At 40.7% G+C, this 235,667-nt stretch overlaps 4 protein-coding genes and 1 long non-coding RNA gene across 15 annotated transcripts; 2 read left to right on the forward strand and 3 right to left on the reverse strand.

Annotated features, from left to right (window-relative positions):
- Positions 1–2,955: 2,955 nt before the first annotated feature.
- Positions 2,956–31,806, reverse strand: LOC100550375 (E3 SUMO-protein ligase RanBP2-like). Its single transcript, XM_085221922.1, is given in 31 exon segments — positions 2,956–4,740; positions 5,538–5,612; positions 9,791–9,944; positions 11,322–11,442; positions 12,655–12,798; positions 12,801–12,932; positions 13,086–13,289; positions 13,292–13,359; positions 15,171–15,387; positions 16,610–17,204; positions 17,923–18,003; positions 19,165–19,791; positions 20,306–20,403; positions 20,574–20,712; positions 21,190–21,273; positions 21,361–21,540; positions 21,747–21,884; positions 21,972–22,109; positions 22,499–22,657; positions 23,035–23,158; positions 23,458–23,633; positions 23,724–23,902; positions 24,948–25,154; positions 25,910–25,997; positions 26,576–26,768; positions 27,026–27,171; positions 27,461–27,691; positions 28,330–28,482; positions 29,237–29,348; positions 29,821–29,888; positions 31,568–31,806. Coding segments are annotated over 29 exon segments (4,920 nt in total). The 5' UTR covers positions 31,643–31,806; the 3' UTR covers positions 2,956–4,740; positions 5,538–5,612; positions 9,791–9,901.
- Positions 31,807–73,689: 41,883 nt separating this feature from the next.
- LOC146544386 (uncharacterized) lies at positions 73,690–79,376 on the reverse strand. The gene is made up of 3 exons (XR_014882798.1): positions 79,079–79,376; positions 74,954–75,024; positions 73,690–74,096 (listed from the first exon to the last, which is right to left on the reverse strand). It is a non-coding gene; the product is annotated as an uncharacterized LOC146544386 (long non-coding RNA).
- Positions 79,377–92,545: 13,169 nt separating this feature from the next.
- Positions 92,546–121,825, reverse strand: LOC146544387 (uncharacterized). Its single transcript, XM_085221923.1, has 6 exons — positions 121,787–121,825; positions 120,213–120,280; positions 106,291–108,882; positions 97,935–98,006; positions 93,810–93,880; positions 92,546–92,952 (listed from the first exon to the last, which is right to left on the reverse strand). The coding sequence occupies exons 1-3, from the start codon at positions 121,823–121,825 to the stop codon at positions 106,977–106,979; spliced, it is 2,013 nt and encodes a 670-aa protein (XP_085078049.1). The 3' UTR covers positions 92,546–92,952; positions 93,810–93,880; positions 97,935–98,006; positions 106,291–106,976.
- On the forward strand, positions 110,439–177,523 carry TRIM2 (tripartite motif containing 2). Of its 11 annotated transcripts, XM_085221949.1 has the most exons (13): positions 110,463–110,561; positions 121,572–121,777; positions 139,938–140,119; positions 142,146–142,383; positions 148,376–148,527; positions 149,194–149,374; positions 152,274–152,997; positions 160,354–160,457; positions 161,699–161,866; positions 167,714–167,894; positions 169,036–169,106; positions 171,951–172,091; positions 173,077–177,523. In XM_085221949.1, the coding sequence occupies exons 3-13, from the start codon at positions 139,986–139,988 to the stop codon at positions 173,227–173,229; spliced, it is 2,247 nt and encodes a 748-aa protein (XP_085078075.1). In that variant the 5' UTR covers positions 110,463–110,561; positions 121,572–121,777; positions 139,938–139,985; the 3' UTR covers positions 173,230–177,523. The 11 variants fall into 11 exon arrangements, with proteins under 11 accessions (XP_085078076.1, XP_085078075.1, XP_085078080.1 ...); XM_085221950.1 differs by lacking the exon at positions 121,572–121,777 and having other exon boundaries at positions 110,439–110,561; XM_085221954.1 differs by lacking the exon at positions 121,572–121,777 and having other exon boundaries at positions 110,539–110,561; positions 139,941–140,119.
- A 5,429-nt stretch (positions 177,524–182,952) lies between these two features.
- MND1 (meiotic nuclear divisions 1) lies at positions 182,953–223,520 on the forward strand. The gene is made up of 9 exons (XM_085221958.1): positions 182,953–183,084; positions 183,679–183,744; positions 184,473–184,530; positions 186,283–186,431; positions 198,433–198,507; positions 200,226–200,340; positions 213,724–213,771; positions 222,451–222,495; positions 223,253–223,520. Exons 1-9 carry the CDS (start codon positions 183,082–183,084, stop codon positions 223,357–223,359), a joined length of 666 nt encoding a protein of 221 aa, XP_085078084.1. The 5' UTR covers positions 182,953–183,081; the 3' UTR covers positions 223,360–223,520.
- Positions 223,521–235,667: the final 12,147 nt, after the last annotated feature.

The following is a 235,667-nucleotide window of genomic DNA, read 5'->3' on the forward strand; positions in this document are numbered from 1 at the left end:
CTTCCTTATGGGTTTTGGCAATGTATGCCCCATTCTTCCTGCCTTTCTTGCTAGCAAGCCCTCTTTTAAAGTTTCAGCATCAGCCTGTATCTACCTTAGCATCAGTTACTTTTCTTAAATGGGTAAGCAAAAATGTCCCTGCATTTTTGAAAACTATGTTTTCTCTTGCTGGAGAGCTTTGGGACAAAATTGGCACAAAACTCTGGGAGGCTTCTATTACTGAAGACAGAACGGCTGTTAAACTTTTACCTGTTTGGCACCAGATAGTGGCTCAAATTCGACAAGGAAGAATTTCTTCTGACTACTCCCCATCACCCGCCCTCCCACTCCGCCGCTGCCCGTCAGTCCAGAAAGCAGCTGCACCCCGGATTCCATCTGCAGCTCCGACCCTGCCCCGGCCGGGGAGAAGACAAATCTCGCCCCCCCCCCCCCCCCCCCCCCCCCGCAGTGCCGCCCTCCAACCCTCCTAAAGACAAGGACAGACTGGAACCAGAGGAACTTTTTGATCCTGGTCCAGTAGATCCTTGTCTCGCTCCGATTTATAGGAGGGAGAGGAGGTTCTTTTAATATTATATACCCGGCATGAGATTAAGAAACAACGGTTCAAACGTTGGTCCAACCAGTTTATTATAAATCTTAATTAGGGAGATGGGGAAGGGGAGGACGGACACTATTATGAATTAGAGTAATGGGGAAGGGAAGGAGGTGATAGAAAAGATAGAAAAGAAGAAGCAAGGAGTCTCTATAGGAAGCAAGAGGGAGATAGTCACCACCATGGATCCAGCGTGGTTCGTAGTTCAGTCATTGATCTTCAGTAGTGGTGAGTCGTCGGGCAGTGTAATTCTGTTGACGAGGACGGCAGCGGCAATAACGACGACAAAGACGTCGATGATGGTCCCTTTTCAATGCTTTCAAAGTGGTCGAGTCAGCTACCTTTGGAGTGGCAGCTTCTGGCTCTGGGATCTCAGCAGAAACTCCTTTGTTCCTACAATCCGGGCCTTGCCAGCAGATAAGAGGGAGCAGGGATGCCCATCTGCATCCTGTTTTTCACAGGACACGATGGTATCATTCCCCAATTTTCCCATACCAAGCTGGAGCTATTTAGTCACAGGCCAGATCTTCTGCCAATAAACACTCCTGAGCACTCTCTTCCCGAGGCAAGCAGCTCTGGAGGAAGGGGCTTTCAAGTGTTCCCAAAGTGATGTCGATTGTCACACGGTAGCACCCATTATTTGGCTCCTCAACAAATCAGAGTCTTATCACAAGAAATACCTCAGGAAGCAAGCTTTGAGCCAAAAAACAAAGAAGGATTCTCACAATCCTGAAGACGAACCGAACATTTTCCCTCCTGATGATAATTTGAAGGGTGCGGGAAAGAAAATTTTTTCTACAGCGTACTACGGTGCTTTAGGGAAGTGCAGAAAAGAAGCAATATCACGGGGTGATGCTGTTATGTTGCAAACCTTTCCTGTGATGCATCGTCTAAATCAGCCTCCTCAGCAGGAATCCCTGCCTTCTGAGGAAGTAAAGGAGCTAAGGAAGCCAGTGAGAGATTATGAAATTCAGTCTGCCTTTACATAGAATCTTTTGGTTGCAATTGGTGACAGTTATGTTATGACCCCTCATGACTGAAAAATTTTGTTATGAACATTCCTGTCCCCCATGCAATATACTGTGTTTATGACTGAATACCGAGAGCAGGCTACCATCCAGGCTATGAACAATTTGAATAACTTAAATCATATTGGCATGGAGGAACTCATGGGGAGGCGGAGAGGGGGAGAAAGGGGTATCCGGCAACACGTCAGGCCCAGGCACAGATGGATAGGCAATGCCTTGAACAAGTGAACACTTTGGTGTTGCGTGCTATCCGTCGGATACCTGATACTAATTTGTCTAATGCCTTGTTTACATCAATTAAGCAGGGGGCTGCTGAGCCCTACATTAAATTTCTTGACTGTTTACAAAATACACTAGGGAGACAAGTAGAAAATCAAGCCCCCAGGATGCTTTGCAGTTAGCAATAGAAAACCCAACTGCGGACTATCAAACGGTTTTACAGTCCTTAAAGATCCATACATTACTGGTATGATTAAAGCCTGTCAAGATGTAGTCACGGAGTCATAAAATGGCCTTGCTAGCAGACACACTGGCAACCTGACTCAATGCAAGGACAGCTCAAAAAATGTAGTGTAACAATTGTGGGGAACCTGCACATGTAAAAGGGACTGTAAAAAGCCCAAGCAAGCAAATGAAAATGCTTGTGCCATTCCAACTCGACCTATGCCCGGTGCAGGAGGGTGCTACACCGGGCAAGAGAATGTGGATCTAAACACCCTGTTGCTGCAAGGCTCTGTGATCTGCTGGGAAACGGGAAGGAGAGCACGAGACTGCATACCATGACAGCAAATATGGTCCTGAACTGGCTGGCCACTGCCTGTCCAGCTCACTCAGATTAGTCACCACCAGCAGCACAGGAGTGTATTTGTAATAAATGATTAGGATCATTCACAACTGAGTCCATGCATCAGACATGGCACAATGTAGCGTAGTGTACCTATGACTCAAGAGCTTGAAAAAACAGCAGAAAACATGATGTGTTAGGGCCTCAGGACTGCCACAGAGCCCAGGGGATACTGACGGTTACACACTGCCAGTGAGGTGTGGACGTAACCTTGCGAGGCAAAGCTTGCTGTGCAGCCTCAAGTCACGAACTGTTCCCAGCTCCTTGAGCAGCAAGGCTGTGCATATGGGCAGCGTAATGTGGAAAAGCAAAACTAATCAAAATAAAACAAACACACTTGAACTGAATTACAGTTTAAAGGAATCGCTGTTGAGTACAAGCAACTGAAGCCATGGCACAGTCCAAAATCCCAACAGTGTTACAAAAGAAGGAAGGCTGCCTAGATGCTTTTCCACCCAGCTCAAGCACTCACATAAGAGAGGGGATACAGGTTTTAAGAACGTAGCCTTTATTGATGACACTGGAAAGATGTTTGAAAGCATCTGGTTTTCCATAACCAGGAGAGGAAATTTGGCTTGCTATGATGTAATGATATAAAAACTGTGCCTCTAATATGAAAAAAATGTTTGCATACTTGATAGCACAGTACCATCAAGAATTCCTAACTAACAGTATTTTTGCAGAATAGGGAAAAGAAATTATCATGGACAGAACTCAATAGTATAAAACAATCACAAGCATACTACAGTGAATGCTGACGATTTGTGAGCGCAGTTCTTGAAGATGGCTGAAGAAATAGATCCCAGTAGGATCAAACCACATGTATTTACACTCACACTGTAAAAGTAACATTGCCAGTTAACTGGAATACACATCTTCATTGCTGTTTTCCAGAAGTCAAAGCCAAGGATGCCTATAAGCTAAACTTTAAGCTCAGGCATTCACACTTGAAACAAAATTCCTCTTGCATCCTGCATAATTAAGGCAAATTTTGTTATCTTTTGAAAATACCTCTGTATGGGAACTGCTGAGTCATAGCCTGAACCTCTGATTGATCACCTGAGGTGAGCAGTGAGTCAGCCAGGGAGCACAGCTGAAGGCAATTCACTGGTGCTGCAGAAAGGGGTGGAGCCTGGCTCCTCCCCTTCTAGATCCGTTCAAGAGCTGGCTGGCAGTGGGGAAGGATCTCTTCTGGAGATTCACTCTGCCGGAGTTTGGTAAGCGAGCCCAGGATATAGGTAAGCTTTCTATCTATTCTCTTTTTGTTATTATAATCTGCTTTGCACAACTCTCTTGTTTATTTCATAATTATAACATCTTAATATTTGTTGATTATACAACCTCGTACGTAGTTTCTGCACAAAAATAAGAAATAAAAAAATATGTTTTATATATATAAAATGGAACACTTACATACGGTCGGTCCAGCAGAATAAGGCACAAAAAATAAGTAAAATGCAAAAGCTCATGTAAAGTTAATGGGTTATTCCAAATGGAATACAGCAAAATTCAAGTAGATCTGAGTATACTCATTTCCTGCAGTGGGAATTAGACTTCATACAGATATTTCATGCTGAGTCTGATTTACAGAGATTCAGCATGTAAGTATAAACTATCAGAAGTAGGTCATTTGTACAGTGACTGTATTTAGAGAATGGTACTTTTCAAACCACCTCTAACAAGCCTCCTCAATGGGACTATCCAACCTGAAATCTAAGCGCTATTTTTTCTGGGAAATGAGGTATGTTTGGTTTCTTGCCCAGGCCCTGGAAAATTTTGTATGCGTAATTTGCATACTGATATTTTCATTAATATAAATGACACTACATGCCCATAATGTTGGGGCACTTTGCAAAGAGTGCTTTTGCAGGTGCTCACAAGCATACTTTCTCAATCTAAAATTCCTCAGATTACTGTGCACAATGGCCCACCTGTATCGGTGCATTATCAGGGTCAGAAACCTTTCAGGTGAGTTGACAGAAGCATGCTCTGTTTATCAACAAATCCGTATACATGTACTCAGAGAGAGAATGGAGAATTTCAAGATGAGAGGCATGCATTGTAATCTGCTGTCTGATGACAGCCTCAGAGTCCCTCCCATGTAACAGATACAACACTTTCATAAGGAAAAGGGAGAGCAGAAGAAGTCTTCACTTTCTTCCTGCACGTTCTGTCTGTTTCTTCAGTCTTTTCTTCAGTCTTTTCTTCAGCTCTAGAGGAAACTTCTCATAGCACTTCTGCAGACAGGCTTCATCTCAAACTCAACAAATTTATTTCTAAAATGATATAGCAAGAAAACAAAGTCTTAGTGGAAAGGATCCTGGAGAAAATAAGGGTCGTATTAAATGTGCACAGACAAAAAAAACTGCAACTGCACTTTATACGTGTGTATGAAATTACTTTCAGAAGCTTATATACATTGCAGACCATGACTGAAACACTGAGTGAGTTATGTCCCTATTTGTAACTGTCTCTTAAAAAATCTTCCAAATTCAGCTGTATTGCTAAGCAAACTAAGCTTCAGGTAATAAAATAACAGCATTTCAAGTTGCAGTTTTGTGAAAAATACTTGGCTGTGACAGCCATGAACGCATGCAAAAACTTTAAGTAAAAGCATCTGTAGCACTGACCAAAGAAGAAAGGAGCAGAGGTGGTGGTGAGAAGAAAAAAGTTTACAAACAGATGGGCTTTTTCTTCTGCTGCTTTTCTTCCTCCTTTGCTTCATGTTCCCGCTTGGCGCAGCATTGCTTAAATTCATCTGGCATTTTCTCATAGCAGTATTTGCAGACAGGTTTTAGATCAATTTCAACAAACTTATCCATTCAGAGTTAAAAGGCAGAAAAAATAAAGGATAAAAAGGAGAAGAGTTAAGACAACTGAACTGAACAAAGAACGGAACAGGCAGCTGAAAGATGTAAACCAGCAAATGGAGCAAGAGGAAGGTACAGGCACGTTTTCTCAGTGTTGTTCATATGGCTTTTGTACCGCAACAGTTAAACCTATAGCAACATTTAATATTTCAGAGATAACCACTGACACGTTTTGAAGGCATCACACCCATTGATTAACTTACTTGAGCGTTAACTTAGTGTTGCATGTTGAACAAGAAAACAGTTCACACGCCATGCCTTATTCAGAGCAGACACAACTAGAGCGAGGGGAAAAAAAAAAAGGGTAAATCATTAGCATTACCAAAAAAATAAAAAGTTAAGCTCAAATGTTTGTGAGATGCAAAGAACAACCATTTGAATCTTGTAGCAAGCATTAAGGTCTGCAGCAATGTCACAGGACCTGGAAGGCACACCTGACTCTTGCACAGTGGGACTGCAAAGTACTGATAAAGCTGCCTCTGAGGGCACGCAGCTCTGCTTTGGAGAGAAAGCATTTTCTCTTTGTTCTGCACCTTGATTTTCAGTTACTCCTCTCTTTCAGTATACCTTCCCACCTTTCCCTGCCAAAAGATGCTTCTCTTTCCAACCTCACATAGAGGATTCAGGACAATGTTCTTCTCCTACGTTCTATCAGCAGCAAACAGAACCAGAACTTTGTAAAGCCAAACTTCTTTTCCCACACTATGGGGCAAGCACATCCACATATGCTTACAGTTCTTCCACTGCCTGCCAAAACAATACATGCCAAAGGAAAGTCTATTTACAAGACATCTCTGCAATGCAGTTTCTTAAAAAACTGCTGCCACAAGTGTTGGTTTCACCAGATAGAGAGAGGAAAAACAAAACTGGATACTCATCGTTTGTGATAGCAGTGTCAAATTTGTGTGCAGAAATGAAAGAAGAAGAGGAGAAGAATTGAAGATGCACAATGAAAATAATTACTACTTTATAATCTGTTTGGTTCAGTGACTGAAACGCACAATATGAGAATCAGATCATATGGCACAACATTCACAACATACAGAGATGTGGCGATCAGACAGCGCTGCATTTACACATTCACTCCAAGCCCCAGTTCTCTTCATTCAGGATCTCAGAGTATTACAGTGTTAGGTGAGGAAGGTGTAGAGCTAGGGACAAAATAACGTGGCATGACGTTCTTGGGGAAAACTGGGTGTCATTAGCTGCTCTCATCTTAGACATCTGTAAAAGCTTGAAACAGCTCAACATAAGCAACACTAAGCTTGAAGAGCAACTAGATTCTGATTAGCCCAGCTATCCTTTGTGAATTACCTGCAGTTTTCTTTTTGCAATGCAAAACTTACCTATAGAGAAATCCGTACAAACCGACTGCAGTGGAACACCTACTAATTAGGCTTTATACTCACAGGTGATCATAAGAAAACACTCTCCCTAATTTTCCATCTCCCGTTAATAAAACCTATTTGTAAATTTAAAAATTACAATTTTCAGAAACATGAAACTTACCTGATAGCTGCAGGGTTTCACTATTCACCTTTCTGTGATGAGCCAGGAATGGCTTTTCACATTTTGCACAAACAAAATGCTATGAAGAAAATGGACTTTTTTTCGATTACTTGTAAATAATGCTTGTTTTTTTGTTGTTTTTGTTTTGTTTGTTTGTTTGCTTTTTGTTTTCCAAGAAAGCAAACAAACAATCCCTGTGTTGATCATGACCAAAGCCTACTGAGCTCACTGTGCTGATTTGCGGAATCAAACTTTCTAACCCACGTGAGGTTATAAGAGCAGATAGGTTTTTGTTTCAGTGCTGCACCACATGCCGGGTGCAAGGTGGATCGCACCTCCTAGCTTGCACACCAGAGAGTGGGATCTCAATACTTTTATAGGCCAAGTCATACATATTCAACAGTATTACCCAAGACCCACTGACATATTCATTACTTTTCCAGAAATTCATTTACATACTGTCCCCCATCCCAGGACATGCACATTAGCTTCCATTGGATGAAGGCTCAATGCCTTCCTCCCCTTCCTCCCCATTTGGTGGTCATTCCGGGATGAAGTCAGACATCTTCTTCGCCATGTCCTTTCGATCTTTGTCCCAATTCTGAGCTCTTTTCCCGCCCTGCATGCTTCAGCAATTTCTTATCCTGCTTATCTCCCCCTTCCATTGTTTTCTTAGGGGCCTCTCTCTACTGACTTGAGAAAGCTCCCTTTGAGAACATGCTTGGGAAAAGCAAAAGGTTAAACTAAGCAATAAATTTGTCTTGAGCTAGCAAAAGGTTAAACTAAGCAATAAATTTGTCTTGAGCTAGCAAAAGGTTAAACTAAGCAATAAATTTGTCTTGAGCTAGCAAAAGGTTAAACTAAGCAATAAATTTGTCTTGAGCTAGCAAAAGGTTAAACTAAGCTATAAGCCCCTCCCTAAGCTATAAGCCCCTCCCTAAGCTATAAGCCCCTCCCTAAGCTATAAGCCCCTCCCTAAGCTATAAGCCCCTCCCTAAGCTATAAGCCCCTCCCTAAGCTATAAGCCCCTCCCTAAGCTATAAGCCCCTCCCTAAGCTATAAGCCCCTCCCTAAGCTATAAGCCCCTCCCTAAGCTATAAGCCCCTCCCTAAGCTATAAGCCCCTCCCTAAGCTATAAGCCCCTCCCTAAGCTATAAGCCCCTCCCTAAGCTATAAGCCCCTCCCTAAGCTATAAGCCCCTCCCTAAGCTATAAGCCCCTCCCTAAGCTATAAGCCCCTCCCTAAGCTATAAGCCCCTCCCTAAGCTATAAGCCCCTCCCTAAGCTATAAGCCCCTCCCTAAGCTATAAGCCCCTCCCTAAGCTATAAGCCCCTCCCTAAGCTATAAGCCCCTCCCTAAGCTATAAGCCCCTCCCTAAGCTATAAGCCCCTCCCTAAGCTATAAGCCCCTCCCTAAGCTATAAGCCCCTCCCTAAGCTATAAGCCCCTCCCTAAGCTATAAGCCCCTCCCTAAGCTATAAGCCCCTCCCTAAGCTATAAGCCCCTCCCTAAGCTATAAGCCCCTCCCTAAGCTATAAGCCCCTCCCTAAGCTATAAGCCCCTCCCTAAGCTATAAGCCCCTCCCTAAGCTATAAGCCCCTCCCTAAGCTATAAGCCCCTCCCTAAGCTATAAGCCCCTCCCTAAGCTATAAGCCCCTCCCTAAGCTATAAGCCCCTCCCTAAGCTATAAGCCCCTCCCTAAGCTATAAGCCCCTCCCTAAGCTATAAGCCCCTCCCTAAGCTATAAGCCCCTCCCTAAGCTATAAGCCCCTCCCTAAGCTATAAGCCCCTCCCTAAGCTATAAGCCCCTCCCTAAGCTATAAGCCCCTCCCTAAGCTATAAGCCCCTCCCTAAGCTATAAGCCCCTCCCTAAGCTATAAGCCCCTCCCTAAGCTATAAGCCCCTCCCTAAGCTATAAGCCCCTCCCTAAGCTATAAGCCCCTCCCTAAGCTATAAGCCCCTCCCTAAGCTATAAGCCCCTCCCTAAGCTATAAGCCCCTCCCTAAGCTATAAGCCCCTCCCTAAGCTATAAGCCCCTCCCTAAGCTATAAGCCCCTCCCTAAGCTATAAGCCCCTCCCTAAGCAATGCTATTTGAGAATTTCCTTTGAGTTAACAAAACTAAGAGATGTTATGGACCGCTTACATATTGTATTCTACAGCTCACTATCTCAGTGCCATCTTGAAAATAAAAATTACAACTATTGTTTTGTACTTTTAGATCACTAAAATAAAATTCCTTTTACTGTTTTTAACATTTCAACCCAAAAGTTACAAAAAAAACCAAACAAATAATGCACTGAAGTGATTCTGATACGTTATTAATGACAGAACAAAACCTGCTTTGGCAGGGGGGTTGGTCTCGATGATCTCTAGAGGTCCCTTCCAACCCCTACAGTTCTGTGATTCTGTGATTCTGTGAAATCAAACAAGTAATTTTCACCACCACTGCATCTTGTGAAGAAAGCACTTGCTGGAGAATTTCACAACAAAATTGTGAATTGTAGATTGCTTATCTTCATAACTTAAATGGAAGCTAAAGTAGTAAATCTTGCACACGGACTTGAAAAATGAACTGTCACCTAAACTGCTTTAGAGATATTTACATGGCAAGTAACTGGAAGCCATAGGAATGTTATAATGCCCACCAATACTACGTTTGTCACAGAACTTTAGTGCCTTTGCATATATCCTGCTTCTCACTTGGTGACATTTTCTTCTACAAGGACCCTGCAATGCTTCCTTGGACTACTGATTTTAGCTCTGCAGGCAGAGGTCTTTTCTCAGTGGAAGATCAGGCAAATGAAGATTGAAAATGGGATTAGAAGATGCATTTGCTGATCACTGCTGCACACTTTTCTAATCCTTTCATGGAAGCTGATCGGCGATATTCCACTTAAATACGTTAACCTTTACATTTGTGAAAGACAGCGTATCAGCTGATGCTTACCTCCACGTGCCACTGTTTGCCCATAGCATTCACCAAACATCCTTCAACTGGTCTTCTATGTGCTCCACAGATGTCGACGCCCATTTTGTCATAGCAGGGTAAACAATATAATTATTCTCCCTTTGGTTCACGAGCATCAGCAATGAGTTCCTTCCTGTTCGAAAATGTCATTAATTTAGAGCATGAATAAGAACAATTTCAACTCAAGAGCTTCTGTAGAGATCATTTAATTTTTAGCCCTTGTTTCAGTAACTGTATTTATACTACAATAATGTCTTTAGCAGCATAAAATACAACAGTTCAATATGATTATTTTTTTAAACAAGCTTGATTGATTCTGAGAAAAGCCTGCTAAGCAGGATGCATCAAATCTCTCTGAAAATAGCTACTGAGCTTGTCTCAAACAGGTTAGAAAGCTGTACTCGTGCCTGGCTTACATTCTGGCTTACTTAGCACCGGTTTCTTTTAGATTTACATAAATGTAACTGAAAGGAAAATGCACTCCTCTGCCTTTTCCCCATGGTGTCAAACATCAGAGAAAGAAAAATGTAAGCTGACAATACCACTGACACAATACTACAGGTTGTTTTTCAAATCAGCCTCTGCTGTGATACTGAAATGATAGCTTCCCTTGTACTAAAAAATAAACGAATAACATGTGCTATATCCTACAATGCCCCCGATCCATGCATCACTAGGGAATGTAGAAACATGCAGCTACATATTTGGTAACTGCAGAAACTGATAAAACGAAGCAAGAGAAAGCTGAAAAGAAAAGAATGCTTAGGCAACTCAACTAAAAACAAAGAATGCAGGCAAGATGACTGAAGCAGCTGAAGATGACCAATTTTCTGCCCTTTGTATCAGAAAAATAATGTCAGTCATTTTGCTGCCATAAGCAAGTTTGCGCCAGATTTCCTATTTCCTAAGGTACCACCCTGTGCTGCAAATTGCTGTCTTTCATCCCACCCCACTCCCATGCTTTACCCTCAAACTCTTCAGAAATTTAGATTGGAAGCTGGATGGCAAAACAGGCCCTAATTCTCTACATAACTATGTGTATCACATTAGAAATATGAAATCAATGGCTACACAGTCTACTTAAAATCTGTGAAGGATCCCATTAAGTGAGAGCATTTATTAGTGCAAAGGGTGATAAACTGGACTCAAATTGGGAACCCATGTTGGGAAAATAAACATCTGTTTAAAAATGACAAAACTTCTGCATCTGATTTGTATCTAAGCATCTACCACAGTGTATCCTACTGATCCTGAAATATCACCAGGTACAAAACACACACTTGACAGGAAATCTGGTGTCGAAGTAGCTAAGTAGTTAATATTTTATGTGCACATTTTAAGATTTCCACTCTCAGTTTTGTGATGCATTCTTAGACCTTTTTCCTCAAAAAAGATACTTCAATTACTCCATCTCAGCAAGGAAGCTTTAGGAACCATACCCTCTACATCCCTCCCAACTTCCATTCCATTTTCATCATCATCAGTGAGAGAAGGAAGGGTGAAGACCCACCTGCCAGCATTCTTGACAAATCCAATACTGGCCAATACTTGTTGGCAGATATCACAGCAGAAGCACTCTGGATGCCTGTGATTGTTCATAGCTTTAATAGCATGACCAATAATGAACTCACCTGTAGGAAACATAATAACAGGATGTAAAATGCCATGCTACACAAATTTAAAAGCAGCCTGCAACTGAATCGCTAGAATTACATCATCGTTTTTGCTTTGCTCTTCTTCTAGAAAAGGACACTTGTGAATCGTCGTTCACGCAGTGTTGGCTTCTACTCCGCTAGGTCTATAATCAAGCCTTGAAAGGGCTCCATACTCAAAGCACAACAGAACTGAGTTTGGGTGGCCTTGACCCTTGTATGGGGCTGCTGAATCATGGCCTGAACCTCTGATTGATCACCTGAGGCAAGCAATGAGTCAGCCACGGGTGACTGCAGGAAGGGGTGGAGCCTGGCTCCACCTCTCCTAGACCCATTTAAGAGCTGACTGCCAGTGGGGAAGGATCTCTCTGGAGATCCGTTCCATTAGAGTTCATCTTGCGAGCCCAGGACAGGGTGAGTGACTTTTTCTCATCTTTCTCTCATTACTCCAATATAAATTATATTAGCCAAGCTCCTGGATATATATATATATATATATATATACACACCATCTGTATATCCATAGATTATACAATTGGTGAGCCAGGCAGGCCAAATCTACATTATATCATGTCTTTCTTATGGAGTTTCTATAAATGGGTCAAGGAGGAGAACACCATTCCCCTTGATAAAATGATTCCCGGGCAGATCCCAGGGTTTCTGGGATCTACTTATTATCAACTGGCAACTATAATTGAGAAATGGGGTCCCTGCGTACTCTGGGGAATATTTCCCTGGTACGCTTAACAGAATACTTTCCGGGACTGGACAAAGATATCTTAACTACGAAAGAAAGGCAATTAGCTGCATCAACAGTGGCATGGCCACTGTTAAATGCTTTAAATCAAGCAGAGACAGCTGTCAAAGAGGAGCACTCAGGCAGATAACAGACATGAACGAAATGAAGTCTAACATGCAAGCCTGTGGCATTCCCACAAAATCATAGCTTTCCAAGAATAAAATGTGATGGCCTCTAGAAGTTTGAGGCATCGCTGCTGCCAGCAGCCCTGCTGATTTTGGCTACTCTCACTACATTCAAAAACTGGAAAAGCCCACTTTCAGGCAAGATCCATGGAGTGCTGCAGCCTAGATGGGCTTTTTCTCTCACTTAAAATCCTTCAACATTAAGCTTACCTGGCGTACAAAGTCACTAACTATTCTGTGAAATGTGGTATTCTTGAATCCACAAACCTTTCTCCCCCATGCACAGGGCCCTGATATCTTCAGCCGTTCGAGGGACAATATTTGAAAGGAGCTCCATGGTTGTGTGTTCTAAAGGTTCGTCGCTGGCAGAAACATTAAAATACACAACGGGGTTGGTGTTCTTTGACAGTCTGCTGCCAGTGAGAGGTGGCCCTTCTGCAGCTCTGACAAACTTTGCTGGCATTCTTCAAATCTCCTCTTGAAAGAATTAGCCAGTTCTTGAACTTTAAATCTGACCACAAATTGCTCTACTTTCACTTTACCATCTGAAAACAAATCCAAGAAGAGGTTTCCTTAGCTCTACTCATTGTAGCCAGAGATCTGTAGCTTTTGTTCTGTATAATCTCCAGGGTAAAACAAAGCCAAACAAACTGCAGAAGATACTGAAAGGAACTGTAAAAACCACTCAATTGACTCACCAGCATCATCTGTAGCTGTCCAAATTAAAACACTGTTTGATGTTTCAGAGGGCACCAAGTTTATTTCTTCAGTGATGACTTGCTTTGCACACACCTCAAGAACTTGGTCCCTTCTCATAAGGGTCCTGTAATGCTTCTTCTGTGTCTGGAAGAGGACCTTTAGCTCTCCAAGAGCGCGCTCCTTCCACTGAGCAGCATCTCTGGCCAACTGTAAAGTTCTGCCCTCTCTTTGAAGAGAATTCCTTCATATTCTTCTCTAGAACTTAACTTCCACCTAAAACACAGCACAGTAATGCGTGATATCCCCAGAAGTTGTTGTCACCAACAACACTGTTACAATTCTGACATCACATAATGCAAAATTATTCAATGTTTTCCTTTCTTCAGTGGCTTTGTACCCACAGCTCTACAGACACTCATCATGCACTGAAGTGAATCAAAAGCCCTGCCTTCTCAAAATGTAAGAGCCCAACAGATTTCAGCATTTGAAATTCATTTTAGCAATGCAACACTACCTGCACCACACTGCATAGGAAGTTGTTTGTTTTTTTTAAGCTATCAAGTGTGCTGGCGTATTTCCCGATGAAATTTCAGGTCTGCTGAATGATGTGCGAAGTGATAATGCAGCACTGTTAACATTCCAGGTGTTCCCCTCCTAAAGACTGTTATATAATTTAAAACTGGCATTTGATCAGAATAAGAATCAACTGAAAATTATAAATGGAGGGCTCACAGCTGCATATCCTCCTCACTTTATATGTGCACATTACTGGCTTTTAACATCCTTCAATTAACACATCTTCCAAAGCTAAAGAAAAACTTGGAAGAACTGAAGAAACATGTGACAGACAAGCATTTCTGGTGGGAGAAGTGACACTGAAGGAGAAAAAGAGCAGATAATGCAAGTAAGAAAACCACAGAAGTCATAATATGATTAACAGATGAGGAAAGGCAGATAGGATATTGAAGAAAGAGGAAGATGACATTTTGCAGACTTCATCAGATTAGTAGTTCCAATTAAAGGACACTACATACTGTTTATTTGTGCTCTATCGGTCTTGCTTAATCATTATACTAATCTGCAATTAAGCCTATTCTTTACAGGAAGCTAAACTAGAAGATTATAGTCATTGCAAGCTTCTCATCCTATTAGGCACGCTAAAGTTAAATACAAAATCCAGACATGAACAACTGTGTTAAGCCTTACAAAGCTACATAAGGCAAACTTCAAGTTAAACTCATCTTTACTTCAGCTTAAAGTTCTTCTACTTCCTAAAAAGCTGTATCATCACCTCCTGGTAAATTCTGTGATACATGAGCAGTTTCTGTGGATTCTGCTTCTTTGCTGCTAGCAGCTGACTGCAAATACCGCTGTTGCTTCACTGGTTGATGGAGTATGTAATTCTTCCTTACTTGTACAGACTAAGTCAGTACGATTAATAAAACAGTAAGCAAATAAGCCAGGAGAGCCTAATATTCCAACTATATTAAGTCTGGACACTAAAAATAACCACTCCCTCCAAAAAAGCCACATTTCCCCTCTCCTCTCCCTCTCTCCATTCCTCCCAGAAATTGATAAATTTCTTCATTTATAATTACAACAGCAGTACAGAAAAATCACGATAGTAAGTTCTCAGTCTCCAACTTTCCTATAGTGCTACTGCTATTTCAGAACAGCAAAGTAACAGGGATTAAGGGAAGTGAACAACCGGGGGAAAAAAAAAAAAACAAAAACACAAGAATTCTTCATTATTCTTAAGACACACTCAAGTTTGACTTGACAAGAAACTGAAGTACCTTTGAAGCAGTACGATTCCAAAACAAGCCCCATTTGCCTTGGAAATTGCTCTGAAATCACTTAACTCTTACATAATAGCCAGGAGGAATTCTACTAGCCAAAAAGCTGTTTCTACTTCAGGAGGTAAAGCTGTTTCCTTTCTCTCCCTGAGAAACCTAAGATCTGTACCTTAGTTCCAGTACCAGAGCAGACTTGAGACACAGCCAAACAAGTAGTTTTTAATCTGCTGGATGCTTTATTTCTCAATAAGTGAAGATAGTCTAAGAATAATACTGCAAATTTATTGCCTAAACTTTCGTAAAGACTTGACTTGTACTTTCTTTCTTTGAGTTTTAACTTCTTTCTGAGTCCCTTCTGGACTGGCATCCTCCGCACTGCTATTAACGCCACAGACAGATGTGGAAGGGACCTGTGGAGTTTCTCCTTTAGCCTTCTCCTCAGAAGGTTTAACTTTCAAAGCAGTAACACATTCCCTCTCCAATTCATGTTTGACTGGGGGGCCTGCTGCAAAGAACAAAAATTAGTGGAAAACAGCTGATAAGACACCTAAATACTGTGATCATTTTTGGCACATACATGATAAAGTAACCTAGCGATACTCAGAACATCTTAAATTTAGAGCTTTTGAAATAGCACTCATTCAGGATAACTAAGGAACTGTAAATCCGCCATACTTTGGTTTTCTGCTGCTATCAAAGAACCTCCATGCAATAATGAAGATTTTAAACTTGCAACTGCCACTACAGATACTAGCTTCCTTTGACATTTACTTATATTTCCAATAGCTCAATATGTGCCACCTTTTATTAATACACAGACACTCACAGCCTCAGAAAGGGAGACTGGCCAAATGGAAGATGAGAGTTTTTCTCAATTGAAATACTGTTAGTGTCTATTGGTTCTAGTAGTACTATACTTTCCCTTTCCCTTTGAAACCTTGAATTTCACCTTTGAAATTCAAGTCTCAGACCAGGAACAAGTCAGCATTTTCATACTGTTACAAGAATTATTTATGGCCTTACACCAAATAAAATACAGCTACAAGGAAGAGCCATATAGGTATCATAAACAGAGGAAAAGCAATACCTAGCACTGAAAAAGAGAGTAAGAAATATAAAGCTGTTTGCAGAAGCGTGTACTGCTGATGAGCTTTGAACATGTGAAATTCCAGAAGATATGAAACAGTGACTGAATAGAACTTACTTCACATCACTTCTGGGAAGTACAAGAAGAAAAAACAGGACAATCAATGGTTGAAGCTAAAGACGCAAAGCTTTGGAAAAGAATGGAAGCAGAGAAGGAGAATGTCTCCTAGTTGAAGGGATAATTCGAGTTTAAGCTTAAGCACAAGTGCAGTTCTTGTAGTTTACCAGTCAGAGCAAGGCCTGTGCACATACACTACCAGTTCAACTCAAAAAACGCACTTTCAGCACTTCATTATAAACGCCTTGTACAGATACCAAAATCCTACCCACAACTCCTTTTCTCACTACAGAGTAACACTGAATTGTGCATAAGGCATGTTTCTGTTCTTACGTGCGAATAACTACAACTTAATATACATTCAAGTTGAAAGTCTAGAATTTGAAGATTCACAGATGTGCACTAGAACTGAAAGAAACAACACACTATTAAAACAGAAGAACTAATACAATGACTAGCATTAATAAATGTCTGACTAATGAGTAGCACACTTGAATAAATTAGTAGTTCAATTAACACTCACCTTTTTCCAGAATTTTAAATGAGAAGTTGGAGGGCCCATCTTGTGCTGAAGGAGCCAGCTTGGATGCCTTGCTCTCCCAAGGTTTCTGAGCTGCACTACAGCTTTTGAGTGGTTCAGCTACTTCTGGTTTTTCCTGCTCTACTTTCTGAGATACTGAAATTACATCAGTGCTCTTTCTTGGAGGATTAAAGCTGAATCCAAAGAGGGAACCAATGGCCGAAGTATTCCCAAATGGGAATGTCTTTTCATTACTGAAAACGCTCTTGACAGATTCAGATCTAAATACAAACTTTGAAGCAGAAACCACTGTTTTTCTTGGCGTTTCAGAGCTGCTTGATACCTCTAAAGCTTCTATAGCAGCATCAGAACCATCATCACCATGGCTGAGGTCGCTTCTCTCGCTGGTAGCTTCTTCCAGTACAGCTACAGCATTGTTACCACAAAGAGATGCTTTGGCTGTATTTGTACGAGAAACATGAGGCATTACCAATGTGCCTTTCTCACGGGCCTGCATTGTTTTATCAAAAATTTGCTTAAATGAGTCTGCAACATCCTGCCGTTGGAACTGCACAGCTAGCAGCTTTGCTTTCCCCATCTGCAAAATCGCATGCGGTACACACCCATGCTCTGGCAGATCCTTTCATTTGCTGCATATTCATATCTGGTGCTATTCTATGGTTGGCACAGAGTTTTAGTACATGTCTACCAATCTTGCAACTGCCACTACAGCTACCAGCTTCCTCTGACACTTACTTATATTTTTGGTAGCACCATATATGCCACTTTTTTTTAGTACACACATACTCACATCCTCAGAAAGCAAACCTCATTTATAGATCTATCCAGATTCAGTTATCAAACACCGATACTTGATGCACAGCCAAAATAACCACAAGCACGTAAGCAAGCAAGCATATTCACTCTTCCGCACTTGTGTCTTTAACTATAAAAGCCCTAGAGTTGTATATTTAGAACAGCGTACTTTAAAAAAAAAAACCCACATACTAACTCCTATAATTCAAGTCAACTATCTGCAGAAGTAGCAAAAGGTCACAGCTATGGCAGTTTTTCCATGCCCCAGCCTTTCAAAGTATCTTGCAAAGCTCAGCTTCACACAGTCAAGAGAGGCAGAAGTCTGAGGGTAGGAAGACAGTTTGATGCTCTTATTTGGAGGCTCTTTAATGTGTACATCAGTGTTTCTAACGCTACCCACCCCAGGAAATAGCAAGTTACCCTCAGAGCCTAAGCGTCCTACGGATTTAAAGATTCAACTTCAGCATCTAAAAAATTAACCGTTGTGTTTTCAGACACACCTTGCCACTTCCTTTTTTCTTTTTCATTGCTGGGATACAGTCTTCCTTTCCTAACTTTAACTGCCGTTTCATAGTCTTCATCTTAAATACAGGAAACAAGCATGAGTTCTCAGGGATCTTCCAAATACAGACAAGTCTAAATTTGTTAAGCCCTTCAGACTCACAAGCCTGGTCAAGCACACAAGACTTGTGCACGTATTTTAGGAACTTGACACATCAGCAAGTAAGCTTTCTTTCAATTCTTTTTTACAGACCGGTGCCTTATCACACTACTGACACTTTCTCTGCCTAGATTTATGGCACACATTCTCAGAAAACAAGCATCTTGTCAATTTTACTAAGAGTATCACAAAACAGATCTGGGAAGGGAGACGGAGGGTTATTGGCCAAAAGGAAGATGACAGTTTTTCCTCAATTTACACAATATTAGCGTCTCTTGGTTCTAACAGTACTATACTCTTTCCCTGTTAAAAAAACAACACAAAGTTGAACTCTGGCACTTCTTATGGTCATCCACTTCACTCACAAACCCAGGCTTATTCTCGTAACAGACGAAGGTTGAAGGTAGCTTAAGAAAGCCAGCGATGCACATTTGAATAAATTAGTAGTTCAATTAACACTCACCTTTTTCCAGAATTTTAAATGAGAAGTTGGAGGGCCCATCTTGTGCTGAAGGAGCCAGCTTGGATGCCTTGCTCTCCCAAGGTTTCTGAGCTGCACTACAGCTTTTGAGTGGTTCAGCTACTTCTGGTTTTTCCTGCTCTACTTTCTGAGATACTGAAATTACATCAGTGCTCTTTCTTGGAGGATTAAAGCTGAATCCAAAGAGGGAACCAATGGCCGAAGTATTCCCAAATGGGAATGTCTTTTCATTACTGAAAACGCTCTTGACAGATTCAGATCTAAATACAAACTTTGAAGCAGAAACCACTGTTTTTCTTGGCGTTTCAGAGCTGCTTGATACCTCTAAAGCTTCTATAGCAGCATCAGAACCATCATCACCATGGCTGAGGTCGCTTCTCTTGCTGGTAGCTTCTTCCAGTACAGCTACAGCATTGTTACCACAAGGAGATGCTTTGGCTGTATTTGTACGAGAAACATGAGGCGTTACCAATGTGCCTTTCTCACGGATGTGCTCACTCTTGTCCCTGTTTGCTGTTTCTTGACATTGGAGTGTAACTCCACTACTTGAAGGCAGTTCATTTTTGTCTTTTTCATCAATGTTTGTCAAGTCTGTTGTACACTCTTTGGGGAGATCATCTTTCTTAGCTGTATTTGTAGTGGACTCCTGTATGCCATATTTAAATCCACCTGGAGGCATCCACATTGAAAAGATACATCTTTCCTTGCAGGCTTCGCTTCAGCATCTGCAGGATTCTGAGAGGTACACGCTGGTGTTTTCCCATCAAGTTTAAAGGAAAATTCTTGAAAAGATACTGCTGAATTAGTTTTGCTTGTATTCTGGCAAGTAACGCATTTTGGGGCAATGGGTTCATTTCTTACTAAAGAGATGTTACATTCCCACTGCCCTTCCTTTTTAGCAAAGGCCGATCCTAATTTGTCCTGTGCGGCACTAACGCTGGATTCTGCCGGTTTTAAACTTGTGGGTGCAACCAAAGGTTCTGTGAAATAGCCTGGTTCAGGCAGAGGTGGATTTGTGCTCGCCTGTGGAAGGCCATAGTTGTGATCATCACCTCCATGAGGTGAAATGATTCCAGCAGATGGAGCATCAAAATGCAAAGGCGCACCATAGATGCCTTGAGGAAACACAACAGCACAAGTGTTTTGCAGAGGTGGTGTGTGGACTGCTTGTTGATAAGTATGTATATGCTGCTGAGGTGCAAGTCCTTTCATGCCACAGACAGGTGCCTAAAGAAAAAACACACTATTACTTCCTTGTGGAAAAGGAAGAAAAGGTATTAGGGTGCTAAAGCCCACGCAGCATGTATACTCTTAATAGCAAGGTGTACTTTAAAATTAGATTTCAACTCTAATCAATTTAAACTAAAAATCATACGTTCAAAACTTGAATGGTATCTGAAAACACAGACTGGAGAGAAACATAAGCTGAATTGACTCATTTTTCTTTAGTATTAAAAAAATCAAAACCATCAAGCCCCCGTACTATTTTGGAGAAAAGAACATCACAGACAACAAGAACATTTAGTTATTACGTTAAAAACATGCTTTGCTGGCTGTTTCTCCCCAACCCCATATCCCAAAGATTAGCTGATAATGGAACTTTCTGCCTGTCTCCAGCAGATCTCAAGTTTAGTAAATGCTCTCTAGGGAACCACAGTTATATCCAGCTACACACAGAATTAAAACCAGCTGTTTTCAACAAATCAGTAGAAATGGCTTGAGCAAATTTGTTTGTCCTCACCTTTGTTGGTGTTACATTGGTTGCAGCCGTTCTTCGAAGATACTGTGAGTTACAAGCAGGTAACTGGCTACAGTAAACAGATGGGCCAGAGGTAGCAACTGAAAAGGAACACCAAGGAAAGAGTTTATATCCAGTTTTTATTACTGACTTGAATGAGTAAAACTGGTCCCTCGGCAAAGTTCATTCATCTCAGAACACTGCAGAAATGTTTTAAGAAGTCTTACTCCATTTAGCTAAGTGTTCAATTAAAAATTCAGCATCAACTTACCCCTCAGAGGAGCTTCATGAAGATGTTTTGCTCTCCGATAACCATCTGACACAGTATCTGTTTCATAGCTTTCAGCAGGCCACCAATGAGATGATACACTTACATTGGAACTACTACGTTTCATTTCCCGTATTTCATTCTATTAAAGATAGAGTTTCAATTAAGAGAATGTAAATACATAGGTATTTGGAGAAAACTCAAGGAATGATCCCTACACTCCTTTGCTATTTAAAAGCATGTTCAAGATCTGAGACAAAAAAAAAGTTAACTGCTGTAATATTCCACGATCTGCCCATGCTTTACAAAACTGAGACTGTTCCCTGAAGCTAGAAATAAACCCAAAACCAAGATGACAATAGCTAAGCTGAAGAAAGCACAACTTTCTGCGAACACAATCCTCAGGATTACTTCCTGTATCAGTAATCAAATCAGAGTTTGTAGGCAACAAAGTTTTACTCTTGCACTGAATTTAAGCAGATGTTTATAACAGTTCTCTTCACTGAGTTAAGAGGTAGTCTGGTAAATGAAGCTTAGTTCAATGCTTGGGTCACAAAATACTTACCAGAACAAAAAGATCAACTGTTCTGCATTGAATATAGTGACAGAAGTTGTTTACCTTTAAAGCTTCCACTTGCTGCCACAGCTTTTGAAGTAAGGACTTGTGATCTTCTGCCCACGGAGGGAGAGTCTTAGGAGAAAACTGGAAAGAAAAAAAATAAAGCTTATTGAACTTTGATTTCTTTATACAAACCTAACACTTCCCTAGAAGAGTAATCTGCTAATATACCTGGTAGGTATTAGTTGGTGAGAAAGGGAACTTCTTAGGTGATGGAATTGAATATTTCACTTCCATGTGTGCAGTGTGTGAGATACTTCCGGAGGCAAGACTTTCTTCTTCATCGTCCTCTCCAAGCTCCTGGATCACTGCATTCAGCATTTCCGTTACATCTTTAACAGATACCGGCAGCTAGAAATTTATTTGAAACGCAAGTCATGATTGCAATTCTTCCTCATAGCAAGAGACTGTGTTCTGATCTACAGCTGAACAGTTTACAAGGCTTTCTGCACAGAAATTCTGGGTGTTTTTTGTTGTTTTTTCCCCCAGGAAAGCCCTACATCTGTTAAAATTAATGTAAGAGAACAATTCACACAAGCATTAACTCTTTTACTTACTTTGTCAGCTACTGATGGGTCAGAGGAGCTTTCATCAATGATCTTCAACAGGTAATGCTTTCTTTTAAGAAGATAGGCTTTGCGTTCTTCTGGGCCCATATCATCGCTCTCAACCTCCTCTGCCTTTCTTTGACAAAGCTAAGTAACAGCATATCAATTAAAAAGAATTGGTCAGAATGCAAGTAACAGAAAAGCATTTTGAGGTAATGCAATTTACAAACTTACAATGGCAAGATTCCAGTATGAAACCGCATTCTTAATAGCTTCAAATGCTAATAAAGCATCATCAGTTTTGCCTTCAGTTACATCCAGCACTGCAAAAGCTATATGTGCCTCTTCTTCATAGCCTGCAACCTGGAAGACCTACAACCAAAGCAAAAGACAAATCACACATAACACACAGTGTGGACTTGGAACAGTCAGTGACTATAAGCATCTAGTAAGTAGGCAGATAGGAGGAGGTTAATATTACTACTGGTTTTCCTGTATTACAGGAAAACAGGTTGTCAAGAAAGCTGGTACTAAGGGAGTTCAGTATCTTCCAATCAGAGTTTTAAAACTCAGAGAAGTTCAACAGCAAGATACTACCAAATCTCAACATTAGCAGTACAATGACAAAAAACAAAAAATCCCACCACCCATCAACACTCAAAGCCAACCACAACAAAAAAAAACCGATGAACAAACAATTCACATGTAAGCCTGTGGCATACAACCCCTCTTACTCTCACCTTTGAATAATCAATCAGTACCTGGATGTCCACACTATGGAAATGCTTGAAGAGAGGATCAGCAGGTTCAGGAATACTTTTGTGCTTTTTAATAGTTTTCAAGCTAAGCAAAATTTTCTTCCAGTAGTAGACACTTCTTCCAATATATTCTTTCTGGTCATAGGAGTTAAGGCTAATGCTCTGTTGGAAAAGAGAAATTCAAACTGTCACAGAAAATTCAAATAAAATGTTATTCATACTTTTTCTCCTCTGATGCAGTTGTTTTCTTGAGAAGTTTCAAGAATTTTTTTTCTGACACTTGGGACGTATTTCAGGAGGTCTCCCTATAGAGTCACAGAAAGTAACACAGGTAGAAAATAACGTTGCTTTTACCTGTGCTGTTAAGAGAGTAGTGAGGTAAAGAATACTTGTCAGGCAAGTTAGTTGTTCTAGTCATCCCATCAAAATTAGCAGCAGCAGTTCTCAATACTACATTCTCATCTGATTTTATTTAGTCTGTTAAGTTTGCAAAATTAAGAAAAACAGATGGTACTTCTTTACAGATAATCTTAACTTACTGTTTTTTGCAGGCTTCTTGCCCAGTGTATAATTAAGGCAGGCTGAAGGCCGTGTTTCTCCAGGGCTCGCACAGTACTTAATCCATGCTGTACAAGAAGCTTCAGTTTGGTTGCCAAGTCTGGTCTGAATATCAAAAGAAACACTCCTCAATTAGTATTCCCTCTTTTTCATCTGTTCACACATTTGTTTGATGAACAGAACAAGCAGCTTTAGTCCTAAAGCTAGCTCTTCTTTACAAATGCAATAGCAGAAATGTAAAGCCCGTTTTTACAATTCTTCAGCATCTCACAGCCCTACAGCAAAAAGCCTTTAACATTTAAAGGATGTCAAACAAAAGGAACTAGTTTTACACAACCTATGGGAATCAATTCAGAAGCCACCTAGAAGTTTGGTTCCAATATTTCAAATTGAAGAATTCTTACGTTGTTTTTTTCTGCATAAGAGTACAAACAGCATCCCACCAGGATCTTTGCTTCTCAGTACAGTACTGTTTGCACAGCAGGAATGGTAAAAAAGGAGGTTGATGTGTGCCATGCTGAGTATTAAACTTCTCTTGCAGTTCTAAGTTGCTAGTGAACACCATCCCGAGTAAAAAAACCTGTTTTTGTAAAAATAAACAAACAGAAGGTACTAGGTACCAAAAAAAACAGCATTTAAATGCATTTAAGAACTTGGGAAGCTTGCTTACTTCAAGGTCCAACAGACAAATGGATTCAGGAGCATCTGTTTCTAGTCTCGATGTCTCGTGGGGCAAGTGAAAAAGTTGTTGTAATGATCTGCGCAGTGGGAATAACACTGACATAGAATTCCACTGCAAGCCAAGCCACGCAAGGTGCTGGAGACTACCACTGTGCATCCGAACAGCACCTATACAAAAACAAGGGTTCTAAGAAGCTAGGATCTGCATCTGATCAGAGCTGGGTTTCACCGGAAGAGAAGGAGCGAGCTCTGAATACTTCTCCCATCAAAAGCACTTCCCCACCAACCTTCTTCCACCTGTTCGCCTCTAACAAGCTGGAACTAAGAATTTTCAAGTAAGATGTCGCTTTCTTCAAGTAATTTCTGCAGATTTCTGCATTTACATTACATGAATAACTTCTGCAGAAGCAATAGCTACTTCATAGAAGAGCACAACTAAAGTACATTAACACTTGTCAATACTTTTGACAAAGCAAAAAAATGGAGATAACACACTTCTCTAACAAGGAAAATCTTTAGCCTACAAACAATAAGCACAAACCATTTTTTAAATTGTGTATTATGTATTTAAAAACATTACGAACAAACTTCTTCAGAGAGGCCGCAGTAGCATGAACTTCTATTTTATATATAAAACACATATGTTTAGAAAGGGCCTTAGGCCTTACTGCTTTGCACCCTGGTCAGTAGTTTTAGATTGAATAGTCTACATGTTTCTGACCATCAACAGTTAAATAGGAGGCTACTAGTATTCTACTCTTGTTATGCTCAAATTCAAAGCCAGACTTCGTCATCAAGTTAAGCTTAAAAAATGGGAAGGTCTCATAATTCCAGGATGAGTTGTGAACTAATTTCATTTTTATGCCTCTATCCTGTGTTCATAGATTACACATTAATAAGTATGGGCCTTCCTATCAGCACTTACCAGCATACAAGCACAAAAAGCTAAACAGGCAGCTTCAACTGGAAATGAATCAGGACAGATCAGAAGACAACAGTGTGGAAGCAAGAAGTATGTGAGAAATTCTTCAGAACCTGGCATGATGATACTGCCTCTCAGCTGCAGCTGAAAGTGAAACTTCTTGCAAAGCACTCTCTGATTAGGGCAATGACAAGCAGCTATTACAGACACTTGTTGTTGCAAATGAAGCACCTGTAGAAGAACCTCCAATACAGAGTCATGTTTATGTGGAGTTTAAGTAGCGTCTCTTACCAATATCGTATTTACTCAGTTCTCCTTGCTCTGGTGCTTGGGGAGTGACATCTCCCATATCTGTGCTGAGAAAAGACCTCTCTTTAGAAGCTCCACTCCCAAAGAGGCTTTCAAACAATGTAAATAAACCACTTTTGTTTGCAAAAGATTCCACAATCTCTTTCAAGAAGTCTTCCTTGCCATGGCTTAAGTTCAGCAACATATGACCTAGAAAAACATCACGTCACATAAGAACACTCAACTTAATCAAGGACAACAATATTTGATGCAGTGGGTTGTTCTTGCTGCTTCAGGCTGGCAATCAAGATTTCCCCTTATGATATTTACAAATTTTTAACTTACACTCTCCCTATAATTAAGTCACTCTTTTAGCGTATGGGCTGACAGCAGTGCCAAGGCATTTTTAAATCCAGTTCTCCAGAATTACTGTGTATTTTTATTATAAGGGCACTGCAATTGTCTTCAAAATAAGTAGCTGTGAGTCTCATCTATTCAGGAAGAATTCAGCCTGATGCCTGGTGTCTTCTTTGTTTTCATCTACAGCCCGCAGGATAGTGAAGTCTGGAAACGACTACCTCAGCTTTACCAAAAAAAAAAAAAAAAAAAAAAAAAAAAAAGAAAAAAGCAGCAAACCTCGTGGAACAAAAGTGACAGGAGAAGAACAATATTTTCTTTTACACTTGGGACTAGCAATGCTTACAAATAGTAGGCAAAAACCAGCAGACTAGGAGACATTGAAATTTAAATTCTATCTTAATATCCTGGAGATAAAAAGAAAAAGTCCATTACGTGTCAGGATCAAACCGCTGTTTTGCATTTCATACGCAGCCAAAATATAGAACGTGTTATAGTGTGTTCCAAGATGCCAAACGTGCTCTTTAACAAGCCATTAACTCTGACATCAACTGTTCATAAGATTAAAATGGAACTACAGAATATTTATAATTAGTAGTTTTTATTACCAGACTGGCTTTTTCGGTCACAGGCCAACATTTCCAGCATATCTTGCCCAGCACAATCTCTTATTAGTTTTGATTTTGGTTTAGGAATCTGGCAAAGAAAAGAATTGCTACAGCTTCTTCACAACAAAAAGCAAATCACTTCATTTAGTCTTAAAAGCTAGAAAACAAGCTTGTTTCTTTCCTGAAAAGGACACAAGGTGAGTAACTGAACAATTGCAAATAGCTGTAAGAGCGCACAAGAGAAAGCGATGTCTTGAACGCAAGCAGCTGTGCAAAACGGAAAACTGATTCTATAAAGCAAAAAATTAAGCTTGATCAAGCTCTGCTGTCTACGCAGTAAGTATGTGAGAGCTACTCAGGTCACTCCGCTCCCTCCCATACCAAACCTTAATATTAGTTATTTTAGCTGCATTACAGAGAAGGAAATAGCCTACAGGAAATACACTCATTAGCCCTTAAGAATCATTTTACTTCTGACAAGTGAAACACATGAGATTTTCTTCACACCACTTGAAATCTTTTAAACAAGTACAGAAGAATAAGATTTGGCGAGGAGACAGCCTTAAAAACAGTAGCTAGTTTTTGGAATACAGGCATTCAGAGCATGTACAGTGAGAGCGTTTGAGAACTACAACAACTACGGGCACAAACTGAACAATGACTTACATGGAAACTTTTCAGATAACACAAGGCTGCGAGTTCACATGCATCTCTCCATCGTGCCTCATTGTTCTGGGCCGTTTTCAGCAGGAAAGTTCCAGCATGCATGTAGAAGTGTCCTTTCATTTCAAGGAAGGTACGAGACAGCTCATCAGGTCCATTCGCACACAGTCTCACAGAGTGAAGCACACGATCGAAACTGGAACATAGAAAAGATTCATTTTCAACCATTTATACTAGACCCCTATCACTGAGTCTTCTCTGAGGCCTGTAGCTCAGACACACAGCTTGGGGATCAAGCCTAGCAACATTTTTTCTTTGCGGTTAGTACAGAGGATCTCCTCTCCCATCCACAAAATGGCTACTCACTAAAAATGATGCCTGCTAGAAGTTCTATGACCCAGAAAAAAAAATTCGATTTTTTTTTTTTTTTAAACAGAATAGTTAAAACAATACCTTTCAAGGGCCCCTCTGCTTTCTTGAACATCTCGAGAAGCAAGTGTCATTTTAACCAAGCTAGAATAGGCCAGCAGATGATCCTTCTTGACAGTTCTCCAATTATTTTTATCAGACTCCAAGTCTTGTACTGATTCAAGGTATTCCTAAAGAATAAAGTTCATCAGAGAATGAGAAACCACCATCTTTCTATGAAGGCAAGAGCTTCTTCAGAACACATTGCTACATAATCCAGTTTCCTAGGTGAGACATTAACATATTCTTCAATTCTGTAAGGCTTAAGAAAATCCTAAGCATATCATTGGTTTCAGCAGACATTACATTTGAAGGAGTTCAGCCACTTGAGAATTAGCTGCCATTGTAAGGATACTAAGAGAATAACACCAGTTTCAAGGACATGGGAGATTATGACATGATCAAAACATGATTAAATACCTCGAATGTCTTTATGACGCACAAACACCATTCCAAGCTGGAGTCTACAGGCATTTTCTTCTCTGCCTCCTGACAATGAAGCACAGCATCTCTTAATCTATTATTTGAACGGTAGAGAGCAACCAGTCTGATGTTAAGGTAGGGATCGTCAGGTCTCGCATAGAGCTCGGTTTGAATCACATCAAAGAGCTGATTCCAGCCATTTTTGCCTTTACACTCCAGTAACTGCTCCTATCAAATACGAAGGCAACATGTTAAAATTTCATTCTCCACAAGAGCCTCTTCAGCAACTACGTTACCTGACTGTTTCCTCACTGCTACTACAGACTACATTACTCAAACTGCTCTGCAAAGCTGGTAGGTGCTACAGAGAGTTTGACAAGCATTTTAGAAGTGAGGGAAAAAAAAAAAAAAACTTTATAGAGTTTGCATCTTGTAGATGCTAAGTTAGAATCTAAGTTAAGATAGTCAAACCATCTGGTTCAAAGATGCCACACCTTGATACAGAACAGCTTGTCTAAAAAAAAAATAAAATAATAATAACCACAAAAAAAAAACGCAAAGCACAAGCCTTCCAAGACTTCAATTTCATTGCTGTTGTGCTCCACAAAAATAACGCCTGTACAAAAGTGAGATCGTATGACTGAAAGCATTTACACAGTATTAAGGGAATAGCAGCATCTCCTACACTTGACAGTTTTTAACTCAAATTAAAAAATCTAGAAAGCAGAGTAGTCACGTAATAGAGACAATACTTAACCTATCTAATCTTGATCTCTTGGATACTATTACTACCACGGTTTTCCCATCACTTGACGCAACTGAAGTTTCTTCTAAGCACAGAACAGAGATCAGAAGTTGGAATTTACCTTCAATCTGTAAGCAGCAGGATTCCCAGGGAAGAGCCTGGCAGCTTTCTCAACCCAGTACTCTGCTCTTCCATCAGTGATGTCGTTACTGCATAGTAACTCTGCAATCTTCAGTACAAGATCTTTCTGCATTGGATTCAGCTCCACTGAACGCTAGTTTTCCCCACGCACACACACAAGAAAAAAGGATACCAGTAACATGATCTTGCAGTCCATGTAGAACAAGAAAGAAAACATGTCCCCCACTAAACAGACCCAGCAAGTCAAATTAGAACTATCAATAAATACTTTCTCACTACTGTAAAAAAAAAAGCCTCCCTTTTGAAAGGCTACCATTGGTTTGTAACACCTAGACAAATGCTGGAATTCAGAACACCGTAAGAGAATCAATGCCCAAACCAGCTCCTCTGCCTCTCCCACTAGCTGCTGCTCTACTCAGACAGCGGACTAGGAGTACCTCTAGCCTAACCTAATACGGATGCTTCCAGAAAATAGAATTAAGTCACAAAGACTGATGGCACTCAGTCACTGTGCTGGCAACAAGACTTGTGTATCCTCTCCCTCCCCAGTGCCCGAATAATGAAACGTGAACCATGAAGTTCACATTTATACGCTTGCCTAATCAGAACTGTATTTGCTCCGTTCCCTCTACTTCTGAGGAAACAAACAAACAAAAAGCCCACCACTAACAAAAAAACAAACAATGCAACTGAAAAATACTCTCAGTCCAGTCTTTCTGTAGCAGCCAGATTACTGCTGTCACTATGGTATCCCTTCTGCAGAATTCTACAGGGCTAACAGATTCTTAGTACAAAGGGCAGCAGGAAGAAGACTATCAGAGCAGGAAGATCAAGTCCATTTACAAAGGAATAAAGCTGGACATCAGGGAGGTGAGTGAGGTACTTACCTTGTAACACCCAAAAGCTTTTTCTGTGTTATCCTGAGCTTCATAGATCTGTCCCAGAAACCTGTGAGCTTTGGGATCTCTCTCTCGGACACTGAGATAAATAGATGTATATCTACAGAGTAAATAAACAAAGAAAGAAAAACCAGAAGGATCAGTATTCCTTAGTATTACAAGTCCCCCCACACCCTGCAGCTAACGTGGGAATTTAATCAGTCATCTAGCCATATTTACTTGTAGGTGTTTGATCTAGACCTTCAAGTAAGGAGCAACATTATTTCTACATGTACAGATGCTGCATGTTTGCCTGCAAGTACTGGCTTTCATTAAATAAAGCAGTAGCTCACAGAAACTATAAGGACATAACACGATGGCATAAAAGACATTTCAACCAGATAGGTTTTTACAGCACCACATAACTACCCATCCTTTAAGTTGCTGTTTTAGGAAGATTTAAATGGCACCACATTCTCCCATTTACTACTACCTTAAAACAGCATGACAACGGTCTTGATTTCTCCACTCTACTTCATTTAGCTTTCCTATCACACTTTAAAGAACAGAACAACATATATAACATTTATTACCTTTTTGAAAGTTCATATTCTTTTATCTCAAAGTACAGCTTAGCAAAAAAGAATCCTTTCAACGATCTCTAAAGGAAAAAAAATATGACAGGTACATTTTAGATGTACAGTACTTTTGAAGTAATTGAGTAGGGAGACCCTTCTTTTCAGCAGTGCATAATACTTCCTAAAGTTTCTTCACAGTTATCAGCTCCAGTTCACTCCTTGTACTCAGAGCTTTGTTTTCGAAAAATACAGGAGTAAGAAAATAATGTTTCTTCCCAATAACTGGCAAAGGCTACCAAACCAAAATTGAGGTTAGTAGCAAAGCAAGTCTTCACATTTGTTACTTTTCACAAGCACACTTCTGACTAAAGAGAGAAGAATGGGGTCAGCTACATATATGCTGTTTGTCTTGTAAGCTATCTACGTTGCAGAAGAAAACAAATGCCACAAATTAAGATTCCAGCTCTTCCTGTCTATGCTTCTGTCACCTTCCTCTCTTGCCTGCCCTGCCTCCTTTGTAAACGGGGTTGAAAGAAACCTCAAAATAAATGCTGGCAGCCTTGCACAAGCCTCCTCTCCAAAATCAACACAACAGGAAAACAGCTACTTCCATCACCAATTGCGCTACACAGCCAGTTGTAAGCACCACTGAAAAGACGAAACTAAACCCCGCAGCAGTTGGCCTCGAGCATGAAAAAAGGAGACGGAATATTTTTTTATTGAGCCCCACAGCAATACCAACACTGTTGAAGACCATTCCGAACTCGGCAGCAATACACTCAGTACAGCACCGCGCTGCCTACACAACATCAAAGCCAACCAAGCAAAGCAACAGGACAGGTCCGCCACCGTTGGAGAAGGTCAAAACGAGGATGCACACAGGCCTCACGCTCGCATCGAGGCCCCGCTGCATCGCGGTGTGCATTCACCCCATACAACACACTGCTGAGTGTTCCACTCTCAAGAGTTGGCTGCAATAAAACCAATTCAGAGCAGCAGAGCGGGACCTTTCCGGATGACACTGCTCCTACCAGCTGCATCAGTCAGCTCACCGCAACCCGCACACGTTTTCCAGATAGCAGGGAATCACCCGGCTGCCCAGCTACCGACGCACGACAGCAAAGCTATTTCCCCCCGCCTCTCCCTCTCTTCCTACCGGCGTTTCACAACGCCGTCGCACAGACGGCAATAGCAGCTGCACAGCAGCAAAACGAGTCCGAAAGCTTAACGGCACGCGTTCCCTATTCCAGCTCCTCCAGAGAGGGAGGGCCGGAAGCCCGGGATCCGTGGCCACAGAACAGGAGGGAGCCGAACTCCGCCACGCCGCCGGTCTCCTTCGAAAGCCGCTGAGGGCTCACCGGTTTTAAGAGGCGCGCAGCTGCGGCAAACCGCGTTTCCAAGGAAGCGACTCCGCGCCCGCCCTAGGCTTCAACTGCCCGCCCACCCGACTCCAGCAGCCCCTTGGTAAGCTCCGACCCACCGGCGCTCCCGGGAGGGGAACGCCGCGACCTCCCTCCCCCGTACTCGAGGAACGAGGCCGCAAAGCGCCGCCCGGCCGGCCGGCCCCACGCTTCTCCCGCGCGTCGGGCCCGCCGGCCCCCGCCGGCCATCCCGGGCACCGGCCGAGCCCGCGGCCGCCACTCTGGCCCGGTACCCGCGGGAGGAACGGAGGGATGGGGCGGGCGGGCAGCGGACCCCACGGCGGCCTGGGGGAAGCCGCGGGAGCGCCGCCGGCAGCGGCGGCCGGGCCCGCAGCACTCACCTCTCTGGGAGAGGAGGCGGCGGCCCCCACGGAGGCGACGTATCGCTCCACCTCGGGCTTCGTGCGCCGCACCATGGCACCGAGCCCGGCCGCCCGGCCCTCGTCGTCGGCGAGCAAGGGCGGCCGGGCCTCGCCGGGAGAGAAAGAGCGAGGAATTGGCGGAAGGCCGGCTCTCGCGCGTTACTAAGCGAGCTCCCGCGCCGCACGCGGCGGAACGCCCTCCGCTGCCGACCGCGGCGACGCGAACGTCACAGCTGGGGGTGGGGCGGCACGCGCGCAGCGCCGAGCGTGCGCATGCGCGGCGCGAGCGGCCGGGGCGCGGTTCGCGGGCGTCGTGGCGGGTTGGGCAGCGGAGTTTTGAGCTGCGAGACGTCGGGCCGCTCGGCGCGCGCGCTTCCGTGCCGCCGGTACCGTACTCGTTCCTGCCTGCCCTCGCGCGGTCTTACGAAGCTCGGCGCGGGTGAGGCCGTGCCGAGCCGCTTTCCTCGCCTGTGGCGACGTCCTGCGTCACCGCCGCTGCCGGCGTCATCCGTCAGCCGTCGAGCTTTGTTGCTCGGACTGCAGACGACGAGTTTCCAAACGTTGTAGCGGCTGCGGCCGGGAGCTCTGTATTCCAGGCACCGCGAGTAGCAGAAGTAATTGGTTACTGCCAGGAGCAACTGATAGATGGCGAGATGTGCAAACCCAAAGGGCGGGGCTTAAAAAGCGATGTTCTGATTGTCGGAGTTTTGTGATTGTGAGCACCGGCACTGCCCGGTGCTTTAATTCCTACCAGGGAATCCTGGCTGCTGCTGGCTGATCTCTTTTTCTGCCGGCTCTAAGCAAAATGGGGCCACCAAGCTCCAAGTTACGTGAAGTCTCATTTGTGGGGAATGAATCACAAATCCACCCCATCCATAACCACTAAGCCCTAAGGCTGCTGCTATACCCAAGATACACTGACATCTGCACAGCTCTCTGCAGGAAAAACAGTACTCAGCTGATTCATATAGGAAGACCAGCAGCATCCGTGTAGCACCCCAAGTTAACTCCCTTTCATTTTTCTCTGCTAACGGTGATAGGTGCAGATGTTGCATTTAATTCCCCGAGAGCTGTATGGAAGAGGACTTCTTTTTCCTCTGCTTTTTCAGTTACTGGGGTTACAGACAGCTCATCGGCACCTGCCAAGCTAAATATTAAAAGTTGCAGCGTTGGAGCAAAGCATCGGCTTACTGATTAGAGCTGGCTCGGGAGCCACTGGGGGAAAGGTTTGCTTTTTAGCTGAGGGGGAGGTGAGTGAAATTGCTTTCTTACTGACAGGGCTCTGATACCAGTCAGTGTCTCTTGCTCATCCCTGAGGAATTGGCACCCCAGTGGTCACAACACCAGGAAGGCAGCTCAGCAGGCAAGACTGTTACACTTGCTACTCTAGCAGATATCCTAGGGGTGCTACCCTTGCACCCTGACCATGCTCAGCTTGGCTTGCTGCCTGTCTTGAGACCTTGGTAGGAACTGACCACAGGGCTTGCAGCTGCCAGAGGCAGGAAGATTTTAGGCACAGGTCCTTCCCCCTGCAGGTACCTCCACTGGGCTTTCATAAGTGCTCCGTACTGTTACTTGAAGCAGGAGCTTCAGGAGCAGGGATTTCTCTTGCCCATGGATGAGTGATCCCATGCAGCAGAAAGGGGGCAAAACTGAGGCATCCATTCCCAAATCCCAGGCTCACGGCCTTCTTCAAGAAACCTAGGAGGGAACGTGGTTCAAAAAACAATCATAGAGTCATTCAATCATTAAGGTTGGAAATGGCCCCTAATGTCATCTAGTCCAACCGTCAACCCATCACCACCATGCTCATTAACCATGTCACTCAGCACCTGTAAAGGACCAACAAAAAACCACTTTCTAACTTTCTGCAGTGTGCTCGGTAGCTCTCAACATTATGCAAGGCCACTTCTGTAACAACGAGTCAGAGGAGGTTATCAGGCATGTACAGGACCTTATAAACAGACTGGTGATCAATCTTCTCCAGTCTGTCTCTCTGATTTTTATTCTTTCTGTTTTCCTCAGTCTTGTTTGTTTGTTTGTTGTTCTTATTCAATTGTTAAGTAACTGCAAGACTTACTTCAGTTTCTTATAAGTTCTATCTCTCATCATTGAGTCACAAAGTTGTTAAGTAATTGTGAGGTTTATTTTGGTTTCCTAAGGTCATATAGCTTAGCCACACAGTTTAAGACAGATTTTAAGTGTTGGAGTGCCAGTATTACGGGATAACTGTAATACACAGATTTTCATTACAATTGATGAGAGTGTTTGGCCCCTGTGTATTGTTCTACCTTAATCTAATTGGGGGTATTCATGAATCTGGTCACCTCTTCCATCCCTACAGGTGAGATGTGACAGTGCCACATCTACACAGCTGTGGAACACCTCCAGGATCAATGACTGCATCTCTTTCCTGGGCATCTCCTTCCTTCATCACAGAAAGGTAGAGTGTAGCAATGGAGAAGGAGAAAAAAACCAAACTCTCTCTTACTAAAGAGGAAGGCACTTTAAATAGTGTTAGGAGTCGTACTTTCAGCAAGAACAGAAGCGAAGTCAAAATCACAGAAGGAAGGGGACTTGCTGGATAGAAATCAAGAAGGAAGGTGGCAGGCTGGGCAGACAGGGCAGAAGGAAGGTGGCAGCCAGAAGGAATAGGGCTAGCTAGGCCAGAATGGAGCAGGAAAGGAGCCTGCTGGGCAGAAATCCATCAGGGAGAGTTCTTGCTGGGCAGAAACTGAGAAGGAAGGGGACTCACCGGGAAGAAACCCAGATGGCAGAGGGCTTGCTCAGCTCAAAGCCAGAAGGAATTGGACTTGCTCTGCTGAAACGGTGAAGAAAAGAGGCTTGAAAGGTCAAATGCCAGAAGGAATGAGGATTGCTGGGCCCAAAGCCAGAAGGAAAGGTCCTTGTTGGGCCGCAATGAATAAAGAAGCGGTTTGCTGCTCCTAAGTCCAGAAGGAAGAGGGCTTGTAAGACCATACCCAGAAGAAAGGGGGAGTGCTGGGCAACAAACCAGAAGGAAGGGGTCTTGCTGGACTGAAACCCAGGAGGAAGGGGGCTTGCTGGTCCATACCCAGAAAGCGAGACCTGGACAGGCTGGAGAGCTGGGCAGTAAGAAACCGGATGAGGTTCAACAAAAGCAAGTGTAGGGTCTTACACCTAGGGAGGAATAATTGCATGCACCAATACAGGCCGGGGGATGAGCTGCTGGAGAGGAGCTCTGCAGAGAGGGACCTGGGCGTCCTGGTGGACGACAGGTTGGCCATGAGCCAGCAGTGTGCCCTCATGGCCAAAAAGGCCAATGGCATTCTGGGGTGCATGTAAAAGAGCGTGTCCAGCAGGTTGAGGGAGGTGATCCTCCCCCTCTACTCTGCCCTGGTAAGGCCTCATCTGGAGTACTGTGTCCAGTTCTGGGCTCCCCAGTACAAAAAAGACAGGGATCTCTTGGAAAGAGTCCAGCGGAGGGCCACAAAGATGGTGAAGGGCCTGGAGCATCTCCCCTATGAAGAAAGGCTGAGTGAACTGGGTCTGTTTAGCCTTGAGAAAAGAAGACTGAGAGGGGACCTGATCCAGGTTTATAAATATCTGAGGTGTGGCGGCCATAGCGGTGAAGCCAGTCTCTTTTCAGTGGTACGTGGAGACAGGACGAGGGAAACGGACATCAGCTGCAGCATAGGAAGTTTTGCACGAATGTGCGTAAGAACTTCTTCACGGTGAGGTGACAGAGCACTGGAACAGGCTGCCCAGGGAGGTTGTGGAGTCTCCTTCTCTGGAGATATTCAGGTCTCGCCTGGACGCCTACCTGTGCGACCTGGTGTAGGGAACCTGCTTTGGCAGAGGGGTTGGTCTCAATGATCTCTAGAGGTCCCTTCCAACCCCTACAATTCTGTGATTCTGTGAAAGAAGTGGGCGTGCTGCACCACAAAGCAAAAAGAAGGGTGCTTGCTGGGTCCTGAACTAAAAGAAAGAGCGCTTGATGGGCCACAAATGAAAAAGAAGGGGTCTTGCTGGACTTGATTAGGGTTAGGATTATTTTTAGGTTTTGGGTAGTGAAAACTTAGGTTAGTGTTAGTGTTAGAGTTTGGTGTTAGCGTTAAATTTTAGAGTGATGCTTGGGTTAGGGTTTGGGTTAGGGTAGGGTTAGGGTTAGGTTTAGTGTTAGGTTTAGGGTTAGAGTTAGGATACAGCTGAGGTTAGGATTAAGGTTAGGATCAGGGTTTAGGTTAGGGTGTTTGTTTTGTGTGAGGGTTAGGGTTGCTGTTAGGGTTAGTATTTGCAAAGAGGTTTAGAACAAGGTTTCAGGTTTGTGTTAGAGTTAGGTTTAGAGTTAGGGTTAGGGTTAGAATTTGGTTTAATTTTGGGTAGTTTTAGGCTTAGGGTTAGGGATTGGGTTTGGTTTAGGGTTAAAGTTGTGATAAGAGTTAGGGTTAAGCTTAGGTTTAGGGTTAGGGTTTGGAGTTAGGTTCAGGGTTAGTGTTATGGCTAGGGTTAGAGTAAGGTTTACGGTTAGGTTTAGGGTTAGGGTTATATTTACGGTAGGGTTTGGGGTAGGGTTAGAGTTAGAGTTGCAGTTAGGGTTGTGGGCTAGGGTTTAGTATCCTCTGTACAGATTCTATTGTGATACACGATTGAACTATTTGCTATTTCTATTTCTTGCTATTATTCATTTCATGTTGTAATTTATGTGGCCATTTTAATACAATGTATTTTAATCAGAGAGATGGCTGGCGTGATAAAGGAGAACAGAGGTGACAGTAATTCTTTCAAGCTGTTGCTACAGAAGTAGCCAAGATCTTTACTGTGTATAATGGTACAGCACTTCCTCTTCTGTCAAGTGAAATAAGTAGCAAATTTCAACTGGTTCTAGAATATCGCTGTCCTCTAAGCCGGTAGATTTTTCACCTGTCCCTTGAAAGGCTGGTCAGCTGCAGTGCCAAACATTTCTTTTCTAGTATAGTTAGCTATAAATGTTCTACTTCAGCCATTATAGATCTATGGACAGATAGATCATATAGATGTATGGTGTTCATGGGTACGTCTGAGAGAAGCAGAGGTGCAGTAGCACATTTGGCTTCAATATATATCCTGCTTCCCTCGAGATGTTGGTCTCAGCAGATGGCACTGTAGTTAAACTTTTGCCACCGGAGAAATTTTTTCCTTTGTACTTTAATTTTCTGTACTCCAGAAAATTGGTGCACAATAGGTGATCAATGCTATTTCAAGATAGTGAGAAAGATTTCACACCAGGAAATTAAGAAAATTAGATTGTTTCTCTTGATCTAATTTTTTTGCATCATTTAGTGTACTGCAGAACTAATGGACGACTGCATGAAATAGATGCAGTGAAAGTTAAACTACAGCTTTGGATGGAAAGGAATGGCAGTAGCTGCTCTCCTGAAATCATGGTTCTTATTCAGATGAATGAGCCCTTTACTCCTTCAATAGAGGCTTCCCAGATGTTGAAGCCTACATGGTCTGAAACTATCCAGTTTTCAACTTCTTTTCTTTCTTAAGGAAGATACTGGAAAGGTTTTGTATTTTCTTTGGTGTATAGGTTGTAGCTGGTCTTTTTGTCCACTCCCAACTGTTTTTTAAGGAAGAAAATGAGGCAGAGGATGTCTTTAAAGTTAGAAACATTAATCATAGTTTCAGCCATCTGACCTTTTTTTTTTAATAAGTATCTATTTAAGTAATTTTGAGGATAAATATTCACTTATTGCTTAACGGAACTGTGATTGTGGAGACTGTATTGCTTGTTTTCTACTCTCTTTCAGTGAATTTCCTGAAGCAGGCATTTTGTTCCCTTTCCGTGGACTTGAAGACTGACAAAGGGGAGAACTTACTTTTAGGATACCAATGTATGCCCATCCTGTTAAGTCACTTAGATACAGTAAGGGTCTGCTTTCTGGTGCTCTTGATGGATTATATCAGATGACCACAGAATCTGTTACACTGGGATATATTTTTATTTTAAATAAGGATATAACAATTTGATGAAAACAAGTGGAGTAAACAAAAATAGCAAATAAAAAGCAGCATGATTCTTCTCTACAAATACCCTAATCTATCACTAGCATTTGTTTCATGTACATTCATTGGAGTTACAAAGTGTATTACTGATTCTGCCTCTCTCCTTCTCACCATCAGCAACCCTAGCATTGAGTTATGAGATGTTTTGTAGTGAGATAAGTGACAGAAACATTTACTTAAAATTTCTTTCTTCAACTCCTTTTTCTGACCATATGGTTAGCATAGTTTTACTCCTTGTAGAGTAACAGTCATACCTTTGATTGGTAAAGTAATTAAGAAATAGACAATTGTCAATCCCAAAGCGGGATTGGTGGTATCTGGCATGACTTGGAAGAAAAATTCCATCAGCAGTGCATCTGGCAGCAGTTGTTTTGAGATGCTAGATGCCTCGGTTTGGAAGGATAATGGAGTTACATTGTGAGAGGTTTAAGTTTTGCCATGTTGCTTCGCATAGAGGATCCTCCTTGGGAAAGGAGGAACAATGCTTAATTGAATGGACATAGGACTGGGAATTGATTTCTGAGCAGCTGGAGATAAGGCTTTCTGCAGTGCTTTTCCCTTTGGTAGAATCAATTGCCCATACGCAAGTCACTGTCCGCTTCTGTTCTGTAGCACTAACTGACCAAAGCACTGGACTGCTCTGACAAAACATACCTCTAATGCTAGACACATTAATGCTGGACTGTAAACCTACGGTATGCCTTCTGCCACTTTGATTTGGCTCTTTAGTTGCTGATCATATCTCTGGGGGCTTCCTGACAGGCAGGAATGTGTTCAGGATGGCTTTTTGGTACGCACCCTACAGACACTGACTGCACGGGCTGCTGCCTCTTCACACAGTGCCACTTCTGCACTGAAGGCATTTGCCGTTGGTCAGTTTGTGCACCTGACAGCGCCAGCTAGGAATTGCCCACAGACTGTGTTGCCTTCAGTGCATGGTGCCGTGTTGGTGAGATGTACCTGCGTCAGGAGGATGGCACCGGGTCCTTGTAGGTGCAGCCGATGCCACGCCATTCCTGGTTCTACCTGAGTTGTGCACCATGTGCCAGGAAACCAACCAACCAACCCAGTTATTCCGTTGTTCTCATGGTTACATATGAAGCCCTCAGAAGCCATCAGTTACTGGTCTACTTTGTTATGCCCCAACTTCTGTGGAGCGATTTTAACGCCCTTTTCTTCTGCAGGTCCCTTACAGCCCTTCCTGGCAGCCTGCAGTAACCAGTCTTTTTTCCAGCATTGCTCTGCCTTGCTTCATAACTCCAAGCTAGACACTCCAGACATGGAGAAGCTGCTGGGTGTACTGCAACACTTCTCTGCTATAAGGTCATCCCTTCTTGCCATTATTCTGTTGGTTACTGTAGAGATCAGCACACGTGGGAACCTTCCTCTTCCTCTTCGTTCTGCAAACCTCTGCTTTGCTGTTTGCTTGCTCCACTGCGGACAGTGCTGGACATTCTTTGTTAGCAGTTACCTGCTGGTGACAAACATTTTACTTGATAAAAACCCTGGACATTTACTCTTGCATGTGACAGTGGAGATGGACAAAACTGACATTTTCCAGAAAAAACACAATTGATAGCCACGAGGCAGTTCAGGCTTTTGGGGGATTGTTAAACTTTAGAACAGAGGTTCCCATTGCTGATTGGTGAGTGGTGGATTGTAACAGAGATCTTTATTGTGTCAGTGGAAGCGTGCTGCTGGGTTTCATGGGTGCGTTACCTAATGGGATTGTTTCGTTTCCCAAAGCAGGCATGTGAGCTCAGCTGTTGTTTCTCTTAGAGTTCATTATTTACAGAGCTCTGGGATTTGTTGGGTTTTCTTAGGAACAAATCCGAACTCTGGGAAAGCAGTGTTTTCTTATGAAATACCCTGGTTTGAGTCACAGCTGCCACTGGAAGTAAACTAAAAGAAAAGTTAGCCCAGAAATCCAGATTGTTTTTAATTGTTGCTTTTAATAAAGACAATCCTACAGCCAGTGCCGTGAATCTTTTTAGCTGGACTTTGAAATACTCCTGAAGGTGAATTCTTTCTTTTTGTCACTGGTTTTGTAGCATGCCATTGTTATGTTTGCCTTGGTATCATTCTGGATTTTATGAACATCTCCCATTTCTGAATTCGTACTTTTCACTGGGGAAATCCCCTCACACCCTTTCCTTAGGTTTTCATTATACAGTGTCTCAATAGCACTTAGTCAAGTGAAAGCACAGTACCTGATGATTTTCGCCAAGATTTTTCTCTCTGTACTGTGAGAACTTTCAGCTGGGAGACAGAATTATACAAAACTCCCAAAGTAATGCAAGTTTTTCCTCATACTTTAAGTCATTTTCTGTAGTGTTTTTCCTGTATTGCTGTTACTCACTGATTTTCAATGACCAAATGTCAACTGTTTTATGCAAAATCTTTTTCAGGAGCAATAAACAGATGTTTGCATTGCTTCAACTCCGTGCACTGACTGAAGATCTTCAGAAGACGGCAGACCCAGTTAACTCTTCCATGTGGACCAAGCTAAATTCCATTCTGTCAAATCTGGGAGCGGAGCAGAGTGGAACTCGTGCTGCTTCTGCAGACACAGCTCACTAGCAGCATCTGCCAAGCCAACACTTGTTCTGTGTCACTGCCCAAAGTTCTGCACTGCTGCAGGAAGCTACAGCCAGAAATTGCCATGAACCCAGTACCAATTACAAATTTTATCTGATTGTGACACTGCTGTGTTTGGTATTAATTTCCCAATCCATCCTCATTTGGTCTCTAAGTTAAGCTGGGGGAAGGGGAAGGAGCCCCGCACCGCCGCCTCCCCAGATCACATTGTGATCACAGTCTACTGCATGCTGTGTCCAGTGACTCACGTCGTCATGTGCCTGATGCCTGGACTTACCCTCACTCACTGCATAAAGACCACGTATCATCATGAAATCAGTACACCTGATGCAACCACACCACTGAGGTTCCTTTGCTACAGCATAGGAGAGTGCCACAGGGAAACCGGGAAGCAACCGAGTCCTTGCTCAGATAGAGACTGCTGTGTGAGGTAGAAAGCTGATGGTGCTACCTTCTGCCGATGAGGAGCACAACTGGGAGGATGAGGATGAGGAAGGACACTGCAGCACAGACATATACACCTGTGGCATAGCCTAGCTCAGAGCTACAATTCCAAAGTGATTATAAGGTTTTATTTAATAGGGTTTTTGTTTCCCTTAGGAAGCTTTACACCAGGAATCCAACATTCAAGGTTAGAAAAAGGAGATCCTTCTGCAGATTTGAATGCTTTGTCAACAAGAAGAGTAACAGATGCTTAAAATGGCAAAACTGACTCCAATTTCAAATTGCTATTGCTTTGTTCTGCTCATTATTTTTTCAGAACAAACACACAAAAATTCATCTTTTTCCCCTCTTCCTATAAGCTGTTTTTCGGGCCATGACCTCTTAGAAACACTCATCAAGAGTTAGTTGTCCAACACAGCTTCAGTATCAGTGAGTTCTGTAATGCATTCCACAGCGCTGCAGATGTGGTCCCTCTCCTTGGAGCTGTGAGCTGCATACACATATCTAACCGTACATCACGGTGTTACCAGGTGAGGTTTAGGAACTGCACACTTTTCCACTCTTTATCCTCAGGCGGTGTCTGGTGCCATGTACAGGATAACCAACGTGGCTGCAGAATTTCCAGGATGGTGTTGTGATCCATCCGTACTCAAACGTTCTGGAAGACGAGCACCTGAGACCTGTGAAAGTGATAAATGATGCCAGGGATGGCAGAGAGCTGGGGCTGTGCGCCCTGGGGAAGGCTGCAAGGTGACCTGATAGCAGCCTGTCAGTGTCTAAAAGGGAGCTGCAGCAATGAAGGGGACAGACTCTGCAGCAGGGTCTGTGGTGATAGAACAAGAGAAAATGGCTTCAAGCTCAGGGAGGCTAGATTTAGCTTAGATGTAAGGAAAAAATCCTCTAAAGTGAGGGCGAGGGTTTATTTTTCTTTTCTTTTTTTTTTTTTTTTTTTTTTTTTTGCATATAGGCTTCCTTTCAGCTTCCAGTGCTTCCAGCCCACTTCCTTCTGGACTTAGGATCAGCAAACCCCTTCTTTATTCATTTTGACCCAACAAGGACCTTTCCTTCTGGCTTTGGGCCCAGCAATCCACATTCCTTCTGGCATTTGGACCTTCAAGCCTCTTTTCTTCACCGTTTCAGCAGAGCAAATCCAATAATCTGGCTTTAGTCTGAACAAACCCTTTTCCATCTGGGTTTCTTCCTGGTGAGACTCATTCCCTCTTGGTTTCTATCCAGCAAGAACTCTCCCTGATGGATTTCTGCCCAGCAGGAACCTTTCCTTTTCTGTTCTGGCCTAGGAAGCCCCATTCCTTCTGGCTGTCTGCCCAACCTGCCACCTTCCTTCTTGGTTTCTGCCCAACAAGCCATGTTCCCTGTGTGTTTCAATACAGCAAGTCCCCTTCCTTTTGGTTTCTGGACCAGGACAACCCCCTTCGTCTGGGGGTATGGGCCTGCAAGCCCCCTTCCTTCTGTGTTTTTGCCCAGCCAGTCCCCTTCTTTTTGGTTTCTGGCCAGGACGCCCCCTATCTTCATGGTATAGATCAGCAAGCCCCCTTTCTTATTGGGTTTGGGCACAGAAAGGCCCATTCCTTCTGCTTTGGGCCCAGCAAGCCCCCCTCCATTTGTGCTTCTGACCAGCATTCACATTCTTTCTGAGTTTCTGTCCAGTAAGACACGACTTTGTGATCTGGCGTGGTTGTGGCAAACAAATAGGTTCAATTTTCACATGACCCTTTATAACTACCTTATAACTGGCCTGCACTGCCTGGATACTAATACATCTTTCCCTTAATCTAAACTCTCCCAGAGTGGTTTGGAGAGTCAGACCCGACAGGATGTCTATCCCCTGTATGCACTCTGGAATTGGGGCGATAGACACCTTGTACTCCTGGGGTGCTAGACGCTCAACCCCCAGTTTCAACTATGTTAGTTCTCTGCCTTTCTTGTACTGAGGGCTCCAGACCTGGACACAGTACTCCAGATGGGGCCTCATGACAGCAGAGTAGAGGGGGACAATCACCTCCCTGTCCCTGCTGGCCACCCTTCTTCTGATGGACCCCCAGCTACCGTTTGCTTTCCAAGCTGCAGGAGCTCACTGCTGGCTCACGTTCAGCTTTTCATCCATCATGACCCTCAGGTCCTCCTCTGCAGGGCTGCTCTCAAGGACTGCTCCTTCTAGTCTGTATAAAAATGCCTGGGATTCCTCTGGCTCAAGTGCCAAACCTTGCACTTTGCTGTGTTGAACCTCATTAGGTTCACCCGAGCCCACCTTTCAAGCCTGTCAAGGTCCCTCTGAATGGCATCCCTTCCTTCTACCGTGTCAACCGCACCACTCAGCTTGGTGTCATCAGCAAACTTGCTGAGGGTGCGCTCAATTCCATCAACGATGTCATTGATAAAGATGTTAAAGAGCACCGGTCCCTTTTGATAGACCCCTGGGGGACACTGCTCATTACCAGCCTCCACCTGGACATAGAACCACTAATCACCAACCTCTGTCTGTGGCCTTTCAACCAACTTCTTATCCATCAGGTGGTCTACCCACCAAATACATATCCCTCCAATTTGGAGATAAGGATGAGGTGGGGGACCATGTCAAAGGCCTTGCTCAATTCCAGGTAAATGATATCTGTCACCTTCCCCTTCTCCACCAATGCCGTCACTCCATCATAGAAGGCTACCAGATTGGTCAAGCATGACCTTCCCCTGGTGAAGCTGTGCTGGCTGTCTCGGATCACATGCCCATTCTTCATGTGATCAAGCATGTCATCCAGGAGGATCTGTTCCATGATCTTCCCAGACACAGAGGTGAGACTCACCGGCCTGTAGTTCCCGGGGTCCTCCTTGCTCCCTTTCTTGTAAATGGGAGTGACATGAGCCTTTCTCCAGCCATCCGGGACCTCATCTGACAGCCATGACTTTTCAATACGATGGAGAGCAGCTCGGCAACCTCCTCAGCCGGCTCCTTCAGAACCCTGGGATGCTCACCATCCAGCCCCATAGACTTGTACACATTCAGTCTCATCAGGCGGTCTTGGACTTGCTCTGCCCTTACAGTGGGGGGGATTTACTGCTCCTGTCCCCACCTAGAGGTTAGGGATGCAGAGCTCAGGGACGTGAGAAATGAAGACCGAGGCAAAGAACTCATTCAGTACCTCAGCCTTCTCTTTGTCCATTGAAGCCAGTTCTCCTTTTACATTTACCAGAGGAGGTACACTTGTTTTGTCCTGTCTCTTCTGGTCAATTTATCTGTAGAATGTCTTCCTATTGTTTTTCATGTCCCTCGCCAAGTTCAGTTCTGCCTACACCTTGGCTTTCCTGATCCCACATCTGCAAGTCTGGATGGCATCCCTGTATTCTTTCCAGGAAGCCCTTGTTTCCAGAGCTTGTATGCACCTTTCTTTGCCCTCAGTATGCACAGCAAGCCCTTGTTGAGCCTTGTCAGTTTCCTACCTCCTCAGCCTGCTTTCTTATTCAGAGGGGTGGAGAGCTCTTGTGCTCTCAGAAAGACATCCTTGAAGAGTAGCCAGCTCTCTTCAACATCTTTGTCTTTAAGGACAGCATCCCAGGGGATCTTGGCCAACAATTCCTTGAACAGCTTAAAGTTTGCTTCTCCAAAGTTCAGGGTCCTGGCTGCACTCTTTGCCAGACCCACGTTCCTTGAGATCACAAAGGAGGGAGCACTGACAGATCTTCCTTTCTAAGAAGGTATATGTACTATGGAAGTGAATAGAGCCATGCAGCAGCAGAACCAATTGAGGAATCTGCTCTTCCGCAGCCTCTTGCTAGAGGGAGACAGCATTATCTGCACTCAGGCAAACAGAGCAATATGAAAAAGCAAACTGGAAATATGATGAAGTTGTATGAGGAAGACAGAAAGCCAGCCCTGCTTGAGGCACTGGAGCACATCGTCTCCTTTGAGGTGGATAATGAAGGAGAAAGGAAGACATTTAAGTAACATCTGTGGGCAATGCTGCCCTAACAACATGTAATGAAAACTGTTTCAGTTTGGGGTTAGGAAGGTTTCAAGAGAGCCACTTCTGCTTGCTCAGTAGATCACAGATTTCTGGATACTAAGTGTGAAGTGAAGCTAGATCTGGATGGAACAAATGAGGGTGAATGTCACCTGCAAAGAAAGGGGAATTATCCGAGACAAGTGACAGGAGCATGATCAGGGAGGGCCTATTACATTACGCATAGACATCCCCAGTGCTGGGTATCAAATTTGTCTGTCAGCAGCTGCCAAAGATTTAGCTTTCAGCTGCTGAACAAATATGAATCTTAGATGGTGACACCATGTTTTCACATTGACTTCAGCAATTACGGGCATTCGTAACTGTAAAGTTGAACAAAATAGCTCATAACTAATAAAAAGGAGGAGGAAGGAAAGGCAAATCTTACAAGGCTTGTGCTGAGTCTCTTTCAGCATGCCACTGCCAGTGGCAGTCTTCAAGAATGATGCATGGAGTTGATTAACAAAAAATTCAGTGAGAACTCAGCTCATTTAGGTAGCCTTTGAAAAATATAGTTTTCACACTGAAGAATCTTAGTTCCTGCCTACTACCCCTGAAATCAATTTAAACTCTCAAAAAAATACAACAGGGTAGTTATGACATATCTTCTGGAGGTGTTGTGTGCAGTAAGTGTAGACTAGCAGGTCTGCTACCCCCCCAAGTCCAGTTTAAATCAGGATATGTCTGCATTGCTAGGCCAAGCTTTAGCCAGGTTTCAGCTGACACAAGCCGTGATTGACTTGTTCCTGCTCCCCACCCCTTGCACTGCTAATCCCTAATACTGGGACCAGTGCTCATAAAACTGGGTGGTAAACTACTCAGGCTGGAAACCAACCCTCCTGAGGCAACCAGCACACTTCAGATGGATTAGATTTATTTCTGCCACTGTGAGAGCTGCAGAAAGAAGGAAGGGCTATGGGAGGACAGGGGTACCCCACCTGGACCAACCCTGATGTTACCACGTGCTTTCTGTAGCCATGGTTTTAAGATACCAGGCAGCTCCTCTGAGTCCAGCTGTCTGCTGCCAGGCACAAGCAAGGAGGGCTGCAATAGCAAATTACAGAGCAGATTTTGTGCTGAAATGGCTATACACGCTTATTCAAATACTTCAGCTGGGAAGATCACAGTGGCAGCTGGAAGCCACACAACATCTCAACAAGTGCAGCAAAAAGACCTGAAACTTCTATCACAGAACTAAATTCTGATGATTTTGATGATTTTTGAGTACCATTCCGGTGAGAACCCTGCTGAAGTGTAAAGACTGAGACACTGAATAAGGAGCATCTTTGCTTAAGGAAGGAAAGCAGTGTTTGGACCACAATTTACTTCCAAGAACCAGCACTTAGGCATAACTGTTTGCTTCCCCAGAAGCCACCCATGCTGCATACCTCTACCTGGCAAAAGAACTCCTAACTGGAGATACACAATTGCTCAGTGTTGTAAGAAGAATATCAGGCCTAATTTCACCTGCAAATGTACTTACAAAACTTGTACTTGCATGAATGAGAGTCATGTATTCATATCCCAGGGTAGCAAAAGCACTTTTGATGAGCCATCGACCCCCTCCTTTTTTCCTCTCTGCTTCCAAAGTAACTATGGTGCAACAAATATCGTGTGTAATGCAATACAAGGCTTCTGCTGACTATCTTCAGGAGCAAGCAACAGCCTCTTAATCCCCACAGCCTTTCACAGATATGCGGTGTCAGAACTGACCCTCATGTGAGAAAAGCAGGACACAGCAGTGCTCATCTACTAGCTGCCGTGTCCTCTGATAATGCCTAAGCCAGTTTGCCTCCAGGCTAGGAGGCACAGATGATTTTTCCCTTATATCAAATTGCTGGATGTCTGTTCTGTTCCTGTTGGAGTTGTTTTGGTGGGACAAGAGGCAGCAGAAATTTTCCTTTTCCTTATGTTGTATAAAACATGGTTTTCTGGTAAACTGTTGCCTAGCAAACTTTCTGCAAAACCTGGTCAGCCCGTGTACTCTCCTGCCACATCCATAGATTACTGCAACTTTCCATCTTAGTCTTACTGCTTTTACACTTGTTACAGGCAGGCAGGCAGGTGATGTCCTGGGGGTGTGGGCTGTGGTGTACAGCAGGTGTTCTCCAAGCCCCCATTTCAGTGTAAGCTCTCATTTCACAATTATGGTGACCTGCAGCAACAAGGATTAGGTAATGTGGGTGGTCTTCCCAGCCCCTTCCCTTGCTCATCTAAATAAAGCAAATCTCTTACAGTCTGCAATATACAATACATACCCTAAGTCAGTCTCCTCTCTCACCACCACTCTTTTTTACTTCAGTAGAATTATTTCTGAAGTACACTGGAATATAGGAAAGAAAATAAGACCAGGCTCAGCCCTTGTGTGAAAGGGCTCTGTCTCTTAAAACATTCAGACCACGAACACATTTTTATGTTTAAAACTGTCGCAAATTCCAACAAGGGAGAAGAAGCAAACACTCACTGAATAATAACTTTTACCTCTAAGTGGATTTTCTAAGGGCCTGCTGAGACTCTCTACATGGTACTCAAAACTAGAAGCTTGTAATGGAAAATGCTGACAAACTACAACTACTATAGATCATCTCTTATAAACAAAAATAAAGTAATTTATAACATCCACTAAAAGTGACCAAATCCGGAAGGAAGAGGGCAGTGCTGGGCCACAAACCAAAAGGAAGGAGGTTTGCTGGGCGCAAACACAAAATGCAAGGGGTCTTGCTGGCCAGAAAACCCAGAAGGAAGTGTTCTTGCTGGCCCTAGCTCAGAAGGAAGAGGCTTTGCTGGACAAAAACCTAGGAGGAGGAGGACTTGCTGGACCAAAAACCAGGAGGAGGAGGTCTTGCTGGGCATAAGCCCCATTCTTATCTCAAAGCCAGAAGGAACAGGGTTTGATATGCAGAAACCCAAACGAATGGGAACTTGCTGGGCCCCATGCCAGATGGAAGTGGGCAAGCTGGTGCGGAACGCAGAAAGAAGGGTGCTTGCTGGGCCGTAATCCAGAAGGAAAGGTGCTTTATGTGTTGAAAATATGAAGGAATGGGTCTTTCTGGTCCAAAACGCTGAAGGAAGGGGCCGTGCTGGCCAGATAGCTATAAGGGAGAATTCTTCCTGTGCTGAAACCTAGAAGAAAGGAGGCTTGCAAGTTTGAAACCCACAAGGATGGAGGCCTTCTGTGTTGAATTGTAGGAGGAAGGGTGCTTGCTGTGCCAAAATCAAGAAGGAATGCTGCTTGATGGGAGTGAAATGCAGAAGAAAGGGGGCTGGCTGTGCATAAATCCAGGAGTAGGGCTTTCTGGTCAAAATCCAGAAGAAAGAGGGCAAGACTGGGCCAAAAACCAGAAGGAGGGAGGCTTGCTGGGCACAGATGCAAAATGAAAGGTGTCTTGCTGTCCTGAAATTGAGAAGGAAGGATCTTTGCTGGGCTTAAATCCAGAAGGAAGGGGCCTTTCTAAGTGCAAAGCCAGAAGGAATGGGGCTTGATATGCTGAAATACAGACAGATGCAGGCTTGCTGAGCCCTATGCGAGATGGAAGTGGGCTAGCTGGTGCAAAATGCAGAAGGCAGGGAGCTTGCTGGACAAAGACACAGAAGGTAATGGTCTTGCTGGTCCGATATGCAGAAGGAAGGGGGCTTGCTGTCCCCATACCCAAATGGAAGGGGGCTTGCTGGTCCCTCACCCAGAAGGAAGGGGACTTTCTGGATCACAAACCAAAATGAAGGGGTCTTGTTGGGCTGAAACTCAGAAAGAACGGGCCTTTCTGTGCAGAAATCCCAAAGGAAGGGGTCTTGCCAGTCTGAAATGCAGAAGAAAGGTGGCTTGCTGGCCAGAAGGACATAAAGGAGAGTTACTCCTGGTCCAAAATGCAGAAGGAAGGAGGCTTGCAGATTTGAAACTCAGGAGGAATGGAGATTGGTGGACTGAAACCTAGAAGGAATGGGGCAAGCTGGGCCAAAATGCAGAAGGAAGGGGGCATCCTGGCCCAAAACAGGGAAGGAAGTGGGCTTGCAGGCCCAAAACCCATAAGGGAGAGTTCTTCCTGTGCCAAAAACCAGAAGGAAGGAGGCTTGCAGGTTTGAAACCCACAACAGTAGGGGCCTTCTCCGTTGAAATGCAGTGCAGAAGGAAGGGTGCTTGCTTTGTCAAAATGCAGAAGGAAGAGTCTTGGCTGTGTGCAAATCTATGAGTAGGGCTTGCTGTGTCAAAATCCGGAAGGAAGAGGGCAGTGCTGGGCCACAAACCAGAAGGAAGGAGGCTTGATGGGAAGAAAAGCAAAACACAAGGGGTCTTGCTGGCCAGAAAACCCAGAAGGAAGGGGACTTGCTGGACCAAAACCCAGAAGGTGGAGGGCTTGGTGGGCATAAACCGAGATGGAAGAGGGCATTCTAAGCCTAAAGCCAGAAGGAACGTGCAGTGTCTGATGCACGGACTCAGGTGTGAATGATCATAATTGTTTATTACAAGTTCTCACATCACTTACATACCTTCACAAGTTTTCTTTTTCTACCTTTCCCTTCCACCCCTACAACTTTCCCATCCACCTTTCAACATGCCAATAGAGCATTCTACAAAACACTCTTCAACCGTTCATGCAGATGCTTATCCAATCAGAGCTATGAGACGTTCTTTCCTCTTCTAGAGGTGTCCTTGGTTCTCATGCTGTTTATCTTGCTCCACAGCTGCTGCTCTGAACAGTTCTTCTTGTATTCCCACAATTTCCCCTTTTGTGTTTCTTTGCAAACTACTCCTATACTATAAAATAATAACACTAATCATATTAGTTAAATACTCATTATAACTCAATCAAGGCCTTGATTGACAGTATTCTAAACGTGAGAAAGGAGACAAGGCAAACATAGCATAATGACAAGAAATACTGTTAGCCTACTAAAAAGAACAAACACATGCTTCTGCAACCTGGAAATAAATCCTTGAGGGTCCTGTTCTATGCTAATCTGTAACTAGTTAGGAAAAAGTCCTGAACTTTCGTATAGTCTGATATATTGATTTTGAATCATCACTAAGATTTGTACAACAAATGCTTTTAGAGTGCTCACAACCATGCCTTTGGGCTAATAGAAAATTAATGGCCGTACAACTTTATGAAGTTGCATGTCAGATAGAATCAGTATTAGTGGGTAAAAACGCTAGAGCACTGCTAGGGGCATTATTACTCGACCCTTGAGAAACAACAAACTGCAGAAAAGGAGAGAGAAAGAACATATTGGCAGTGGATGTGATAGGCAGTGCCAGCAGAGCGTCCCCTGCTTCAAAGTGCACCTTTCCTCTCTCACCCATCACAAATTCTCTCCTGCTTTTGTTCTTCTCGGGGTCCAAAGGGTATTTTCCATTTGCACACCACATCCGCATGGCCAGTGTGTGATACAGAGCCCAAGTGGAACAGCTGCTTGCAAAACAGAATAAATTATCAAGATTAGCTCTCTTAGCGTGTGCCTTTGTCTCAAGTGATGCATGATCATATTTTAAAAAGCCTGATTGGTGGGACGAAAGAGAGTTAATCGTTCTATAATACAGGGTCATCCCTTTGCCTGGGATTCCTTTCCAGGTCTTGTCTTGGCAAATCAGGAAAAGGCTAATTGATAGGCTGATAGCATCATAACCAAGCATTACTAAGACATTAAAAGAGCTATTCCCATTGATCCCACAATAATAACATCAAATGCTGTTTAATTCAGAAAATCACAGTATCACAGAATTGTAGGGGTTGGAAGGGACCTCTAGAGATCATCGAGACCAACCCCCCCTGCCAAAGCAGGTTCCCTACACCAGGTCGCACAGGTAGGCGTCCAGGCGAGACTTGAATATCTCCAGAGAAGGAGACTCCACAACCCCCCTGGGCAGCCTGTTCCAGTGCTCCGTCACCTCACCGTAAAGAAGTTCTTAACGCACATTCCTGCAAAACTTCCTATGCTGCAGCTGATGTCCGTTTCCCCTCGTCCTGTCTCCATGTACCACTGAAAAGAGACTGGCCTCACCACTATGGCCGCCACACCTCAGATATTTATAAACCTGGATCAGGTCCCCTCTCAGTCTTCTTTTCTCAAGGCTAAACAGACCCAGTTCACTCAGCCTTTCTTCATAGGGGAGATGCTCCAGGCCCTTCACCATCTTTGTGGCCCTCCGCTGGACTCTTTCCAAGAGATCCCTGTCTTTTTTGTACTGGGGAGCCCAGAACTGGACACAGTACTCCAGATGAGGCCTTACCAGGGCAGAGTAGAGGGGGAGGATCACCTCCCTTGACCTGCTGGACACGCTCTTCTTAATGCACCCCTGAATGCCATTGGCCTTTTTGGCCATGAGGGCACACTGCTGGCTCATGGCCAACCTGTCGTCCACCAGGACGCCCAGGTCCCTCTCTGCAGAGCTCCTCTCCAGCAGCTCATCCCCCAGCCTGTATTGGTGCATGCAATTATTCCTCCCTAGGTGTAAGACCCTACACTTGCTTTTGTTGAACCTCATCCGGTTTCTTACTGCCCAGCTCTCCAGCCTGTCCAGGTCTCGCTGAATGGCAGCACAGCCTTCAGGCGTGTCAGCCAATCCTCCCAACTTCGTATCATCAGCAAACTTGCTGAGGGTGGCCACTATCCGCTCATCAAGGTCATTGATGAAGATGCTGAACAAGACCGGACCCAGCACAGACCCCTGGGGGACACCACTGGTTACAGGTCTCCAGCCAGACTCTGCACCACCAACGACGACCCTCTGCGCTCTGCCAGTCAGCCAGTTCTCAACCCACCTCACTGTCCACTCGTCTATCCCACACTTCCTCAGCTTTGTTATAAGGATGTCGTGGGAGACAGTATCAAATGCCTTTCTAAAATCAAGGTAGACTACATCTACCGCTCTTCCCCCATCCACCCAGCATGTGACAACATCATAGAAGGCCACCAGGTTGATCGAGCACGATCAAATTCACATTTGATTTACTACGAAAATAGGGGAAGCACACAAGAACCCAGATAATGCCTAATAATTCTAATTCTTGAGACTGCATTGATAACACAGGAAAATCACCCACTATATCATACCATTACTAACGTTGCTATTTGCATTACAACAAGTAACAAAGCAATACCAATAAGTAAGGAGCACACAATCCCAGTCATTATAAGGGCTGGATGCTATTTTCTGCCTTGAGATGAGGCCAAACGTGTCGTGCTGGAACCCACTTAGGGCCAGTCCCTGTGGAAACACAAGCATATCCACGACCCCAAGTTTTCAGTGGTAAGGACCTTTCCAATGCCCTGTGGCCTTATTCCAAACATTGACCATTGGCCATTCCTTGAGCACTGGGGAGGCCCCAAAATGACGATCCACACGAGTTGTATCTGTATGATCATGATTCAAAAAATTCAGCACAAGCAAAGCCCTACGTAATCTTTCTTGTGGTGTGTCTCCCATATTCCCCCTTTTTTGTTCATTAAGAATGGATTTCAATATTTGATGAGTATGCTCAATGATAGCTTGTCCAGTGGGAGAATGAGGAATGCCTGTAATATATCTAGCCTCCCATTCTTAGAGAAAAGTTCTAGTGGCCTTAGAAGTATATGCAGGTCCATTATCTGTTTTTATAGTATGTGGGATCCCCATAGCAGCATAAGCAGATAACCAGTGTTTACAGGCATCGTGACTGCGTTCACCTGTATGTGCAGTGGCAAACATGTAAGAAGAATGCGTATCTATTGTTATATGTACAAATCTTACATGGCCAAATTCAGGAACATGAGTGACATCTGTCTGCCACAGTTGAAGAGGTTCTGTGACATGGGGATTTCTCCCAGTTTGAGGCAAAGGAGCAATTGCTTGGCATTCTGGGCATGTTAGAATAATATTACAGGCTTGATCCACTGTCAGTTGGAATTGTTTTTGTAAGGCTCTCCTATTCCGATGGAAAAATTGATGGGAGAGTCACGCTTGCTGAAATAATTGAGGGGAAGCAAAGGCGACTGTGCTCGATCAGCCTTACGGTTGCCCTTAGTTAAAGGACCAGGCAACGCAGTGTGTGATTGAGTATGCATAATGAAATAAGGAAGAGTACAGTGAGAGACATAATGTACAACTCGCTTGGGCTGTGCAAACAAAGCAGGGTTTTTAACTTCCTTAAGAAAAGATTCTTCAATCTGCTGAATGATACCTGTAACATACAAAGAGTCAGTTATTGTATTAAGCTTCTGTTCTGAAAAATTTGAAAAGCTCAAGCTACCACAGTGAGTTCTACAATTTGAGGTGATCCATCGACAACATGTACATCTGACTGCCATCGTGCAGCAGTCGCACACCAGAGAATCACTGCTTGGTGTGTCTTGCCAGAGCCATCTGTAAATACAGTAACATTATTAGGTATTGTAACATGTGAAAGTAAAATACTAGTAGCAAGGGACAGATCACTCAAATTATGTAGTAACGGGTGTTTGGGGAATGGGTGGAGATTTGTTCGATATAATCTTGCCATAGCAGTTTGTAAAGCGAGCGACTGTGCAAGCATCCAATCTAAATCGTTTTTAGTAGCAGCCATGTAGATCCAATCAGGGTCAAGAGCTCGTAAAATTTGTAGACGATGTCGACCTCGCTATATTAGCATTGCAAACATCTCTACTCCTGACGTAATCATTTTTGAAAATGTATACAGTAAGAATATCCATTTGAGGATAATGAGAGGATCTTTTCTTGAGGTATGCCATTGACATAGCAAGCTATATGGCTGGTATGAGTTTGATATTCTTATTAGAAATACTGGAAGTGATAAACAAACATGATGGCTATATCGACGTTGTAATGATGTTATTACAGAGTCTAAGTATTGTAGTGCTTCTGGTATCTTTTAGAGGTTAGATCTGGGTCTCCTTTGAGTAGCTGGAATAGAGGGTGAGGCTCTTGAGTAATAATATCCAAAAGCAGTCGCAGCCAATTGGTGGTCCCTAATAATTTTTGCAGATCATTTAGTGTCTGTACATGAGGTACTATTTTGAGGATTTGCGGTTGAATGGTGTGAGATGTAATTTTCCATCCTAAATATTTCCATGGAAAACTAAGATGTACCTTTTCCTCTGCTATTTGTAAACCAACAGATTGGACTGCCTGCCAGACGAACAGTAAAGTGTCCTTTAGATCCTCTTTTTGTTCTGCTGCTATGCTTCTGCTATATGTTCTGCTATATATCGTCTACGTAATTATTAATAAGGATGTGAAGCCTAGCTTTTTTACTGGTTGTAATGTATTTGCTATAGACAATTGACATATTGTTGGATTATTAAGCATTCCTGATGCTAACATGGTCCAATGATACCTTTGAGCAGGGCATTGTTGGTTGATGGAGGGCATTGAGAAAGCCAAGCATGGTGCATCTTTTGGATCTGCTGGAGCAGAATCAAAAAATTCCTCTGGTTCCGATCCGTTTCTGTCTTTAAGCAAGTTACATGCAGACTGCAGAGATGCAGCAGCAGGAGACATAGGCGAGTTGGAGGAAGGCAGTGTGATGGTTAGCGTCAGGGGCAGAGCAGAGGACGGCAGCGCAATGAGCGTTGGGGGCGGAGCCGAAGGGGAGGGTCCGCAATTTCTCTTCTCCCGGGCCGGGGCAGAGTCGGAGCCGCAGATCGAATCTGGGCTGCAGCTGCTTTCTGCACTGAGAGGCGGTGGCAGGTGGAAAGGAGGGCAATGAGAAATAATTAGAAGAAATTCTTCCTTGTCGAATTTAAGCCCTTCCGTTATTTGGTGCCAAACAGGTAAAAGTTTAGCAGCCATTCTGTCTTTAGTAATAGAAGCTTCTCAGAGTTTTGTGCCAATTTTGTCCCAAAGCTCTCCAGTAAATGAGAATCCACTTCTCGGAAATTCAGGGACATTTTTGCTTATCCATTTAACAAAAGTAACTGATGCTGAGGTAGATACAGGCTGTTTTTGAAACTTTAAAACTAACAGTAACACTTCAAGATTTACTTGTTGCTCCTTCATTAGTGAACTCTCCACAGTTCCCGACTGCTCACCTTCTGTCCTGCGGAGTGCTGCGAGTGCCAAACAATCCCTCCGCAGTTCAGTCAGGCGGTGCTGCTGAACCAGGCTCACTCAGCCTCAGCTTGTTATAACCATATATCCCACCAATATTCCCTCATCTTCCCCTATAACTCCCTACAGTCCCTGTATTTGGGCCTATATCTGGACCATCTAGCCCCACATCCTTCCATAGCCCACATTATACTCCCACACAGCCCCCCATAGACCCTCCCAAAACACCTCAATGCTCCCTATCGCACTGCGTCCCCAAGTAACCCCTTCACAGCCCTCTATTGCCCTAAATCCCCCTATATCCACCCCTATAGTCTCATATACCCCAATACCCTAATACCTTACCACAGTCCACTATAGCCCCGTATGCCTCCATATACCCTGACAGCCTTCTGGAGCCCACTATCCCCCTCACAGCCCTCACCAGCTCCCCATAACCCCTATCACCCCTCTATCTCTCTATTATCCCCCCTTATATCTCTCCCATAGCTCCCTGTACCCCATAACCCCAACAGGTTTGGATGCTGTGGGGTGCGCGTTGTGTGGGGATTGGTGATGGATATCACATATCTGTATCCATCCCATATTCATCCCATATCCGTTTCCCACATCCATTCCACGTCCATTCCATATCTCATCCCATCACACTATCATCACACTCCCTCTCATATTCTTCCCATACTGATCCCATACCCATCCCATATCCACAGCCCCTCCCATATATATCTCACTTCCCCATATACCATCCTGTATCCATCCATATCCTCACATTCCAGTCCCACATCCCTAATCCCAGGCCCATATCCATATCCCAACCCCATATCCCAGTCCCACTCCCAGCCCTTCACCCCACACGGAGGTGGTTTATGGCTGCACAGGCGCCCTTCCCTGTCCCGGTGCCGCCCTCCGTCCCTCCCGGCTCTGGCGTCGCTGTCCTCAGCACCACTTCCGTCGTGCCGCGGTTCCGTCTCGGCGCTGCCCGGACAGCTCTGCCGTGCAGCGGCTCAGCCAATCGGAGCCAGAGGCGCTGCCGCTGACCAATGAGAGGCTGGGGGCGGGGCAGCACAAGGCCGTTGGTAGGAGGAATGCGGGCAGAGGGCAGGGCGGAGAGGCGGGGCCTCAGGGTGCACCCTATTGTTTTATTTATGATTTTATTCGCAGTTGCAATGGCAGGCCTCCTGCAAGCAGAAAACAGAGCTACATCTTTTATTCCTATTCCCCGACGCTGATCTCTTTCTCCCCTACTTCCTCATTGGCTGAGTACTTTAGGTTCAAATCTTCTCGATACTTCACTGAATATGGAAACACTGGACAAACATAAATTTTTGCTGCATAAGCGTAAATCTGTAGTTAATTAATTCTTATTCCACACCTCATCACAATTTTGCGGATATCTGCTTGTCCTTCTTTCCACGAAGATAAGCTCGGGAGAAAGACAGGGGAGTACCTTGGCGTCTGTCAGTCACATCCCAACCTTCTCACGGAATGAGACAGTCCGGCCTCATGTAGAGGCCCTAATTTCTTTGATGTTTGCTACATCTGTTTTTCTTTTGCTGGGAGTTTCCTATCCTAACAGAACAACTCTACAATATGTTTTCTAATCCCTAACACTATACTCACATTGTTTGGAACATTTAACAACTATTACAGTTTTGCAAGAAAGAATTAAGTAATAATTCAGTAATAATGTTTCTAAAACATGCCGCTAACATATACAGTAATATTTTACTTCATAGATCAACTGTTTCTAAGGATAAGTTACAGAATACAAATGCATTATGTTCTACTTCTTCAAACCAATTGCTCTTTTTAATATCAAATGCAGAAACAACATTCCATTCCCACAATTCCCTCCTCTTTTTCTTTCACAGTCTTGATTTCTGCAATTCCCTCTTTTTTTTTTAAGGTACGATTCTAAAATCTTCTTCACTTTCTTTGTTCTCCATTTCATCTAATATCATCATTTTATCCGAGTACGGTGGTGGTTCCACTACTGTTTGCTTCAGCAGTGCAATTTCGACTAATCGCTGTACCAATCCCCTCACGCAAGGGATAATACAGCAACCGATGGCCATCAGGACTCCTGCTACCACAGTCAAAGAAGTAAATATGGACACAATCATCCCTTTCCATTTGCCAAACCAGGACTCCAACCACCCAGTGAGGGAATTATCTATTCCTGAGTTTTCGGCTAATTCACTGGCAAGAGTAGTAAGCCCCTGTAATGCTCTAGTTGTCGTGTCATCCGGGGCTGTGTTATTTGGGATAAAAGTACAACAATGAGTGCCCAACATTATGCACATACCCCCTTTTTCAGCTACTATTGTGTCTAGGGCAATCCTGTTCTCCCAGGCCATCCTGCTTGTAGCATCCAATTGCTCTGCAAATCCCTTTATTGCCTCCTTTGTATAGTTTATAAATCGCTGCTCATTATAATAGATGTAGTTTATCCAACCTACATTTTTGTTAATTGTCACCCACCAGAATAGAGATTCAAATCCTGCAGCAATTTGATTTCTAGCCTTAAATTCATCAGGGACACCTCTGGGCATCCCAATTGAGTCTATATATATTGTATCATCACCAAATGGGGTTCCTAGGCTCCTTCTGTTCCTTTTGCAAATGTGTGACAGATCCTTCTCGAATGCCAGAGTGAACAGTAGAGCCAGCACAGGTACCTCCCCAATTAGATGGGAGAATGGACATAAGATCTTCCCACCGCAATACCATCAGAGATCCGCTCTGTGGATTGCCAGCCTTGAATAGTCCCCTTCTAAATCTTTCATAACATCCAAGGTTTCACTGCATAGTGAGAAATTCCCTATAGGCCTGGTAGCCCTCACATTCTGTCTTGAGAGACAAGCTGTATGGTTACCTATGGCCCCAGGGAATGCAGGAGGGATTTTGGCATCCATCTCCGATATCAGGGGAAACAATACTACCTTGGTCTGAATCAATATATTCTACCACTCCATATCTAGGGATTATGTGCTCCAAAATTATTTTGGCCACCGTATTTGCCATGGCAGATACTGATGGAAATGCTTCTACCCACCCAGTTAAATGGTCTACTAACACCAACAAGATCTTTCCTACATTCGGGAGTCCCGTAAAATCTACTTGAATACTTTGAGATGGCTGAATCCTCAGCTCTCTTCTCCCTTTAGGCTGGTTTCTGATAGCTTTATTATTCACTTTCTGGCATACTACACATCCCTACAGACCTGTTTAGCCAGAGTATATATTCCTATGCTTACGTATTTTCATAGCACAGCATCACACATGGCTTGTACTCTCCAATGACTCCCTCGATGCAGGATGATTTCCCTTGTCACTGCTTTATTTAATACCTCTATCCCATCTGGAAGGGTCCACCTTCCTTCAGACTCTGTGGCCCCTAAGTTCTTAAGGGTTTCCTTGTCTTTTTCGCTGAGAATTTGTTTTGAGGAAGGAGGTGGTACCTCAGGCACAAGATAATTCATATTGTAAAGCAGCCTCACGGGCTGTTTTATCTGCTGCTCGATTGCCCTGAGCAATGATTGAATTCCTCTTCTGGTGACCTCTGACATGCACTATTGCAATTTTGATGGGTAGTAATAAATTTTCTAAGACTTGTCTGATTAATTCTCCATGTACCAATTCCTTCCCTTTACTGTTGATTAACCCTCATTCCTCCCAAATCTTTCCAGAAGTGGTGGTGTACCACACCATATGCATACTTTGAATCAGTAAATATGGTTCCCTCTTCTCCCTTAAGGAGATTAAGTGCTCAGTTCAAGGCATATAATTCACATGTCTGTGCAGACCCGTCATTAGGCAGCCGGCCCATCCCTCTCACCTCCCCATTTGCTCTCTCTACTACAGCATATCCATTGTGTCTTTTTCCTTGCACCACCCTTGAGGACCCATTGATAAACAAAAGCTTTCCTTCCTCAAGGGGGGTCTCTTGCAGGTCAGATCTTACTTTTCTCTGATACTCGATTAAATCCAAGCAATTGTGCTCTACGCTTTCCTTTCCCTCCTGACAGGTTATTATTTGTATTCCCAATTTCATCATAAGATCTCTCCCCAATAAATTAGTATACCTGCATCAGGTACATACCATAATTGTCCTGTTATTGTCTTACTCCTTAATCTCAATTCAGTGTTTTCAAAAAGTGGTTCTGTCATCCCTTCTCTCTACCCCACTTGTATCCTGTTCCTGGTACTAGGATTGTACAGTTACTTTCTGTGTCTGTACCCCCATATGTTCATTATGGTCCCTTAGAACCAAATTCTGTAGAATACTAATGGGCACAACAATGTGTCCATCTGGGTATGCACCTGTCTGTCAGTTTGCTCTCTCTTCCCTTCTAAATCATTAGATTCCTATCCTCTCTAGAATACCTTATAGGTTCTGACTAAGGTTCAGATATTTTAAGTTTACCATCTGGAATTAAAGCCAGTTCACCAATTTCCTTTCCTTCAGCTGCCTGTTTTGCTACCTGATCCACCATCATGTTCCCAGTTTCCTGTACAGTGTCACTCTTCTGATGTCCTTTACCATGTATAACAGCCATGCTACTCTTTGGTAGATTTCCATCATGCTGAATTTGTTTTCCTTGTGTGTAAGCAACCCTTGCTCTTTCCAGATGGTGCCATGAGTGGGTACCACCCCAAAAGCACATTTAGCATCTGTCCATATATTTAAAGTTCTTGTCAAGGCAGTTATTTCAGCCTTCTGAGTGGAAGCCCCCACAGGTAATGGTTTTGTGTCATTTACCTTGTCAGTGGCAGTTACTGCACGTCCTGCCTTACAGTTTCCTTGTCTCACAAAACTGCTTCCAATGATGAACCCAGGAATCCTCAGCGTCATCCAACGGTTCCTCCTGCAGGTCTGATCAGCTGGCACAGACAGTCTCCGTGCAGTCGCACACTGCTGGCTTGGAGGTAGCTCTGCATTGGCGTTCTGGGTGTTCAGCAAATTGCTTCCTTCTCCTTGATCAGTTGTGCTTTCTGTTGAGAAACTTGATAGCCAAGAAATTCAGCAAACTCACAGTCCATTGTACACAGTCCTCCTTTGTTACTGGGGCATCCACATACTGCAGTAAGGTTCTACCACGGGATAGAGAAACCCAAATCTCAGGCTCACAAGCTGACCAGTTCTCAAAAATCATTGGGCTGTTCTCACAACCCTGGGTAACACTGTCCAGATTAACTGAATTTTATTTTATTTTTTTATTATTTTATTTATTTATTTATTTATTTTTCCTTGACTCTTGCCATCCAATTTTTCATTTGCAAGATTAGGGTGCTGTATTTGAATTTCTATCCAATTAATAATAAAAAATTCAAAAAGTTATTTATTATTTCTTTTATCCTCCTACAATCTTGTATCCTCAAAAGGCATTGCTTTACCCTGGCTGGGCTGACTCCCATCTTTAACTTAACTTTTATTGGGCTGCATTTTTGGCTCTGCCAGGTATTCCTGATGCCTGCAATCCTGTGTATACCTGATTTAGGATTTATGTAACTTCTGGGGGTACAACATTGCTTTTCCCAATTTGTGTTAAAGCCAAACTTAAAATTTTCAGTCAATTGGTCTTGCTTGACACTTAGCTCCAATTTTCTTTACTGAATTTAATCTCTACATTCAACTGTTCTGATACGTCATGCCCAGTAATGGTTTTGGAGAACCTGGCACGTACAACAATTTATATATTCCTACTTGTTCTCCTAGGTTGTATTTAATGGGTCCCCCAAAAAGTGAACTTCTCTTGCCAGTAGCTCCTATAACAATTACAAAAATCATCTACAGGTAATAATTCTTGATGTAGCACAGAGTAAGAGGCACAGAAGGACAGAACATAGTCCCCAACGTATGTCCCACTCTCCCTGATGAGGAAGGAGCCATCAGGGGCCTCCATCTCAGAACAGTACTCCGTCAGCAGCTGCTCAGTGATGTGCCGCCCACTGTGCCCTGCCCCCAGCTTGCCATGGAACCATTCCTGCACGAGATGCAGCTCCATGTTGGCGCTCACCTCCTTCTGCGCAGGTCGTCTCCCCCGGCTGTTCACGACTGGGACAACGTACATCGAGTTCCACGTATAAGCGATGGGATCTTCTGTCAATTGTCAATCCGCCGTCTGCTCCTTTGTCACACACGAACCCATGGTTCCTTGCCACTCACCTCCGCCAAGCCACCTCAGTTTTGGCGGGGTTTTCCAATGGTCTTTATAGCATCTGCACACACCCATGCCAGGTGTACAAGCTAGATCTCTGGTGATCATGTCAAGAGGGTCTGTCTGGCATGAATAGTTACAATCTTTCGGTTTGTCTGCCTCCATGTATGCTGAACTTGTTTACATCTCTGAAGGTGTTTTGCTGGTCTGAGCAAGAATGTCTTTATTTTCTCCTGATAATATACAGGTTAAAGGAATTGAAGTAAGGGACTTGGACAAATTAAATGAAGGGACTTGGAAAGTATATAGAAACAGGGATTGTAACAAAAACAAAGAAATTGGGAAGAACAGTAGCAGTTGCATTAGAGCAAGACCTTGAAGGACACAGGATGATTTTTGTAACAGTAGTACAAGCTACTGATCAACAAAAAAAAGCTCATGAATTAAATAAAAAATGGAGCTAATGATAAAGCAAGAAACAACGGGAGAAAGCGACTGAAACTGTAAATAACTTTCTGTATTTTGTTCTGTAGAGAGATCTAATTCAGTGGTTTGTTCTATTTTGTGAGCAGGTGTTCCTCCTGGGTTCTGTATCATGCACTGGCCATGTAGATGTGGAAAAAACCTTGCAGACCCTGAGAAGAATAAAAGCAGGAGAGGGTCTGTGATGGGTGAGAAAGGAAAAGTGATCTTTAAAGCAGGGGACGCCCTGCTGTCATTGCCTTTCGGATCCACCACCAGAATGTACCCTGTCATTTTGGCAGTTCGCTGTCTCTCGGGGTCAATAAGTAATAATAAATTAGCTTAGAAAGTTTCCATTTCCCACTTATAGAATTGTGTAAACTAAATGCCTGTGTGAGTGTGTTTATATTGACTCAAAAAATTGTGACCGCCTATGTAACTTTTATGTTTAGTGTGTTATCAATCAAGGCTTTGATTGAATTATGAGGATTATGTTATTAATATAATTAGTGCTATTATTTTCTAGTGTGGTAACAGTTTGCAAATAAACAAAAAAGGGGAAAGTTGTAAAGAAGGATAGAACGTTAAAAAGGGAAACTTGTGAATGTATATCAGTTTTTTGAGAACCTGTAATAATTTGGATTGCTCATATCTGAGTCCATACAAAGACCCAGGTGGACTGACAGTGCTGAAAGGAAGCTCATACTGGATAGAAGCTGAAAGAAAGTTCACTCTGCAAGAAGTGCTGCGCGGAAAGAAGCAATCCCATGCACAGACCTGCTTTTCTCTGGATGAAAGAACGGATCCAAGATAGGTGGAATATATTCAGGGATTTCCTTGGCGGTTTTTGTAGGATGGATACAGAATTTGTTAAAATTAGGATTAGTTTGTCTCATTGCTTTTTTCTGTGTTTTAATTTGTGTTCCATGCTTGTTGCAGTATACAGAAAATGATACAGCTATGCACCATGCCTTTTTTATTAATAAAGAAGGGGGAGATATGGGGGAAAATGTAACTGTGAGCAGTCAGCAAAGAGTTTATCAGACTCCTTGACAGATCCTATCACTGTGAAACCTTGAGAGTCTGAAGAGTAAGACAGAGAGCAAATGGTATCTGTTTGTGTCTAAGAGTAAACAGGAGGTTGTGTTTGTATGCATTGTTAACCTTATCACACTTAAAAAACCTTTCATCCTTTATCACTGTGTTTTGGGAGAAGTCAGGCCAATTAACTGATTAGAGGGACAGGAATTCCTGGCTTGTAAGTGAATGGTATATAAGATGTATGTTGAACACAATAAAGCAGAACTATTCAGAGAACTATTCAGAGAACTATTCAGAGAACTATTCTGATGCTACAAGAAACTGTGAGAGCTCTCTAACTCGACTGAGCGCAGACAATTTGACCCTATAGAAAAGCATGATGCTTGGCCCTCGTTATCAGGGGTGGAGTGAGCACCACAAAACTGGCATAACTTGCAGTGTTTCAGACCCTATTATTATTCTACAAATTGAGGCTCATACCTGAGCTGGAAAAGGAAAATCATTTATTCGTGCAGTACTCGGGGCTGCTTTAAAAGCTGCCGTGGAGTTCCAAGTTGAAAAGCATTTGGCAGAAACCCAAAGCACTGCAGGAAACAGTTAAAATAACACAAGAATTGGTAAAAATTGCACAATCAAATAGTAAACCTTGAGGAACAATTAGAAAGAGAGAAACGAAATTCAGCTGACTCAATCTGGCCAAAGAGATATTCCATACCATATGACATCAAGTGGAAAGACTTTTGAAGAGGGTGGGAGTCCATCTCATGCTTTCCCACTACCTGCGGGCTAGCTGGGCATCACTTGGGAGTGGTGAGCAATTCCTGGTTCATCACTTGTTATACAGACACACACACACAGCATACATACAGTCCTAACTATTATTCTTTTCACTATCACAGCAAATAACTTCATCTTAACCCATGAGTCCTACTTTTTTTCTCTCCTGATTCTCTCCTCCATCCCACTGGGAAGGCTAGCATGAGTGAAGGACTGTGAGGTGCTGAGCCACCCCACAGCAGAGGCACAGGGCAAGGGGGCAAGCAAGAAGTGCACTGTGGCAAGGAAGAAATGAAAATGGTCTTGAGGTACACAAGTCAACTGTTTCATTTTCCAAAAAACAACATATCACATAAATGAAACATTTCCCTCAATGAAAGCATTTGCAAGGATGCTTTAAATGACTGAGAGCATAGGAACCCATTAGCGTTACACTGCTGACTAAATGTCATTGCACACAGTGCAGCAACTCCTGGCAATGATACCTCCAGGTACAACAAGCAGAGGTGGTTGAGTTGGTTTTGATGTAGAAGAGTTTGAGCACGAATCTGAGGCCTTCATGACCTTGCAGAGCACATCATGTCCTGCACCAGGCAGAGCGCTGCACATCTCTCATCTCTCCAAACTTGTGAGGTTTGAAGCTACACGGTGTTTGTTGGGAGTTTGTTCCCCTGAACTCCAGAGCACATGGAGCTGTACCGTGGCAATTCACAGTTAGCAGAGTGTCAAATACAACAAAGAAAGGAGGAAAGAAAGAAACAAAGGCCATGGCTATGCACAGAAGCATGCTGGAAGGATTCAGCAGGAGAAAGAAATCTGCACAAGTCAACTAAACAGATTCCAAAGAATCAATTTACATCTCACAGTAACAGAATTTTGCACACAAGAAGCATTGCTATGCAGACAGCACAATATTTTGCTGGGCCATGGGCAAAGCAGGGAGCAGATGGGCAGGAAACAGGAAGGAGTTGAAGTCCAGCTCTCCCACACAAAAAACAGGGAGAACTGAGTCAGCACCACAGGAGGAGTTATGGCACAGCTTAAGACTTACAGACACTTCAGCCTACCAAAGGAGGGTGCCAGGGTAACTCTCACCATTACTCTGCAGGGGTCCTACAGATGCTTCATACTGATTTTCAATGCCTGTGTAGAATTTGCAATAGTACTAAGTTGCCTGTGGTGGGAATGCTTGAGGTGGGCATGTGGATAAAGTTGTTCATAGAAAGTCCAAGGTGGCAAATACTGATTTTGTCTGGTTAATGGTTCTATGGCTATGAACGAAAAATAAAAAATAACAATACAAAAAATAAAAAGCATGCAATCCTTTAAAAAGTTACTTGTCTACTGTCTTCTGTTGTTCATGTCAGCATGACGCCTAAGAGGAGCATTACGCGTCCCTGCACCTCACTAAAGATCCATCCAAATCTATGTTCCACTCAGCTCCACCTGTGTCAAAAAGAAACAAATACACAGATGCTTAGAAAATTCCACATGCAGATAAAACTGCAGGGTGAGTACGTATTCCCTTTAGCAATAAATATTAATTTATAATTCTAAGAATTTTTCATGAAGTACTATGAAAGATCAGTGAAAAGGAAGTATATTATGAAGTATTCTTTCTCATTTGAAAAAAAACAAAAACAAAAACAAAAAAACACCCAAAACCTTACTAAATCTGTCCCCATCAAAAAGGAAGCATTCCAGGTATTGTTAGCAGCAGTTCAGAGCACATCTTGCACCATAAAAATACGGCACATTCCTTTCTTTGCGTGTTCCTCACTTCTCTAATTAGTGTAAGATTCATGAAAGTTGAAATAAATCAATCAGAACAGCCATTCAGCTCTGCTGAGGTAGAAACCCACTGCTGGGACATCCCCCAGTCCCATTCCCACCTATTTCACCCTCTCATTAATACTCCTCTCAGACTGGCTTGCTCAGCACAAAACCTTCCAAAAGGCCACAGCTTAATCCCTGCAAGCAGGGCCACAGCTTCCACTATCCTCATCTTTAAAATCTCCAAGATAAGATGTTGGAAATATCCAAATAATTTTGTCAGGACGGTATCTCTGATAAAAGCAGATTTTATTCGCGATTGCAATGGCGGGCGTCCCGCAAGCAGGAGCGCACCTATGGACACAACATGACAGCCTTTATACCCTGTTTTCTCCCCCTTGCCTCCCCCCTCTCCCCTGTTTCCCCACTGGCTGGGTACTCCAGGTTCACAATCTTATCAGAGGATTTACATTTGTTATTTAGTTGTTAATTTGTTTGTTATCTGGTGTCGCCATCCTGTCGTTTCCAAGATGTCTCAGTGCTCTTCTTGTCGTATTGATATGGTGATTTGCTTCCAAGTCTTCGTTAAACAAGGATCACCGTGGTGAGGGATGATGTCAGGCCTTCCGATGTCTCTTCAGGCGCTTCCTCGGGCATGCCATGACTTGTTCTCTGTTTTGATCTGGTGCTGGATATTCTTGCAGTGTGTATGACTTAATATACATATATACACCTATATACACCTATATACAGAGCGTGCGTCCCTGGGAAGGGTTATCTAGACGATAAGTGATGTAAACTATCAGAGATCTTCCCCAAGTTAAGCAGAAAGACTCCCAGAAAGAACTATGACAGTGGAGATTATGAACTAAAAATATATATATTATCCAATTCTAATGCAGAAACAACATTTGATTCCCACAATTCCATAAGTCAAAGTCTTTGAAACCTGCTAGGTTCACATGAGCAAATGAGCTTTTACCTATACACATCTGAACCATCACAGAAGACACTCTGCCTGTCTTCTCTACAAGCAGTTATTCCCAGGTCATAAAGCAACTTTTTGAAACCCCCAAAAATTGCTTTTACCATCAGGGATACTAAAACTTGGCTCTGCTCTTGATGAATAGCCAGTATCTGAAGCAGATACAGGACTTTCTATGTTAATGCTTTAACCAACAGTCCAGCTACGTAGTCTTTGTTCCCTCCTTCACTTGCTTCATTATTTGCTAATAACAGGACAGCAGCTTCAGAAAAATTTCTAGCTTAGAATAATCTGGAAAGATCTCATTTTAAAAAGAGAATATTGGTTACATTTTCATCTGAATGCTAGTAGAGTTGAATATTTAAGTACTGAAGTTCCCTCCTGTCTTTTTGCCAGTCAGCCTTTGTACGCATAGGCAGTGAATTCAAGATAATGAATACCTTTGAATCCCATTTGGAGAAAGCATTTTCCTGTAACCCAGATGAGGATACCAAGTTCATGGAGAGATTTTAAGATTTTTTGGCATTCCCTATTAGCTACATAATGTAGATCTCTGCTAATGTGGTGGCTTTTGTGTGTTGTTCCTATGAATTGCTTAAGCACAGAACTCTTGAGAAGGGGATCTGCAGGCTGCTAGGCATGCAGTTAGAAACTAACACCCTGACAATATCCTGCCTGTTTCTTTGTGAATCTGTCTCACCCTTTATTTTCTGCTAATTTTTTTTTTCCCCATCCAAATCATGTCAGTGCAAGAAAACAGAAAGAAGGCACTTTTCTCTATAAGAGGCTTATGGGAAGAAAGAAACTGCAGTATGAAAAGTAATACAAATCTGATAAATGGTCAATATTCTGGAATTAAATGTAGCTTATCTATGTAAAAGCCTAGCATGAAATTAATTTTGAAGTGGCATGTGAAATAAGGAATGTAATATTGTACAGATGTTTCTATTCACAGTTCTCTCTACCTTTGATCAAGGCCATTTGTAATATTGTGTTACTAATATATTTTTTCGTAGGGCTAATATAAACATATGGGAAAAGATATGGGAAATGTATAATAAATACTGCTGGTATATCATTTTAGATAACCTCCAGAAGTCTGCCTTTCTGAGCTGTAGAATTGCTAGAATGTTCATTGGCATATGCCAAACAACGTCCTCATCATAATACCCCAATTACATGTTTTCTGAGCCTATTCTCTGAGAGACTATTATTGAGCATCCTGAGATGTCAAGAGAAGCTTGTACTCCTGGAGTGAGCTAACTCTGTGCTGGAAAGAAATTTAACAGCAAGTTCACAAGTTATAGCTGCATCTCTGCGTGCCTGAGTCCTGCTGTATATGCAAATCTGTCTTTTGTTAGTCTAACTGCCTTCACAGCAGTATCTCAGCCAAATCACTTAGTGAGGTCAGAAATCTGTGTATCTTGAAATCCCCAGGTAGCTAAAGACAGAATTTAGGATAAGAAATGTAAGTGCTGCAATGTTCCTTTTTAGGCTAACTTACTGGAAGTACACTGGTAGTAGTGAGATGCTGACTTCTGACCCTTATGCCCATACACCCTATCATATGCTTGAAGAATGAGCAAGTGATCATGAATTGCATATTCGCATAGTTAAGTGGGGATGGATTGCCTCCATACTAAGCTGACAAGACGTTACTTAACTTGGCCTAAAAATCATATAACCATGTCAGCTGTTATTGTGCTTAAGTTGATAATCCATGCTCGGAGAATTGGTACAGCTATGAGAATTAGTTGAGCTTTCTCATTTTGTGTTAAATGTTTGCCTTAAAAGAAAAAAGAGTTCATTTCTTTACCATCTTTTGTTATAATATTCATTTCTTAGTTTGTCCCTCTTGCTGTCTTTGTACAGAGTACCTACTACTCTGAAGTTCAATGTTTTACATAGCAGAATATCAGAACAACATGAATTTAGCAGTCAGCTTAGCTCTTTCTAACCTGATCATGGAGTCTTTCATTTTATTGCTTTTCTTTTGAGTATGCTATCTTTCCTAAGGCAGTAAATAAATGTTTTGGTACACATTGTCTAATTACTATGTAATTTGTATGTAGAATTAATTCAAAAGCTGATGAAAATATATTTTTTTATTATAACTTTTTTTTAAGAAATCAAAATATCGTTTGTAATACACTGTGGTTGTTATGTCCTCTGGATAGAAGGTGAGAAGCAGGATTCACAGATCTGATTGGCCTGACTCCTGCGTAATACTTGACTAGATATGTGATAAATCATAAAAATTTCAATCATGCAAGATGCAGAGAATGTTCTGGTGATGGTGAACTTTCACAAATCCAGTTTACGTTAACCAAATACTCAAAATTCCTTTCTTTTTCTCAGTAAAGGAAAGAAAATTTTTAGTACTCTCACATCTTCATTGAGCACTTGAGTTTCACAGATAAAAAGGACTAGCATATAATCTGTGTGCATAGCCTCTGGCAAAAACAGTTAACTGTCAGCATGATTGTCAAAGTAGGTGTTCTGCATAGATCGATTTGGGTGTTCAAAGCAATTCATTGAGGAGTTTTCTTCTTTAACTTACAAGTAAACTTTTCCCAGTTAAGAGAAATTCCATCACAGGGGGCTTGGCTTAGAGAATGTGCCAGCTACTTGTGTCATTGGCACCTTTTTTTGTGAAACCCTGGACTTGGTTCTTGAATAGCTGCTTGGAGAAGCAAAATCCCAATCAACACCTTGCCTTCAGGCAGCATGAATCATCCTCATACACAAGACAGGAACGGAAAAAGTTGTGTGGTTTTAAAAAATGCTTCCTGCCTATGTTGCTCATCTACAGTGAATGGCCGTTTGCACAGTGCAGTGCAGGAGGCTCTTAAAGATTTTGGGAAATATTCTGTAGGCAGGCTGTTTACTCATTTGTCTTTTGAGAACATACAGAGGAGAAGATCAGTGCCCATGCGTATTAACTCATGTTATGCTAATAAAAGTTGTGAGATCAACAGGTCTGAAGAGATAGTGATCCACTGAGACACAACACAGATACCTCAAAGGTAGAATTTTAACTCACATTTCCTGTCTTAATTTCAACTGAGACAGAATTGTTTTCTTCAGACTGTCTGCTATAATGCTACATTTTGGCTCTAGGAGAAAAACAATGTTGATAATACACTGATATTTATAGTTGCTCTGAAGCAGTGTTGTACAGAACCAAGGCCATTCTCAGCAAAGGGCCCAAGGAGCTGGGAGGGAACAGAATTAGGAGAACTGTCTGAAACTGTCCAAAGGGATATTCCGTGCCATATGACATCATGCAGAAGGAGTTTTGAAGGGGTGGCAGTTCATTGAGCTCTCTTCCACTACTCGAGGGGCTAACTGGCTATCGACTGGGGGGGGAAGCAATTGCTTGTGCATCACTTGTTATACACATTCATAATCATATGTGTATATATATATATGTATATATATATTCATAATTGCTTTCCTTTTCCTTTTCTCTGTCTTAGAAAAAAGGTTTATCTCAACCCACGAGTTCTACTTTATTTTTTTTTTTTTCCTGAATCTCTCCCTCATTCCACTGGGAGGTGAAGGAAATGAGCAAGTGACTACGTGGTGCCTAGCCACCTGCCAGATTAAACCATTACACTTGCCCAGCAATATTCTTCAAATTCAAGTCATAGTTTTTGTGTAAATAGGTAGTTCTGATTTCTTTACCATTATACTTGTGATGTCTCCTACCAATAAAAAAGCTATCTACATGCGTAGTTGGCAGAGAGGCACACCCCCTACCTGTTTCACAGGGGTCACTAACCATCTTTATCTGACCACTACTTCATGTCATTCCCAGCCATGCAGGTTTTCAACCGCTGACTTAGAGGGCGGGATCTCCTCAGCCTGCACAGCCCCAGTACTATCTCCCAGATAGGATCTGATAGATCTGCTCTCCCTGCTGTGGTTGTGGATACGTTTATCTCCTCTCAGCTGAAAGGAAAGCCATTTGCCATTCAGCGAGACCTGGACAGGCTGGAGAGCTGGGCAGTAAGAAACCAGATGAGGTTCAACAAAAGCAAGTGTAGGGTCTTACACCTAGGGAGGAATAATTGCATGCACCAATACAGGCTGGGGGATGAGCTGCTGGAGAGGAGCTCTGCAGAGAGGGACCTGGGCGTCCTGGTGGACGACAGGTTGGCCATGAGCCAGCAGTGTGCCCTTGTGGCCAAAAAGGCCAATGGCATTCAGGGGTGCATTAAGAAGAGCGTGTCCAGCAGGTCGAGGGAGGTGATCCTCCCCCTCTACTCTGCCCTGGTAAGGCCTCATCTGGAGTACTGTGTCCAGTTCTGGGCTCCCCAGTACAAAAAAGACAGGGATCTCTTGGAAAGAGTCCAGCGGAGGGCCACAAAGATGGTGAAGGGCCTGGAGCATCTCCCCTATGAAGAAAGGCTGAGTGAACTGGGTCTGTTTAGCCTTGAGAAAAGACGACTGAGAGGGGACCTGATCCAGGTTTATAAATATCTGAGATGTGGCAGCCATAGTGGTGAGGCCAGTCTCTTTTCAGTGGTACGTGGAGACAGGACGAAGGGAAATGGACATAAGCTGCAGCATAGGAAGTTTCACACCAATGTGCGTTAAGAACTTCTTTACGGTGAGGGTGACGGAGCACTGGAACAGGCTGCCCAGGGAGGTTGTGGAGTCTCCTTCTCTGGAGATATTCAAGTCTCGCCTGGACGCCTACCTGTGCAACGTGGTGTAGGGAACCTGCTTTGGCAGGGGGGTTGTTCTCGATGATCTCTAGAGGTCCCTTCCAACCCCTACAATTCTGTGATTCTGTGAACAGCAGTTTGCCTTCTCTGTTTCTGCTCTGGTGCATGCTATGCCTCACTGACTCATACAGCTCCTTTCAGGCACTTCCTCAGGTTTTAATGTGGCACCATTTCATAGTGTGTAATAAGTAACGGTGAGGCTGATGTTTCATTTTTGAACAGAGTAGACATAGAGAGATCCTTGTTGCTGGAAGAAGAAGCTGAAAAATCCTTTGCACTTCAATATGCAATATTGATTGCTGTCCTGAGACCTAATGCCAGCTGAACATCTTCCTTCCTCCTCAGTTCCCACAAATACAAAATAAATAGACCTTGTTTACTGGAATTCAGAAGGTGTTTTTTTCTTTTTTTTTTCTTTTTTTCTTTCTTTTTTTTTTTTTTTGGCAAGTGGTGCTCTGACAGTTCCCCCTACCCTCTCATTTAATCTGTAATATTATTTGTGCTTTGTATTTTACATTTAGATATAATTTTTAGGTAATTATGTTTCTTGCCCCCAAGACAAATCCGCTCCAATTTTATAATGAGAACTTCGGCATTACCTTATTATGAAAAAGAATCTAGGCCATATACATTACATACGGTTGCCATGGCAACACTTTCTCCAAGGGGAAAACCGAGCAGCAGTAGTTTCCACAGAAACCACTCCCCGCTGAGACAGGTGCCTCCAGCGGCAGTGAAGGGAATATAAATGAGAGAGAGAGAGAGGCGTGCACAGATGTCCTAAGATCTCTGCAGCATCCCTACATTGTTGCAAATTCAGCCACACATTTCTGGATTTATTTTTAGTTCATTGATTTGGACCGTGTGACTGGCACCTTCTCTTGGCACATAAACTCTGCCTGCCCCTCCCTTCCTTGGAACTGGTTGTGCAGATGGAGGTATGGAAATGCTCCATGTTGGCAGTGAAGTGACCACATCTGATAAGAAAGTCCAGAGCTATAGGAACCACTCTGCATGGAAGGATTTAAATGGTAAATGAGAATTTCCCCTTTTTATTAACTCTGCTTTTCTGAAAGAAGTCAGAAAAAACAGGTATGGAAATAATTCTTTCCGAAGAGGAGTGATTCTTGGCTAATTTGTCAGATAATGGTTTTGTTCTTTTGGGGTACAAGCACATGCGGCTTGGCAAAATGTATGATTAAAAATCAGGGTGTCTTGAAAAGGAATTAGCTCCTAGGATTTGTTAATTGACAAAAAAGGAGCCATTTCTTTAATGTACTTCAGTGTCACTGAAGGCAAGTATGGATTCATATTTCTGAAATCGTCTTGCATGTTTATTTGCAAGTAGTGTTAATTGGTTTTGGTTTTTTTCTTCAAGAGCAATAAAATGATGACATAGATATAAGGCTTAATGTAGCCATAGCTACAGATTAACACACTGGCTACTTCATCTTCATCCTGTCATCTCTCTGCTGCTTTATGGGGAAAGCAGGCTGACATGGTTATTAAATCTGGCAGCTGTGTTGTACACACATGGGAAGCAAGCAGAGCACAGCAGTAGAAAATGAGTAGCTTTCAGATATCAGCCTTCCTTTTACTGCTACGAGATTTGAAAGGCAGACTAAAAAACTCTCCTTTTTGTAATCACCAGTTGCTGAAACAATGTGCAAATATTACAAATACTGTGGCAAATGTAAGTATTTTTTCCTGTGCAGTGCTTTCAGATTGCTAATTGGGATTTCAACCTTTGTGTTCAGCTTGGAAAAGCAGAGAGATGAAAGCTGAAAACATCCTGAGAGTGAATGCTTCTCTGCAGTATTGTTTTGTCTTTCAGTGGAGAAGCTGCTGAGAAAAAGGGATGTATGAAAGCTATCTGGAACAAATAGTTTGCGGTTGTGTTTGTTGATTAGGGGGAGTCTGCTTACCACTTTATGAGGGGAGAAGCCTTGTAAATGCAGGAGATGCTTCTAGATAGATTGTTTTCTGCGTATATTAGGTAATACTAGATACGTAGTGAGAAAGAAGCTTCAACATTAACATGCTTCTTGTGAACATGCAGGAGAGAACTCTGTCATGGTACTTTTCACATTGAACCTTTAAAAATTCATACATGCAGATCCAGACTTCTTATTAAGAATCTCAGCAGTACCTTATTATTGGAACTGCAAACAAATAATCAGCGTAAGGGGCACAAATCTGACCTGCTAAGAACAATGAACATACCACGGTGAGCAATGCATGCTTTTAACCCATTTTACTGTTTACACATGAAGAGAACATTTATCTGATGCATGGGATGGAGGCAGGACTGTAAGGTGGTTGGGAAGTAATGGAGTTGCAGGTTTCTTATCGCTGCAGCGATACCATAATGAAAAGAACCAGCATTTGTTAGTGGGGTTTTTTGAGCTTGTGCTAAGGAAGAAACAGTATCATATTTGTTAACTTCCTTTCTGATTCAAAGTTTCTGTAGAAACATTGTCCCATGGACTTCGTGAGTAGTGAATTCTTAAGCTATGAATTAAATCTGCCTATTGAAAACAAATATACAAGTATGCAAGTATCACATAATTGTTTGACAAATACAGGATGTAGCTGGTTTGTTGTGGATGTTGCCATGTCATGTTTCTTGCTTTGTTTACATGATTTGTTATTTCTTAGGCATACTGTAGGCTTTTTGTCAGCCTTGTGAAAAACTCATTATAAAAGATAACGGATGTCTGCCATTAAGCAACTAGAGAGAGAATTGTTCTCTGTGAGGAAAGGACTAAACATATTCATAGTACTACTACTGTGTCTCTAATGCTGTTGTAACGCAGGTTACATGTTTTGTTCATCTGTTGTCTTGAAGCTATTTTTAATACTTCAGCTTCATTTTGCAGATGTATACATAGAAATGCTTGTCTTCGTTGTCACAACTGAAAAGAGGTTTTGGAACTTCTCTTCCTCTCATCTCCCTCTTTCCTCATACGCAGGAGAAAAAAAAAAACAGAAACTCATAGTTTCCATGAAACTAAGCTGTGTAAATGGTGTTGGAAATATCCAAATAATTTTGTCAGGACGGTATCTCTGATAAAAGCAGATTTTATTCGCGATTGCAATGGCGGGCGTCCCGCAAGCAGGAGCGCACCTATGGACACAACATGACAGCCTTTATACCCTGTTTTCTCCCCCTTGCCTCCCCCCTCTCCCCTGTTTCCCCACTGGCTGGGTACTCCAGGTTCACAATCTTATCAGAGGATTTACATTTGTTATTTAGTTGTTAATTTGTTTGTTATCTGGTGTCGCCATCCTGTCGTTTCCAAGATGTCTCAGTGCTCTTCTTGTCGTATTGATATGGTGATTTGCTTCCAAGTCTTCGTTAAACAAGGATCACCGTGGTGAGGGATGATGTCAGGCCTTCCGATGTCTCTTCAGGCGCTTCCTCGGGCATGCCATGACTTGTTCTCTGTTTTGATCTGGTACTGGATATTCTTGCAGTGTGTATGACATAATATACATATATACACCTATATACACCTATATACAGAGCGTGCGTCCCTGGGAAGGGTTATCTAGACGATAAGTGATGTAAACTATGAGGGATCTTCCCCAAGTTAAGCAGAAAGACTCCCAGAAAGAACTATGACAGTGGAGATTATGAAATAAAAATATATATTATCCAATTCTAATGCAGAAACAACATTTGATTCTCACAATGGTAATTTCTGATGGCAGCTCTGGAGCTAGTTTTCCCGAGCCTGAGTGGCAGCTAGCCAACTGCTGAGGCAAGCGGTGACCTTTCATGACAATGTCTCTCACAAATATATCAAAATGTTAAAATGGCAGACATCAAATGCCATGTGCATAGGAAAAGGGTTGTCAGCTGGAAGGCTGCAGCTGAAGGCAGTTAATCTACTTCTTGACTGGATTAAACATTGAAAGCTGCTGCCTAAGTCTATAAATCACACAAGAAAGAATTCATGTGTGTCCTGAATAATTTCAAAAGTTCTTCTGGGAAGATCTGGGGATGGATAAACGTTTTCAGAGCTGTTTCATTGAAGATCTGCTCTGGAATGTCCAGACAGATGTCCAAAAAAGCAGCCTCTTTGCCTTTTCTTCTGCACTTTGCATCAAATACCAGTTTTCCTCCCAAATCTCTCATCCACAATGTAAATTGATTTTGATCAAAACTAATCAGTGCTCATTGATGTGCAGCAGGATGCTGAAATTCTGATACCATGTGCAATGACTTTTAGGCATGTGCACACTGTCTCCTGCAGTTCTTGGTGCTACAGCCCTGAGGTGAAACCTCATTTGTAATTACATGCACTGATGCTTTGTAGCTTACTTTGAAGGCACTGAAGTCTGACCGTTCCCATGCTCGATGGTGTCTCAGCTTCTCGTAGATACCTTTACCCTCTGTAAACAGTACAGAATTAGATCAGTGATGCTTATAGCCAGCACTATTGGTTCTCTCCCTGCCAAATATTTCTGAGAGGTGTGAAAACTGCCTCATTCTTTACCTCGGCCTGTAGCAAAGCAGTATGTGCAGCTGATCAGGAAACTAACCTGTTTACCTTTTGGTTGACCTCAGAGAGTAAGAAAGCCAGCCTTGTCTGGGCAGTTTGCAACTGGCTACAGTTCAAAAAAATTCTTAGTATTCTCCAACTAAGGCACAGGGTGTACTACTAGCATAGGTAACCCCTGCAAAGCAGTCAATGGCCAGACTTCATGGCACAAATTCATTGATTTTTCCAGTATTCCTTTATTTCTCCTTTATTTTCAAAACAGTTTTTTTTGTCACTCCGTGTTTTCTCTCTTGCTACAAGTGAACAATTTTCCATCTCTGTTTTAATGCTCTTCACATCTACTTTTAGAGGAAGCCCCCTCACTCACTAGCTGTTTAAAACTCAGAGCATTGCATTCCCTGACCACCTTCTTGTTTTGGAAAGGCTGTCTCCATATTGGTCTTTTCTTTCCAGTCAGTATTCTGTCCAGTCACTTCTTTTTTTATTTCCCTACAGAAATTATGTAGCACATGAGATAGGTAAGGACACAGTCTCTTAAACATATTACAGAAATTAAACTTTCATCCTCTTCTCTTCTTTTCACCTTCTCTCCTTTCTTCCCTCCTTCCTGTCTTCTAATTTCTATCTGCTTTCACACAAGCACGTCTATGATTTGGGACCTAGCAAGATGTAGAAATTGTTTGGCCTTCCAAACAGAGCATTATGCATACCTAGCTGAGGAATAAAACAGTAATTTATGTATGAATTAACGTGACCAATTACAATAAAGCTACCTAGCAAGAGTTTGGGATTTTAATATTCAAACAAGTCATATGTAGTTGTAATCTATTTTATTATACATGATGTGGAAGAACAAATAAAATAAGGATGCTGCTACTTCTCTGTGGACTTTGCGTGAAGAAGGAAACCAAGAAAAATAACTGTGTATATTCATCAACAGTTATAATTTGTTTTAAATCTAATCTGGTTATTTAAAAACAAACAAACAACAACAAAAAAAAAAAAACCAACAAACATGCAGTGTCAGATCAGCTCACTAAACTTGTCAGTCATTACACCTGATATGAAATTCTGACTGCAGCAATGGCATTATCACTTTATCCTGCATATTACGTTATTATTACTCTTTACTATTGTTGTAGCACCAGTGAACACTCTTACAGGAACAGCACTGTACAAAAATGTATTTATAGGTACTGTATAGAAACATAAGATAATCCTTGGACTCAAATTTAGAAGCTGTTTTAAAAATAAAGCAAGAACTTAGCCATGAGAGAAAGAAGCAAGTGTTTTAAATATGACCCAGATATAAGAACCCTTATCATACAACTAGTTTTCTCATTTATTTTTTTATCTGAAGAATACAGAACATTATAAACAAAGTGATTCTTAGGATACCGGATATTGAGAGAATGCCTAGATAAAATTTAAAATTGTAATTAAAATAAGCAAATGACATAGACTTACTGTTACTTTGTTTTAAAGCTATCTTATTGATTCACACAGGATAGCTCCCTTGGGCTGTAACTGCTTAGCTATGAAGTTAACAAGACATATTAATTGAAATTAACTCCACTGACCAAAGCATGCTACGATTACAAATTGTTGCGGAGTACTGATGAAGATTCCCCTTAAAATCATTAAGACAATATTTTATTATTAACTTTGTCGTTGTCAATTACCAGGTTAAGAAGGTTCATGATAATCTTGATCACTAGGACAATAATATGCATTATTAGGTTCAATGAAGAATGTTTACCTGCGTTACTTACACGTTCTAAATTTCAGTGTTAATTATTGGAATGAAACAGCAGCAGTGCGACACTTCGCTGAAAGACAGTAACTGATTTGTCAGGGATCATGTACTGTGACTCAGCCAGGTGAACAGTGGGCATTATAATATCTGTGTTTTTTTGTGTGGCACATTTTCCTCATTTCTCTGCTCCTTACCCATCTTGCAAGTAGCTTTCAGAAGAATTCACACGTCTGTTAATATCACCTTTTCTGCTACTTTTTGTTTGAAAGTAATATAGTGAGATAGGCAGTATTTTTTATACCTGTAAAGTAGGACTGAATCTGCTATCAGTCAGAAGTACAGTGCTGTATTATAATATTCTATTCCATTCTGAACATATTTCATTTATTCAGTTTGCACAATCTTTAGATCATCCTTCATAAGCAATATTGTAGCATGTGAATACAAGCTATAACTTAACTGAGCAATGTAACTCACATAACTAAGCAAAATTGCATAATTAATCTTTCTGAACATTTATATTTTGCAAACCACTATGACTTCTTAGTTCCAGTTTTAGTCTGAGGGCATAAACCTAGCTTACATGCAGGAGTGATGCTAAAGAATCCCAGAGGATCAAGGTACAGTTGGAAAGATACAATACCTTGAACTTCCAAGTTTTTCCTCTGAGGTTGAAACTATGCTTCGCAATAATATCTTCATCTGTATTAACACTGCAACTTGTATAACTATGACAACATATGCAAAACTAGCAGTGGGCATTGGTATGAATAAAAATTTAAATGTATTCTGACAGCAGCACAGTTGCCACTTCTTTAAAGCAATCACAAGAATCTAAATGAATAGAATAGAATAGAAGCTGCTGAAGATGAAGTCTTATTGTACTCATTAAATGTCTTATTTTTCCTTCCATACAGGGAGCAATAAATAAAACTGTTCTGAAAGATGATTTGCAACCATGCAATTAATCTTTAATCTAGCTTGATCTGGTTAGATAAAGCAGTGTTTTATCAATCTGGTTAGCCAGTACTTTGAAAGGATTTTGCAGAACTCATTAGTTCAGGAATATTAGGGCAGGTGCCTCATTTATTTTTTTTTAAGGGGGCTCTTTAAGAACCAAGTGATCTTCCTCTGCTGAATGCATTGTTAGGAACTAGCTTCTTTTCCTCTTTGGATGAAAATAAGTTCACTGAAGTATGTCTTCAGTTCAGCCTCAGCATACAGAGAAATTACTCCTCCGGGTTAGCAAGGCTAGGGTTTTTCTTTTTGAAAGAGGAGATTGATGTGTCTCCCTTGATATTCTGAGTGCTGCTGGGCTAGCACATCTGAATCCATAGGCTGTTACTGCTTTGTTACATCATGTGTAACTCTCAAAGAGATTTTAAATTTGTCATTAGTTCATGCTGAGGCATTAAGTAATTGCTATGTGAAAGTGAAACAATGAGGCTGAAAAACTATTAAAGAATTAAATCAACTAAAACTCCAATTATTTTAGTATGCTTGGGGTTGCTGGGAGAATAAAAATATTAGTCTTGAGGCAAGATGAAGCCAACCTACAAGTGAATGTAACTCAAATTGCATATTCTCATGGCAAAGTTTTACCTTAAAGAGACTTCTAACAATTGTCAAGTTTTATCCACAGAATGGCAAAACAGTGCTTTTCTTTACACAATCAAGACTGCAATTTGAAATGGAAAACAAATAATGTGTTCTATTTATTTTTGCTTTTAAGAGCATACTCAGAGTTAAAAGAACGAAGTTGACAACATCGAGGACTTTGTATCGTGCTTATAGTGAACACTGTAGCATGGACATCAGAGATCTTCGAGAAATCAATAGTTATTGATGAGGAAAGACATTATGCTCATGGTAATTACTAGGAGACTTGTGATGGCTTGTTTTGATTCTGACCTTGATTCTACATGTGGGAAGATTATAATGACAGCTAATTCCAGTTTCTAGAAAGAAACGTTATTGTTTAGTGTCAATACAGACAAGAGAGGACCATATTGCAAAGAGCTTGTTATTCTTGTATCTCAAGAATTAGGAGTTTACATTGTTGGGGCAATTAAAGGCTTAAGGCAATGTTTTTAACAAAACAATTCTGTCCTTTAAAAGTTTTCTGAATAATTTTGCATTGCTTTATCTGTGAAAATGCAAGAGCAGTCAAATACAGAGAGGACCTCACCTGATTTCAAGTGCTGTGGAAAGCAGAGAGAAGAAAGCTGTCTGATGCTCCTTGATCCTTAGCCAGCAAGCCCTAGGAGAAATTAGCATGGGTGTTAAGCAGCCCTGATTTATGGAACTGGGAAAAGGTTACTTAGATGTTTTAGTATCAGAGGTCCCACACTAACCTGATCCTATCTTCTGAAATACCTTTTCCTTTAAGTGTATTTCCTCTCTACTTGTCACTGAAGCAAGTTTGAGGATGGTTAGAGCAAGAAGTAGCACATCACTGTATTGTCATTTGTGCTCCTGGTGAGCAATCCAAATAAAGGTATTTACGAAGGAGAGCTCTAAAGAGCTCTTTAGAGAGCTTGATTTAATTGAGTATGGAAATTAAAAGTGCTGGCTGCCTGTCACACTATAGTTCCCCAGGTCATGAACTGTGGTCTCTTTACTGAACTGCCTGTGAGTGGCTGTAGGTACAAAGAAGTCCTTAGTAGTTTGTTTATCTCCTGAATCAGAGCAGTTGCTCAAATAGCCCAACTTTCATGAGGGAAGATTTGATAAAGAGTGCAGCTGGGATGTGGTTTGTTCAAAAAAACTCCATCCATCATTTTCCAAAAGGCGCAATGAATGGCTTAATTGTTATTGCTAATGATTGTTAGCCACTTTATTTGCTATAGACAAAGTACGAGCCAACTCAGAGAAATACAGTGACAGGCATTTTTCCACATCTTGTCCAGAGAGATCCAGAGCTATTAAACATAATTCTGAACAAGGAAAGGAACACTAAGGGAACAGTGTTAGTACAATATGCAAAATAAAATAAAATAAATAGTATTTTGTGTTGGGGAAATTTTACAGGGAAATAAGTAAAGACACTGCTTTTTGAGAGAGCCACCTGTAGGAACACTTATCTTCAAATCAAAGTGTTTCTTTCCTTCAGTGTCTTGCTGGTTTAGTTTGGCTGCTTGTGCTGAAGTGGATTCAGTGAGCACTATTTAGTTCCCTTCTCTGCTGCAAGGCTTACACTGAAGGCCATTTCTGGTGCAACCTTCTATATAAATTTCAATGCGGTTCTAACATCTCTAGAGGACTTCAGAGAATATCAGTGTTTGCTTTTCTTTTTGGATCAAATTTTCTACCTGAATGGGATTTATATTTTATATGTTTACATATATGTCTCCTCTTACTATCTGATTGACTCATCCTTTTTTGCTGTCCTTAATCTATCCTTAAAATTACAAAGAAATATAGGTTTAAAATAATTGCATTAATTCAAACAATTGCTTAATTTTAGCAATTATCAATGCCTCTTTCTGTGAGTCTCTTTCTGCTCGAATCAGTAAGCCAGTAAGAGCAAACAATGATCAGTTCAGAGCTAGAATCCTCCTTTAACTGTGCCACATTGCTGATCTTGACAAACATGCAGAAAAGTACAAGAGAAATTGTCAAGGCCTGCTGTTCGTCCAGACACTCAGTACCAGGCAATATTGCCTCACTAAAGATTTTGTTCCTTGCATGCATACAGACTGCAGTGTGCAAGCTATAATCTAATCCATGTCATAGACAGACAACACAAAAGCCCTGGCAGGGCATTGGTCTGCAATCTGCTGAAACTGTTTTAGGAGAAATCAGGGAGTCCATGCTCAAGGAATGCAGCAGAACAATCATTACTTATAGAGCAATAAGGAAACCAAATGTTGAAAGAAGTACTTTATTAATATGTTTTTCTAATGGCAGGTAAAAAAAACAGAACTACAAGCAGATTGAGGTAAAAGTGATTTCATATTACTATAAAATTATCATAATGGTGCTGGATCTATACTACAGAGACTTTAGTTTTTTCTCATTCTGCATATCTTCAGAAAACCTTTACTTAGATAGCATTGGTATTGTTTTAGCATAAATGTTTTTCTTTTAGTTGCTAACAGTAGAACACATAATATCCCCAACTACTTTGCTGGTCAGCCAATATTTCAAAACGCTCTAAGTTCCTTCCCCCAAATAACGTTAGCAAGAAATCTGTGTAGATATATTTCTTTGCAAATAAAAAGCTACTAAGCTGATTTTATAATCACACCGAATGAAATGTTAAATATCATCATGTTTAATTCTCAGACATGTTCTTTGTACTTCTATAATAATTACAAGTATGTTACTATTTGGATTTTTCCCCCTAACTTACAGTTGCTTTATCTAGATGCATTTTTATACAACCATTTTCTTAAGGAGATTGTTTTAAAGGCTTACAGAATTCTAACAAAATATGTATTTCTGGAGCATTATATCATTCCATGGATTTCTCTTCTTGTGAAATCAGTGAGTCTGTGTGAAATGGAACTATGTTCTTTCAGTATGACTTAGTTTGGTAGTTCTGGTTCAGTTTTTTCAATCATATAGGAATTATTGATAGCATTGGTGCTTTCATTTCTGCAGTTATCCATTTCTCTCTAGACTTTTTTTGTTATTCTTATTTTTAATAAGAACCTTTGTATACTCAGTCTGCTAACATTGTCTGTTATCCTTTTTCACCGTGGTTCTTACATGTGTGACTGACAGAGCTCTCTTGGAGTATTTTGATTTTCTTTTTTTCTTTTTCTTTTTTTTATTAGGCTGCTGCATTATTATACAGTATAATTAAATCCAGACATGGGGGCAGTTTGGTCATGACTGCATGACAGCTTTAGCCATATGCTACTTGGATCAGGGATTTTCATGTTTTAATTGAGTTCTCTTGCCTGGATGAAGTGTATAATGTCTCCCGATATTAAGCTCTTCCCCATTCCTGCTGTTCAAACCCCTATAACAGAGATCTGCTTGCAGACTAGTATGGCTCTGTTTTTATAAGAAACAAGGTGATCACAAGGAATCTGACTTGAAAACACCTGGAAATTATCAAAAATTCCCTCCTACTGTCCATTTATATGAGGATGCTTTTGTGTTTGCTTGCAGTCTTCTTGCAGTAAACTGCCACCTTTTAAAGCTATCTTTAAAAGCATTTGTTCATTCATATGAATGATTCTGATTTTTGTTGCCTCTGCAGTTCCATTTCAAATATTTAATTATTAAAGTGTTTCCACATGCTAAGTAACTAACACTTTCTCTAGACTTGCTAGGTAGAAAAGCAATGCAGATGTAAGCTGGTGTCACATTTTCTTGGTATCTCACTCACCATTCAGCACCTTGACAGCTTGCATAAAACAGATAGGCAGTGTCATTCATTCAAGGAGAGATAAACTGCTGATTTATGCTGAGAATGGGAAGGGATGAGGGGGACATGTCACTTCTGCACTGTGAGGTGCAGAACAGTCTGGCCATTATTCGGAGTGTGTGTGTGTATGTGTGCACATGTGTGAGGTGAGTTAATTCCTTTTAGTTCCTGGCTAAATCCCTGACTGACCTCATTGATGTGAGACTGAAATCAGCAGGAGTTCTCATATGCTTGAAAGGAAGGCACATATTAAAGTGCTTTCCTTGAAACAAGATCACTGTATTGCTAATTGAGCATTTTTCCTGTGATGGGCAAATATCTCCTTTTCTCTGAGCATCCTTTGGTCTTGTTTGCAAAGGTTTGGTTCTGTGCCAAACAAGTGAGTGGGTAAGTTCACAATGAACAGTGAGACATTGCTTTCTTGAAAGGAGTCTTCTAATTTTTCGTATCTATTTGTTGTTTACCAGCAAAGTCTTCACAAAGAGTGCTTCTGAATATTTTCCCTGAGTTTCCCTAAGTAAGCAGGGACATCTCTACCCAGAAAAAGTTCACGTTATAAAGGCCATATCTAGTAAGGGAGATGGCATATTTTTTCATATCGCTTTTTCTGTTCCAAAGATCCTGGTTAAAATGTTTATCGTGTTATTTGGAAAAAGCATTCCTTGGAGATAAGTTTTCTTGTGTTATTTTAAATTAGGGTGGATGTATGTGCTGCTGGCATCAGTGGCTTCTTTTAGAAGTACCTGACACTCCGAATGTAGGTCTGATCCAAAGGCAAAGCATTTGTCCTTACGGAGTATATCTGTGAACTTTAAAGCTAATCAGAGCTAAGGGTTGTTTCAGCAGCCTTCGAAAAATCCCACTAGAAGTAGATGTATCCTGTTGTATCTAGATTCATTCAGAGAATTTAACAGAGAAATGGCTGTAGTGTAGTACAGCACGGCTCAAAGGAGCTCATAGCCACCCGGGGTATATAGGAGAGGTTCTTTTAGGGCGGCATGGTCTCCAGCACAGGCTAACTTACTTTGCATGTGTCAACAATAGCAGACAGCTATTTTAGAGCTAGTTTTCGTATTTCTTGCTACTAGTCACAGTGCAGTCTAGACATGCCTTGAGGCTAAAAAACTCTGATTAGCAGACTACTAGATGACATTGGAAACAGAGGATCATGCCCTGCAAGTAGGATAGAACACATCTGAATGGCAAATAAAAGGCCCACACTAAGAGTAGTTTGTATTCAGAATGCCTTCTCCAAGCTCTGTGAACCACGTCTTGAACTCAGGGAGAGAAAACAGGGAGAGAACTTGCATAAGAGGGAGAATTATCCCCAGTGCACGTATTTTTGGATGCACCTCTCCTTTTTTTTGTATATTTGTGTTATGTTTGGAACGAGTGACCTTAGATGTGTCAGGAAAGTAGAAACAAAACTTACAGAAAAACTACATCAATTGAACTGGAGGGAGAAAAAAAATCCTGTCTTACTCTCCCTTTTTCTTTCTCTGCACCTTGACGTTGTCCAACAGTATTTAATTGGCACTCCAGTCAAAGTCCACACTGAAAGTGTTCTATTTTCCAGCCTACTCCTTTTGGAAATAAAATCTTGCTAACGCAGTTGCCTGTGTTTATCAGCTCTGCAAAGATGACTTTCCTAAATCAGTATTGGAAACAATAACAGTTCATATGTCCAAAACACCTTTGATGAGAGTTTCAAAGCACTGTAAATGTATCCACAAAGTGGATTAAATAGGTAAGACATAATATTGCCACTTTACATAGGGGTATAAAAGTTACATCCCTAGTCCACACCTAGCTATAACGCCAGTGATAGTCAAATAGGATAGAAATTATCTGGCAGCTGTTGTACTTCAACTATTTTAGCTTGTTTCTCTCCACACTGCTTCTACTGCTATAGTATTTTTTTTTTTAACATTATAATTTTATAGTAGTATGCATTTTTGCTGCTGTGATGGAGATAAGCAAGTCTCTGTGTGCAATGCACCATTGTTTCCACTATTAAGTTCTGGATGGTTATCTCTAATCTGATCCTTGGTGTGACATTACTGATGAGCATGGAGGATGCATGACAAGCCTTGAGGATATATAGACTCTGAATGAGAAGCTGGCAGACATCCCAGCAAGACTTCAGTGGTGTAGGAAGGAGAGTAGTAGCAAGTCTGATCTTTCTGGGTAGAGAGCCATGAAGAAAGAGGTGCTGACAGCAGTTGTTTCATTAAACCATTTGGAGCACAGGGATATTTCCTGTAGTGAGATGTGACCTCCAGGGGCTGGACAAATCCGGAGCATATTTTCTGGTATTTGCTTGTGCAATGAGGTATTTGTGTGCACGAGGCACCACAAAAGGGTTAAATAGCTCCACAGTTTGTCCCTTGCTCTCTAATTAGAAAATGGTCCAAGAGCTCAAAGTTCAAAACACACGTGATCTGAGTTGGGAATAAACCCAAGTTCCCAATTGATTGCAGCCTTGTGTGTTAGTGTGCTGTATTTGCACATGATCTCTTCTTCTTGCCATTTCTACAATTTCTTTTCCTTTTTATAAAAGAAACCCCCAAAAATTGCTTTTACCATCAGGGATACTAAAACTTGGCTCTGCTCTTGATGAATAGCCAGTATCTGAAGCAGATACAGGACTTTCTATGTTAATGCTTTAACCAACAGTCCAGCTACGTAGTCTTTGTTCCCTCCTTCACTTGCTTCATTATTTGCTAATAACAGGACAGCAGCTTCAGAAAAATTTCTAGCTTAGAATAATCTGGAAAGATCTCATTTTAAAAAGAGAATATTGGTTACATTTTCATCTGAATGCTAGTAGAGTTGAATATTTAAGTACTGAAGTTCCCTCCTGTCTTTTTGCCAGTCAGCCTTTGTACGCATAGGCAGTGAATTCAAGATAATGAATACCTTTGAATCCCATTTGGAGAAAGCATTTTCCTGTAACCCAGATGAGGATACCAAGTTCATGGAGAGATTTTAAGATTTTTTGGCATTCCCTATTAGCTACATAATGTAGATCTCTGCTAATGTGGTGGCTTTTGTGTGTTGTTCCTATGAATTGCTTAAGCACAGAACTCTTGAGAAGGGGATCTGCAGGCTGCTAGGCATGCAGTTAGAAACTAACACCCTGACAATATCCTGCCTGTTTCTTTGTGAATCTGTCTCACCCTTTATTTTCTGCTAATTTTTTTTTTCCCCATCCAAATCATGTCAGTGCAAGAAAACAGAAAGAAGGCACTTTTCTCTATAAGAGGCTTATGGGAAGAAAGAAACTGCAGTATGAAAAGTAATACAAATCTGATAAATGGTCAATATTCTGGAATTAAATGTAGCTTATCTATGTAAAAGCCTAGCATGAAATTAATTTTGAAGTGGCATGTGAAATAAGGAATGTAATATTGTACAGATGTTTCTATTCACAGTTCTCTCTACCTTTGATCAAGGCCATTTGTAATATTGTGTTACTAATATATTTTTTCGTAGGGCTAATATAAACATATGGGAAAAGATATGGGAAATGTATAATAAATACTGCTGGTATATCATTTTAGATAACCTCCAGAAGTCTGCCTTTCTGAGCTGTAGAATTGCTAGAATGTTCATTGGCATATGCCAAACAACGTCCTCATCATAATACCCCAATTACATGTTTTCTGAGCCTATTCTCTGAGAGACTATTATTGAGCATCCTGAGATGTCAAGAGAAGCTTGTACTCCTGGAGTGAGCTAACTCTGTGCTGGAAAGAAATTTAACAGCAAGTTCACAAGTTATAGCTGCATCTCTGCGTGCCTGAGTCCTGCTGTATATGCAAATCTGTCTTTTGTTAGTCTAACTGCCTTCACAGCAGTATCTCAGCCAAATCACTTAGTGAGGTCAGAAATCTGTGTATCTTGAAATCCCCAGGTAGCTAAAGACAGAATTTAGGATAAGAAATGTAAGTGCTGCAATGTTCCTTTTTAGGCTAACTTACTGGAAGTACACTGGTAGTAGTGAGATGCTGACTTCTGACCCTTATGCCCATACACCCTATCATATGCTTGAAGAATGAGCAAGTGATCATGAATTGCATATTCGCATAGTTAAGTGGGGATGGATTGCCTCCATACTAAGCTGACAAGACGTTACTTAACTTGGCCTAAAAATCATATAACCATGTCAGCTGTTATTGTGCTTAAGTTGATAATCCATGCTCGGAGAATTGGTACAGCTATGAGAATTAGTTGAGCTTTCTCATTTTGTGTTAAATGTTTGCCTTAAAAGAAAAAAGAGTTCATTTCTTTACCATCTTTTGTTATAATATTCATTTCTTAGTTTGTCCCTCTTGCTGTCTTTGTACAGAGTACCTACTACTCTGAAGTTCAATGTTTTACATAGCAGAATATCAGAACAACATGAATTTAGCAGTCAGCTTAGCTCTTTCTAACCTGATCATGGAGTCTTTCATTTTATTGCTTTTCTTTTGAGTATGCTATCTTTCCTAAGGCAGTAAATAAATGTTTTGGTACACATTGTCTAATTACTATGTAATTTGTATGTAGAATTAATTCAAAAGCTGATGAAAATATATTTTTTTATTATAACTTTTTTTTAAGAAATCAAAATATCGTTTGTAATACACTGTGGTTGTTATGTCCTCTGGATAGAAGGTGAGAAGCAGGATTCACAGATCTGATTGGCCTGACTCCTGCGTAATACTTGACTAGATATGTGATAAATCATAAAAATTTCAATCATGCAAGATGCAGAGAATGTTCTGGTGATGGTGAACTTTCACAAATCCAGTTTACGTTAACCAAATACTCAAAATTCCTTTCTTTTTCTCAGTAAAGGAAAGAAAATTTTTAGTACTCTCACATCTTCATTGAGCACTTGAGTTTCACAGATAAAAAGGACTAGCATATAATCTGTGTGCATAGCCTCTGGCAAAAACAGTTAACTGTCAGCATGATTGTCAAAGTAGGTGTTCTGCATAGATCGATTTGGGTGTTCAAAGCAATTCATTGAGGAGTTTTCTTCTTTAACTTACAAGTAAACTTTTCCCAGTTAAGAGAAATTCCATCACAGGGGGCTTGGCTTAGAGAATGTGCCAGCTACTTGTGTCATTGGCACCTTTTTTTGTGAAACCCTGGACTTGGTTCTTGAATAGCTGCTTGGAGAAGCAAAATCCCAATCAACACCTTGCCTTCAGGCAGCATGAATCATCCTCATACACAAGACAGGAACGGAAAAAGTTGTGTGGTTTTAAAAAATGCTTCCTGCCTATGTTGCTCATCTACAGTGAATGGCCGTTTGCACAGTGCAGTGCAGGAGGCTCTTAAAGATTTTGGGAAATATTCTGTAGGCAGGCTGTTTACTCATTTGTCTTTTGAGAACATACAGAGGAGAAGATCAGTGCCCATGCGTATTAACTCATGTTATGCTAATAAAAGTTGTGAGATCAACAGGTCTGAAGAGATAGTGATCCACTGAGACACAACACAGATACCTCAAAGGTAGAATTTTAACTCACATTTCCTGTCTTAATTTCAACTGAGACAGAATTGTTTTCTTCAGACTGTCTGCTATAATGCTACATTTTGGCTCTAGGAGAAAAACAATGTTGATAATACACTGATATTTATAGTTGCTCTGAAGCAGTGTTGTACAGAACCAAGGCCATTCTCAGCAAAGGGCCCAAGGAGCTGGGAGGGAACAGAATTAGGAGAACTGTCTGAAACTGTCCAAAGGGATATTCCGTGCCATATGACATCATGCAGAAGGAGTTTTGAAGGGGTGGCAGTTCATTGAGCTCTCTTCCACTACTCGAGGGGCTAACTGGCTATCGACTGGGGGGGGAAGCAATTGCTTGTGCATCACTTGTTATACACATTCATAATCATATGTGTATATATATATATGTATATATATATTCATAATTGCTTTCCTTTTCCTTTTCTCTGTCTTAGAAAAAAGGTTTATCTCAACCCACGAGTTCTACTTTATTTTTTTTTTTTTCCTGAATCTCTCCCTCATTCCACTGGGAGGTGAAGGAAATGAGCAAGTGACTACGTGGTGCCTAGCCACCTGCCAGATTAAACCATTACACTTGCCCAGCAATATTCTTCAAATTCAAGTCATAGTTTTTGTGTAAATAGGTAGTTCTGATTTCTTTACCATTATACTTGTGATGTCTCCTACCAATAAAAAAGCTATCTACATGCGTAGTTGGCAGAGAGGCACACCCCCTACCTGTTTCACAGGGGTCACTAACCATCTTTATCTGACCACTACTTCATGTCATTCCCAGCCATGCAGGTTTTCAACCGCTGACTTAGAGGGCGGGATCTCCTCAGCCTGCACAGCCCCAGTACTATCTCCCAGATAGGATCTGATAGATCTGCTCTCCCTGCTGTGGTTGTGGATACGTTTATCTCCTCTCAGCTGAAAGGAAAGCCATTTGCCATTCAGCGAGACCTGGACAGGCTGGAGAGCTGGGCAGTAAGAAACCAGATGAGGTTCAACAAAAGCAAGTGTAGGGTCTTACACCTAGGGAGGAATAATTGCATGCACCAATACAGGCTGGGGGATGAGCTGCTGGAGAGGAGCTCTGCAGAGAGGGACCTGGGCGTCCTGGTGGACGACAGGTTGGCCATGAGCCAGCAGTGTGCCCTTGTGGCCAAAAAGGCCAATGGCATTCAGGGGTGCATTAAGAAGAGCGTGTCCAGCAGGTCGAGGGAGGTGATCCTCCCCCTCTACTCTGCCCTGGTAAGGCCTCATCTGGAGTACTGTGTCCAGTTCTGGGCTCCCCAGTACAAAAAAGACAGGGATCTCTTGGAAAGAGTCCAGCGGAGGGCCACAAAGATGGTGAAGGGCCTGGAGCATCTCCCCTATGAAGAAAGGCTGAGTGAACTGGGTCTGTTTAGCCTTGAGAAAAGACGACTGAGAGGGGACCTGATCCAGGTTTATAAATATCTGAGATGTGGCAGCCATAGTGGTGAGGCCAGTCTCTTTTCAGTGGTACGTGGAGACAGGACGAAGGGAAATGGACATAAGCTGCAGCATAGGAAGTTTCACACCAATGTGCGTTAAGAACTTCTTTACGGTGAGGGTGACGGAGCACTGGAACAGGCTGCCCAGGGAGGTTGTGGAGTCTCCTTCTCTGGAGATATTCAAGTCTCGCCTGGACGCCTACCTGTGCAACGTGGTGTAGGGAACCTGCTTTGGCAGGGGGGTTGTTCTCGATGATCTCTAGAGGTCCCTTCCAACCCCTACAATTCTGTGATTCTGTGAACAGCAGTTTGCCTTCTCTGTTTCTGCTCTGGTGCATGCTATGCCTCACTGACTCATACAGCTCCTTTCAGGCACTTCCTCAGGTTTTAATGTGGCACCATTTCATAGTGTGTAATAAGTAACGGTGAGGCTGATGTTTCATTTTTGAACAGAGTAGACATAGAGAGATCCTTGTTGCTGGAAGAAGAAGCTGAAAAATCCTTTGCACTTCAATATGCAATATTGATTGCTGTCCTGAGACCTAATGCCAGCTGAACATCTTCCTTCCTCCTCAGTTCCCACAAATACAAAATAAATAGACCTTGTTTACTGGAATTCAGAAGGTGTTTTTTTCTTTTTTTTTTCTTTTTTCTTTCTTTTTTTTTTTTTTTTGGCAAGTGGTGCTCTGACAGTTCCCCCTACCCTCTCATTTAATCTGTAATATTATTTGTGCTTTGTATTTTACATTTAGATATAATTTTTAGGTAATTATGTTTCTTGCCCCCAAGACAAATCCGCTCCAATTTTATAATGAGAACTTCGGCATTACCTTATTATGAAAAAGAATCTAGGCCATATACATTACATACGGTTGCCATGGCAACACTTTCTCCAAGGGGAAAACCGAGCAGCAGTAGTTTCCACAGAAACCACTCCCCGCTGAGACAGGTGCCTCCAGCGGCAGTGAAGGGAATATAAATGAGAGAGAGAGAGAGGCGTGCACAGATGTCCTAAGATCTCTGCAGCATCCCTACATTGTTGCAAATTCAGCCACACATTTCTGGATTTATTTTTAGTTCATTGATTTGGACCGTGTGACTGGCACCTTCTCTTGGCACATAAACTCTGCCTGCCCCTCCCTTCCTTGGAACTGGTTGTGCAGATGGAGGTATGGAAATGCTCCATGTTGGCAGTGAAGTGACCACATCTGATAAGAAAGTCCAGAGCTATAGGAACCACTCTGCATGGAAGGATTTAAATGGTAAATGAGAATTTCCCCTTTTTATTAACTCTGCTTTTCTGAAAGAAGTCAGAAAAAACAGGTATGGAAATAATTCTTTCCGAAGAGGAGTGATTCTTGGCTAATTTGTCAGATAATGGTTTTGTTCTTTTGGGGTACAAGCACATGCGGCTTGGCAAAATGTATGATTAAAAATCAGGGTGTCTTGAAAAGGAATTAGCTCCTAGGATTTGTTAATTGACAAAAAAGGAGCCATTTCTTTAATGTACTTCAGTGTCACTGAAGGCAAGTATGGATTCATATTTCTGAAATCGTCTTGCATGTTTATTTGCAAGTAGTGTTAATTGGTTTTGGTTTTTTTCTTCAAGAGCAATAAAATGATGACATAGATATAAGGCTTAATGTAGCCATAGCTACAGATTAACACACTGGCTACTTCATCTTCATCCTGTCATCTCTCTGCTGCTTTATGGGGAAAGCAGGCTGACATGGTTATTAAATCTGGCAGCTGTGTTGTACACACATGGGAAGCAAGCAGAGCACAGCAGTAGAAAATGAGTAGCTTTCAGATATCAGCCTTCCTTTTACTGCTACGAGATTTGAAAGGCAGACTAAAAAACTCTCCTTTTTGTAATCACCAGTTGCTGAAACAATGTGCAAATATTACAAATACTGTGGCAAATGTAAGTATTTTTTCCTGTGCAGTGCTTTCAGATTGCTAATTGGGATTTCAACCTTTGTGTTCAGCTTGGAAAAGCAGAGAGATGAAAGCTGAAAACATCCTGAGAGTGAATGCTTCTCTGCAGTATTGTTTTGTCTTTCAGTGGAGAAGCTGCTGAGAAAAAGGGATGTATGAAAGCTATCTGGAACAAATAGTTTGCGGTTGTGTTTGTTGATTAGGGGGAGTCTGCTTACCACTTTATGAGGGGAGAAGCCTTGTAAATGCAGGAGATGCTTCTAGATAGATTGTTTTCTGCGTATATTAGGTAATACTAGATACGTAGTGAGAAAGAAGCTTCAACATTAACATGCTTCTTGTGAACATGCAGGAGAGAACTCTGTCATGGTACTTTTCACATTGAACCTTTAAAAATTCATACATGCAGATCCAGACTTCTTATTAAGAATCTCAGCAGTACCTTATTATTGGAACTGCAAACAAATAATCAGCGTAAGGGGCACAAATCTGACCTGCTAAGAACAATGAACATACCACGGTGAGCAATGCATGCTTTTAACCCATTTTACTGTTTACACATGAAGAGAACATTTATCTGATGCATGGGATGGAGGCAGGACTGTAAGGTGGTTGGGAAGTAATGGAGTTGCAGGTTTCTTATCGCTGCAGCGATACCATAATGAAAAGAACCAGCATTTGTTAGTGGGGTTTTTTGAGCTTGTGCTAAGGAAGAAACAGTATCATATTTGTTAACTTCCTTTCTGATTCAAAGTTTCTGTAGAAACATTGTCCCATGGACTTCGTGAGTAGTGAATTCTTAAGCTATGAATTAAATCTGCCTATTGAAAACAAATATACAAGTATGCAAGTATCACATAATTGTTTGACAAATACAGGATGTAGCTGGTTTGTTGTGGATGTTGCCATGTCATGTTTCTTGCTTTGTTTACATGATTTGTTATTTCTTAGGCATACTGTAGGCTTTTTGTCAGCCTTGTGAAAAACTCATTATAAAAGATAACGGATGTCTGCCATTAAGCAACTAGAGAGAGAATTGTTCTCTGTGAGGAAAGGACTAAACATATTCATAGTACTACTACTGTGTCTCTAATGCTGTTGTAACGCAGGTTACATGTTTTGTTCATCTGTTGTCTTGAAGCTATTTTTAATACTTCAGCTTCATTTTGCAGATGTATACATAGAAATGCTTGTCTTCGTTGTCACAACTGAAAAGAGGTTTTGGAACTTCTCTTCCTCTCATCTCCCTCTTTCCTCATACGCAGGAGAAAAAAAAAAACAGAAACTCATAGTTTCCATGAAACTAAGCTGTGTAAATGGTGTTGGAAATATCCAAATAATTTTGTCAGGACGGTATCTCTGATAAAAGCAGATTTTATTCGCGATTGCAATGGCGGGCGTCCCGCAAGCAGGAGCGCACCTATGGACACAACATGACAGCCTTTATACCCTGTTTTCTCCCCCTTGCCTCCCCCCTCTCCCCTGTTTCCCCACTGGCTGGGTACTCCAGGTTCACAATCTTATCAGAGGATTTACATTTGTTATTTAGTTGTTAATTTGTTTGTTATCTGGTGTCGCCATCCTGTCGTTTCCAAGATGTCTCAGTGCTCTTCTTGTCGTATTGATATGGTGATTTGCTTCCAAGTCTTCGTTAAACAAGGATCACCGTGGTGAGGGATGATGTCAGGCCTTCCGATGTCTCTTCAGGCGCTTCCTCGGGCATGCCATGACTTGTTCTCTGTTTTGATCTGGTACTGGATATTCTTGCAGTGTGTATGACATAATATACATATATACACCTATATACACCTATATACAGAGCGTGCGTCCCTGGGAAGGGTTATCTAGACGATAAGTGATGTAAACTATGAGGGATCTTCCCCAAGTTAAGCAGAAAGACTCCCAGAAAGAACTATGACAGTGGAGATTATGAAATAAAAATATATATTATCCAATTCTAATGCAGAAACAACATTTGATTCTCACAATGGTAATTTCTGATGGCAGCTCTGGAGCTAGTTTTCCCGAGCCTGAGTGGCAGCTAGCCAACTGCTGAGGCAAGCGGTGACCTTTCATGACAATGTCTCTCACAAATATATCAAAATGTTAAAATGGCAGACATCAAATGCCATGTGCATAGGAAAAGGGTTGTCAGCTGGAAGGCTGCAGCTGAAGGCAGTTAATCTACTTCTTGACTGGATTAAACATTGAAAGCTGCTGCCTAAGTCTATAAATCACACAAGAAAGAATTCATGTGTGTCCTGAATAATTTCAAAAGTTCTTCTGGGAAGATCTGGGGATGGATAAACGTTTTCAGAGCTGTTTCATTGAAGATCTGCTCTGGAATGTCCAGACAGATGTCCAAAAAAGCAGCCTCTTTGCCTTTTCTTCTGCACTTTGCATCAAATACCAGTTTTCCTCCCAAATCTCTCATCCACAATGTAAATTGATTTTGATCAAAACTAATCAGTGCTCATTGATGTGCAGCAGGATGCTGAAATTCTGATACCATGTGCAATGACTTTTAGGCATGTGCACACTGTCTCCTGCAGTTCTTGGTGCTACAGCCCTGAGGTGAAACCTCATTTGTAATTACATGCACTGATGCTTTGTAGCTTACTTTGAAGGCACTGAAGTCTGACCGTTCCCATGCTCGATGGTGTCTCAGCTTCTCGTAGATACCTTTACCCTCTGTAAACAGTACAGAATTAGATCAGTGATGCTTATAGCCAGCACTATTGGTTCTCTCCCTGCCAAATATTTCTGAGAGGTGTGAAAACTGCCTCATTCTTTACCTCGGCCTGTAGCAAAGCAGTATGTGCAGCTGATCAGGAAACTAACCTGTTTACCTTTTGGTTGACCTCAGAGAGTAAGAAAGCCAGCCTTGTCTGGGCAGTTTGCAACTGGCTACAGTTCAAAAAAATTCTTAGTATTCTCCAACTAAGGCACAGGGTGTACTACTAGCATAGGTAACCCCTGCAAAGCAGTCAATGGCCAGACTTCATGGCACAAATTCATTGATTTTTCCAGTATTCCTTTATTTCTCCTTTATTTTCAAAACAGTTTTTTTTGTCACTCCGTGTTTTCTCTCTTGCTACAAGTGAACAATTTTCCATCTCTGTTTTAATGCTCTTCACATCTACTTTTAGAGGAAGCCCCCTCACTCACTAGCTGTTTAAAACTCAGAGCATTGCATTCCCTGACCACCTTCTTGTTTTGGAAAGGCTGTCTCCATATTGGTCTTTTCTTTCCAGTCAGTATTCTGTCCAGTCACTTCTTTTTTTATTTCCCTACAGAAATTATGTAGCACATGAGATAGGTAAGGACACAGTCTCTTAAACATATTACAGAAATTAAACTTTCATCCTCTTCTCTTCTTTTCACCTTCTCTCCTTTCTTCCCTCCTTCCTGTCTTCTAATTTCTATCTGCTTTCACACAAGCACGTCTATGATTTGGGACCTAGCAAGATGTAGAAATTGTTTGGCCTTCCAAACAGAGCATTATGCATACCTAGCTGAGGAATAAAACAGTAATTTATGTATGAATTAACGTGACCAATTACAATAAAGCTACCTAGCAAGAGTTTGGGATTTTAATATTCAAACAAGTCATATGTAGTTGTAATCTATTTTATTATACATGATGTGGAAGAACAAATAAAATAAGGATGCTGCTACTTCTCTGTGGACTTTGCGTGAAGAAGGAAACCAAGAAAAATAACTGTGTATATTCATCAACAGTTATAATTTGTTTTAAATCTAATCTGGTTATTTAAAAACAAACAAACAACAACAAAAAAAAAAAAACCAACAAACATGCAGTGTCAGATCAGCTCACTAAACTTGTCAGTCATTACACCTGATATGAAATTCTGACTGCAGCAATGGCATTATCACTTTATCCTGCATATTACGTTATTATTACTCTTTACTATTGTTGTAGCACCAGTGAACACTCTTACAGGAACAGCACTGTACAAAAATGTATTTATAGGTACTGTATAGAAACATAAGATAATCCTTGGACTCAAATTTAGAAGCTGTTTTAAAAATAAAGCAAGAACTTAGCCATGAGAGAAAGAAGCAAGTGTTTTAAATATGACCCAGATATAAGAACCCTTATCATACAACTAGTTTTCTCATTTATTTTTTTATCTGAAGAATACAGAACATTATAAACAAAGTGATTCTTAGGATACCGGATATTGAGAGAATGCCTAGATAAAATTTAAAATTGTAATTAAAATAAGCAAATGACATAGACTTACTGTTACTTTGTTTTAAAGCTATCTTATTGATTCACACAGGATAGCTCCCTTGGGCTGTAACTGCTTAGCTATGAAGTTAACAAGACATATTAATTGAAATTAACTCCACTGACCAAAGCATGCTACGATTACAAATTGTTGCGGAGTACTGATGAAGATTCCCCTTAAAATCATTAAGACAATATTTTATTATTAACTTTGTCGTTGTCAATTACCAGGTTAAGAAGGTTCATGATAATCTTGATCACTAGGACAATAATATGCATTATTAGGTTCAATGAAGAATGTTTACCTGCGTTACTTACACGTTCTAAATTTCAGTGTTAATTATTGGAATGAAACAGCAGCAGTGCGACACTTCGCTGAAAGACAGTAACTGATTTGTCAGGGATCATGTACTGTGACTCAGCCAGGTGAACAGTGGGCATTATAATATCTGTGTTTTTTTGTGTGGCACATTTTCCTCATTTCTCTGCTCCTTACCCATCTTGCAAGTAGCTTTCAGAAGAATTCACACGTCTGTTAATATCACCTTTTCTGCTACTTTTTGTTTGAAAGTAATATAGTGAGATAGGCAGTATTTTTTATACCTGTAAAGTAGGACTGAATCTGCTATCAGTCAGAAGTACAGTGCTGTATTATAATATTCTATTCCATTCTGAACATATTTCATTTATTCAGTTTGCACAATCTTTAGATCATCCTTCATAAGCAATATTGTAGCATGTGAATACAAGCTATAACTTAACTGAGCAATGTAACTCACATAACTAAGCAAAATTGCATAATTAATCTTTCTGAACATTTATATTTTGCAAACCACTATGACTTCTTAGTTCCAGTTTTAGTCTGAGGGCATAAACCTAGCTTACATGCAGGAGTGATGCTAAAGAATCCCAGAGGATCAAGGTACAGTTGGAAAGATACAATACCTTGAACTTCCAAGTTTTTCCTCTGAGGTTGAAACTATGCTTCGCAATAATATCTTCATCTGTATTAACACTGCAACTTGTATAACTATGACAACATATGCAAAACTAGCAGTGGGCATTGGTATGAATAAAAATTTAAATGTATTCTGACAGCAGCACAGTTGCCACTTCTTTAAAGCAATCACAAGAATCTAAATGAATAGAATAGAATAGAAGCTGCTGAAGATGAAGTCTTATTGTACTCATTAAATGTCTTATTTTTCCTTCCATACAGGGAGCAATAAATAAAACTGTTCTGAAAGATGATTTGCAACCATGCAATTAATCTTTAATCTAGCTTGATCTGGTTAGATAAAGCAGTGTTTTATCAATCTGGTTAGCCAGTACTTTGAAAGGATTTTGCAGAACTCATTAGTTCAGGAATATTAGGGCAGGTGCCTCATTTATTTTTTTTTAAGGGGGCTCTTTAAGAACCAAGTGATCTTCCTCTGCTGAATGCATTGTTAGGAACTAGCTTCTTTTCCTCTTTGGATGAAAATAAGTTCACTGAAGTATGTCTTCAGTTCAGCCTCAGCATACAGAGAAATTACTCCTCCGGGTTAGCAAGGCTAGGGTTTTTCTTTTTGAAAGAGGAGATTGATGTGTCTCCCTTGATATTCTGAGTGCTGCTGGGCTAGCACATCTGAATCCATAGGCTGTTACTGCTTTGTTACATCATGTGTAACTCTCAAAGAGATTTTAAATTTGTCATTAGTTCATGCTGAGGCATTAAGTAATTGCTATGTGAAAGTGAAACAATGAGGCTGAAAAACTATTAAAGAATTAAATCAACTAAAACTCCAATTATTTTAGTATGCTTGGGGTTGCTGGGAGAATAAAAATATTAGTCTTGAGGCAAGATGAAGCCAACCTACAAGTGAATGTAACTCAAATTGCATATTCTCATGGCAAAGTTTTACCTTAAAGAGACTTCTAACAATTGTCAAGTTTTATCCACAGAATGGCAAAACAGTGCTTTTCTTTACACAATCAAGACTGCAATTTGAAATGGAAAACAAATAATGTGTTCTATTTATTTTTGCTTTTAAGAGCATACTCAGAGTTAAAAGAACGAAGTTGACAACATCGAGGACTTTGTATCGTGCTTATAGTGAACACTGTAGCATGGACATCAGAGATCTTCGAGAAATCAATAGTTATTGATGAGGAAAGACATTATGCTCATGGTAATTACTAGGAGACTTGTGATGGCTTGTTTTGATTCTGACCTTGATTCTACATGTGGGAAGATTATAATGACAGCTAATTCCAGTTTCTAGAAAGAAACGTTATTGTTTAGTGTCAATACAGACAAGAGAGGACCATATTGCAAAGAGCTTGTTATTCTTGTATCTCAAGAATTAGGAGTTTACATTGTTGGGGCAATTAAAGGCTTAAGGCAATGTTTTTAACAAAACAATTCTGTCCTTTAAAAGTTTTCTGAATAATTTTGCATTGCTTTATCTGTGAAAATGCAAGAGCAGTCAAATACAGAGAGGACCTCACCTGATTTCAAGTGCTGTGGAAAGCAGAGAGAAGAAAGCTGTCTGATGCTCCTTGATCCTTAGCCAGCAAGCCCTAGGAGAAATTAGCATGGGTGTTAAGCAGCCCTGATTTATGGAACTGGGAAAAGGTTACTTAGATGTTTTAGTATCAGAGGTCCCACACTAACCTGATCCTATCTTCTGAAATACCTTTTCCTTTAAGTGTATTTCCTCTCTACTTGTCACTGAAGCAAGTTTGAGGATGGTTAGAGCAAGAAGTAGCACATCACTGTATTGTCATTTGTGCTCCTGGTGAGCAATCCAAATAAAGGTATTTACGAAGGAGAGCTCTAAAGAGCTCTTTAGAGAGCTTGATTTAATTGAGTATGGAAATTAAAAGTGCTGGCTGCCTGTCACACTATAGTTCCCCAGGTCATGAACTGTGGTCTCTTTACTGAACTGCCTGTGAGTGGCTGTAGGTACAAAGAAGTCCTTAGTAGTTTGTTTATCTCCTGAATCAGAGCAGTTGCTCAAATAGCCCAACTTTCATGAGGGAAGATTTGATAAAGAGTGCAGCTGGGATGTGGTTTGTTCAAAAAAACTCCATCCATCATTTTCCAAAAGGCGCAATGAATGGCTTAATTGTTATTGCTAATGATTGTTAGCCACTTTATTTGCTATAGACAAAGTACGAGCCAACTCAGAGAAATACAGTGACAGGCATTTTTCCACATCTTGTCCAGAGAGATCCAGAGCTATTAAACATAATTCTGAACAAGGAAAGGAACACTAAGGGAACAGTGTTAGTACAATATGCAAAATAAAATAAAATAAATAGTATTTTGTGTTGGGGAAATTTTACAGGGAAATAAGTAAAGACACTGCTTTTTGAGAGAGCCACCTGTAGGAACACTTATCTTCAAATCAAAGTGTTTCTTTCCTTCAGTGTCTTGCTGGTTTAGTTTGGCTGCTTGTGCTGAAGTGGATTCAGTGAGCACTATTTAGTTCCCTTCTCTGCTGCAAGGCTTACACTGAAGGCCATTTCTGGTGCAACCTTCTATATAAATTTCAATGCGGTTCTAACATCTCTAGAGGACTTCAGAGAATATCAGTGTTTGCTTTTCTTTTTGGATCAAATTTTCTACCTGAATGGGATTTATATTTTATATGTTTACATATATGTCTCCTCTTACTATCTGATTGACTCATCCTTTTTTGCTGTCCTTAATCTATCCTTAAAATTACAAAGAAATATAGGTTTAAAATAATTGCATTAATTCAAACAATTGCTTAATTTTAGCAATTATCAATGCCTCTTTCTGTGAGTCTCTTTCTGCTCGAATCAGTAAGCCAGTAAGAGCAAACAATGATCAGTTCAGAGCTAGAATCCTCCTTTAACTGTGCCACATTGCTGATCTTGACAAACATGCAGAAAAGTACAAGAGAAATTGTCAAGGCCTGCTGTTCGTCCAGACACTCAGTACCAGGCAATATTGCCTCACTAAAGATTTTGTTCCTTGCATGCATACAGACTGCAGTGTGCAAGCTATAATCTAATCCATGTCATAGACAGACAACACAAAAGCCCTGGCAGGGCATTGGTCTGCAATCTGCTGAAACTGTTTTAGGAGAAATCAGGGAGTCCATGCTCAAGGAATGCAGCAGAACAATCATTACTTATAGAGCAATAAGGAAACCAAATGTTGAAAGAAGTACTTTATTAATATGTTTTTCTAATGGCAGGTAAAAAAAACAGAACTACAAGCAGATTGAGGTAAAAGTGATTTCATATTACTATAAAATTATCATAATGGTGCTGGATCTATACTACAGAGACTTTAGTTTTTTCTCATTCTGCATATCTTCAGAAAACCTTTACTTAGATAGCATTGGTATTGTTTTAGCATAAATGTTTTTCTTTTAGTTGCTAACAGTAGAACACATAATATCCCCAACTACTTTGCTGGTCAGCCAATATTTCAAAACGCTCTAAGTTCCTTCCCCCAAATAACGTTAGCAAGAAATCTGTGTAGATATATTTCTTTGCAAATAAAAAGCTACTAAGCTGATTTTATAATCACACCGAATGAAATGTTAAATATCATCATGTTTAATTCTCAGACATGTTCTTTGTACTTCTATAATAATTACAAGTATGTTACTATTTGGATTTTTCCCCCTAACTTACAGTTGCTTTATCTAGATGCATTTTTATACAACCATTTTCTTAAGGAGATTGTTTTAAAGGCTTACAGAATTCTAACAAAATATGTATTTCTGGAGCATTATATCATTCCATGGATTTCTCTTCTTGTGAAATCAGTGAGTCTGTGTGAAATGGAACTATGTTCTTTCAGTATGACTTAGTTTGGTAGTTCTGGTTCAGTTTTTTCAATCATATAGGAATTATTGATAGCATTGGTGCTTTCATTTCTGCAGTTATCCATTTCTCTCTAGACTTTTTTTGTTATTCTTATTTTTAATAAGAACCTTTGTATACTCAGTCTGCTAACATTGTCTGTTATCCTTTTTCACCGTGGTTCTTACATGTGTGACTGACAGAGCTCTCTTGGAGTATTTTGATTTTCTTTTTTTCTTTTTCTTTTTTTTATTAGGCTGCTGCATTATTATACAGTATAATTAAATCCAGACATGGGGGCAGTTTGGTCATGACTGCATGACAGCTTTAGCCATATGCTACTTGGATCAGGGATTTTCATGTTTTAATTGAGTTCTCTTGCCTGGATGAAGTGTATAATGTCTCCCGATATTAAGCTCTTCCCCATTCCTGCTGTTCAAACCCCTATAACAGAGATCTGCTTGCAGACTAGTATGGCTCTGTTTTTATAAGAAACAAGGTGATCACAAGGAATCTGACTTGAAAACACCTGGAAATTATCAAAAATTCCCTCCTACTGTCCATTTATATGAGGATGCTTTTGTGTTTGCTTGCAGTCTTCTTGCAGTAAACTGCCACCTTTTAAAGCTATCTTTAAAAGCATTTGTTCATTCATATGAATGATTCTGATTTTTGTTGCCTCTGCAGTTCCATTTCAAATATTTAATTATTAAAGTGTTTCCACATGCTAAGTAACTAACACTTTCTCTAGACTTGCTAGGTAGAAAAGCAATGCAGATGTAAGCTGGTGTCACATTTTCTTGGTATCTCACTCACCATTCAGCACCTTGACAGCTTGCATAAAACAGATAGGCAGTGTCATTCATTCAAGGAGAGATAAACTGCTGATTTATGCTGAGAATGGGAAGGGATGAGGGGGACATGTCACTTCTGCACTGTGAGGTGCAGAACAGTCTGGCCATTATTCGGAGTGTGTGTGTGTATGTGTGCACATGTGTGAGGTGAGTTAATTCCTTTTAGTTCCTGGCTAAATCCCTGACTGACCTCATTGATGTGAGACTGAAATCAGCAGGAGTTCTCATATGCTTGAAAGGAAGGCACATATTAAAGTGCTTTCCTTGAAACAAGATCACTGTATTGCTAATTGAGCATTTTTCCTGTGATGGGCAAATATCTCCTTTTCTCTGAGCATCCTTTGGTCTTGTTTGCAAAGGTTTGGTTCTGTGCCAAACAAGTGAGTGGGTAAGTTCACAATGAACAGTGAGACATTGCTTTCTTGAAAGGAGTCTTCTAATTTTTCGTATCTATTTGTTGTTTACCAGCAAAGTCTTCACAAAGAGTGCTTCTGAATATTTTCCCTGAGTTTCCCTAAGTAAGCAGGGACATCTCTACCCAGAAAAAGTTCACGTTATAAAGGCCATATCTAGTAAGGGAGATGGCATATTTTTTCATATCGCTTTTTCTGTTCCAAAGATCCTGGTTAAAATGTTTATCGTGTTATTTGGAAAAAGCATTCCTTGGAGATAAGTTTTCTTGTGTTATTTTAAATTAGGGTGGATGTATGTGCTGCTGGCATCAGTGGCTTCTTTTAGAAGTACCTGACACTCCGAATGTAGGTCTGATCCAAAGGCAAAGCATTTGTCCTTACGGAGTATATCTGTGAACTTTAAAGCTAATCAGAGCTAAGGGTTGTTTCAGCAGCCTTCGAAAAATCCCACTAGAAGTAGATGTATCCTGTTGTATCTAGATTCATTCAGAGAATTTAACAGAGAAATGGCTGTAGTGTAGTACAGCACGGCTCAAAGGAGCTCATAGCCACCCGGGGTATATAGGAGAGGTTCTTTTAGGGCGGCATGGTCTCCAGCACAGGCTAACTTACTTTGCATGTGTCAACAATAGCAGACAGCTATTTTAGAGCTAGTTTTCGTATTTCTTGCTACTAGTCACAGTGCAGTCTAGACATGCCTTGAGGCTAAAAAACTCTGATTAGCAGACTACTAGATGACATTGGAAACAGAGGATCATGCCCTGCAAGTAGGATAGAACACATCTGAATGGCAAATAAAAGGCCCACACTAAGAGTAGTTTGTATTCAGAATGCCTTCTCCAAGCTCTGTGAACCACGTCTTGAACTCAGGGAGAGAAAACAGGGAGAGAACTTGCATAAGAGGGAGAATTATCCCCAGTGCACGTATTTTTGGATGCACCTCTCCTTTTTTTTGTATATTTGTGTTATGTTTGGAACGAGTGACCTTAGATGTGTCAGGAAAGTAGAAACAAAACTTACAGAAAAACTACATCAATTGAACTGGAGGGAGAAAAAAAATCCTGTCTTACTCTCCCTTTTTCTTTCTCTGCACCTTGACGTTGTCCAACAGTATTTAATTGGCACTCCAGTCAAAGTCCACACTGAAAGTGTTCTATTTTCCAGCCTACTCCTTTTGGAAATAAAATCTTGCTAACGCAGTTGCCTGTGTTTATCAGCTCTGCAAAGATGACTTTCCTAAATCAGTATTGGAAACAATAACAGTTCATATGTCCAAAACACCTTTGATGAGAGTTTCAAAGCACTGTAAATGTATCCACAAAGTGGATTAAATAGGTAAGACATAATATTGCCACTTTACATAGGGGTATAAAAGTTACATCCCTAGTCCACACCTAGCTATAACGCCAGTGATAGTCAAATAGGATAGAAATTATCTGGCAGCTGTTGTACTTCAACTATTTTAGCTTGTTTCTCTCCACACTGCTTCTACTGCTATAGTATTTTTTTTTTTAACATTATAATTTTATAGTAGTATGCATTTTTGCTGCTGTGATGGAGATAAGCAAGTCTCTGTGTGCAATGCACCATTGTTTCCACTATTAAGTTCTGGATGGTTATCTCTAATCTGATCCTTGGTGTGACATTACTGATGAGCATGGAGGATGCATGACAAGCCTTGAGGATATATAGACTCTGAATGAGAAGCTGGCAGACATCCCAGCAAGACTTCAGTGGTGTAGGAAGGAGAGTAGTAGCAAGTCTGATCTTTCTGGGTAGAGAGCCATGAAGAAAGAGGTGCTGACAGCAGTTGTTTCATTAAACCATTTGGAGCACAGGGATATTTCCTGTAGTGAGATGTGACCTCCAGGGGCTGGACAAATCCGGAGCATATTTTCTGGTATTTGCTTGTGCAATGAGGTATTTGTGTGCACGAGGCACCACAAAAGGGTTAAATAGCTCCACAGTTTGTCCCTTGCTCTCTAATTAGAAAATGGTCCAAGAGCTCAAAGTTCAAAACACACGTGATCTGAGTTGGGAATAAACCCAAGTTCCCAATTGATTGCAGCCTTGTGTGTTAGTGTGCTGTATTTGCACATGATCTCTTCTTCTTGCCATTTCTACAATTTCTTTTCCTTTTTATAAAAGAAAAAATGGAACAAAAATGGAACAATTCATGTACAGAGTTTCACTTTTGTCACTATCTAAAGTATTCTGTAGCTTGAGCTTGTGTGCTTTCTGGGAATAACATGTTGACCCACTTTATGATTGAAACCAGGCCAGTTAAACATGACAAAAAATCTTCTCGCTCCACTCCATTCTGTAGTGTCTATGGCTACTGCTGAGTAAACTTAAGAAGTCTACTTTCAGAAAAGGGATGCAAACTGGCCTGAGCTTCAGGGGAGCTGAAGTTTCTGGTTGGCCTCCCAAAGGGCGACAGGGGCAGGCAAAATGATGTCCAGCTGGGACAGTGTTTGGAGAACAAAGGACGGAGGGTGAGACTACGGAAAGTGAAATAAAATAGTTTTACTGAACAAAGTATATATGATAGAAGCCAGATGCAAAGATAGCCGGAGAGAAGGCGGCAAAATCAAAATGTTACTCTGTGTAGCCTGTAACATAGGGAGTGGGCAAAGTTCAGTTCTGATGATTCATAATCCAAATGCTTTGCTTTCAGTTGCAGAAAATTTACATATTTTCCTTTTTTGCCCATCAGAATCTTTCTTCTATTTTTTTCCTACAAAATCAATTTTTTTTTTGTTTTCAGAAACATGCATTTAACTAAAATAGAACCTCTATTTGAAAATATTTTGTTAAAAGATTTTAGTGCTTGCTGGAGAACAAGCAAGTGTTCTCAAGAGCTTTGGGATCTTGTGTTCAAGAGTGCCGTGATTTTGCAGCTCGTAGTTTTAGGTCCCACCCCAAAATGTTTCTGGGGATGATAGTCAGTTTTCTGCTAGTAGAAAAAGAAAATGGAAATTCCATCTCCGGCTCTTTACCTCTCCTGCTTCTGGCTACAGGATGATTTCTTTCATCTGCTGGATCTCCTGCTATTTGACATGGCAGAAATGAGTCAGATCACTAATCTGTTTGAAAAGTATATCCAGCAAGTAGAATTGTCTCTGTGAGCTGTCACACTGCTCCTGGAGAAGTATGTGATGGAGGGGACAGGCCTGTGCAGCTGGGAATTGTGATGGGGAAAGAGGCAGGAGTAACCCTTTGGTAAAAGCAAGCTGTTAAATGGGCTTGGTTGCCTCCAGAAGCCTCAATCATGGTTGGCACTTGGGCTTGCTCCCTTGGCAGTGCTGGTAACAATTTTCCTGTGTTGTATAAGGACAAAGAAGCAGTTTCATCCTTAGCATAATTAAATGAGTGGAGTGACAGAAGTTATACCCAGAGTGACTTTGTTTAAATGTGCCTTTTCAACAAAGTCAACTAAATCAGCTCATTCTTCTTGTCTCTTTTATTTCTTTATTTGTGGCTACACTGAATTAGCATCTTAAATAAATTGCCATGGGAATCAGAGATGAAATAGTTAGCTTTCTTTCTCTTGTCCATCTACAAACAGCCTTTTCATAGCAGTCTTTTCACAATTTCATGTATTCTGTTAGAGCACTTGATCTATCTCCATCAAGGCCTTTTGGTATTCATTCTCTCCATTAAAAATCAAGCAGCAGAAGATTTGTAAAATATGGTATACGATTGATTGAAAATTTCTAGCACATATAATTTACATGTACTGATGGAACATCTTTCTGAAGTGACATGTAAAACATTTATTGCTCCTGACGTTCATTCTGATACATTATTTCTATGTTTTGTGAGCTGTGGATTGTAGAAAAGAAAGATACATTGATTTGACCAAAGAGGGGGTTCTGTGCGTAAAAGACAAGGTAAAAAAAGGGGGTTTTGTAGGAAGAAAGAAGACTGAAAAGGCAGGCCTTGTGACAAGGGGAGCAGTCGGAGTGGGTCTGTAAGAAAGGAGAAACTCTTAAAAGGCCTTGAAGCTCTAGATGAGAAAGCTTTGCTTTTATGGGGTTGTAGGTAATGTGGATGGAATGAAACAAAAGATGACCTCATGCTGAATTTTCTAGGGACAACAATGCAGGTGCATTGGGAACAAGATCACGTTCCAATAATCAAAGTGACTAAAGTAATCAAACACTGTGATCACACAGTGGATCTGGGCAGAGATCTATGTACTAAAATTGTTAGCAGAAAAGAGCTCTAATTAAATAATACTGTCAATGTGGATAGCTTAGGGTTAACTAAGCAGTGAATCTGGATAAAAGTATAGGCGCTGTAGATTATATGCTTGTATGACAGCTGGTGGAGCCATGCAAGTGCACTAGAATCTCAGCTATCATGGAAGAACATGGTCACTGTGAAGAAAAACTTGCAATTGTGACCCAAGCACATTGTGACACAACGATATGTGCCAGAACTCGTGCACAGGCTGTCAGCAGGAGCCTGAGAGCTGCGATATGCCTGCCCATCTGTCACGGAGTTAACGAGATCAATCTACACCCGTAACAGGGGGCGGTAGGCCCCTGCCCTCCCCTCCTCAGCCCACAAAATGGGAAGGAAGGGAGGAAAACAAAAGAACAGCGGCAACAATCTATGGAGGAAAACTTATTTTACTAATTATGATATTGGAATGCAAGATAACACAATATAATACAATCTGATTGAAATTGAGACTAATAAATCAAATAAAATAGGAGAGAGAGAGTTCCCGATACCGATTCAAACCTGAAAAGCTTGGAACGGCCAGGAAAGCACCTCCAGCACCCACTGCCAGGCAGTAAGAGACCGCCCCACCCGGAAGGGCCAGATCCTATGACTTCTGTAATGTATAGGGATAGGTGCCTGGAATTGGAGCATTAATACTTTAACTCCCAGTACACTACATGATGTTTTGATGCGGAATACTGAGAACCAAAACAAAACAAAAACATAAAACCATGACATTCCACCCCTTATTCTACATCACTACATCATGCTTAATTTATATACATATATATAAGCGAAAAAGATGATTAAAATGCATTACACACACGTCTATATACATATACATAGAATTATCGACTGCACTCCCCCAGCATCAAGTTTCCTTGTGGTACACATTGAACATCCCCGTTTTTTTGCATTACCCACCAAGTGGTCCCAGGTCCCTGGGCAAAAACAGTACCACGGAGTGGGTTGCCCTTTCCAGAAGCTGGAAGAACCCAAACTGCTTTTCCCAACATGTTCTTTACATGTACAACAGGGACTTTATCTCCGTCTACGGTAAGTAGGGAGCTGGATTGGGTAGGACCATCACGATTGATAGATCCTCTGGTATTGACTAACCAGGTGGCTTCTGCCAAATGCTTCTCCCAGTGTTTAAATGTACCGCCTCCCATTGCTTTCAGCATAGTTTTTAACAACCCATTGTATCATTCAATCTTACCTGAGGCTGGTGCATGGTAGGGAATATGGTAAATCCACTCAATGCCATGATCTTTGGCCCAAGTATTTACAAGAGAATTTTTAAAATGAGTCCCATTATCTGACTCAATTCTTTCTGGGGTACCATGTTGCCACAGGACTTGTTTCTCAAGACCTAATATGGTATTTCGGGCGGTAGCATGGGGTACTGCATATGTTTCAAGCCACCCAGTGGTTGCCTCCACCATAGTAAGCACATAACATTTACCACTGCGAGATCGTGGCAAGGTGATATAATCAACCTGCCATGCCTCTCCGTATTTATACTTTAGCCATCGCCCTTCCCCCCAGTGTGGTTTCATCCTTTTGGCTTGTTTGATTATGGCACATGTTTCACAATCATGAATAACCTGTGCAATAGCGTCCATAGTTAAGTCCACCCCTCGGTCTCTAGCCCATTTATGTGTTGCATCTCTCTCTTGGTGTCCCGAGGTCTCATGGGCCCATCGAGCTAAAAATAATTCACCCTTGTTCTGCCAGTCCAGGTCTATTTGGGCCACCTCAATTTTGGCAGCTTGGTCTACCTGATGGTTATTTTGCTGTTCTTCTGTAGCCCGCCTCTTGGGCACATGAGCATCTACATGGCGCACCTTTACAACCATATTCTTTGTTCGGGCGGCAATATCTTTCCACAATTCAGCAGCCCAAATAGGTTTACTCTTTCTTTGCCAGTTATTTTGCTCCCACTGCTGTAACCATCCCCATAGAGCATTTGCCACCATCCATGAGTCAGTGTAAAGATAAAGCATTGGCCACCTCTTCCGTTCAGCAACATCCAAGGCCAGTTGGACAGCCTTTACCTCTGCAAATTGGCTCGATTCTCCTTTTCCTTCAGTGGCCTCTGCAACTTGTCGTGTGGGGCTCCACACAGCAGCTTTCCATCTGCGATGCTTTCCCACAATATGACATGATCCATCTGTGAACAGGGCATATTTCTTTTCATTTTCTGGTAGTTCATTGTATGGTGGGGCCTCTTTTGCACGCGCTACTTCTTCTCCTGGTGATGTTCCAAACTTTTTGCCTTCAGGCCAGTCCATGATCACCTCTAGGATTCCTGGACGGTTGAGATTCCCCATCCGCGCTCGCTGCGTAATCAGTGCAATCCACTTACTCCAAGTGGCATCGGTAGCATGATGGGTGGAGGAACCCTTTCCCTTAAACATCCAGTTCAGCACTGGCAGCTGAGGTGCCAGAAGGAGCTGCGTTTCAGTACCGATTACTTCAGAAGCAGCCCGAACCCCCTCATACGCGGCTAAGAGCTCCTTTTCAGTTGGAGTGTAGCCCTCTTCTGACCCCCTGTAGGCTCGACTCCAGAATCCCAGGGGTCGGCCTCGGGTCTCTCCTGAGGCTCTCTGCCACAAACTCCAAGTGGGACCTTTCTCTCCAGCAGCAGTGTAGAGGATGTTCTTTATACCCTGTCCCATTCGTACTGGCCCTAGGGCCACGGCACGGGCTATTTCCTGTTTAATCTGTTCAAAAGCCTGCTGCTGCTCCGGGCCCCATGTAAACTCATTCTTCATTCGCGTCACATGATAAAGGGGACTTACAATGAGGCTATAGTTTGGAACATGCATTCTCCAAAAACCCACTATGCCCAGGAATGATGGTGTCTCTTTCTTATTAGTGGGTGGAGACATGGCACTGATTTTGTCAATCACATCTGTTGGGATGTGACAACGGCCATCTTGCCACTTTATACCTAGGAACTGAATCTCCTGAGCAGGTCCTTTCACTTTGCTCCGCTTAATAGCAAAACCAGCACACAGAAGAATTTGGATTATTCGCTCTCCTTTCGTGAAGACTTCTTCTGCTGTATCGCCCCACACAACGATATCATCAATGTACTGCAGGTGCCTGGAATTGGAGCATTAACACTTTAACTCCCAGTACACTACATGATGTTTTGATGCAGAATACTGAGAACCAAAACAAAACAAAAACATAAAACCATGACACCATCCAAACAAGGTGCGAACTTCAGCATCTGCTTTTGCAAGGGTTCAGATCCTAGACTAAATTAGAGGGGGAGGGAAGTGACTATAAAGATGGTAATTAATGTAACAGCCTGACTTAATTTGCTCCCTGAAAAGGAAATCAAAATTAAGAGCTGTTAAAGCATTTATTACAATATGCTTAGAACACATAGTAATGACCAGATAGAAGCAGAAAGCTGAAAAATAGAATTGCACATTTACAAATTGTTACTATAAAAGTGAAATGGGAGCCTGCATGGGTAAATAGTAAAAGCTGGATAAAAAAATAACAGAAAGTAGCATGCCTTGGGAGTGCAAGAGAAGAATTAATCAGAAAGGTCAGGGAGAAAACAGTGAAAGCCAAGGAAGTGACATGGTATTTAAGAAGGATTTTAATTATTTCCACAGCAGGAAAATTGCTCAAAGAGACCAAGGCTGAAGTACAAAGAATGATATTAATCCAGGAAGCTATTACAAGAGAGTTGATGAGACCGATTTTATAGCAGGCAGGACTCACAGCCAAATTAGAGGCATAAGAAAGTAGGACAGGGCAGGGATGAAATGAGATCAGCAGCTGTAAGCGGAGTATTCAATTAAACAGGAACAATTCAATTCGAGCAACAAAGGAGATAGGAGCTTGGAGAGACAGGTGGGTTCATAAATGGCTGATTGAAGATCTGAAGGAGCTTAAGTTTCAGAGTGCTCACTTCATGCAATAGCTCTTCTGTCTCTTTGTTAAGTTCATCCAACTGACACAGAAAAATTTTGCTTCTGTGCTATGTTACCTTCCTCGAAATGATAGTGGGAGCATGAAGAGAGAGGAGACAGTAAGTTGCTAAATCAGCTTAACTGTTTCACAGAATCTTGTGCTAATGTCCTCAGGTTGTGACTGTGCTCTCTGGGGGAGAACAGGAGTGAAAGACCAAGCAGATAAGGCGGAGAGGAAAAGAAGCATCAGTGGGTATCAGTAACGGCTGGGAGGTGAGGTCCAGAGAGAGGGTCAGAGTAAGACATTTATGACAGGCAACTGAGAAATGATAGCATCAGCAAACTTAGTGTGTTAGGAAGGATGAGAATATGAAAAGGGTGGAAAGAAGAAAAATCAGAGACTTCTGAAGTTAAACTTCTCTATCGTGAATGTGAGCTGGACTTAATTCACAAGCTTTATTTGTTTGATTGACCTAAAAGAAACAATGCATGGGGGATGCTTGTGGATTATCTAAAGGCAGTAGTATAAATACACAGCAAATATATGTTTTTCCTGAAATTCTTTGTCCTTCCACCTTAAGCATTTTACTGCCTGACAGTAAGCTGTCAAGCACTAGACCTTAGCAGCCCCTTTTGTTCCTCTGCTTAAGAATGAAACGCAGTATCTTGAACGCCCAGAGGGTGGAAAAGCTAATCATTGGCTCGAATTGTGGCCAGCAGTGCAGGCCCGCCTCTTTGGCTTGCGCTGACAAGCTGTTTATGTTTGTGCGAGGCCGCTCTTCAACACAGCGGCCTGACGGCCGTAATGGGACCAGCTGAATGCTGCTCCTGCCTGGACTCTATGGAACTGCAGTAAGTAGCCTTCTGACTCGCCGCGGCTTTTCTCATAGGACAGATGTTTCAGCAAGGCAGATAGGTACTGTTGGAAATATCCAAATAATTTTGTCAGGACGGTATCTCTGATAAAAGCAGATTTTATTTGCCATTGCAATGGCGGGCGTCCCGCAAGCAGGAGCGCACCTATGGACACAACATGACAGCCTTTATACCCTGTTTTCTCCCCCTTGCCTCCCCCCTGCCCTGTTTCCCCACTGGCTGGGTACTCCAGGTTCACAATCTTATCAGAAGATTTACATTTGTTATTTACTTGTTAATTTGTTTGTTATCTGGTGTCAGTCAGCAGCCATCCTGTTGTTTCCAAGATGTCTCAGCGCTCTTCTTGTCGTAGTGATATGGTGATTTGCTTCTAAGTCTTCGTTAAACAAGGAGCAGTGGAGGGGAGGGGAGGATGCCAGGCCTTCCGATGTCTCTTCAGGCGCTTCCTCGGGCATGCCATGACTTGTTCTCTGGTTTGATCTGGTGCAGGATATTCTTGCAGTGTGTATGACAAAATATACATATATACACCTATATACAGAGCGTGCGTTCCTTATCTAGAGGATAAGTGATGTTAACTATCAGAGATCTTCCCCAAGTTAAGCAGAAAGACTCCCAAAAAGAACTATGACAGCAGAGATCATGAAATTAAATAAATAAATAAATAATCCAATTCTAATACAGAAACAACATTTGATTCCCACAGTACTGTCATACAGAGAGGCAGCGATTAAAGTATTTTCTCCTGTCTGGAGTAAGAGTTACTGCTTTGTATGCAGTGTCCTGGTTACATTTCAGTCTCAAAGGAGACCTTCCTGAGAGGCAAGAGGGGATAAGTCAATAAGGATACAACCCATTTAAACTTGACAGTTTTATATATATATGTGTGTGTGTATGTGTGTGTATGTATATATACATATACATACAAGATTTTAGCTGTTTAGCATCTAATTCTCCTTTTTAGTGGTGTTTCCAGTACTTAATTATCCAGCTGTGTCTCGAAGAGTAGCAGTTTTTGCAAGGTCATAAATGACATTGCATGAAATGGTTAGATATGAGATACAGTAAAATGAACGTTGTCCATAATGCTGATAGATGCTGTTGTATTCTAAGATATGCCTAGCTGTAGAAAAAGCCAAGTCCTGTTCAGAGATTTCAGTCTACTTCATTGGCTGCTATTATGAGAAGTTAACAGCTCTATAGAACAAAAGACTGCAGAGGTGGAATGAGCCTGACTTTTGCTTTTAGTGCCATTTTTGATGTTCAAAATTTTAAATATAGTAATCTGTTTGGATAGTATGCTTCAACTTAATCCTGCATATCAAAAACTGATGGACTTTTCAGACTTTCTCTCTCATCCTTTCCACCAGCCAAAGAAAATCATGTCTCTATCACAGCTGAGCACCATGCAGAATCTCAGACATTCTCTGCCCCTAAAGCTTTGATCGATCTAAATTTAATGTGTTAGCTGCAGAGCTCATCTTTAAATCTCCGTTTATAAATGAAGAAAATAGAAATATGACAGATTAAGTGACTTTGCTATGACTATAGAGCGTAGTAAGTATCATCACTGAGCAGTCTAAGGCTGCTGGACTACATTATTTATTTTTCTTCCTTTCATTTATTTTACAAAATCCTACTGGATAGTGCTAATAGTAATTTCTAGGGATGTCTCTGTGTATCTCCTGAGGTTCAGATTGGCTAAGAAAAATACCTTATACTTTGGCTGCTTATCTAAACTGCTTTGAGCTTGAAACTGAGTGGAAAGCATCAAACAGACCAAGCTGTATTGTTGGTGCTGCTTCCCTTTTCTGGCACGGCTGGAATTGCCCCAAATGGCACAACTACAGCAATTCAGTATTGTCTCCTTTCTTGAGGACCATCCTAGCAATGTTGAATTGCTATTGTGGTCTATTTCTTCAGCTTCCTCCTGAACTAGAGGTGCTAAGATCTGTTCTGTTCAGGCTTTGAGTTCAAGATACCTAGGAAAAAAAAAGAGAAGCTGTCACTGTATGTGTGTTCACAATGCCTGTTTTTAAAGTAACAGAACTAATACAAGTTTCAATTACATTCCAGTTAGCCTTGGATTATAATAATAATAATTAAAAAAACAAAACAAAACAAAAACAGGAGAAGTACGATGCCGTGTTCTTTCTAGCTTGCCCACACTGCCCTCTGTGGATGGGCCCAAAAGGAATGTTCCCTAAAAGCTGTGCATTTTTCTCTGCCCTGATGCTCATGTTTTGGGGTTTTGCACTGTGTCTGCAGACAGCCTGAATGCAGTAGTAGACACAGTCACATTTACAGTATAGCTGCAGTCATGCTGTCATTCATTAATACAGCAGTTGATGGAGGCTATTAGTTTAGGGGTGACCAAAACCCTGACCTCTTACTAATATACTCATGGTTACCAGGTTATGAAGCCCATAAAATTGAATATAGTAGTCTAGTTTTCTCCTTCTCTGCCCTTGACAATGTCAGCTGAGCTCCTGAAACTGATCGATCTCTTAGGAAAGAACAGCTCCCTAGATTAATACAAGTTTTGAGTTGTAATTTATGACACTGAGCATTCAAATTTCTAGTGAAAACAGGAGGCTTTAAAGGTGCTTTTCCGCTGAGGGCTTCATCTTATTAGTGTGTACTCTACTGATGCATCTTATATGCATGACATTTAACAGTTAATGTTATGATAAGAGAGACATCAGCTGTTTGAGTCTGACCAGAAAAGTGAACTGTCAGGTAAAAGAAAAAATATCTAAGTGCCTGAAAGAAGCAGTAGCAGCTTTCTGCCAGGTATGGGTAGATTTCCATGTAAAATCCCTCACCGTCAGTACTCAGGTATCTCTATCCACTGGGATAGAGGCAGGGGTTTGCAAACAGTCCCTCCTCAGTTTCTACGGATAGACTGTCCTCTCACTTAAATCTAAACACTCTGACTAATATTCTCCTTGCTAACATGGAGGATATTAGCAGCCCTGAGGAGGAGGGTTTGGGAGTAGATTGAAAGTCTCACCATGAGCTGGCAGTGTGCACTTGCTGCCCAGAAGGCCAAATGTATCCTGGGCTGCATCAAGAAGAGTGTGACCAGCAGGCTGAAGGAAGTGATCCTGCCCCTCTATTCTGCTCATGTGAGACCCCACCTGGAGTAGTGCTTCCAGTTCTGGGGCCCCCAGCACAGCAGAGACAGAGATGTTGGAGAGGGTCCAGAGGAGGGCATGAAGATGATCAGAGGGCTGGAGCACCTCCCCTACAAGGACAGACTGAGAGAGCAGGGGCTCATTGGCCCAGAGAAGAGAAGGTTTTGGGGAGACCTTACAGTGGCCTTCCAATACCTGAAGGGGACCTACAGGAAAGCTGGGGAGGGACTTTTTACAAGGGCATGTAGTAATGTGATGAGGGGAAATGGCTTTAAACTGAAAGAGGGTACTTTTAGACTAGATATTAGGAAGAAATTCTTGCCTGCGAGGGTGGTGAGACACTGGAACAGGTTGCCTAGGGAGATTGTGGATGCCTCCTTCCATTCAAGGCCAGGATGGATGGGGCTGTGAGCTAGTGGAAGATGTCCTTGCCTATAGCAGGGGGGTTGGAACTTAATCTTAAAAAGGTCCCTTCCAACCCAAATGATTCTATGATTCCATGAATATTCTCAACCTGCATCTACACCTGTGAAAGCTTTTAATATCTTTAATTGTATATATATTTTTTTCAATCTGTTTTCCTAGGCATTAGATCCATTTCTAGGTAAGGAATGTTGTTCCCGCTAAAGAGCATCATGCTACTTGGTCATATAAAATGAAAACTATGGCAAGCATGCAGCCTTTTGTGTTTAAAATAAGAAAAATAGAAAAGATTGTTGTAGTCAGATCTTTCTTGAACATCAAAAGCAGAGGGTCTCCTGCTGTCAAAGTTTTTTTTTGTTTGTTTGTTTTTGGTGGCATTACTCAAATAAAGTACTGCATTTAGGAAAGAGAACAATTTTGAATCTATAACCTGCCTCAAAATTCACCTCAAAGGAAGAGTAGAAGCTTTTCAACCAGGAAGTTGCTACAAGGAAACATGGGTCAAGGCAGAAAGAAAAGGGACTGCTGCGTACTTTCCTTGCATGTGGCAGAGGGAATTACAGTGACTAAGCTGCTTTCAGGCCTACGCTGCTTTAAATGCGTTTAACAGGCTCCAATGGTCTCTTTGACTTCTCCCCCTCCTGTTCTGTGTACCAGGCCTTTAAGCTGGCAGAGAATGCTGAAGGAAACAGGCATCAGCAATATGCAGATACTTGTATTGGCTCTGCTGTGTTTTCATGCTTGGAAGATGACCTCTTGACCTCCACAGGCAAGCTCTGTGCTTTCTCCTTACTGGAATCACTGGTTTACAGGACGGAGCTGTCTGCATTGTGCATTGTTTTGATAGTGTGGGAAAGGCACAGTTTAGCTAACTAACTTCTTCTAGGGTATGTACAGAAGTGGTATAAAATGAATCACAGTCACCAGAGGGCCTGCCCAGATTCCTCTCTTTAGCTCGCCTCTCTCACACCTAGAAAACTAACTGTGTCCCAGCAGTGCTTCAGTAGGCAGAAGATAATATAGATGCCACTATTCCTTCATCCACAAGGGAGCTTTTAAATAATTCAGTTTCCTTCCTTTTTGCCTGTGTAGTTGGGTCAGAGGTTTAAGAAAGCAGCAATTTCAGCTTGTAGAATAAAAAGACCTTATTTGAGTGGGCAGCATGCTGTGTTCTGTCCTGGTTGCTCCTGTCTAAAAAAATTATCATGGCTGTCATTAGCCTTTCCCTCTTATTGCTGGTTGTTCACAGCATGAGAAACCGAGAAGCACAGTACCCATTAAGCTTCAAGGCTGGCACTGTAGTTTCACTGATTAGTTCCTACTGGGGCTTGCTTTCTTCCTCGACCTCCTTCTCCTTGCCCAGTGTCTTTAGTGGACAATTTACCTAATGCTCCCTAAGGTATAGTATAATGCCCTAATCTACTCTAATTCAGATGTTACAGCCATATCATGGCATGGAATTCTGCAGGTCTTACTCTGGCAAAACTCCTGCTAATTCTATGATTCCATAATGGTAGCAGCAGACCTGGTTACGTCAGGGCTGAAAACGGGCTGTGAAAATCACAATATATTTTTGTGTGTGTGGTTTAATTTCTGCTTCTAATTGGGATGCTTAATACCCGAGCAGTACCTTTGGCCTTCTTTTCAATTAGTTTTTGAACATGTAAGAGTAAGTTGACAGCTATTTGATATGATTAGTGTTAACTCCAGCACTGTAGTATCTGAACTTTCAGCACATGACAGTTTTTAGACATTGCATTCTTGAGACTCAGGGTCTAAAGAGATTTTCCTCCTTTCCTCCATTTTCCTCATCATTTCTTCCTGATACCTTCTCTTAGGCTCTTTGAAATCTATGCTTGATTCTCATATACATTTTTTGATCCAGAGCTACACCAAAACATTTTCTTTGTTTCCAGTAGCCATAGAAAATGTAATGATTTTATACTCCAATACACAGATTGGAATATGTGAGCCAGAATTACAGTAGCTCTGGCAATAAGAGTAGGAAGACTTGCTTGTGTGGGTAGGAAGATCAGGGGAAACATTCTCAAATACATGCTCAAGTAAATACTGAAATACTTCACTTAGGATACCCTCAGCTGAGATTCCTTTTATTTACACCTGCTTCAAAGCCCTGCACCCCCTGCCGGGCTTGCACTCTAGATTTTAGTGTCTCCTAGCCTAAAACCCCTCACAGTTTGCCCCAGTTTCCAGTTCATTCTAGTTCAAAGCATCTAGGTCCGTGTTTTCTACGGCCCATGCCCCTCTACATCAACCACATAGTTCACAGCCTCTGCGGCTTTTTGCCACAACTCTTCTCTTCCCATCAAAGAGCTTCATTTTTCCCCAGGCATCCCAGATCCTCCCCTCCTGCATCTCTTCACTCCATGCCAGTTAAAATGCTTGTTCTGCTCACCTCACAGTCCTTAAAAGCTCCTCCAAAGTCTTCTGCTCCCTAAAGCAGTCTCCTCCTGTCCTCAGTCTTTCCCACTACATTCTGGTGTTTGCAGGTGGAGATACAGGAGGCTGTTTCTTCTCCCCTAGAATTTCAGGTTCCTCAGTGCAGGGATCTTAAGATACCTTCCTTTTTCTTCTTGTATTTGAAGGCAGAACAGCAGGGTAAGTTAGGCATATACTAGCCCTTTGTATGCTGTAAGAATGGATGTCTTCAGGCAAGGTTTGGAGGAAGACTAAGCCAGGAAATATTTAAGCGTGTTATGTTTTTTAGAAAATGTAGCCCTTCTTACTTCTCTTTCTAAATAAGCTGTCCGGTATTCAACACTCACCCTGTGGAACAACTTCAGCCCCACAGGGGCTTTTAAACTGTTTGATGTGGTTCTCTGTGTGCTCATTTCTTTTGTATTTCTGGTCACAAGTTAATGTTTCTTATTCTTCTGATTTTTCCAACAAAAAGGATTTGGACACATTACTTTTTATTCAGAACTTTTTATGAATGCAGCCATATGAAAATATTTCCTGGACACTTGCTTTTGAAAGAAAGCTTACTTCTGTAAGTGAAAGTTTGTAAAAAAAAACAAAACAAAACAAAACAAAAAAAACTGATACTGAGACATTATGGTTTAGTAGGAGTCTGGACTGACAGTGTGCCCCACGCAGATCCCTGCAGTCACAGATGTTAGAGAGAGCCGTTGTGAAGAAGTGGCTTAGTGCCGTGCTTATTTTCCCTTTTTCCTGGGGACAACCAGGGGCTACTGCAGCCTGTAGTGAAAATGTCACCAGCCTTGGGGCTTCTCTGATTACGACATCAAGGTTGTAATTGTCTGAGCTGTTTATTTGCTTTATGTGAAAGAGGAGCGATACTGCATTATTAAGCAAAATACCAACAATGCTGAAGCAGCCTACTCCCGACATAACAGTAGGAGCAGGCTGCAAAAGATTACCACAACATATTCACTTTTCAGATCATCACCTGACAACTAGGTGCCTTTCTAGAGGAGATCAGGCTTTTGCCAAACTCAGGTCTCTGGACAACAAGCAGAAACACTAGAATGAAATACACATTAAGTGAGGTCACTGTAAATTAATTCCAACTCAGCACCTGAACCTAGATCCAAGATATTTCATGTGCTGGTTTTAAAATGCTGGTGGTAATACAATTAATAATATAATTAATAATAATTCTTTAAAAATTGGTTATTGTCAGTGCTAAAATCTACATTATTATAATTGATCAGCAGTAAGTGAATTGAAGCTCTACCTTAAACTTCTTCAAGGGTGGATTTGTCTCAGATTATCTGACTTAGGATTTTTCTATCTGTACAAAGCATGCCAGCTTGTTTGCATCAGAAGATTCATCTACAACTTAAACTGTGACTGATTTGAAATCTATGTAAAGTCCTACACCAAATAGTTTACCGTTAGAATGAAAGGTGAGCACACAGCTGTGGTGCATCCCTGGCTTGTTAATCTGCCATCCTGAGTTCCCATCATCTTGGCAATTTCATAGATTAAAATTTTAAGGGAAGATGCTTCCTCCACTGAACTCAGACCTTTTGTGTATCACTTTCTTGGTATTTAAACTTCAAAACAACAAGACACAAAATAAATTGCTTTTGTCTATATCTTTACAGTACAGAAATTTCAGCACAGCCTCACTATGGACTCAATGGGAGCAGAATCCAACTTGAAAGAGGCATTTTCTACCATCTACCATGCATCATAACCTGTGTCAATTACTGAGGAGGGACAACATTCCTTGCATACAGTGTCATTTAAAAAAATCTTTCAAAAATTTAAACAAAAAGCTCTGTATAGTCAAGATTTAAACTGCATCCTTCTCCTTATTTTGAGAAAGCAGATATATTGAAGGTTACCCAGGAGATAAGTGTAAATTAATGTCTTTATTCTTCAGGGAAGTAAAATGCTGTCTGCACCAGCATCACAAACCGACAGTTGTAATTTGACTCTCCACTTCAGTACCACATCTGACCAAAAATGAATTTTTATTCCAAAGATAACAGCCATTCAATTTGTCATGTGCTTTATCAATGTGAATGGAAAGAGAGCCCTATATGTCCGGAAGGCCACACAATGGCTTCTCTGTTGCACCTTCATGAAACGTTTTTATCCCCGGATCTGAACTCTGCTCTTCCAGAGAAAAGAATCATAGAACCATCAGAGTTGGAAAAATCCTCCAGGATTGTCCTGCCCAGCTGTAACCAGGATCAAGTCCTTTTATTTTTGGAAAATATCAGTCCTGATAAAAAACAAGAAGTAGTGGGTTCACTTCACTTGATCACTAACTGAGAAAAAAATAACTCATCTCTTACCCTGTTTACTGATGTATCAAAAAGATATCTTTGCTTTAGCTGATGTCTCTGCATTTTGAGTGTTTCAAATTAATAGTCTCATTAGCTTTCTGGAGCAACTCTGATAAAACAGTGAAAAGTTTTAAGCGCATCTGGGAATCTTTGTATGGCTGAAGACACATCTTAAGAATGAGAATGAAGTCATGGAGAGGTAAACCTATGACAGGACCTGAAAGTAGCAGGTCCAACTCCAAGTGTTAGCAGTGGGGGAACAGAACAAAAGAAAAGGAGAAAATGCTAGAATGCAGGCCAAAGATGTGGTATCATTTAAGTTTTAGGACACATGAAATCTGTTGTCATGTACTTTTTGCTTGTGTGTCTAATAATATGGCTGAGCTGAGCTTGTGTGTAGTCTTACATTGGATCACAAGGTTGTATTTCACTTACCTTGGAAGGCTGCCTGTTTTCACAAAAGCTATGGGGATATAATATCTTTGAGAGTTCTGGCCCTCTATCAGATTTGATTGAAATTATTCCATGACTTGTACAGCTATTGAAAAGAATTTTAACAACACAAGCAAAAATACACAAAAAGAAAATTAGTTCATGGTTTTCTCCTTTGTATACTTTTTTTTTTTTTAGGATCAATCCAATCTAGTTGTATCAATCCTGGAACCAGGTAGAGGATCATAATCATGTAAGATGAGAAATTGAGCACATGACAAGAACTTGGAGTTTTGAGGCAGACTGTTTACAATGGTGTTTTTATTTTGTTAATGACTCACTGCTCTGATTCATGCTTTAATGAAAGCTGCCTCATTTAAAGATTCTCACTGTTTAGCTGAGTGAGATTATGCCTGGCAGAAAAGGTTGCAAAAGTCCTCTGGTGAAACTGAAGACTAAATAAAACTTGATATTTTAAAGTAAAAGAGTGCAAAAATAACATTATCTTATTTCAGTAATGCAAAACTTCTTTGTCTGACATAGACAAGAGGGAAATTGTTTCTCCAGTTTTTTTGTTAGAAAAAAAATGCAGTTTAATACTGACCTTGAGCTATCAAAAAAAAATAAAGTGTAGGCGCCCTTAAGCCTCTGGAACTTGGATTTAATCAGGGCAGTAGACCTTTGAATAGTTGAAAACAGGATATGAAAGTGGCTTTAGGAGTGCGGAAATACCCAAATAACTTGTCAGGGCAGTATCTCTGATAATAGCAGATTATATTTGCAATTGCAATGGTTGGTGTCCTGCAAGAGGAGTGCCTGCAGAAAACTGTCTTACATCTTTTATGCCCTATTACCTGATGATTATCTTTTCTTCCCCTGATTCCTCATTGGCTGAGTACTTCAGGTTCACAAATCTTCCCGACTAAACATACGGAAATATAAATTGTTTCTACCTAAACACATATATTGCTAATTATTTAACTTCTAACATTTGCTTCCATTACTTCTGGACATCTGCTCACACTTGGTTAGAGATAAATTTGGAAGGAGAATAAGGGGGAATATCTTGATGCCTGTCTGTTGCATCCCAACCTAGAGCGAGGGATATCTGGCCTTGTGTGGAGGCCCTGGCTTCTTTGATGTTTGTTAAGTCTGTTTTTCTTTTGCTGAGGGTCTCTTATCCAAACAGAATAGCCTTACAACCTGCTTTCTAGTCCGTAGTACTATAACCATACTATTTGCAACATTTAAAAACTACTGCAGTTTTGCAAGCTAGAATTAATCACGGAATTCAGCAATTATATTTCTAAAATATGCTACTAAAATATATGTTATTTGTACTTTTTTACATCAGCTGTTCCTAAGGACAAGTTACAAAATACAAACACATTGTACTCTACTTCTTCAGATCAATTCCCCCTTTTCAGTATCTAATGCAGAAACAACATTCCATTCATACAGGAGCTTTAAGCCACCAGCTTTTTCTGGGTGCTTTTAGAGATTTTGTTTGTGATGCTTTTGATTAAAATGCTCACTGTAATTAATGGAGAGGATCACCTCAGAGGCTTTCCATCAGGCAGCTCTTTACTAATTTTCATGAGAGGAAATTACAACTAAGAAACCTTTCTCACCTGGAAGTATGCGAGTCAGCATTCTGTTCACTGTCAATAAAAACCAGATTGTTCTAAATGACTTGCTAAACTATTGAACTGTTTTAAGCAATGCATAGTTTATCTTGTATTTACAAGCACATGCATTTATTATTAACATATTAAATGTTCCAGAAAGGCTGTTCATGCAGGCTCACTTTGTTTCTCTGGAGGGAGCGCTGCCAAGCACCTCCCTGGGCAGTGTGCTTCTCGTGGGGCCTGGGGGCTGCTGGTGGACTGTTAGCCAGCCCAGACACATGCGTGATAGAGAGTAGATCTGTTTATTTTCAAATCCTTTGTACCTCAGGTTACTTGCAAGGCTGGTGCCTGGGAGTTCAGCATAAACCAGGCTGTCTATGTTGCCTGCTTTGCTTGTAATTTGCAATTTGTGAAAACCTAATGGATGACTCTGTGCTCTGCAAGTTAGTGCAGAGATGGGAGCTTCTAATGTAAGAGCAGCTTTTACAGAAAACACTGAGTTAAGAAGATTCAGGCTCAAGCTAGGTTGCTTCTTCCCTCCCCCTCTTTTGTCTATTTTTACTGCAATGTTGGTATGTGTCCAAGGAGAGTCAGCCATATCACTCGGAAATACGAGGAGATAAACTTTCGACTGCTGGCTTTCTTCATGCTGAACAACTCCAGAGAAAATGAACAGAGAGAAACAAGAGAGATCTCTTTAAGTGTACTTTTTTGACCGTCTTCTCTGCCAACGCCACTGTAGAATACTGAAGAAACCGCAGAAGTCCTTTCCCAGCGTTTCTCTAAACAATGTAAGTTACTCTTTCACACGTGTCTCTAACTGTCCTTGCACTTTTCATGCTCTCGAGTGCTTTGGGAGATTAGGGGTTGAGCAGCAAACCCTTGACAGGAGCTCTGCTGTGTGGAGTAGTGAGTGATTTGTCTGCGTGTCTTTTCGCACATCCAGGGTAGTAGTAGTGGAGGTTAAGTGCCTTGACACCACCTTTCCTTGGCAGTCATGCTAGCTTGACTCTGGGTGCCTGTCAGAACCTTTAAACCTTCTCAGAACGTGCGCAGAAATTTGTTTGTAGTTGGCAAATACAATAGCAAATGTTTTGATTGAACTGCATGTCGAGCTTGCTGTAAGTGCCAGAGTTTCAAAGGGAACTGTGTGATGCTGTGTAAAGAGGACAGGATATGACAGGGGAAATGTTTCCTGCTCTTTAATATTTAGAAGAAATAATTGAAACAGAGCCAAGCAACTCGCCTAGGAAGGAAATAGTGATGTTTATTCAAAGCAAAATAATGACTCTGTTAAGCTGAGAGGACAGTGTTGAGGTATAATTAGGAGGGAGAGTTTCACTTCTCACAGGTGTTAGATTTTTTGAAGGTGGCAGCTGACTCTAAAGCTGCTATATTCTGTTCTGCTTTTGTGAAGAACAAGTCAAGCTATTACCTGATGCTTATCTAAGCATCCTTCCCCACACCCCATCCCTCCCCATGCTACTTCAATTTTATTATACTATTTTCAAAATGTATTCCAGGCAGACTGTGAGGTTTAAGTAAGAGCAAAAAATTATAACATACCAAGAATAAGGCAGTAATCACCCTGAAGTTAAATATTAATCAGGCCAAAACAGTTATATAAATGTCTGCTTGTTTGTGTGTAACAAAACTGTGGCAAAAGCACAATGATTAAGTATTCATCAAGTAAGGACATGGTATGAGAGAAGCTGCCTCCTGTTGTAGCCTCAGACCATTTGTCTTTGACAGCATTTGTTACCTGACTAACAGTTTTGAGACCAACTATTGTGATACAATCATTAGAAGCTCTTTCCTTAAAATTCCACACTTCTCATGCAAGAGCTGAACAAGAATTGACCAGTGATGCTAACACGAGCTTCAGGGTAATATATATGTTTAATGCCTTTATTGCATCAAGTGAGTGGTGTTGGGTCTCAACTGTTTGTCTTCTTTGTGGAAGTTATTTTCTAGTAGAAGTTCAGTAGAATCTTGGTTTTGAGGCAAGGTATGAGACAAACAATTTCCGTGGCCTGACAGCACACACAAACACTGAATTCTGCTATATCCCACAGTATGCACTGCGTTTGGAAAGTGAGGTCTTGTTTGGACCAAGATGGCAATCAGCTGGGGTATTTCCCAAACTCATGATAGTATTTTTTCTCTGGCAGTCTTACTCTGAAGGTCACTCTGTTTCCTGGAAAAGCCTAGATAATAGATGCTTGAAGCCATCTCAAAAACATCTTAGGCTTGTCTTTGCCTGATAATGCAATTTCATCAATTCATAATAAAAATAGGATTTGGACAGCTTATATAAACACATACATATATATAGTTTATATATATATATATATGTATATAGATAGATAGATAGATATAGATATATATGATTCCTTTGAGGAAAATTAGAGAATTAAATGAACTGGAAAGATCTGGGTATTCTAATTCAGAGAAGAAGGAGCTGTACATTGCTATAGTAAAGCAAAAATTGAATAATCTGCATAAAATATTGAATATGCAGTTTTAGAGAAATGTAATACTGTGACACATCAATTCATACAAAAACAAAGGCACAATGTACGTTGGTATGCTGGGAGAGATCCTTGAGACAAATGTGAAAAAATCGGATTTGATCAGTTGGCAAACAGATTACCTCATCAAAATTAAACATGCCTGAGGATACGAATATAGCTGGTTTGAACTACTTGTTAACATATAGCAGCAAACACATCTTTACTCCAAATAATAAATTCCAGTTCATAAGGAATAATCCTTAATATTATTGAACTGTAGAAAAGAATCTTTCAATTTTTTTTAATTTATTTTTATTTATTTATTTTGTTAAGGACAGTGCAGTGTTCTGTGTTAGAAAAATCCATCAATTCTGAATCTACAATGTTTCTTGAAGTTTTTTTTTCTTCTCCTTAGCCCTAAAACCCCCAAAACTTTCTCCTGGACATCTACCCACCCGTAATTTGCTGGATAACATATATGAACTTGCTTTTTAAGTTGAAGAAGTCCTGTGACTCTCAGAATAGAATGCACAATCTCTGATGCTATGTTTGGCTGACACCTTCAGCCAAAATTAGATATGCTGTTTCCAGAGACTGTAGGTTGTGGTTTAAGGGAAAAAAAAAAAAAAAAAAAAAAAGCAACTATCCGTGTGTCATGGACAACACAAAACAAAAGGCTCCAAAACAAAAGAAGTAAATAGTAATTGCTTGGAAGTTACTCAAGTTACTAAATACTGGCAGGAGAAGAACAGGGTCTATGATTCATATAAGTAGGTTTTCATCTCTTTGTTCCTCTATTTTTGATGGCTTATTTTTTTTAAGATATACTGCTGCTGTTTGGGCCTGCTGTTGTGTTTAGATGACCCCATTGGGGGTGGTCTGTTGGTGTGCTGTAAAGTCACTTGTGTCTGCAATAGCAGGAGCTGCTTGGCATTTATCAACCTTTCTGAACCATTTTATTTATATGAAGACCAGGTTTCATTCATGTGATTTAAATAAATGAATATTTATAGTATAAATTATAATATTAAAGTCAGTTGTCTACTATTTTCTACCATATTTTCTCCATCCCTTTTTTCAAGGAAAAGGTAGGTGACACACTGAGTTACATGGGTTAGTGGTGATGGGCTGATGATTGTACTAGATAATCTCAGTGGTTTATTCCAACCTTAATGATTCTGTGACTTTATGAAAAACATTGTGATCCTTTTCTGTCACAGAATCTGTACACATATCCTGACATTGCATTGCACTCCTCTTAATAATTGGGATGTTCTGCTGTATTTGGATTAGGAATTGCTTATTTTAAAAGGTGAAAGTAGAAATATAGTTTGAACTGAAATAGTATGAAGTGAAATAAATGACATAGCATGCCATTCTAATCGGGAGAGCTGGGGATTGAGTCAGCTGAGAGGTCTGCTGGCCACCAGGCAACCTTCCTGCTTGCCAGGTGGGCTTTAGGGCGCAAACTCACAAGTGAATTACATTTGAAAGGAAGAATTGAAGTAGCAACTGGAATATACTTCTTCAGGCTGTGAACAGCTAGTGTAGCAGGTAGATGTTGGCTGGCTCCATCTGCCTTGCTATTAGTTAGCTACAGTAAGGTTAAGAAAGGCACAGCTAAATTAAGGTTACTAATCACGGATATGTGCAAAATGTTAACAGCATGTATTCTGGTACCTCATATGTTACATAGAGATCCGGTTGACACAAACATAAAATATATCCTGCATAACCGGACTGCTACAGCAGCTTACAAACAAACTACTGCAGAAATGACTATAATGCTTTAGTGTTAGATATAAAATCCAGTCTATAGTAACTTTAAGAATGTGCCTTGCACCCTGGAGAAGACAAATGATACAAAAAATGAGCCATAATTGTCTACAGCCTAAAAGGCCCCCTGGAAGTACTGGACAACTCAGCTTTTTCTAGTCAGCACTTTTGCTCACGTGTAACAGTATTATTTATTCTCTCTCACTTTAATACTGCTGAGTATTTTCAGTCTTGGATGCACGGTGTTTGTAGATGCACCATTATGCCTCAAGTCAGAATGGATCCTTTCTGCAAAAGAGACACAAAGATTGGAGTAGATGCAGTTTCAATTTTAAACCATTCTAAATGTTTCAAATGCATGAGATGAATGTTCGGCAATCTGCCTCATCCTAATCCAGTATGTATTTATTTGCTTTAATGGTGTTAGCCTAAACATGTGTATGATCAGTTTATTTCTGGATGACTTTCTGTTTTTTGTCATGTAAAGTTACTCTGACTGTTTGGGTTTTTTCTCTCCATTCTGAAAATGTACAGAGAAGATCCTTTCTCATTCTCTCTGTTTATTTATTCTTTTTTTTTTAATGAGTGTTGAATGCTAGCTGTCCCTTCATTGAACTCATGATTTGAAAAACTATCATGTGGAATGGTGGCTTGAAGGAAAAGTATAAATTTCAGTCTCTGCAAAGGTTTGTACTGTACTTGTCTCCTCCAATGCAAAGTTTAGTTGATCTGGATTATTTTGAGGTCAAAGGTACCTGCTATCTACCAGTATGTTTTGTGGAGTATTTAGAAGTTTATTTAGCAAGGAAAGAGCTATGGTTTGATTTTTCCGAGCTGCTTAACTTTGACTAATATGAATATGCTCCTGCTACTTCTGCAGAAGAATAAACCCTCAAAAAAGTGATGGAATATTAAAGAAAAAATGCACTTGAAACAGTTACTTATAGACCCCTTCCAGGGGGAGAAAAAAAAAAAGGAAAAAGAAAAAAAGATTGCATTCAAAAGATTTTGCTGAACTTGGAAATACTCTTGCAAAGATTCCAACAATTATGTTTTTGTGTGCCTCTAAATGCCTTAAATTCTACAGTAGTCCTTGGAGAAACTTAATACGTGTACCATATTTAACTCATGGACTCATGGTCTATATTATTAGAGAATTTGCCTGCACTTTAAGAAGCATAGCTTCCAAAAGAGCAGATGCTCTTTTTTCTCCAGTTCTTCAGAGAACAGTTTTATGTTGTACTTACTGTAAAGAGATGCTTAGAAGTTCCTCAGGAACTAGAACGACCACTAGGGATGAGAATTCAGAACTGAAGAATGAGCCTTTGCAGCACGCATAAACTGGAGGAAAAGAAAAAAGAGGAAAAGTGAATACAGTTTGTGTGCATGATTTTTTTCCTCTTCTTCCAATGGGGAAACAGTATTAATGAAATACACTGTTACAACTTTCTCTCCTTTAATACTCATGTTGGTGGAAGAGATAATGTAAACATTCAAAGATTAACTCTCACAAGATAAATCTCTGTAGGTGTTATATTTAGAGCTGGAAAACCTAGGACCCAAGAAATCAGAACCTAATTTCATGCCACCTGAGGGTTTTTTTTTTTTTTTTTTTTTTTTTTTTTTTTTTTTTTTTGCCTGAATATTACTGAGCCAATACTATAATACAGTTTAGCATGTGGTTTTCCCAAAGTACTTGGAGGGAAAGAAAAAAGAAGGAAAAAAAAGTGAATATTTTTACAAAAAATTTCCTGTGTTTGTTTCATCAGAAGATGCATGTTGCAGAGTCTTGATTCCAGGTAAGAATAGCAGGAAGGCTTCTTCCCATATTGAGCTTCCAGAATGCATATCTGAGCTGTGGAATGGTTGTCTTCACCTAGTGAGCAACCATCATTGTTTTGCCCCAGAGTGTGTACTTGCAGAAGGCATGCTCTGTGGTGTGCACCCTCTATGGAGCAGCTTCTTTTGGGGAAGGTAGACAGCTTTGAAATGAGAATCAGGGCAGCAATAAAAGCCCAATTTCCTCAAGATCTATTGCACTGCATTTAGAATAATACGGAATACTTCTGCAGAAAAACAGAACAAATGTCAGTCTTAAGGAAATACTACTCTTTTTTTTTTCTTACGGATGAACTGTGTTTGAAAAGGAGGAGGTGAGGGGAAATGCTGGGTTAGTATTCATTTACCATAAAAATGTTCTGTCTTTGAGGTGATGACCGGTCAGTCTCATTGTTGTGTGTCTTGTTCATATGACTTAGAAACTTGCTGAAGGTGTACTGTGTTCCTCAGTGAGATTTTCCATAAGCAGTAGTGTATTAAGGCAACTGTCTGATGGATTAATTTATCCTGCTAATCATAAATTAGGGTCAGGGCTCTGCTAAGCAATAAGAACAGCAATAAGAACAGCCCTGTAGCACCATTATTATGCATTTGCTCTACCAAAAGCGAGTGGATACTATGGCACTCGTATGATGTCTACACCAAATATTTTGACGCTGTGACTGGGTCAAGTCAGAAGTAAATCTAGCTCAGCCTTGTAATTTGAGTGGTGGCATGGTAGATGCCTGCAGAAGAGCATAAGAATAGATCAGACAAATAATGGTACTCCCCAGAGCACTCTTTCATCATCAGTGATTTGTGCTTACAGCTCTGCTTCTGGTAGAGGTGGTTTCTCTGTAGTTAAAATTCTTTAATCAGTTTATCCTTCATGAGTTTGTAATTCTTGCCAGAATGAATGTAATATATTAAAAGCTATATCATCCTGGGGCAGTAAGTTTCATAGATCACAGGATAGATCACAGGATAGCATCCAGTACCTTACCGGTAGCCTTAAAGGAGCTTCTCTTCTGTGGCCAGTAAAAAGAAAGAGTAAAATGCAACAAGATACTGACTGTGAATAAGAATTAAATTGTGAATAAAATTTAACTCAGTATTTCAAGAGTGTTTTTTTGAAATGTATCTTAACAGTCCCTCACCGTGATACTTGAGCTGGAGAAGTTCAGCACCTGAAATAGTGCAGAGGCTGTATGCTGTATTTATAGCTCGTTTCCCACAAAGATTTCTCTATTACTTCTGATAATGGTGCCTATAGCTGGTTACTTCACATACTTCTCTACCTATGCTGGTGTTTTGGTGATAAGATGTATCACTTGTCTCAAGAACAGCATGATACATCTTGTCAGAGTCATCGTGAACATTGCTTCTAAATTCTCAGGCAGCACTTACAGCTCTTCATAGAATCTACAGGAAGAAGATGCCAAGGTCTGATCCTATTTTCTGACTGCAAAATATTTGAACTGCATGTGCTACTGTCTTGCACCTCTTTCCTTACAAAAATAGCCCTCATCCAAACTAATGGCTTCCTACAAAAACTTATTTCATAGTGTAGAAAGGTACTTGGTCAGTTTGTGCCACTGTGGTTAAATAGCAATAGCTAAACTGTAAACTCATGGACTAAGCTGTGCATACACAGGCTGTTTTCTGTGTAGCTGTGGGATTCTGGTACTTGAGAGAGACTGCCGGGTGCTATCATAACCCAAATGATACCACAACTAATTTAAGACAATATTGCTCTTGTCCTGAAACCAGTGTTTTTTCCAAGTGCCTTTCTAATTTAAAGATACAGCTGTATTCACGTGGTTATTATTTGTGAATCTTTCTTCTAACTTCTGCTTCCAATATTTTTAAAGGTACTGAATTTCCCAGAAAATAATAAGGATGTATTTTGATATAGGAATGTATATACCATGTATTGTATCTCAGCTTGAGAATCTTAAAAACAATGTCATGCGAGTGGTACTACTTTCCTCATATTTCATTAGCTATTTGTAAGTTAGGATGTCAATTTTAAGAGACTAATATTAATGCAGGAAGGTGCATATGAGGGCCTTCTGTGAATGTAATTTTTGCAGAAGTTTGGCATATTGTCAAGTGTTGGGAATTTGCCTTTGATCAGCCTTCCAGTGCCCCTGTAGGAGGCTTGGACATGACAATGTCTACTGTGGCTGTAGTGAAACTGCCATGGCACTGCACATTGAGAATTGGTGCATTTCTTTAGATAAGGCACAAGACCTGAGGAACAGGAATCTATGCTGTAGGAAAGTTTCTGCTTTTTCCCATAACAACAGTTCTTTAAATAGGAGCGCCGAAGTTCCGTCAGCAAACCAGTGTCCTTGCTACAGGCTAGAAGGATATGTTTACTTGGTGGAGTTCAGCCACTGGGTGTTCCCAAGTCATGAGGTGCTGGAGCTGACTAATGCCAGGTCAAATGGAGTGACCTGTGAGTGTGGAGGAGGAGACAGCAGCTGACAGGCTCGGAATCTGTGTGCTCAGAGCTCCCCGGGGGGAACCATTGATTGCTTTTTGTTGTTGTGCTTTGGTCGGTTTAGCTTCTGTGCATACAGCCATTGTTATAACGAGGGAGCTCCTCTTGCAAAGGTTATTCTGACACTGCTGCACTGTATCTGGTGCTGCCGGAATACCTGGTATGTGCAGCTGCGTGTTTACCTAGTGCTGGGAAAGTTCAGTTGTGTTATTACCGGCATAAGGATCCTGCTGGGGCAAACTTCTGCCTGCCACTTAATGCTTCACTGAGGGCTTCTCTGAATCCAAGGACAGTACGTATGCTTAAATGTACCACTGTGTGTTTGAAAGACATCTTGGTTCAGAAGACTTAGCAGACATACAAGATAACATTGCTGTTGGGCTCCAAACAAGAAAATGAGGTGAACATTGTGCAAAAGTTCACGTAAATGCGGAGATGCAGACAGCAGTATTTTATCCTTAAAACAAGCACTGCAGGGTATGTGAGCCTGTGCAGGGGTTGGAGAGGGGCTCCTTTTGCTCCCCTCCTTCCCAGTCCCTCTCCCACATGTGCAGAAATCTATCTGCTCAGACAGCTTATTTTCCCCAACTGTGTGCCATGGAGAAACTTTCTGCCTCTGTTGTTTGCTTTTTGAATGTTCATATTCTATCCACTGTTTCTTGCTGTGAAACATCTAATTTTTCTCCCTACTTATTTTCCATACTCTGTTTCTGCAGAGGTGTGATATTCTGAAGGTTGCAAAAGAAAAACAAATAAACAAAACAACAAAAGGGCTGGGAGTATCTGTGTTAATTTGGTGTACAAGTTGTGTGGCATATGATGAGAGCTGAGTGCTGTCCTGTCCCTTGCTAATTTGAACTTTGTGCTAGATCACCCGAATCCAGCAGAGGTAAATGGAAGTGGAAGAAGAGGAGAAGTCAGCGGGGAATTATGTGACTGAACTCAGGTACCTGGTGGTTGTTATCTCTCCTGGAGGGAGAAACTGCAGAACTATATGATTAAGCAGAGATGCAGCATGGGTTAGGTCCAGACCAGTGCTTCAGGAGCGATTGGAGTGGGTGGTCTTTGAGCAGTTCAACCCTCACAGCTCAGATACCAAAAGAATCAAGCATTTGCATCTACCTTTTACTTTTTTGGCCATTGATTAGCAGCTCTGAAGAAAATGCCTACAGCAGTTTTCAATGTACGTTATATCTAACAGTATGTAGAAAAGTCCATGGATTTCTTCCCAAAGTGATTCCTGCTCTGCCTCTTGCTTTTTGTTTGCACTGCCCGATGTCCTGTGCCTGGAAGTGGTTAATAGTGATTAATATGGAGTCTCCATGCAGCAGTTTTATTTCAAGTAGCATTTCAGAACAGCTTTTTATGAAAGCTGCAATGATTTGAGGAACAGTTTTTTTGCCAGCTTAGCTTTTTTTTTTTTTTTCCCCCCCAACTTGCATACATATAGCATAGATGTTCTGACTATCTTTGGCTTTGGGTGCCAAGTGTAGAATTTAAAATCTTTTTACTTAGACCATCACAACCTTTAGGACCTAAAAGAATTACTTCAACCTGCCTCACCATGGATTTTTATTTTTAAAAATAGCTCACCTGAGAATATGATGTTTTACAACCCTTTCTATGTTTAATAAACAAAATATCTGAGGTTGACGTGATAGTATTCCTTGACTTGCCTTTTTCCCCCTCATTTCTTGTCCCTTCTCTCTGAAATCTTTGCAATAACTGGTCATTTGGTTGGGGATTCCTGGACTTTCAGTCCATGCACTCAGATTGTCCTTGCAGACATAGTAAACCCTGGTGTACTGCTGTTGGAATTAATTGCACTAGGCCCTATCCTACAACGAGGTATGAAGACCTCAGACAGTCAAATTGCCTTGAAGTTAAATACCACATCTCAGCTGTGTGATTACTGTGTGATGACATGACTCTTAACTTGCCATGTTCCTTGATGCGTGCAGAGCAGCTACCAGAGAGTCTCTTAGATCATCTAAATTTGGGGTAGTGGGAACACAAGGTCTGTAGGGGTGGAAGCAGAACCACCAAAGGGTTATAGGGGTACTGCAAAAAGAGACAGAGGTTCTGGGGGAGAGGGGGGAACAAAAGGAAAGGGGTCTTTTAATGCCAGCTGTAACTCTTCCCTCCTCTACACAGGGGGGTATTTTGGTATGTTGGTATCATAGGAGGCCTACTCAGTTATTTCAGGCATACACCCTATTACAGACTTTGATTATAAACTCAGGAAAGTAAGGAGGAAAAAGCGTTAGAAAAGTAAAGCTGTCAAGCTTTTGTTTATAGCAGTGGCTTCTATTCTTGTTATTCTGGTCCTTAGCAGCTGAGAGCTTTTAAAGGAACCTAATTAATGATATTGACTTGTGATAGTAGTACTGAAGGTAAGTCCATTGCCATGACTGGCCCTCCCATCTCAATGGCAAATACCCAAAAGGGGAAAGAGAATAACACAAAGGGGAGAAAAGCAGTTTGTGCTCAGTGCAGCTTTTCTTGTGACATCGATGTCAGAAACAGGCAGGGAGTGCTGTTGCGTGAGTCAAGGTCACATTGGCAGAAAGGGGAAACCAGGCTGTCTCAGCCACTGCTCTGAGCAGCCTGCAGGCCTTGGCAGGCTGAGCTGTGCATGAGCAGAAGATAGGAGGAAATAGAATAAGGTGGCAAAGGCAGCAGAGGACATGTGCTGGGGTCTGTGGGGTCTGTGAAGTTCTCCAGTAACCCAGCATTACGTCCCTGGAAAGCCTTTCAAGTTCTTTTCCTCCCCGCTTGTGACAAGCCATGTGCTGGGTCACAAGCTTTGAGGAAGAGCATCTGCTGTACTAGACCACGACGGGGGAGTGATCGTGGCTCAAGGCTTGGCTAGGGACAAGCATCTGATAGAATTGCCCTCTGGCTGGGGGGAGCTTACAGTGGAAGGAAGCCCTGGCTTTTTCTTGCCAGTGTGAACTACAGCCTGGGCTGGTTGATTGTGTGAGTTCAGGCTGCAGGCTGTGCTTGCTCTGTGAGAGCTGCTGGGTCTGCATGGATGCACAGCTCCAATAGAGAAAGGTGAAGGTGACTCCATGACCACCATTCCATCAAGATGACTAAGGCCCCGTGATTCCTGGTGTGGCCACAGTCCCACAATGAGAGAGCTTGGTTGTTTCACCCTACCTGCTTTCCTGGCGCCAGGGTCAAATTAGCGATGTGGAGCCACATGATGGTTGCAGCACCCTGTTCTCTCCTATATTTATGTTCCTAAGCTAGCCCCCCTGTTCCTAGCAGGATTACTTTGTGTAATTGATTTCTGGTCTGTCCCACCTCATATTTTCCAGTCAGTCTTGCTTCCTAGAACTGTATTATTTAGCTGTTTAGTCTGGGCTAACCCAATCTTTTTTTTTTTTTTCCTGCTGACTTTAAAATCTTCTGTGCAAGAGACTGAGTTAGACTGCTCTCCTCTCAGTCAGTTTAAAGTAGAGACTAGAGTTCAGACCATTAATCTTAAACTAGAATGTTTGGATGACTTATTTAATATTAAGGGGAGCATATAGCAATCTATAGCAGTGCTCTGTAAAATAGCTGTGGGTTGAGTTTGGTGGGTTTTTTTTGTAACCTACCAGTTATGAGATCTCTCAGAATGTAAATTCAGGTTATGCTTAGAAAATGAAAAAGAATAAATTATTTAAAAAACAGAACAATTAAAGGAGATGCTAGCAGGAGCTAAAACACTAATTTCTGCATCATTATAAAGATGGCATATGCCATATATTTTCTTCTGAACTTACTTCCAATGAGTGCTGTAAACCTCTGTGGGTGGGTAGCATTTCCTCCCTCCCTCCCTCCCCCCAAATTTCCCTTCCTTCCTCCTTTTTTCCCTCCCTTCTCTTTTTTTCTTTCTTTCTCTTTCTTTCTTTCAAAAAATAAATAACCCCCAAGCCCTTCCCCCAACTCAAAACACACATACAATAAACCTATTCGAAACAGGCTGGTAATAACTGTTATGGGGTAAAGTGCAAGATTGTTCACTGAGCCACAAATCCATTTCCTCTTCACAAGGGAGAAGAAACCCACATGTTAACATTAAACATGCAAGAACAAAAATCTCAAGGGAAATGAGATCTTGTTTTCTAATTTTTTGGTTGTTTCATTTTCCCTGCCACAGTCCCATGGTTTTATTTTGTTGAAGAAGCAGAAAAATTTCCAGAATATAAGATCAGTGTCAGCAGGCAGCTTCCTTGGAGACAGTTGTATAAGAATTGCACTTTGAAGCAATCTCTCATTTAGAGCTGCAGCTCCCTGTGAGAGTGGATGTAGTTCTGACTCCTGCAGTCTTCTTTGGCCATGAGGTACGTTATGGGGTCAGCTCTGATTTGAGGGGTATGTAGTCCTTGTGACTGACTGTAAAGAGAAATGGTAGTTTGAGCAATACTTGTCATTCCCCTTTAGTGTATGTAAATGGGATGCTAGAAATAGCAAGGAAAAGCAAGTAATTGAGTGATGCCAGTATGCTTCAATCTGAGAGTCTTTCACCTGGGATTTGGGAGTTGCAATTTGGTCTCGATTTTTGTTTAAAATGTGGCTTTGTTCAAGTGGCAGGAACAAAAGGCTTTGGATCTCCTGGCCGTGGTAGTTAAAAAAGATTTTTTTTTGCTTGCTCTTTGAAGTGGGGTTCTCTAGACAGTATAAAGGAAAAAGGAAAAAAAAACTGAAGAAACAACAGTAAAACCCCACCCCCTTCTCTCCAAAAATGTGCCTGAAACTTTCTGGCCTTTTTTTAAACTGTGAATCCTGTATTTTGGCACAAGTATCCCAAGTCCTAACACAGGCACGCATGCTGCCTGATGTTTCATTTCAGGTTATAAACTGGATTACAGCATGCTTTTGCCCTTTGGGCATTACCCAGGGAAACCAGGCCGGATCTGCGTGATGTATGAACAAATCTGGTGAAAGGATTGCCAAATGAGAAATAAATGACAGGCAGAGATTTTTAACAAGAATTTAATTTAAATTTCATTCGTGATAAATGACTATCAGTGCTGTTTACCTGGTCAGTCAGTCCAAGAATTCAAGAAGTACATTCATTTTAAGAGTGTTGAACAATATTTTAAACTGTTATTTTTAAAATAACTATATCTATTCTAACTAAGAGTATTGCAGACCAACATTAAAACCAACATTTGTTTATTCCTGATGTAAATGGGCTTTTGTGCCCTTTTATTTGTGGGAAGCTTTGTTGGTCTCACTGAGCTGAAATACTTGCATATGATTTGTGTTTTTCATTTTGTTTTACAAAAGAAAGGATTCGCTGTATTTAGAGATGCAAATAGTACCTTGTCTGCAAAACCCACCAGCTGTAATACTGGAGGACAAAGCTAATTCTGTTGCTTAGCTTCAGTAGTGTCTGTGTGTTCAAAATTGCATAGCTGAGAATAAGTACTGTACTGACACCAAGGATCTGTTTATTTCGGTAGTAGTCTGGTAAAATCTAAATCAATCTCTGATTTATTATTTGAAGTGAGTAGATAAAAGGAATGCAGCTTTGTATGAATGCTTGTACAAACGTTCAGCAAGTGGTTAGCTTGGATTCTCTTGGTCCTTCAGCATGAGGTCACCAATTTTGCTGTGAAGCTTTGAGCTGGTCCTGGTTAAACACGCTGTTCCGTGGCATGAGGTACTGCTGCTAGTTTGTGTGTCAGTAGCACAGCTTTCTGAGGGGATTCCTTGGCTCTGCTTGAAACATCTGCAGAGACAAAGGGCACTTGTTAGGTCTGTTGTTGCTGCTGGAAGTTGAAGCAGGGGAGTGCTGCTCTGGGAAATGCTGTGACTCCTGGAAAAATCAAAAGGCGCTCTTTAAGTGCAGGGCTTTATACGCCTCTCTCAATGAAAGTGCTTTAGTTCCGCCTGTGGCGATGGTTCCCATAGCAGTGTTGCGTAAGAGCCGCTCTCCCCGTGGGAGTTAAACCCCCCTTCCAATTTGCAAATAATATTTGCATATGTATTTCTCAGCTGCATTGCCATGCCAGATGTACAGTGGTGGCTGTCTCTGCCAGCTAATCCTGTAATAACATTCTGGTGACCGAATTCAGTGGCCCTGTGTGGAGCCTCCAAACAGCTGATTGCTGAGTAGGGAGGGAAAAAAAATCACCCAGCGAATCTCGTTGCAGCTCTCTGCTGCATCCCTATCCCACAATCCCTTGCACGATTTGCTGCAGTCTGAGCTGACAGGCTGAGTGAGAAAAAGATGTACTAAATAAAGATTGATTGGTCTGAATCCTGAAGAGGTCTCCCACTTGTAAATGACCTGGGAGAAAAGAATTCATGACGACTTCACTGGGCCTCCTCTCATTCTTCCCTATTTCTTTCCACCTGTCCTCTTCGTGGGACGAAGCATCATTCCTCAGAGCACAAAATACCCTGTGCTTCTTATACTGACCGTGCTGAGATAGGGATCCTTTACCAGTTTTACGTGTGAGCCTTGAGATACTGACAGATGATGTTTTATTCGTTTGGACTTCTGCGGAACTGCAGCTCCATCCCTGCAAGGATTTTGTCCTCAGCACTGCACTGATTGAGCAGTTTTTCGACAAAGATGGGTAGGTTTAAAACGCTCAAGTTTGCTCAGTGTTGTTCCTGGTGGCTACTGCTGGGTTGCTCCTTCTGGTTCAGCCCCGAATGTTTGTTATGCTTCTGCATGCTGTAAGAGTGAAGAGGGTTGCTGTATTTTAAATAAGGCACCAAACTGGTTGCAGGAGTGTGTGAGAGACAGGAATGCAAATATAGCTTATCGAGCCTTTTCCACCAGTCGTCTGTGTGGAAATTTTGATTATTAAATTACACAATGTGTTCTGTATTGGCGATTTCGGGATGCTGCTATAAATGCCTTGTATATGTCCACAAAAGCGTGGACAGGCACTATATCTGTTTTAATGAGTTTTAAACCCCAGCACCCCTAGCGTTTCAAGCGACATTGTTGAGGTTCCCCACCCTTTCTTACAGCTCCCAGGCCTAACTTCCTTTGCAAACGTTGCCATGGGAAACCTATCCATTCATAATGCATGAATAGACCCTCTGGGTTGTGAATACCGTTGATAAGAGGAGGATGAACAGGCTGCAAGCAATTTGTTCTCCTCAGCCTAGACTTTCAGGCTTCTTGCAGTTCTGGTTGGGTGGAGTTCAGTGATAGCAGTGTATTGGCAACGGAAGGTTCTGCTCATTTAAACAAAAATCCAGTGAGATGTAGAGTTAGAAGTTTTCCAAGAGTCTCCCTCTTGGTTGGGCCACAAAAATTGAGAATTCGGTAATGGCTCAAGAATTGTAGAGCTAATTTAAAGAGACTTGTAGATAAGGGGCATTTCTCTGTTACATGATTCAGTTAATATGAAGCAGCTCTTCTGGAACTGTTACTTGCTGTTCCTGAACATTTTTCCCCCTTTCTCGTATTATATATTATAGTATTCTTTCACAAATGCCTGGGGCCACACCCTGACTTCGGCTTCTGAAGGCATGCATGCATAGCAGGGCCAGGCTTTACGCTAGCTTGGAGATCCATTGTTTCCTCCTTTCTTTGCTGTATAGCTTATTTTGAATGGAAATTAACAGTGAAGGAAAAAAAGGATAATGTCAGTTTTGGGGTGGCTGGAAAAATAATGATCCTTGAGCCTCAACCGAGTGACAAAGGGTACACTTTTCCCAATCCCTTTTTGCACTAGATTTGGCAAACCTGACGTGGGTTTCCAGTGTGTGCTTCTTATAGATAAATGGGTGGGGTTTTATGTCTTGCGTGATGCAAGGTTTCAAAACACTTTAGCTTTCCATTTTAAATTCTGAAGTGTAAATATATGGAAAAGTGATTCTCAGAGTTATTTTCAGAGCTCGTGTTTTGGCTGCTAGTTATTAGATGTGAGGCAAATGAACCTCTGAAAATCAACTGTGGCAGGTTCCAAATCCAGAAGATGCTACTAAAAAAATATGTTTTTCCTGTTAAAATAGCAGTCATACTTGATAAAATCTCCCACTGCCAATACATCTGAAACTTACGTTCTATTTTTGAGGCATTGCAGTTAATTAGAATAAATGCTGCCTTTGTCTAAATTCAAATGGATCATCTAAAATGTGCAACTTTTCCTCAAAGCGTCCTTGGTAATACAATTTTTTTCATTGAAACAATAAGTAATATCATCATTTCCATAACTACATCACATTTAGCAAAACTGCATCAAAGGTGAAGTTGGCTCAGGGAGGCTGCAGCATCAGATGTTCAATCCTGGCAATAACATATTTAAGAAACTTTGTAAAATGAACTACTTGTGTAAAAAGTTATTGTACCATATAAAGGCCACAGCTTGAAATGTGCTGATGAAATTCTGTTTTCAGGTGCACGATTGAAGCTTGGTTCATGTCAGTGTAGGGGGTAAATGACAATGATGGCCTACTCTGATCCAGACAAAATAACAAATATTAAAAATGTTTATTTCTGAACTCACACTAATGCTCTTACACTGGAAGTATGAACATATGAAAATCAAGGTGGTTGCAATAAGGCTTACAGACAAAAATGCTATGAATCACTTGATTATGCAGTGAGGTTGAGGGAATTTAGAAAACAAGGATGAAGATCAGATGAAATGCACATGAAATTTTTCAGGCAAAAGCAAGTTCATGTAAACATTGTTTGCTGGTGTAGTTGTATTTGATAGCTGAAAAAGAAATTACAGAAAGTCATATTTGTTTGCTAGAGAACTCCTATTAAATGATAGGCAGCTATACGGAGACCTTTCATATCTTAGGTACATTCTTTTTTAATATTCTGTGCTTAATGTATTACAAAGGAAAGCTGCACTGTTCATAACTTACTGGTGACTGGTTTCTAAACTGTGCTTCTGATAAGAAGTCCTCCTGATTCTGATTATCTTGCCTGTCCTGTTTGGGTTCCCACCCCTCTCCCTCTTGATAAGGAAAGTGCAGCTGCATCAATAGTGAAAACGTTTGTATTTAGAAACACATCACTGCATGTGGTCCAGCTGAATGCATTAATGCATATTGGATAGTGTTCTCTTTCTACTCCCATCTGTGAAAACTGAGCATTTTTGTTCGTATTCTTGAAAAGCCTTTTTTAACTCCAGCTTTTAAAATGTAATGTGGGTTCATAACTGACACTTCAAGGTTTAACATGTGTCATTTATGGCATTTAGATAGCTAAATTAATTTGTGTTTATACAATATTCACATTTTTATCTTACTGTGAGAAAAGAAATGGAGAAAACGGAAACAAAGGATCAATTCTGAAGTCCCATATTTTTGGGTCATGAACAAACATTGCATTGCACGAATATTATAGCTTTTTTTTTTTTTAACTCTACTGTTTCATCATTTTCAGGGGGAAATAAAATGGTACCTAAGGGCCTCCCATCAATTGTGTGCATGGAGTTTCACGTTGGTTACTGCTTTGGGGTAGTTTACCTGTGATTAACTTTGTGCTGCCAGCAGAGGGGTGGGTCTCCAGGGCTCTGTTAGCAGGAGATCAGTGGAGACTGTTCCTTGGTCACCTCTGTTTTCCTAGAAATAGTCACTGATGTGTTGCAATAAGCAAGCCATACCTGCCTTACTAAATACACAGCTCAGGGAGAGCAGCTTAGCCCTGGCAGAGCAGCAGGCTGTGTGTTCAAGCACAGGAAGACCGCACGTGTCACTGCTGATAAATGTCGTGGGCAACAGAAACCTCTGCAGAATCAAGTGACCTTTAAATGAGCATGATCAGCACCTGCAACAGAGGGCTTGTCACTTCTGTCTTGGAAAACCTGAGCTGCTTAGAGACCAAGTATTGACTTGAGCCTCCTTAAATCCAAACCTGCTGTATCTTTGGCACAAGGGGCACTTACAAGTGGGAAAAGTATCAGATGAACCATTTTTAAACTCTGTTTGTGTTGCAGCCATTTGGCTGGTGCAGTTTCATATTAAGCATTTTGCCAGAAGTACTTTGTAGATCTAAGAAATCCAGTGTTTGTTAGTACTGGCTTAGCCTTCTGGCACAAAACCATTTTTGTTGTGGGATGTCTTTAAAACCAGACAGCTCTGCAACTGACAGAGTTCAGAGGCAACATGCCTTTCCAGAATGCCTACTCTGACAGAGGTGCTATGTATGGTGGTGTAAGTCGTTTCCCAGGCTCTCATCAGCAATAAGATGTTTTAGAAGTTTAATTCTCCTGTGTATTTGTCTTATATGGAAATATAAATTCCTGCATCAGGATGAAATATGGGTGAATTTATTGTTGATTATATATTTCATGGAGATTATAAGACATCTTCCTTCTTGCTTTTTTTTTTTTTTTTTTTTCTGGCCACCAACTCCAGCAGTGTGCAGGGTAGAAGGAAACAGGACCCATATGTCAGTGGTCTAGGATGGCCAGTGAAGGCTCCAACATCCCAAGTCCTGTGGTCCGTCAGATTGACAAGCAGTTTCTGATTTGTAGCATATGCTTGGACCGCTACAAGAACCCCAAAGTACTTCCCTGTCTGCACACTTTTTGTGAAAGGTAAGTCCCTTCTTTGTGCTTCTACATAGACATTTGTCTTGTAGGGGGAGCAGTGACTTTTTACTGGTAAAGGACATGTAGAGGGACAATAAATTCTTGGAGAGCTGGAGAAGCAGGGATGTAGAAACTTTTATTTGCATTGGGCAGGACGAAGAGACATATTTGAACTATATTCCCTTTATACTAGAGTAAATAGAAAGTAAATGCCATGAAAGTCATGAAAGTTGCACCGATATGTGTAAGGTGGCAATCAGAATTTGGATCTCTAATTAATAACCTCAAATTTATACTGCTCGGTTAGAAACAATAAAAGCCTTTCTTTGTTGACTTACTAAGCATGGAAAAAACTATCCCATCCTTTAATGTCCAAGGGTTCGACACGTTATTTACATTATTAATAACTGGTGATTAAGTGTTCTCATTATTTTGCAACTTGGTTGAATGAATGAAGTGGAAAACCTCTCTTTTCAAAGCAGTGAGGGGAAGAAACTGCAGTCTTCTACTGTATTCAGCTGAATGTAATGAACATACCTGGTGATGTTTTAATGTTATATTGTCCATTCAAATAGTGGAGAGAATATAGCATCTGCAAGAATTATTGATTAGAGGTCTTGATCTGATGGTGGGATGCAGCTGTTTGGGTTATATGTTGAATGGTAGGAAAATAATAGTAAAAGATGCTTTGTGTTAAGTGATTAAGTGGTTAACTTAGTTTATCTTTTTCTTATAATTGCAATGAGCATATTTAATTTTATAGGATACAAGAAAAATTATGGGGTTTTGAGTGTGTAAGACAAAATGGTCTTTTGTAGAAGAATAGGAGACTGATTTTACTGAAGTCAGCAGTGAAACTCTCATTGAAGTCAATGAAGCTAAGATTTTTCACCATCATGTCTTTCTTGACTTTGGTTCATGTGTAAATCTTAAGATCAGCTTCTGGTTTTCAGTGTAATCCTTTTACGCTGATCTGGTTATGGAGAGAGGTTGGAAAAACTCCTCCAGTGTACAGCTGATGTACAAAGCCTAAGCTCTCCTTTCACAGAGCCCTTCCTGGGGATCAGAAGAAGGGCAGCCAAGGGAGGATGAAGAGTGGTGCAAGCAAAGCCTTTGGAAGTGGATGACAGCCACACAGCTCTGCAAAGTTGCACTTTCTTGATTGGCATCTTGTGAAGAATGTGGTGTAGCACCGTTTGCCTTTCAGACTCCTCAAGAACTGCTTTCTGCAAAGCTTCCTGTTCTTACAAGACTATATTGAATTGCCAGTTGCAGTCAAACGTTGCATATGGCACAGTTGTTAACTTGATATTCCAAGCCAGGAGTAGCACAAACAGCAGCGTTTTATGGCTCGCAGAATTTTTTGTCAGATTAGTATTCTGTATAAATCAGTCTTCCTAAAACAAAGACAATAAAAAAATCAAACACAAAAATTCTCTCAAACTTCCCTTAACATAAACTGGTAACTTAAGGCATGCTTCTTTACGTAGTAAAAAGCAAAGCAGAATGAGATCTATGGATTCTGGCTAACTGCCAAATAACATACCCAATTGAAATAAATGGAAAATTTTCCATTGGCATCATTGGGATCAGGTTTTAGGTCTGAAAAGCCTGCAGATAGAAGCTAATAAAGGAGATTCTATTGGAAAGACGAAGGTCAGCTATTGGTTGATGCAATAACTTCTTGTCTGTCAAATTGTATTGGTAGTTTATCGTTTTTGCTGTCTTAAGAGCAGGAAGCAGTACACATCTCAAAGTATGGATCCAATCAGCATGAATGTCTCAAAGAAAGTGCATAACTCTTATGATGATGTCAGCTTATTGAACATTTTTTATGTGGCAGAGAAAAAAGATTTAAAGGTTAAAAACTTCCCCATAATACTTTACTTTTGAAGCCAAGAATATGATTTACCTTTCCTTTTATAAGTAGAGACAGTGCTTTTCAAATGATTTCTTAAATGAAGGGAGGTTTTTTCCTCTTTGATGACAGCTTCCCTCTCTCTTTCTCCCCTTCTACCTCCCGTTCCCATAGGTGCTTACAGAATTACATTCCAGCTCATAGCTTAACCCTTTCTTGCCCAGTGTGCCGCCAGACTTCCATTCTGCCAGAAAAAGGGGTTTCTGCACTCCAGAACAACTTCTTTATCACCAACCTGATGGATGTCCTACAACGAACACCGGAGAACAGCATTGAAGAGTCCTCCATCTTGGAGACTGTCACTGCTGTTGCTGCAGGCAAACCACTTTCCTGCCCCAATCACGATGGAAATGTAAGTGAGATGCATAGGTACTGATATGTACTGACTGGTCCAATTTGCCATGGGTATTTTTTTTTTAATTAGAGACAAGGGGAGAGGATTGAAATGAAGTGAGTTATTTTATAACTTTTATGATATTTCAGTAAAGACAGGTGGTTTCTTAAAATTAGCAATACTCAGATACATTTAGCGGAGTAGAAGACTGCATCTTAAAGTAGTCATGATATTATTTCATTTTATCAGCTATCTTGGATGAATCTGCCTTCTAGCACATTTGGTCATAATTGCTCCTCTACAAGCATCGAGCCTTTTGTCTTTGGGATGGGTTTCCATAACTCTCCGACTTGTAGGCTCAGAGTTGCTGTGGGAACCTGTGGACTTGTTTTGGCAGTATGAGGCAAGCATCTTATAAGCACAACTGATGTGCATATTGGCCCAGTAAGGCCCGAGGCAGGCCCCAAAAGCTATGTGAGCATATTAATACAGCACCAAGTAAAAGTGTACTCCAGCTCTAGGTCAGCTCTGGATCAGCAGACTGAAAACGAAGTGTTTCTGTTTCACTACTGTGCTTTATGCATCTCATGTACCAGCCCTTGAAGGCTGTTTTGTTCTGTTTCTTCCCTCCACCTACTTAATTTGCCCAGCATCCCCTCACATACTCCCTCAAAAAGTATCTGTGTCATTGGCAATCACTCCCAAATTGAGGAGGTAATCCCATATTGCAGTAGCAAGAACAGTTCCAATTCTGCACTTACTTCAGCATTTTCAACATTAGCCTGTGTGACTTCATGGTAAGCATATCAGCTCCTGTCTCACAGCCAGGCTTTTGCAAGCGTGTAAGTATACCATATTGCAAAGCTGAGCCACACTGCAGTGCAAACCAAAAAATGTATATTTAAGACAACTTCCTCAGAATTGTTTCATTTGATACTCAGTTTAGGCCTATAGTTTGTATAGGAATAATTAAGTTGATAGGTATTGGTTGCTCTTAGAGGAACAGCTTGTTTCCCACTCCTGCTGCAATTAGGTTGACTTACAGAACAGATATGCTGTACAATCTGATTAATGTGTAAGTGATGTAGCTTTTTTTAATGTGTGCTATTCCTGTATATGTATAGTGGCTACTGGCTAATACATTTCTAGTTTTCCTTTGCATTTTAATGAATTGCCTTAAAATGAAACACCGTTCTTTTTTGATATGGTGGTTGTGATAGGAGCCATTTGATTGTGAAATGTGTAAAAACATCAGAACAAAGATGCTGCTTGTTTTGCGTTTTGCATTATTAGCTGATAGTGCTTTGGCTGTGCTTAGAAAAAAAAAATGCTTGTCTGCAGTGAAAATTGGGCCACCTTATACCTCTCTGAAAATTGCTTTCTAGGAAAAGTTGATATTATAAGTTCTCCAAAATAAACTTACTGGACTTGCCTTGAAACACAGTGTGTTTCTTCAGGTGCTGATACTGATATGATGCAAGTATCTTCTTGCTCCAGTAAGTTTTTGTGAGGGAGTTGAGGGGAGTCTGAAGACAGCTCCAATTTGAAGCTTTTTCTAGGAGATTAAAAGTCAACTTTCCCACATTCCTCCTTGTGATAGGGGGAGCTAAGTTTGAAGGAGAACTGATTGAGGTTGAGGGCCCTCAGCCTGGCTGAGGACATGGGCTTTTCCTGGCTTCATAGGTACACAGTATGAGGATACTATATGACAAGAAGTAGGTGCCTGGCTGCTAGCACCTCTGCAGGGGACTTTGGAGATTAGATGACGGGGACTGAGATGGTAGCTGGACGAGAATGCATGCAAAGAACAGACAGTCATTCTGCACTGATGTCTCTCTTCATTCATTTTTTTAATTGCTTTGGGTATAATTATATGTAGTGTAGGGTCAGATCCATTGTATTTTTACTATCAAGGAAAAAAATTGCAAATACATTTTATTTAAATACTGCCAGATTTTGTTTGTGTTAGTTTAGGAATAAGTTTATATAAGTTTGTATAAGTTTGTATAAACAAGCTTTTTCAGTCTCTCTAGCCATGCTGGCTTTAAACCTCTGTGATTAAAATCAGATAGGAACTGATGCACAGTTATTTTCACATTGACTTTCCTGTCTGCTTCTGTCGTGGCCTTCCTCAGGCCCCGTAGTTTAGGTACTTTCCTTTCCAGTTGGTCTCCTCAACACCGCTACTGTTTTCCATACTTGTGTGCACATCCTAGTCCTTCTGCACACCTCCTCTCACTCTCTGTTTGGCACATTTGTGTGTGCACTTATGATAAATGAAACTCAGCTTGTAGTACCTTAACATAATGGATTTCCTGTGCTTGAACTATAAACCAATACTTCGTCATTCACCCAACACAGAGCACAATAGCAAGTCTTTGTGAAATTGGGGTAGTAGGGCACATACGCAATGGAACTTTTGAACCTAAGAGAAGATTTTTATCTTCTGTCTTCCCATGGAAATAACATCGGCTTTATTCTCAGTTGCTAAACACCTACAGCTCCTGTTGCTTGGTTTTTTTTTCTTCTTTTATCTGAATTCAAAGTGAAACGTAGCTTAGATCCTAAGATCCACACTTCTATGAGAGCAATTTATTTTCTATTTATAGAGTACAACAACAGAGCATATCCAATGCTAAATTAAATGCTTTTTAACAAAAGAGCATGTCTTATCCGATTAGCTTTTTTTCTCAAAATATCATATAATAGCTGATGTATTGACATAATATTGTTGCTTACTACCTATGTACTACTAGAAAAATGAGGAATCACCTATCTTTCATATTCTGAAGTCTCTTCATAAAATTCCTTTTAAAGCTTTTTTTTCTCCTTGCTTCTGTACTACTTAATATCTCACTTATTTGTGACATTCAAATGTAGTGTTTTGTTGTTTTTTTTTGTACTCTGTAAACAATATTCAGTGTGACTTTGAGGTTAAATGAAATGTCAGAATGTCAGAGTTTACCTTCAGTGAGCAATAGAACTGATAAAGTAAGCTAAATGCTGGCAAAATGTTCTCCCTGATTAGAAACAGGTAATACAGTTAGGAAGCAGTACTGTGACTTTGATATAATAACATTTGATTAAATTGGAAAGATGTACAAGGGATTTGGGATGGTTTGCTTGCATGTAAGCATGTTATTTAAGTCATGACAGTTTTGCAGAACTTTTCTTTTAAATCTGCTTAAAGCTTTCAGGTTTACTGCATGGGTAGGCAAAAGCAAAGACTTAGAACCTGTGCTCCCCTAAATTTCACCAAATAGTCAGTGAGCAGTCCGTGGGTAATCCAGACTTGTATTCTTCTAAGAGCCAAAGCATGCAAATCTAACACACACACTGGCACTGTAAGATAGGAACCAAGTGTGTGTGAGAGATCAGAAAGAGGGCTGGCAAAGAGCAAATAGCTCCTTTTTCTCTGAGCTACTATTTTAATTCAAACAAATCCAAAGCAGTAGGCGAACAACATATTATTCAAATGTGATTTTGGATAAATGAGGCTTATGATTGCTGAGAGTCTTTTCTTGAAACTTGCACTTTGAAGGGCTGGAATTAATGTGCTTTGGATTTGTGAAATCCATTTTAGAAGTATGTGCAGCACTGATTATGCAAATGAAAAAAAAAAACAACTTGTAAATTCAGTTAAATTACAGTGGAGAAGACATGCATGAGTCTCTAATTAGAACTTGGTTCTGAAAAATCCTGTTCTGGTTTAACATGTAGTCAATAAATGGGATTTCAGAACACAGTAGGTATTAACTGATGTTTCATTACAGCTAGTGGGAATGTTTTCATTGATTCATTTCGTGATTTCCGTAGAATCATAGTGGAAACCAGTGTTGGACACCATGCCTACCTTAGAGCTCCCATCCACTTGGGAAAGAGAGTTCAAGCAAAGATTTTTTTCTGACAGCAAAACCTGTTAACATGAGCAGCTTGCGGGAATGTCACAAAATGTAAGGCTCATCCTGGGAATGGAGGGGAGAGAAGAAAAGCTAGTATTACGTATCTGTCTGTATGTAGAAATTATGAAAAAAGAATCTTAGTTGATTAAGAAATGCTTGAAAAAATCATAGGGAGTCAACTTATCAAAAAACTTCAAGCCTGAATCATATTAATAATAGCTTTTCTTTCTCCTTTAACTATGGCACAATCCAAAAACTTTCATGGGAAATGGGAGCTATTTCACTCACTCCATTTTGAATGTGACTGAGGCAAAGACTACAATTTTTGTGTGGACATATGTTTTAACTCTTTATGGTCTGCATGCTAATCCATTTTGTCTTTTGTTTCTCTGGCACTTGAATATATGTTGCTGTAATTTTAATGATGCTTGTTATGAAATATTTAATAGGAAACAGAAATACTGCATTTTTCTTTCATTGTGTCCAAAAATAACAAATATTGAACAAGTAGGGAGCTTGTTAAAGTAACCTGTACATGAGCATTAAACTATGAAGAGGCAGAAAGATGAACTTCTGACACAGATTCAAAATAAATGAACATTTATGGCCATATAAAAATACTTAGCTTCCTAGTAAACAACATTTTATTTTGCAAATTTTTGAAGCCTTTGTGAAGAATTTAAATAAAAAATTCTGTTTAACTGACTTCCTCTATGCACTGTGAGATGTGAGTACCACATCTTGAAGCCTACCAAAGTGACTGCCAGGCCTTGGAAGATGTGGTACTGTAAGACTTCTAAGTTCAGAGTTAGTGGAGTGTGTTGATAGGAGTTGCCATTGTTTAGATCTACATGTTCTTTTCTTGCTGATGCATTCTATCTTATCCAGTTTATTTAGGACAGTTTTTACTTTGTCTCTAAAATGGCTTACACAAGTGGCCATCAAATAACTAACCCCTCACTGCATGTGCACTTCATATCTTGTGAACTGATAAGACAGAAGAATGACAATATAAGGGAAAGGAACTTTGATAAGAAAAAATCCTATTAATGCTAATAAGCCATATGCAAATTGTAGTTCTTACTTCACTCTCATAATTCTCAAGACGAGGAAGAACCAGCTGTGTTGCACAGACCTGCTACAAGTCCCTCTCTTCACCTGAAAACAGCTGGTTCTTCTCTACCTGTGCAACCACCTAATGCCAACCAACATCTCCAGCACACCTCACACACTGTGAGGTCTGAGTGCCAAAAGCAGCAACCAAATTATTTGAGATTCCGATGCTATCTTCCGAATGCAAGAGAGCTGACAATTGCTTTCTTTGAAGCAAATATTGTGAGATTCCTTATACGCTCTGAAATAAGCCTAAAATACTTTGTGTTCAAGAAGTTTCTAGTTGTAAAAGAATTCCCATGCTGAAATTGCGTATTTGTGCATTATTTGGACTAGCGTATGATTTTGGGCACAGACTTTTCTGTCACAATTCTGTATTTCAATTGTAGATCAGCACTCTTATTACAGTCTTAGATATAGGGTTTTGATGGTTTTAAGGGATTAGTAATAGGATATGGATCTTTTCCCCTACAGCACATTGGTTCATTGAGGATGATTTTCTGTAGCAGATAAACATGGTGTTTGGTAATCTCGGTTGTGTTTGTGTTGCACAGGTGACCCTGTTAGGAAAAAATAGCTGTAGCTTACGCTTTCTTTGGCAGCCCCTTAATGGAGACTGAGGATTGAATTCACGAGGGGACCTGAGTTCCCTGATATTTCGTGGAGAAATAAAGAGACCAAAGCTTAGTATTGTATAAAGACAGTGTTAGAGCTAGCCTTGAGGTCTGGTGCTCTGTTTCCTGTGCTACTGTTCTGATGTTTCCCAACATGAGTAAAATACATTTTAAAGAGTGTTTTGGTAGGAAATACATATGAATAACAGATATCTTTTAAGTCACAGATTATTGACATCTAAAGAGCAGAAACTTTGTTTCTTTTTGAACTGTAATCTAAGATCTTAGATAATAACATGAGTTTAAAACCCAGAAAGATGTGCTTTGAACTGATGTTACTGGTGCAGCTGTGTTTTAATCTGGAATTGGGCACTTTTTCAGGTGATGGAGTTTTACTGCCGGTCTTGTGAAACAGCCATGTGCAGGGAGTGTACAGAGGGAGAACATGCAGAGCATCCCACAGTACCACTCAAGGATATGGTAGAGCAACACAAGGCTTCTCTTCAAGTTCAGTTGGATTCTGTCAACAAACGGTATCGAGTCTCTCCTGACTGTTTTTTTGTTTTCATTTTTGCTACTAGCTTCCTCTCTTACTCTCAGTAGATGTTTTAATGTGCTTGTGCCATGGACCTTTTCTTAAAGAATAGAGGTAGTGAGGATTGTGCAAAGAAAGAAAAAATATGTATATCCATTGAGTATGATGCACTGAGGGATTAGAGGAAAGATCTAAAGATTCCTATCAGTCTTTTGCAAAACAGAAGCCATTAGAAATTCAAGTGTTCTCCAAAGAGAGAGAATAAAATGTTATGCAGAAAAGAACTAGCCCATCATTAATTTCATAATAAATAAGTTCTACTGTATGCTTAGAATACAGCACAAACTTTACTCTAGAAGAAGATATTTTAAAAAAAGTTGTAGGTCTGATTCCTCATTATTAGTAAATACATCTGCATAAAGAAGAGAAAATCCAAGCTTCCCTGCTGAAACTTCCTGAAGTCTAATGGATTTCCACATTAGCCTTATTTTATCAGACTAAAATTATAACTGTGTGGTTATAAAAGGAATGAACTTGCTTCTGGGAAGTGGCCGAGTTTAAAGACAGACTGGTGATAAGTTTGTTTCATCAAAAATTTCAGGACAAGGGCCAATGTTTGATGACTTTTGAAACAGCAGTCTTTGTAATTTAATCCCTCCTTCAGGCTTCCAGAGATCGACTCAGCACTTCATTTTATATCTGAAATCATACACCAGTTAACCAACCAAAAGGCTAGCATTGTAGATGACATTCATTCCACTTTTGATGAACTCCAGAAGACTTTAAATGTGCGAAAGAGTGTGCTGCTTATGGAACTGGAAGTGAATTATGGCCTTAAACACAAAGTAAGATGCATGTTTTGTTTTAATGAAAAACTATTAATTTAATCAGCCAGTTTTTACAAATGATTCAGGATGCCAGTTTGACAAGTTGTGTCTAGGATCTTGAGAATTCTGTCTTCCTGAAATCAAGTGCTGCGCAACCTTGCTTGTAGATGTCCGACCTCCAAAATGGAATCTAGACTTTATAGGCAGCTAATCCTGTGTATATGATATGTGAGGATCTAAACTAGCCAGCACACTAAGCAGGAGTCTGCTTAAAGCCCACCTGTTTAATGTGCAGATGCCAATAAGGAAACACCAAAGTCAAGTCTGAATCATTGGGTTACAGCCCCATGAAGTCCTGTGTATGTGCTCCCATGAACATACAGGCTAAGTAATTTTTCCCTGAAGGAACCAAGCAAAGTTCCTTTCAAATGCTTGATAAGGTATTTCACCCCAGAATTCAGGGATTGAAATGCATGGAGTGCAGAGGCATCTCATTTTCTAAGTGGAATGCAGAGAGCAACAGATTTCAGAGTTGTGTTCTTTAACTTCCTATGTGGATGATTGAATCTTGCATTTTTCCCCTGTATTGTGGACTAAACTTCAGAGGAAGAAAACAGAAATTTGCCCCTTTTTCAGAGAGAAGCCTGTACCGTGAGCTTTTACTGAGGAATAAGTCTGAAATACTCAAATTGAAGACTTTGTCTTCCTGGGCATAAGTTGGCTGTTTTAAGTAAAAGGAAGATACCTCTCCTCAGAATATCCTTTGTAAGAAAGTAGCATGAGCAACTGGAGTTTCAAGGGTGCCTGACAGTAATGACATCTTTGAACAATTTCTGTGATTATTAGCAGCTTGAACATCTCCAGATGTTTGAAGCTGAAGAGATGTATTTCAGGATCTGGAACAAGCTAGGTTGTTAGGATGGGCTGGGCTGGTGAAAATTGCAGAATTCTAATACATACACGTGCTTTTAGGTATTCTGGGGGTCCAGAATCCTCGGGGCACAGAATTTAGTTATCAGTAGAATTAAGGAGCTGCTGAGGAGGTTTTAGTATAAAAAATTTGGATCTTTATCTTAAGTTCATCCAAACAAATCTAAGATGTCCCAAAACCTTATTTTCTGAGCAAGAAAATATAGTCATTGTGTGTACAAAATTTACACGTGATGGTATACAATGTTAAATTATCATATAGTTGTTTAAAGATGCATTTGGCTTTTTAATTTAGAGAACCAAAGTTTTATGAAGTTGTACATAAGCAGTAAAAGAGGTATTTCCTGTTAATACAGAAAGAGTGATTAGAATAAATTTTTGTTTTTGAGTGAGAAGAGAGCCTGCAAAATGATAGAAACCCAAATGTTTCCCACTCAGCTTTGGTTTCATATGAACTGAGAGGGGCCTCATGTAAAATGCAGTAAACACATCTTAAATATTAGTTATGGTAGGACTGAATATTTTCTGTGTCTGTAGTGAAAGAAAACAATGCTAAGAGTATCGTTGTTGTAAAATGTAGCTGCAAATCATCTTCCTTTGTGCTCTGTGGTTTACTCCAAGTGTATGGACTTACATCATCCTGGGACTTCAGTGGTCATGCTATCTGTTCAACTAGTTATTTATGTTCTGGAATAAAGACAAGGCAGACTGGAAATGCCTTGAAGTGAGTCCTGAGACGTTTTCAGGTGTCTAGAGAAACAGATAACTTGAAACTTAGTAAAGTATTTAAATCAGCCTACTTTCTTTTGCTTGCAGTAGATTTCACATTGTTATCACTTTTCCGTATGAATAATTCATCAGACTTTTTTCTCCAGTGAGTAGAGAAAAGCAGATAGTTTTATGCAAATCAGATGTAAAAAGCCCTTAAGAACGCAGTATCGTTGCATGGTGTTCATCAGCAAGGGAAGAGTATCTCACAGTAATACAGCCAACAGTTTCCAAGTTTAATTAAAACAATTGAATTGTTTCAAAAATGCCTACTTTACAGTAACAGTCAACAAAACAACTTCTGTGATTAGCAGTAATGTTTGTGCTCTAGTTCTTCTCAGTAGGAAAAACATACCATATGTGTGACTGAGTACTTTTTGAGGACTTTGTCTTTAAAGATGTGGGAGCAAATGGAGTATTTGAGCTTTCCAAACTCCCATGAACTTCTCTGTTAGGCTAATTCAAGGATCATTTTTCCAATTCATTGCAAAACTAGTTTTAAAAAATGTTAATCTTGTTCCCAGCCCATGCCTCACTGTTCTGATGTCAGTACTGCTCTAAGGATTTCAGACTGAGGGCCAGAACCAAGCCTACAATGGAAGCTCCTTTTCAGTCTTAAATATAGAGTAGCTACTTGCTGCCCATCAAAATTTCAGAATACTCAATCCAGCTCTTTCCAGTATCCCCAACACAGTACCTTCATATTCTTCCCCAAAGAGGAGTAACCCAAAGTTTCCCGTGGCCCAAAGAGATAATTTTATGAAATCCTTTTTACAGCCTCCCTTATTGATGGGCCTAATGACTCAAAATCTCTCTGCAGGTACACACAGCACAGCTTGCTTTTCAATAACTATTTCATTAACAGTGACTGAGGGCTAGATGGAAGGATGCTTAAAATTCTACGTTTATTTACAAATTAAAAAAAAGAAAAAGAAGAAAAGAAAGTGAGGAAATAACTCAACCTAATGAGGCAGTGGGTGTGTAAAGCCATGGTGATCCAAACGGGGTACATTTTTTTGTGTTACGGTGTGATATTCCAGGAATTTGTAGAGAGTCAATATGGTATGTTTTCTACAATGAAACTTAAAACCCACAAAACTTTAAAGTGAAGTACTATAAATAGTATTTCTATAGAGGCCTTCAGGTATGAAGCATGCTAAATGTTGCTAGCATAAAGCCTGCCATGTGATGCTTATGTGGTGTTTGCCAATGCATACAGGTTCTCCAAACCCAGCTGGATACTTTGCTTGAAGGACAAGAGAGCATTAAAAGTTGCAGCAACTTTACAGCCCAAGCCCTCAACCATGGCACTGAAACTGAAGTGCTGTTGGTGAAGAAGCAGATGAGTGACAAGCTGAATGAACTGGCTGAGCGGGATTTCCCCTTGCAGCCCCGTGAAAACGATCAGTTGGACTTCATAGTGGAAACAGAAGGCCTGAAAAAGTCCATTCACAATTTGGGCACTATTTTAACCACCAATGCTGTTGCCTCTGAAACAGTTGCCACAGGTGAGGGACTGCGGCAGACTGTGATCGGACAGCCCATGTCTGTTACCATCACTACCAAGGACAAAGATGGGGAGCTCTGTAAGTCCGGGAATGCTTACCTCACCGCAGAGCTGAGCACGCCTGATGGAAGTGTAGCAGATGGAGAAATACTTGACAATAAAAATGGCACTTACGAATTTTTGTATACTGTTCAGAAAGAAGGGGATTTCACACTGTCACTGAGACTTTATGATCAACACATCAAGGGCAGCCCATTTAAACTGAAAGTGGTCAGATCAGCAGATGTATCCCCTACCACTGAGGGGGTTAAGAGACGTGTTAAATCTCCTGGCAGTGGTCATGTGAAGCAGAAAGCTGTGAAAAGACCTGCAAGCATGTACAGCACTGGAAAAAGAAAAGAGAATCCCATTGAAGATGATTTGATCTTCAGAGTAGGTAGGTGATTTCTCTGCTAACTACTGCCATAAGCAAAAGCAATTCAGGGAAATTGGATGAAAACTTCCCAATATAAAATTATTTTAAGATTAAGATTCTAAGTAGAGCAACCTGATAATACTTCTAGACCTCTTAATTATTTCACATATACATTTTAAAAGTACATGTTTCAGAAATTCTACTGGCAAATATTTAGTTAGAATTTGGGGTGAGAAATGCATACATCTGATTATCATAAAATATTTTACATGGCAGTTAATAAGATCAATGCTGCAGATTTATATTGAACTACTACTTTTAAAAATTGCTTGGCAAGAGACAAAGTAGGAGGATTCCCTCTCTAAAATGACTGCCTGGATGTTAATCTAATTAATTAACCAGGATCTACACATGTTAAAACCTATGATCAAACATAGTTATTTCTTGATGTCATCATAGGACAAAATTATGATTTCCTTTATTTGTTGTTTGTTTCTTTAAAAGTGTTTTGTATTTTTTCCCACTATCTAAACATGTTTCCCCCTTTGTATAATGTAGTAGTATCTTGAAGTTTGTGGGTTTCTAATGGTTTGTAAAATATAGATGCTATTTATTCTGATTTTCTTTCAGCTCTTTTGGGGTAATCTGTTCTTAAGCTAAGAATTCATAATTTATATGTTATACAAACAGTTAACTTTTATAGTTAAAAACAGCAACAACAACTTTTCACTTTGTACAACTAAAGAAGAAAACAAAGTTTGCTCCAACATATACAAGTCTGTATGTCAAATTTGAGCACTTATCAGAAAAGTAGCTTCAGCTTGAGCTGAGCCTCCTCAACAATAATGGCACTTGGTTGTCCAAAGCTGGTAGGTGCCTTTTGTTAAATTAATACCGAAACATTGCTTTGCCTCTAGCAGGAGGGTGTTATGATTGCAAAAGCTATTGATGAGTTTTGAAGAAAAAAACCTTGCACAGAGGCAGAGTAATCAGTTCTGGACTCCTGCAGGAATGGAAAGAGACCTGTGGCTTTTCCCAAATATGATTTCATTGCTAATGCTGGTTAAGAGCAACAGAGAGTATGTGTAGAAGTTTTTTAGATTTTCTGGGCACCTTATTTTGAGACAAGGTTAAACAAGAGTTTAGGATGATGCTTGAACCCTGCCTGATCTCTTCTGGAAGTGGTTGTGCCACATCATACAGTAGGCAGAGCATATGCTAGGTTGGATGAGCAAATTTAAAGTCCTGAAATAGTTTTAAAACTCTTAGCTTTCTTATTATAAAGCTTTCAATATGGCCTAACATGATTTCAGGTTGTAATTTCTACTTCCGTATCCCTTGTTTCTAGTGATCAGCTTCTAACCTAACTGCCAAACAGTGCTATGGCTCTAGTTGGTTGCTATTGCTTTAATGATTCTCTCTACAACACCATGAACTCTAATACAGTCTTGAATATTTTCTGAAAAGTGTGGTGCCTTTTCACTGTGATGCGATCATGGCTGTGTGCTTTATTTTTGAGCTTTTTCTCCTTCCCTTTCCCTGTCTTTCTCACTGTGTCCTCCCATTCTTCAAAGAAAAAAAGAGCTACAGCTGTGCATATTTCACAGCTTTTGCTTGAGGAAAACCCTCAGGACTTCCCACATTTAAGATGTTATTGAAAAACTGAACTGAGAATAATGCTTAATCTCATTCCACATTTTGTTCTTGGCTTCTCATTTCACAGAATGATCTTATATTGAGATGTCCCTGTGGGATTATGTATGCATCATCTGAGAAGTCTCTAAGCAGGTGTAGCTATAATGCTTTAGCTTTTTCACACTCTTCCAAAATCTGTGTAATTAATAAATTAAAACTTCTGACATTTGTGCAGGGATTGTCTTCAGGAATTTAAGATTTTGTTTAGCTTCAGTTTCTCCAGGACACTTGAGGTTTGGTTCATTTGTTGATGAAGTTGTGCAAAATGAAGTTTATTGCTCTTTTCCAGCACAACTGTTTGGATCCCATTGTTGAATTCCTCTGATAGCCCTGGCCAAATGTGGATTTTTGTTTAAAACTACGGAAGATAAAACTTGCATTTGGGTTCCAGAGGAACATATGGCTGTGCTGGAGAATCATACTGTAACATTCTTATGGCATCCGAGTATATGGAGCATGCTATTGTATGTATGTTGAAATATGGGCTTTTATGCAGACGTTAATCAATCAGCTTCTAGCAGAAGATCATTCTTGTGTGAATATCAAGAAATAACTTTAACACAGCACTGGAGCAGATAAATGTTTTCATTCATGGGGAACTAGGCATTGTATCATTTGCCAATTCCATAATACTCATTGCTTATGGCGTATGGTTCTGTTCAGACATTTTTAACCTCAGGGTATTGACTACACATTCATACAGTCGCGTAATGCATTGATTAAAAGGACAGAGCATTTCTTGCTTCCTCTTCTCTCGGTTATTTATATCCTCAACAAAAATCAGGCATGATCTTTAAGAGTATGTCCATGCAGTTCTCATGTTCTAAATGTTTCAGCCTGCTGAACGTAGTACAATAATGGAAGCATGGAATCGTAGAATGGCTTGAATTGGAAGGGAGACTTTCAAGATCATCTAGATCTAACTCACAAGCAGAAAAACCTATCTTTGTGGCATGTAGTAAGTTTGTGCAAATGAAAACAAAACTTGTTTGTGATTTCTAGAAAATAATTGTTGCATATGGTGTTTGCTTCTACTGCAAGGGGTAGAAAGCACTGGAGAGGAAAGGCTCTTCTGTTGCTTTGCTCTTGTGCCTTATACCTATGCTGAGTAGAAGTGAGGGATGTTTGGTATTATCACTTCCACCCTCCCTGGTAAATCTTGGCCATGTTCTCCAAAGGAGAGTTAAGAGCCATGGGTGGCTACTCCTCTGTCCAAGGCTCCATCTGGTGCTCTAGCTCTGCCATGCCTTGGTATTTTTTTTCTGGCACTTTTCATGGCTGGGTTCTTTGACAGTACTTAGCAGTAGTGTTGCCGTTTCCCACTTCAACTGCATTTTCTCTTTCTTTATTTATGCTTGGAATTGGCATCAGGCTCAGCCAGATGGAGAATTAGCTCTCTGCTGGAAAGTTCAATTTTTCTTTTCCTAGAGTGTGTTTAGTTGTCTGTTCAGCCATGTAACTGAGCACCTAAATTTAGCTGGTAAATTTAATGAGTAACTCACTCTAATTTTAAGGGGGAAAAAAAAGCACCTTTAGCAGTACTTTCTGTTAGCTTCCTTACTAGATATGAATGTCATCATCTGGGCTGTTATCAATGCGGAAAGTGGAGTCTGTGAGTTTACTCTATGTGAGAACTCATGAACAAAGCCTGTGTAATAATAGCTGTCATGTATTTATGCCTGATAAAGTCTGCAAATTCAAAGCAGAGTTAGGGGGAGCAGAGGTGCTAGACTTAAATTTGACAAATAATAAATGGTGAGCTGTGTTTTAGGGAAATGTTTAAACTTTCTAGGGCTCATATTTATTTTTAAATTTTCTCTAAAGACCTCTCGCTGACACTCTGTAGTGATTTTTCCTATCTGAAAAGGATGGGGCTGTCTATGGATATGTACTTTTTAAGTAGCAACTACAACTTTTAAGAGCAACTACAAAAACATAAATAGGTTCTGTGTGTAACCATCTTGAAAAAAGAGTGAAATTTTCTAACTGCAGTTAGCTCCCTTGTATGCATGGTCCAGAGGAATTCTAGCTACTCAGTAGGAAACAGCATCTTCTCTTTCCATCCCCTTAACTCCTTCCTTACTTTCCCAGCAAGTTCCTACCCAAGCCACCTTACAGCCTGGCTAAGGGCATTGGAGAAAGAATGGACGTATAAATGTAGCTGGTTGGCATTCTGAGAAAAAGCAAATGCAGGAAACAAGAAGACAACTCTGTCATACCTGTCTGTGCAGCTTGTATGTTGATCTTTCCATACTGTTCAGTTTTATCTTTTTTTTTCTCAATATAATACAGAGAACAGACCCAGAAGAATTATTTGATGGTATAGGTAGGAAAGAAATGGTGGCTATACAATATGCTATGGGTACTGCATCCTCTCAACTCCTCCATTAATCTCTAATCTTTCTGCAGGATTTTTGTGTCTTTCAAGACAATCCCTTTCTGATGAGAGGGGTGGTATGCTGCTTCTGTTTTAGGAAGCTGGTAAGTCTAGTTTAGCAAGCAGGGAGATTATTAGCCATATCAGCAAAATTTAGAAAGCAAAACCACTTCTGTTACTATGATTATAAGAAATGTATACTGTTCAACAGGTTCATCCAGATGGCTAGCACTTACAAAGCATGTAGTTAGTTGCATGATATAATTTTTAAAGTTTCCTGTGTGATTTTAATAGGTCTTTTGATTTTTTCTTTTCTTCTTGATGAGATTCAACCTGGCCTGTACTGTGCAAGAAGACTGAAATTGTGAAGTGTTCTGGTTGTGCTGCATAGTCTTGAGCTGAAAATGGCTGCTCTTTTGTTGAAATCATATCTTCAAAGCTAAATTAATTGGTTTGTGCAGGGTAAGCTGAATAATACCCAAAGGAATTAGATAGGGATAAATCTAATCTGATTGTTTATTTAGAGAGCTATTTACAAAAATAGTATAAAAGGTACTATTCCACAGCTTCCTAACTGCTCTGCTTGGTGCTTGGCCTTTCCTTTTGAAAACCCTCCTCTCCCAATCCCATACAACTTGCTGCAGAAGTTGGAGTAAAATGTCTTTTGTTCTTCTGTTGTGTCCAAACAGTAGCTCAGAACAAGAGAGAGACGGGTATGGGTGAAGACAGATACAAAAGATTCAGGCTCTCATCTCCATGCCAGGCTGATTGGGGAGCCCTGCAACACCCCAGACCCTTATTAGATCCCCAAATCGTCCTCTCTCCCCAACCCTTATGCATACGAAATGTCTCACCAGGCTAAGGAGGGATGGGTGACTGTCCAGAGAATAGAGGACAAAGCATTGGCTGCCTTGATAGAGAAGGGAGGTATCTTGCAGTAAAAGATGCCGATGTCTCTCACAGGCAGGTGTGTTTATAAGGAGGGAATCTTGGCTTAACAGGGAGAAGCTGTCATCCTTTGTTATAACACACATGGTTGCAGGATCCTGCTTTTCCAGAGTGCTTACACACATTGCCTTAAAATTTCCTCTCACATGAGATACTGGTGTAGTGAGTTATTCGAATTAGAAAGTTGAGAGTTTCCTGTTCTCTTCCTGAACTTAACTTAGGACATCAGGTGTGTTTCACTGACCTCAGCTTTCTCCAGAGAAATTTGTCCCCTTGTGGAAGGAACTGTATAGAGATGTGCAGACTAGAACTTGTCATGGTCATGGGTTTAATAACTGCAGAATGCTGTTTACAAGACTATTGTGCATGAAGCTGATTTTCATCTGCACACTGTTAATGAAGTACTGTTCCAAAACTTACTATGAAATGTGACTATGGCATTCCTGGGTGCTTCTTTTTTTTTTTTTTTTTTTTTTCTCCTTTTATGTTTATTTGTGAAGTGCCAGTGAAGAAAACTCTGGGCAACTCTTTGTATAGATCTCTCTTATCATTAAAAATGAATATTTTTCTGAGGAGAAAGAGCATGCATTCCAAAATGGCAGTGCTAGTTGGTTCCAGATGCTCTAGCTTATGCTTCCTCTTTTCTAACAAATGTTTCTCCTTTTCTCTCAGTAGTATAAGGAATGCTTCTCACTTTTCATCCCTTCTCTTTGGCTAAAAGGCAAAAAGAAAACACCGTTAGCAAATGGTGGAAAAAAAAATAACTGCATGCATCCTTCAGGCACTGCTCAATAAAACAGCACACAGAAATGGCTCAAGTGTGGGCAACATAATTGGTGTGTAACTCACTACTTGCTTAACATGTAGTTTCTCCTTGTGCTACAAAACTGAGAAGCGTTTGCTTTGCTGAGAAAGAGGGAAGTGTGCTGAGTTCAGGAAAATAACTCTTGAAACAAAGAAAAGTTCTCAGCACCAAGTGCCAAGGAGTTAAATGTTGTTTCTAGCCAGTGACAGAAAATATGCAGCCCACACTCAGAAAGAAGGATTTTTCAGAGCATGTACATCCCCAATGAAAGTTAAGTGCAAATTAGAGCTAATGAATGTTGTATATTGGGAAACACAGAGAAGTTTTAATAATTGGACTCCAGTATATTTAGACTGACTAAAATAAAGTACAAGCTTTTCAGTTGAAGCATATATTGAAACCAATTAATGCCCAATACACAGATGGTGAATTATTGTAAAAACACTTAACCATGGTAAGATAGCTCTGTGTGCAAGCCTCAGAATGAACTGCTTGTAGAATCTTTAAAAAAAAAAAAACAACAACATTCATTATGAGTAATTTTGTGGTTGAAGATTGTAACTGCAAGCTTGTCTAAAGACCCCTGAGCCTTCTTTATGAACACAGCAGGAATTTGAATACTTTTACTGTGTCTATGTGCAATTTGGACCAGAACTTCAGTGCTGATCTTTTAAACACATCAGTTTGATTTGTGACTGTTCTCAGACTGTCCCAGAACAAACATCTAAGTAATAAGGCATTTAAACTTAATGAACTTTTGTGAACACTTGTCTTTTTCTAGGTCCTTATCCCATTAGTCCCCTTGGTTCTACATAAATCTCTATGTCATTTGTCCTAGATAAAAATGAGACCTGTGTGTATGTATTGCTTTGTAAGAACCATCAAAAGTCTCTGTGGAAAGATTCAGTCACCAGATTTTGGTCCTCATTGGCATCAAGTCCTAGTCATTCAAAAACGGTTTTTCATCATGGTTTTCTAAGAAAACTTTTGCAGACTGAATCAAAACTGAATGGCAAAACTGAGTGGCAAACCTCAAGAGAAAAGGCCTCATCCAAAGCAATAACTAATACATTTTTGTTCCTCAATTTATTGACTTCAAAGAAGAGATTTAGAAATTGGAGTGAACACTTAACCAACCAGGTTCTTGGCTTTGTCTCTGTCTGTATGTTCCCTGTACTGTACTGCATCATTGCCTTCTCACCTGAACAAATATCCATATTTTTTAAAAAGTCCAGAGCTTGTGAATAAAACATTTTACTTGTCTAGCAAGAAGCAAATTGTGGAGGTGCCTTGTTTTGTGAAGGCCAAGGTAATTCCTCTGTTGGGGGTTAAATGGCATACATGCTAAAGAGTAAGAACCACCTCTTGTACTTAGAATTGGGATCTGTTACTGTGATGGTTCTGTGGTAAGTATCTGATGGTATCGGTGATAAGAACTCTTGAAAATAGGCATCCATAGATCAAGGATGTAATAAATACTGTTCTGGCTTTTAGTTCCTAACTTATTTATATACTACCTAGCCTGATTTATGTGCTTTGTGTTCAATTTTAGGAACAAAAGGAAGAAACAAAGGGGAATTTACAAATCTTCAAGGTGTAGCTGCATCTACAAACGGAAAAATATTAATAGCAGACAGCAACAACCAGTGTGTACAGGTATGCCACTGTCAAGTATTTGTCTGTTTTTTTTCCCCATACCTTTGCCTTATTTGTATTCAGATTTTGTACAACACAACGCCAGAATGCCCAACCTGCTTATCATCTGTTATCATTCCATCCTCTTGACTTGTAGCTATCTTTGTCAGATCTACACTGTATCAAACATGTATGTCAGAGTTTATTTTCATTCCTTGTTATGCTTGGCATAATATGGAAATGAAGAAAGTAGACAGTGCAATAACCTGGAAAAACGTCTTTTTGTAAATATTGCTTCACATTGTAAATTCATCAATTAGTGTTTCAAAATAAATATAGGACAAGATGCCACAAATATAATTCCTTAAGTGAATGCAAGTAAAAAAAAAAAAAAAAAAAAGATACTATCTTCAAATGACTTTTAGTCTACATAATGGATTTTTCTGTGTGATAGCATGATAAAATCATTTCTGTGTTAGGATCTCAAACACCCATGATTTCTTGGCTTCTTTAACCTGTTCTGTTTTTTTTTACAATTAATAATTTGTTGTCACTTTTTTGGCTGCCATGTGGTAGCAATGAACAAGGCAGTGGTGTGTGACTTGTTCTTGAGTATGTCAGAACCAGAAAGCCACATGCAATAAGAACTCATTACCAAGCATTTTCAAAGAGAGAGAGTTTAATATTCATCAGTACCCTCAAAGTTTGTAATTTGCGGCCCCTTCAGAAGAAGTTCAGTGTCTAATTAATTGTCTCAGGAATGCAAGTGGTGGACTAATTTTTGAGTAGCTGAGGCATCTGTCAGAAGTGGCTGGTACTTATTCCTAAGTCAGATGATTACATTTTAAAATACACTTTTAGCTTCTTATCTTTTATCTTCAAAAAACTTCATTACTGACTGTGGTCAAGACAATTTCCTCATTTCATTCCTTCAATTTCCTCATTTCTAACACAGGAATAACATCACTTCCTTTCAACTATCTTAGAGGGATATCATGAAGCATAATTCACTAATGTTTGTAGATTACTTTGAGATCATTCAAGAAACAGTGCAGTGTAAGTGCTGAGAACTTCTTTTTTATAAAATCAGGGTCCAGGTGGAGGCCTCTTCTTAAGTTGGGCATATTGCTTTCAAATATGTAAAAGTACTGAACGTTCCTGACTATCTTCCTGATTACAGTGCTCATTAGTGAATTCTAAACAATGAGCTCCAAAACATAGATGATGCAGATCTAGTTTTAAAACTAATGTTTCCGTTACAGATATTTTCCAATGACGGCCACTTCAAAAGTCGCTTTGGCATAAGAGGAAGGTCTCCTGGCCAGTTGCAGCGGCCAACAGGAGTGGCTGTGCATCCTGGTGGTGACATCATTATTGCAGATTATGACAACAAGTGGGTTAGCATATTCTCATCAGATGGAAAATTTAAGGTATGAGTTACCATGTGAACTCCCCTGAGATTTCTCTGTCTTGCAAAGGAATTCAAAGTACCGTTGTAGGGATTTTTTGTGTGTGTCAAGAAATGGCACTGTTTGTTACTTAGTACAAACTCCATTGTTGTGATGTGTAAATGCATGACACATCCATGTTGTATAATAATTAGGACGAGACCTCAACTGTACTGCCAATGTAATACCAAATAGAGAGCATATATACCATTCTGCAGCCCTGAGCACTAGGTATATGTCTGCCCTTCTGCAGCTTGCACTTGAGAATGGCTAATGTAATCAAGTGTGGACTAGACAAACTCATCATTAGTAGTGTGATTATACGTAAAGCTGTGTGTGTATATATAGGTACACACAAGACAAACACAAAAACTTTTGAGAAGTCTTCAGTGACATATGGAAGGGAAATGTAAGGCAACAGACTGTTGACTGTGTCCTCTATTTTCTCCATGTGTATCAACAAATCAAGTGCATAATTTATATATGGTCCTGTTAATGAATGCAAGGAAGGGGCAATCCAAGAGGTCAATCTGCTCCTATAGCATGGTCGTGAGTATTTTAAGTAGGGTGATGTGCAGTAGAAAAGCTGAAGGGCAGGAAAAGAAGGACTTATTTTCAAAAAACAAATTCTGAGTAGCATGTGCTTATTTTCATATGAGCCTGGATGCTTTTTGTGGTGATAAAATAAAACACTGTTCTATGCTAATGCTTGTAAACCTGCAGTATTTATCATGTTTGGGAGCTGGGTACAATTCCAGAATTAAAGACTACCTCCATTTGGTGCTGTTGTCTGAATGCATATTACCAAGTTGGGTGATACATGCTGGACATAGCTCTCTCTAGCAGAGATTAGCATCACTCTGGCAAGATAAAAAACCTCTAGAGATATTTCTACCATAGTTACATAGTTCTAGAGACCTGTTTTGGAAAGAAACCACCTGTTTAGCATTTTCTGGCAGCCTAATGACAAAGGGTTTGGATCCTGATCTACTCGTGTGGCTGTGAACAGATGCCCTTCCTTTATTAGTTTTCACAAAGTGACAAATGCGGTATCAAATAGCAGGTTTTGGTTGCAGAGTCCCCCATTTGAGAAGGACACTTGCACACTCTTAACTACACAGACTCAAAGCTAAAATAAAACAATACTAGTATGTAATGCAGTTGTTAAAAAAAAAAAAAAAAAAAAAAGATTTGCATTTGCAGGGATGACGTACTTCCTTGCTGAGTAGTTTTAAAACTGTACGGCTACTCAGGAACATCTGTGCTTTGGCTGAAGACACCAAAACAAAACTAAACAAAGATGTAGTTATTTAAAAATCCAAACAGTCTGAGTAGTCCAAGTGTGATATAAATAATTATTAACATATTTAATGTGGACTGTCTTGATCTGCACATCGGGGAGGGAGGGCTCGTTTTCCTTCCTTCTCCAGCTAGGCTGTAAATCCTACGTTGTGGATGATGTCAGCTCTGGAGGAAACAGCCATGGCTCTGGAGGAGCCACCTCTCTGTGTCCAACTGGGAGTCAGAGTATTGGGAAAAGAAAAGAAAAAAAGAATTATGGTAGTTTCTTTGACTTTGAGCCTAGCTTTGGTTTTAGTTAAGATATATATATATTTATATATATATTTTTTGTTAGACTGCACTAGCTATGTAGTCAGCAATGTTTGTGCGGGTAGTGCACTGGACTTAATATTTCTTGAGACTAGACTGATTAAATAAGAGATGAAACATTGATGATAGAAAATACTACTTTTAGATTTCATGCAACAGATAACATTTATCTGAAAAAAAAAAGCGAATATTTGTAGATGCATCTTTTACATGGAGGGCAGGTTGAAGCACAGGACATATATAACAAGTCCAGCCTGTGGAAATCTGGGAAAAACAACATACAAGGTCTCTGTCTGATTAAACTAGGCAAGCCTTGCTAGAATGCACAGATACATAGGGATTACAGTGCTTCACTTCGAAGGGTAGTGCCCACAAGACACTGTATATCATTTGAGATATTGATGGCCTGCTAATTGTTAACTAAGCATTATCAGGGGTCTTTTTTGAACTTACTCTAACTATTTAGTTGTTGTCTCCTTCTTTCTTTATTTACTCTCCTTTGGCTTCACAGCTTTTTAGTACTCATGTGAGCCAGAAAGCAAATTTCTCCTGGAGCCAAGCCCAGGCATCTCTCAAAGAACAGAACTGAGCTGACTCATCCCAGCAGCCTCTGCCAGGCAGAAAGTGTCACCTTCCATAGTTGCTGGTAGCAACAGAGGCAGAGCTCTGTTTTCTCAAGGCTATGAAGCTGGCATAATGCAGAGCTCGGCAAACCTTAAGCTAAGATTGCACTAAAGCATGAGTCTCTTAAAATGAAAGGCTGCAGTATTGTCTGCACAATGAAGCATCATACAGGGTCTTAGAACTGGAGGTTCTGTTTCTGGTTTATGCCATGGGTCTTACAGGTGACTACTGATATTTCATTTAATTTCCCAGTGCTTTATTTTCCTTATCTGTAAAAGCTGGATAACTTTTAAAAGCCAGCACTTTAAAAGTGCTGGCTTCCTCTGTAAATTACTTTCAAATCACCTAAGAAAACTGTTACAGAAGGCATTAATTGCTAGGCTAAAAAGAGAACTGAAGCAGCAGTATCAGCTTCTGTGCCAGTGAAGTTCAAACCTAATGAAGGAAGTGGAGACAAGGGACACAGGAACAAATTGTGGTCCACTGAGGAGAGGATTATTTTCTTTCATGTCTTTGGACTTTCTTAGACAACACTAAGACTGCCTGTTGTTAGCCAAACAGAATTTTAAGTTGAGCTAAGACATCAAATTATGATGGCGGGGAAAAGATGGAAGGAAATATTTTATCTATCAGAGTTTTATTTTCTTGTCTTACTAAAGGGGTTAAGAAGGGAGCTGCTTGAAGCTGGCTGCATGTTTAGATAGAAATAGTTCTGTGTGGGGTGTGATAAATGGTCACAATTGAATTAAGACAATCATACAAGTGATAAATCCATTTATTGTGTGACATCACAATGCATGACGATGGTTCTATCTCCACGTTAGGGAAGTTCCAAAATGGGAAAAGAAGGCATATTTCAAGTCTGTAAATTAGTTTCTGACAATTGTGAACCTTTCTGACAGCAACAAGATTGGTGGAGTTGAAGCTAAAGCCCTAACACACCTGCTATTACAGGGGAAGAAGTCTGTGTAATTTGGATATATATATATATTTTTTAACTTTAGGAATATCTCACAAGAGAATATTTTCCATTCTAGTACTGTGGCTTTATAAAGATATATTTGAAAACCAATCTGAATTCATAAAAGTCTATAAAACACGGAACAAAATGTCCTTGACTGAATTCAATTATTTGTCTTAAAGATTCAGATGATTCATTCTACTATATTCATTTCTAATGGCAGAAAAGTCAGAAAATACTTCTATTCACATACTTAACAGCAGTGACTGGGTTTCATAATGCTCTGTTTTAAATAATCAAACTTACAATTCTGAGAAACCTGAAATAAAAATTCACAAAGCATATGTTCAGCCAGACCCAGTGATGTGTCGTCAGTGTATTTTCATCTAAACTGGAAACAGAGGTTCTTAGTAAAAAGAAGACCTTCAGACTCTAGCTGGGCATAATTTATTGCTTACTGCAAATCATATTGTGAATCCTGTCCCAAGGATAGTAATTTTTATTATTCTTCTCAGTGCTAAGTGTCCATTAATGCAGTATGTGATTTATTCACTTTTTTTTTTTTCCCCTCATACATCTTTATATGATCAGAAGTACACTGTACTCATAAGTCTGAGTCATTTTTCCCTAGGAATCCTGGAAGGATTCCAGATAATCCTGGTGAGGAGGTGGTGCAGTGCACAATCAGACACTCAGGCATCCCTGAGGAAAGAAGAGAATATTTTATTTAATCACTCCAAAGGAAGTAAATCTGCTGCCTTGCATTTGATTTATGTTGTTGCTGCTTTGTTGTTATGCAAGCCTGAAAGCATTTTGTAGATTTGCTCATATCTTTCCCTTGGTAATCACCTTGTCATTTTTAATAGTTTTTTTTTTTTTTCCTGGGGTTATTTTAGTGTGATTTAATTAGGTGTTCATTGTCAAAATATTGAGCAATTTAAGAGAGCATATATATCTGCACATAAAACAGACATATGACTGTTGCACTTTGGTATGCATAGTCTTGAAGCAGCAAGATTTGCTCCCTGGAGTTTTCTTTGAGACTGAAAGACTGTAATAATGCTGTTGACTTCATACTGAACAGCCTCAGGTTATCTCCATTTATTTTGAGATGGCTCCTGCTTTTATCAACCCCACCCATGAGAATGTACTGTGGTATAGGAGCATGGGGTTTCCTAAGGATAGTTGAGCTCCTTTAGATACTCATGTGGTTGTTTGCTTTGAAAACATTTGGAAACTGAACAAAATGAGTTAGTTAATGGATTTTCACCACGCTGCATAATCTGTCCTGCCTTGATAATCAGGGACTAACACGACTTTAGCTACTCACATACACTACTTAAGGATGGAATGGCCCACTGGGTCCATCAGGACCAGCCCCAGCTCCAGCAGGGCCACCCATAGCAGCTGCCCAGGCCTATGTCTGGGCAGCTCTGGGAGATCTTCAAGGAGGAGACTCCATGGCCCATAACCTCTCTGGGCAGCCTGTGCTAGGGCTCCAGCATCTACATGGCACAGAAGTGCAGCCTGACGTTCAGAGGGAACATCATGTTCCAGTTGGTGCCCATTGCTTCTTGCCCTGATACTGGGGACTACTGAAAAGAGCCTGGCTCTCTCCTCTTTGAAACAGAATACAGCAAATGTGACCTCACCGGTGCTGAATAGAGGGGAAAATTCCTCACCACTTGCATCAGGTAAGGAAAGGAGGCAGAAAAGGCATCAATGTGTCTCACCCTGTAAAGGCACTGCAGTGAAAAATGGTATTTTCATACTGAAGATGAATACTTTAGTGTCTGTTTAATTAAAATTCAGTTGGAAACAAAAAATTATGTCATGCACCAAAAAGATAGATGCAAGTTTGTAGGATGTCTCTGAAAAGTTACTGCAGGATCTGGAAGCTCTGGGATCCGTAGTTTCAATACAGTGTGTTCAGTGGACTGCCTGTGCAGAACCATAAAAAAGCTTGCAGGAGACCTGACTTTTGGAGCCAACTGAGTAACTGTTTCCAAATTTGTCTGTCGTTTAATCTTCCCCCTTGTGTGTTTCTCTGGGAGGGGAGGTGCTGAATGTGGCTTCTTACAGCTCAGAAGAGGCACCTAATGTTCACCAGTTCTGCTGTAGCTTTTCGGTCAGATTGCCATCTGTAGATTGAGGAAAATCAGCTATTTACCATCTCCAGCCTGCACATTTATATCACACCCAGCATGGTGATAACTGCGAGACTTCTTGTAATGTATTGATTTCTGTGAATCATGTCTGTTACATGCCCATTTTCCCTGAATAGTGAGTGAAAGGGAACAAGAGGTCTTCTTTGTGTGTCAGCCTACCCTATCAGTATGCTAGTATTGACTACATAGCCATTTGTTTGGATTCATGTTGTCATATGTTTGAATTCACTTGATGAAGTAGCAAATTTTTCATTCTAGAAAGGACATACAGGAAAACGGTCTTTCTTTTCAGCTGAAGATAAAATGAAAAAGTACACAATATGAGCTGATAAAGCAATCACTTCCCCCTGGCAATCTTTTGATGACAAAAATTTCTCTTTGTTCCTGTAATACAGGGCAGCTTTGAACTGTACTAACTTATTTCTATCGCACAAATGCGTTTTTCTGTTCTGTCTTCTGTTTTAGGCCAAAATCGGATCTGGAAAACTCATGGGCCCAAAAGGCATTTCTGTGGATCGTAATGGACACATCATTGTAGTGGATAATAAAGCTTGTTGTGTGTTCATCTTTCAGCCAAATGGGAAAATAGTCACAAGGTTTGGTAGCCGAGGGAATGGCGACAAGCAGTTTGCAGGTACACTTGATGGTAATATGTAAATCCCCTCTTCTTGCCTCTTCTGCTCACATTTGCATGATGTCTGAGCATGTTGAAGATGCTCATTTTTTTTCTGAGAGGAGAGAGTTCTACTAAACATAAAGCTTGTCTTTGCTTCACCATTTGTTTAATTGGCCAGGAAGTCCGCAACTTATGTTCTGCGAATGTAGGTGTAACTACTTTGTTTTATCTACCTTTCTCTGCCTGAAAGCATTTTAGATCAGTGGAAGACAGACCTTAACAATTTTATAAATGCTCTGTAATGCCCACGCTAAGCTGTTAATTATAATCAACTCAGACATCGTGCTTTGTGTCTCCAGTGATCAGATACATATTAACTCATGCCCCAGGTAGTATCTTCCCATTACAAAATGGGCATAATGGGACAGTGTTAATACTGAGATCAAAAAGACTCACATATGCAAATGGAAAATGCCAGTCTGGGGAAGCTGCCACTTATATATTCAACTGTGTGTAGGCTACATGGAACAGATGAATTATTACTACTTGAATGTTTTCAGTATAAAGACCTTCATCCTGTTTGTACTGATGAATTGAGAAAACTGAAATTGAGTTTTTATTTGCTTAATAATTAAAAATGGCACCAAATATTTTTATTCAGGTGCTTTCCTGTTTTCAGGTTTGTTTCTTTTTCGTGTTTTTGTACAGAGCTCAACACACAGGAAAAAAAATGCACTTTTTTTTTCCCTGACAATATTTTCTAAGTAACTTTTGCATCTATCCTAAACTCGTTTGCTTGAATGCTTGTAAGAAATGATCAAATAAAGCATAGAAGATTTCATTTAGGCTTTACTTTTTGAGGATTATTTTCATTATATATACTACTTTATTCTAATGCACTACACATTTTCTCTTGTTAATCAACATATAAATATCTGCATAGTCATCCATGTATAAAGGGAATAAACAGTACTTATTGATAACACTAGCTGACAAATGGTTGAAAAAAATGGTTTATTTATAAGAAGGAGTGCTGAACTTTTTAAAACAGGAAATGAAATTAAGAGGGGTTTGAAATTGATTGTCCCTTTTTGACAGAAGTCTAACAGTGGTATTTTCATTTAGTGGCATTATTATTTTTATTATGATTTATTCTTCTTCTGTATTGCAGGTCCTCATTTTGCAGCTGTAAACAGCAACAATGAAATTATCGTTACAGATTTTCATAACCATTCTGTCAAGGTACCATTAGTTAATAGCAATTTGGGAAGCTTTTTATATTTTTATTTCCTGGGGAAAATAAAGTATTGTTAAAAACATAGAGACAATTCTTTTTAAGTGTGAGGCCCAATTAAAAGACTCATCGATCTTTGTGTGCGCTATATTTAATAGAGATGTAATCAGTTGCTTTTGGTTTCAATATTATATTCTGTAGTTCATTTGCTTAAATATATTTATGTTATGCCTGAGATAAATAATAACACCTCAGTTATTTTTAATTAGCTGTCTGAAAAATCTGTTACTTATCAGTCTTTTGATATTTTAGATGACTGATAACTTCTTTTGAATTTCCCATGAAAAACTTCCCACAATTCTAGTTGAATATGAGTACAGCAAAGTGAAGATACCTGACAGACTTTATTCTGTATTTATAAGCTTTATTGTTACTGGATTCTTTTATGACCTGATAGTCTTAACTGTGTAAGACAGACCATGAGTTTTCATCCAGTATAGCCTGCACAGGGCACAACTGTCCACTGGCCATTAGACCAATGGGAAATCCGACTTGTGGCCTATTAAACAGTTGTGGTAAGACAGGTGATAGATTCGTTTGTCCCAGTAATAAGCCAGAGCAAGGATGTATGTTGAGATGTCATGTACTGGAAAACATGACTTGAAGAGTTGCAGGCCATTTCAAGAATTAGTCACCTGTTTCTTTTCAGGCCATACCACTCCCGTTCAGCCCTTTCTATACTCCTTTTCCCTCCCTCACCATGCAGTACCACAGGAGCAGCAGATTTTCACTTAATGGCCGCCTATTTGAATTGAACACAGAGATGTACTCTTGGTTCAGTTAACCAATGTTTGAACTTAAATGATATATCTTACATATTTACCTGAAACGTGAAATGTCTGTCTGCATACTGGTGAGCGTAAACAGCCTGATGACCTTAACAGTGCTGAATCATCTAGATTCTGAGTAGGGACCCTGTTTTGTTATGCTTTTGGAATTAGAGAGGGAATGTGTTTTTTATTACTGCAGAAAGACCAAGGCTGCTGCAGAAGCCCTGGAGCAGACTGTTTAGGTGATTTAGTGGCAGGTCTATCTATCCATAAATTACCTCTCCAGCAGCAAGGCTTATTAAAGAATGCCTGGAGAGAGTTAACAAGGGTCAGCTACAAGGAACAAAAACAAATGAAGAGATGTAAGAAGTGTGTCATCTTCGCAATGAATGAATTATATTGCTAATGAGAACAGAGCATCCTCTGTGTCTGGCGTGACTGAATGGAACAAAAATGTTATTTGTTGCAATTTGGTACTAATTGGAAATGATTCTTATTTTTGTAGCATTCTGTAAATCTGTGCAGATAACTGTTGACACTTTGGAGAGTTATGTATAAACTAGGTGATGTTGTCCTTTCTGGTTAGATAGTAAGGGAAAGAGCAGAGAGTAAACTTTGTTTCAAATAGTAGATACATTTACAACTAAATAATTTTCACTCTTATGACTCTCAGCTTTTTCCTGCCACCAGTGTCTTGAGTTATACATCTTCATTCTGCAAAATTAACCTTCAAGCATTTTCCTCACTTCAGGTGTCTTCTGTGGAAAATCCTACTCTATATAGGCTCCTCTTCTGTCACTGACCATCCCCATTTTAACCCAGGAAAAGAGAAAATATCTTCGCCTGTTTTTTTCTGATTAGTTGACCCTCCCTACTATTTTTTGTCATCTGAGCTAAAATTGATTTCCATTTCAAAACGCTTTCTGTCCTTTGTGGGTGCTAGAGAAGAGGATGATTTTCTTACCTCTCTCACCTTCTTAGCACTTGTCAGTTCTTTGTATTTTCCTGCTTAGGCCACAGCTGGTCCTTTAAGAACACTGTTGGACCTTGTGGCAAAGCTGCGTCTGGTTCCAGGACAAACTTAAATGGAGATGGCTATGAAGCCATGCAGATGAAGCATCTTGTGTTTCCCTTAGTCTGTTGGTGCATCAAGGTTGCTGGCAGAATAGCTGTTGATCTGTTCCATCTTTCTGCTGTCTAAAACTGTTATTTGCTGTTGCGGGTAATACAGTTGCTGAGATGTCTGTACAGAGGGCAGTGTCCTGTGATTCTTAGTACTTGTTAGGTTATGAAAGTCAAAGAAAGGTGCATCCATTCTGTCAGGGCTCACTGCTGGTATCATATCAGTGCTTTGCTCTTAACTCAGGATGCACAAGTTGTGCAGGGGGTCCTGGGACCTAAGTGCTGCATGGCATAGAGAAGCAGGAGGCACCTTTTTTCCCATCTTCATTCTGAGGCCTTTATTATAGGGAAGATACAAGACTGGAGACCAGTATTTGCACTTATCTCTTTTTCAGACCTTACAAATATTTTGCTTTTTAAATTATAGAAATGCTGCTAATTTTGCAGAACTTGCTTTAAGGATGTAGGCTGGTGCTGGTATTGCCAGTGAGTTCTTTGTTCTTTTTTTCATTGTCTGATTTCACCTTGTATTCACAACTCAAATTTTCATTAAATTTCAATAATGCAAACACACTGAAATGCTACTTACCAGCTATTTGAAAATGGAGATATAAATGACCCTTGCTACAAGCATTTTTGTCTCAGTAAATATGTTTGCCTTATGCAAATATATAATTCTGTTAAGTATTTCTAAAACAAGAAGGGTAAAAATGAGAACTATAAATGTCCATGCTGAGAAAAGGCAGGAAGGGGAATAGAGAGGGGGAAATAGTGCTGAATGTGGGGGAATGTTGTTGGTAGATCTCCAGTTCCCAGTTTTGTTAATAGGTGAACTAGTAGTAATAGATTAGTAATATTTGATGTGATGCCATAGTAAAGCTTTTGTTTTAACCCTTACAGGTATTTAACCAGGACGGAGAATTCATACTGAAGTTTGGATCAAATGGAGAAGGAAATGGACAATTTAATGCACCAACTGGTGTTGCTGTAGACTCTAATGGAAATATTATTGTAGCAGATTGGGGAAACAGCAGAATACAGGTAGAGATTTATGTATTTCAAAGGTGCTTGATTAGGAAAAGTAATGGATTGTTAACTGGTTGATCAGTAATGCTTTCAGGCTTCCCAAGAAGCAGAACAGCTGCATTAGAAGTGATGTGTAGCCTTTTGTACACTTCACTGCAGGTCTGTCCCCTTTTAAAGTGGTGGTGTCAGAATGTGGACTTTCCCATGTGAGCACTGGCAAGTCTGACGGTTATTGTGATCGAGATTCTTGTCTCCAAGTAGCTTCCCACAAACTATTTGATGACTTAAGAGACTTGCAAAGCGTTCCTGAGATGACAGTAATTTATAATAATCACCATAACAGAAGATTGTCAATATGATGGAAAATATGAAAAAGCAAGTGAACTGTACAGCCCTTGAGGCAAATGTGGCAGATTTTTAGCATCTTTTTTGAATGTTGCAAAAATATTCTACTTTTATATTGAGAGTTGCTTTTTATCTTTTGAGTGTTAATCATGGTCCTTTCTTGGAAAAAAAATGAATCTAGTGAATATCTAAATGTATGCATTAGTTTCACTGAATATAAAAATAAGGGAGCTGCTCATCAGTTGTTCTCAGGAAGCACTGAAAACAATGCAAACAAATTCCTGATTTTCTCTCTGGGTGGAAACTTAAAGAGTTGTTCTAACCACAACAGTAAAATTTGTTAGAAAACAAGATGTTGGTCAAGTTCCCAATTTATTTTGATTTATTCTAGCTGGTTATTTTTTTTTTACCTCATTGAATATATAATTCTTGCCAAAAATCCTGGTAGCCTTGATTAGGTCTTTTTAGTAAGAAAATATATTTGTATAAAAACTTGCCTATTATGAGAATAACAGATCAGATTCTGTCCATGTTTGTTGTAATATATGTCAGCAGTTTCAGAAATAAGAACAATGGTATAACTGGAAGTAGACATTTGTCCACTAGATTTTTTTTTTATTCATAACATTTCTTATGTGCTTTCTCATCTTTAAAGGTTTTTGATGGAAGCGGATCATTTTTATCCTACATTAACACCTCTGCTGACCCACTTTACGGCCCCCAAGGTCTGGCCCTTACTTCAGATGGCCACGTTGTAGTTGCAGACTCTGGAAATCACTGCTTCAAGGTCTATCGATACTTACAGTAACAGTGAGATCTGGAGCTGGATAATTGTCCACCTTTAAGCAAAGACTGGTCCCAGAGATCCAAGGCAGGATATCTCCTACTTTGAGTTCACTTTTAACAATGAAAGAGTCTATTATGAACTTCTTATGTTAATTTCCAAACTTAACCTTGTTTACATAGAAATTGCACCTCTTACGTTCCTCACTGAACTTTTTGTTGTAAGGATTAATACACAGAATCCTCTTTAACTGAATTCATAATGACAATGTGATATTAAAAAAGAACTGCAACTTATGGAACTGCAATTAACTAGTTAGACAACAATAAGAAAAATTTGGGGAAAAATTCCCAAAGCTTTTTGAAGACTGTGAAGGGCAGCTCCCATTCAGAGCTTCCAAATTTGAAGAAGTATCATTGTTACGCATTATTTCACCCTAAGGTGATCCTGGGAATCATTTAGATCTTGTTTTCATGGTAGGTATTACACTTTAAACACTCTTAAGTCGTACTATCTGTAACAAGTAGGTCCTTTTAGTTAAAAAAAAAAAAAAAAGATTAAGTCACACAAAATTGGTCTAGTTCAAACTGTCAGATCTAACTCAGCTCAACATTTAGTGCTATGAGAATCAATGCAAATTTCCTGCTCATGTGGGATTAATGAAGGATTTTTTCATATACCTGTTGTTCACTCTTTCTCTTGCTCTATGTATTGGAAGGACTTGCAGAAACTGTTTCTAAAGCTCTGGAAGAGCTTAACAGTAGTGATACATTAGTGAGAGCTGAATTTCTGCACAACAAAAGACTTTTTGACACCAAACTAGTTCACTGGGATCAGGGTTATTGCAATGTCAACTCAATTAACCTCATGCATGCCACCCCTTCATATATGTTCATTGCCAGATTTCCTTAAGGCAACTAATTGTATTAACAAATATGAAAATGCAGCATCACACAGGACAGAAAGCCAGAGAGGTACCCCAATGGAGGACCTACATTATACAACCGGTGGAACTGTGGTAAACAGAGGTTGTATAGGAAAGCCAAGGGTTACCAAAGCTATTTCTTTATACATGAGAAAAAAATACATTACAAATAAGAATGAATTTGAACCAATTCCTGAAGTCCTTCATCAAAGGGAATTTTGTTAGAGGATAAAATAAAGACTGTGAGATTTATTCTGACTTGTTTGTATGTATGTATGTTTGGCTGACAAAAATTTTAAAAAGTAAAAGTAGGTTATTTCAGCAAACTGGAACATATGGATGCCATTTGACAATGGTAGTACTCTGAAAAATGTCCCTCTTCCTTCCTGCTGGATCTCTTTACTGTGTTCTTTACTGAATTATTAATATATACATTCATATATCAATGAATATTGATATATGATCAATGAAAACTTAAAATCATATGACTCAGTTCTGTTTATAATGTTATTTTTAAGTGTTTGTCTTTTTTAAAGTGGCATTGGCTTTATTCTTAATTCTAAATCCAGTGGTCAAAAGATGAGTTGCTACCATAGCCTAATAGAGATAGAGTGGTGCTCACTCCTCATTTGAGGAGCTGGTGAGTGTGCTGCCAATGCCAAAAGTAGTTTGGGAAGTAGTGAGTTTCTTTTCTAATTTTTAAAACCTTGAAACAAAAGGGCATCGGGTCAGTAATAGGAGAGTGTTTTAAGCATATTTGCAAAAATGAAAGAAACCTTTGTTAAATTAATTGTTACAAATATTAGACTTATTTCTAAAAAGGTTAAGATTGTTTCAACAAATTTAAGAAAAAAAAAATGTTTGTTTTTTTTTTTTGTAAAGATGCATTTTACTTGTAAAAATGCAGACCTCCAAATTCTTAAATGTAGTGTTTGTCTACTCTTTTTAATCACTGTTTCTTCTTCTCATTTTTCTTTCCAATTTACAAACACACAAAGATCCCTTTTCTTATTTCATTGGAACAAGTATTTTGTGTATAAGGTTTGAGATTTGAACTTATATATACTGCAGCCAAGAAACTGGTGGTAACATTTTTGAAATGTTAAAAATGAAGTTTGTTCTTACCAAAAGAAAAATAATAACCTTTGCTTAAACTGAGTTTGTCCTAAAATGCTGAAGATGAGTTACCTCAGATATTATATAGTAAGATGTCCTATCAAAATTTAACAAAGTTGTAAATCAAATTTTATGATGATCAATTAATTTTATTCTAAGTGTCCTTATAAACAACCTGACGATTTCTAGCACTGGAATGCCTTTCAATGGCTAATTTATCAATGAACAAACGTATGTAGCATTTTAAATGCATTCTTTAGTGAAGAGGTTCTTTGAGATAAAAAGTAAATGAGAAGTGTACTATTGCCATCAGTTATGACAATGCTAGCAAGATTTAGTTCAAAAATTGAATTTTTGTAGTAACATTTTACTAAACATACATGCTTTCCACTGAAGAAACATTGCCAAATCCTCCATTGCCAGATACTATGAGAATCGCAGAAATCAGACCCTAACCTCTATATCAAAATGTACACTTAAGATTATACTAATCCATGAATCCATTTTTCTGCAAATGATTTTCTGTTCATTCGGCTCAGTATTGTTTATCAGGATTTTATGTAACCTCTGTCAGCCCATTGCATGTCTGTATGAAACATGGAATTCTGCATGCAACTCCCTTGCTACCATGTTAACAGATATTAGGAGTGATGTGGATGTTTTCTTAAGATTGAATAGTCTTTATTGAGGCTTCAGACACCACCAGAGCAACCCTTAAGGCACCTGAAAAAACGGCACTCATTTGGATTTCCTTCTGATAGATAACAAATGCTGCCAATTTGTGGCATGGGGTATTTTGTTTCCAAAGGCTGACCTTATCTTCCTGGAACAGGAAATTGAGAAACATGTTGCTTTGGCAGTGTGCTTTTGAAATCAGCTCAGCTAAAATGCTTGACTTACCAGTGTTACAAAGAACAACCAAAGCAGAAATTCTCTTCTAAAAAAAACCTGGCAGATTCTTTTCTCATTCAGTTAAGTAAACATCAAAATTGCACTACTTGATTTACTGAGTTGATAGCATTTATTAAAAGCTTATAGGCATTCTGCCGCCAGATTTCAGATGTAACCAGAAATGTTGCTTCAACTTCCCTGGAATGCTAAGTGACTAGAAGCGTAGCACGAATGACAAAAGTGTGTGCTTCATTTAACTAATTTTCAACTCAAAAGTAAACTCAAAAGGTTATCGATTCTTATGTAATTTGGAGTATTTTAGGACAAACTGGCTAACTGTATTTTCATTATTTTGTGACCAGAATAAAGAAGTATGTTCACATAAATCCACTATAAATAGGGGATTCTTATATTGGTTAAAATAGCAGCAATGTGGCTGTGTAAGAAAAGGAAAATGGCTTGAGGCAAAGCATTTGTCTCATGTAGATGGAGAGTTATTTATTAGTAAATGCTCTTCTGGTTCTGTAAAAGCTAGAGGGTTTTCAATTTTACATCAGTTTTTTTTTTTTTTTTTTACAGTTAAGGATCTAGTGTTGCCATAATGAGGACTGTAAGTGCCCAATATGTTGTGTTTGTTATGAAGAAATGACTTCCAGCTGTGGATGACAGCTAGTTGTGAAATCATGATGTACATTGGCAATTTTCTTGAATAACTGTGGGCAGGGATTGTTTTGGGCTGTTGGTGGAGAGTATGAGAAAGGTATTTGTGCTATGGGGTAGGAAGGTTCCTCACTGGTTGTGTTCTTTCTGATGAATGTACAGCACTTTGGTTGATGTCTGTGAGCAACACGGCCTTAGCCTTGACACTTTTTGCTTTGGCTTTATGACATGGGAATGTTCCCTAAGCTGCACAGCGTATGGCAGTATCCCCACATTAGAAATCTCTACCAGTTGATACACTGCAGCTTTCTGGTTCCAAGACTCTATCTTTCCTCTTCATTTTTAAAAGTTTTTTTGTACATTCCATCTTTTTAAGTAAGTTTCATATGTTTTGTGTACATGTAAGTCTTGCACTCTCTTGAAAGTTATGATGAAGTATTATTCTCACTTGTTTTTGTTTCATTGTTTTACTTTCTTTTTAAATCTCTTTGAGGCTAAATACAAACTTTGTCTCCTTAACACCAAGTATGAAAGATGCACATCAAAGTGTTTGTGTGTGTGTGTGTGTATGTGTGTGTATAGTTTTAGCTTCCTGTGTGCCACGGCATTCTTAATGCTTTAGCCGATGATAAAAAGTACTCTGTCTTGGAAATGTAGGAAACCAGTCAAATATGTACCTTTACCACGCACAAAAATTTCAAATAATAAAGCTCGTTTCCTCTGTTATTTTTGAGAATTTATTTTTCACGTGTTTCATACTCTCTGTCCTTGAAAATATCTCCATAATGCATCAAGATGGCTAATTTTTTGAAAACTAAATAAGTACAGCATAGGTCACAAGCCAAAAAAAACCCTGCAATTGCTTCATGGGTGTTTAGCTTCAATGTAAAAGGGAAAGAGGGACCTGGTCCTTCTTGGGAAGAAGGTGGAGAGATGGGATGGGCTTACTTGTCCTCCATGTTCCTTTTGAAGTTCAATAATCAAAATGAATATTTTCATAGATGATGGTGAGATTATGAGTTCCACTTTTATCATGGAAGTATATAGTGCCTTTCAGCTATGCAGTGCTACAATGGTTCCATGGTCTGCTTCAGAAAACCAAATGTCAATTGTTGTAGAACACAAAATAGAGGACTTAGTTCACTCCAACTCTTTTTCTGAAAAAGCAAGACTTGAATCATGCTAACTTTCTTTTTAGATAGCACACATATTTTCTTTGTCACTGGTGAGCTCTCTAATCCTGAATTCTTCGAGAAATTAATGTGAGCTCTCACTGACTGATCAGAAATGTCTTCTGTCCCCTGGATTATTACAGCAAAGATTCTCTGCATGCAGGCAACCAAGATGTTGAGAGTAGAGAATGCTGCTCTTTACCAGGAAGCCTGCGCAGTAAATGGCCAGCTTCCTCTTTGGCCTTTCTCTGGTACTTCAATTCTGTGCAGAGTGCTCATGATCTTCTAGAATATCTGCAGACAGCAATACAAAATCACAAATGCGAAACAGTGTCAGGAAGACTAAAGCTGAAACGATTAATAGCAGCTCCCTCTTTAGATTTGCAACCACTTACATACAGTTTCAAATTCAAAAGCATTTTATTGTTCCTTAGGCTAAAGTTCTCTTTCACATCCAGCTGCACTGCTGTCAACGGTTTACGGGCTGGTTTGGCCCAGATCCGTGACTAGCAGGGCAGAGGGATTTCACAAAATCTGCACCTCTGGAAAAGGGAAACAGGGGACTCCAAAATAATTAACAACATTGGCAACAATCTGAGGAGAAACAAACTAATTTACTAAATACTCTTCCTTGATGGCCCAAGGTCTCATGGGCACACCGAGCTAGAAATAATTCACCCTTGATTTGCCAACCAAGCCTATTTGAGCCACCTTAATTTTGGCAGTTTGATCTACCTGATGGTTATTTTGTTGTTCTTCAGTAGCCCAACTCTTGGGCACATGAGCACCTACATGGCGCACCTTTACAACCATATTCTTTATTCGGGCAGCAATATCTTTCCACAGTTCAGCAGCCCAAATAGGTTTACTTCTTTGCCAGTTACTTTGCTCCCACTGCTGTAACCACCCCCATAGAGCATTTTGCCACCATCCATAAGTCAGTGTAAAGATAAAGCACTGGCCACCTTTCCTGTTCTGCAACATCTAAAGCCAGCTGGACAGCCTTTACCTCTGCAAATTGGCTCGATTCTCCTTTACCTTCAGTGGCCTCTGCAACTTGTCGTGTCGGGCTCCACACAGCAGCTTTACATCTGTGATGCTTCCCTACAATATGACACGATCCATTTGTAAATAGGGCAAATTTCATTTTCTGGTAGTTCATTGTATGGTGGGGCCTCTTTAGCTTGTGATACTTCTTTTGCTGGTAATGTTCCAAACTTTTTACCTTCAGGCCAGTCCATGATCACCTCAAGGATTCCTGGACGGCTGAGGATCCCCATCTGAGCTCGCTGCGTAGTCAGCGCAATCCACTTACTCCAAGTGGCACAATGATGTGTAGAAGGAACCTTTCCCTTGAACATACAGTTTAGCACTGGCAGTCGAGATGCTAGAAGGAGCTGTATTTCAGTACCGATTACTTCGGAAGCAGCCTGAACCCCTTTATATGCAGCTAAGATTTCCTTTTCAGTTGGACTGTAGCAGACTGTCTTCAGACACTCTGTAGGCTCGACTCCAGAATCCCAGGGGTCAGTCTCAGGTATCTCCTGAGGCTCTTTGCCACAAACTCCAAGTGGGACCTTTCTCTCCAGCAGCAGTGTAAAGGAAGTTCTTTACATCCTGTCCCATCCATACTGGCCCCAGGGCCACGACACGGGCTATCTCTTGCTTAATCTGCCCAAAAGCCTGCTGCTGCTCAGGATCCCACGCAAAATCATTCTTCTTCTGCATCACCTGATAAAGGGGTCTTACAGTGAGGCTGTAGTTTGGAACATACATTCTCCAAAAACCCACTACGCCCAGAAAAAGATTGTGTCTCTCTCTTGCTAGTGGGTGGAGACATGGCAGTGATTTTGTCAATCACATCTGTCGGGATGTGATGATGTGCATCTTGTCACTTTATACCCAGGAACTGAATTTCCTGGGCAGGTCCCTTCACTTTGTTTTGCTTAATAGCAAAACCAGCATGCAGAAGGATCTGGATTATTTGCTCTCCTTTCTTAAAAACTTTCTTTGCTGTGTTGCCCCAGACAATAATGTCATCAACATATTGCTCAGGAGGACCTCCCTGTTCCAGTGCAGCTTGGATCAATCCATGGCAAATGGTTGGGCTATGTTTCCATCCCTGGGGCAAATGATTCCACGTATACTGAACATCCCTCCAGGTGAAAGCAAACTGTAGCTCCATTCTGTGGCCGAAGGAATGGAGAAAAAGGCATTAGCAATGTCAGTGCTGGCATACCATTTGGCTGCTTTTGACTCCAGTTCATATTGGATTTCTAACATGTCCAGCACAGCAGCACTCAGTGGGGGTGTGACTTCATTCAGGCCACGGTAGTCTACCACCAGCCTCCATTCTCCACTGGCTTTTCTCACTGGCCATATGGAACTGTTAAAAGGCGAGTAGTTTTGCTTATCACTCCCTGACTCTCTAGCTGACAAATCAGCTTATGAATGGGGAGCAAGGAATCCCTGTTGGTGCGGTACTACTGTCTGTGCATCGTTTTTGTGGCAATCGGTACCTGTTGCTCTTTCACTCGTAGCAACCCCACAACAGACGGATCTTCTAATAGGCCATACAAAACAGACAGCTGCTTAACATCTTCTGTGTCTGCAGCAGCTATTCCAAAGGCTATCAATACCTTTTGGGATCCTTGAAATATCCTCTTCTGAGGTAATCAATACAAAATTTACATGGAGCCTGTGGGCCAGTCACAATAGGGTGCTTTTGCCAGTCTTTACTAGTGAGGCTTATTTTGGCCTCCAACATAGTCAACTCTTGGGAACCCCCAGTCACCCCATGAATATAAACTGATTTTGTCCCTCGGTGACTTGAGGGCATTAGAGTGCATTGTGCACCAGTGTCCACCAGTGCTTTATATTTCTGTGGTTCTGATGGCCAGGCCATCTAATCCACACAGTCCAATACACTCTATTATCCCTTTCCCTCCGCCAGCTGGGGGCAGGGACCCTCTATTTGTTACCTCGGTTGTCTGCAGCAAGTGGAACAATTACCTTCTTAGAGAAGTTCACCTTGGTGGTTGATTTGTCTTGTAATTAACAACATCTGCTTCCAGAGGGTGAAGGACCCATTCTGGCATGTACTAATACCTCTGTCAATGGCTGAGTCCCTAGCAATGCCACCCAGTTGGTGAGCTTCTCTACTATCTAACCACACACTGTTGGCCCCATTGTCCCAGCATCGAAGTAACCAGGTGACAATAGGCTCGTTTGGGTGACGTGAAAAGTCTTTTCTCAGACTTCGAATTTCATTCATTTTCAGAGATCGATCAACAATGGTAACGATATCTTGCTCATCTCTTACTCTTTCAGGACTTCTTGTTATCCTCATAGGCGTTGGTGACCACAGTCTTGTTGAGGGCCCCTCCCCTGAACTCAGGGACGCTTTCTCTGGATCTCTGAGCCACTCCTCTGGACTCTTTCCTCCTCTTCTCCTACTGTGACTTCCTCTACTTTAGTCTCCTCCTTTTTCTTCTGTTCTGAGTTGATATTCGTTTCATTTCCTGTCCTCTTACAGGGGGAACTGACAATGATTCTGGTGCCTCCTGTGGTTGATCAGGTTGGTCAGTTCCAATGCTCTCATCCTCCAGCTCGGCTCAGAGTCTGTCTCGTTCAATTATGAGGATATTTAGTTCAGATTTGGGCATGGCTTGATGAGACTGAATTCTGCTCAGTTCCATTTGGAGACTGAATTTTGCGTGCCTGAAGGCATCTCACTCAGTTCGGAGTACATCCCATTTAGACTTGAGGATGTCTCTCTCGGACCGGAGGGCATCTCATTCGGACTGGAGGGTATCTTGTTGAAATCGAAGGTTGTTAGGTTTGGATTGCATGGAATCTCTCTCGATTCGAAGGGCATCTCTCGGATTGGAGGTCTTTTCTCTTGCCTGGGAAACTCTCTCGCTCAGCCTGGAGATTCTTCCTCTCAGCTCAGAGTCTCTACTGGAAACTTTCCTTTTCGCTTGGAGACTCTCACTCATTTTCAGAAACTCTCTCCCTCTCTTGGACAATATTGAACAAGGCCTGATAAGCATTAGCCAGGCCCCAAATCATTTGTGCCTCCTCAGATCTGCCTGAGCCGCTACATTCCTGTCTCAAATATTTGTTTAAGCTCTCAGGGTCTTTCAGGTGTTCAGGGGTAAACTTCCATGACACTGAGGATGTCCATCTCTCTAAAGTCTCTCCCAAGCCTCTCCACACTCCCTGCCACTCAGTATTCTCTGGTTCTGGGGAAGGCTTTCTCAGAATATGATAAATACAAATACTGAGTGAACTAATGAACAGTACATTCAGGGAGATTAACAACGTGATCAGATGAACATTCAAAAAATGCATAAAGGATTCAAAGGAGAGACTGGAAACCTGCTTAAAAATCACAAGTTCTGTAAAATCAGCAGCTCCCTCTGCAAAAAGTTCAAAAGAGAAAGCAGAATCTTTTTTTCTCCTCTTTACAGAAGCAAAATAGCAGTGTAAAAAGATTACAAATATCCCAGAATATCGGCAGTCCGCCTGTACTTTCAAAGTCAAGTTTTCAGTGAGCACCTGTGAAACAGATAAACTTTCCCAACGAAGCTTTCTGAGAGCAGAAAGATTCGTTCTAAAAAGCTAAAAAGCAGCTTTTGCCTGCATTCTCCATCAAGAATTTTATGGGCTGGTTCGGCCTGGTTCCGTGACTAGCAGGGCAGAGGGATTTCGTGAATCCATGCCTCCAGAAAAGGGGAACAGGGGACTCCAAAATAATTAAAAACAGCAGCAACGATCTGAGGAGAAACAAAGTAATTTACTAAATACGGTATCGGAATGCAAAATAGCACACTATAATACAATATAATTAGAATTGAAGCTAACAGATCAAATATAATAAGAGTGTCCGACAGGTGGATAGGCCTCACCATAACGCTGAGGTGAGATGCGCAGTCCGGCTGAGCAGCAGGGAGGAGAGCCTGACGTCCGGAAGCCCCTTTCCCCAGCACCACGTCGCCGGCCGCTCGCTCCCCGCACCGCGGAGGCGGTGACGCCAGGTGGCGCCGGAGCCGCGCAGGCGGCCTTTTTCCTCCCTGTGGCGCCGAAATCAAACCCGCCCTGGAGGCCACCATGGTAAGCGGGGCGGCGGTGGGGTCGGGCGCTCTCCCCTGAGCTCGTTAGCGCAGCCGGTAGCGAGGGCCGTGCCCGTGCCCGTGCCCGCGCCCGCCGAGGGGCGCAAGAGCGGACCCGTGGCCGTGCCCGGCCGCCATTACGGCGGAGAATGCGGCGGTGCTCCGCGCGGCGCTGCTGGTTTCCTGTTGAGCGGGCGTGCGCAGCGCCATTAGTTTTAGAAAGCTGTATCTGTAAGTGTGCTTTTCCGCCTTTCCCAGCAGTGTATCTGGAACACGAAATTAAAGACTGGTTCTAAATACTGTTGCTGAGAATAGGGATCCGAACACGCTTCTAAAGCAAAGCAGTCGGTTGGATAAGCCCGGAAACGGTGGGACTGGAGCTGGGTTAGGTGCGATGAAGGTCCAGGCTGGGAACTCGGGCTCAGCGCACTGCAGGCGGCTGTGGTTGGGTGCAGACAGTCCTGTGGGAGCCGGGCTTGGCAGTAAGGCTCTGTAAGGGGGCATAGCTAACTTGGAGCTGACAGGAGAGAAATTCCCAGCAAGCATTTATTCTGCAAGTGGTAGAATGTGTTTGTTTGTTTTTCTCTTGTTCTAGTCCAAGAAAAAAGGACTGAGCTTTGAGGAGAAGAGAGCTCGCATGATGGAGATCTTTTTTGAGACAGTAAGTGTCTTGCTGAGAGTTGCCCTGAGTTTATGCTTGGTGGGAAGACTGGCCATGTGAGGGCGTTGTTGTGGAGGCACTGCGCAGCTCCAGCTGTGCTTCTCCTCCATGCCCTGTGTCACCACTTTATAAATTACTGCACTGGATTCATGCATTGTCGGCTCAGGTGGCTCCTTGATGGAGGTGTGAAGCTGCTCAGTGTGCTCCTTCTTTTTGGAGCCGCATCTTTGCGTGTTGAGTCTGTTACCGCAAGAGGTCGTGGTGGGAGAAATCCCAGCATTAAAAAAGAACAGATGGAGGGAAGAAACCTGGAGATCCAAAAGCAGAGCTACGGGAATACTGTTGATGTGCATAAAACACGGTGTCTCACCTATTAAAATATTTGCTGTGGCCCTTGAGTATTTGAGCAAAGCAGTGCATCCAGCACTGGCAGCCTAACCTTGGCACAGTGTGCCCGAAGGGTTTTCACTCTAACTTTAGACAAAATCACGTGATGTTATTGTTGGAAGCACTGCTCTTTTCTTTGGTATCTTGAAGGCAATAGTCCTTTTTCTCATTTTTCAGAATGTTCTAATTCTATTGAGGGATGTGTAGCATATTTCTCCAGCAAAATATAAACATACAGAGTTTTCCTAATTGCTTTTGTTGGCATTAATGTAGTGTAAAAGCTGCATGGGCTGAGCAGATGCTGTTGTTTGGAGCTGAAGTGTCTTTCATGTTTTATGCAGAAAGATGTGTTCCAGTTGAAGGATATAGAGAAGATTGCTTCAAAAGACAAAGGGATTAGTAAGTGTTTGCACAAATTATTTATTTTGAGTCACTAATGATTTTTGGAACCAAACAGTATAAATTTTCCTGACTATAAAATTATAGGCTTGTGATTTTAATAGTAAGGGGAAAAATAATTAGAATGGCATACAGTGGCCAATAGCAGGGACACAGCATAAAAAGTAACGTCAACAGAATATTCCTATTTCGATTTGCTCATGTTTGTCACTCAAATATGATGCCACTGCTAAAATGAGAGATTGCTGACATGTCACAACAAACCCCAAGTTAATCACTAAAACTTAGGATGGAATTTTTCACAGGTTCTGAAGCTAAGCACCTTCCAGGAGCTCTCATTCTGTGAAATCATTGTGTGTACTCAGAGAATAGGGGATACAGAGATATGTCTGTAATGTCACACATATCTTAAAATGCCATTGTTCTGTTGAAAAACAGAATGGCTAGATAAAGGAGAAGTCTTTTCAGTGGAAGAAAAAAAAATCCACTGGTTTTGGATTAGATCTAAGATGATTTATCTTCACACTGTTGAGTTGCTTTATGTGTTTTTCATTCTATTTTCCTTTGTATTCAGTGATAAAGGTGGGCAGAAGTGCAGTTTGTGTAGTTGCCACTGTCCTTGATGAGCATGTCATTGTGGCACTGTGAGAGTAAGGAATACACAAGTTTGTGGAAAAAAACATGGGCATGTTGAAAAACGGTGCTTTTCAAGATTTGGGTTATGTCAGCAGCCTACAGAGATGCTGAACATGATGCTGTCTTGATTTGTTTTTCAAAATACCTCTCTCTTGCATATATTTAGTTGCAATTTGTAGGAAAAAAATGCAAAACAGTGTAAGCAAAGGAATTTCATGTTTTAAAACATAGTTTCTAACACTATTTGTACCTTTGAAGAGTCCAGATTCATCCTGCCTGTGAATGTGGAGGCATTTAGACACATCTGTAGAGTCTGGGTTCTTCTGGAAAGAAAAACTTAGTCTATGGAAGTACCATTATACTGGCATCCAGCCTAAAGCTTCCAGAAGACGGGGTGTTTCAAGTCAGGGATCTCCTTTAGGCTTGAAATTGGATGTCAGACACTGAAAACTCATATCTTGAAGTTTTATTTAGATTTGCCGTGCTTGTGGATAATAGTATGTAATGCTTTGCTTGTTGAACTGGTGTAATTTTTTAAATGCTGGACTGTACCCCGTGTTTGTTAGAAAATGAAGAAACAGTTATTGCACATATCTAACATTACAAGAGACTTTCTGTATTGGAACTGAATATAACCAAATGTCAAATCTACCCCCTCGTGAGCCAGTAGGGAGTTGGCCTTCATGCCCCTGCTGCTATTTAGTGCTTTGGTAAGCGCTGCAAAGTGAAATGCAATTACATTCCTAATTGTACATTCCCAATTGTAGGTTAATAGATATTATAGTTAAGATTGCAGGACAGCTTTTCAAGTGCCCTCTCATGAGTTTGTTATGGCATTGTGCTGTAATACACATGTATGTTTTATGATGGTTGTGAGCAGTTTACAAACATCTTGTAGCAGAACGCGCTAAGGAGCAGCAGCCTTTATATTGAAGCCACTGATTTCAGAGGGATTTGTGTTTTGAAGTGGAGCATCAAGCACAGCATCTTCCTAGCTAACACTGTACTGAAATATTCAGACAGATGGTTGTAGATGATGTCTTACAATATTAATAGTTCTCTGTGGTTCTAAGGAGGTGCTATGCAGATCTAATCTCATACTTTTGCTTCTATTAGCTTCCATGTCGGTCAAAGAGGTTCTGCAAAGCTTAGTTGATGACGGCATGGTGGACACTGACAGAATCGGAACTTCCAATTACTTCTGGGCTTTCCCAAGTAAAGCTCTTCATGCCAGGAAGCGTAAATTAGAAGAACTGCAGACTCAGGTAAATCTGCTTTAAGGAAGGTGCTTGTTTCCTGAATGGACTTGTTTAATTCTTATACCCTATTGTTACCCCTGCTCATATCACTTGCTTTTATGCATGCGTATGTGCACGTGCATATACTCATGGTGCAGAGTTTACTGTAGGAAGCATTTGACAAATGTGATGGGACATTCTTTCTTTTTATGTTGATAGTACCTCGGAAGAGTTCTGGAATCCAGTTTTCCTGGGGCTTAAAGAAACTTTTTTTGCCACTTGCTGCTGAAAGCATGCTATTCATGATGAGCAACATTATTTAAGGACTTCGTCTAAATAATGAGGCTCCATATGCTTTTATGTGTTGTACGTAGTGTAGGCCATCATCTGGTAATGATCTAAAAGCCGTGAGAGGTGTGAAATGGATATCCCTAGTAAACATGGCTGTGTTTTCTACCTATCACTGTTGTTTCTTCACATTTGTTCTTGATAGCTTAATTAGGGAACACTTTTGCAATCCAATATTGCACTTTTATTAGGAGAGAAGAACAAATTGCTCATGATCTTCTGCAGAAGAGCAAGACATCTTCTGTTGCCACACTGCTGTTCTTTTGATCTCCTACTTTACTAGCTTCTTGGAAGATTTCCTGAAGGGTTTCTAAATCCAGTTGCCTCTTGTTGCCTCTTCAGTGTGATCTTGTGCAGACATTTGGCAATTAAAGACGTTGATTGAGTTGAAGTTGCTTCTTTTGGCATAGCTGTTTTTGTGTTCTTTTTTGCTTTTTGACTTGCTTTGATGGGGCAGGTGTTTGAAGAGGGGTGCAACCCTCTGAACTGATACACATGGCAAGTTCTGTGCTGATTCATGAAGTTAGTGCTGCTCGGTAACCACATGTTGGGTTTTCCTGTTTTTCTGAAAAGCAGGGACCTCAAATATCTTTGCTTCATGTGGCTTCTGTTGCATTTTTTTGTCCTCCATAGCTCAAGGAGTCAAAATTGCTTATAGTCTACTAATGAGGAGCGTGATCTATGCAGTATAAGCGGGAAGATCATCTCCTACGGGTGATTCTGCTGCCTGACAATGGTATTATCTGATTTAGATAAGGTGAATTCACACCTGTTCACATTTTTTTTTTTTTAGTGGAGGTCTTTCTTTTGTCAGTGTAACTGTTGGCAATACTGCAAGTACTGTAATTGCTTGGGGAAGCAACCAGTTGACAGTCTTTTCTCAGGATGGTTTTGTGATGGTTCATTTTAGTTGTCAGCTCAGAACAGTTCATTTCACTGGTTTATTGCTAGTTGCTGCAATTTACCTTGTTTCTCATGATGTTGCTAGGCTTTGTGAGGCCAAGTTTAACAGAATGCTGTTATTGCTGCCACTCCTGCTGAGGCTGGGGCTGAGATGGCATCACCTTGTACTGCAGCAAAGATCTTGGTTAATCTTTTCAGAGGAGGGTAAGGGGTGGACTTTTTTTACACTGTTTTGTGGCCTTGCTTCATGATCAGCAGAAATGGGGGACAAGTTTCTTTATTTATCCCAGTCAGCATTGTGTTGGGCAAGTGTTAGCTGAGATGGAAGAGATTAGTTGAAGTTTTGTTCTCTGGGATTGGTGAGAGATTTCCTCTTTCCACTACTCATGTATTGAGCCAAAGGAAGAATTGAGAAATTAATACATCCTGACTTACTTTTGGCAGTTAGCTTTCTTTAAAAAAAAAAAAAAAAAAAAAAAAAAGTTCTTTCACAGAATCACACAGAATCACAGAATTGTAGGGGTTGGAAGGGACCTCTAGAGATCATCGAGACCAACCCCCCTGCCAAAGCAGGTTCCCTACACCAGGTCGCACAGGTAGGCGTCCAGGCGAGACTTGAATATCTCCAGAGAAGGAGACTCCACAACCTCCCTGGGCAGCCTGTTCCAGTGCTCCGTCACCTTCACCGTGAAGAAGTTCTTACGCACATTCGTGCGAAACTTCCTATGCTGCAGCTGATGTCCGTTTCCCCTCGTCCTGTCTCCACGTACCACTGAAAAGAGACTGGCCTCACCGCTATGGCCGCCACACCTCAGATATTTACAAACCTGGATCAGGTCCCCTCTCAGTCTTCTTTTCTCAAGGCTAAACAGACCCAGTTCACTTAGCCTTTCTTCATAGGGGAGATGCTCCAGGCCCTTCACCATCTTTGTGGCCCTCTGCTGGACTCTTTCCAAGAGATTCTTTGGGAATGAACTTGTTGAAATAGTCACTTTGCATTTACTGGATTGTTTGTACTTAGGAACACTGAAATATAAAACAACTAAGCATTTACTTCATTTACAATATTAATTTAAAAAAAAAGAAGACTTGGAGGATGCTATAGTAGGAGGTGCAGTTGTTAGGAATGCACATTTGCACATTTAGGAAATAGTTAATGGAAAAAAATAATCCTTTTGGTGAGTAATGTGGCTCAAGGCCTCCTGGACTGTGTTTGATAATAGCTAAAAGGGAAGAACCTTATTTGTTTAGAATACACACAGAAGAAAAAATGGGTACTAATCATCAGATATTTTTTCAAGATATAGATGAGTTTACTTCTATCCTTCTTAGATGGACATATGTCTCCTGTTCAAACATTGTGTCTGAGTTACTGCATGGTAGGCTGTTGGACAGCAACTGCTTGAGGCTGGCTGCTGACTGAAGCCAAAGGAACTTCTGCTGCCCACCTGCTTGAATGTCAGAGGAAAGTTCTTTACAGAGAGAGTAGTGAGGTGCTGGATCAGGCTGCACAGAGAGGCTATGGATGCTCCATCCCTGGAGGAGTTCAACACCAGATTGGATAGGGCCCTAAATGACCTGGTCTTGTACCAGACCTGGAGGTTGGTGGCCTGGTGGCAGGGGTGTTGGAACGTGATGATCCTTGGGGTCTCTTCCAACTAAGCTGTTCTCTGATTCTTTTGGTCTGAGCGGCTGCCTCCTTGCCCTGACTGCTGATGCTTGTCCATGTGCCTTCACGCAGATATGAGATGGGTTCCTGGCTGCACGATGTATAAGTGTTCAGAGCTGGCTGGCTTGGAGGCATTAGTGCTGAGCTGAGGTTCACTAAAGATTTGCTTTGGTATTTTTGCAACTAATACATGTGACTTGTTAGGAATTACTTATCTAGATGGTTTTCTGTAATATGTGTGCTTATAATTTTGTTTTACTGGGTTGCAGAATGTGTACTATTTGTCTCTTTCCAGGAAAAATAAGTCTCGTCTCTTTAATGCCCATTACAATATATTTGCAGGATCCCAATGTGCTGACTAAGCAGTTCTGGTAGTCTTTCCATATGCATGCTGAGTTTTCTTTTCTCCTCGTATGTCAGGGTATCTAATTTAGCTTTCTACTTACTTATTTTTTTTATCCTTCCTTGCACTGGCCCAGCCATTGTGACAGTCAGCAGTCTCAGGCCTTCTGGATGATTCTGCTCCCTTCTGACTTGCATTACTGTTTTTTCTTTTATTTTTCCTTAGTAGTAACGACTGTCCCAACAGAGGCAGTTACAATGACTTCCCCCCATTTTCAGCTTGTAGGCTTTCACAGACCTATATGTTTTCTTGGAAATAAAGGACAAGACACATAAAGAAGCATACAGCTGTGGAGCTGGTATAGTGTGTCTAGCTTACATCTTCATATTATCCAGTGGGAACTGTAGATCCAAAATGCAAAATGGCTGAGAATCTGCATTGTTTAAATGGCACTATGTTGATTATGGCTGTGCTAATTAATTTGCTGATTCTGTACCACAGTTTCCCTGAATGGGTCTCCTGGAAGATGCTAATAAACTTTTATTTGAAGCAGTTCAGGTTTTTTGCTACCTGTTTGTATCTTGCACTTTAAAAATTTTTATGTCTTGAAATGATTCTGAATTTATTAAGTCTTAAAATGTTTAGCAGAAAATACTCTTCTAATGCTGTAACTTATTAGAGCCTTCTGGATTATGTTTAATGGCATGCTACAAAGCCCTGGAGGGTATGCTTAATTACTGCTGTCATGGCAGACTTCTAAAAATATGGTGCTCTGGATGCTTCTTTTAGAATTAAACAACCTCATAATTCGGTGCTCATTAGCAGAATTTCATGCTTTTCCTTTTTCTAGTTGTTAATATGGAGCTAGACTGATGGCAACTGTGAGGTGTAGGTTTTCCTTTCCCACCCCCTCAATGAGCGTAAGCTAAAACTGGCATGATTTAAGATCTTTTATTTTTTTATTTAAAGTTGGCTCTGTAGTAACTGTACAGATTATAAAATAGGTTTGAAGGAAGAATGTTGCCCTATTGAAAAGAATATATATATATATATATATATATATATATATATATATATATATATATATATGCATATATTATATGCAAAGCATATATTTTATATATATATATATATATATATATATATTCATTCTGGTATAATACAGGAAAAATACTGCTTTTATGATCTTTTTTTTTAGGTAATGTCATCAGACCATTTACCTTTCCTTTTTGAAGAGGCTTATGTGCTGGCTGCTGATGTGTAGTCCTGATCCTGCTACTTCAGTGAAACTGTTGATCTGAACTGTGAAGAAATTGGAAATGTGGAGCACCCTTTCCAAAAAGCCTGTCAAATCTGGCAGAGATGCAGCCATTTGCCTTCATGTCCAGCTGAGCTCCACAGTGGCCACGGCCAGGGTGAGAGGCAGAACAGTACATTGGCACATCCTGGGAAAGTTCCTTGCTGTTTGGCAAGCATGCAAGTTCACCTCTTTTGCAAAGCCAGGAGCCTTATCTGCCTGGGGATAAGGCAGAGGCAATACTGCCTCTCAAAGCTGGGCTTGATGGAGACGTGATCTTAATTGATTGGAGCTCTGACCTTAAAATCTTGTCATTTTATTAATATTTAATTCAGAAATTTGGTGTCCATGCAGAAATAAAAATACTGTCGTGCACTTCAAATAAAAATACTGTGATGCACTTAAGTCTCACTTCATAGCATTTGTTGTTCTGAAGGGAATGAAACAGAACCAACTTATTCACTAGAGTGCAAAATCAGAACGCGTGAAGTCAGTTTGAAGCAGGAAGTCTTCGGGGGAAAGGTCTTTCTTGTCACAGTCATGCAGCTATCATTATCACTGAGTGCACTGTAATTCCATCAAAGAGCATTCGTTGTATCTGGAATTTGAGATGACTTGGTTATCTGCCTGAACATTGCTTGAAAAATAGGAAATTAGCATAAAGAGTGAATATGAAAGAGTGCCGTCAAAACTCTGGAATTTGATAAACCTATGTTGTTGTTAATATCTCAAGGTAGAATTTGGGCTCTTTAAAAGTTTACAGAGTAATGTTTGAATTGTTTTTTGTAATCTTTGGGCAGGACTTGAGCTTGGGGAATATCAGATGAATATTGTGTTTTGACTTGGACTCTGTGCATAGACCCTGTAGACCTTGTCAGTATAGGGCCCAGCTAGTTAGGATAGCAAGGTTTAAAAGCTCTTTGAGGAAAAATTAGAACATCTTTTCTTTCCAAGGGAAAATATTTGTCAGTGTCCTGTCTTCTTTGAACAGACTTGCTTACTATCACTTTGGACTTTGTAGGCTTGTAGTAAATACTCTTATGAACAGTAACAAGCATCCTTCGTGTTGACATTTTTAGTTTTTTTTCTGATTCATGCATAGGAGTTGTTTTTGTTTTGTTGCATTACTGGTACTTACCAAATGGCACTCAAATGAATGATGCAAAAAACAGGAGCTTGTGGCAAAACATCTCTGAGTAACCATTAACAATTAAGGCAAATATAGATGAATCTAAATGGAAACAAAACTGAATTAAAAGAGACTTTAAACATACAGTGATTTACTCCACATGAATAATCTTTTAAAGAGCTGCAGTTAGCAATGTAAGATTTATACACGGATAGTTGCAGGTTCCAATCCGTTCAGCTTTCCTTATCCAAAAGTGAATATAGGAAGGGCTCCTCACATACTCAGTGGGACTTTCTGAGAACAGAGCCATGCCTAACTTGCCATGGGATGTTTCAATCTCATGTGTAAGTCAGGACTATAGGCCTAAATTTAATTTTGAAACATTATGTTTGTGGGAGTGGCGAGAATACCTGTATTACCCACATGAATACTAGTGCAAAACATGTAAACATTGCTTATGAGCGTACAGATCTAACTTTAGAATTTTTTTTTTATTTTTATTTTGTTTAACCATTATAGTGCTTCATCAGCCAATTATATGGAGAGCTGAAGCTTCATTTGGTTAGATCTCCAAGAATATGGTAACTTAACTTGAGTTTCTCATACTGTTTTTAGTCATTTACATAAGTTACGATCCAAATTTAAAGAAACAAAAAAAGTACCTACTCATTATAGCTCATTATAACTTACAGACACAATATCATAATATTTTAGAAAAAGTGTTCTTCACCCAGAAAAATCCATGCATCAGCCTTTCATTTTGAATAGCATATATAACTTCTTTTGGGGCTTGGGATCTGCTTTTTCTCTAGAAATTGATATTTATTCCCAACTTTTTTTGAACTGATTAATTCAAAGATGGCATTAAAATTGAGGTAATTTTGTATGATAAAATTTGTAATGTGCATTAAGAGAAGAGAGTTCATATACTGAAAATTTCTCCATACCTACAGTATATACCAATAATGCAAGGTTTAAGAAAAAATGCTTTTTGAGTACAGAAATAGAGTGGGCTGTTTTCTCTTTTTTTTCTACGATCTGCTGCCAATCCCTTTTATGATGTTCTCTTGCTGTAAAAACCGTATTGTCTATTCTTTGATTCCTGGGTTAAATGTTCTTATTCTGTATGGTTTTCATCTCTGCTCTTGCTCTTGCCTGTATTTCTTTAACTATGACTGTCTCCCGGGTGCATCTCTTACGCCCTGAGTTCTGCAGCAAATGTGATTTGCTGCCTCATGTTGCTCTAATGACTTGTAATGACTTAGGGTAAGACATTACACATTCATTTTTCCCTCCTTTCCACAATCTTTAAAAAAAGAAGAAAAAGAAAAAGAAAAAGAAAAAAAAAAGGTTGTTTGGTTATATTTAGGTAGCAAGCATGTACTTTCAATGTGTGTTTCACCAGAACTGCAAAACAATAGTGAAGCCCCAGCAAACCTGGGATGTGCTGCAGTCTGGTTTGCTGTGTGGGATGGGTGCGAAGTGGAATTGCATGAATGGTGTACATGCAACCTGAGAGCAGAGTGACGGTATTGCCGTTGGCTGTGGGTGCTCTGCTGTGCCACAAGCGTGCACCAGCCAGCTTGATGTTTACTTCTGTGTGTTTGGAGACCCTGGCAAGTAAGTATGTAAAAAGCAGTTGCGTGTTTGCTTTGTGTAATATTTTAGGAAACAATTTTGCACATTGATGTGCCTTTTTATTCTTAAGCTTTATTGTTTCAGTCAACAGCAATTGCTGAGTGATTTCCTTTAGTGGAACTCTGCCTTTCTTTTAACACAGCAGGTCTGTTTTCAATATGTTCACATTGTTCTTTGGTTGTTAATCTTTGCATTATCAGTCTTTTTTTTTTTTTTTTTAATCTTTCTTTATAATCTAGAGGAATGCTTTGAAGTGCTTTCTCTGTATGCCTTCTGTAATTCCACTCAATTTTTTTCAGTAGTGAGATGGATTTAACATAGGAAAGAAATATACCCCTCAACTACAAATGTCACCTTAAAACTCTTGAACTGCTTTTCTTAAAGCTAAAGGCACACCGTGTTTGCCTCTGGCCTGAAAAAAAGCTTCAAACTTCAAATGAATAATTTAGGAAAGTTATGAACAATTAGAAAATGGATGTCTTGAATTCTGCTGCAGTGCCACAGTTTTGTGGGTTGCACAAAAGTAATAGCTGTTCATAACGTTTTTGGTTACATATTCTGACCACAAGAAAATAGTGCATCTGGTATTGCTCTGTAAGAACATAATGGCAGCGAGTAGCAGCTGTGAATGCTCGTGGTTAGCATGTAAGACCTCAGTTTGAACCTCATCCAGTGCAAGGACCTGCCTTTGCATTGCCAACACCAGGTTGGAGGTGCTTTAAAATCCTGGAAAATAAAACTAGTGTTGAGCTTGAGCAGTATCAGGCAGATTTTGGGAAGGAAGCGAATTGAAATCTGCTGCAATTGCATGTCAGGTTTAAACGTTCATCTTCCAAATGCACATCACTGAGTTGCCACAGTGGAACCTTGACAGTGGTGTGTGCATTGTGAATTACCTAAGAACATCTAATCTCTATTCCTTGGCACAAACCAGACCCCAGGCTAGGGTTGGAAGAGATGGTTATGGTAGTTATGTGGCACTTAACATGCACAAAGTGCTGCACAAGCTAAGCATGACAGGACATTGGCACAGTAAGCATGAGCATCCCTCTGGGCACTTGGGACTGAATTAATGGGCTAGGCTAGTGGGCAGTCAGCTGACCACAGTGGTCTATGAAATGAACAGGTCCTACTTAGCTCTTCTGTTTTACAGATGTTAGCTTCTTACAGGTTGCCTCTGTGTTTTGCAAACAATGTTATTACTATTCGGAGATGTTTTTTTTCTTGACTAATTTAGTGTTGTTTGTCCTCATTCTTTGTTTAAATAGCTTTCTGCCAGGTGGGATTTTTCCTGCTTTCTTGTACTTTGCTTTAATACGTGCTGGTTCTGAGGAGGTCTGTGTGAATGGATAGGCTGGAGATACAAGGCTTTCCAGTCCAGAAGCATAGATCTATCTGTACTGCTTTCCACATCTGATCAGTTGTGGCAGAAGATTGTTCCCGTGTCAGACTAGACATCTCTTTTAAGAAACATAGAGGGGAGGCATTAAGTAGCTTTTCCTCCAGATCAATCCCACAGCTATTGGCAGGAGTCAGATTTCTCTCAGGGTGCTTAATGTTCCTTGAAATTATTTGTCAGTTCCCTTGAAAAATGTCCCAGGATTGCTCCAAGGATTGAAATCTTCTACCTGCTACTGTGCTCCTTTGCAATCAGACTTTTCTAGAGCTGGTGAGTGGGAAGGTGTGTTTTACTATCTTTGGCCAGATGTGCTCTTTTGCTATCATACATATGCAGCATTTGCAAATTAGTGGGTGATTTTTTTTGTTTTGTTTTGTGGGTTTTTTTTGTTTGTTTATTTTTCTTTTAATGCACAATAACCTATCATCTGCCATTTGCCCTTATCTCTCTGTTAAATAATATACAATTTGTCTTCATCCTTCCTCTATCTGACTTCTTTATCCTTGATAGCTCTCTTTCCTTCTTCCATGTACAGTTATTTTCAGCAGTGCTCTTGCCTTGTTATCCAAGCCTTCCTGTTTCTCCCATTGTCACAAATTCCTTGCATAGACCCTGGCCATCTGTTCTTTGCCCTTTACATTCTCATCCTGTTAGTTTGCTTTTTCAATCTCTCTTCTCTTTCAACAATTCCTTCCCTTATACCCATCTTTTGTTGTCCATAGGAGTATCCATTTTGACACACACAGGCTATTTTATTTTGTAAAAAGAATTCTGAAATTCTCATTTGTGAACACAATGAAAAAAAAACTCCATATAAGAAGAAAGAAAATACCTTTAGTAAAGTTATATGAAAGTTGATTGGTTTTAGTCAGAGGAAGGCCTTCTAACTTTGTGGCGTGGTGACGTTATACATTATGCAGGTCAGAATCTAGAACTGGCAAAGAAATGTCTCAGTGTTTATCATTACTGTCTCTTTCATAATTCAATGTCCTAGAATATAGAGGACCAAAAGCTGGTAGCCATCTTTTGTTATTTAATTGCATCTATCTGAAAGATTTTGTGTTTCCATCTTAGAGAATGCAGGTATGTTCCGAAAGAACTTTATAGATATGGAAAACAGATAAATGAACAATTTTATGTTCTCCCTGTTCCAGAAAGCACTGTCTTATTCTTTGCATGTGTAGTATGTAGACCTATATAAGCTCTTTGACATCTCTGCTTTCTAGGTGAGTTTAGTTCCAGCTAAATTCTTTCTTCAGAGATACTGAATGATGCGTGCTCTGGTATGTTTTTTCCTTGGGCTTCACAAATGGCAAACTTCACCTAGCTACCTATCCTCTTCTGAATTGTATGCTTCAATCTAGTAAGGCATAATGTGGATACCAACATACTTAATTTTATACAAGTTTTGTGGAAAACCCAGAAAGAGTGCTGTTGTTGAACTCTTCACCAAAATTGAGATGTTGGTGTACTTCAAGCCATATACTGAATCCCAAGCTGCCTCTGTGGTTACTTTCACTGAGAGCAGTGAGTAAACAGCTGGGCATATTTTTCCCAAAATCACAGTAATTTTAAACTCATTTCTCTATATAAAGTAAAGCATTGCTCTTGAAAGCAGACCTTATCTGCGTGTATACGCACACATGCATGAACATGTTTATCCAGGAGCAGGAAGCAGTTTTGAAGAAAGGAATCTTCCCTCTGAACCAAATTAACTGAAGGGGTCGGGGCCTAATCCTTAGACATCATCAGTTTGGAGCTTTATTTGCCTTCATGTCCAGTATCTTAAGACTTGGCAGTAAGCTCTACCTCATATTTTTTCATGCATTTATGGATGTATTTCTGAACATGTACACACTGAACATGAATCTAGGTAGAAATTGGCTGTGGCTCCAAACCAGCTCTGTTTGCACTGTATGAACTGTATGAATATAGTTGAATTCTTGCAATCAAGCTGACTGTATATAGTCTGCCTGGAAAGGACCATGCTGCAGAAATGATTTTTCATGTAAAGGCCAGTGTAGTCTTGTCAATTCAATTGCAAAAGAATATAAATATGGTTAAATTATCAGGGCTAAGGATTACAAGAAGTGTCGAGGAATGCACTTCCATTCAGTGGGATTATTAATGAGAAGAATGAGAATGTAGAAGCAGAGGTGTTGTGTGACTGTTTCTGGGGAGAGACTCAGGGTAGGAGTTTGGTTTCTTTTTAAGAATGAAATGAGGGCTTTGACAGCCACCGCCATCATACCGATGATTAATCTGATGTTTCTACCTGACCGATACACAGAACATCTTCAAATTAAACCAGAGTTTGTGCTTACAAAGAATGCTACCTACCTTTTTTTTTTTTTTTTTCCTTGGTATTGATTTCAAATGGCGTAGCTAATTTCCAAACTAAATGTTTATAAGAATTTTTTTTTTGCATTCTCATTCATGTTGTATTTCAGCTAACACTGAGTACTGCCCCTGAGGAGCAGGGGATGTGTCATACATCTGGCTCAGCTTAAGGGCTTCCAAAGTGTCCCTGGAAGACTTCCAGCTAAACAGGGTAGACTTGGTTAAAGATGTGCAGCAGAGTAATGGGGACAGATCTATCTTGATGGTAATTACTCTGGAGTGATGTCTGTGCCAGCCCTGCGAGATACAGCTTCCTCTGAAAGATGCCTCTGCTTCAGACCTGAAGGGAGGCAGCTTGGAAGTCTAACTCTATGAGTGCCGCACAGGAGGAGCCACGGCTTTCCATGCCTTTGAGCCACAGAGAGCTCTATACACCAATATACTAAAAGGATTGGGGCAGCACCAATGGCATACCACGCCTTGGGAAGGCTGGTATCAGCAGCTGAGCAGGTGGAGCTGCTGCAGCTATTGCCACTGCTTCCAGTCAGTGAGGGAATGGCTATGGGTGAGATTAAAGAGTTGGAAAAGGATGAAAAGAAATCATCTAGTCCAAAGCCTTCCTGTTTTGAGTGCCTTTGTGTAGACATGCCAGGTTATGGTATGAAACAGGATTTTGCAGCATGCAACATGATTATGTGGCATGGAAGTAAAACACGTGCTTCCTGTAATTCTTTTCTGTGGGTCAGAGCCCCGATCTTATGTTTGGGTGTTTTAGTATTTATTTTGAGTTTATTTTTATCACACAAGTTAAATTATATCTATTTAGAAGTTAAGTTAATATACTGTTTATTTAAGTATTTTATCTATGTATGGACTTTTATAAGTGTGCATGTATGTGTTTTGTATGTTAAGTCTATATGTCACTGAAATAGGTTGATTTTGTTTTTTGTTTCCTTCATCAGTTTGCAGAAACCAGTCAGAAAAAAGAGATTTTACAAAAGGGCATTGAAAAATCGAAAATTGGACGTGAAAATACTGTAAGTTGTTTGCAGGGGGAGGGTGTCCTATTAGGGAAAAGGATCCAAGTATTCAGAGTTTGCAAGTAGTAGTGAGTCACTGGAAATTCGTTAAGATTTCTAAGTGCTGGAGGTGAGGAAGAGAAACAAATCAGGTGCTTCTAAATGCTAGAATCTTCCATTAGCTAGTCATGCACTAATGAGGAAAGTAGTGATAAATAGCTGCTCCAACTATGACTGCTTAGGGTTTAATTGTCTAGCCTTTTTCATATTTAAAGATATTGTTAAACCTGAACTGCTCTCAGGTATGTGCCAAATTTTCCAGTGGCTCCTGAACTGCCTAATCAGGTAACTGTGAACTTACTTGTTGGGGGATCTTATTTTTTAGTTTATTATTATTCTGAGGTGTCAATTAATATTGGTGCTCTTAGCATGCTGAAGCTGTTTAAAGTACACTGCAAGATAATATTTGGCTTCACATTCGATATACATGTGAAGTAGTATGTTTGAGAAATTTCATAGGGTGTCCTGAGTAGCTGATTTGCTTTGAGGTGCTCAGCATAAACTGGTTTGAACATCCAGTAAAAAAATTTGTTGGAATTCTGTGGGAAGGTGCCATATCTTAGCATCTAAAATGTTTTACAGAGACGTTCTGGGTTTGACCTTAATCAGTGAAACACAGGCAGGTTTCACATAGAGCTCTGCCTGTCAGGTTTCCAGGTGGACTGTTAGAGGCTTGGCCTTCTCCACCACATGGCCTGCCCTAGTTGCAAGAATCTATTGGTCCTGGAAATCCTGTTCTGCTGATGCTTCCAATATTTGGTTCCAGCTTAAACATCAGGAAAAAGTCCTGAGAAATCTGGATAGCAATGCTGGTCTCCAAGCAGCTGGCCTCCATGTCCCCCAGCATCTGGAAGCCTTTGATTTCCATTCTGCTTTTGCAGGATGGGCTGAATTCAGGCTGTTGGCAGAAGTACTGGGAGTGCTAAAATTTGATAGTAGCTCAAACTGTTAGGCTGCTGCAGGGATTGTAAATTATTGGGTTTTTATCTGGTGTTGCCTGGCTGTTTGAGGCTACTTGGTGCCCTAGCAGGAGTTCTTTGAATATCCTGGTTCTCAGCCAGGTGCAGAGGCTGGCTGTAAGTATAGGCTAAAGTAGAAATCTATGCTGAGTTGGCTGTGGAAGTATTTGTGTTGAGTCTGCAAATTATTATTAATAAGTAGAAAATCTGAGGAAAGTAGTGATGCGTGCACTCACAACATAAATATTTGAATATATTTTTGAGAGCACTTCTCTTAAACAGCATGGAACAAGAAGAAAAATACGTTGCAAGAGTACTCGTATGTAGTTGGTATTTCAGATATGTGGAAATGTAGACGGCAGCTTTTTCTGTAGTGCTGTCTTTAATCACAAGGTTAGTGCTTCTGCTTGTCCTTTAACCGTTAAGCACAAGAGCAAAGTGAGTGGTTGAAAACTGCTCCGAGTTCAAAGGCTCTAGGAAATTGTTCTTTTGATTTTCCATTTTGATCTTAATTTTCTTCCTTCCAATTTGTATTCAATATCACTGAATATTGCTGAGAGTTTTGTATGTGCATAAAATGCTGAGTTGGTTAATCGATGGAAAGCAGTAGTGAAAACAGCTTTTTTTTTTTTTTTTTTTCTTTAAAACCTGTTCTATGCTATGTTATTGTTTTGTTTTTATTCTTACTGTGTATCCCAACATACTTTTACTCCTCAGGCAGAACGTGCAGCTCTGGTGAAGGAACTTGCTGCCCTCCGGCAGAAAAAAGAACAGCTAAAGGCAGAAATAGAAAAATACAGGGAATGTGATCCAGACATTGTTGAAGAAATGCGTAAGTTGTATTGTTGTTTAAAGAGAACGTTTACTTAGGAGAAGTCTGCACTTTTTAGCTTAAAATCTGGTGTGCAGAGATCAGCCAGTATGTAGCTGCAGTTTTTTTTTAAAGCTGTAAGCATTGCAGTACAGGTCCTCTAACCACTTCTTTTCATGTTCTGTCATATTACATAAGGTGAGAGTTTCTTTAATTGTTATTTAGTCTGCCAACAGCTGAGCAGTTAACAAACAAAACTAACACTGAAATATTCTGGTACATTAGAAGTAATATCATATTTATATATCTATAACAACACCAATTCTGTAACTGGAACCCTATCACGCAGGAAGAGCATTCACTGGCTTCCATTTGCTTTTAGTCCCATACTGGCTCAATAAGATATCACTCTACTTCCTTTGTTTTGTCCATTTAATACATAACATTTCATTAGACATGTTTAATTTTCATTTAGTCAGTGGCATAATAACTTATGTATTGATGTTTATACTGACTGAAATACTGGCTTTTGGTTGAAGTTTCTACTTCGAATGGAATACAAGGAATAATGAGGAACTTTATTACTTAATGCAGAATTAAGCACTGAAGTGTACTTAATATTCTAATCCTTAACATGAAAAACGAAAAGCATTCATGAAATTTCATTGAATTTTCTCTGCTTCAGATGTAATGTTTTATTTATTAGGCTTTAGATTGTTACCCAAACATTATCGCATATTCAGTTGCTGAAATGCCGAAATGACATTGCAGAGTGATGAGAAACAGGCACAGACCTTTTTCTGGGAACATTTTTGACCAAATCTGAATCTTTCTCTTTCCTTATTCTTCCAGCAGAGTCTGCATCTTTAGAAATGTGCTATGAGAAGGCCAGGAACATAAACACAATTGGCAGCACACCCCAGAATTGGACACATATTCTTTCTTTAGTGAGACCATTATGTTTTTTGTCAGCTACATTATCTTTCCCTAAGGATGTAATCGTACGTAGGGGAATATGCTGTAAATCCTCTGCTGTGCGCTCTCCTAAGGACAAATAACAGGCACACTCAAGCTGTAAAAATGAATACATTTAGGCAGATACTGACAACAGAGGGATTTGTAGTGACAGGTATTTAAAGTGCTGAGATAGCCTTGTAGTTAAGCACTGCACTGGAGCAGTTGAGGAGCCTCTCTTTTAAAGGAGTTGCTGAGATCATGTTTCTAAGTACTAGGCACAGAGATGGCAACACGTGAAATGATATCTAGAAAAGAGAGAAATTATTGTAATCATTAATTGCTCCAGACACGGCCTGCTCTTCTTTAAAGCATGTGGAAGTTCCATGAGCTTCTGCAAAGGAGAGGTGAGCATTTAAGGGAACTGGTGACACGTGCCTTGTTGGGTTACCTGTAGGCTTCCCAAGGGATTGTTCAGCAGTGCTCTGAAAATAATTTGTTGCTGACCTTCAGTTAAAAAGTCAGTACTTTGTTGTATGTTTCAACAGTTACTGTTGCACTGTCTAAAGTTGCTGGCAGCATAAAAATGATTAAATGGAAATATAACTTTGGGGGAGTTAATATCCTTGTCAAACCTGAGTGGAATTTCATGATATATGGAAAAAAGAAAACAAAACAAAACTGGGAGAGAAGTGGGACTGGGGAAGAGACTTCTCTTGCTCTGGATTGTGGGGAAGTACAAAGGCAAAAAAAAAAAAAGATGCAGGAAATTGTAGTTTTTAGTGTAAGAAGATATAAAGAATCTCATTCAATGGAAGAATGAGAATGGAAGAATTCATCTAGACATAAACGCTAGTGCTGTTGTTTCTCAGAATAACCTTATAAACCAAGTTGTTTTCTCAGATTTTTAAATCCTTTTCACACTGCATGAGTGATGCATGATTTTACACAAAATATACAATTTCAGAAACTTAATCCTTGTGATTATTTTCAGTTGGATTAACATGGGGATTACCAAATCTAAATTAATTTATTTTCATTTTGAGTCAGAAATCAGAGATGGCTGTTCTGTTACATAAAAGTACTTTTAAAAGCTGGATTATTCAATATAATATGTTTTGTAGTAGGCATTTTCTGCACTTGAGTTTTCCCTTTCCTTCCATAAATAATTTCAACCCATAAGGGAAGCTCTCTGATACTCAATATAAAATTTCATACTATTAATTGCCCATCCCATATTTTTGTATGCCTTGATTTTATTGTGATGCCTTATAGGTGTGTCAGATTGCCTTCTGATTTCATCAGCATACAGATTTTGTGATGTGCCTCGTTAGTTACTCTTTTCCTCAAAAAAAGCGTTGCAGAAACAAACCTAGTGCTGTTTGTTAGGTTTACATCCTACAATGATAAGCCTCATTAAAAGACATATGCACACACATTAATTCCAGTGTCAAAATGAAATTTGGATGGTTCATAGTAAATATCTGAAGGAAATGAAAACTGAACATCTGTTTTGTTCCCTGTGTCTTAAGATGGGAAAGTCATGCTTGACCATGTAACTAAATGTATTAGAATGCATACTCAGAAAAGGCAAACCGAAGTACTAAATCCTGACTCTGTTTTCTGCTGACTTTGCTGCTTGTCTTTTTTATACCAGTTACAAATGTTTTGCCGTAATTTTCTTGGCTTTCGTATTAGAGGGCTAAAGTACAAACTCTAGTGCCTTCCCACATTTACTGTGTTTGAACACAGAACTTCAGCATTTGTATTTAAATGATTAACTACAGTAAATGACAGCAGAAACATAATTTAGGGATTGGCCACTAGAAGAAGCTACATAATGGTCTGGCTTTGTGGATATATTTGGATAGTTACATTTTATTGATAGGATGTTGTGAAAATATGCCCACATTTGGAAAGTGGAGGTTTTTTAACAGCCACAGTAGTTCAGTGCTGCAAGCTTGTTTGCCTCTTGGAAATGCTATTTAAGCCAACTAGTATAATTTAGCATTGAGTTTAGATCTTTCCACAGTATTACAGTCACTGGTAGCAAAAACAGACATTCTGTAATTTTATACTTCTTTGTTGAGCTTGTAATTCTGCTTCAGTTGGTGCAGGACTGGTTTCTCAGCTTAAATGCAGGTTTTTGAAGGCTGGAGGGTATTCTCATGGGGAAACAGGCGTTGTGGAAAATAGAGTCCCTGTTTCTCCCAAAGAAAAACTGCATAACATAACATGTATGTACGTCTGCAGAACTGGACACACGTAATGCTGGTAGATTCCCTAAAACTTACGATAGAGAACAGAACCACAGAGAACACTTTTGGAATTTTTTTATTCGTCCAGATTTTTATAAGACTGACAATGAAAGCTCCACATAACTTCAAGTTTAACCTGTGCAAGTTTCATGCTTTCTGCCACCAGAAAGAGGTTAAGGAGCTAAAACAAAATCTGATATTTTACAGAGAGGTATATAAATCTTGTTTTCAGTTGCTGTGCAGTTTAAAACCAGAAACAGCTAAATACTTCTAGAATGTAAAACTTGTTCTTTAAGGAAAGGAACATTAATTTACACTCTCTGACAACACAGCCAGAATTGTTATATACTGACTGCAGTTCATGTGCTTGGTGGGATGTGAGTGCTATTATTTATGGGGTTGGCTTTTTGAAGAAATTCTGGGAAAATACCTGGAGTTCAATGAATAGCATAAAAAGATAATGTTCTATGTGGTATGTCATCATAGAATGGCCTGGGTTGAAAGGAACCACAGTGATCATCCAGTTCCAACCCCCCTGCTATGTGCAGGGTCACCAACCAGCAGCCCAGGCTGCACAGAGCCACATCCAGCCTGGCCTTGAATGCCTGCAGGGATGGGGCATCCACAGCCTCCTTGGGCAACCTGTGAACAGTGCCTCACCACCCTCTGGGTGAAAAACTGCCTCCTAATATCTAATCTAAACCTCCCCTGTCTCAGTTTAAGACCATTCCCCCTTGTCCTATCACTATCCACCCTTGTAAACAACTGTTCCCCCTTCTGTTTATACACTCCCTTCAAGTACTGGAAGGCCACAATGAGGTCTCCACACAACCTTCTCTTATCCAAGCTAAACAAGCCCAGTTCCCTCAACCTTTCCTCACAGCAGAGCTGCTCCAGCCCTCTGACCATCTCAGTGCCCTCCTCTGGACCCGCTCCAAGAGCTCCACGTCCTTCCTGTGCTGGGGGCCCCAGGCCTGGACGCAGTGCTGCAGATGGGGCCTCACAAGAGCCGAGTAGAGGGGGACAATCACCTCCCTCTCCCTGCTGGCCACCCCTTTTTAACACAGTTGGCCTTCCGGGCTGCAAGCGCACACTGCTGGCTCATGTCCAGCTTCTCATCCACCAGGACCCCCAAGTCCTTCTCCACAGGGCTGCTCTCAAGATCTTCCCCCAGTCTGTATAAATACCTTGCACTTGGCCTTATTGAACCTCATTAGGTTCACTTGGGCCCTCTTTTCCAGCCTGTCCAGGTCCCTCTGGATGGCTTCCCTTCCCTCCAATGTATCGACTGCACCGCTTAGCTTGGTGTCACCTGCAAACTTGCTGAGGGTGCACTCGATGCCATCATCTGTCATTGATGAAGATGTTGAAGAGCACCGGTCCCAAGACCGACCCCTGAGGGACACCGCTTGTGACCGGCCTGCACCCTGACACAGAACCATTGATCACAGCCCTTAGGCTGCATCCAGCCAGCCAATTCCTAATGCATCCAACAGTCCATCCTTCAAATCCACACCTCTTCAATTTAGAGAGAAGGATGTGATGAGGGACCATGTCAGAGGCTTTGCAGAAGTCCAGGTAGATGACATCCATTGTCCTTCCCCCATCCACTGATGCTGTCACTCCATCATAGAATGCCACCAGATTGGTCAGGCACGATCTGCCCTTGGTGAAGCCATGCTGGCTGTCTCGGATCACCTCTTTATCCCATCTGTGCTTTAACATAGCTTCTAGGAAGATGTGCTTGATGATCTTCCCAGGCAGAGGTGAGGCTCACCAATTTGTAGTTCCCCGGGTCTTCCTTTCTACCTTTCTTTAAAATGGGAGTAATGTTCTCTTTTTCCAGTCACCGGGGACTTAACAGACAGCCATGATTTTTCAAATATGATGGAGAGCGGCTCTGCAACCACACCAGCCATCTCTCTCAGAACCCTGGGATGGATATCATCCGGCCCCATGGATTTATACACGTTCAATTTCATGAGGAGGACTCAGACTTGTTTCACTGTTACAGTGGGACAGAAACCACTCCCCACAGCCTCACTTAGAGGCTCAGGGTCCTGGCAGACATGGAAAGCCTGACCACTCGTGAAGACTGAGGCAAAGCACTCATTGAGTACCTCAGCTTTTTCTATGTCTGAGGAAGCCAGCTCCCCATTACCTTTCATCAAAGGGACAAAACTCTCCTTGGCCTGTCTCCTCCTGCCGATGTACCTGTAGAACCCCTTCTTGTTCTCTTTCACATCCTTTGCCAAGTTCAGCTCCATCTGTGCCTTGGCTTTCTTAATCCTATCTCTAGACACATGGACAACAGCCCTGTATCCCTTCCAGGCTACACAACCCTGCTTCCACTTCCTGTACATTTCCCTCTTTTCCCTCAGTTTAAGCTGCAGATCCTTGCACAGCCACGTCGGTCACCTGCCTCCCCTGCTCAACAACTTCTGCTGGGGGATGGAGAGCCGTTGTGCTCTCAGAAGGGTGCTTTTAAAGAGCTGCCAGCTCTGTTCTGTACCCATGCCCTCTGCCTCTGCTTCAGAGGATCCCACTCAACACTTCCTTGAGAAGCTAGAATTTTGCTGTCCTGAATTCTGGTTAACAAACTCTTGTGAAGAATAAACTAAAGAATGCAGAATGAGAAAATAGATACGGGTTGTAGCAGTTCATTCTTAATATCTTGAGGCTGAATGATGAAAAGGTAATGTTTTATTCATATGCTGGATTTTGTGGGGTGAGTAGTTTAGGGCGCTTGGTTGGTTTGTTTTGCATTTTCTTTGTTGATACACCTAGGTGTTATACTCTAACTGTTTCATTTAGATTGGTTTGAAAACATGTTACACATACCCAATGTATCTATAAGATATATCTTATGTGTATAAGATGAATTTGGCTTTACAGAAAGTATCGGGTGCTGGATTATTTGGGGAATTTTTACTAATGAGATCCCTGTTCCCAGAGGGGTTCCAATAGTGAAGAAAATAACGAATAGACTGTCCTGGCTAATGGAGAGGCTTTAAAATGAGTTCCATTGGTCTTGCTGAAAATTTTCCAAGACAGTGATTATTTCTTGAATTGTTTTAAGAGGGTTTCTGCTAAATGTTATGGTAACATCTGTCTGTTGTTCAGAAAACTTATCAGAAAGGTTATTTAAACTAAAGATTATCAGTGCTTTCAGTTTAAGAACTATTAAGTAGCTATTTTTGTAAAAGCAGTGATTCACTTTAAAAAATGAGTGCCTCCAAATAGTTTTAAGCCCAGTCTAGATCCCACTAATGTCAACAGGCTCAAGTGAATGTGTTTTCAGTCACCTCTAGACCCAATATTTTCAGTTTCCAAAGAATGTTTTCTAGCTACTGACCATGAAGTACACACCTGACATCTGAGTGACAAGCTATGCTTTTTATGGTTTACGTGTCGATATTGTTAACAAAGACTGTGCAATTAGAAATTAGGCATTCTATTGAAGTTGAGTTTCACCCCACTTATGTTAGCCTTAGAGAGTTAAATTGTGCTTTATTTAGAGACCGACACTTGCTTAAAAGTATGTAGAAAAAGCAGATTTAAAAGAAGGTACCCTTCTTTGCCCCCTTTTTTTTTTAACCTAGCCTCGTTTTTCATAGAATTGTGCATTTAATGTGTTCATTTCCAGCAGATCTGGATGAAGATATTACAGGAAATAGACGACATCTGCCTTTATACCTGTCTGTCAGGCTATCCACTACCAATAAAAACTAACCGCAAGGCCTCCCTTCCTCCCCCCTTTTTATTCTTTCTTCCTTCACCACGGAGTACAATAACATGTATAAGATGTGTACCAGTAAAGTAAGAACACGTTTTCTCTACTAATTGCATAGAACTGTGATTCTCTTTCTGCTTCTCTTGCTCCCTATACAGTTCTTCGAAAGGCTTGCTATTCCACTGAAAGGTAGAAAAACTAAATTACCCAGTCAGAAGCTGCATTAAAAGCCATAGCAAAATGCTTCACCAAAACTCAACTCTGAGGTTTTTTTTCCAAAAATGATAATAAGAACTTATATGTAATCAGTCACATATAGTAACAGTAAATATAATTTTTAAGTATTACATAAAGTTGAAAAGGGAACAAGGTACTAATGAGTGTAATTACAAATATATACTTGATTGCTCATGTTCACAGCTCTTTAGGTAATTGTTGCAAGCAAGAAGGGATTGCAAATAGAAGCAGTAGTTCTGTTTCTTTATCTTCATCCCTTTGACTTTTCTTTTCCTCTTGAAAATCAAGAGGGGCTTATCTGCAGTTCAGTTACTGAAGACATTTGCTATTGCTTGGACAGAGCAACTAGTTGCACAGCAGAATCTGATTGGGATTGTGGAGGACATAATGTGGTGCTAAGGAACTTCCCTGACTCTTTAGAAGGTTAAAGAGTTAACACCAAGTTGACCCTTCATTCCTACACTGCAGTTGGTCAGTGGTAACAGCAAATGAGTCAGAGATGTTTGCTTGACTTAGGAACTGATGGTGAATGTATCCTTGTCTTGAGACAGACTTTCCCAAGGTCTTTGAAATCTCTTTCTCCGTGGAACACTGTCTGCTGAGTGCTTTCACTGCCTTCTTCAGAAGGCTTTTATATGTGTGGTAATTTGTCATGCATCTCCCAGCACTGTCCTGAAGAGCAGCCTAGGATCTTCTGATCAGCTAGAAGCACATCGGGTGAAAAATTTTCAAAGGGAATCTTCCTGAATTCACAATGAGTATAGAAAATGCATTTTGGGAAGACTAAATGAGGATAAGGAACAGGTAAATGAATACTACTGACACTTAGGAAGAAAGGAGAATGTGACAGCCATGAAAAGTTTTGGTCACAGGACCATCAGGACATACAAGCTTAAGGTGCATCTGCACATATATTTCAGGGAAGCAAAGCTGGAAGTGACATGTGGGGCTTTTCATGAAATCTGGGAACCTGAAGTTTAGGAGAGTCATTTGGCTTTAAGCAGAGGCCCTGATTTTCCCTCCATGTTTCACAGAGTATCTCTGGAAACACTAAGTTTAGCCTAAAGTTTGGATTCCAGCTAAGTTTACTCTGCAGTGAAAAAGAAACTGTCCTAGTTGTATAGGCACATGCATATTTACGCTTTTATACCTCAAGCACGTTCTAGCAGGATTATTATTCTTTCAGAGCTTGAGTTTATGCTGACTTGCTTTAAAATGAAGCTGTAGTTAAGCTGGTTAAGCCAAACAAAAAAAAAAACAACCAACCAAACAAAAAAAACTCACCAACCAACCCCCCAAAAAAACACAAAACAGTTTTTTTAAAAAATCATTTGTGTTTTGTCAGTAGAATTTTACATAGAGATTCAGGAAAAAAAGCAGTTGGAAGATTGAATTTTTAGCTAGCATGTGCAACATCCTGCTTAAATAAACTGGCTACTCTGGCAAGTTCCCAATTCTAGAAATTAAATTCAGAAGCTCATAAGATTTAGTTTTGTTCTGTTTTTTTTTTCAATAATGGAATTGCAGGAAAAAAAAGTATGCTGGATGAGGGTGAAATATGTGAGAATTATTTTAATGTCTAAGCTAGTAAATCTTTTATGGCGAAAGTCATTGAGCCGCTTAGGAATGGAGACACTTGATAAAATTTGTGATGTGGAAAATGGCTGCTCTGACTACATTTATGATCTTCCTTAATTTAGAAATGAATTGTCAGCAATCCATTTGGCCCTGTTTTAAAACTATGAAGACAACTTCTAATGGAAGTGATCTATAGATCATTTTTATTGAAGTCAAAAAGGCTTTTGTGGGGTGATTATTTTGTTCATCTTTTGCAGTGTTGGATGTACTTGGTTTGTTATATATGGTACTGTTCATTCAGATGTTTTTTATAAACTTACGGTGTTATTGAAATGAATTTTTTAAAATATTGATTTATACTTTTTCAAGGCTTTCACATGCAGAATGAGGTCAGGAAAGATATTATGGGTTTTTAATGTGTTGTCTTCCTTATGAAACTTAAGGTCTGTCAAATGGAGTCTTCCTTGGCCTTGCAGAAAGAAAAAAAAAAAAGAAAATGCGATGCCAATTTTCCATGTGTTATTGTGTGGTAGGCTGTGTTTTCATTGTAGGACTGTAAATCACCAATGAATATTTTTCATGTAGATACCTCATTTAGTGGTATTTAACTGAAGATATCTTGCAAGGTGTGTGATATCATTGCAAAAGTGATACTGGTGGTATATTTGAGAGCATTTCTTCTGTTTCTCTCCTCCTCACTTGAGCATCTTGCGAGCTAGTTTTACTGGGAAGAATGGCATATTTGAGGGAAAAAAAACTGGAAAAGAAAACAATTTGGAAATATATAGAGAAACACAGGTTATATCCTTGCCAATGTAAAAGACCTTTGTAGAATGGGACAAGTATTTTCTTTGTGTTTTGACTCTGTTTTGCACTATGCTATTGTAAGAAAAGAAGAAAAGAACATAGTCTAGAATAAACTGCAGTAGCATGAATCTTAGACTACTTTGTAATTGTGCACAAGGTGTATTCACTATAATTCAGCATCAGAAAGGAAGGTTGAATCAAAGTGCTTCTAATAGGGTCTGGCATGCTGTGTGCTCAGTATTTGTATTAATAAGCTAGATAATAAAGTAGAAGACTTTTGTTACGTTTGCAGATGATGTGACACTAGGACAGCCTGCATGGACAAAGGGCAAGGTGAGGTATCAAAATGAATGTGACAAATTGCGAAGATGGTCTGAGAAACACTGAATAGATTTCAGTAGTGGCCAATTGCAAGGACCTATGTGCCTTCAAGGGTATTGTGTTACACAAGTCATCTGGAACAGCTGGCTGAGTGGGGAGGGGTGAAAAAAGCTGTCATGTTTGTGGAAGTTTCAGGTGCAACGTAAGACATTTGTGTTGCGAGGCAAAATTGCCTGATCATGATACAGAAAGGGAAATATAACCAGCAGTAAGATATATAGTATTTTTCTACTGAAGTTGGCATTGGTGAGTTTTCAGGCAGGAACACTGTTCAGTTTTGGATATCATGCTTTAAGATGTGTAACTAACTGGAGTGAGTTCAGAGTAGAGCAAAAAGACTGGAGATGTAGTAACCACATGATAGGAAGAAAAAACAGGGCTTGAAAGAAGATCGATTCCGATGGGTCTCACATACTTCTGCTTCAAGGAAGGAAAGGAATAACCTGTTGCTAAGGTTCATGGAGAACTCAGCAAAAAGTAATTAGTTTTGCATTGCAGAAAAGAAAAAAAGAGATGAAAAACTATTCTAATAGTAACAATAATTAAACAAAGAGCTAGATTGCTTGGGGAGGTTAGAAACTAACACTGGAAGCCTTTGAAACAGGCTACAGATGAACACCTTGGGAATGGCATAGGTAAGCCTGGACATGTTTTGAGTCCTGTGCATAGGGTACAGACCTCTTGAGATATCTTACAGGCATTTCTCTGCAGCATAAGAACAAAAATCTTATTGCTCTGTGATGGTGAGAAACACAGTTCAGCAGTGCAGCTGAACTTGCACTGGTAAAGTGGGGAGGGAAGGATTGTCCACTAAGAGAAAAGAGGGGGGGAAAAAAAAAAAAGAAAAAAAAAGGTGTCGGGTGAGAGCCTTCTGAGTCAGAAGGCTGGTGTGCTTGTTTTTTTTGTGTAAGAACATTGCTTCCCTCTTTTCTGTTTGTTGGCTAAGAATAGATGTACTTTAGTTACACCACTATGAGTTCAGTGTGGGCTTTCAGGTAGCATATGGAAAAGATAAATAGTCTTTTTCTGTGGGTATGTGAATACAGTAAACTTGAGTACAAGAGCATCTTAAGCATCTTATTTTGCACAGAGGAATCTTTTGATAGTGATTTTGACAAATTCTGTTGGATGTTTTTCAAAGAGACACTCTGTACATCCTGATGCAATTTGACAGTGTGACCTTCTCATATGGAACAGTGGGAGCTTTTGCTGATGAGACAACACTTTTTTCAAACAAAAAATATTCCAGACCCTTTAAAAGATCTCAGAGATATGGATCAGCTTATTGGTGGCTTTTATACGCACTGCTGCATCTCAGCACATATTAATACTATTGTATGCATGTGCTTAGGTTTATTTTCCAACATATAAAATGAATGTTTTTTCTGTCTTGACTTACCGTGGCTTTCCAAAATAGTTGTAGATAGCTGTCATAATAATGAACACTTTTTTCCCCCTATAGCTCTGAAACATTTTTTTCAAAGTATAAATGTTAAAAAAAAAAAGTGCTGCTCTTCAGCAACATGTCAGTATAGTCCTGTTGAATGTGTGATACTGTTTACATGGGAAATAGTGTATTTGCTTTGACTTGAATCCAGTTGCTATGAATTCTGAAGCATTGTGACTTGTTGATTAATATCGTGGATACAAGTGTTATGTGGCACGCTGGTGTATGGGGGAAGAATAATGATTCTTCCTGACTAGTCCTGGAAATGTTTACACATGAAAATATTGCTTATAATAATATATGAAGTTCTCTTGAAAATTCCAGAGTAGAAACTAGAAGAGAGAAGGCAGCAGTTCTTTCTTTGTTTCCAAGACTACTAGCGATTGTGGGCAACCTCAGGCTCTTGAGATTTTTCAGTATAGCTGTTGGAGCTAGAATATGGTACCTTTACAGCCTGATTCTTGAAAATTATTCAGTGACTGCTTCCATTGCATTCCTTTACATGCAGGAGTTAAAAAAACAAAAACAAAAAGAAAAGCTTTTAGAAATAACTTGAAAGTAGGTTTGGCAAATGCTTGTGGAGTTCTTATGGTTATTACTGCATTTGTATAACAGTCATGAAAATATCAGAAATCTGTAGGAGTAACCCATCCTCCTGGAGCACACATATTGTACTGATGAGGCACGTAATGGTTTTCTGACTGTGGAAATTTGTGAGACTTTAAAGGAACCTCAAGTGGCCATTCCACTCTGGAACACAAGTAGGAACGTTAACTTCCAACACCACATTCAGGAGAAAAGCTGTAAATCTGTGGGAAGGAGCAGATAAGAGGAAAGAGGCAGCTGTGGTTCTGCATAATTCTGAGAGTGGCCTGGGGCTTCCAGAGTTGAATCAGAAGCAACAACCTGACCGTGCTGACTCTTAGCTGATACGTACCACCAGCTCAGATCTGACAAAGGCATTGGCATTCTGTGCTGTCAGACATCACTCCTGGCCAGGAGCTATCCGTTTGCCCTGGATGGTTTTTTGCTTGCTATTCCACACACTCTTTTATCAGGTTGGCCTTTTTGTTCTGCTCCTTCATCCATCCCTGTCTGGATGTCATTTGCCTGCATTAAAGACCATGAAGAGCATGGTTCTTCGCTTTCTCTTCAGGCATTCAGCACTTCTGGGTCTTCCTTTCCATAACTGGTTTTGTTTGTTTCTGTCTTAAGAAGGCTGCTTAGGAAAATGGTTCAATTCCCAAAATCTAGGCTTCCTGAGTTCCCTGCAGCTCTGCTAGATACCTGGGTTTGAGGAAGGAAGAGACTTTAGGAGGAGCGCTCAAAATTTTTTGACCCTTACCCTTTCAGTCTTTATCATATATTCCCAGGTGTGTTTTGCTGACATAGCAGTCTAGTGCTGCATGAGTCATAGAACCATTTAAATTAGAAAGCCATGCAGGCCATGCTGCTCCTGGGCCTTGCACTTCTGTATGTGATGTAGTTACTTTCATTTGGCTCAGGAGAGAATGTATGCTTCCATTTACCTTATCATTGCTTAGAAAAAGCCAAGAACTGGTCAACCTAGGATACAAGAGTGCAGCTCAGCCAAGTGAATGACTTGTATCCTGCAAGGAACTGCACTGATGTATTGTCACGTGAATGAAAGTAAATATCTACTTCATCCTTCTGCGTGGGAGGCTGATGGCTGTATGATCCTGTGGAGAACAGGCAGTCATAAGCAGCACAGTGTCAAATTACATCAGTACTTTGGGTAGGTGGGTAGGGGATGTCTATTCTACTCCTCTTTGTGCATGCACACATACACATGACACAACTATTAAAAGTCTCAACAAGCAGCTACAGAAGATTTTCATAATGTGGTCCAAGTGCAGATTCCTTCATACCTTTCAGTTCTTGTGATGGAGTGGGGGACCTCTGGAAGATGCTGGCCATAATGCAGGTATGCAGCTGATGTCTTCAGGTGATGCATGTCCATATCTGCCAGTAGCTGTTTCCTCTTTCAGGTGTGGTGTGTTGCAGCTGGCAGATGAGATCCTGCAGTGGAACTATAGGTAAGAATTCAGCCAGACCCCAAGGCATTTTCATCTTGCCTTCAGATAGCTAAATTCTCAGTCCATAGGCATTGGGAATTATATTTTCTGAAGATGGATAACATGTTTCCAGACCCTAAATTAAAAAAAAAAAAAAAAAGGAAAAAATATAAGTGAAGATTTTACCATAAGTGAAGAAATTAGTGGTTATGCAGACTGTGGTGCCATCCTGCAGCAATAGCAGCAACAGTCTTGCTTGATGACAAGAGGTAGTGCAAGCTGTCTTGCATACATCACCTTGGTCAGGCTGGACATGAGGAGCACATAGGTGCCTTGCACAACTTGCCAGAAAAAGCTGCTGTTGCTGTTGATATAATTTGAGTCATGGCCTAAACAACTTCGCACATGGCAGAATAAACCCACACCTGTACCCTGTGGTACTGTCACATGCCAGCCAGGGTAAAATGGGAAACTGCAAGCAATAAAACCTTGCCCCAACCTCTTGTGAATGCATTTCCTGGAAATATCACATGCCGGAGACGCTACAAGTGGCTCATTTCCCCAACCCTGAGCCTTCTGTCAGCAGAGTAATGGGGGGGGTATGTGCTTCTGGGGGCCTGGGACAGCCCTTCCTTTGACATTGACATCTGGCCACTGTATAATCAGTGAATGTTAAGATGTTATAATTACAAAATAAACAAGAGAGTTAGTCAAAGCAGATTATAATAACAAAAGAGAATAGATAGAAAGCTTACCCGTATCTTGTGCTCACTTATCAAACTCCAGCAGAGTGGATCTCCAGAAGAGATCCTTCCCCACTGATAGCCAGCTCTTAAATAGGGTGAATTGCCTTCACCTGTGCTCCCGTGGCTGACTCACTGCTCACCTCAGGTGACTAATCAGAGGTTCAGGCCATGATTCAGCAGTTCCCATACACTCCACCCCTTCATGGCATGAACCAATGATCAGGTTGACTAAAGGGTGAGCTTTCCCTAATACAGAGATCTGCTATATCACGACGCTTATACAATTTTCATCACGACGCATGTTGGTACAATTCAAGACAAGTGATGATCAGTGAATGTCCATATTCTTTTATGGGCCAGTGCTCGATGATGTTACTGGAGGCATGCAGTCATGAGGTGCAGGTCCATCCTGTGCTCCATCAGTCCTGTGTAGACCATCACCATGTGTTACACATGATCTGACAGTAACACTGGAGTGCTTTGATGACATTTTGCTCCTTCCGGTGATCCTGAAGGCTCAAAGACTCACGGTGAGAAATACAGATGTTTCAGAGGTACCAGGAGAGGGAGGTCTGCTCTCCAGGACAAGATACAGACCGTATTTCTATCCTGGGTCAACACTTCCACTTGTACTGGGGCACGTCCTGGCTGCCTGTACCACACCTTCTGGCAAGATGTCTGCAGCTGCATAATATCATCAGGCACCAAAAGAGGTGTCCTGATCTGCCATAGGGACATGATGGGAGTCTCTTTAGCAATGAAGATTGGTAGGCCATGTACCTATTGCTGGAGGGATTACTGAGCCCCCCACCTCCAACAATCTCCCCCAAGGTGGAAGTAGGCCACACCACTTGGGTCCTACCTGCACCTTCCATGGCCATTTTATTCTATGGGTGCCAGGATCTAAATTCTCAGGGGCAGGGAGCAGAAGATTATTCTCATCAGGGGTCTTACCTGATGATCACTGCCCGTAATTTGGATCCTAAGCAGGGTGGCCCATGTTGTCTGCAACATTCTCAGGGCACTGGATCTGCCATCTCGGGGTCCTTCATTCAGGTCCCACAAGGTTTCATACAGTCTTTTCGTCCACCCCTGCAGGGACTGGGAGTCCGTCTTCAGGGCAGCCTTAAGAACACCGTTACAAAGTTCGATGAGGCCTGCCCCGGTTGGATTATATCGCAGGTGGAATGGCCATTCGATGTTACTTTCTTCTGCCCGGCATTGTATCGTTGCACCAGTAAAGTGAGTTCCTTGGTCACTCTCAATGACTTGAGGTGTCCTGTAGGCAGACATCAGTTTTATGAGTGCCGTGATGGTATATGCCTGGTTTGCTTTCGGTACTGGATAGGCCTGCAGTAGCCCACTTGCAGTGTCAACACAGGTCAGGGCATATCTCGCCCCTTCAGACTGAGGAAGGGGCCCCGATGTAATCGACCTGCCATCGCTGGAGAGGATTATGTCCTCTAGCAAGATGGGCTGTTGTTTCGGGCAGCAGTCTCAGTCCCATCTTAGAGCAAACATCACAATCCCGGCATGCCTGGATGATGTCAGGTAGCTGTATGGGCAGTCCCCATGCTTTAGCAGCCGCCCACATTGCCTTTTGTCCTGCATGCCGTAGCTTCTGATGTAACCAATGGGCAATGTTCTCGGATGGTGAATTCTCAATCCATTGAACTCGGGCCAGTGTGTCGGCTTCATCATTTTCCGGTGACTGTAGGGGCTGAAGACCAGAAACATGGTAGACATGTACAGTCCTGTGTTTGACTGTATTCCATATGGTCTAACCACATGTCCTTGCCCCAGATTGGCCCATTCTTGGGTGGCCCACTGTGCAATCCAAAGAGTGAACCTGCTTTGGCAGGGGGGTTGGTCTCGATGATCTCTAGAGGTCCCTTCCAACCCCTACAATTCTGTGATTCTGTGAACCCCTGGTACACAGCCCAACTATCTGTACAGATATTCAGGATACCATCACCAGGTTCCTTGGTTATAACCATCCACACAGCTCACAGTTCTGTCCATTGGCTGCTCTGCCCATCCCCCTCGTCAAACCAGATTGTCTCAGTGGAAGGACAGTATGCTATTGCTCTCCACTTGCTTGGGTTGCCCTTGCTGGATCCATCTGTGTACCAGGCATCCTCAGGAATAGGATATTTTTCCTCCTGAACAGGACTCTTCTCTGGTGGAGCAACCAATATTTCTTTTGGTGCATCACTGTGATACCTCACTGGGCCTAGGATCTTCTGGAGTTTTTTCAAGGGTGATGAAGACAGACTCCTTGGGCTGAGATAGGTGACCCATTGTGCCACTGTTTGTGCTTGGGCCACCCCTGTCTTAGGAAGGTGGGTCAGATCTTTCACCCATCCCTGAATCGGCAGAGTGGTCTTGACTATAACTTCAGCCGTTTGAGTTACTGGCTGTACTGCCAAATAGGCAGCCAATAACTGTTTTTCAATCATACTGTATCTTTCTTCTGCTCCATGCCAGACCTGAGACCAGAAACCAATGGGGGTCCAAAGAGAACTCTGGCATTCCCATGGGCCCCAACCAAAGCCGTCTTGAGTGACGTGAATGTCCAACTTGGCAGGGAGGGTAGGATCAAATACACCCAATGCCTGGGCGTGTTTAACTGCCAGTTTCACCTGTTGGAAAGCATCCTGTTCTGGTTTCCCCCAGTTCCATAGCTGCCCCTTTTTTGTGAGTCTATACAGTGGCCTTAGCAGCTGCGCTAGGTGAGGAATAATAACCTAATACACCTAGCCAATACACCTAATACACCTAGAAACTCTTGCAGCTGCTTCAATGTTGTAGGGACTGGGAGAACCTGAACCTTATCTATGACAGCACTGGGCAGTACTTTGGTCTTTCTTGACCAAACCACCCCCAGAAATTTTATGGACAGGCCCGGACCTTGCACCTTTTGGGGATTTATAGCCCATCTCTTCAGTTGTAGATAGGTTGTTAATGAATCTGCCGCCTGCCCTACTGCCTCCAGTGAGTCAGATGTCAGCAGTAGATCATCAATATAAGGTTTTTTCCAATCAGCCAGGTCACGTGCCACTAGATTGTGACAATACGTTGGTGAATGCACGTACCCCTGTAGTAGGACCTGAAAGGTCCACTGCCTGCCTCCCCACGTAAACGCAAACTGATCTTGCGATTCCTCAGCAATTGGGATACTGAAGAACGCATTTGCTAAATCTAGGACACAATGATAGGTTTTTATCTCCCTACTTAATGTGTCCGTTAGGGAGGCAATATTGGGTACAGCCACATGAATAGGCGGCGTGACCTTATTTAATTCCCTGTAATCTACCGTCATTCTCCACGTGCCATCCGACTTTCGCACTGGCCATATGGGGGAATTATATGGGCTGTGGGCAGGTCTTATAATGCCCATTTTTTCTAATTCCTGCACCATTTTCGATATTTCATCCTGTCCACCCAGGAGTCTGTACTGTCTTACATTAGTAATCTGGTGTGGTTTCAGCAGGCAAATTGGCCCATGTTTTGCATGGCCTCTTAATATTGCCTGCACCACCCCGATACTGATACATCTCTGTCAAAGTCTGAACTCTCCCACAGTTGTCTGGAGAGCCAGACCCCATAGAATATCTATGCCCAGGATGTATTCTTGGACTGGGGCAATAGACGCCTTATACTCCCGGGGTGGGAGATGCCCAACCCCCAATTTCAACCATGTTTGGGTGACAGGAATAGTCTGTCCCCCAAAACCACCAATCATCACTCTGTCTCCATCAAATTTGGTCGGATCTCCATAGATAATTGATGCTTCTGCTCCAGTGTCCACTAATGCCATAACTCTGAATATTTTTTCAGGACCAATAAATGGTTAATTCTACATAGGGCCTCCGGTCCCGTCTGGAGGCCCTAGGGGGACTAACATCCCTCGTCACACCATGAATTGTGTTACAGCCAATTCTTTTGCTTCCGATGGCTCAGGCATCGTGGCCCGAGACACCTGAGGTGGCTTTTTTTTTTCCTATTAGGAACAATGAAATCTTCTAGGTTCCATGTTGTTGTTGGTATTCTCACTATAACCATTACCTTTGATTTCTTAGGGTAGTTCTGAAATTTTTGATTGTCCTTTAGTTGTTGCCAAAGCTGGTTGGTTGGGCTGGCAGTCAATCTTAGCAAATGGGACCCCAGCCCCAATTAAGTCATTAAACATTTGTTTTTGGGAAACCCTTATGGGTCCTGATTGAGGAGCTTGAGTAGCCGGCATCTTGGTTTTAGTCACCGGCAGGACCTCAGCTTCTTCTAATGTCTGAATGTTGCACCTGGTCTGCAGGTGTTCTGTTTCTCCTAGGTCAGCCACTAACTGAGCAGCCTGCTGGACTACTGCTTCTGAGGCCACCAGGGGATTTAATATAGAGACCAAAGTACCATACAAATGAGAGGGGGCTTGCTGTAGAATTAAGTCTCTCATTCTTGCTGAGAATTTGACCATATCAGGGCCATCAAATGTGTCTTCATAAATTGCTTCCCTTATGCCTAGTTTGCAGATATAATTTTGAAGGTCCTCCATGGAGGATCACGTCCCTATATGTAGAGGTATATCGGATTTATTTGGCCATACCATACGGCAGGCCGCCATTAACCATTCTATTATAGAATGGTTTTCATCAGGATATTGAGTACCCACATATAACCTCTGCCTGAGAGCAGATGGACAGTCATGGTGGCCAACTTGGCTATTTCTGGGCCATTCACTAACACACTTTCTGCCCCAGAATCCCACAGTCTTAATAACCAGACTGGCACACTTTCTCTAGGCTTCTGCCGAAATTGCTGTATAAATCCATCAATTCCATTGTCACGTACGGCCGGGCTGTTACGTGCAAATGTGCCTGGGCAGGGGGCCACTGATCAGGCAGCACCCCTGCCAGTCTGTCCTGTACTTTTTTTTGTTTCTGAGTTATGACAGGACGGACTTCTGGTGGATCTGTCAAAATTAGAGCTTTGAGATCTAATTTAGATTTTTTATTTTCCTGATCAACAAAGCCTGTTGATTCAGGAGTCTGGTCATTGTTTATTGAAATGTTATGAATATGTTATTGACTTATTGAAAGATGCAGAATTGGCATAGTAACAGGGAAGAAACCAAGTTCTTGCTCTAATTTTTCAATATGGTCTTTCAAAAGTTGGTTTTCATTCTCTAAAGTATTATTCCTCATTTCAGCATGATTTAAAGCATTTAAGAGTGGCCATGCCGCTGTGGAGACAGCCAATTGTCTTTCTTTTATGATCAATATATCTTTGTTAAGTCCCTGATAGTAACCTGCCAAGCGATATGGGGAGATATTTCCCATAACACATAAGGGACTCCATTTTTCAATGATGACTGCTGCTCATAATATGGAGATCCCACAAATCCTGGGATCTACCCTAGAATCATTTTATCTAGGGGGGGATAGCATTCTTCCCCTTAATCCATTTATAGAAATTCCAAAGAATAGACATGATATAAATTTTAGTATATTTGGCCTGCCTGGCTCACCAAGTGTATAATCAATGAATATTAAAATGTTATAATTACAAAATAAACAAGAGAGTTAGGCAAAGCAGATTATAATAACAAAAGAGAATAGATAGAAAGCTTAACCCATATCCTGAGCTCACTTACCACATTCCAGCAGAGCGGATCTCCAGAGAGATCCTTCCCCGCTGGCAGTCAGCTCTTAAATGGGTCTAGGAGAGGTGCAGCCAGGCTCCACCCCTTCCTGCAGCACAGGAGAATTGCCTTCAGCTGTGCTCATGTGGCTGACTCACTGCTCGCCTCAGGTGATCAATCAGAGGTTCAGGCCGTGATTCAGCAGTTCCCATACAGGCCACACTGTTTGAATGTTACCTTCTCTGTCCTGTAGTTTTGCCTCTACTTACTATCTTTCCACACTAAGAATGGTGTGGTTAAAATCTTTCACTATTTTGTGTCAGTACTTACACTCTCAGCTCTTTCTTGGTGTTTTTTTTTTCTTTTTTTTTCCCCCCCCCTGTTATTTTAGTAATTGAAGGTGCTGCCCATTGTGGGTTTTCCCCGTACAGCTTCCTGCCCTTGTTACCATGATTTCATTCCTAGCTACAGCTCTGTTATCAACAGCTACTGTCATTCTAACCACTCACTGGAGTGAGTCTAACCTGCATCTGTTGGCAGCCTCTGTTTTTTCTTTAATAGATGTAGAGGTCGCATTTCTAAAACGCATGATTGCACTTGTACATTTTAATGTATTAAGCAATGTCTGAGGGCTGATGAAGCACCTTGCTGCCCCCATATACACGCAATGGGTGTGCTTTAAGCATAAGACCACGTACTGCTGCAAGCTGCAGGAGCTGAGAGCTGCTGCATGGTGCAGAAGTGCCTGCTCAGCTGCTTGGCTGCTTCCAGAAAGCAGGGGTTTCTCCTGAGGCCTAGCAGGTGCTATGGAGGTGGTCTGCTCACCCTGACCATCAGGGTGCTGTTACTTTGCAGCCTCAAACCTTTTACAGTTATAGCTTTGTTACTTGAAGTCAGATACAATTTTAAAATCAGAGTTTAAAAAAAGTGCTGAGTACAGTATCATTGCTTTCATGCAATGCAAGGTCTTGACAAACAAAGGCCCTTCCTCTGCAAATTTGATCTGTGTAGTGTTAGGTGAAGTAGTGTTCAAAATGCCCTTGGCTGCCGGTGTGTTGTCAGTGCTGCCATCTATGGAACTAAAATAGTGGAGGTAGCAACAAGAAGTGAGCAAAGGAAATATGGAATATCTCTGTCAAGCAAGGAATAGTTTGAATTTCTAATGCATGCAAATGTATAAAAATTCCTTCTTCTCACCCACTCCCTTTTTTGCCCATCTTTTTAACTTCATTTGTAATATGTGGTTGGATATCAGGACAGACTTCTTCACAGAAAGGGTTGTTAAGCACTGGAATAGGATCCCCAGGGAGGAGGTTGAGTCACCATCCCTAGATGTGTTTAACAACCATTTGGATGTGGTGCTCAGGGATATGATTTAGCAGAGGGCTGTTAGAGTTGGGTTGGACTCAATGATCTTTAAGGTCTTTTCCAACTTGAGAAATTCTGTGATTCTATGTCCAAGCTTTCTGATTGTAGACCATCTCTAGAAACTGTACTGTTTTAGAAACTATATTCTACCAGCATTTAACCATTATTCATATCACTTACAAAAGCATACTGAAGGGTAGAATAAAGAGTGATTATCTTTCTGAGTGCTAGCAGATAATTTTGCAAGATAATTTAACTTTGCCTGAAGTATAAACCTTGTAACAATAGATATCTGATCATATATTCATTTCTTCAGTATCTCTGTATACCAATCTCATGCTGACCATTCCAATGAATATTATCATGCGATTACTAACAAGACTGACTGGGAATAATTAAGTTATGTGTAGGTGTGAGAACCATAATGATTATGATGAATTCCCATGTTACAAACCAACCTGTTTGATTTGATTCACCACTTGATTTAGTGGGAGCAAGAGGATTTCTTTTCTTGATACTGTTTTGCCTCATGGAAGCTGTGTAAATTTACTAGAAATAGCTTTTATTATTATGTATTTAAACTGGGAGAGGTGGTAACTGAGAGAAGCCCAGTATAATGAGCAGGAGCATTGTCTTCATGTAATCGAAGGGATTCTCAAAGCTCAGGGGACTTTCCAAAGCTATATGATATGTTTGCAGACTTCAGTGATTGACTGTTCCTCTTATCATTTTCTTGATTTGTATACTCATACATACTGATGTGATGGACAGTTTATGTACAGAGAGCATTACAAAGTATTTTCAGTCTCATTTTCCTCTAGTATCTTCAGGCTATGTATGTACAATTAAGTCTCCATGCAAACCAAACCAGACATCTCCATATCTTGAAACTATTGTCATTATTTGACTCTGACTTATGTTTTTATTTTTATTTTTTTCCCTCTCTTTCAGGTCAAACAAGCAAAGTAGCCAAGGAGGCAGTCAACAGATGGACTGGTCTGTATTTTGCCTAGGGCAGCTTCACACAAGAGCAATCTGAGTGAAATATCTAGTTATTGCTCGGAAGTTTTATTAAGACATGATGCAGGATAGACCTCACTTACAAAAAACATCCAGAAATTTATTTTGTGTGCGCTCATGATTCAAAAAAGGAATATATTTTCTCAGTTTAACTAATAACTGTAGTTAATGGATCTGTTCTTTGCATACCTTGTTAAAATCTGCAACTCTTTTTTTTTTTTTTTTTTTTTTGGTTGAGTTAAAATCTCTTAAGATAAGGAAAACTTCAATAGAAAGAGACCAGGAATGGCAGTGGCTAGTTTAACATTGCCATAATTCCAGGTATTCAGAAAATTTAATTCTTCTCTGAATTTTCATCTGTTTCTGAAGAGTAGAATGCTTTGTTAAGCCTTATCTCTGCCCTCATATAATGGATGCTAATACAAAGTAGGTATTTCTTAACTTTATTCATCAACTTGGACATGCAGGAAATGTGCTGCACAGTTTTGAAGAAGCCTATTGCAGTGACATTTGTATGGAAGTTTAACTTAATTCCCTGTTGTTGCTCAGCTTGACTATGTGGCTTTACATTTCCATTTTGCATAGCATGTAATATGTCCTTAATTTTTTTTCTTTAATTATTTAGAACATTATTTGTAATATTTTATTTAGAATTCATCTACTGTTGTATTTGAGTCTACAAGTCATACTTTGCTAAACGTTTAAAACTGAATGTTTTCCATTCTGTTTACAGATAACATCTTTGCAATAAAGTCCTGGGCCAAACGTAAATTTGGATTTGAAGAGAGCAGAATTGACAAAAGTTTTGGAATTCCAGAAGATTTTGATTACATTGATTAGTTGTTCAGCAGTTGATGTCTGCTACAGTTGTATAATACAGTTTGTTACTTAACTGCCAGCTGAGCAATATTTGTGTGTCTGAATTTATGTGTCTTCACCAAATGACCACCCTGTAATTTACAGTTCTTGTTAAAGTTAATAAAATTCTAAAAATGTTCACATTTCAGTCTTTCCCTCCCACTGTTTGGGCAGTAAATTATTTCATTACTTGTGTAAGACAGACTAGGAATAAACAGAGCTTATAGGGACTAATTATCACAGAGTCCTGAAACTGGACTTTATTCTTCTGTTACTTAACTGGGAGTGGTACTAAGACCTAGAAGTTCTAGGGATTTATGTTTAAACAGGTTGAAATTGAGTGGGAATAACACTGGGAAATATGGAGTAGAGTGATTTTTTCCCTCATCTAGATAACAAAATATAAAAGAGATATAATCCTTAATACGAAGCAGTGATGTGAATAAAAAGATCCAAGTTTGATTTCAAGTTGTTCTCTGTTGTATTGCTAGAGCTGATTGGGAATTTGGTGACATATTAGTGCTATTTGGGTTTATGTACATTTTCTGATTCCATACTAGAAAAGCAGCTCAGCAAATTGCAAAGTTTCATAATGTCTCAGTCTTGTTTGGTGAACTTTTACTAGCACTTCACTTCTTATTTTTTCCTGTTTTCTAGCTCTGATCAGCACATGGCTACAATAAGTGGGGTGAAAGGTATTGCTCTTGTACCTCCCAAAGCTATGGATGGTGAGGCCACATTTCTGCTGTATAGCTCAAGGATATGAGCTATACCTTCTAGAAGGCGGATGGATCTTCTACAAGGTGAAAGCGTGTGTCACTAGAAGGTGTCTGACTTTTTTATAACCACTGGTGAGAGTACTGGTGAAAAGGTGACGTTTAGCTAGAGGTATGCTCAGAAGCCTGTCTCCTGTGATTTTTCCAGTTAAAAAGTTTCCTAGTAGTTCAGTATATGTTTAAATCCAAGAATTTCAGGTCTGTTCCTGGCTGCTGTCATTTCACTTCTATGAAGACAGTGAAGTTACTGGGAAATTAGTGAATAGAAAACTTTACTTGTGTACCATTAGAGCAGTAAGGATTCTGCTGCCTAGTGAAAATGTACGCGATGCCTGACACATAGTAAAATGTCACCATGCTTACAGCATTGTTACAATGGAAACATTTTCTTCTCTGTGTTTGGAAAGATGATGATGTTTTAGAAATAAAATCAAATGTATATTATTAATTGAGCTGGTAAAAGCTTAATACAAATGGCTTGTATAGAGTTGAATGTAGTGGTTCTTACCAGATCTGTTTTTTACTCCATAAACTGAGTGCAATCCATCAAAGGTAAGCAATAGTGTCAACAATGACACTCATGTTGTTTGGGTAATGCTTCTTACCCTTGGATTTTGTGCTGTGAAACAATGAAGTGAGCTTTTTTGTTATGTTTTGTTGTTTCTATACCATTTCTCTTAAATGATTTTTTTTTTTTTGGATTGGCTAAATGTCTTTTTTTTTTTTAAAATTTTTCTGTTAACCTATTCTATACCACCTGCAGGTGTGAGAAGCTCCTTGCCACACTGTATTTGAGATTATAGATTTGCCACATACAAGGTGATAATGACCCAAAAGACTTGTTCTTAAATGGGAATGCTAAGTGCATGAATTTGTTGATGGAGCTTACCTTGTAGAATCACTCTTATATGGAGGAGCTTCTATCCGTCAAGGAGACTTTGTAGTCTGGAGATGCTGGTGCATGAAGATTTCCTCAGGTACCTGGAATTGCTGCCTTACATTACAGGGAAAGGGTTTTCTTACAGATTTTTGCTGTTTTGGCTGCTTTCCAAATTAAGAAAGAAATGAAGGTGACTAGCTATGTAAGTTAGCTGCAATATTATGGCTTCCTGTCTGTAAAGTGACAGCATGGTGGACTGCAATAAAGTTATTGAATGTCATAAATAACAAATAGATGTACTTACGGGAGAACTGCTTAAAGGTTATGCATGAAGAAGACTTTCAAAACATCTAATGCAATTCTCATGCTTTGGTCACAAAACTTCAGTTCAAGAACAAAGAGTTTATAGTGATATTTATTTTGTAGAGTTTTGGTTTACAGTAACAGAATAGAACAGACATGTGGTTGTACTCTGTTTTCTACTCCTGTCTTTTACTTCTTATGCTGGTTAGTAGGCCTGGCAGGGGAATATATCTCCTCCTTTAAGGATCCCATTTATGAAACAGAACAGAAATTTCTCAGTTAACAGGAGGCAAGAAGAAGAGGTGCCTTATCAAAAACTGATGCTTATTCCACAAGTGGAACTGATTTATCTTGTAACACCTTTCTTATGATTCTACATTTTTTCATTCAGATGATGTTCAATGGGAAAAGCAAATGCAGATCCTTTCTGAGACAAACAGAGACAATCTGTATCTCCAAAATATTCCAAGATAATTTTAGTCTACTGAATCTGCTCATTCTTAGAAGTTATTCTTAGTAAAAATTTTCTTCTAAAACTTGTAGTGTGAAATTTTGTATGATTAGGTGATTTGGAGATTGTTTGGATTTCTTTTTAGGGAAGCAGAGAATTGCTTTCTGCTGAGTTACAAACTACCAACAGTTAAAATGATTTTCCTTTTCCTGAGATGTTATTGGCTAATTGCCTATTAGCTTATAACAAAAACAAACAAACAAAAAAAACCCCACCACCAACAACAAAAAAGAAAACAATTGATCCAACTTTATGTCCCAATTTATACTTTTTTTTTCTTTTTTCTTTTTTTTTTTTCCCCTGAGATAGAATCTGGAATATTTTTAAAGAGTCAAAATGAAAGTGGTGGTTTTACAGTGCTCACTTGTGCTGTCACTCTTGTGGTTATGTCACTGCTATATTATATGTATGTCTTCCTCTTTTTTTCTTTCTGTGCTGTAGCTTTTTTGCCCATGTAAGGTAAATATTCTCATCTGTTACAGCTGAGACAGGAGACCAGGCCTTTACTACAATGCAGACTTATAAAATGAAATGGTTACTAGCTCAAAGTGTGCAGACCAAAGATGACTGTTCTTAGCAGTCCACAGCTCTTACAGGAGCAGTGTCAGGTCCAGCTTTTCAAAGTAATATCATGACGAGTTTACAGATAGAATACAAGGCTGAGGTGTTGGATAAGTTTGATATTGATATTCATTGGGCACTGTGAAGCAAACCTAGACATTGGATGAAATATTTGTTTCCATTCTCTTCACTTAAAAATCTTTCCTGTGTAAAGAAGAGCCCACTGAGTGTACCTGCCCTAAACAATCCGTCCTTGTTCAGCTGTTCTTCTAGCTAGCCACATGTATGCCCTGCACACCACCACACACGAACCCTAGAATTCCCTTTGTGGTGCTTGCACAGCAAGGAAATTTCAGCAGGCTCTGGACTCTGATGTAATTCAGCTTCTAAATCTTTCATTAATGCACACTCTGAAATGTCATTACTTTTCCTTTCTTAAGCTTAGAGTGCTTACTGAGAAAATCCAGACTACAAAGCAAACGGCACAGTGATGCCTTGACTTCAGTGACAGAAGTGGAAGTGAAACCTTCTGGAAGAGTGATTAGAAAATAAACCCAACCTGTCACGGTGACTGAGATGCTGGATGCAAGAGTTCCTTAAAGCAGAGAGTTCCTCTCACCTAGCATGTTCTTAGCAGTCAGATGATCTGGCTGGTGCTTGTCTTTATCTTGTTTCTTCCAGAGGTGGGGTTCGTATGTTTAAGTCTGCTGTCATTTCTCTTTTTTTCTCTCTCCAGCATTCTTAAATTTTGCAGTGGATTTTGGCCAAATGTAGTCAGAGGGGCTGCAGTGCAAGTTCACAGTTTATTTGTTCTGCTTGGCTGGCTACCTGATAAATAAAGGCTTTCCCTTTCCCACCTGCTAGTTTAGGGACTTGAAGGGATGGAGTGTGCTGGGGGTGGGAGGAGGAACAAGAAAGGTCAGTGAAGGCTGTAAAAGACCTGGAAGCATTTGGTGCCTGGTGGTTATTAAATCTGTGGCAAGTGTCTGGCAGTAGTGCTGGGGATGAGGCTGGACATGCATAATTTCAGGGAAGGGAATGGGGATCTAGGAATCTGGTCTCTTGGCAGCCATGTTTCATTACTTCTGCTACTCAAGGAGCAGTGGTGGTGGAGCTGGCTTTCATGGCACTCAAAATTTGCACAAAATTTTAATTGAGGCAGCGAAGGGATGTCTTGCCTGTTGTAGAAAGTCAGCATGGCCAAGAAGTGTGCATATCTGCAATCTTGAAGAGCCAGGTCCTTCGTTAGCACTCAGTGTCATGTGAATGGCTTAATTCTTCAGTTTGTAATTGGCTGCTGATGAAATGCAACATATGCATACGCATTCATGTGCTCCAGGAATGTACCTTTGCAGCAGCCTTTCCCCTCAGCTTTCTCTTCTCCACGTTCCTTCTGCTTATTCCTTTTCCATTCCTCTGCTGTCATTTTCCTTTGAAGCATGCTTACAGAAATGATGAGCAAGGCAATACAGTGTGTGCAGATGGCTGTCTTATTCCTCTCACTAACACACACATCAGCACATGCCTCCTCCTGTGCAGCCACACAGGACAGCAGACATCTATAAATTAGGCTTGCCTCTTGAAGGTGTATTTGCAGAAAGCTGTATGTCAAAAAGAGAAGAGGGCAGAACTGTCCAAACACTAACAGTATTTCTGAACCATTGAGGGTCATTTTAGAAGATTCCTAATGCCCCACAAATACATGAACATTCTTCATCTTCTGAATAATTAGGTCATCTGGTCATTACTTCACCCAACCTAGTCAAAAATATTTTGCTTTTGGAAAAAGACTCATCTCCAATCAAGTGTTCATAACCAACAGCTTTCAACCAATACCTGCTGGTTAATTTTCTTTCTTATTCTAGTTCCAACCCCCCTGCTGTGTGCAGGTCACCAACCAGCAGCCCAGGCTGCCTGAAGCCACATCCAGCCTGGCCTTGAATGCCTGCAGGGATGGGGCATCCACAGCCTCCTTGGGCAACCTGTGAACAGTGCCTCACCACCCTCTGGGGGAAAAACTTCTCCCTCATATCCAACCTAAACCTCTCCTGTCTCAGTTTAAAACCATTCCCCTTTCTCCTCTCACTATCTACCCTCTTAAACAGCTGTTCCAGGTCCTGTTTATACGCTCTTCAAGTACTTCAAGTACTGGAAGGCCACAATGAGGTGTCCAGCCTTTTGTTTCAAGAACTCTTACTATTGTATTGGCAATCATCTCTAAAGCAAATCCTCTGAACAATCTGAGGAGTGCCTTTGTCAGATGATAAAACTAGACTGTGCCAGTGTTGATGCTCAAAAGGGGAGCTGTTAAGAGTGATGGCCCTGAAGAAAGCCAATAGAGGAAGGAGGTTTGTTGGGAGTGTAAGTGGTCTGAGCTACTGCCCACACAATGAAACAGGGCCCTACAGGGATTCACCTGCAATTGGGCTTCTTCCCCCTGCACCTGCTTTTGGGCTGAATGCCTGCAGAGCTCTGAAGATGAGCTTTTTATGCTGAGGGGCAGAAACTGGATGTTGTCATTTCTACAGCCTACAGTGAGGAAAAGGATTGTTGGTTGTTTTTGTTTTTTTTTTCTCTTTCTGTCTGTTTAAGAAAAAAAAATGGGGGTTTGGGAAAAAAGTTAATCACATCATGTTTTCTCACATTACCATTGCACAATAATGCCTCCAGCTAATTCTAGTGATCAGGAGGTTTGTTTTCAATTTTACGGGAAAAGTACTTGGCTATTGAGTCACTGTGGTTTTGCTTGGGTTCATTTGTTTTGTAAAAACATGATCCCAGTGGTAGGAATGCTTTTTGATTATTTTTTTATTTTTTGCATGGACCTTAATTAATTGTAATAAACAGAATTCTTCAATAGGCCTGTTTCACTCATAAAATACTTTCTATGAATTACACGTTTCAGTATTCTTAAAAAGCCAATTCCTGAGATCAGTGATTAAGAAAAGAAAAGAAAGAAAAGAAAAAAGAAAAGAAAAGAAAAGAAAAGAAAAGAAAAGAAAAGAAAAGAAAAGAAAAGAAAAGAAAAGAAAAGAAAAGAAAAGAAAAGAAAAAGTCAAGGCTCTGTAGCAGGCATGTGTGTTATTCCCTGGTCTTTAATATTGTATCTGAAGAAGAAATATATATAAGAAACAGTACAGAATAAAGTGATACCATAAACTTCAAAACAGCAATCTCATCTGCTGAAAGCAGTTGTTTTTATTTCTCCACTCTGCACTGATTTTGATAGGATATATGTCCTTAGCATCCTTGGTTATTGAAGATAAAAATTAAAAACAAAAAAGGAAAAAGTTCTGCATGCTGTGTTCCATTTTTGGTGTAACTACCATCAGAAGTTCAACAAGGGAGTACTCTTTCTGAACAAATATTTGGAGTAAATGAGCTTTGTGTCCATCTTTGGAGGCCACCAAATTGTTCTAGTCCTTTCAAGTAAAGGTGCTATAACAGCACTCTTTTACGGTTCTGTCCTTAGATTGGAGTTGAGATAAAATAATTTAAAATCAGAGCTTCAAGTTAAAATGTTTTATTAAAATTACAGCAATGAGTCTTTTTCTTTAGTCTTTCTTTGGTATTTATGCTATTTACTGAAGCAGAGTTTTTTGTGAAGTGCTCATCAGTGATGTGCAGATTTTACTCTTACCCTGATAGGAACTTCAGAAGTAAAAAAGAATTTAAGTTCAATTCTTTGATTCTCTTTAGGCCTTGGCCTTCTCAGCCTTGAGCCCTGGGTGTAGGTATTGTCTGATCCCTCTCTCGTCCTGAGTTCCGAATTAGAAAAGTATAACTGAAAAGCACTAATTCCTGACTTGCCAAACCCTCCAAGCAGCAGCTTTCAGCTTGGCTTTAAAAGTAAATAAAAATCAGAGGGGCCATCTTGTATGTGCTATGGAGTTATTGAAAGAGCCCCCAGAAATATCTTTTCTTATCTCTACCTCATGCTTGAATCCCAGATCAGTACAAAACAGACTTCTTCCTCAGAGTGGATGGGTGTTATCACTTGCAGCCTCACATGGTTACTCCCAGGACAGGAAGTCACTTTCATTTGCTTTCAATTATGTGTAATGAGGGTGAAAGTTTTAGGTGCTAGCAGCTTCATGTCTGCAGTAGCTGTCATTACAGGGCGTGCAGTGTGCCACATGGCTTTCCTTGGGCTTCCGTTGCCCCTGTGGCAGTAGTGGAAAGAAGTGAAACAAAAACATGGCTGAAAGCCTGTTATTAATTAGGAGGGGGCTGTCTCTCTAGCTTCAGCCAGCCAAGTGTGCCTTTTAATTTGGCCACAGTCAATTTTCAGTCGTAGTAAAAGTGAATGAAATAACAGGCTAATGGAGCTTGAATGTTGTTCACTGGCCTGGCATTGGCACTGGGCGATGCCCTGCCACAGCTGTGGCTTGAGATAAACCTTCTTTGTAGCACTCTGCCTATGGTTTCAGAGGTTGTACAGACACTGTGATAGATGCTCTGCAGCTCCAGATAGCATTGCTGCTCCATACCACTTTGAAACATTATTGTACTTCTTTGGGCTATCTGACCAAGTCATGAGTTGGGGAATTAGTTGCTACTCATTTGCTCTTTAAAATAAGGTCTCTACTATAAACGCTTTCTTGTTATTCTTAAAATGAGTTTCCACAATAACAGTGCTACTGGAAAAAATTGTTGTCAAGGAAAAGGATGAAAATAATTTCCTTCAGCAGTCCTATGCCTAACCAATGGAAATTTCCTTTTCCTTTGAGCCTTATTTACTTCTGGGGGACTGGGACTATTACCTCTGTTCCCTTCCACCAGGAGGTTCACCACTGCTTCCATCCTGTCCCTCTTCCTCTCCCTTCTCCTCACCAAGTGGGAGAAAAAATGGGTAAAAACCTGTCAAGTTTCTGCATCCCTCCATCTGACTTCTTGACTACAGCTGCTTAGGTTGTGACATGAAGTGAAAGGAATGGCCTCATCCTATGTTCTCATAAGCATCACAGAAAGCACCACTGTTTTTTTCCTTTTTTAAACTAATTACTGCTTCCCTCTTGGCAGGTTACTGAGTGTACTCAGAACTCACCTGGTGTCCCCAGTGCTGCAGTGCTGACCTGCCTGATCCACGCAACGTGCTTGTGGACCTGCTTGTCTGCAGATCTTCTGTAATCACTCCCAGCCTGGAATCTTTCTGCATTTGTCCCAAGCCTTGTCCCTAATGTGCTGAGATGAATTCAAATAAACAAGAGGCTTGGCAGTATTTTTCTTCACCTCAGTTTTCTGTTGTCAAAGACAGGAGGAGATTGAATCATCATTATTGCAGGAGCAGTTGAGTCTTGTTCCGAGTACAGAAGGAGTACACAATCCAGAAAAAAATCGTTTTTCTTACTTTTACTGCTTTTTTGCAGAGTCCAAATCCCTTTGGTAGAATCAGGAATCTTAACAAGCCAGGCAGGAAAGCAGATTTTCTTCCAGAAAAAGCATTCTTGGAATTTACCAAAATCTTACCCTTTTTCAGTTTTGAATTCATCTTTTTCAGCTTTCAGTGCTTTTGATGGGCAGGTGCATTGCCTTCAACTATTCAGCTACTTAAAAGAGAATTTGAAACAAACCAGGTTTCAAGGCTTTTTTTAGAATATTTACCATGAGACTTAGAGGTTAGTTAGCTCTTGCTCTTTTTCCCTGAGAAAGTTGCATCAGGCATCTTTTGATTTCTTTCCACCTGTTTGTGCTAAATGGCAAACTCTTTTGATTTTCTTTCGAAATGCTGAAATGCTTACATTTCTATAAAGCAAAGAAAGACGACTTTGCTGTAACTCTTTTGCTGAGAATTCATGAGCTGGCGTAAAAACTGGATGTAACCTTAGTGTGCTAAAATTTAGAGTATGTGCAAGCCAACTTTCTACCTCTGGCTTCTAGGACTATAGATCACAATATATGTTTCCAATGTTTTCAATACCTTTTAGAAATATCAACTTTTCCTCCTTGCAATTATAAATCATATTAGAATCGAAGTATAATATAAATACAATTTTAGAGCATTTTCTCCTATGACTCTTTTGACTTCTAGTTTCCGTGTGTATTCCATTGGTGAAATCATTACTTAACATATACGTTTAATGGTTTTTGATTGTCCACAACTGCCATAGATAAATCCGTGTAGCAAGGGGCACCAGTTCATGCTGAGCAGTGCTCTGCTTCATTGTATGCTCTATTAAGAGATAGTGTTATGCCAACAGACAATATAATCCTTTTAAAGCACGCTTCTCTAGCTTCAGTGGAAACGTGCCATCGCGTCCATGTGATTTACTGTTCCTTTCTCTCTAGTCCTCTAGTTCATACTCTTCATAAATGGCAATTTCCAAATCACAAATATATTTTCAGGCTGTGGCTTTTTTGCTGTAAGAAGACTGGTTGCAATCCCACTTTTTGCATTTCAGGGAATTACAATGGTAATAAATCACCTCTCAAGATTTCTGTGTTGACTGTGTCTAGCACATTTATAAGAGATTACTCTTAGAGTCAACTTTAGGTACTTAATGACTCAATGTGTTCAATCTTGTTGTAAATGAAAAGGGAAAAATTGTTAAGATTTGCTTCTTCTTATATTGATGACTGCAGAGGCGTGCACAGGACAGTAAGTTGAACAAACCTGCTCCAGGTCCCAGAGGATTTGTAGGCTGATTGAGGCTGGGTTAGCAGTGGTTCCCATGTGTGCTTCTCCTGAGCAAAATTTTTTCAAAATCAGGAGGTGGCTCACGCGAGAGGAATCAACCATACCTGACTGTGCTAATTGTTGTTTTCCTCCAGGATTTAGATGAAACTGCTGAACTGAGGTACCTCCGTGGCAGCCAAAGAACAGGCAGCTCACCGCTCAACAGAGCTCTGCACACAGCTTCAGTGAGCCTGTACCGTATTTCCGGTGGGCTTTTCCTTTTCCCTTGAACTTGCTTCTCCATTGTGACAACTGAACAGACCTCAGAGCTCCTCCAGGAGCAGGCTGTTCCAAGCTGACCCCGTGCCTACTGGCATAGCCCAGTGTCCTTCAGCAGCCTCTGGCACCGGCATGTGCCCTGCGAGCATGCAGCTGCCCTCCATCCTTGCTGCTATTTTCCAGCAGCGTTCAACTGACTTCCTCTGAAATTAACTCATTGAAAAAAATACTGTAGCCTTAGGGATATGCTGTAAATTTCCTCCCTTATAAATGAGCTAGCACTCTGGTGACTCGCAGCTGGAGTGAAACAGGGTGCGCGTTGTTGCTTGTGCTTTTATACCTGGGAGTAAGCTTGTGGCTTGTAAACAGCACCTAGTGAGGGGGAGAAGAAAAGTGGCATTAAACCCAGCTCCAGCAGGGAGAAAACTGAATGGAAAATATGCATTTTTAATATGCCACTGGGTAAGTGTATAAGAGCAGAACAACATTTGCTGTAACCTGATATCCCTCAGGAATGAGGGAAAAGCTGACTGCTTGCTCCACTGAGCCAAAAAATAAGGAAACATGTAAGTGCAAGTGTGCATGAGAAGTAATGCTTCAGAAAGCCACATGCAAAGCTGCAGCACTGAATAGTAAAAGGTGAACATTTTTACAGTGAAATGCAGCCTACTATTGTTTGAATGATGGGTTTTGGTACCCTAAAGAGTGCCCCAATCCTTCTGCGTTTGCACAACTGACAGAAGGCTATTTTGTCAGTTGAGGAAATATTGTACAATGATCTTCTAATTTTCTTGCTGGAACCTAAACAAGTTTTGTTGTAAACATGTACGCTCTTAGAGAAGCCACCACTGGGATGGATGTGTTGCTGTCGCAGGGTGCACTATTTGGGGAAGCAGCCCCATGGGCAGTGGGACAGCACAGAGCGCTTCTCAGCACCATATGTGCAGTTCTGAAGCAGCCTCTGCTTTTTGTGCAGCGCTTCTCTGCTTGAGCGCCTGAAAGGCAATTAAGATGTTTCAATTACCTAGGCTACTGCAGGAATGCATGAAAAGGTTGCTTTTTTGTGGTGGTTCGGACCTCCCTGCTGTGTCAAGGGACCACAGGCTTCAGCAAAAGCTCTGATGGAAAGAAACCATCAGAAAGAATGAAGGTGGGATGCAGTTTCAGGCTTAGGACAGAGTGCTGCTTCCAACGGCTCTCTCCTGTCTGCATGTTGGGGGCTGTGCGGTGCCCCCGTGCTTGAAGATCTGCTGCTGTCCGACCGAGGGCTGCAGCTTTGTGTCATGCCACTCACTTGACGCTGTAACTGTGAGGAAATAACTGTCCAACTCCTCCAGGCAAAACATATGGGAGCCATCAGCATGGCATCATGGCTCGTGGGCAGGCTGGGGCAAATCCCGCTTGGCAAATCCCTCATGTGCTCATGTGGGAGTGCAGACGTGCTGTTCTCCAGTGCTTTTGCCATGAGAGCAGTCCCTCAGGATTTCAGGAAGAGCTTCAGCAATGTTTTGCTGTATCAAAGCTGTCTTTTAACAGCAGCATTTCCACTTCAGATGTATTTTGAAGACATTTTTAGCTTTGTGCTGTGTATTTCCACACAATCAGTATCTGAATGCACCACTGCTGTCTCCCTGTACAGCCAGGCTTCCCAACTTACTGTGGCACTAACTGCTTCTAGTTGCTCTATGACTTTATCTGAGTTTAACCCTTTGGGCTCCCATTCCCCACACCCCTTATCCTTCCCCAGTGGATTTATTCTAGTCATTCTTGGCTGCATTGAAACACAGTCCAGTAAGTAGAAAGTACTGTGCCTATATGAAAACCTTTTGGTGTTGAAGATGAAACCACATGGAAGCTCCTCCATCCCCTTCCCTGCTACACTGAGCATCTCTCCTGCAGCTGGGCCCTGACAGAGGACAGAGACTGTAGGGCCAGCAGCAGGGCTGGCTGTGCACAGAGCTTTCATCTGTTTATCCGTAAAGACCTACAAATGCACACAGCAGTGGCTCAGAAATCACTGCAAACTCAGACAATAAATACGTATGCGCGCTAATCTCAAAGGGCAGGAGGAATTCAGAATGCAGGACGCTTCCCCTATTCCCATGCATGACCTGCAGGCATACAAACCCAGCACCAGCCCAAACGCTCTGTATGTTGCAGCAGCCACAGGCCCAGCCCAGTGCTGTGCTTTCTGTGTGATGCCATTCCTCCAGAACGCATCCTGCACCGCAAGCCTGGCGTCATTGTCTCTGAAGCTTTCAAAGTTTCTCTTTAGTTTTAAATGCCTCTTTAGGCACAGACAATGCTCCAATAGGTTCTCTGAAACCAAATGAAGCTTATAAAGCTTTGAATGCTATTGTAACA

This window comes from Meleagris gallopavo, chromosome 4, assembly GCF_905368555.1.
Source record: "Meleagris gallopavo chromosome 4, MGAL_WU_HG_1.1, whole genome shotgun sequence".
Taxonomy (NCBI): Eukaryota; Metazoa; Chordata; class Aves; order Galliformes; family Phasianidae; genus Meleagris; species Meleagris gallopavo.

Coding starts and splice junctions, on each gene's coding strand:
- LOC146544387 (XM_085221923.1), bottom strand. CDS start 121,825: ATGAAAAGTGCAAGGACAGTTAGAGACACGTGTGAAAGA. Junction 120,281..121,786: donor TTAGAGACACGTGTGAAAGA/GTAACTTACATT, acceptor CCGTATGTTTAG/TCGGGAAGATTTGTGAACCT. Junction 108,883..120,212: donor GAAGAAAAGATAATCATCAG/GTAATAGGGCAT, acceptor CTCCAATTCCAG/GCACCTGCAGTACATTGATG.
- MND1 (XM_085221958.1), top strand. Junction 183,745..184,472: donor TGGAGATCTTTTTTGAGACA/GTAAGTGTCTTG, acceptor TGTTTTATGCAG/AAAGATGTGTTCCAGTTGAA. Junction 186,432..198,432: donor TAGAAGAACTGCAGACTCAG/GTAAATCTGCTT, acceptor TTCCTTCATCAG/TTTGCAGAAACCAGTCAGAA.
- TRIM2 (XM_085221950.1), top strand. CDS start 139,986: ATGGCCAGTGAAGGCTCCAACATCCCAAGTCCTGTGGTCCGTCAGATT. Junction 148,528..149,193: donor TTGGATTCTGTCAACAAACG/GTATCGAGTCTC, acceptor TCCCTCCTTCAG/GCTTCCAGAGATCGACTCAG. Junction 169,107..171,950: donor TTCATAACCATTCTGTCAAG/GTACCATTAGTT, acceptor TAACCCTTACAG/GTATTTAACCAGGACGGAGA.